Genomic DNA, 282,266 nt, shown 5'->3' with positions numbered 1-282,266 from the left:
TGCTTCTCCACGGGCTGAAGCCAAGGGTTGATGAACAACCAACCACCTTTCCTTCCCCTGGCAGTTTCCCTGATTTTGAAGCCTTTTAGCCAAGATTTGGCCTTCCCTCCTGGGGAAGGGGGCGGGGGGCTTCTTTGGACACAGAAGGAGAAACTCCTCCTGCCCTGTCTTGATATTCAGGGATGTATGAGGCTTGCAGCTGGTTTGAAGGGGCACTGACTAGACTGAAAAGAGCCGCCCAGACGAGCAGCCAGCTTGCACGCAGCAATGTGTTTTTCTCGGAGACATACACCTATGACAGCCTTCCTGTCAGGAGCCCCCGCCGTGTCCCCCCCCCCGGGGGAAGGCCTCAGCGCATCGCACAAAGGCCACCGCAGAGATGCTCTTTTCCCTCAGAAGGGCAAAGTGAATTTTCTTCCCCTCCCCAAATTCTTCTGCCCTACAGTTGAGAGAATTCACCCCGACGATTGGTGTTTATTTCCTTTGCTCGCTCGTATGTTCTCATGGCCCTGTTTTCCTTTTGTTTCCCGTGATCCAGAGCTTAAGACCACTATCATTTTGAAAGGAAATATCCTTCTCTCATCAGAAAAACACAAGGGACCCAAAAAAGTATGTACAATTCTAATGCATGAATACTTTTACCCATATATTAAATATAGGAACTAGCACTCTTCGCACGTATTAAGAAAGGAAATAGCAAGTCGCTACATTCTGTGACAGGGGTAGGATCCTCGCTTAAAGAGGCTCCTTTGAATGCAGGTTTCTGTTTTGTGAAACTATTTCCATGTTCTGGCTCAAGACCCTCACCCCCCCACCCCCCCAGTAGCACGGTCCTCCAGCCCCTCCGTGAAAGCACTGCCTACCTCACAGGGTGGGTGTCAAGTGAAAGGCTGTGCGGGGAAAGCGCTAGAACGAGGCACATAATTAGTTCATATAATGAACTCCAAGATGTCAACTCCAGGGACTTAGTTCTCAGTCCTCTGACCACGGTCCCTCTGTATTTAGAGACGCCTGCCTCCTTCAATTGTAACACCACCATGCTCGCCCAGTTCTTGGTTCTGTACCTCTGTGCCCATTCTGACTCGTCTTTTGGCCTCTAAAGGAGATCGGTCTGCAGGCCCCCCTCCCCTCCTGCTCTGCATCATTTCCCTTGGCCTCCCATTCCCCTGAGGCGTAGGCCTGCCTAACCAGCCACTTCCTGGAAAGCCCCCTCCTCTTCCTTGTCCTTTCATCCCTCCCCTCTGTCCTGCATTCACGCAACAAATTTTATAATCATGAACATTTCGTGGATTACATAAGTGTATTTACGCTTCTCCCCCGTGGCTGTCTCTACTTCCCAGCTCCTCACGTGGGACACGGGGACCAAACTCATTTCTGTTGACTCCAAACCTGCATTTGTGGCCTCTGTTCACCTTCATGGTTTTACCACCTTCCCATCCAGGCTCAAAGCCTCAAGAGTCATCTTGGAACCCCCACTCCCATGGCCCCTCACATGTAAACACTTGCCAATCCTATGGATTTCAGTCATGAGTTTTAAAGATCCAGCCCCCAGGGGTGCCTGGCTGGCTCAGTAGGTAGAGCGCATGCGCGTGACTCTTGATCTCAGCATCTTGAGTTCAAGCCCCACGTTGGGTGTGGAGCCTACTGGAGGGGAAAAAAAAAAAAAAAAAAAAAAGGAAGAAAATCCATCCTTCCTTTCTGCTACATCCTAACTTGCACCATATTACTTTTTTTTTTTAATTTTATTTCAACAATTGTAATATCCTCCTAAGCGTCCTGGGCCTCTGGCCTTTCCTGACTCTAGTTCAGATCTACAAGCAGAGACTGAATCATGCCTGGAAACAAGACGCAAACTTCCCACACACGATGAAGGTCCCGTAACTTCATCTGATGCCTTATTACCACACCCCCCCCCCCCACCACCACCCCCGCCATTTTTGTTCTGGTTAAAATCCTGTGATGGTTTACCGACGATCTCAAAGGCCATGCCTGGGCCTCCCCTTAAAATTGCCATTTATCCCCTTCAATAGCTGTCACAGGCTCTTGCACAAACTAGGAGCCCGAAGCTCACCTCATGAAGTCTGCCATGGCAGCTCTAGTGACAAATAGGTTAGTTTGCAAATATGGTCTAGTAATTCTTCTAAAAATTGTTTTTAATGTTTTTAGTATTTTAATTTTTGAGAGGGGGGAAGAGCATGAGCGTGGGAGGGGCAGAGAGAGAGAGAGAGAGAGAGAGACAGAATCCGCAGCAGACTCCACGCTCTGAGCTGTCAGCACAGAGCCCGACGTGGGGCTCGAACTCACGGACCACCGCGAGATCATGACCTGAGCCGAAGTCAGACACTCACCTGACTGAGCTACCCAGGTGCCCCTGGTCTCATATTTAAACTACTTGCTGCATTTCAACAAATGAAAAGGAAACCCCCAAGTAAATATTCTGGTAGTATGCCATAAGCTTTAGCTTCCCATTTGAACATAACTCAAATTTGATGAAGTAATTCTGATATCTTATCAGGTTTTCTAAAAGAATTTTTAAGATCTTCCAAATGGTTCATCAAAGGAATCTTTTCCATTCAGAAAACCTCATTTCCACACACACACACACACACACACACACAAACCCTTTGTAATAGTTCCGGCAAAGACATGGAGGGGGGAAAAACAACCAGAGTATTTAAAATGCATCGGATGGGACCAATGCCCTTCAGTCCTTGCTTTACATAAACCTGAAATAAAACCACATCAATATTTTGAATTGGCAATAGAATTAAGCAGAAAGTCTGTGATGGCATGAAACGTTTTGACCCTGGAGGATTTATATTAGCCACTTGGATTCTCAGAAGGGCCTCAAGACATCTGTTCAACTTTAAATTCTAAAGTAAATGTAAATAAGCATTTAAATTTCCACATAAAAGATGGTAAAAGTGTGTTTATTGAGATACTTGTCTAACACCATAGGCTTTAATTACTTAAGAGCAGTGGTCTGTGCCTAACAGTCTTCTAAGTACCTGGAAAGGTAGTATTTCCGCATTTCTTTGAAACACAAATGAACACCTATTTTCCTCTCCCATCCTGGGCTTCCAGTGGCATACAAACCACTTTGAGATTTGGATTATGTCAACTTCTGGAAGCTTTGTGATACTGTATGTGTGTCTTGTATCAAATCATGTATGCAGCCCCACTGCTCTGGTGGTTAAGACCACTCAGAAAGTCAGGCCAATATTTCAAAAAAATTTTTTTAATAAATAGTTCTGAGACAGAGCGTGCGAGCCGGGGAGGAGCAGAGAGAGAGGGAGACCCAGAATCCGAAGCAGGTTCCAGGCTCCGAGCTGTCAGCACAGAGCCCGATGGGGGGCTCGAACTCACGGACTGTGAGGTCATGACCTGAGCCCAAGTCGGACGCTCAACCTACTGAGCCACCCAGGCACCCCAGGCCAATAATTTTTTCCTAATTAAAAAAATTTTTTTAATGTTTGTTTTTGAGAGAGAGAGAGAGAGCGCGCGCGCGCGCGCGCATTAGTGGGGGAGGGGCAGAGAGAGAGAGGGAGAGACACAGAATCTGAAGCAGGCTCCAGGCTCCAAGCTGTCAGCACAGAGCCCTACACGGGGCTCAAACTCAGGGACTGTGAGATCATGACCTGAGCCCAAGTGGGACACTCACCTGACTGAGCCACCCAGGCTCCCCAGGGCAATATATATATTTTTAACTGGGGACTTTTTTTGTCCCATGGACTCCAGGCACACCTTCCAGTGCTTCCAGTGGCAGAGTAGGCAATAGAGCCCGTGTGTGTAACACAGGCTCTAAGTCCCTTCTACCAAAGAGGGGAAAATGGGATTTGCGGTGTTAGGGAGGCAGAATAATCTACAATGTCACGTTGCATGAAGTGGCCTTTGAGTAAGGTGACCATGTCATTTACACCCCAACAAGATGCTCTTGAGAATGAAAGGGGACGCTTCCAGAAGGGACTTGGGAATACCAGGAGTCAAGCAGGACTGTCCTGGCGAACCAGGGCATATGGACGCCCTGGCTCAGGCACGTTTCCTTGGGTGAAGATGTTGGCATGCGCAGACTAACTCGAGGACTGGATACCCAGAGGGCAGCTGACCCCAGGAGGTAGGCTTCCAGAGCTCCTGGCCCCTTTGGGCATCTCCTTGTTCCCTCCCAGACACAACATGCTCTTTCCTGCCGGAACCCCAGTTCACTCAGTCCTCCCAGCCTGGAAGATTCTCTTCTCTCTTGTCACCTAGCCTACACATTCCACTAGGAGCTTCTAAAAATGTGTTCCCTCGGTCTGCACCTCGCAGGCGGCCTTTTCAGTCAGCCCCAACTCCCACCCTCCTCCTAAGAGCTTTTGCTTCGCGTGTAAAACGCTGAGGGTGAAAACCTATGTCTTTGAATCCTCTGCATTGCATTCAATGGCAGGCATACGGGGGCGGGGAGGGAGAGGGAGTTACTCAGTCTTTGTTGGCTGAGGCGAAGGGAGCCTTTGTTGTGCACGGATGTTGGTGATCTCCCTCTCTCTGACCTCCTATTCTGTACCACCTCTTTTGTATCTTAGACATACCTTAATGTATTCTCCTGAGAGACAACACTTAGCTCACAGTGAATTGATGACCACCCAGGGAATGGTTGCAAGAGAACTTCCACCCCTGAGTCTCAGCCTGTGAGTTAACAACTATTTATCTATACTGGGCGTTGTGCTAGACCTTTCTGAGGAAGAGAAGAGGTGTAACAGGAGCCACAGTCCCCGTCCCCAAGAAACTTAAAAATGAGCTCGGGAGACAAAAAGTATGTGTATCCAAAATACGGACGCCAGAGCCAGACGGCCTGGGTTCAAATCCCAGCTCTGCCACCGACTTGGACAAGACACTTGACCTGTCAGTTTCCTCACCTACACATCGGGATAATTAATAACGGACTCAACTTCGCAGGGCGTGGCGAGGATTAAGTTACAAAATATAAAACAGAGTACTGACGGCACGCGAGAGGAGCTATGTAAGTACAATAAGAACCACTCTCATCAATACTATTTTTGTTTTTTTTGTTTTTTTTTTTTAATTTTTTTTTTCAACGTTTTTTTTTTTTTTTTTTTAATTTATTTTGGGACAGAGAGAGACAGAGCATGAACGGGGGAGGGGCAGAGAGAGAGGGAGACACAGAATCGGAAACAGGCTCCAAGCTCCGAGCCATCAGCCCAGAGCCTGACGCGGGGCTCGAACTCACGGACCGCGAGATCGTGACCTGGCTGAAGTCGGACGCTTAACCGACTGCGCCACCCAGGCGCCCCATCAATACTATTTTTGAATGTTTATTTATTAATTTTGAGAGAGAGGGTGCAAGGAGGGGAGGAGCAGAGAGAGAGGGAGACAGAGACTCCCAAGCAGGCTCCAGGCTGTCAGCACAGAGCCGCCGCGGGGCTCGAACTCACAAACTGCGAGATCATGACCTGAGCCGAAGTCGGACACTCAACCGACTGAGCCACGCAGGCTCTCTTATCAATACTATGTACAAAGCATGATATTTAATTATCCACAAAACAAAGCAAAATACCTAATGAGAAATAATATAATGGCGAGCGAATCCTCAGTATTGAACTCCTAAGTGCTGCAGAATGATATATCGGAGTGCCTGCGGATATGTTCACATAATTAAATATACAGATAGAATTAAAGACTGCTCTCTGTAAATGCTGTGTGTTGAATGAGGCAGACCAGCCTTAAAAAAAAAAAAAGTCATATGTGCCCTCCTAGGCGGCTTCTTCACCTTATGCTAATCCTTCCCCTGCCTTTTGAAACATTGAAAAATAATTTATTTTGAAAGAACTTCAAACCTGGGGACAGTGGCGAGATTAATACAAGGTATAAAGAACTCCCATATTGCTTTCACCCAGATTGTCCAGGGTGTTAGCTTTACAACACTTGCTCCGTGTGTGCGCACGCGCGCGCCCTGCCATCGGGTCCTTGAACCTGTTGAGAGCAAACTGGAGACAGGAAGTCCCTCCCCTAGCTCCCCGCCATGTCTCCGCCCACCCCCAAAGGATGCGTTCTACGTAACCACCACGTGATGCTCCATATAAGGACGTTCACATTGATTCCACGCTACTGTCTAATCTTCAGACCCCATTCAAATTTCACCAATTGTCCCAAAAATGCCCGTTTGCTTTCCGATCCATGAGCAATCCAAAAAGGCACATGGCTTCTCTGCAGCCTCCTTCGGTCTGGATGAGCCGTGCCTCAATCTTTCCCTGTCATTCACGCCCTTGACTATTTTTAAAAAGTACAAGCCTTTCATTCTGTAGGGTGATTTTTCTGTCTGATTTTTCCTTTTGACTATTCATAGAGGCCTCGCTTTCTGGGCAGAAATTCCTCAGACATGATGCTGTGCTGTTCTCGGAGCATCACTCCGGGGAACATGTCACCCTGTTCCCCAGTGATGAGGGTAACCTTAATCACCTGGAAAAGTTGGTGTTTGTCAGGTTTCTCCAAAAGACCATCATTTTCCCTTTGTAACGGAACCGTATTTTGTGGGGAAATATTCTGAAATGACGCCAACATAACGTTCTTCATCAAATCTCATCCGTAGCCCTAGCACCCATGATGACTGCCTGATTCAACTTCCATTACGACGATGGCCCATTAAAATTTTTTATTTCTAGGGGTGCCTGGCTGGCTCACTTGGTAGGTCATGGGACTCTTGATCTCGGGGTCATGAGTTCAAGCCCCATATTGGGCAGAGAAATTACTTTAAAAAATTAAAAAGAAAAAGAAAAAGATTTTCTATTCCTTTGTTTTAATGTATATTTATTCTGGAAGAGAAAGAGAGACAGAGAGAGAGAGAGAGAGAGAGAGAGAGAGAGAGAGAGAATGACCAGGGGGAGAGGCAGAGAGAGAGAGAAGAGAAAGAAATCCCAAGCAGGTTCCCCACTGTCAGCCCAGAGCTCAACGTGGGGCACGATCTCATGAACCGTGACATCATGACCTGAGCCGAAATCAAGAGTCGGATGCTTAACTGACTGAGCCCCCCAGGTGCCCCAAAGATTTTCTATTTCTATCCTTCCTTCTATACTTATTAGTTGACATTCTACTAAGGAATGTAAGGAAGATCTCCCCTTCTCATTTATCCATTCATTCATATGTATTAGTATGGACTCATTGATTCCTTTTGATTCAGTAGGTTGTATTCGTTGATATCATTTTAATGCTCAAGTTGTTCCAGATTTGGCTAGTGGGAGCCCCTTCAAAATGGATACTGTGCCCTTTTAACATGTCTTCATTATTCCTTGAGGGTTTTCTTAATCTCTGGCACAAGATGTTTCAGACCTTTCTTGTGCTTTTTCTCCCCAAGGAGCCTTGGTTCCTTTTACTGCAGGATGGTATTTGGAAACCAAAATCTAGGACTTTAGGGAGCTCATTGCTACTGGGGAGTCATTGCTTCCAGGCCCTCTCAGTGAATAGAGCTAAAAAATAAATGTATATATATGTACACATACACATACACATCTAAAACTATTTTCATCTCTCTCTCTCTGTATGTATATATATATGTATATATATGCATATATATACACACACATATACATATATACGTATATATGTATATATACACATATATATGTATATATGTATACACATATACGTGTATATGTGTGTGCATATATATATATATATATTAAATTAAAAAGCCATGAGTTCATGTTGATCTCCAGTTCCAATCCAACATTTTAGTGTTCCTTATAACCTTTCCCCTTCCTATGACAGTGAAACACCTGGCTTTCATTATCCTCAATATATCTACATTAAAATAATGTATTTTAGAGAGAGAGAGAGGGAGAACACACCAGTGCAGGAGAGGGGCAGAGAGAGAGAGAGAGAGAGAGAGAGAGAGAGAATCTCAAGCAGGCTCCATGCTCAGCATGGAGCTCAACTCACGACTTGATCCCATGACCCTGGGATAGTGACCTGAGCTGAAATCAAGAGTTGGATGCTCAACCAACTGAGCCACCCAGGCGCCCCTAAATTTTTTTTAAGTAGGCTTCCTGCCCAGCACAGAGCCCCATGTGGAGCTTGAACTCATGACCCCGAGATCATGACCTGAGCTGAGATCAAGAGTCGGGCACTTAACTGACTGTGCCTCCCAGGCGCCCCTATATCTACATTTTTGCTCAATTTTTAAAATTTTTCTCAGTGTGACCAAATCTCCCGTCATAACAGCCGCCACCAGTTCTGCATAACCCCCATCACCACTTCCTTGCCCACTAGACATGCCAGCCATGTCTCTCTTCCCTGGACACAAGGCACAGGTCACACTAATGCCTCCATGCTGTCCCCTCTCCTTCCCCTCCCATTCTTCAACCACCGAGCACCTCAGTACCTCCCCTCTACATGCACAGCCCCCTGACCTCCATTTCTTTGGCCTCTGGACATGCTGACAGTCTGTGTCTATGTCCCCTTTGCCTTACCACCAGTGCAGAACACAGTGCAGAGGGGAAGAGAGGTAAGGAAAGCTTCAGGTCTCCTTTTGCTTCCTGTTCTGAGGTCTGTTTCCATATCTTTGTGCCAAGACTTCAATAGGATTTTTACTCTCTGTGTCTCCATTGCTATTATTGCTGATAAGATACTTTGTAAGCCTATAATTAGCCTGTGTATTGCCTACCCCAAATGCTGCAATCAGAAGGCCCAGTGTGCCAAGGGAATATGTATTAAAGGGAATATATATTAACTTTTTTTTTTTTTTTTTTTTTTTTTTTGGGACAGAGAGAGAGACAGAGCATGAATGGGGGAGGGGCAGAGAGAGAGGGAGACACAGAATCGGAAACAGGCTCCAGGCTCCGAGCCATCAGCCCAGAGCCTGACGCGGGGCTCGAACTCACGGACCGCGAGATCGTGACCTGGCTGAAGTCGGACGCTTAACCGACTGCGCCACCCAGGCGCCAAGGGAATATATATTAAGCGTGCAGTTGAGTTGCAGGTAAAGTTTTTAGGAGAGCTGACATTAAACATCGCTATAATAATTTCTTAGTTAATTGAAAAACATCCCTATTCCCACTAGTAGTTGTATATTCTAGTTGGGTCAAAGTGAAGAGTAAATTACACATTCTATAACTACTTAATAAGCCCTTTGTTCTTACCTGTAACATGTGCTAATGGGAATAAATGCTGTCTTTACAAGGAATGTAATTTAACATTCTCCCTATAAAAATGCTGACCTCCTAGTAGATATGCTTAACTATGCTTAATGATCAATGTGTCTTTGTCTTATTGATTATATGCTGATTCTTTCTGTGTATCGGAACCCAGTTTTTGAGGCATAAGAGCCCCAGGAAGAGATAGTGAAACCAAACTCTGGTTACAGTGCTTCTAGTGTGATAACAAAGGTAAATTTATTTTCATAAAACTGAATTATGAGCAGTAGTGTTCCCTTTCTAAAGAAAATATGAATTTACTTAGAAAGTTCAGCTTTTCTTTTTCATTTCAGAATATAGCCTTACTGACTTGAGCTAATTTATAATTTGCTTTTGGGGTATAGCTATTTTAGGGAAAGGGGTTTCCTGTTGTACCTCCCGTACGAGAACCCCAGATTTTTTTTTTTTTAATTTTTTTTTTTTCAACATTTTTTATTTATTTTTGGGACAGAGAGAGACAGAGCATGAACGGGGGAGGGGCAGAGAGAGAGGGAGACACAGAATCGGAAACAGGCTCCAGGCTCCGAGCCATCAGCCCAGAGCCTGACGCGGGGCTCGAACTCACGGACCGCGAGATCGTGACCTGGCTGAAGTCGGACGCTTAACCGACTGCGCCACCCAGGCGCCCCGAACCCCAGATTATTTTAATCTCCTGGAACTTGTTAAGGTTTTGTAAGCACCAGGCACTATTTATCACTGTTCATGAGCCCAGGCATGATTTATTATAATTATTGATCATGGGATTTCCTATCTTGAAAGGCTTCTTGAAGGAGGCTACATGGCTCATCTTACAGATGAGGAAACAAGGCAGAGAGTGGATATGACTTGCCCAAGACCACAGAGACCACACGGAGAGGTAGCAGAAAAACTGGAAATAGAATTCCAGCCTCCTAATTTCTATTCTGTTGCCCTTTCTGTTGTATCAGGCTGCCAAAGGGGAGGAAAACCAACCAGGCACCTGAGTAGTGAAACAGCTCCCCCCAGTGTCTCTTCTCGCAGTGTCGCAGAAGGACTCCTGGACATCTGTTCACCCGTGGAAACAGAGGCTTACTTTCCGATGATTGCTTTGTAATGAGAGTCCCTATGAGGCATTTTTTGGTGACACTTTCATTCACACGTAAAAGCTGTGGTGCAGAAATCAGCACAGTTCAAATGGGTTGACACGTATACAGACGGATTTGCCCAAGTGGACAGAAAAAAACCCTCAAACCTGAAAATATTTTTGACATTTTATCCTAATATGTCTTATGCATCTAAAAGGGTAAAAAAGAATTATATAATGAGCAGTTAGATTCCCACTCCAGAGATCGAAAAAATAAGTCAATTCTGTTGAAGACTCCAAGACTCCAATATAGCCCTCCTTCCTCCCTTCCCCCCAAGGTAACCACTACCCTGAATTCTCTACTTTTCTTTCTTTTCCTTTTCTTTATAGTATCCACAAACTTTAGTGTCTCCTGATTTTACATTTTATGTAAATGATATCATCACGTTAAGTATTTCTGAATAACTTCCCTTTGTCATTCAGCATTATGTCCTGGGCTTCTTGCAATATTTGTAGTACTAATTCATTCATTTTCACTGTTGTGTAGTTATTATAAATATATATCGATCCACTCCTTATTTATTGGACATTTGGACTGTTTCCAAGCTTTTCTGATACGAGCTGCTGCAAACATTGTGATACAGGATCCATTGTGTACACGTGCAAGAATTTTTTTCTAATTGCATGAATACACCCAGGAATGGAATTGCTACAATAGTCCAGCACACAGACCTCTTTAACTTTAGAGATCATGTGAAATCACTCTACAAAGGGACTGCACCAGCTTACATTGCTACCAACAACATATTAAGAGATCCGTCGTTTTCAGTCTTCTTTAAAATTTAGTACTGCCGGATGTAATGTTTGTCAAAGTAGTGGGTGTAAGATTGTATTTCACCAAAACTACAATTTGCTTATTGTTGTTAATAAGGTTGACCATCTTCCTACACGTTTGTTGCTCATTTGTGTTTTCTGATCTGTGAAATGCCTGTTCGTGTCTTTTGCCCATTTTTCTATTAGGTTATCTTTTTCTAGTTAATTTACAGGATCTCTTTATATATTTTGGATACTAATCCTTTGTCACTCATAATTATAGCACACATCTTCTAGTAATCTGGGCTCATCTTTTGTTTTTACAGCAGTTTGGGGTTCACCGCAAAATTGAGATGAAAGTGCAGAGATTTCTCATCTACTCCCTGACCCTACACATGCATAGCTTCCCCCATTATAAACATCCTCCACCAGTTGGCTTATCTTTTCACTCTCTCCTTGGTGTCTTTTAAAAAAAGTAACAAAAAAGATAGTTTCAAACTTACAGGAAGTACAGAAAGTTTCTTTCTTTTTTTTTTTTTTAAGGTTTATTTATTTATTTTGAGAGAGAGAGCACACATGCACACTTAAGCAGGGGAGGGGCAGAGAGAGAAGCAGAGAGAATCCCAAGCAGGTTCCATGCTGTCAACGCAGAGCCCAATGGGGGCTTGATCCCACAAACTGTGAGATCATGACTTGAGCTAAGATCAACAGTTGGATGCTCAACTGACTGAGCCACCCAAGGATCCCAAGAAAGTTTTAACAAATAATTCTTTTTAAAAATGGATTAATTTATTTTTATTTTAGAGAGAGAGCATGTTCACAGGAGAGAGGGGCAAAGGGAGAGAGAGAGAGAGAGAGAGAGAGAGAGAGAGAATCCCAAGCAGGGTCCATGCTCAGCACAGAGCCCAACTCGGGGCTCGATTTCACAACCTTGAGATCATGACCTGAGTCAGACACTCAACCCACTAAGCCACTCAGGTGTCTCTTCCTAACAAATAATTTTATATGGCCTTCACCCAGATTTACCAATTTTTAACATTTTACCATTTTTTAAAATAATTTTATCTATCTTTTTCTTGGACTAAATTGTACACATCATGATCTTTTACTCCCTCCCCAAAACTTCATTATGTATTTCCTTAGACTAAAGGATAAGGATATTCATACTATAGTGACAAGAATCATAAATTTTTCTATTAGGATTAAATTCACATAAAATTTACTATTTTAAAGTGCACAATCCACTGGCCTTTAGAGCATTCATAATGCTATGAAACCACCACTATCTAGTTTCAAAACATTTCATCACCTCAAAATAACACTCAGTCCTCATTAAGCAGTAACTCCCCAACTCCTTCCTGGCAACTACTAATCTGCTTTCTGTTTCAATGGATTTACTTCTGCTAGATATTTCCTATAAATGGCACACTCAGGTTGTGATATTTTGTGGCTGGCCTCTTTCATTTAGCTTAAGGTTTTCAAGGTCCATCCACATTACAGCCTGTATTTGTATTGACACTCGAGTGACTAATGTTCCATTATATGAATATACCACTGCTTATTTATTCATTCTCCTGTTGATGGACATTTGGATTGTTTCCACCCCATGCATATTGGGAGAAGTGATACTATAAAAATTCAAGGACAAGTCTTTGAATACTTGTTTTCGATTCCTTTAGATATACACCTAGGAGTGGAATTGCCGGGTCATAAGGTAGCTCTGTGTTTAACATTTTGAGTAATGGCTAAACCATTTTCCGCAATAGCTGGGGCACGTTGCATTCCCGCTAATGTCTGAGGGTTTCAGTAGCACCGTATCCTTGCCAACACTTGTCGTTCTACGCCACGTTGTTTTTAGGAGCCATCCTGGAGGACGTGAACTGGTACCTCAGTGTGGTTTTGATTTGCATTTTCCTAATGGCTAACGATGTGGAGCATCTTTTCATGTGCTTATTGGCCATTTTTATATCTTCTTTGGAGAAATGTCTAGTCCGGCCCGTTGTCCATTTTTTGACCGGGTTGCTTGTCTTTTTATTGTTGAGTTGTAAACGCTCTTGTATGTTCTGAATGCCAAGCTTTTATCAGATATGAGATTTGCAAATATTTTTTCTCATTCTGTGGGTTGCCTTTTCACTTTCTTGATGATATCTCTTGGTGCACAAAGATCTTCAGAAGTTTGACTATGACGTGTATTTGGCATGGATTTTTTTTTGTGTTTGTCCTGTGTGGAATCCACTCAGCTTCTTGAACTGTACATTTGTGGCTGTTGCCAAATTTGGGATATTTTCAGCCATTATTTCTTCAAATGCCTTTTTCAGCCTGACCTCATTTGTTTTGTTTTGGTTTGGTTTGTTTGCTTGCTCTGTTTTCTCTCTGTGTTTTGTTTTGGGCGATTTATGCAGTTTTTTCTTCAAGTAGATTGATTCTTTCCTCTGTCTTCTCAATTTTTCTGTTAAGCCAAGCCTATCTAGTGAGTTTTTTTTTTAAATTTTGGCTGTTGCATTTTTTTCACTTCTAAATTTACTCTTCTCTATATATTCTACTCTTACATTCTATTCTATATGTTGGCTCTTCTCTACATATTCTACTTCTCTGTAAGTCGTTAATTTTTTGTTGTTGTTTGCTACAAACCTTTTCATATTGTTCCTTGAAGCATTTTATGAAGGCTGCTTTAAAATCCTGCTCAGATAATTCCAATATTTGTGTCATCTCAGGGTTTTTTTTAATGTTTATTTATTTATTTTGAGAGAAGGAGAGAGAAAGAGAGAGAGGCAAAGAGAGAATCTCAAGCAGGCCCCACACTGTCAGTGCAGAGCCCAATGTGGGGATAGATCCCATGACCCTGGGATCATGACCTGAGCTGACATTGAGTCGGGTGCTTAACTGACTGAGCCACCCAGGCACCCTGAAAGGGGAGTTTATTACCTATTATTCCCAATTCATGCCATGCAGAGTCACATGGGGAATTATGAAGGTCAAGCAGGGAATGAGAGTGAGGGGAAAGTATGGGCACCCAACTTTATTGTGGGTTTTGCAGGAAGAAATCGATCAGGCAAGGTATGCATTTTAGGACTGGCTAATTTGAATGATTTCGGTGGGCTCCAGGCTACAGAGGTGGTTCCTAGTTGGCCAGTATCTGGCCCTGGACTGAACCAGAGCAAAGGAAGTATTGGCTTAGTATGTGAAGGAAAAAGGAAGTGGTTGGGATTATGGGTTTGGGTTGGTTGGCTTGCCCAGGAAAGGCTTGCTCACATGCATTAGCAAGGCTCTGATCACCTGACGACGTTAAAGCATCATAAACCCCAGAAAACAAAAGCCATGAGAACAACACGGTCTCTATTCTGATCAATTTGTCTAGCCTGTGCTGATAGCAGAATGTTTCAATTATCTTCACAAGCCCGCAACCTCCTTGTTGTTTTATTTCTTTTATTTCTTTTCTTTAAGTTTACTTTTTGAGAGACAGAGAGAGCTTCTGACAGAGAGGATGGGGGAGGGGCAGAAAGAGAGGGAGACAGAGAATCCCAAGCAGGCTCCGCACTGTCAGCACAGAGCTCGACGTGGGGCTCGAACTCACAAACTGTGAGACCATGACATGAGCTGAAATCAAGAGTCAGACACAACCAACTGAGCCAGCCAGGCGTCCCTCTTCTTGTTGTTTTGAAACAGTGCCTTTATTTTCCTTGTCCTTTTGCCCTTCCATGTAAATTTCAGAATAAGCTTACCAAGTTCCATGAAAAATTCAGATTGGAATTTTGACTGAAATTTTTACTGGCTTTATACATTAATTTGGAAAGAACTACACTTTACTCTGTTGCGTCTTCCTGTTCACATTCTTTACATTTATGCAAACTTTTTTTAATGTTCTTTGGTAAGATTTTATAATTTTCTCACTGTAGGTCATGCTTATCTTTTGTTAGCTTTCGTAGGTAGCTATATTGCCTAAACTTTTAATTTTTGTTGCTATTGGGAATAGTATCTTTGTAAAAATTATGTTTTAAATGGCCTGTTGCTAGCATATAGAAATATAATTGACTTTTGCATATTGATCTTTTAATAATGACTCATTGCAATTATAATTTTTCTGTAGATTTTTTTTTTAGCCCAGTTTGTAGACTTTTAATTTTTGTGTTTGTTTTGCTACGCCGCCTAAGACCCCTTTATTACAGTGTTAAGTAAGAATGATAATAAGAATTCTTTCTTTGGTTCTGATTTTAAAGGAACTGTTTTTAGTATTTTACCTTTGAGTGTAGGTGTTGGAAGTCACTTTTTAAAAATAACTTATTTATTTATTTTTAAATTTGCATCCAAGTTAGTTAGCATATAGTGCAATAATGATTTCAGTAGAATATGGTGATTCGTCCCCTACATTTAATACCAGTGCTCATCCCAACAGGTATCCTCCTTAATGACCCTTCCCCATTTAGCCCACCCCCCCACACACACAACACCTCCAGCGACCCTCAGTTTGTTCTCTATATTTAAGAATCTCTTATGTTTTGCCCCCTCCCTGTTTTTATATTATTTTTCCTTCCCTTCCCTTATGGTCATCTGTTTTGTATCTTAAGTTCCTCATATGAGTGAAGTCATATGATATTTGTCTTTGACTGACTAATTTCGCTTAGCATAATACCCTCTAGTTCCATTCCACATTGTTGCAAATGGCAAGATTTCATTCTTTTTGATTGCTGAGTAATACTCCATTGTGTGTGTGTGTGTGTGTGTGTGTGTGTGTGTGTATATATATACCACATCTTCTTTATCCATTCATCTGCTGATGGACATTTGGGCTCTTTCCATACTTTGGCTATTGTCGATAGTGCTGCTATAAACATGGCGGTGCATGTGTCCCTTCAAAACAGCACACCTGTATCCCGTAGTGCACTTGTTGGGTCGTAGGGTGGAAGACACTTTTTTTTTTTTTTTTTTAATTTTTTTTTTCAACATTTTTAAATTTATTTTTGGGACAGAGAGAGACAGAGCATGAACGGGGGAGGGGCAGAGAGAGGGAGACACAGAATCGGAAACAGGCTCCAGGCTCCGAGCCATCAGCCCAGAGCCTGACGCGGGGCTCGAACTCACGGACCGCGAGATCGTGACCTGGCTGAAGTCGGACGCTTAACCGACTGCGCCACCCAGGCGCCCCTGGAAGACACTTTTTATCAAGTTAAAGAAGTTCCCGTTCTATTTCTGATTTGCTAGAAGATGCCTTTTTTAAAAAAAAATCAGGAATGGAGATGATCATAAGGTTTTTAACCCTTCTTTCGTTAATGTGCTACAGATTATTTTAGAAGGCTTTTAATTAACTCAAAATCGCGACTTAGGTTAAAGGAACACAATGTTGAAAATGAGAGCTCTATTACATCAAGGTTGACGTATAGACAATGAAGTAAGAGTCTAAAATTATTGTAGGATCTTTTATTAACGGAATCATGTTTAGTCAACAAAGGGATTTGAGGTTAACTCAATTTTCAAGAGCTCTAAATCAAAAGGATTTTTTTCCGCCCGTGAGTAGGGTCACAACTGACAGTTTGCCAAGTTGTTGATACAAATGTCTGGTTCTACAGATAGGCCGTTTTAGAAAAACCGCATCCATGAAAGAGAGCCGTTGGAAAGTGTAATACATTGCAGTTAGGAGAAGATGTCACCTCCCCACCTCCAGGAGCGGCACTGCCTCCTGACTCCCCCGAGGCCGGCAGGAAGAAGTCCTGGAACAGTAAGAGAAAGGAGTGGAAAGGCACCCAGCACTCAGCCCGGCGCCCTCCTCTACCTGGCTGTCACTGTAGGTGTCAGGCTAGCACATTTCTGGCCAGGTTCGGGTCTACCCTGGAAAATATACATCTCGCGGAAGTGCAAACAAGCTTGTGTTTCCTTATGCACAAAAATGAATGGCTTCCGTCAAGGTAGATCATTTTTCAAAAACCAAATACATGTTGTGATGAGTAATGACTTAAAGAGATTGTTGATCATTGTTCTTCTGGTTCTGGATATTAGCCCCGCGTTTTGTAGTCACTATAATACAGTATGACATAATATCTCATTCACAATCCGCTTGCAGATTCAATGGATGTAATAAGTAGGCCAGAATGAGCACAAAATTAGCCTACCAAGAAAAATCTTCCTAAAAAACCAATTTATCTACAATATTTAAGAAGCGATCAGATGGCTACAAGTGTTACTTCCATGGGAAATTAATGAGTGATTTGATCACTTATTAATTAACGAAAACATCATTTTAGACATATGTTTTTGCTCTATTTTTAAGGATGAGTTTCCCCAATAGAAATATGACAAAACAAAAACACAGGGCATCAGAGTCAGACTATCTGGGTTTAAGTATAGTTGTGCCTTTCACTAATTGTGTACCTGGGCAAATAATTTCGCTCCATAAACCCGTGTTCTCATCTGTAAAATGGTCACTACAGAGTTGTTAGGAAGATTCCATGGACTGGGGCATGTCGAATGGCCAAGATAACAGACGAGCAGAACATGGTATTTCTGATTCTTTTCTAGTAAAACAGCATTATCTACCACTCTGGAGGACAGCAGGGTGATTCTGAACAGGGACTCTGAGGCTACACCTACCTGGGTTGACTCCTGGCTCCACTCTCTCACCAGCTGTGTGACCGAGGTTTTAAACCCTCCACGCCTCGGTTTTGTCACCTGCGAAATGGGCATGAAAACACCTTCTTCACAGGGTGGTATTGAGACTGAAATGAGTTTGTTGAGGTAAAATGCTCAGAGCGGTGCCCGGCGCACAGAAATACTATAGAAGTGTTCGCTGGGATTATAATAAGACACTCATCGTCGATTGCATTGGCACATCTCAGAGTTGCTTACATCCTAATGACAGCTGTGATCAATAATAGGCGGATGGGTGTCACTTTCTGAATCGAATGCCAGGACTATAGCGAAGAGGGCACGCATTCCCTCGTGGCCCTCTTCTGTGAGCACGCGGAAAGCAGCCAGCTTTGCAGTTTCTTGCTCTGGGCGAAGGGAGAAAGGAACATTACATCCCCCATGGGCGCCACGCGCCCCCACTCAGCCATTGCTTTAATGAACACCGGTATTTTTCAGTTCCACTGTAAATGCTGTTTATAGTGAAAACCATATTTTAACGACATGAAAGGTTTTTTTTAATGAAAAATGAATCATGCTACAGACACAAAAACTAATTTATTTCATCGCTTCCATTTTCCTCTAATGTTTGTTTCGGTGTGTGTTTACCCAGTGGCCATTGTATACATACAATTTTATACTCTGTTTATTGGGATCAATAACCTTTTCCCCTGACTTTATAATTATTATTATCGACGGCTGCACAGTCAAGTCGAGAGGCCATAATTATTCCGTTTTTGAAAATCAAAATGCCCACGTGTTACATGCTGTCGGAGAACTCCACATGTGAGTGATAGTAAAGAAATGATAAAAGAAAAGGCAATCAAGACTTAAATCTCGTTATGGCAGGAGGGAAGAGGAGGGGACGAGTATTTGATTGCCTAAGAGCTGTGAAATCCTATAATTTGATTTTGCAAAAGACTTCTGCCCCAAATGTTTTCTTTAACAGATCTATTTTTACATTTAAGAGAATTAAAAAGAAGTCGCATGTGACGGGTACATAGAGGCTCATTATCCTATCGTCTCCTCTTGTATACGCTCAAAACTTTCTGTAATTAAAAAGGTTGAAAAAAAGAATGTGCTTATAAACGATTTTCCCTTTGCCCTTGGAAATAGTTTGAAGTGTCTCTTTGTGAGCAAACCGCCACTAGCCCACGTGGCAACTTGGTAAGAATTTTCAAAGCCCCTTTTCCTCAATAGCCCCCCTCTTCCAGGCAGTTGTAGGGGTTTGCACACCTGCAGCGTCTACGCTGGGCACAGCGCTTCCTTGGATGTGACATCTCGCGCTACCCACAGCTTCCCACCATCCACAGAGGCCCTGCTTGGGTATCATTAAACCGCTGTTAAGAACATCATCTTCTAGAAGGTGAGGCAGGGAGCGGAGGCATGGGGTGCAGGCTGTGGCTGTTTCATCATCTGTGGCCTGGACTGGGAAGGGAGTGACCAGCCATAGGTGATGGTACGACAGGCCATGCCCTGCCCGCCCCACCTTGGGCTGAGACCGTTGGACCTGCCGAAGACACCCGGCCTGGACACTGCAGAAATTCGAGGATGCTGAGGCCTGAATCATAATTGGGGAATGGACAGTCAAGGAAAACCAGACATAGGAGGAAAACCAGCAACACGCAATTAATAATAATTACCATGATCATAATCATCATTGCTAACATTTATTGGATGCTTACGCCGTGCCAGGGGAGCTTTGAATCATTTTGCATATATTAAGTCACTTAATCTTTACAAGTCGATTTCACAGGGAGGAAACAAAGGCATAGAGAGCTATAGCTTTTCACTTTGTTTGGAAAAATAACCACATGAAAGAAACTTTGGGGAAAATAAAAGAAAACGTGATTACCCCGATTTCTTTTTTTTTTTTTTTAACGTTTATTTATTTTTGAGACAGAGAGAGACAGAGCATGAATGGGGGAGGGTCAGAGAGAGGGAGACACAGAATCTGAAACTGGCTCCAGGCTCTGAGCTGTCAGCACAGAGCCCGACGCGGGGCCCGAACTCACGGACTGCGAGATCATGACCTGAGCCGAAGTCGGCCGCCCAACCGACTGAGCCACCCAGGCGCCCCTACCCCGATTTCTATCCCTCTCACCGAACTATCATTTTCCGAGATCACTTTTTGTTCACAGTCAGCTTGTTTTTTATTTGTTTATTTTATTACTATTATTTTTTTAATAAGCTCTACACTTAACGTGGGAACCCATGACCCCGAGATCGAGTCACATGCTCTCCCGGCTGAGCCAGCCAGGTGCTGCCCCACCGACCTGTGTTTTAAAATAACTTTAGTCTTTTTATAAAACTGGTGCATGCTCGTAAAAAAAGCTCCAAGCAATAAAAAAAAAAAAAAAAAAAAAGTCCAGATAAGAACAAAATAGAGAGTTGATATTTAAGACCAGAATGCTGCTTGCATCATGTGACCCTAGTTACTGGTGTGTCTATTGTTAAAGTGTGAGTCACTGGAGCAAAATATTATGCCGTGGAACTTGGATGTTTTTGCTAACTACTGAGGAAAGGCAAACTTAAAAGTTTGTGTTCTGAGGTAATGAATACCTGAGGTACCAAAACTTCTATCAGTTCTCAGATGATACGACTTTTTCTAGAATCAAAAAAGAAAGTCCTTTGTAGAAGACATTGGACACAGTAAATTCTTGTTGATTAGAGAACAACAATAAATTCTTGTTTTCTGTTCATTAGAGACCTGAGGCTTTCACCACGAGACCAAAAGCTCTAGATAGCTGCTGCCTGGCTTATAAGCATTCTGAGGGAATAAGGTAATGCTTTTCTTAGCATATTGTTGTCTTATATATAACTCCTGGAAAAAGTTTTGTTGTTCGGATTTTTGTGAAGGGCTTGAGGCTGAAAAGAATCTGTGGAGAAAGAAGGATTATTTCATAATTTCAAGGCTAGAGGGACCTTGAAGGACCTTTCAAGGCTGAAGGGACCTTGTATACTGTCCAGTTCACCACGTATGTTTGGAGATAAGGAAAGAGGCCAGGGAGGTTGAGGAGGGTGACAAAAGTCAAACTGAACTGAGACCAGAATCCAAGTGTCTCGATTTGTAGTCTTTGGGGACATTTATTCCTCTTTGCGTCTTGAAAAAACGGAGCGAAAAAAAGAAGCAGGCAGTTGAAATAAAAGCCCCAAACGGGCCATTTTATTTGTTGGTCAGAGAGTAAAGTCTTCTGGAAAGTTCCCTAACTTCTAATAAAGTGAGGCAGATTTCCAGGATTAGACGAGTGGCTACATAAGACTCTCGCCGAAAGATTTCAGAGAGCACCATCTTGTCCTTTTAAACATGACATTAGCAGATTTCAAAAGCACATCCCATCTCGACCCTGTAAGTCCCTGAGTCAGGCCTTGGGCCAGCCCTGAAAGATGTTATGCAGGTGGGTGATAATAATAATTAATAAACGCCCTTTTGGATTTTAGCGAGCTCACATCCCTGTGATCCCTTGTTGAAATCTGCAGAGGTTTTAAATGAGTAGAGGGCTGCTCCCGAAAGCCCCACCATGGTTCTCCCTTGGGGCCCAAGGGCCAGATACTTTAAGGGGGTGCTCCAGTCCTAGCCAGCCACAACCCCACTAATGTTTTTGCAGGCTTACAAGAAGAGCATCAAGCACCAGATTCAAAGAATGGAGAAGCCCCCGAGAGACAGACTACTGCACAGTGGACAACATTATTGAGTTCTGGAACGTAGAAATGTTTCCAGTGGCCTTGAGGCTTGCTGTGCTTGGCATCTTCATCATTGTGTTATTTGTCTACATAACAGTGGAAAGGAAGCCGTTCTTTGGTTAAGTGCTTTAGGGCAGAACAATGAGTGAGCACCTGAGTATCGGAAAGGAAAGACGTCTCCAAAGGGGGACGCCGGGCCCCATGGCCCGCTAGCCTTGTGCTATGGTGCCCTCACAGATCTGTACCCAGGCTCATCATTTCGAAGCTGAAGAGGCCTTATGTACTCTCTAGTTCACCACTTATGTTTCAAGAGAAGGAAACAGGCCAGGGAGGTTGAGGGAAGTGCGAAAAGTCACAATGAACGGAGACCAGAATCCAAGGCCGGGAAGGGAGGAGGGAGAGAACCAGGCACTTGTGTGAAAAAGCGTAATGACAGGGACTTCCCCGATGATGGCCATCATTAAATGCTTCCACAGTTGGCATACTTCTAAAGAGGAAACTGTGCCTGGTGGTGTTGTTGTTGTTTAATGTTTTATTTATTTTTAAGACAGAGACGGAGCATGTGTGGGGAGGGGCAGAGAGAGAGGGAGACACAGAATCGGAAGCAGGCTCCAGGCTCTGAGCTGTCAGCACAGGGCCGATGCGGGGCTCGAACTCACGGACCGCGAGATCATGACCTGATCCGAAGTTGGACGCTTAACCGACTGAGCCACCCAGGTGCCCCTGGTGTTTTTCTTTTCAACTATGGTGATAAGCCATAGGTCCCACTTGATTCCAAAGGCCACAACAGGTAATTAACAAAAAAGGAAATGTGTCTGGTTTGGCAAACATCAAACGGTTTAGAACAAGATAGCTTTTCTGCCATTGGAATGTAGCAAGATTTGAAAAAATTAATGCCCGATGAGGGAATGTTATGATCGTGGCCTCTGGGAGAAGGGCAGGGCTGGGTAGGTACCTGGCTCTTCTGTTTATTGGCTCTGTGACCCTGGGTGAGTTAGTTGTCTGAGCTTTAGTTTTCTTTCTTTCTTTCTTTCTTTCTTTCTTTCTTTCTTTCTTTCTTTCTTTCCTTTCTTTTTCTTTCTTTTTTTAAAGACTTTGAGACTATTTATTTTTTATTTTTTTTAACGCTCATTCTTTTTCGAGGGACAGAAAGAGACAGAGCGCAAGCAGGGGTGGGGCAGAGAGAGAGGGAGACAGAATCTGAAACAGGCTCCTGGCTCTGAGCTGTCAGCACAGAACCTGATGTGGGGCTCAAACCCACAAAGCTGTGAGCTTTAGTTTCAACTTCTGAAGATAGGGATAGAATAGACCTCTTAGGGGGATGAAGAATGTGAAGAAATAATGCATACAAAGTACTTAGTGTGGTCCACAACTGATTGGTAGTAAGCCTTCAAGAAATGCTCAAGCAATGTTCACTTTGGGACAATATTTCTACTCCCTGGAGGAGCTAATTCTAGATACAGACAAGTCTTTTCCCTCCCTGTTTAAAAGTTTTTATTTAGGGGAGCCTGGGTGGCTCTGTCAGTTAGGCATCAGCTTCTGCTCAGGTCATGATCTCATGGTTCATGGGTTCAAGCCCCGCATCGGGCTCTGTGCTGACAGCTCAGAGCCTGGAGCCTGCTTCGGATTCTCTGTCTCCCTCTCTCTCTGCCCCTCCCCCGCTCATGCTCTGTCTTTCCCTCTCTCTCAAAAATAAATAAACATTAGAAAAATTTTTTTAATTTAAATTCCAGTTAATATACAGTACAATATTAGTTTCAGGAGTACAATACAGTGATTCAATATTTCCATGCAACACCCAGTCCTCATCCCAAGTGCACTCCTTAATCCCCATCACCTATTTTACCCATCTCCCCACCCATCAGTTTGATTTCTATAGTTAAGAGTGAGAAGTACTTTTTTTTTTTTAAGTGAAGTCTACATGCACTGTGGGGCTCGAACTCATGACCCCGAGATTAAGAGTCACATGTTGTACTGACTGAGCCAGCCAGGTGTCCCTAGAGAAGTCTTAAGTACAAAGAAGTTGACTGTAGCAATTTTTATGGTAACCAAAATGTAGAACCAGCCCATATATCCAACAATAGGGGAATAGTCTGATAAATTGAAGTGCATCCTCTTGATAGATAATTATATAATAATTAAAAATACTAACAATGAATTTATCACAACAGAATATGCTTATTTTTAAAAATTTAATAACAATTTCATTGAGATATAATTTATATGCCATACAATTCACCTAAAGCGCACAATGATTTTTAATATATTCATATTTAGAATATTTTCATTGCTGCTAATTTTTTTTTTTAAGTAAACTCTATGCCCAACATGGAGCTCAAACTCCTGATCCCAAGGTCAAGGGTTACATGCTCTACTGACTGAGCCAGTCAGATGTCCCACCTGTAATTTACCTAAAATTAAAGAAAAAAAAATTTAATTCGTTTTTTCTTTTTCTTTTCTTTTTTTTTTTAAAGATTTTATTTATTTTTTAAAGATTTTATTTATCTTTTATTTTTAAAAGATTGATTTCTTTAAAAGATTTTAAAAGATAAGTAATCTCCACACCCTACGTGGGGCTTGAACACACAACCCCAGGATCAAGAGTCACACACTTCACTGACTGAGCCAGCCAGGCACCCCTAAACTTACTTTTTTTTCTGATGGCACACAAAAAAAGACACAGGTTTGTTATTACTGTGTTATCACAACTGTATAAAAAACATCAGAAGAAAATACTTGAAAATGTTAATAGTACTTCAATGATAGGATTCTCCGACTCTGATTCCCTTTTCCACATATCTAAAGATTTCTATAAGCAAGCTAATGAGAGAGAATAAATTTTAATATTTAAAAATGGTAATACCGTTCTACATTTCAACTGCAAGCAACATAAAACTCTGGTGAGGGGGCTTAAACAAGTACGAATTTTATTTTTATCTCATAGAAAGAAATTTGGAGCTTAAGACATGTAGTATTGTTAAAAATAACCAAATGTAATACGATTCTGATTCAAATAAACCGACTGTGGAAAAAATTATGATCCAAAAAATCCGAGGGGTGCCTGGGTGGCTCAGCTTGGGTGGCTCAGTCGTTGAGCATCTGACTTTTGATTTTGGCTCAGGTCATGATCCCAGCGTCATGGGATGGAACCCAGAGTCAGGCTCCTTGCTGAGCAGGGAGCCTGCTTAAGATTCTCTCTCTCTCTCTCTCTCTCTCTCTCTCTCTCTCTCTCTCTCCCCCTTTGCCCCTCTCCCCAGCTCGCGTGCTCTCTCTCTACAAACAAAACAAAAAAGCTTGAAACTGACTAGATATTCAATGATACTAAAAGATGTGTGGGGCTGCCTGGCTGGCTCAGAAGGTAGAGCATGTAACTCTTGATCTAAGGGTCATGAGTTTGAACCCCACGCTGGGTATAGAGATTACTTAACGAGAGAGAGAGAGAGAAAGATTTGATCTTATTGAGCAGCAGCAGCTATTCTGTGACCATGAGATCAAAAGCATGAGAGGAAGCCTGAGAGAACCACAGAGGCGTTGGCCTGCCATCTTTGAACTTGGGAAAGTAGTCCTGCAGTTCCCGACATTGCATTGGTATTGAGGCAGAACTCAAGGGCTAACCACATAGCATCTGTGTTCTGTATTTCATCCAGAACAGTAAGGGAGGCCGGGACAGTGAGGATGTGAAGGTTTAGCGGTCTCTATCTGAGACAGACAAGGGAGAAGAGAATTGGCTAGAAGAATAGAAGGGAGCAACCCACAGTGATGGTCACATGCGCTTAAAAAAGGACACTTCTTTTTGAATTTAATTTAATTTATTTATTTTGAGACAAAGAGCAAGAGCGTGCCTGCAGGGGAAAGGCAGAGAGAGAGAGGGAGAGAGGGAATTCCAAGCAGGCTCTGCACTATCAGCACGGAGCCCGACTCGGGGCTCGATTCCAAGAACTGCAAGGTCATGACCTGAACCCAAATCAAGAATTGGACGCTTAGCTATCTAGGCCACCTAGATGCCCCCCAAAAGACACTTCTGTTCTTAATATAATTAAGCATTATAAAAACCAAATAAACATCTTCTAGAAAGGCTGCTTCAGTACGTTCTGGTTTTGCCAGTGTTTATAGATCAGAATCCTGGAATCACTCACAGAGACAGCACAGGGCACCTGGTTAGTGCCTTACCGCTCAAGATGTGGGTCCCCGACCAACAGCATTAGCATCTCAGGCCTACCCTCACCTACCAAGCTGGAACCTGCATTTTCACAGGATCCCAGGATTCCCATGCATATTAAGGTTTAAGAAGCACTCCTGCGGCCCATCCCCATCAGATGCTTACGTAGGAAGAATCCAAATTCAAACCTCAGTCAGGCTGATCCGAAGGGTCAGGCCAGAGGACCCGTGTGGCAGGTCCATTCGGAACCTATGCACTCTGAGGACTGGTTTCCCCCTTTGGGAAAAATTCGTCTAAAAGGAAGAGACGCAGGCACACAAGTTTAATTCCAGGAAGTGTTTCACTACTCATTCATTCAGCAATTTATTTAGCACCTCGTGCATACTCTCAATAGAATGACAAATAAAATCAATATAAAGAATTGTCCCTGTTCTCCAGGCATATGCGGTCTGGCTATTACAGAGTTAAGGACAGGGTGCCTTGAAAGCACGTGAGAGGGCAACGTTCTCAGATGTTGGCAGTGGCCGTAGGTACCTCTCTGGAGAAACATCATCACCGAATCCCAGACGAGCATAGGAGGCAGTCAAAAGAAGGGATAGAAAAGTGGCTGAGGCTAAAGGAAAATGCCTTCAGGCCAAGGGGAGATTAGTATGTGAGAGACAGCAGGCAAGTCTGAGGAACCCCAAGGAAAATGAGGGGCGTGGTGAGAAATGGGGCCAGAGGGAAGGCAGGATTCAAATCACGGAGGGTCTTAGGGACCATACTGAGGAGTCTGCACTTTACTCCTGAGGCTAAATCCAGACAAGAGGAGGGCCTCTAAGAACTAACAATCCCTGCCTCCCTGATTGTCCAACCAGTTGGTTGGACCAACCCAGTTGGTTCCCAAGGCTTCCCTGCCTTCCCTTGAGAGCTAGGGACAGAGCGCTTCTTAAAGAGGTGGCCCAACCAAAGGAGCCATTCGTCAAAACCCCTATGTTGGGCCCTGGCCCCACCAAGAGCAGGTGGCCCAGTGTTCGTGAGAGGCGGCACACTGTGACATGCGTTTCACCGCATGTGCTCGAGCGAGGGAGCAAACTTAGCAATGTTAATGGGAGCAAGGACGGCCGAGCAGACATCGGGAGACAACTGTGTGTACTCATGGCAAGCTGACGTGGGGCACCTTCATGGGACGCCCAGGGAGAGAAGGAGTGACCACGGTTGCCCAGAGCAAATAGGGTGGGGGATGAAAGGAACCAGTTAAAACCACTGAAAAGGCACTTGCCCTGTTTTGTGAATATTTATGATGTGACCTGAGTAGTTCATGACCCTCTCTGGAAGGCTTACCTCCCCGTGGTAATCTGGGGAAAGTGCGTCTGGGGAGTGGAGCTGACTGTCCTCCCCGGACCAGGGTCCTCACTAGGAAACTGCCACCAAGCCACCAAGCCACCAAGTTGACTTCAGCAGAGGGCTGGAGTGGAGAAGGCCACTTTCCCTGTTGCTGCCCTGTCCCCACATTCTCCATGATGGAGAATTACACAAGCTATGTGACAGGCTTTTCTGAAATTTCAGACATAACAAGGAAGCTAAGATGTGGGCAGGAGAGAATGGAGCCTCTCTGGGTGCCTTTCCCACCTACCTGCCCCCACCCCACCTCCAGCTCCACACAGATCCAGCAGAAGCCATGACATTGAGATGTTCCTGACCTTGGGCCAGCTCAAATTCCCAGGCAGGACTCCCTCCCCAGCTAGTCTCAGAAATGGGAAGGGGCTCTGTCTAGAGATCTATTCTCCTCTTATCGAGAGCAAACTCCCAGCCATCAGGATGTTGTTGTTTTCCAACCCTCACGGCTCGTCTGCCTTCCCTGCAAATCCTGGGGCTCCTTGGGTTGTATCTTCATCATCTCTGGATCTCTTCTCAAAGTGCCGGCTTCACTGGATGCAGAATGAGCCTGCTTCCTTTTTAAGCCGTTTCCAACCCAAATAGGCACGTGAAACCACAAAACCCATACCCCAGATTTGGCCTCCTCCTTATCCCTGAGCGAAGCTCCTAAAATGAGCAAGCTGCTGCTAAAAGGCATTCCCAATCAACCTCATTATGCAGTGTTTACCCCCGTAATAGGCTGCCACTCCCAGAGCATCACAGTGCTCCTTCCTGAAAATGTCACGACCTACCTCCCAGGAAGGGGAGGCTCTCCCCCCCGCCCCCCGCACTGGCGAGCTGTTGACGGAGCACTGGCTGGCGAAGCAGAATTCAGCTAATTGTATGTCACACGGGGCGCTGGGTTGCAGGGCTGTGTTCTGCATATGGGGCAACGAGGCCCTTCTATCACATGTGTGCTGTTAAAATCTCTACGCAGCCAACATCCAAGCTGGCAGATGGAAGAAATTCTTAAAGGCTCTATTTCTGGTTCTCGACAAAGAAACACTGTGCTACCACCTCTTAAAAATAATTGGTTAAGTACCAAGTTATTTTCATTGCCACAGTCATAAATAAAGAAGTGCTAGACCACATTATTCACATCCATAGCGGCTGATGATAATTCCTCATGCAGGGAAAAGGATTATTGACGTTTGGGAGGTTGCCTTTTCTTGCCTTTTTTTTTTTTTTTTTCCTTTCCCCTCTCTCTTTCCTTCTCTCCCCAAGCCACACCCCCACCCCCAGCCAAGAAAAGTCATCGATGAGAGTAATGTGAAGGGGCTGATGTTTTTAAAATTAAACTCTACTCTCTCCTGAAGCAAGAAATGATCTCAAGACTAAAATAAGAGCGTGCCTAACCAACGTAGCATTTGATCCTGAGGAAGATTCCCCAAAGAAACCTGGATGGCAGAAAATGAAAAAGAAGCCAGTTAGCTTGCGTTCAGCCCCCTGTAACTTTTAACAAGCTTGCCCAAGAAGAAATGAACCTGTTAAGAGGGCACAGAACGCCAGGGCTCCCAGGCCGCCTGTGTAGGCAGGATGCTCACCCTTCCTTCCGGTGCGTTTTGGCAAAGCAGGTGAGAGCAGGGAAAAATACGGGGAGGTGCTGCAGGGGTGGAGCTGGAGAAAATATACGTGCTAATTAGTATTGTCACTGGGAGCTCTCTCTTGGCATTACAGGACCACATTCGCTGTGAAATAATGGCTCCCGCGAATGTTCTCATGTGTGTGGAGGGCTGCGGGGGGGAGGTAACCTAATGAATCAATCTCCAGAGAGCCAGAAGGGGGTTATTCTAGAAACACTCAGACACGAATGAGGGCGGCTCTTCTCATTTCCTGGCAACGAGAACGGTGTGACAGTTACAGTTTCCTAGAGAGCCATTGTTAAAATCCTCTTTGGAGTTCAAGGATTCGCTAAAAGTACGTGGAGGGGACAGAGTGAGTTTGTCTTTTTTTTTTTTTTTCTTTTCTGGTTGTGACTGTGTTAAGGCCCTTAGGAGGGGGCTGGGCTATTAATGTCCATCACCGTCCTGATTAGAGGGCTTTCCCCTTCCACAAGACTGATACGGAGCAACCCCTCGGAGGAGCAAGCCAGGAGAAGGGCAAGTTCACGCCTGTGTGAATAAGGTTCACCCTGCTGCTATGAAGAACACGTCTTTCCCACTTATACTACTGGGGAGTGGAAATCTGGTCTAAGAAGATCAACGTGGAGGAAAGTGCCCTGAGCAGGACTGAGAGGGTCCGGGTTCCAATCCCGGCTCTGCCCCCAGCCGCTTGTAGGAATGGAGGGCTTTCCTGGGGCTTCAGTTTCAACCATTTTATACTAGGCACCAGAATTCTGAACCAGAAACCAAGCAATGGTGAGCCTTGAAGACATGGTGCGAGGTGAAATGGGCCTGTCACCAAAGGACAGACACTGTAGGACTTCCTTCCGGGAGGTACCTAGAAGAGTCAAATTCACAGAGACGGAAAGTAGATTGGTGGTTGCCAAGGGGGAGTGGAGAGTTGTGTCGTGGGTACAGAGTTTCTGTTCGGGAGGATGAAAGGCATTCTGGGGGATGGATGGGGATAATGGTCGCATAGTGATGTGGGTGTGCTTAGTCACTGAACTGCACACTGAAAAATGGTGCAAATGGTAAATTTGATGTATACTTTACTACATTTTTTAAAAAAGAAAAAGGAGGGGTGCCTGGGTAGCTCAGTCGGTTAAGTGTCTGACTCTTGATTTCTGCTCAGATCATGATCTCGGGGTTCCTGAGTTCAAGCCCCGCATCAGGCTCTGTGCTGACAGCTCAGGGCCTGCTTGGGATTCTGTCTCTTTCTCTTTCTCTCTGCCCCTCCCTTCCCTCAAAATAAATAAATAAACTTTAAAAAAAATAGTAAAAAGAAAAAAGAAACAAAGCAATTATCCACAGCATTTGCTCACAGTCTTGGGGGTCTCAAACTCACACACCCACCAGGGCCACGCAAGGTATATAAAGGGAGGTGTGGGCCCAGCAAAGTGCAGAGCTCACATCACGCCAGAGGGGACAAGTGCTCGCCAGCCTAGCCAAGATTTGCCATGTTAGATTTTTCAAGAAAAACAAACATTTAGGATATTTAGGTGAAATCTCTGAATTCTTCAAATTGGCAACACATTCAAAATTTGTAAAAAAAAAAAAAAAAAAAAAGGCAACAAAATGAAATACATGTATCGTTTACATTCTCCTTATGGACCTCCAGCCTTCTCCCTCTGTGTAAGTGCCAGTTTGTATCAGCTGGTGTCCTTTTCTTCTTTCTTTGCCAGCATCCCACCCCTTCTCTCTCAACGACAGGTTGTGGCCCAGACAAGCTGTACCTGGATAAGCCTCTCGACTTTCCCCCTTGTGCCCATCAGACCCCAACCAGAACACGCCAGAACGGGAAGAGCATGCTTAGGCACGCTTAACAGGCAGGTGGGCTCGCATCAACATCGTGGTGATTCTAGAGAGCCCATCTGAAATCTATGGTCCTCGTGCATTTTCTAGCCCCAAAGTCACTTTCATCCCCCAAATTCCACTAATGGTCACCCTTACTTTGCTTTGTTTTAATGGAGACCTGGTGAAATAGTCCTTAACAGTTCCCTTCTCAATGCTTCTATCTCTTGATTTTTGTTTCGAAACCAATCAACTTGCCCACGGTCTCCGGCATCCATTCTCGTAGCCGTATTTAGGAGTCGGACAGTATCATGCATCTTGCTTGACTTTTGACAAGTGTGCAAAGTGAACGTGCATCCCAGGATGTGAGATCCCAGGGTCAAGGGGTTTCTCTTTATCAGAGTAGTGGCGGCCATGCAGATTCTAGAGATTTCCTGTACTGTATTTCACTTATAACTCCAGTACTGCAACTTGGCAAAAGAACAGGCGGCTTTCTGCATTTGCCAGCAGCTTTATTTAAAGGTGGGACGTTGCCTGCAAAAGTAGGCCATTTGGAGAGGTGTAGGAAACACATCACTAATCATCTGCCAGTCTACTTCTTGCTTATACCAAATCCGGTAGCAAAAAGGAGAAATGTGGGCATTTCCTTAGGCTAGGATTTCTACAATTAATTCTCAGTGACAGCACATATGGCTCCTGCTTCTGAGAAGCCATCAAAAGGTTCTTTTTGATGTGATATGCCCTCCCAAAGTGGGGGAGCAGTACTGCTCAGATGAATAGATCTGCATCCTCAGCAAACCTGGCTTACGATGGAAGTTTGTCGCCTTGTATTCAACGAGTCTTCTGTCTTCCCTTGTGGTCCAGCGTGACCTTAAGCCCAGTGATACCTCACTTCACTGGCCATTTTTTTTTCAGATAAACTATCGTCTGCCTCTTTGAAAGCAGGGGCAATTTGCCTCCAGTGAATCATTCTGCTGAAATTTACAGAGAGCCTATTAGTTGCCAAGCCCTATGCTACAAACTGGGCTATAATGACACAGAAGCCCATGACCCAGTGGGGAAACCAAAGACACAGACAGAGGAGTATACCTTGTCCAGAGTGTGTCCATGGATGCTGTTTTGGGGCTCGGCCCAGATTTCCTTCCATGGCCCAGTGTGCCCCCTGCCACCCTCTCTGCCCCCTCCTCTGCTGGGTGGGCTGGCTGCTGAAATGTCATGACCCCTCTTCCTGAGAGTTGCCCTCAGCTGCTTAGGGCCACTTTTCCTGCTCAGTTTATACCCACCCTGGGCAGCCCGCAGCCAAAGACTAACTGACATGGAAAAATGAAAGGCCGGCCCCTTGGCGTCAAGGTGGGGAGAGGACAACTCTACAATTTTATTTATGACCCAGAGGACCCCACCCGCCCACACATCCACCGGGAATCAGGCCGAGGCTGGATTTTGCCTGGCTTTTCCCCTTCATCCTGCTTTAGAACCTTACAGACCTTTCTGAAGAACGCTTCTTAAAAAGTCATAGGCCCCAAGTGCCTATCTCAGGCTCGGCTCCTAGGGAACCCGGCCCGTGGCAGTGTTATGGGGACCCATATTCGGTAGAATCTTCCTGAAATGTTATATAATTCTTTGCCTTTTTTTAAAAAAAAGTTTTAATGTTTATTTATTTTGGGGAGACAGAGAGACAGAGCACAAGCAGGGGAGGGGCAGAGAGAGAGGGGGAGACACAGAATCTGAAGCAGGCTCCAGGCTCTGAGCTGTCAGCGCAGAGCCCAGCACGGGGCTCAAACCCACGAAGCATGGGATCATGGCCTGACCCGAAGTCTCAGCCTCTCAGGCGCCCCATACCTCTTTGCCTTTTTAAGCAAAGAATCTTAAATATAATTTTGTGTATATGGAAAGGTTTCCCCTTTTGTCTCCTCGGTAAAACGAGGGCCTCCCTGCCAACTCTTATGTGTCTCTGACCTCATAACCATGAGCGTCACCTTGGGGATGAGTGGAAAGAGACTCTGTAGCTGCTGATTGCCCTCCTGTTGTTCTCCTTGGATGTTTCTCTCCTCTGTTTCCCAAAGTGACACAAATTCTCCCAGCTTGTTTGGGGTCGAATCCTCCCAAGCCATCCGATGCTCCAAGAACAAGCAGTCAGATGCGAGAGCTAGGATGCTTAATCAGCCGTGTTTACGGTCCAGGCCGCCAGGCGGGGGCGGGAGGAGGGCTGGTTTTCCTGGGATCAAATTCCACAAACTGCTCGCAGTGGTACATTTTGTTCACACAACTATTGAACTGGTTAAACAACTGCCTGACCCCGGGATTGCTGGCTGAGAGCCCGGGTTTGGTCTTCTTATCTAACAGGAGCCTCCCATGCAAGAGTCTTGGCTGGGCTGCCTTGAGTCCTAGTAAGGGAGCAGTTTTCTTCTTTATCTTAAAGGCCCAGCAGCTTCTGGGCAGATCTGATCTGGCCACGCTAGTGGAGACGGAGCATGTCCTCGGAGGCTTGCACGAGGCAAGTTTGGACTGAAGGTTCAGAATCATTCCCACACAGGTTCCCCTGATCCAGTGGTCCTCAGCCTGGCTCCCCATTAGAATCACGTGAAGACACAAAAATAATAAATAAGAGCCAGGGACGAATCCGTGGTTCAAAGAACAAGGCATCCACGTTTGAGACATAGAAAGACTATGCCTGGGAAAGTTGTCGTTCTCTCTAAAAAATAATCTAGGGATCTTGCTGTCCATAAAGAAGCTGGGGGCAAAAGCAAAAAACAAACAAAACAATTGCTTAAAGAGCTTTTGTTTTCTTTTATCTTTAAAGTTTAGAGAGAAAGAGAGAGAGAGAGAGAGAGAATGCCAGTGGGGGTGGGGCGGAGAGACAGGGAGACACAGGATCCGAAGCAGTCTCCAGGCTCTGAGCTGTCAGCACAGAGCCCGACGCGGGGCTCGAACTCACGAGCCGCGAGATCATGACCTGAGCTGAAGTCGGCCGCTTAACCGACTGAGCCATCCAGGTGCCCCCCCCCCCCACCATTTTCTCACCTTTAAAATGGGAGTTCAAATAAGTCCCCCTCCCCTGCGTGGGCTCTGTGCGGTAGATAATATATGAGAAATACTTTGTACATGGCACGTATTCAAAAAGTAGTGTGTCTTATTAACGCAGGTAGTGTTTCTTTTGCCCAAATTGTGAGCCCTTTAGTTGGTTGTCTTCTCGGCACCGGTAAGCCTTTCTCCATTTAAGTCAGACAAGAGGATGAGAAGAAATTTCCACTGTTAAAGTTGCTACTCTGAATGATTTCTTTTTTGCTCTATGCTTTTTTTTTTTACAGTATTTTCCAATCCTCTCATATGTGCATAAGCAATTGTGTTCTCACAGCATCACTTGCACGTGTAAAAATACAAGCGCTTCATGTTCAGGGTTTCGCATTTAAACGATGGAAAAAAAAACCCCTATGTGGAAGCTAAAGAAATTTTTCTTGCCGTTCTGGTCCCGGTTACCCCTTTATACCCTCTTTTCCTCGGTCCCACACCTACCAACGATGTCTTCATAGCATTCCACCCAAAGGGTAGGACGTTAATATAAATACCCCATGCTGAGTTTGCCATGAGACCTTTAACCAAAGTTGAGCCACGGGTGTTTTCTGGTTTTGTTTTTAATTTTGAGGATTGCATTTCGACAACTGAGAGATATACTTCCTGATTTTGAAATGCTGTATGGAATGATACAGCTGTTAACTCCCTTAAAGGTACGCACAGTCCCATGAAGCTTCCGAAGCATACTTTTGGACAAGTTAAGGTGCTAGAATGAAGCGTGGTCCATGGTCACACAACAAGTTGGTACTGACCCAAATTTAGCAGCCTAAGTTAGCGCTAATTAAAAGCTTATCGTATGCCCAGAACTGTGCTAAGTGTTTCACATGCATTATTTCATGTACTTCTCTCAGCAACCCTGTGAAATAGGTACTATAATAATCCTGAGTGTACAGATGAAGAAAAATTGAGACCCAGAAAGTTGATTTACTCAAGATCAAATGAAGAACTTGGATACAAAAACCCATATCTACATGATGCTACTGGCTTTGCTTTTTTTTTTTTTTTTTTTTTTTTAGGTTTGTTTGTTTAGAGAGAGCGGGAGAGGGGCAGAGAGGGAAAGAAAGAATTCCAAAGAGAGAGCTGTCAGCACGGAGCCCCATATGGGGCTCGATCCCACAAACCGTGAGACCGGGAGACCTGAGCCGAAATCAAGAGTCGGATGCCCAACCTGCTGAGCCACCCAGGCGCGCCACAGCTTTGCTCTTAAAAAACAAGAAAAATAAAAAACAAAAACGAAAACTTTAGAGAGACAATTAATATGCCATCCAATTCAACTATTTACAGCGTACAATTCAGTGGCTTTTACCAAACAGAGCTGTGCACTCCTGACTACAGTCAGTGTGGGAACATTCTCATCACCCCCAGAAGAAACCCCGTCTGTCAATCGATGAATAGATAAAAAGATGTGTCAATGGAATGAAATATTATTCCAATACAATGGAATATTATAAGGCAAAAAAAAAAAAAAAACAAAAAAAGAAAGAAAGAAAAAAGAAAAAGAAAAGAAAAGGAAAAAGAAATAAAGTACCGAACAAATGATTTTTTTTTTCTTTTGTTGCTTCTGTTTCTGGTGTCATAGCCACGAAACCGCTATATGACTATAGTTAACGGTACCTCATGACATACTTAAAAGTTGCTAACATGAGGCGCCTGGAGGGCTCAGTCAGTGGAGCCTGCAACTCTCAGTCTCAGGGTTGTGAGTTCAAGTCCCACGTTGGGTGTAGAGAGTACTTTAAAAAAAAAAAAAGTAAAATCTTTAGGAGCGGGGCCTGGGTGGCTCAGTCTGTTGGGCATCCGACTTCAGCTCAGGTCATGATCTCACAGTTTGTGAGTTCGAGCCCCGCTTTGGGCTCTGTGCTGACAGCTCAGAGCCTGGAGCCTGCTTCCGATTCTGTGTCTCCCTCTCTGTCTGCCCCTGCCCTGCTCATGCTCTCTCTCTCTCTCCTTCAAAAATAAATAAACAGGGGCGCCTGGGTGGCGCAGTCGGTTAAGCGTCCGACTTCAGCCAGGTCACGATCTCGCGGTCCGTGAGTTCGAGCCCCGCGTCAGGCTCTGGGCTGATGGCTCGGAGCCTGGAGCCTGTTTCCGATTCTGTGTCTCCCTCTCTCTCTGCCCCTCCCCCGTTCATGCTCTGTCTCTCTCTGTCCCAAAAATAAATAAAAAATGTTGAAAAAAAATCAAAAATAAATAAACATTTAAAAAAATTTTTTTAAGTAAATAAAGTCTTTAAAAAACGTTGCTAACGGAATAGGTCTTAAATGTTATCACCACCAAAACAAATGGTAATTATGTGAAGTGATGGAGGTGTTAATTAATCTTCCTGTGGTAATCAGTTGGCAATATATATATATATATATATATATATACACATATCATCACTTATACATGTGACACTTACATATGTTGTATGTCAATTGTATCTCAATAAATCTGAAAAAAATTGCTTAATCCAAGGTCATGAAGATTTATCCCTCTGTTTTCATCTAAGAGTTTTATAATTGCAGCTCTTACATTTAAGTCTTTGGAGCTTTTACTCTTAGCCACTATGCTTTACTGTTTGGTGTCTGAATAGACACAAATACGTCCACAGCCCATGGAGGAGGGGGGAGCATGTAATTAGAACTTGGAGTGATCACTGGATTTTAATGATCTATGTTTCTCCTTTTATTTTTTTTATTAAAAAAAAATTTTTTTTAACGTTTATTTATTTTTGAGACAGAGAGACAGAGCACGAATGGGGGAGGGGCAGAGAGAGAGGGAGACACAGAATCGGAAGCAGGCTCCAGGCTTTGAGCCATCAGCCCAGAGCCCGACGCGGGTCTTGAACTCACGGACCGCGAGATCGTGACCTGAGCTGAAGTCGGACGCTTAACCGGCTGCGCCACCCAGGCGCCCCTGTTTCTCCTTTAAAAAAAAAAAAATTTATTTAAGCTATCTCTACACCCAACGTGGGCCTTGAACTCACAGCCCTGTGATCAAGAGTTGCACACCCTTCCAACTGAGCCAGCCAGGCACTCCCCTCCAACTATCCTTATAATTAAGAATTAAATCACTTGGTCATGTCCTAAATATATTTTAAAATCTTGGTTTACAAAAGCAACGTACATGCCCGTTTCCATGACTCTAATTCAACCCTCCTGTCCCCTCAAATATGCTACTTGGACAATCTTCAAAGTAGGCCAACTTCCTCGTTCATAGAACCCCTCACCCTTGGGGCGCCTGGGTGGCTCAGTTGGTTAAGCCTCCAACCCTTGGTTTCGGCTCGGGTCATGATCTCGAGGTTTGTGGGTTCAAGCCCCACATCAGGCTCTGCATCAAGCTCTGTGCAAACAGTACAGAGCCTGATTGGGATTCTCCCTCTCTCCCTGCACCCCACCCCATGTCCTCTCTCGCTCTCAAAATAAATAAACTTAAAAAAAAAAAAAAAAGAACCCATCACTCTTTATCGAAATCAGTTGCTTGTCAATCTGTTAGGCTATAAGGCAAAGACTTTGCTGTTCCTTTTCATCAACATGCCCTTGGTGCCTAGCGGGTGCTCCGCAAAGCACCATAGAAAGGAAAACTGCATGGCGTCCTTCTCTCCCATCCCCCCACCTGGCCCAAACCCATTTTGCAGTCTGCTGCCAGATCAGTATTCCAAACACTGCTCTGATCATTTCACTCCCTTGCTCAGAGGAGAGCTCTGCCTCCCCCCGCCTCCCCTCCCCTCCCCTGGCCTTTCGGTACTGGCAAGGCATCTTGGGAGCTGGCCCAGCTGAGGGTGAAATCGTCTCTGCCACTGGCTGTTTGAGCAGAGTCACAAGTTGCTGAAGCCCTGTAAACCTTCGTTTCCCCACCTGTACAATGGGCGCTGCCTTCATAGAGATAGTTGCAGTGGGTAACAAATAACACATTTAAGCACCTGGAATATTGCAGGGACTTGACGTGTGAGAGTGGTCGTTTGCTCCTGTCACAGGATTACCAGATTTAGTAAATAAAAAATACAGGATGCCCTTAGGTAAATCAGAATTTCTGATTAATGACAAATAAATTTTTAGTATACGTATGTAAATATTCAAATTTAACCAGGTGTCCTGTATTTCATCTGAAAATCTATGGTAAGTCTGCAAACGTGGATCTACTTTGTCTCTGCCTGAATGCCCTCCACTCTTCTTCGCCCAAATCTGACACCCCTTTGAGGACCTGGGTCAAAGACCACCTCTCTTACTAGGTGTTCTCTGGCATTCTCAGATAACTATGATTTCTTCTTCCGTTCCACTCCCGAAGAGCAGACCAATCACGTGTCACTTAATACATGCCTCCTTCCACTCTGGAGATGTATGTCCTATGTTGTTTGCCGGTCTGTTGTTTTTTTAAAATGTTTGTTTATTTACTTTTGAGAGAGAGAGAGCGGCAGAGAGAGAGGGAGACAGAGAATCTGAAGCAGGCTCCGCACTGTCAGCACGGAGCCCAACGCGGGGCTCAAACTCATAAACCATGAGATCATGACCTGAGTCCACATCAGACGCCTGACTGACTGAGCCACCCAGGTGCCCCTAAGTCCTGTGTTTTATACCCTCGGGAGCCTAGAAGCTTCCTAAGCACACAGACCATACCTGACCTCTGGTAGACCATTCCTGCTTTGTGCTTGTGAGGTGCACGTTAGCTACTTGTTAAGTGAAAAATATGAGACTCGATTATCCTAAATCAGAGCTACTTTCTCTTTTCATTTTCAGAGTGGGTTTCCCCCCACTTCAATCCTGGAAATCAGTGGCACATGGGCATATGTGGCTTTTAAGAGACTTAATCTGAAATCTTCCAATTTAGGAGAAAAGGGAGAGATAGATGTTCATCTTTTCCTCCCCTGGACAAAGGAACAGAGCTTACGCAAAAGAAAAAAAAAAGACTTAACTTTGGCAAACACGTTAGAAAAGAATTATTACAGCATTAAACGAAAACGCCTCCATGCGAACAAAGTTCCCGTCTCTCGCGTGTGCAGCAGACAGCTGTATTTCTGAATCTCTTTGAGTAGGTTTGGATTGAAAAGTGGAAAAATGAAATCTCCCGGGCACTATTTGCCAAGGGATTTGCTCCCTTCCTTTGTCTGTTGTGCGAACCCTGGAGTGGCTGAAAGCTACCCATTTTGTCTCTGGGCTCAGGCGGAAGGGAGAAATCTTTTCCAAAAGAGGCCGTGAGATGGCGGGGCTCCCTGAGACAGGATTTGGGGGAGGACAAAGGAATCGTGTGGGCATCTTATGAAGGGTGTCTGGATGGGGGCTCTGTCGTTTGGGAGGCATCTGCTCCCGCCATTTGCACATCTTACGCTAATCCTCTACCGACTGCTGCCTTGCCTCGTGCTCCCTCCTGCCCACTTCGCCCGGCCCTCCCCGCCGTGCCCTCTGATGTCAGGCCCCCTCTTTTACTGCTCTAATTCAATGCCTTCTAATTGGATGCTCTGCCTGGCTAATGGCTTCTACCCAACTACAGGGCTGACATTTACTTACTTGATTTCCACCCCTCCCTGTGCTCTCTGGCCTTCTTTGTGAGCAGAGCTTAAATTAGGCAGGATTTCAGATCCCGCACCTTTTTCTTATTTCAGCTTGGGCCTCTTTCTTTTGGGAGGGGAGGTGGCTGAGTAGAGAAGAGCCTTGGAAATAGACCCTGGGCTGATCAATCCTGACACCTGCGGATAAAGCCAGCTTTGTGACTTATCTGTATCCCAGCACCCCAGCTGACTCTGGGCTGCCTTCCTTTGTTTGCTTTTTAACCTGGACCCCAGCCTGCTAATTTCAACTGGAACACGCTTTCTTAATTTCATCACCTAATATCAGACCACTGCTAAAAGAGTCGTTTTCATCATCGGAAAGGTTCTGGGCTGAGCATCAGGCCTCCTCGTCCCCAGGATTTCACACGGGGAACTGTCATTTAGGGCTACCGCCCTCTTAATGGCCACCTGTGCTCCACGGTCCCGCCTCTTCCCCTTCTCTTCCCTGCCCCCGGAGGGGAACATCATGCCAGAGCCTCCAAATATTTGCTTAGAACGGATCAGCACAAATTGAGTCTCACATTATTCTCAGATTATGGATTGTGGAACTCATTTATTGATAGGCATCGCCCCACAGGGATCGGCACGCTTCCCTTTGGTTTGGGGCCGTTCGGCAGCATGGCACCAATCTCCAGCCTCACCCAAGCAGCTCTCCTTTAGGCAAGCGGTTTGCCTGTGGTCTGTAATCTGTCTCCAGGGATCAGTTTCACTTGATTCTTAATTACATTCTACTTTCCTCCCCCTTCAGTCACCTTACACACACACACACACACACACACACACACGCACGCACATGCACACCCCTTCTCTTTAATTGGGCCGTAGCGATCTCTCAGGCGTTTCTAATGTGGCACACAGTTCTGATGGACAGCTGTCACCCCGGGCCAACGCTTCATTAGGTGTGACAGCCCCTGCAGCCAATGGTCACCATGCCACTTTGTTCAGGGGCCAAAGAGCAGCTCAGAGGGGAGTCTGGGAGACAAAGGGGTAGTTATTGCAGAGGGGCCGTGGTGATGACGTGGCTCCTGGGACAGATGTTTAAAGCAAACCAGAGTGCCATTCGCTCTCTCATACGAGGTTATGAAATGAGGAACCGCGTCACTAACGGCAACTCAGCTACCCAGATGTTGCCTCGGCAGCTGAGAAATTGATGTTCAAGCCACAGGAAACATCCAGAATATTTTGAGTCTCCACAGGCGGCCCGTCACCTACATCATCAATATGGCCTGTGCATAAGCACCCCCTCCCTAGGCAACCCTTCTCTTCAACTTCTATCACTCACTCTCCTTCCTCTCTTTATGGGGAGAGGGCCAGTGCCTAAGAAGGGAGTGAGTATGGGGGTGCCTGGGCAGCTCAGTCGGTCAAGCGTCTGCGTCTTGATCTCAGCTCAGGTCCTGCTCTTACAGCTCGTGAGTTCCAGCCCCGTGCCTGGCTCTGCACTGACTGAGCAGTGTCTGCTTGGGATCCTCTCTCTCCCTCTCTCTTTGCCCCTCCCCTGCTCTCTCTCTCTCTCAAAATACATACATAAACTTAAAAATAAAAATAAAATAAGGGAGTGAGCATTGAAATGTTCATGACTGACAAACCTAGTTACCTAAACTCACGTAAAAATCCGGGTGTCATTTATATACAGTCAAATCCACAGTTGGATGGTTTTTGACAAACGTTTATACCCTTAAAGCCACCCCATCAAGTATGATCTCATAATTAATCCTCACATTTAACTCCCATGAGACAGACTGGTGTTACTATCTCAGTGTTATCGCTGAGGAAACAGAGGACCAGGAAGACTGAAAACAGCAATAACAATGGCCGTCACTATATGCCGGGCGCTGTTTCTAAGGGCATCAGACACATTCCCCCCTTTAACCCTCTCCGAAACCTCACTGGTCCCATGTTACAGACAAAGAAACTTGCCCCTGGTTTCACAGCTAAAGAGTTGGGGGAGTAGTTGGGGCGCCTGGGTGACGCAGTCGGTTAAGCGTCCGACTTCAGCCAGGTCACGATCTCGCGGTCCGTGAGTTCGAGTCCCGCGTCAGGCTCTGGGCTGATGGCTCAGAGCCTGGAGCCTGCTTCCGATTCTGTGTCTCCCTCTCTCTCTGCCCCTCCCCCGTTCATGCTCTGTCTCTCTCTGTCCAAAAATAAATAAAAAACGTTGAAAAAAAAATTTTTTTTAAATAAAAAAAAATTAAAAAAAAAAAAAAAAGAGTTGGGGGAGTAGATATCTGGTGTTCGGTTTACATTCTTACCCCAACAGTACCTGCTCAGAGAATACAAAAATGTTCCCCTCGTTAGATCCTCTTTTCCTCCAGAGAGACGATCGCCCTCCCATCCCCCCCAGCCCCCCATCCCCCCAACGCCCCCCCCACCCCGACTCAAAGTCCTAGAAAGGAGAAGCACATGTACCACGTCTGTGTCAGCACTGCTCGCCTGCTTTCTCTCTAGCCTAGACGCTCTGCTTAACTTCATGGACAGGGGAAGCCAGGCTTAAAAGGCAGCCTTGTTTTTTTTAATCCCTTGAAATACTGGACTTTTCATCTAAGAAACTTCTTCGAGCCATCCCTCCAAGCAAAGTGATCCAAACTGCCCTGAAGGGTTCAGCCTGACCTGGTAGAACGCCTCTGGCCTTGCCAACGATGCTGAGTGTTTCTGAGGGAGGTGCTTACCCTCTCTGAACGCTGATGCCCCATCCAAGCATGGAAAGGCAAAGGTATGTATGGGTGGCTATTTGGGGCACAAAAAGGTCACCCCACCACCGGAGCCTTTTGCCCACAGCCCCCCACTCCCACCCCAGAGGGAGGAAACCTGCCATCAATGGATTAGGGCCAAGGTGGGCGTTTGCCCGGTGCAGAAACGCCCTCCCCACTCTCTCTTGCTTCCATTCTCTCCCATCTGGCAGAGGAGTCCGGCTCCCTAAATCTTCTTTTTGTTGGTTAGTTTCCATGGCAGTTATTGTCTGTGTGTGAGAGCGTGTCCGCCCCCTCACCCTCTCCCCTTCCAGAGCGGGCCCTGGCGGCTCAGGCGCGGCCGCCGGGGAGGCAGGCAAAGACACCAGGGCTCTGGCCAGTGTGCTGGGGTCCTCTCGGTCGGGGGTCAGGCCTCCTGGAGCTCAGGGGTCCCCGAGCCTCCCTCCGTGCGTTTGGGGTGGGGCCCTCTGCACCGGGCCGGCTGTATCCCAGCTCCTTGGCCAGAGGCAGCAGCCGTGGACTTGTGAATTGTGGAAGAAGCCCTCAGGACCCTGGGGATCCTAGGAGGAGCCTCGGAGCCAACCCCTGAGGGACCCTCTGCAGCCCCTTCCCCTCCTTTGTCTTTGGCAGATGATCACCTGATATCCTTTTTCCCCCCGGGTCAGGTAAGTTTCATTTCTATCTGTCTGTGCCGAGTGGTGCCTGCCGCTGGGGAGACAGGCAGTGGGCTAACGGGGTGGGGAGGGGGGTGGGGGGGACAGCTCGGCCCAGACAGGCTGGCAGGAGATGGGGAGAGTGGGGAGAGGAGAGGGTCTCAAAGCGCCTTTCTTCCTCAGCGGTGCCTCTCCGGCTTTGAAGTTCAGGGCTCCTTCCCAGTCGGTTTTAACCCAGATAGTAAAATGCAAAGATCAGTGTCTAGGGCACAGAATGACTGACATACAGCCAATATCCAGGACTTCTGGCTTCTGGTCTGAATGCAGTTCCGCGTATTCAATATTGACTACATACAAGTCGTCGTGCTTGGCTCTGGAAGAGCAACACGAATGACCCGCGACACGGTTTCTGCTTTTAAATGCTTTCCATCTGGTGGGAATGATAGGACGTCTACACAGATGGGTATGAAGACTCCCGGGTCAGGCACGCTGGGTTCGGTACTCTGCTCTGGATGCATGACCTTGGCCAGGTCACTTAGCCCCTCCAGTCTCCGTTTCCTCACCTGTAAAATGGGGATGACAATAGTGCCTGCCTTCCAGGCTAAATTCCACTTGCACACACTCAAAATTTAGGTCAGTTCATGACAGTAGCAACCGCCATACGCTTGTTAACTATTATTACTGTTATAGAAACTATAGGGGCGCCTGGGTGGCTCAGCCGGTTGAGCGTCCGACTCTTGGTTTCAGCTCAGGTCACGATCTCCGGGCGTCACAGTTTCCAGCCCCGTCTCAGGCTCCTCGCTGGCTGTAAGGAGCCTGCTTGGGACTCTCCCTCTCTCTCTCTGCCCCTCCCTCCCTTGATCGCACTTGCTCTGACTCTCTCAAAATAAATAAATAAACTTAAAAAAAATGGTTTCAATCCTATAAAACGTGTAAAGAATATCGGGGGTGGTTATTACCGTGCAAGGCAGTCATTGAGTACTAACACAGTGGCGCTTACAGAAAGTTCTGTGGGAACACGGGAGAGCTTACTGTCACCTGCAGGGTTAGGGTGAGGCTCCTGGAGAAGGTGGCATTGAGGCCGAGCCCTGAAGAATGAGTAGGATTTCGACACGCAGGAAGGAAGGTATGCAGCAGAGAAGCACTAAGCCAAGGTGCCGAGGCAGGAAAAGAGAGGCCTCCTGGCCACCAGCTCAGCGAGCACCTTGCCTGGGGCCCAAGCACGGAGCCTGGTCAGAAGCTGGGCGGCACTTTGGACTCCCCAGCAACTTGGGGCCAAGGGCAAGTTAGAGACCCAGGCTGGGAGCCTGAGACCAGGGTTCGGGTCCTGGCTGAGCTCCCACCTGGGTGCTCTGAGGCCAACCTCTTCACCTGCTTCAGGTTTGTTTCCTCACCTATGAAAGGGGAATATTGAAACTTGACTTCCCTCCCGATCTTACTATCGTGACTGACCATCGCATGGGAATATGACATTTTAAATCAGTAGGTAAAATGCAAAGTCCTGTTCTTCAAGATGAAAGAGAATTCGTGGACCCTCTACACGGCTCTGGGGGAAATGCAAAGGACTAAATCATTTAACCAGGAGGCTTGTGAAAATCATCTAGTACAATGCCTGACTCATAATAGTAGTTGAATGATCTCTTTCATAATTGATTGGTTGGTGGACTCACTCATTCAGTCATTCATTCAGGGTTCTTGGAGTAGCCACCGCAGGCTCGGTGATGGGAAAGAGGAGTGCCCAAGACAGGCATGGGTCCTGCCCTGAAATGCTTACAAGCAATTCACGAAACTGGCAACCTGAGGGTGTCCCTGTGCCCCACACTAGCAGCTTCCATCCCGCTGGCCATCTTCTGGCTTCTTTCAAGGATTATTGCTGTGAGACAATTGCTGTGGATTATTGCTGGGTTTTTTTTAGGTTGATTTTAGGCTCCCAAGACACTATCCCCATGGGTCTGCAGAACACCTCCTCTCTGCCCTCTGCTGGCGGGGAGTTGTAAGTGCTTCGCAGTAAACAGCTCAACGTCCATTACCCCTCCACACCAAGCGTTCTGTCTGCCTTCCATCATCCCTGAGATGAACTGAAGTGCCTTAATATTTAAAAAGGAATGAATCTGTAATTAGCACCTTAACATTATATCAGGGCCATTCCAGAGGCTTTCTATTTAAATGCAAATTGAACCTTCCTGAAGAAAAGCTAATAAGTGATGAAAATAGATAGCAAGAGAGGAGGAAGCAGGCAGGAGGAGGGAGGAGGGGCCGATGTGGAGTCGCCACTGGGGCCAGTTTGTTGCTGCCTGTGGACCACACTCCCCTCACCCAGACACCAGGCACGGGGCACCTGAGGAGAAGTCCGGGCACCTAAAGCCTGAGTCTCAATTCCCCTCTTTGTTCAGGGGGCGGATCTCCAAACCAGCAGCCACTTGGGTGGGCCCTTCCGGGGCTGCTGGAGGTCATCTCAGAGTCATGGTGGCCTGGAGAGGATACAGGCTTCGGCTACAGCCAGACTGGGGTTTGAATCCAGGATCTTCTTCTGAGTAGCTATAAGATCTTGGCCAATTTCCTAATCCCTCGGAGCCTCCGCGCCTTCACAATATAAGCAGCTGTTAGTGCTCGTTCCTCTCAAGATTGCGTAAAGATTATGCGATAAACAGAAAAACGTGCCTGGTATACAGTAGGTGCCTAACAAATGTTAGTTCCCTACCCTTGTCTCGAGATCTTGCTGGACCAATTTAACCGGTCAAGGTGAGAAACAGGTTCTCAAGAAAAAGGTGGCATCCACGATTTCCCTTCAAATAACCTAGGCGAGGGGTCGGGGAACACCAACACTTTCTGTAAAGGGCCAGATAGTAAATATTTCATGCTTGGCGGGCCATATGCTCTCTGTTGCAGCCACTCCACTGCACCGTTGTAGCGGGAAAGCAGCCACAGACACCACACAAGTGAATGAGTGTGGCTGTGTTCCAATATAACTTTATTTATAGACACTGAAATGTGAATTTCATACAACTTTCATGCATCGCAAAATATTTGTCTTTGGATTTTTGTCCCCCCCAAACATCTAAAAATGTAAAAACCATTATTAGATCACTAGCTGTACGAAGACAGGCGGTGGGCTGGGTTTGGTCTGTAAGTAATCGCTCCCCGAAGGTTTGACAAGAGACCTTCACCTGTGATTTGGGTGGAGTCTGCACCAGGGGACCTCTCAGAACATAACTCCTAAGGCTGGGACTAATGGAGAGGGACGGCATCCAAGGAAGCAACGAGCCCTTTCTGGGCCAGGACCACCAAGGACAAAAGGACACATAGGGTCCCTGGTGCTGGTCTCTGTTGGGGTGCCAGCCATTAGGTCAGGGCACGAGTACAGGTGTCATTCTACTTTTTCCCAGTGATGTCCAGGAAGGAACCAGTAGCTCCTTGGGCACCGAGCCGGCTGACACATTCTCCTGGTGACAGGCCCGAGCCCAGCCCTGGGAGGAGGGGGAATGTGACACCTGAAAGAGATCCAGCCTGGGAGCCTGAGACCAGGGTTCTAGAAGGGGGTTCAAGGGCTCAGACCCTGCTGCTCTCTCCCCAACCAGGAGAGCAGTGAGGGTTCCCCGGGCATCTCAGCCCACCCCAGGAGTGCCTGCTGGTAAGGACGGGCAGGCCCTCTGATTCACCCGAGACTTGGCCTGTCTCCCCCCTTTCCTGGGCTCTCTGACATCTGTCCTTAGAGACACTCGCAGAGCGCTCTTGCAACTAGTCCGCCATGCCTCCCCACCTCCTCTCTGTCTTTAGCACAGAGAACACAGGTCACCACACCAGATGGCAACCTCACTGTTGTGGCAGATTGCCGGGCTCCCGGGAGAGGTGGGGGTTAAAGCAGAGCACTGGAGGCTGTCTGCTTCACAGTCCCCACCCCTCTTCTTTAACATGCCTCCGCCCGGCCCCTTCTCCAGAACCTCTGGGGAGGAGGGCCTGTGTGCGTGCACGTGCTTGTGCCCATGCATGTACGTGTGTGCACGCGCGTGTGTTTGTGATGTGAAGCAACAGGGAAGAAGGGGAAGGGGTGAGGAGAGACCGTGCCAGAGTGAAAGCCACTCTGTACCTCCGTAGAGGCCCCAGCCACGGTGGACGGGCCCCTCTTCCCAGCTGGAGGGTGAACTGGACCCTGCCTCTCTGGCACCCATCAAGGGGCTCTTGGAGGTGAGCAGAAGCATGGTGTGGAGAATGAGGTCTCTCTGTTTTATTTATATATTTTTATTAAAAAAAAATTTTTTTTAACATTTATTTATTTTTGAGAGACAGAGCATGAGCGGCGGAGGGGCTGAGAGAGAGGGAGACACAGAATCCAAAGCAGGCTCCCGGCTCTGAGCTGTCAGCACAGAGCCTGATGAGGGCCTCGAACCCACAAACCGCGAGTTCATGACCGACTGAGCCACCCAGGCATCCCCGCTCTGTTTTAGAAGCTGTCCCTGGGCCTGGCCAGAAGGGAGAGGCCGAAGAGGGGCAGGGCCTCTGAGGGTGACTGTTCTCACCTCCTGGCTCTCTAGTGTCATCTGACAGCAATCCAGCCTGTGGGGCCCCCACCGCCCCTTCCCAGCCCCATGAAGGGGCCAGAGCCTTGGATCCCATCAGGCTCAGACAAAATGGTGCTAACAGGCAGAGAAAGAAGGAGAGGTGGGCCCTGAGAAACCCTCCTCCCAAAGTAAGTGGTAATAACCAAATAGAAGCCAGTAATGTTCCTTAGCAGGTGAGCAGCCTCCATCTGGAAATAAGGGGAGCCTCTAAGGAGTGGCCCTTTTCTCTCCTGGGTGGAAATGGGACAACCACCTCATAGCCCAAGCTTTTGTCCTCCAGATAAGATAGTTTTGCCCCTGGGAGGCCTGGGGGGACTCAGTCGGTTAAGCTTCTGACTCTTGATTTAGGCTCTGGTCATGATCCCCAGCATGCTTCGAGAGAGACCGAGCCCCCCCTCAGGCTCTGTGCTGATAGTTTGGAGCCTGCTTGGGATTCTCTGTCTCCCTCTCTCTCTCTCTCTCTCTGCTCCTCCCCTGCCCTCTCCCCTCCTCGCTCTCAAAATAAATAAATGAAGGTTTTTTTAAAAAAAAAGATAGTTTTCCCAGGATGAGGGACCCCAGCAGGAAGTAAGCAGGAGAGCTTACTTCTGGTTACTTCTGCCCCTCTGTTGTCAGAAGGCTGCGATCTATGGGACTGGGGGGAGTGGCTGGCCTTGCTCACTCAGAGCCTGTCAGCAGGACAGCCAGCCCCCCTTACCACGCCCCTCCTGCGCACACACGCGCGCCCTTCATGACAGGCAGGCTGGCCCATCTGCCAATCAATTTTCCTTGCTGATTTCCTAGCCGAAGCAGCGGGGCTGGTGTGTAAATCATTCAGAGCCCTCTCTCAGCTCTGCCAGGACATGGAGCTCTTTTTAATTAAGAAGAATGGAGGATGTTGCTGGCTCTGGAAATGGCGATATTAACTTACTAATGGGCATTTAAGGAGCCGTGTTTGAGTGGCTGCTGCCTTCCCAGCCTGCACCCTCCGCCCCTCTGCAGAGTCGCCCAGGCCCCCACAAAGGCTGTGCTGTCCTCTGCATTAGAAGGGTCAGGGTATAAGCACCGCCCTCGCCCTCCTGCCACCTACCTTGGCCCCAGGGATCAGCCAGGCTCCTGCCTGGTGACCTGGGACAAAAGGGCACATTTTTGCATTTATTTAAAAAACATTTTTTTGTGTGTATTTATTTATTTTTGAGAGAGAGACAGCATGAGCAGGGGAGGGACAGAGAGAGGGAGACACGGAATCTGAAGCAAGCTCCGGGCTCTGATTCAGAGCCCGACGCGGGGCTCCAGCCCATGAACCAGGAGATCATGACCTGAGCCGAAGTCAGACGTTTAACCGACTGAGCCACCCAGGTGCCCCCATCTATCTATCTACCTATCTATTTTTAAGATATCTTTTTTTTAAATTTTTTTTTAACGTTTATTTATTTTTGAGACAGAGAGAGACAGAGCATGAACGGGGGAGGGTCAGAGAGAGGGAGACACAGAATCTGAACAGGCTCCAGGCTCTGAGCTGCCAGCACAGAGCCCGATGCGGGGCTCGAACTCACGGACCGCGAGATCATGACCTGAGTCGAAGTCGGCCGCTTAACCGACTGAGCCACCCAGGCACCCCATCTATCTATCTATTTTTAAAGTTCATTTATTTTGAGAGAGAGAAAGAGAGAGAGTGTGTGAGTGCGCATGAGTGGGGGAGGGGCAGAGAGCGAGGGACAGAGAGAATCCCAAGCAGGCCCCGTACTACCAGCCCCAACGTGGGGCTTGAACTCATGAGCCATGAGATCACGACCTGAGCCAAAAGCAGGAGCAGAAGGCTTAACCGACTGAGCCACCCAGGCACCCCTCATTTTTGTATTTAGAGGAAAGGCCAGAAGCAGGACGACTTGAACCCTTGAGTCCTCTGCCTCTTGTCCTGGCAGCCTGTGGGAAGGCCACAGGCTCCCCAGAACTGTCAGGACCCAGCAGGAAACATGGGTAGGCCTCCAGTGGGTGCCCAGTGCCCACAAGGAGCCAGCCCATCAGCAAAAGCTGCAGCTGTTGCAAATGAGAAGCCGAGCCAAGCAAGGGTCCTTACCAAGTCCCATCCGATGACTGAACCTGGGATGGCTGGCGGTGCCCGTGAGCACCGTTGGAGCCAGACCCCTGCATGTGTGCCACTCAGAAGAATGTGAGGATGTCCATTCTGGGGCCTGCTGCTTTGTCACCATGGCTAAGTGACTCTTCCTGTAGGACTTCACACCCCGGAAACCCCTCGGAGTAAAGAACACCCAGCTGGGAGACACCTCAAGCCGGCTGTGCTCTTCCTCTCTCTCCCTTCTAATTTTATAGACTGGTCCGGAGGTGCACGGCCCAGTTGGGGCAAAATGTGGCTGGAACAGAAGTCTCCTGGCTCTTGGTCCCGTGTCTTACCTATTTCCAGTATCTCCCAGGGCAGGTGATGCCACAGCCTCTCCTCCCACCTCATGCTGCTCTTTTCATTTTCTGAGGCTCTTGGGCCTCTGAAGTTCTTCCCTCTTTATAACCCAGATCCTCAGGCTTTATTCCAAGTCCCATTTCCTCTTACGACCTCCTCAGTCAGCACAGGGCAGGGGCCGAGGTCTTTCAGAGAAGGTCTCACTTGCTCCTGTCCTTCTCATCTCTATGCATGAAACAGCAGAGGAGGGGGCAGCTTCCTGACTCTTCTAAATCATGCAGCTCCTGAGTCTGAAAACCAAGATGATCCCTTCCCCCCATCCCACCATCACATACCTGAGCCGCACTTTCCATCAGATGCACCCCTTAACTGATACCCACTGAGTCCCTCTGGGCCCCACGCCCCACCCCCCACTCTGCCCTGGGGGAGGAGGGAGCAGGGCTGGTGGCTGAAGGAAGGTGGCTGATTCTGCCGCCCATCTAGTCAAGGCTGCAGGGTCAGGAGGTGGCCATTCCTCGAGACCCCAGACGGCCAACCCCACGGGTGGCAATGCCACCTGAACAGATGCCGATTATGGTTCTGACTGCCGGCACCTGTGTCACATCATCTCCAGCCGAGTCCTCTGGAGCCCTAAATCCTTCTTCTGGGCTGCTGTTGGGATGGGCAGGAGGATGCCCCAGGGAGGCTTTTCAGTGTAGGGGAGGAATTTACCCCTCCCTCGGTCTACAGGCGGCCTCAGTTCTGATTGGATGAGCCATCGTCACTTCCACCCCCTAAACACAGCCAGGCTTCTGGTGAGGGATGGATGAGAAGGTGATTCTCTGCAGGAAGGGCGACAGCTGTTCTCCAGATCAGAATGCAATTTAGTTAGTGGGAGAGATTTCCGTGCGCTCAGAGGGTAGAAATCCTATCCCAGACGTAGGCCCCGACACAGTGGGGCACAGGACCGTGGGGCCCGGTGAGATGCCTGCTGTGTGAAATGGGCACCTGCTGTCTGGGCTCACCGGTCTGGATACGCAGAAAGTCAGGGTGCAGGAACTTGTCACACAGGGAGGAAAGAAGTCTACTCGTTATAGACTACCTCCTACATGCCCAGCATCTACACCAGGCATCTCTTTCTGCCCGTAACTCTAGAAAGTAGATTTTCTTATTCCCCTTTTCCCAGATGAGGAACTGAGAGTCAGGGGTATAAGTGACTTCTTCACGGTCACACAGCTAGAGGGGCCCGAGGCAGGATTCAGACCCAGTCTGCCTGATGCCAGAGTCCACACACTTTCCCCTACCCCATGCCCTGTGAGGCACTGCAGACAAAGAACTAAGGAGAGAAGGTGATCCCGGCCTCCAGGAGCTCAAGATGCATCTTTCCAGCCCTCACGGTACCCTGCAGAGGGCGTCCAGGTGCCCCCCCCCCCCCCCCCCCCGACAGGAAGGTAAACTGTATTTCCGAGGAGGGAGAAGGAGCTGTTCTAGCTTCTAATAACTAAACAGCTCCCCTCTCCTGTCTCCCCAAAATGTACCCTGCACCTGGGATTCCCCCAGTCCCTTGTGGCCCTACCTACCTCCTCCATCCACGGTCTGCCACGCCGGGACTCTGCTAGTTAACGGGGACGAAATTGTCCCTACCCACCCTCAGCTTCCCCACGAGCTACCCCAAGGTGGTGACGGCGGGCCCCTGCTGAATACCTAATAAACCCAGTCGCTACCGAGTCAAACTGTGCATTGTATTCTGTATAAAAGAGACTGTACTAGATCCTAGGTGCAACTTTAGAAAAAAAAAAATACCGAGTGACTCTTTCTGGAGCTGAGCACCCCTTCAACAAGTCTGATGCAGCAATATCACATAAGAAAGAAAGACTCCACAGTACCAAAGGCTTTATCATTGGAGGCTTTCATCAACTTTCCTTCCCCCGCTTCTCTCCCCTCCCCGTGCCACCTTGTGACCAAGGCAAAGAGTCAAAGCCTTTTTTTTTTTAATTTTTTTTTTCAACGTTTTTTTTTTTTATTTATTTTTGGGACAGAGAGAGACAGAGCATGAATGGGGGAGGGGCAGAGAGAGAGGGAGACACAGAATCGGAAACAGGCTCCAGGCTCCGAGCTATCAGCCCAGAGCCTGACGCGGGGCTCGAACTCACGGACCGCGAGATCGTGACCTGGCTGAAGTCGGACGCTTAACCGACTGCGCCACCCAGGCGCCCCCTTTTTTTTTTTTTTTTAATTTTTTTTTTTCAACGTTTTCAAAGCCTTTTTAAGAGAGAAGAGAAACCCAGGCCTGATGCGATTGCAAGGTCTCAGAGCAAGAGGGATTTGGGTTTGACGTGAGGAAGAACTCCCCGACAGGGAAATGGCCACCCGGTGGAACAGGGTGGTGAGGAATCAAAGGGGTCACTGGACTCCCCGCCTCTGCTCGGTGCCCCTTCAGGCCCCAGCTGGGTGCACTCTGCCCAGGCATGGAAACCGCCCGTGACTCAGGGAATCTTAAGTGGCGGTTGCTAGGTTACAAGTTTCCTCAATGTGCACTCAATGTAAGGATTAAAGGATGTCACCTGGCTGAGAGGAAGAGCCATGGGGGAAGGAGTTGGGGAGATGGAGAGAAGCCAGGACTTCCAGAGCAAGCATTCAGGCCACGACCTGAAAGGCATCCTATTCTCAGTACTTTTCCAAGGGTCTGAGTCCCTAGATCCCGCGGTCCTCATGGAGGGCGGTGCTTGCAGAACATGAGCGTTAGGCTGGAAGGGGGCCTATTCTGGGATTGGGTTCCAGTCCTTCCCCAGTTATGCTGCCCAGCACACAATATGGCAATGGGCAGAGCTGTTGCCGGAAACCTTTGGGGGCCTGGGCTCCTTCCTTCAGTGTAATTGGACAAGAAGCCGGAAGCCAGGTGACAGTTGAAAAGCTTGGTGTCCTTAGGAATACACAATTCTTTCATTTGTGATTTAACGGTGTTAAAGTGGAAGAGGGTTAGATTCGGAATTCACAAGCTAGACCCTGGTGTCGGCCCTCGGACGGTCGTTAAGTCCGTTACTTCACCTCACTAAGTCTCAGCTGCCTCACCTGTAAAAAGTGGAAACCGATACCTGCCCCCGTCATCTTTCCCAGGGTTGTTTTAAGATTACGAGAAAATGGATGTGTGAGGACTTAGGTTAGTTCGAGGAGTTCTGCAAACACAACATCTTATGGAACTGTGTATAACTGCTTAGTAAGCTGCCCCAGCTGGGGTGGGTGGGGACTCCAGGAGCCTTGCCCCATTGCTTTGGTAAAAGGCTCAGTAGACAAAAGAAGCTGAAGACGGGTCCCCCACGAGACCCTTTGAGGAAGACCTATGGCTTTCAGTCTTCCTACTCACCCTGTGCTGGTCTTCTGAACACAGTTCAAGTTGGGGATCGAGGATCTGTTCCCTATTCCTCTGGGCAGATTGGGATCCTTGGGAAGAAAGAGAAACGGTTGGCGTTTCCTGTAAAACTTCATTAATTCAGACCACATTCTTTTGGAATTTATGAGTTCTTACTGAATAGAGAAAACAGAACACAACCTTCCTCTGAAGGTTCTAGAGGTGCTTACTTTGTAAGCACAGAGAATTCAAACAAAAAAAAAAGCAGTTCAATTTCTAAGCCAAGAACACAAGATATTAAGATGAGTTGTGGCTTCTGTTTCTCACAGGAAGTCATTTCTAAACAAGGGGCAAAAGTTTGTATTTGTTCCGTTTCCCTTTTTCTGCATTTTGTTGATAATAGTTGCTGGCCATGGTGTTAATAGCGATTTACCAAGCCCTTGCTAATGTGTCAGAAACTGAACTGTTTCACAAACAGTATCTCATTTAATCCTCACAAAAATCTACCAGGAGCCATCCATAGCATGAGACACTACTCAGAAATTAAAAGGAATGACCTACTGACGCATGCAACAACCTGGATGAAGCTCCACAGAATTATGTTGGGGGCGGAGGTGGGGTTCCTAGTCAATCCCAAAAGGTTACATACTTTATGATTCTATTTATCTAACTAATCCATTCTTGAAAAGACAAAATGAGGGAAATGGAGAACAGAGTAGTAGTTGCCAGGGGTTGGAGAACAAAAGGTGGGAGGGAAGCAGGTGTAGGTGTAAAAAGGCAACACAAAGAATCCTTGTCTTGTGGTGAAAATGTTCTGTACCTTCATTGATCAATTTCCATATCCTGGTTGTGATATTACTGTACTATAAGTTTTGCAAAATGTTACCTTCGAGGGAAACTGGGTAAATGGTGCTATTTCTTCCCCCTGCATGTAAATCTACAATTTATCTCCAAATAAAAAGAGATAAATTCAAATAATATAAGGAAATTGGGGCTCAGGGTGGTAAAACAATTTCAGAGCCAGAATTCAAACTCAGGTGTCAGACTGCCAAACCTGAGCGTTTGGAGACTTGACTCTATTCAAGGGAACCAAGAAGAAGGAGGACCCCATCGGCCTGGAAGTCCATTAGACCAGGGGACCCACGGGTGTCATGGGCTGATGTGTTACCGGGGGTCTGTGTTACCGGGGGTCTACTGTCCTGAAAAGGCTGAGAATGTGGCTTGGAGAAACTATTTGGTAAGCCCTGTGGGTTGGTGCTGAGTGCCAACATTGAACAACCGGGTTTCCCCTTCCCAAGGTGTGTGAAAAAGGGATGAGAGTATGTGTGTGTGGGGGGGTCCCCCTATGTGTTTGTCTATGTGGGTGTCTCCAGTTAGGTATCCACATGTCTGTACCTTTGTCAGTTACTCCGTGAATATGTCAGTTTCCGGGTGAGAGAGGGTAGGGTGATGTGCAAGTTCTGCCTACGTGTGTGCAGGTCGGTGTATACGTTATGTTTGGGTGCACCCGGGGCAGGTCTCCCCGGGTCACACCCACATGACTTGTTTCTATGAGGTTAAACCATTTGATAATACCTCCCCCAAAGCAAAGCTGACTGTTGAGCCAGCCTGTCACGAACTGGGTCTGTGTACTGTAGATAAACTGGGTAATTGGACTCTCCGCCTCTTCATCCAAAACAAACACTCACAGACCGCCCACCCCCACGCTGGAAGGAGTCTGGTTCCTGTCATCTGGGTACTTGGCTCCAGTGCCCCGCCTCTCTGACCCTGTAGACAAGGTGAGCGTCTCCCCGAGGGGCCCTTCCCCTCCCCCGCGGGCGGACGCTGCCAGCGCTTATGTAAAGAGGTCACGGCCTGCTCCGCCGCCGCCGCCGCCGCCGGGCGCACGCGGCTTCCTGCACAGGTGTGGCGGCTGCGGGCGGGGATGTGCGTGGAGCAGCCTGGCGGGCTTCCTTCTCCCGGGCGGCTCCGCTTCTCCTTCGCGCTGCTCGTTCCTTCTCCTCGTCTGCGTGTGTGACAGCGGTATGCGGGCTGGGGAAGGACAGCGCGCCCTGTCCCCAGCTCCCCGCAGCCCTGGGGGGGCTCCCCGCTCCCGGGTGATGCGCTGTCTGCGCCCCGCCGCCGCGCTCCTCCGGCCTGGCTGTGTAAGTGGCGCGGCGGCGTGGGCGGGAGGGCGCGGGCAGGGGAGCAGGGGCGGGGGGAGAGAGGCGGCGGCGCCCGGAGGTGTTAACTCCTTGTTCCGCCGGGAGGCTGCCGGGCGCCGCGAGCCCCGGAAAGCCCCCGCCCGCCGTGCGCCCCGCGGGTGTCCGAGCCGCCGGCCGGGAGGGGCGGGGGACACCGCGCTGCGGGGCGCGATGCCGCCGCGGGGTGGCGCCCTCGGCCGCCTTCCCTTTGAAGTTGGCCAGGACCTGGCAGCTGGGAGCCAGCCCGCCCCGCCGGCGGTGCGAGGAGGCGAGGGCGCGGGGCCCCGACCGCCCTTGATTCGCCCCATCCCTCCCGCAGGGCCAGGCGCGGACGCCGCCGGACCGCGCAGTCTGGAGGGACTGTGAAGCGCTGGCCGGCGTCGGGGCCCTTGCCCCGGGGTCGGGCGGGAGCCGGCGGACGGGAGCCAGATGGAGGCGGCGAGAGGGGGCGCGGAGTAGCGGGCGGCCCCCCGGGCTCGCACCTCCCGCGGCGCCGTGGCGCTCCGCGGGCACTGGGGCGCGGCCCCCCGGGCTGCCATGGAGGTGCCTAACGTCAAGGACTTCCAGTGGAAGCGCCTGGCGCCGCTGCCCAGCCGCCGGGTCTACTGCTCCCTGCTGGAGACCGGGGGGCAGGTCTATGCCATCGGGGGATGTGACGACAACGGCATCCCCATGGACTGCTTTGAGGTCTACTCCCCCGAGGCCGACCAGTGGACCGCCCTGCCCCCCCTGCCCACGGCCCGGGCCGGGGTGGCCGTCACCGCCCTGGGGAAGCGGATCATGGTGATCGGGGGTGTGGGCACCAATCAGCTGCCCCTGAAGGTCGTGGAGATGTACAACATCGATGAGGGCAAGTGGAAGAAGAGGAGCGTGCTGCGTGAGGCCGCCATGGGCATTTCTGTCACGGCCAAAGGCGAGTGGGGCCAGGGCTGAGGGAGGGAAGAGAGAAGGGCGTGGGGGACCACGGGGAGAGGGATGGGAACTAACACTGAGTTGGGGGCCCGCTGTCACAATCCCGATCCCATTTGATCCCTACAATAGACACGGAAACTAGACACCCACAGGCCTTATTTTACAGATGGGAAAACAGACTCAGTAGGTGAAGTGTCTAGTAATTTCATGTGATGCCAGAACTCCACTCCACCAGCCTCCTGCCAACAAGCTGGGCAGGCCTGGCCAGAGAGGAGAGCTGGAGACTTAGTGCAGGGTCTCCACAGACCTCTTCATTCGGCAGAATGAGGAGCCTCCCACCCATAGCACCTCATCCCCTGAAATCTGCCTTCGAGGGACACCACCTCCAGACACATATTTGGGGTCCTGGGGGTGTTCACTGCATCCCTGTACCATCACTAGGCCCCTCTAGTGGGGCTTTGAGGCCTGATTGCGGGGCCTTTCCCACTACCCTCAACCTCCCCTTCTGCCTCCGAGTCTCAGAGATACTAGTGAATGGAGACGAGAATGTTCCTGAGGGTTGTGCTCCTACAGCACCTCGCCCAAGTTCACAGTTCTCAAGGGGTGTATGCAGGGACCACGAGGTTACTGGATCTTCATTTCACTTTCCTCAAACCCCTCATTCTTTCTCCTTGGGCCTGGTACAGCCCAGAGCATAGAGCAGGCTTCAAAAGTTCTTTGGCTGAAACACACAGGGTTTTATGGGAAATGGCCCAACAGGAATTAGAAGACCCCAAGTGCAGCTCAGACAGACAGCCTTGGTGGGATGCAACCTTCCCTCCCTCTCTTGCAAAACCATCCCATTTGCCTGTGGGGTCTACTGTAGATCAGGCCAGGATTTCTGGAGGGTCTGCTGTGTCCCTGGCACATTTCCAGGTCCCAGGGAGGAAGGAAAGAGGCAGAAGGTCTGGCCCCTACTTTCAGAAGTCGGAGTCTGATCAATGAAGGTGACCAGTGAGAAACTCTAAGCCTGAATCCCTCAGGGTAGTGGCCAGGGAGGCCTCCACAGGCCATCAGTAAGGATAAGAGCCGGAGGGCCCATGGAGAAAAAGAGGGAAAGGGTATTCCTTTGTTCCCAGGCTTCAGTAGATGGTGCTGAAAGACAGAACTAACGTTTATTGAATCCTTACCCCGGGTGCTTTATATATTTTAGCCCCTTTGATCTTCAAAAACCTATCTGATGAGATAAGTGCTATTATTATCCTCATTTTAAAGAGAAGCAACGTGGGGCCCAAAGAGGTTAAATAATTTGCCCAAGGTCACACAGCTGGTGAGTAATGATGGAGTCTGTGCTCTTAACTGTGGCATTGAATGGGTTCAGGAGTTAGTTTAATAAGCTTTCACATGCCTGTGTGGCAGACACGGAAGCAGAGGCTGGGGTCACAGATGACCAAATTCTCTATTTGGAAGAAACCGACAAGGATTATTTCCATAACGCATGGTGAACAGGGTGAGCAGCTACCTTGGGCGGTACTGAGCCGGTGCTCTCAGCCCCGCTTTGCAGTTCAGGGACACCCAGGCGAACCCGAAGGGATGATTAAGAGCTGGCACAGGAGCAGTGGTGTGGCGGGGGTGAGGGCTGTCGGCTGGACGTGAGTTTCAGGTGGGAGAGGCGGAGCTTGTGTAAGGGAAGTCCTTCTAATATTAGCAGGCCAGTCTCCTGGCCGCAGGCTAAGGTTAGGATTTTTTTTCCTTCCTTGTTCAGTAAGATTGGAAATAGTACTCAGTAGAAGGAAATAGTAGTCTCCCTGCAATTCCCTTACAGAATAAAGGTCTCCTAGAGCTGGAAGCAGTGAGGACCAGCTACTGGGAGATAGAATCCCGGGCAGGGGTGGGTCCCCGGGAAGAAGAGTGGCTTGTGGGCTGGGGGAGGAGGGGAAGCTGTGTCTCTGATAGGCTGCAGGAGGCACTGGGGTGAGGCCCAGGGAAACGTGGGTGCCTCGCTCATCCTCTCTGATGCCCTGTGGCAGGGGTGTGCCTTGAAAGGCTACCTGCAACCAAGAGCAATAGAAAAAGGGAGAGAACTCACTTCTCCTCTCAGAGTGCCCAGCTTACTGCCTGGGTTCCTTAAAGGGGCCGCTTTTCTCTCCTCCAAAGCCTCACCCTCATTCACCCCTAACCCTATCCCATCTAGCTCAGGATGTCTTCTGGAGCCCACAAGCCTCCTCATGTGTGAAGGAGGATGGCATTCCCCCATGGGGAAGAATCAGCAGCAGTCCAGGGTCCCACAGGGCCAGCGACAGCAGGGCTGACCTCATTTCCACAGGCTCCTGCTGGGTCTGGAGAGTTCCAAGCAGGGAGTGCCTAAGGAACAGGCCACTATTGGAGGACATCAGAGGATTACCCCTCCTCTTCGGCATCCCCTCTGGCTGCCCAGGAGGGAGGAGTGTAGAGGGGACAAAACCTGCAAAGGGTTGTCCAGGCCTCGACTCCACCGCAGTCTACCCTGTGAGAGGCTCCGCCACGGGCTGGACATCGAGGCGTTCAGGCCTGACATGGCTTCAGGCTCAACCATGGCAGGGACTCTCCATGGTTCCGTCAACCTCACCCCGGCACAGCAGCGGTTGGGAACCTGGCCTGGCCTCCGTGCTGGTGTGCGAGGGGTTGATGGGGCCTGGCCTGGTACGTCATTACTGATGGGCCTGTCTCACAGTGTGCGTGAGCTGAGCCAGGGATTGTGTGTGGCCTTTCTCCTTAGATTACCGAGTGTATGCGGCAGGCGGGATGGGCCTGGACCTCCGTCCACACAACCACCTCCAACACTATGACATGCTCAAGGACATGTGGGTGTCACTAGCACCCATGCCCACGCCGAGATATGCTGCCACCTCCTTCCTCCGAGGCTCCAAGATCTATGTGCTAGGTAAGGACAGGTTATCTGTCCCACATCTATCCCTCCTTCTCTCCCTTGGGTCAGTTTCCACAGGAAGCGGTCCATGTCTGTGTGCTGAGCATCTCCTTGGGGGTAATCACCGATGCCTTACCCCGCAGGGAGCTCCCTGTGTGGTTGGGTAAACGTGGAAAGGGGAAACCCAGCCCCCTGCCCTCAGGGATTTACTCTGGCCCAACCCCCCTCCCCAGGGGGACGACAGTCCAAGTATGCAGTCAACGCCTTTGAGGTTTTTGACATCGAGACTCGCTCCTGGACCAAGTTCCCCAACATTCCCTGTAAGCGGGCCTTCTCCAGCTTTGTGACCCTGGATGACCGCTTGTACAGCCTGGGAGGCCTGAGGCAGGGGCGGCTCTACCGGCAGCCCAAGTTCCTCCGGACGATGGACGTGTTCGACATGGAACAAGGTGAGCAGGGCACCAGCCTCTAGCCGCCCACCCCCCTCTGGCTGAGTCCCCATCCCATGCGCCCGCCCAGGCCGCTGATCCAGGGGGGTGAGCCTTTCAGGGGTCCGAACAGCCCTCTCCACTCAGGCCTCCTCTTGGGATCGCATTCTCTCCTCTGGACAGGGCTCCTCTGGGTTAGCTGGTTATTTTTATCAAAGCCTTTCCCATTTTCTCTTCTTACGACATTCAGGCAGGGCCCGGTGAGGGAGGGCTTTTCCGGCTTTTTACCGATGCAGACACAGAAGGATCCCGACTCCCACGCTCACTGCCTCTAGTTAACCTCCTCTCCAGCTCAGAGACCTTGAGAACAGAGGTTAGAACAAGGTGATTGATTGTAGGGGATTATGGTTCCTTGGACTGTAGCAAGCCTGGGAGAGGGTGTAGAGGCCCCGGAGTGCATCATTTCAAACAGCAGGAGGCGTAGTTTATGCCCTGAGCACAAAGCGTAGATGGGGTGGACGCCCACCTAGGATGTGAGCTCTGGGGACTCAGTGTGTACTTGGTGGGGGAGGTCACCACCAAGCGTCTTACTCTCTCTAAATTTATCCTGCCGTGATCCACGGCCCGCAGGGGGATGGCTGAAGATGGAACGCTCGTTCTTCCTCAGGAAGCGGCGGGCAGACTTTGTGGCCGGCGCTCTGAGTGGACGGGTCATAGTGGCCGGAGGACTTGGTAAGGATGGGGCTTCCAGGCTGTTACCTGACACCGTGCCCGAGCAGGAGAAGGCACCGGCTGCTTGTGCACGGCCTGCCTACCGCGTTCTCCCAAATCATTCAAAAACCCCTCTTCCCAGCTGGGCTTCACAAACCCATGGGGGCGGATTTTTAGTAAAAGGCAAAAGAGAGGCAGCAGTGACTAGAAACTTCTGGTAAAAGCAGAGGGTGGGGAAGGAAAGCCTTCCTCTCGAGGAGACAGAAGGACGGAGAGAAGGCAGGAGGGGCAAAGTGGCTGTCGGACAAGAGCGAGGGCTCAGGGTAGGGAAGGAGCGTTTCTGCAGCCCAGGAACTAAAGTCCCTTGGCTTCTGCTTGTGGATTCCAGGGGGGGAGGGGGGGGGTGCTGTGGGGAATGGACTGGGGGGCTGGACTTCTTCGTGAGGTCCGGTTCCCTTGGCGCTTTCAGGGAACCAGCCCACTGTCCTGGAGACGGCAGAGGCGCTCCACCCCGGGAGGAACAAGTGGGAGGCCCTCCCCACCATGCCCACGCCCCGCTGCGCCTGCTCCAGCATTGTCGTCAAGAACTGCCTCCTGGCTGTAGGGGGCGTCAACCAGGGTCTGAGCGACGCGGTGGAAGCCCTGTGTGTCTCTGACTCCTAGCTCTCAGCACAGCGCCTGTGCCCCGGACCGGATCAGCCCACTCTCCACAAGAGGAATGGTCTCGTCAAAGCAGTGTGGGCGACTTCCCAGGATGCCAGCTCCTGTCAGCAGCTAGTGGGGTCAGGCCCCGGGGTTCTGAGGGACCTCCCTCCGCCTCCAAACCCTACCCATCCCAGGAAACCATGCGAAGTCCCAGGGACTCAGCCAGTCTCCAGCTGGAGGCCAGCTGAACTCTGAGGAGAGTCCCCCCCCCCTTACTGCTCAGGCAGAGAAAGACACAGGAGTCCTGGCTATCTCCCCTTCCTGTGAGTTCCACCTCCCCCCGTGTCCAGGGTAGGGGGTGGGCAGGGCCGAAGACAGCTGCTATCACTGTCCTCTCCCCAGCTCTGAACTAGTTTGAGGGTCTCTCGGGATGGAAAAGGGAGAAGGTTCGCAAAGAGTCCCAAACCCCTCGCTTCTCCCTTGGTCTACATCCCTTCCCCATTTGGTGGTCAGCCGTGGGCCTGCCCTAGCCCTCGTCCCCTCAGCAAGAATTGGCCTTGGAGTCAGGTTCACGGGGACTGGTCCAGGTCAGTAGCCTCGGCCAGGAAGGACCCGTGCCTCTCAGGTCCTCGAGGGTAACGTGACGACGGGGAAGCAGCAGACGCCCAGCCCAGGCTCTGCTTCCCACTCCTCCCCTCGCTCACTTTCTCCGTCCGCCACCCTCCCCTCGCCCTTTTGTCACCCGCGGCCCCAGCGCATTTCTGGGCAAAACCTTCTCATGTACACTGTGGCATCCAAATCCACGAAGGATGGATTAACTGCACTCTGGTTAACAGCAGCAGCACAACAATTAAAATCTATATTCCTATTCTCTCGGGTACCTGGTGCAGGGGTGGGGTGGGTGGGTGTCTTGGGTAGAGGGGACCCCATGAAATAGTCCCTCTGACTGTCTCAGACTAAATAGGGCCCCAGGCGACCAGCTGTTGTGGGTTCCGCCTCCAAAGCACCTCCTGCCCGGTCACCTCACTCCCAGTACAGGGCAGCCCTCCTCAGTGCCTAGACTCCTCTGTGTTAGGAAAGGCTGACCTCTTCGTGCCTGGCCTCAATTCACTCAGCCAAAGTTCACTTCTGTCTTGCCTGAAGTTGGACAGGGATCGCTCACTGACTTGCCATGAAGGACGTGCCCCCTCCTGGCTCGTAGAGCGCCTCTTTCTGATTTCCGGTTATTTTGAAAAGCTGTGCCAGCACGGGGACTACAAAGGAAAACCTGCCCCCCCCCGCCCCCCCACCAAGGGCTGTGGGGGAGTCAGCACTTCCTGTGTGATGGTGTCATTCATTCTTATGCAGCAGGAACAGAGGGAGCCTCCTGGAGGAAGTGACTCTGCCCCTGGGTCTTCGAGGGACAGGGGTGTTTGTCCCTTCCTCAGGCCCCAAGGGTGCTGCCCCCTGCTGGCCCAGCCTTGCCTTCCCACCCCGGCTAGAGGCATCCTGTGGCGGGGGGGGGGGGGGGGGGGGGGGGGGGGGGTTCCTGGTGAGCGGACCGGGAGGAGGGGTGTCTTCTTATTGCTTCTGGAACCCCGTACTTCGGTTCTGTTAGCTGCTGAAGTAACTGTTATAAGATCCTGGAGGAACCACAGATGCTGTGAGGGATGGAACAGCATGTTAGGGAAGCCACTCCAAAGTCCAGCCCTGGTCTGGTCTTCCCCTTCCACGTTACTTCGCCATCCCCTTCCATTCTCCCTTAGAAGAGGGGTCCCTCCCCACTTTCCAAGAGGAAACCAAAGCCACGTGTGTGTGTGTGTGTGTGTGTGTGTGTGTGTGTGTGTTGGGGCAGAGGGCTTTCCAAGCACACAAAATGGTACCAGATCTGTGGATGGGACTGAAGTATTTTTAAATGGTTGGAACCTCAGGGGTACAGCCAGTCTGAAAAAAGTTCTTCCCATTATGAGAATGGGGGGCTAGCCACTAGAATCTATGAGGGCCGCTAACAGGTGGAGTTGGTATCTGCTGAGGACTTATGTCTTGGAGGTCCATTTCGGGGTGCTTCACCGAGCTGGGGAAATAGGGAATGTCAGTGGTAAACCCCTTGGTCTGCACCTCATGGTGCCATGGAGGCAGCTCAGGATCTGTGGTGAGATGGCCTGACTCCAGGCCTCCCTCCTCCTCTCCTGCCATAGGCTTTCCTATCACCATCCCTCCCTGGAAAGATCCCTCCCCTCCTCTCGTCTTCCTTCATTTCCCAATCTGTATAACAAGAGCGATGATGATGCCATCTCACAAGTACTCCAATCCTTAGATCAACTTTATGAGGTAAGCAGTTTCCCATTTTGCAGATGAGAAAACTAAGGCTCGAAGAGGTTATGTAACTTGTCAAAGGTCACAAGCTAGTAAGCGACTGAGCCATGTCTGATTTCAAAACTTGTGACCACAGCACCACTTCGCCTCAAATGAACTAGCATACAGGGAAGGCGAGGAAATCAGCCGTGCCCGCGTAAGGGGTTCCACGTGCCAAACCTGGAAATATGGAGACTCTTTTCCCAAGGAAGGAATCTGAGGATTAACAAGGAAAGAGTAGAAAGGGCTCCCTAATAAGAAATAAACATAGGGGTGCCTGAGTGGCTCAGTGGGTTAAGCAGTGGACTCTTAAAAAAATTTTTTTAATGTTTATTTTTGAGAGAGAGAACACATATGTGCGCACATGGAGGAGGGGCAGAGAGAGAGGGAGACCCAGAATCTGAAGCAGGTTCCAGGCTCTGAGCTGTCAGCACAGAACCTGACGCGGGGCTCGAACTCATGAACCGCCCAATCACGACCCGAGCCAGAGTCGACCGCCTAACCCGCTGAGCCACCCAGGTGCCCCTAAGTGGTGGGCTCTTGATTTTGTCTCGCTGTGCAGAGCTTGCTTCGGATCCTCTGTCGCCCTGTTTCTGGCCGTCTCCTGTGCTCGCTGTCTCAGAAATAAACGTTAAAAATCGAAAAAAAAAAAAAAAAGAAGAAGAAGAAGAAATGAGCATATTTCTACATTTATATCCCAGGAAAGCTCCCTTCCAGCTTTTTCATTCCGTTGGCTGTTCCATTGTTTGACATTCAACACCCATTACGTGCCTGGCACTAGATGTGAGTTCCCGCCCTCTGGGCAGTTGCAATCTTAGAAGGGAGACAAGGGACTAAACCTGCATTTCCATTTGATGAGATAAGTGTTGGGCCTTTGCTAGTGCAATCCAGAGATACCCTACCAGTGGTGACTAGGCAGCAGAGAAGGACTGGGGGTGTCAGGACAGGTTTCCGGAAAATCCCAAACTGCACTTTGAAAGAAGAGAGAGACCAGCCAGGCAGAGAAGGATGACCCCAGGCTTTGAAGCAAGAGAGATGGGCTCAAATCATGACTGTCGTGTGCTGATTGACTATGGATATGTTGTTAACCTCTCCGAGTCTGTTTCCTCATTTGTAAAATGGGCAAAATAATTCCTCGCTATGAGAAAAAGAGCCCCCCTGCCCCCCACCCCGTAAGTAAAATGATTTGTGTATATTAGGTGAGTAGCTGACTTGTTGTTGTTGTTGTTGAAGGAGAGGTAGGGGCATTCTCAAGCCAGCTGGGAGAAAGGGTCTGGCTTATTTGGGGTACAGCTTGCACATCGTGGAGATTCTAGGGGCCGGAAGTGCAGGCAGGGCAGATCGAGAAAGGCCTCGCGTACCTTGCTAAGGAATTTATCCATATGAGAAATTGGGAGCAAATTAAGGATTTTAAGCAGATGAGCACCACGATCAGATTTGTGGGATATCCCAAGGTCCTCTTCTGAGGAAAATGAAGGAAGTGAAATCACCAAGACACCATCTAAAACGAGAATCCCAGTTGGGGTTGGAGTCCTTGGAAAACATGGGGGCCTTCTCTGGAGGAAGGTCCATTTGCTGGGCAACCAAGCTCTGGGGGAGGGGGGTGGTTGGGACCACAAGGAGTAAAGAAGTCTCTCCCCTCCATTGCTTCATTTTCTCCAGATTTTTTTTTTCTAATAATCTCTTACACTTGCGTTGGGTTTTCTGGCTGGCCGAGATCTTACACGGGAGGTGGGGTAGCGTTAGCCATCTCCAACCCCCATATTAAAGAAGAAACGGAGACCCAGAGAGCCCCTGTGGCTGACCCATGTGGCACAACTTGTAAGTGAGGGGAGGGAAATTCTAACCCAGCTCAGGGGTGTGCAAGACGCCTCCGAGCTCTGCAGTAAGGGGAGTGGCTACAAAGGTCAGTCATCTATCCATGTCCCCAGGTGGCTACAGACTGGACCAAAGCCTTGAGCCAAAGGCCTCCAGCTCCAGAGAACTGGGGTTATCCAATGGATGAGATCAAAGAGGCGGCACATAAAAGGACCCAGGCAGGTTGGGCAAAATAAAAGCTGCCATTCGCATTGGCTTCCTAAGCCTGCCCAAACAAAATGCCATAAACTGGTGGCTGAAGGCAACAAAAATGGATTCTCACAATTCTAGAAATCTGAAGTCAAGGAAGGGGGCTTCCTCGCCTCTTCCTAGCTCCTCGTGGCTCCAGAAATCCTTGGTGTTCCTTGGCTCGTGGTCACACGACTCCAAACTCTGCCTCTGTCTCCACGGCCTTCTCTCCTGGGTGTCTGTGTCCACGTTTCTCTCATCTTGTAAGGACACCAGTCACTGGATTAGGGCTGTCCTAATCCAGTATGACCTCGCCTTAACTTGATTACATCTGCAAAGACCCTCTTTCCTAAAAAAGTCACATTCACAGATATCAGGGGTTAGGAGGTCAACATACCGTTTGGGGGGGTCCCAGCTCAACTCAGTGGATGCTGTGGATGGACGAGTGAGGCAACAAGAGTCCCCTGAAGACTGAGCTAATCTGGGAAGGCTTCCTGGAGGATCCTGCTGTTATAACTGGCTCTCAAGGGGAGGGAGACTTGGGGTGCCAAGTGCACCCAGGAGTGGGGAGTGGTGTGAAAAGAAGTCAGGAGGCAACGAGGTGTCTGTGCAGACCTCGAATAACAGACTGATGCCTCAAGAAGGGTTTGGGGAAGGTCAGCTTAAAAAGTGTGATGCCTCGCCCATCCCCACCCACAGTGCAAGGAGTGACAGGGCGGAAGAGATGGTCTCTGGAGAGAGGATGACAGGCCAGCTGGCTGCAAGGGCAAAACATCTCCAGTGTCCTGTGTTAACTCATGCCCGGTTGGCATTCTCCATCGTGATATGGCCCTTTGTTTTAATGCTTTACATGATGGGCTGTGTTTCCAAATATCCCAGTTCGGTTGAGCTCCCAGAGAGCTGTGGGCCTGGCTCAAAGGACCCCCAGCACCCATGTTCCCGATGGTGCAAAGCAGAGCACCAAGAAGCCATTGTCTGCAGCCCAGAGGCCCAAGTGCACCTCTTCCCAAGAGCGAGCTCTTTGTAGGTCACGTGCAGTTGGCATTTCATATCAGAGGGGTTTCTTGAGACTTCACCCAGCATGCTCTGGGGCAGCCAGCCCCCTGACACACACGCGCTTCGTGCTCACAGACCCCTCCCAAATGCCCACTCATGTTTATCTCACACACTCACATACCCCTCGCTCTTGCACAGACACCTTTTCCATGCACATTTGTGTATTCACACTCACATGATCATCACCCGTGCTCACACAACTCACACAGCTCACTTTTATGCCTCGTGCTGGCCACATCTCTTACAGCGTACCCCCCATTTCCACATGTGGAACACACGTAGACACACTTACCCAGTCACCTCTCACACCTATACGTATATCTGTTCACACACATGTACGTGCTCTCACGCCTCACACACACTCACACACTTGGCCCCGGTGCCCAGGCTCAGAATCCTTTTATTTCTTTATTTTTAATTTATATTTTTTTATGTTTATTTATTTATTTTGAGAGAGAGAGAGAGAGTGCACAAGCTGGGGAGGGGCAGAGAGAGAAGGAGACAGAGGATCCGAAGCAGATTCTGTGCTGTTCGCGCAGGGCCCGATCCAGGGCTCGAACTCACAAACTGGGAGATCATGACCTGAGCTGCAGTCAGACGCCCAACCCAGGCGTCCCCTCTCCGAAGCCTTGGTTGGTGGAAGGTGAGTTGCTGAAATGTCAGGCCGTCTTCTCCAGGGCCGGGTCCCCTGGGGCTATGGACCGTTCAGGACCTTCCTGAACCTGCGCGGGTTTGGCATAAAGGCTGGAGGGCCTCTTGTGCCCTCATATCCCTGTGAGTTTGGGAAAAACTGGGGTCAGTCTGTTCTACAGATGGGGAAACTGTGACTTCCACAAGTTGTCATGAGCTCCGGAAATGGGGGAACCTGGTCTTTCTCACCTGCCCTCACAGACTCGGCCCCTAGTTCATGGCCGGCACAGAGCCAGCGCTGGATAAACATGCCTTGAGTGAGTTTAGGGGATGGTTCCTTTAGGGGAAGAACTGGGAAGACTTTCCTAGAGGCCCAGTCCCAGTTTCTCATTTAGCCCGACTGGACAGTCCTGACTCCCGAGACATTTTGTTTTGTTTTGTTTTCCCATGCAAAACCTCCTCCAAGGAGGAAATATTTGGCAGATGATTCAGAGGGTCAGTGGGGTGAGGGGCTGGAGGCGGGAAAGTGTCTGAAGACTTCATGCCTCAGGTGACACCTAGAGTTGATAAGTTTTCTAGGAGGTTCAGAGAGAAGTCTGTCTCCCCCCAGCCTCCCTCCACCCTCCACACTGCTGCTGTGGAGACAGGGGGGTGAGGACGCCCAGGTTTTCAGCTGGTGGCCTACTTGGGCTCTGGCTGAGCCATCCTGGCTCCTCCTCGGGAAGTTGTGGCTGTGCCCTCAGGGCTAGGGACTCCTAAGGTCCCACTCACTGTCTCCCAAGGTGGCCTGCCCTGCCCTCCTTTTCTGGAGAAGAGAAGGAGGACTTTGGGGCACCCTCCCTCCCATTCAACAGAAAATGTGCAACTCACATTCTTAAGGGAATTTGTCAAGGAATAGTAATTTACACATCCCTTTCCCAGGTTCCCCTATCCAGATCCAGTGTCCCCATCTACGGGAGAAGGCGACTGGACTGGAGCTGCCCTTCCAACTTGGTCTCTGTTCACCTCAGACCTCTGCTTCCAACACCTGCAGGAAGCGGGCTCAGCCCTGGTGACAAATGACCACCCCGCCTTCACTCTCCTCATCCACACACCCCACAGGCTGGCCTCTCCCCCATGCCCATGGCCACCATCTGGGTTCACACGCTCATCCTCCTGCATGAAGACCACATCACAGCCTCCCCCTGTGGCTGTGCTGCCCATCACTCTCCTCCAGCCCACCTGCCACATCGGTGCTAGAGCCCCTGCACTTTCAGAAATCTTTCTTATTGGGGCGCCTGGGTGGCTCGGTCAGTTGAATATCCGTCTCCTGATTTCAGTTCCGGTCATAATCTCTTGGTTCGTGGGAATCGAACCCCATGATGGGCTCTGCGCTGACAGCTCCCTCTCTCTGCCCCTCCCCTGCTTACACGAACACACACACACACTCTCTCTCTCTCTCAAAATAAATAAATAAACATTAAAAAAAATTTATTTTTGAGACAGAGAGAGACAGAGCATGAATGGGGGAGGGTCAGAGAGCGAGGGAGACACAGAATCGGAAGCAGGCTCCAGGCTCTGAGCTGTCAGCACAGAGCCCGACGCGGGGCTCGTACTCACGGACCGGGAGATCATGACCTGAGCCGAAGTCAGAAGCTCAACCGACTGAACCACCCAGGCGCCCCTAAAATTTTTTTTAAAAAGAAATCTTTCTCATCTCCAAATCCAGGTGTCCTTACAGAGCTTAACATCCCCTTTCAGCTTCCCCAGCCCTTCGGGTGATTTCCAGCCTCAGTCTGGGCCTCTGAGCCCCTTGACAACAGTCCTACCTTCCTGCCACCCCTCCTTGCCTCTGAGCAGGGTTCCTGCCCCTTGTGTACCTGGTGAACACAGCCACCGTCTCCACACAGCATCCCCATACACAAAACTTTCTGGATTCTTCTCAGGACCATGACAATGCCATCCACCCTTGGAGGCCCAGAGCATCACAGGGTGCTGGGTACACAATGTCTAAATGTATATAGCAAATAACTGAATAGAATACATGTGTAGCAGACAACTGAGTTGAGTGAAGCCAGAAAATCAAAGAGCCCAGAGACAGCACTCTGAGAGTAACCTTTACAATGCTCCCTCTTCCTCTGAGCCCAGCTACAGCCTGTGGCTGGCACAAAGAATCCAGTCCAGGAAATCAGCAGTATTTCAAATCCCCTTGCTTAGGGACTGGGTCCCCTTTCCCTTTGCAGCAGGCTCTGACAGGAGGAGTAGGTCAGGATTAGGCCCTTCATAAGCTGTGGGTGACAGCCAGCCTAGTAATCCAGGCTTGTGATAACAGCCCCCAGCACCAGACTGTGCTAATGTCGTTCAGGGCCAAGAGAAATGCGGGCTCCTGCCTTCCTTACCAAGGGTCAGGAGCTAATGACCCGGCTCAAGAATGTGCTTTGTTTGGGGTTTACATTCCAGGACCAGCCTGGGAGGGCCAAGGCTCAGGGTGCCAGTGGGAGCCAGGCACGGGCAGGGAGGTGGCACTGGGCAGACCTTCCCCTCTCCTCCCTCCTGGGTGTACCTCCCATGCCCTAACCTGCCTGGTTCTCTGTGGACCTCCATGAGTGTAGGATGTCAGCTGTGGAGGCAGGACAAGGAGGAAGAACACACTCAGCCCCTTCAAGGGAGCAGCATTTAAATGGAGTATGTAGGAAGAACAAATATTGTTAAAATGTCGATACTACCCAAAGCAATCTACATATTCAATGCAATCCCTATCAAAATAACACCGGCATTCTTCACACAGCAAGAACAAATAATCCTAAAATTTGTATGGAACCAGAAAAGACCCCGAATGGCCAAAGCGATCTTGAAAAAGAAAAACAAAGCAGGAGACATCACAATCCCAGACTTCAAGCACCACTACAAAGCTGTAATCATCAAGATAGTATGGTACTGGCACAAGAACAGACACTCAGATCAATGGAACAGAATAGAGAAACCAGAAATGGACCCACAAACTTATGGCCGACTAATCTTTGACAAAGCGGGAAAGAATATCCAATGGAATAAAGACAGTGTCTTCAGCAAGTGGTGCTGGGAAAACTGGACAGACACATGCAGAAGAATGAACGTGGACCACTTTCTTACACCAGACACAAAAACAAACTCAAAATGGATGAAAGACCTAAACATAAGACAGGAAGCCATCAAAATCCTTGAGGAGAAAGCAGGCAAAAACCTCTTTGATCTTGGCCGCAGCAACGTCTTACTCAACACGTCTCTGGAGGCAAGGGAAACAAAAGCCAAAATGAACTACTGGGACCTCATCAAAATACAAAGCTTCTCCACTCATCTGAGGACTTTAAGAGACAAAGCAGATGAACATAAATGAAGGGAAACAAAAATGATATAAAAACAGGGAGGGGGACAAAAACATAAGAGACTCTTAAATATGGAGAACAGAGGGTTCCTGGAGGCGTTGTGGGAGGGGGGATGGGCTAAATGGGCAAGGGGCACTAAGGAATCTACTCCTGAAATCATTGTTGCACTAGATGCTAACTAATTTGGATGTAAATTTTAAAAAATAAAAAATAAAATTAATAATAAATAAATAAATAAATAAATGGAGTATGATGTACTGAGCTCGAAGTCACGGGACCTACCACCATAAATGCCCAGCCACCACGGAGCCTTTAACAGTGTTCAAAGAGCCTCCATGTTCCAGGTCTCCTTCTATCAATTAGAAAATGAGGTGTAATGGGGCGCTCGGGTGGCTCTGGTTAAGCGTCCAACTTTGGCTCAGGTCATGATCTCATGGTTCGTGAGTTCGAGCCCCATGTCGGGCTCTGTGCTGACAGCTCAGAGCCTAGAGCCTGCTTTGGATTTTGTGTCTCCCTCTCTCTCTGCCCCTCCCCTGCTCACGCTCTGTCTCTCTGTGTCTCTCTCTCAAAATAAATAAACATTAAAAAAAAAAAAAAAAGAAAGAAAATGAGGTGTAGGGAAACAAAGCACCTGCCCCAGGTCATGTGGCCAGCTAAGGGTAGGGCTAGGTGTAAAATCCCTTTCTCTGACTGCCCTTTTGGGGCTCATGTACCCCTGGCCTCATGTACTTCGACAGCCTCTATACCGCAGGATCCTGTAGCAAAGGTCCTGTCTTCACAGGATCCGTGAAGGATCCATGGTGGGTATGAAAAGCATTGACCCTGTAAAGATGAGGACTTCTTTCTTATGTCCTATAAAAACTTTTACCCAGTCATAAGCATAGGTGCCTCCCGCCCCACCTGCAACCTCACAGCTATGGGAGATACACAGCTTCAGACACTGAGAACAGCACATAGGAATGAGGGGCAGGAAAAGAGAAGGATCGGTTTGGTTTGCCATTAACAATAGGGTAAGAAGACCCTTTCCAAATTACTGCCTAGAAGCCCTGGACTAAATCTGCACAAACAGCCGCCCACTCCACCTCCCAACTCTTAGAATATCCCTGTTCTGGCTACAACACCAGCACTGAGAGTTTTTCTCAGGCCCTTCCTCTTCTCCCCCAAGTCAGGATCCCTCCTCTCCTTTCCCCAGCACAGAGCTCCTGCCTTGGGCAGTTTCAATGACCACTTCCTAGCTCTTAGCTTATCTTAACAGTCCTGTGTCCCAGATGAGATCAGCTGTAGCTCAGGGAGTCTGATAAGCCCCTTACTGTCATAGCGCGCGCGCACACACACACACACACACACACACGAATCTCTGCCAGAACTGGGGGGGGGGGGGGGAATTGAGAGGACCAGGGCTCAGCAAACCCCCAAGCAGACATAGGAAATCATCAATCCGACAGCTTCACCTCTTGTTTCACCCCCACAGAAAGCCCACAAGACAAGTATGAGGCACATTTCAGGTCGGGTAAAGTATGACATAGAGAATCAGAGTTTACTGGAGACTCTGGGCAAATCAAGTATTCTCTCTAAGCTGAAGTATGATGGCTAAGAGTGCTGTTTCTGCAGTATGGAGCTTCCTCAAAAATTAAAAACAGAACTACCCCACAACCCAGCAATTGTGCTACTAGGGATTTATCCAAGGGATACAGGTGTGCTGTTTTGAAGGGACACATACACCCCCCATGTTGATAGCAGCACTATCGACAATAGCCAAAGTATGGAAAGAGCCCAAATGTCCATCGATGGATGAATGGATAAAGAAGATGTGATATATATATATATATATATATATATATATATATATACATACATACACAATGGAGTATTACTCAGTAATCAAAAAGAATGAAATCTTGCCATTTGCCACTACATGGATGGAACTAGAGGGTATTATGCTAAGCCAAATTAGTCAAATAAAGACAAATATCATATGATTTCACTCATATGAGGAACTTAAGATACAAAACAGATGAATAGAAGGGGAGAGAAGCAAAAATGACATAAAAACAAGGAGGGGGACAAAACATAAGAGACTGTTAAATACAGAGAACAAACTGAGGGTTGCTGGAGGGGTGGTGGGTGGGGGGACGGGCTAAATGGGCAAGGGGCATTAAGGAAGACGCTTGTTGGATGAGCACTGGGTGCTATATGTAGGCGCTAAATCACTAGAACTTACTCTTAAAATCATTTTGCGCTATAGGCTAACTAACTTGGACATTAAAAAAAAATAAGTAAGTAAATAAATAAATATTAAAAAAAAAAAAAAGGTAAGGGGTGCTGTTTCTGAAGCCAGATTGCCTGGGCTCCAATCTGACCCCATGACTCGCCAGCTTTATGACACCGCAGTTCTTGAATTTCTCTGTCTCAGTTTCCTCATCCGTGTCATGGGGGTAATCACACGTCAGCACCTACTTCACGTGGTGAGGGTAGACCCCGTTTATGCAGTGGTCAGCGCACAGAGCGTTAGCTATATATAAAAGACAACAGTTCTTGCCCACGGAGTTGCCACGAGATGAGAGATAGTCATAGCCAGTGAGTGACAGAATCTGGATTGCCAGATTCCTGAGCCAAAACATCATTCCGGCCCCGGGGGTGGGAAAGGGGGTGGGGCTCCAGAGTGTCTCGTAGTGATGGGATGACCTCCCAGGTGGGCAAAGGAAGGGGAATGACGAAGATTTCAAGTGTGTCCTTTCTTAGACATTACAGAGGAGTCACAGCAGAGTCGAAATGGAACTCAGAGCTGGTTTATTCAAATCCCTTTTGAAAGATGAGAAACTTCCTCGAGAGAGAAAGTCCTTGGCCGTGACCGCAGTGGGTGGGTTGGCGGTTAAAAGAGGAGCTGGAACCCAGGACCCCTGACTCTTCATCTGCATGAGCTCTCCCCGCCACTCCAGGCAGGAGACAGGCAAGCTTTCTGGTGTGGGGACAAGAGCTAGGGTCAAGCCTCTCCCAGGCCTAACCCGTGAATGACATTCCATTTCCCATGAGAATCCAGCAATCCGGGGACGGCTTTCAGTGTTTGCTGCGCACAATCCCCCCAGGCTCCTGGTAAGGCTTACAGAATTTAGACTGTGAGCAGCTCACCATTCCATCGTGTATTTCCAGAGCCCATTTGGGCCCCACAAAGCAATGCTATCCTTAGGAACTCGAGCTACGATGCTGGACTGATAGGGTTGGCCTCTCAGCTCTGTTACTCCCGGCTATAGCCAGGTGGTCTTGGACATAACGCTGTATCTAAGCCATTCAGAACTAGGGCTGGCTCAATAAATGTTAGATATTCTCATACCTATTATTGTCGTCGCTCAGTACATATTTGTGGAATGAATGAATGAGTGAATGAATGAACGAATGAGTGATTGGCTCATTGCAGGAACAATTACCTAAGCAGAACAAAGCTTGTGGTCACAGCTTTGGGCATCCCATAAAGCTTGCTAGGCTTAGGCTGGTCAGAAGAGAGCAGCATTGAGTCAGGGATCCTAACTTGTCAGCCACTTCCAGAATTTACAACCCCTCTCTTTGGACTCTCGCCTCCTGATCTTGGAGGGCCACTTCTAACACACAGTTCCTATCCAGACAGTTCCACCAGCCCCTGAGAGGGGAAGGTCGGCACCTTCAAAGCCAGATTGTCCACTACCTGGGGGTGACTGAGCACTGTAACCTGTCCTCAGAGCTCCGGGGGAAGAAAATATAATGGTTGGGGTCTCAGGCTGGAATGGCATGATGAGCTGGGCCCTCCAGCCTGCAGTAGCTCTTTTCCCAAAGAAAAGGAAAGATGGGCTCAGACATCAACACTGAGATAAAGCCCAAGGGAGGAGATGCTCTAGGGCCTGGGAGCCCCCCTAAAGCTCATCAGATCCAGAGAGTTCTTGGCTGGTCCTTTTCTACTCTTCTTCCCCGCCCTCCCCCCCCCGCACCCCCCCTTCCCCCCAACACACTCAGTATCTCCTCCAATCGTCTACCCTGACCCCATCCCTGAAGGCTGTTCCTCATACTTCTTCCTTCCAGGCCCACCTGACCCCCTGTGAGGCCCTCCCTCAAACCCCTGAGCCAGAGTAAGACCCACACTTTCAGCCTCACATGACACCTTGCACCTTCCCACCATCTGCCTCGGGTTATACAAGAAATTGTGCATTTATCTTATTTCTTTTACTAAACTGTATACTTCCTGGGAGCAGAGAGTTAATTCTTAGTCCCCCCCCCCCCACCCAGGGCTCATCTTAGATGTGTTTCTTTTTCAGAAGAAATGCTTCACCCCTCACCCCCAAAACATGGCCTTGGTGTCCCTCACCTGCTCTCCTACCAGCACCCTGCCCTCCACACCCCACAGAAGTCCTCACTCTGAGCCACATTAACATCTGCTTTTACTAGTCTAGACTCACACAGACACGCATGCACACAGGTTGTAAAGTGTGTCTGGACTGGCACAGACACTTGTTTCTAATTGCTTGCCCACTGTGGCATCTAGTAGGCCCAAAGAACGGTTTTCCCCAGAGCCCTTCAGACAGTGATCAGTGACAGGATGTGGGGGTAGGTGGATAGGCTTCCCCTTCCCAGGATGGGATGGTGGGGAAGCAGGACTGACATGGCCTAGCTCAGCCCAGCTTTCCAGCCACGTCCGAGCACATGACCCAGGAATGTCCTAAAAATCTGCAGCAGCCGAGGGCCCCTGACATAATCAGATTCCCTGTCAGGGAATTCTCACTCTGCTGCGACAGACCAGGTCTCCCTTTAAGGAATCTGAGAGTTGAGTTTCAGCGGTGAAGCTCATTTCCGAGTCGCAAACTGTTCCGGTTCTGTCTGAGTCTGTGTCTGCCTGCTTTGCCTGTCTCTGTGGACAGACAGCAGCCAGGTCCGCTCATCACTGCTGTCTTGTAGTCCCCCAGGGGCCATCAGGCTGCACCTGGCTGGAACAGGGCAGATCTCTTTTCTCTGGGGTCTTTGATCATGCCTGGCTTGCCCCCTAAAGAGGGATTCACATTCTGGTCAAAGGAAGCTGAAGTGGGGTGGGGAGGGCCCAGGAGGTGCAGGAGATCGACTCCCCACGGCCATGGCCAGTTCAGCGGTGATGGGGGAAAATCAATCATCTATAGATGCTTTCACTTTAGTCTTTGAATCACATTGCATGTATGTTCTTTGGTTCATAAGCATCCATTGAGTGCCTTTTGGGGGGCCTAGCCATGCACTAGCAGTCTTGGGCATATCTGGAAGAATTCATAGGAATCTAGATTAAGCCTGCAAGGGACACTTAGGCTCATCTGTATGATTCTTTCACCTTACTTATGAGGAGATGTTGATTCATCTGGCCATCTCCCACTCTTCAGGTCTCAGCTTAAAAGGCCCTGTCTCTGAAAGCTGCCTCTGACTGACCTCCTCCTGTCCAGGCTAGGGGCTCCCTCCTGTTATACACCCCAAGGGCATTCCGTTCTTCTCCCGTCTTGAACACATCTTCCTCTGGCTAGGATTTGCTTGTTTATTTCTCACTAGACTGAGAATTCTCTGAGGGCAGAAACCATGTACGCCTTGTCACCATCATGTATATCCATAGGCCCAGCACCTAGTGGGCCCCATTATTTGTAGAATGACTGAATACCGTGATTAGTAAAAGGTCACAGAACTGGTTGATGTCAGCAGGACTAGAACTCAGGTCTTCCAGTACTCGGCCCTGTTCATCCTGTGCTTCCTCTTAAGAACTCTAGTTCATCTGGATGGCCCCAGCTAGCTGGGCCCCCAGGATGGATGGAGATCTCCGGGGAGAGACCTCAGGGGACACAGGTCAAGGGAACTGTTACCTGAGCCTTGTTCTAATTCCTCAGATGATTCAGAGCAAGAAGGGAGGCTGGCAGAGGGAAGAATACCAAATTGGCTGCCACCTCCCATGGCCCTCCAGATTTGGGGGAAGGGAGGTTGGTTTCCTGCCTAAGTGGATCCTCTCTAGCTACAAAGGATGTATTCTCCATCCCTAACACACACTAGCAAGGATCAAAGGATCAGTGGAAATAGGAAAGTGGGCAGACACTAAATGCAAAATTCAGTCACTGGGGATGTAGTCCTTCTTGATCTTGATCTTGATCTTGATCTTGATGTCCTGAATACACAGCTGGAGACACAATCCTCCTGGGGGTCTGAATCCCAGCTACCATACTCTCACAGGCTGTATGGCCTTTGGCAAAATAAGACCCACTTCAAAAACTGGAGTTAGCATGAAGACACGAGGGGAAACGTCTCTTTCTCCCTATTACTCTTTGCATCTAGAGGAAGGAGGACAGACTATGGATAGTTTCGTTTCTTTGTAAATGACAGTGCTCCAGGCCTTAAATACCAAGCCAAATCTCATGACCTACCAACCGTCCTCCTGGCTCTGAAATCACAGAGAGGAATACTTTGAGGGGACAGCTATATACAGATTTAGGGAACACAAGTTAAATAATAGGATTGCAATGTATTTTTTAATGGGTGGGTGTTTCCCTTTGTCTGCTCCAACTCCTTCCAAAACTTCAAAAGTTCCTCTACATCTTGAGGGAGCCACTCAACCCTAGAAGCGTTCTTTGATGACGAGATAGGAACTTTCCAGAACCACGTTTCTGGGATCCAATCGAGGTAGATCTAACTGAAGACAGGTGAGGTGAGAACCCTGGAACAGCTCTCCACTAGCCCTCCCACTCGGCTGGATTCAGTCTCCATCCCTCTCCATTCCCCCTTCCCCCCTTATAGTCTTAAAGAAGTGATCCAGTGACTTCATAGACTTTTGGCTTGAGAGAGGCAAAGTACTCAGATGGAGAAATACTTTGGTGACATCTAGAACTGTCAGATTGCCCCTTCGTCACAGAGAACACAGTACAGTGGAAGGACAACAGGTGGCTGTAACTAGGACAGGGTGCCACTCGGAAGCAAGAGCAGTTCCAGGGCCCTTCAAAAGTTCCAGATCCCAGTAGTACCCACTGATGTCCCCTATGCCCGGTGCGTGTCCCTCCGGGGCCCAGGTGGGCGGGGCTCCCTTGACACCTCTCCCGGCCTCGACTGGGGGAGGAGCCGGGGCCGGAGGCCCGGGAGAGCCAATGCGGGACGTCCTGGTCACGCACAGCCGGCGAGCAGGCCAATGGACGCGCGGGGGGGCGTGGCCAGGGCCTCCGGCTCGAAGCGTTTATAACAACTTGGAACGCGGCGACTTGCCGCGCGTTCTGCTGCTGCTGTGAGTTCCCAGCCCTGGTGCGGGACGTGTGCCCCGGGCTCTACCTCTCCCCTCGCAGCACGTTCCCCCTCCGCCCTCGCTCACCCTCCGGCCGCCATGGAGCCGTTGGCTTCCCCCCGGCGGCCCGGCCCGGCTCCTTCGGCCGCCACCGCCCCGGCCACCGAGCTTGCCCGGCCCTTGCCCGACAGGCTCATCAAGTCGCCCAAGCCCCAGATGAAGAAGCAGGCAGTGAAGCGGCACCACCACAAGCACAACCTGCGCCACCGCTACGAGTTCCTCGAGACCCTGGGCAAGGGAACCTACGGGAAGGTGAAGAAGGCGCGGGAGAGCTCGGGGCGCTTGGTAAGTGCGGCTCCCTCTCGCGGCGCGGCCGGCGGGCGGGCTTGGGACTTGTCCGCGGGCGGTGAGGGATGGAGGCTGGGCCAGGGGCTAGTGCCTTCCTCGGGGCGGGGGGATGGCCAGCATTTAGTCTTGGCCATGCTGAGGTTGCGCGCGCGCGCGCGCGCGTGTGTAGTGGGGGCGGGGGCCTGGGGTATCCATTGCAGATATGTCTGCCCGTGATTGTAGGGACAATGGTCGTAGACCTGGGAATCCCAACACTAGCCAGCATACGATGATTGCCCAGTAAGTGAGGAGGACGGTTGGTGCAGGGTGCCTAGAGGATAGTGCCCTGTCTTGAGATGAGAAAACTCCCCAAAGAAGATGAGACTTACGTTGAATTTTACTTGGAGCAGACTGTCCAAAAGAGTGGAATGGGAAGAGGAAGTAGAAGGTGCCAGATCATAGGATGGGTTTAGTAAATCAGTGTGTGGTTGAATGAATGTATGAGGTCCAGTTTCTCAACTCAGTTCTTATAATCTGGCAGCCCAGCATGCCGTGGGGTTCTGCACTGGGGTGGGTGGGAAGTAAGCCTGACACTTCGGTCCTTTCCAGCTCTAAAATTGACTCAGAGTTTCATTAGGATGCGTTTTTTATTCTGGGAAATGTGAAACAAGGCTCTGGTGCAAAGTCTACTGTGCCCCAAGATACCTTTGGTGAGGGGCCTTTTCAGAAACCTGTCTAGTTAATTTATGAGAGGGGCGGGTATAGGCAATAGAAATAGTAGTAATCTGTGAGACCTTGAGCAACTTATCTCTATACTCAGTTTCCCCTTCTGCAAAAACAAACAAAACCCCACAGCCTCCGTCACAAGTTGCTATTAGAATCGAATGAGATACAAATGTGAATTTAAATTGATCCTGATACATAGAAACTTCAGTCAGAATTGATACTTATATCCGGAAAGGCAAGCCCTGAAAGGGTAGCAAATTTGCCAAAAGTGAGTTAACAGACTTGCACTTAACATGCATAGGAATCACCTGGAGTGCTTCTTTTAAAATACTTATTCTTTGGTTCCACTTGTAGAGGATTTTATTCCAGAGGTCTAGGACGGGGCCAGATAACTTGCATTTCTTAGCAAGGTTTTTAGGGCAGGTGATCTAGGGACTGTTTTGCCACCTTCAAATGGGTACTGGTTATGAGACATGCATGTGTGTGTGTTTGTCTGTGTGTCCGTGGTTCACCCTATTGGCTGTGGGAGCAGTCACCTCCCCAGATTGTTTGCTTTTGCAGCCAGTAACTGGTTTGAAATTCAAGAAGTCATTTCATTGGTGAAGGAGAGTGGATGCTGGAGAAAGGGAGTGGATTATGGCCTCATCAATAGGACCGAGTATGTTTTTCCTGCTAGGGCCTGGCACTGTCCCCAGTTGCCTGCTGCCAGGTTACAGCTATTGGGCAATCATGTACTTCCTGGCTTTCCTTTTCTCTTTCTCTTTCTATAAAGTGTGAGGGCCCGGTGAGGCTCCAGGCTTGAGACCACTGGGCTCAGGCTTTGTCAGGCGCTCAGCTGGAAAATAGCTGCTCGTAGCATGTGTGTCTTGTTGAAAGACAGGCTGGGCTGGGGGACTGAGGTGGCCCAGAAACTGGGAAACTGAGATTGAAGTTGAGATCCCATCAGACTCTTGACCTGGGTCACTGTATGTGCACCTGTGTGTGTGTGTGAGAGAGAGAGAGAGAGAGAAAGAGAGAGAGAGAGAGAGAGAGATTGATGTCATTGATTCTGGAATGAGATAAACCAGCTTTCAGTTTTCAAACCTCATTGGCTGAAGCAGGAATTCCGGCTCTTATGACATCAGAACAGAGAGAATTCAGAAGGTACTCCCTGGCCTCCCGCCTCTGGCGGTGCGCAGGGGCCCAAGGTCAGTAGGAACGGGGTCTGCCCTGAACTTCCCTAATCGACAGACCACTTTGTACTTCTACTGGGAATGTGCTCAGGGTCTCCCTCTTCCTTGGAGGAGAGCTGCCTGCTGTGCTAGTGATCTCTCAGTTCTGGAGAGGAGCTGTCTTCCCCACTCCACCCCCATCCCTGCCTCTTCACTGTCCTCCCTTAAGAGAGACTGACCTTGGGGCGCCTGGGTGGCTCAGTCGATTGAGCATCCGACTTTGGCTCAGGTCATGATCTCACAGTTCGTGAGTTTGAGCCCCGCGTGGGGCTCTGTGCTGACAGCTCGGACCCTGGAGCCTGCTTCGGATTCTGGGTCTCCCTCTCTCTCTACCCCTCCCCCACTCATGCTCTGTCTCTCTCTCTCTCAAAAGTAAATAAACATTAAAAGAGAGAGAGAGAGAGAGAGAGAGAGAGAGAGACTGACCTGGTGCCTCAGGATCTTCTGTAAGGGAGAAGGACACTGGAATGGCTCAGTTCATTGAACTGAGGCAATTCAACAGAGGCTGTTGGTGGGGACTGGATTCAGAGGAAAGCCTGCTGGGTGACTCCCATCCCAATATTCTCTCTACCTTTCTAGCATACTTCCCCTTCCCAGCCTACTTAGATGAGATTATCAGGGGCCAGATGGGACCCTCCAGAGGAAGGGGTGGGTGGGCAGGACTAATGGCTACTCCAGGAGGGCATCAAAGGAAAAACAAATATTTGCCCTGGATCTTCTAGTCTCTGACCACATTCCTGGTATCCAAATGACATTTCCTCCTGTGACTCTCCCAGTTCCCCTTACCACCCCTCCCCTCAAAAGAAAAACACCTGCTGTGGGTCCCTGGAATGGTAGAGCCTTTGGGGTGATGTGCATGGCAGTCTTCTCTCCAAGGGGTGCCACGAGGAGCATTAGGGGAGTCCAAGTGGATAGCAATCTGGGACAGAGATGCTTCTGTGTCTTCTGTATATTGGACTGCTACATGGCGTTTCAAAATGTTTGCAAATGACTGGGCTGGTCTGATTCCTTCATTGACAGTTGGGGAAACTGAGGCCCAGAGAGACGATGGGGTTTGTCCTGTGGCTGGTTAATGGCATGCCGGCGACGCGGGCTCCTGACTTGACCACCCCAGGCCATGGATGACCAACAAGGAGTCTTGGACTTGGAGTTGCCTTGAGCTGAGGCCGGGCTTCCCTCCGTGTGCTGTGTCATTCCAACAGCTAGCCCGGGCCACCTTTCCCAGAGCTCCAGGCAGTGCTGAGGGTGGGAACAGTCACTGGGAACTAACTCCCACCCCCACACATGCTGACTATGTCGAGGGATCCCGAATGGGTGGACTACTCTACATTCCTGGTTTTTACCTCGTCGGGAAGGCTGGGCAGCTCAGACTCAGACTGTAAGGGCTCCAATTCAGACTCTCTCGCTTACCAGCTATGTGACCTCTCTGCATCTCTGTTTCCTCATCTGCCAATGAAGGAATCAGACCCTGTAGCGGGGATTATAATAATTCCTGCCTCCTGGAGTTGTCAGAAGATTACATGAGATAATGTATGTAAAATGCTCAGCACGGCAGCTGACACACACACAGTGTCATTATCCCAGCCAGGCTGGTTTGCTTGGCCCTCCCCTCTCCTGGGATACCCCATCCTGGGTCTGTCCTGCCCTGAGCGAGAGAAGGGGTTGTGCTGAGCTTTCCTAAGCCAAACTACTTTGGTCTTTGCTTTGTTCAGAGTCCTCTCCTTTAGCCCCAGCTCCCAGAGGAGGGCTCCGCCTGGCCGGCTGCCAAAGGCCTCTTCTGCGTGACGCTGCCCTCCCAGCTTCTCCTGCACCTCCCTGCTCAGCAGCAGGGAGGGAGGCTCCGGCTGCAGGCGACTCTTGTCCTTGGGCTTTGGCCAAACCACACAAGAGGGCTGAGCAGGGAAGCGCCTTGCCTGGCAACCTGGCAGAGTGGGCAGGAGGGTGGCGAGGAGGGGGCGGGCGCGGATGGGGTTCAGGGGAGGCGGCTCAGGCTCCCTTCGTTCCTAGAGCCCTTTCCTGCTCCCTGCGTGGTTCTCTGGCAGGCTTGGTGAGATGGTGAGCCACCCCCAGACCCATCCCCACTCTGCTCAGGCCAGCCCAGCCCGGCCTAACTTCCCCTCCGTTATCTAAATGGGTCATCCTCCAGCTCCTTGCCCCACCTCCCAGATGGCAGCTGCTCCGTGCAAGGCCAGAGAGGAGTCGAGGATCTTGGCTCCAACTCCTAGTGATAGCCATGACCGGAGATGCCCAGCTTGCATCCTTTCTCCCAGGACCGGGGACCAGCACCTGCACATCTTCTTTTTCTAAGGCCTTTCAGCCATCCTCTCCTACATCCGGATTATTCCTGCAGGGGAGGCAGTGCTTAACCACTCGAGCCCCAACTCGCATCTCCCCGGCACATCTGTGTGTCTGTAAGTGGGACGGGGCTGCTGGTGGCGCTGCACGGGCCCAAGGCAGGGTGCGAGGCATTCCCTTCTCCAGGGGTGGGAAGCAGGGAGCTAGAGGCAGGGCAGGGCACCTGCAGGGAAATTTTGTCTTCCGAGAACTCCGCTTCTGCAGACAACACTTCCATCTTGCACTGTAATCCCACCTCGGTGCGTCAGGGAACCTTGGAAGAGTAGTGTTGTCCTTTTTGGACTTCAGTGTTTGCCATTTGCAAAATGGGGTGGGGGGTGGGGAATAAGTCCCGCTCCCTTCGCAATGTGGGCCAGCATCTATAGGACTTTTTTCCCAGGCAGATTCACATAGATCTAGCCTAGGGCATCGAAATAAACCCGTTACAACGATCTTTGGCCAGAACCTTCCTGGCGTAGTAGCCGGTGACCCATTTCTGAAGAACCTTAGTGGAAAATGCTACAATTTGGAAGGGAGCTTAGAGGTCCTGATATACCAATTCATGAATGGTTCCTTTCTTTCTGGCCTTTGCACAAACCTTTCTCTCTGCCTATAATGCTCTGTTGCCCCTCCTTACCTTACCACCCCCTGCTCCCCCTGGCTTGGCAAACCCCACTCATCCTTTAAGAGCGAAAACAAAGTTTTCTCCCAGAGATGACTTTCCCTGTTCCCCCAGGCAAAGAAAACTCTTGTCTGCTCTCCTGGAGCCCCTGGGCAGGCAGGGACCTCAACTGTCCTGTTCGTCACACTAGACTGGCATGGATTTAATTACCAGTCCTCCCCTTGGGCTGAGGGCCTTGGTGCAGGGACTATCCATATTTTGTCTAAATCTCTAATACCTAGCATAGCACCAGGCACATAGTAATTTTTAGCAGATGTTTGAGGAATAAATAAATGCCCTTTCATCTTTCAGATGAGGGCATTAAAACTAGCCACACTAGTGAACCAGCTCATTTAAGTGACTTGTCTTGAGTTGCGTGGTGCCATAGGGACAAATAAGGATCAGATACCTGATCTGGCACTCACATTTACATTATCACACAATTGTTGCGCCTGGGTTTCCTGCCCCCTCTGAGTAGGGTGGCGACGTAACATGTCATCTAAACTCAGGTACTTTGGGAGTAAAAGGGGCTCTATTAATAATTATACCAGGATGAACCAGGATTATCTCCAGGCATGTGGCCTGCCTACCTCTGGGCGATCCATTCAGCAATTGTTACCCTCCTCCTTGGCTCTAGTTAGTTTGTTTTACTTCTAGAGAATGGTTGCTCAACCAACTTGCAGATCAGAACAAAGGTCCCTCAAATTAGTCCTTGTAACTGAGACTGACTCTCCACCCATGGCAGAAGGGCAGAAAATCCTATCTGGGCACTGGTCACATCAGTCAGGGATCAGCCCGATGACTTAGCCAATAGCTATTTATTTGTGATTTATGTTCACCAGTAAACAGTTGTTGAACAGTAAACAGTTGTTCTGGATGCCGAGCTCCTTCTAGGCCTGAGCTGTTGCTGCATCTTCTTTACTATGACAAGCTAGACAGCACATGGCTAGGGGCCTGTCCTGTGGGGCAGGGATAGGTTGGGGAAGAGTGGCCCAGCCCTACCAGGGCAGTGACACATCGCTCTGCTTGGAGGCCTGATGACTTACCTTGTTTCCTTCATAGGAAGTGCTAACCAAGTTGTAGTCTCCTAGGACCTAATGGGGATAACTTGAGGTGGAGGGATGTGGGGGTGTCGCGGGGGTCTTTGACCTGGCCCTCGAGGCCCGGGTGGGCTTGCGGAAGAATGGAACTGTTCACTGAGGATGAACAACTCTGAGTTGGAATCCTAGACTTCCAGAGTTGAAAGAAATGGATCTTGGGGCTCAACTTCGGTGTTCTCTATCCACTCAGGGATTCCTACCGCTGCTCAGACCCCTTTTTTTTTGGGGGGGGGGGAACCTCATTTCTTTTAAAAAAGGTTTTTTAATGTTTATTTATTTTTGAGACAATGCAAGAGACGGAGTGAGAGCAGCGGAGGGGCAGACAGAGGGAGACACAGAATCCGAAGCGGGCTCCAGGCTCTGAGCTGTCAGTCCAGAGCCCGACGCGGGGCTTGAACTCACGGACCTTGAGATCATGACCTGAGCCCAAGTCGGATGCTCAACCGACTGAGCCACCCAGGCACCCCGGGAACCTCATTTCTTTTAGGCTTTATCTTTTTGTTCGATCTCTCCCCCCTTATCTCCTTGTATAGGTTTGTGTGTACAGTTGTAATATGCCTAGTTCTTACATATATGTGCATCGTAAGCTCTCAACTATTTGTTTCATTATCTAGTTGTGTGATTTTTATGTGATTTTTCTTTTACTGTCTATTAACACAATACTTAAGGCTCTTTATCTGAAGAGCTCATACGACTTTTATCTACTGTCTGATTTTTAAAACAAGGAAGTTTAGAAAAGAACTAGTCCATAAAATCTCCCCTTCAGGGAGAGAAAGGGGTATGGAGAGAAGGGTGTGCAAGAATGATTCTGCAAGTTGACTTCTCATAGCGGGAGGAGGATTCAGGCCCTCACCTCCCCATCCCCACCCCTCCGTTCAATTCTCAGCCAGAGATTTTCTGCTTGGCTCATCAGGGTGGTTTGGAGCAGAAGCGGGGGCGGGTCACAAAGAAAGGCGCTGAGGTGCAGCCCTGTCCCCGGCAGCTGCAGCGGGGGCCTCCCCGGTATCTTGGGGACGAGGCTCCCTGGCGACAGGTCCCTCCTGCTGCCATTGTCCTCCCTGCTCTGCTCCGGGAGGGCACAAGAGCTGGGCCTCCCCTCTTTCAAGGATGCAGCTCCAGGGGAGGAGAGGGGCGGAGGGCACGCCATCCCTGGCCCGTTGCCGGGGTGACCGGGCCTGGCCATTGTGCGCAGCTCCCCTTATGGGATTAAGGCTGTTCCGCATTCTTGTCCGATGGGGAGCGCAGGCCCGCTCGGCCACTGTCCCTGCGAGCCGGAAGCCATTGTCTGCCTCCAGAGCCCTGTGAAAGGGTGGATTAGAGGCCCCTCCCCTGGAGCTTGGTTTCCTTTTTCTCCCTGTCTCCTTTTGAACCTTGAGGGGAGGCGAACCCTCCCGGGAAATTGAATGGGGAGCAGTTTACCTCGGTCTGTGCCTTCAGATTTTTTCACAACGTGTCCACCTCCCCGCCCCCCGAAAAGGAAGTCCTGAATTTACCATTGGTGTCCTGGGACAGGACTTGTCAGGAGCCGACCAGCCCTGTGACAGCCCTCCCGGGCCCCTGCCCAGCGCCCGAGCCACCACCACTTCCCCCCCCCCCCCCAACCATGTTTGGACAGCTCATCTCACAGCTTGAGAGCAGGAACACACCTCACACTTCTTAGTTCAGCCTGTGTTTCACAGAAAAGAAAACCCAGGCCCGGAGCGGGGGCGGGACTTGCTCCCTTGGGGACAGCGACAAGAGCCCGGAGGAGGTCTCCCCTGACTCCCCTGGCGCTCCCCAGGCCCGAGCCATCTGCACACACGGAAGGGCCCTTGTCCCTCTCCTCTTTCTGTCCCTGCGGCTGCTGAGTGGGGCAGAGCAGGGAAAGGACAGGGACTCCTCAGCGGCTAAGAGTCCTGCTTACCAGCGATGGCATCTGGCACTTCTTTCTCCATTTCCTGTTGCCTCCGCCCTTCCTGCCCTTCCTGAACCCACCGCACTTACCAGCCCGAGGGCTGACTCCTTATATGGTGTTTTCACCTTTGCAGGAGAGATAGCCAAGACCAGAGGACGCTGTCTTGTTTGTTTGTTGCTAGGAGAGGGACATTCCTGACCTCGACTGAAGGGATGGGTGTTTTTTTGATAATTTTTTTTTTTTTTTTTGTAGAAAAATATACAGAACGTATAATTTGCAGTTCAGTGACCTGTTAGGCACAATGACAGTGTTGTGCAACCGTCAGCATTATCCATTTCCAAAATCTTTCCATCACCCCAGACAGAAGCTTCGGACACATTAAACAATACGCTCCCGGCCGCCCCCACCTCTACCCCGACCGCTGCCATCCCCCACCCTGGTAATCTCTAGTCTACTTGCTGTCCTGTGTGTAACCTAGTCTGGTTACCTCGTATAAGGAGAATTGAACATTTGCACTTGTGTGTCTGGCTTCTTTCACTTAGCATTATGGTTTCAAAGTTCATTCGTGCTTATGCCCGTTAGTAACTAATATGACTTTGAACAGGTCATTTCACCTCTCTGGGTACCGGTTTTCTCCACCTATATATGAGGACGATGAAACTCTGTGCCTGCCTCTCAGGACTGTTGGGAGGCCCAGTGTACTTACTAATGCAACACATACTTATTCGGTGCCTACTGTGTGCCAGGCACGACGCGTGGCCTCAGGGATCCAGTGCTGAGCAAAACCAGCCCCATCGTAATCATGGCGCCGTATGGTAAATTTGCTTTGTAAATCACAAAGCATGGACCTTACAGATGCAGGCTGTACTTTCCTTGTTCATCTGTGGACTCTGGGTGAGGTCATTGGCCCCTACGCCTCCCTGCTGTGTAGACTGCACCCGACCCAGGTTTAAACCTTCTCTAGGGAAGGTGCTCTCCAGCCTCTCTGTCACCTGCCCTGGTGAGGGATGGAATGGCTTCCCTGGGTGCACGCTGTGGACTTCTAGCAGCGGCAGGTGGCCAGGGGCAGCACTCCCAGAATATCTACGGATGGCTTTATCTGCCAAAACCTTCTCCTCAGTCTCCTGCATTCTCTGTTCCCAGGTGGCCATCAAGTCAATCCGGAAAGACAGAATCAAAGATGAGCAAGACTTGATGCACATTCGGCGAGAGATTGAGATCATGTCATCACTCAACCACCCCCACATCATTGCCATCCACGAAGGTACAGAGGCAGGGCATTCGAAGCAGTGTGTGTGTGTGTGTGTGTGTGTGTGTGTGTGTGTGTGTGTGTAGGAGCAGTCAGAACAGGACACAAAGAAGTGGAAAAGACCCAGATTTTAGAGTTGGACAAAAGGTGGATTTGAAACCCAGCTCTATGACTTTGGGCAACTAATTTAATTAGGCTCTGGGTGGACCTCAGTTCCTCATGTGTAGACCGGGACAGTCCTACCTACATCACAGGGTAGTTGCAAAGATCAAATTAAATGTCACTGTGTATTTAGCTCACGGGAGGAACTCTGTGGACCGTAGGCTTTCTTGTTGTTTTTCTTAGGTTTTCCATAATTGAACCCTACCTCCCCAACCCGATGAGATCCTTAGTGTCCTGGGGGAGGCTGGAACGAACGGAGAGACCCGCACCTGTCTCGGGTGCGTGGGTGTTATCCTTCACATGTCCCAAGAGCCGGCCTCCTAGAATCTGACCTGGGCTCTGAACCATTCCTGCCATGGGGCCGGCTCCTACCTTTTCTCATCTTTCTTAGCCTCCTCTTGCTCTGACATCAGTGCCGGCTTTCTACTGCATCTGCCCTGCTCCCTGTGACCCAGACAACAAAGTGAGCAAGAGAGAGTGATGAGTAAAAGAGGGGGAGCACCCTCCCACGCACACCTGTCTGCTTCCAGCCTTTACATAATATCGGTTAGATGAGAAACCAGCCATAACAGTAGCAGCGGGAGGGAGGGAGGGAGGAAGGGAAGCCTGCGGCTTTGCCCTCTGTCTGAATATTCCTGGTGGGAAGTAAGACAGAAGTCTCCTCTCTTGGGTTCTGTTCGTGGAAAGACTAAGAGCAGAGCCACCGATATGGCCCCGTGGCCTGAGCCTGTCCCACAGGGATCCCGGGCAAATGGTTGAGAAGGCTAATTGTATCTCTCTGTATTTCCCCCAGGGAAGAGTGGGTAGATGACAGAGTATTGGTTAAGCCAGGTTGAGCTTGGTGATTGGGCAGAGAGAGTGTGTGTGTGTGAATTCTCCCCCACACCCATACCTCCAGCTACGTCTGGGAACTGAGTCTTGAAGCTTAGGCTGTGGACTTGCCTGCACCTCAGATTCTGCGATTGTAGGGGTGTCACAGTTACTGTGTGACAGGCAGGCCCCTCCACCCCATTCGTCCCCTGCCAATCTTCAGGAGATGTGAACCAGGGGAAGGCTCCAGTCTTCGGAATCTAGCTGCTCTCCAGGATGTACTCTGGCTGGCTCTTGACCTCCAGTTTCATGACACAAAGATTGTACACACCCTTACAGACATATGGAGAACCACAGCAGTGGGATCTCATCTAGGTACCGCCCCCGGCCCCGGGAGATTGGGCCACCATGCGTCAGGTCCACGCACTCATGTGGGAGTGGAAAAAGAGCACAATCCTGCTGGCTCCTGGCCATGTATCCAATAGCCTGGCACCTGGGATCCCTCTTGGGAGAAGCCTGCTCTCTCAGCTCCTTGTCACAGGCTAGACAACAGTGCCTCTGGGGCTGGCTGAGCAAGCCAAACTCCTAGGACTCGTTCGACACAAAGATGCAATGTCACGGACATACATGCTCTGACACATACCCAGCCAAAGGGCCAGTTTGGTGAACCAGTCCTTCCCTACCTTTCCAGGTGGCTAGAGCCAGGGCAAAGCCTGAGTGGCACGTGAGCTTGGGGGAGGCTGATTGCCAGGAAGTCAAAGATGCTGAGGGTAATAGATATCTTATCTCCGCTTTCCATGGTATTGTGTAGTTCACAAGCCACCTTCCTATCCCTTTTTATCCCTCTTCTGATCCTCAAGGCAAACATTATTATGGGAATTATTTTTCAAGTTTATGCACGAGGATACTGATCGTGCCTATGACAGTAGGTACGATTTATCGAGTGCTTGTTTCTATATCAGACCCTACGCCCGCCTGCTCAGCCAGCCCCAGAGCTATCACTGACTTTCATCTATTTCTTACCCAGTCCTGTGAGGTTGCCATTATATCCTACTCTTCAGATGAGGAAATTGAGGCACCCTGGTTGAAAAACTGGCCAAAGTCACCCCGCTAATAAGTGATGGGGCCAGCATTCAAACCCCAAACCTGTATTCTTACTGATGTATCTAGAAGAGATTTGCCCGTGGTCGTAAGGCCAAACAGTACCAGATTTTGAGGCAGAGAACCTGACTTTTCATTCTCATCCATTGATTCTTGCCTTCCTGGGAAATTTGCAGGGTAGTTTTAAGATTCCTCAAAAGCCTGAATTTCCAAAGAGAAGGAGGCTAAGCCAGTTCCCTTGGCCTTACCTCGTGGTTCCTGGAAGATGGTGGGAGCTTTAGAGGCCCCTTTTCCTGCTCTTACCTGCCACTGTCCCGTCCCATTGGCAGACATCCCTGGACAAAGGTCCTGTCTGGTTTGGGGCCAGGGATGCGTGTGTGACCCCCCCCTCCAACCCTCCAGTGGGGAACAGTGTACTCTGGAGGGACCTCACGTTCCTGCCTTGCTCTGCCCCAGTGTTTGAGAACAGCAGCAAGATTGTGATCGTCATGGAGTACGCCAGCCGGGGCGACCTGTACGACTACATCAGTGAGCGGCAGCGGCTCAGTGAGCAGGACGCCCGCCATTTCTTCCGGCAGATCGTCTCGGCCGTGCACTATTGCCACCAGGTGAGCGACCTCCTGCTGGTTCTCCAGGGCTGGTTTGAGCCAGAGAGATTCCATGACCCCTCCAGGATCCCGCAGGGAGACAGAAACAGAGGCAAAATTCCATCTGGACTCTGGGCCTCTCGGGGGATGTTGGCGTCTCTGGCTGACTCCCTCGGGAGTGGAGGGGCCTGTGTCTGTTGCGCTGTGTTCCTGTGAGATGGGTATCCCTCGCCTGCCTGTGCTCCCCCAAATTGGCCCCCTTTGTGTTTACCTCACTTTCCAGACGAGGCCTTCGTGTCGTCCTGTCCCTCCGTGGCGACCTCTCCCTGACCATCCTTCTGCCCTTTCTCTTCCAGAATGGGGTTGTCCACCGTGATCTCAAGCTGGAGAATATCCTCTTAGATGCCAATGGAAATATTAAGGTGAGCCCCGCTACTTGTTTCCAGCAGCTTCCCTACCCTACCACAGCCTTTCTGCCGAGTGTTTATCTCCAAGTGCTTAGGGGACTCCAGAAGGAGTTGAGGAAAGCTGAGACTTAGATGTTGGTAGCAGTAGAGAACTCAGCCGTCGTCCTTTCCAGTACCTCTTTTTATGGATGAAAAACTGAGGCCTCAAGATAAGCGGTGACTTACTCAAGATCCCATGGCAAGGGAGTGGCTGAGCCTGGGCTAGAACCAAAGTCTTCTGACTCCTCAGCCAGTGCTCTTGACGTCCATAAGGCTAACTGGAGTCGAGATCCAGGATCAGCCTTTGCACATAACCTTGGGACTGGCAGGGAGAGAGGGTCACAGCCCGAGTTCTCCCCACCTGCCTGCACACACACACATGTGCGCATGCACACGCACATTAATCTGTCGCAGTTGGGTAGCCCTTTGGTACTTTTCTCCATAGACCACGCATCCCGGCACCAGCTTTCTGCCCCCTGCAGCTTCTGAATTCCCATGCCTGAGTGGTTAAGCTTAGGTCTGAGAGGTTCATGCTGATGAGATAAGCTCAGCTCTCGGGGCTAGAAGGGGGAAATGGCAAGGGCTGACCCCTGCAGGTACCTGGGAGGGCTTTGATCCTGCACTCGGACACTCCTCAGAATCTTCCTGAACCCAGGACACAGTCCCTTCCCTTCCGTGACCCTTGAACTCATGCCCTGAAGCACGCTGGCACTGAGTTCATTCCCCTTACCCAGCCAATTCCTGGAGCCGGGTGGGGCTTTCTTTGATGCTAAGCAGGGGGAGGGGAGCCAGAGCCAGTAAACTCACGTAACCAGACAGGCACGAACCTTCCCATCTGTACCAATCGTCTGCGTCTTTATGGGCTTCAAATGGTAACTGCTCGATAAGAGGCCAATAAAACTATAAATGAAGGAGCCAGAGCTTCATGAACAGCCCCTCCCCACCCTGGGCACACATGACCCTCTGCTGGGGGTGAAGAGGCCAGGAGAAGCAGGGCATTGGCCTCTGCTTGTATCTGAGGACAGTTAGGGGAAAAGGTGTCTCCCTGGGAAGTAAGAAGACGGGCTTGGGGCCTCTCAAGCCCGCAGTATCAGATGGCTCAGGGAATCCTGGGAGAAGATTCCTTTTCCTGAGCTCTGACCACAGCTCTGATCTTTGTTCTGACTTCGCTCTTGCCTCTTAGCTCTACTGGGCTGACCCCTGGCTCCTGCCACTATGTTCCCGCCCAGATCTGGGCAGAGATGAGCCCTCTGTTAGGAAGGGCAGGCCAGGCCTCACGTGGCAGTCACTGATGGGGCTGCCTTGCTTCTGAGGGCCATGGGGTTGGCATGAGAAGTTGATTCTCTCCGTACATCTGGTAGACCCTTCCTTCAGTTAGTAGTTGTCTGTTGAGTCCCATCCATGGGTCACACCTGTGCGAAGAGCTGCAGGAGGGGGAGGGGAAGAAGGAGGTGAGCACGGGGGACATACTGACAGGACAGTATGAGGAGGAAGACTGATGAGCAGGGACTACAGCCAGCCATTGGGCTTTGTGCGAAAAGGAGATGTCAGGGGAGGTGGGCTTGCCGGGTCAGGAGGATGTTTATAGGCAGGAGAGTGCATCCCTGGAGTGGGGTACAGCATGAGCAAAGGGGCCTAGGGAACACTGGGGACCCTGGAGACCCCACACACCTAGGCATTCCTCATGGACATGACCTCCGCAAGGCTGTCTCTTGCAGGGCCTGAGCTGTGCTCAGGGGGCAGGGGGCACGGGCACACTTTCCTCCTGCGAGGGCCGGGGTTTCCCTGGGATCGGGAGAGGGGCAGGCTAAGAGCTGCAGAACAATCCAGGCCTTGGTATGACCCCCACCTGTGTTTGACCCGACCCTACAGATTGCAGACTTTGGGCTCTCCAACCTCTACCGCCAGGGCGAGTTCCTGCAGACGTTCTGTGGGAGCCCCCTGTACGCCTCCCCTGAGATCGTCAACGGGAAACCCTACACGGGCCCAGAGGTGAGTCTCTACTCTCCACCCATGGCCTGCCTCGGCACCCCCTGTGGCTCTAGATCCTCTGAGAGGGGTGGGCTAGCTTTCCAGCTTCTTCCCTCCTTCCAGAGCCCAAAGCTCAGCCCCCTACCCTTCAGTGACTTGCCAGGTCCTCACAAGAGCAGTAAAACTGGGACAAGAACTTATGTCTCCTGACCCCTGGTCTGGTTCTGTGCCCCCTCACCCTCCGGGTTCCCGTTCTCTTTCCTGGCACCCACCCAGACTCCCTGGAGAGGCGGGCGCTCTCACAACCACCCCATCCTAGCCCAGAAGGGTGACCTCACCACTGCTCTGGTCTGTGGCTGCCCCTCCCAAGGGCAGGCAATTGACCACACCTTTCCTCACGAACCTCAGGCCCTTCTACAGTGTCACCAGCTTTGCTCCTGGGTACTACTAGAAGGAGGTGGTCCTCAGGTGCCCCAGCCCCTGAGTTCTCCAGCGTGTACCCCTTTCTTCTCTGGTGTCGCCACAAGCCCGCCAGCCTGGGGCATGCGGGCATCCTTGCTGACACTCTCCCTGTCTCTCGCCCGCCCTCCCTCAGGTGGACAGCTGGTCCTTGGGTGTCCTTCTGTACATCCTGGTCCATGGTACCATGCCCTTTGATGGGCAGGACCATAAGACGCTGGTGAAACAGATCAGCAACGGGTCCTACAGGGAGCCGCTTAAACCCTCTGGTGAGTGAGAGGCGTGGGTGTTCTCATCCAGGCCCCATGTGTCCTTCCCTAGCTCCTGAGGCAGGAACCAAGTGGGGGCAGGGAAGTAAAGAAGATGACCCACTGTCGATGGGGGTAGCTCCTCACCACCCCCTCCTGCTGTCATCTCTCTGCCTCCAGGGTCTGTGACCTCCGAGAAGGAAGGGGTATCTCTTCTCTCCTTTGGGAGATGCTATATCCTATTTGGGAAGGGCTTCTGGTGGTTGAACTTGGACCATCTTTGCTGCAGTTTCCTCATTTCCACCTGCTTGAGTCCTCATCCTTGGAAGTCTCTTTGTCCTTTCACACCCAGTGGAGAAGGCAGGAAGCAGGGTGTGAGAACCTTGGTTTCCTCTTGAGCACAGTCTCTACCCTCAGGGTCGCATTCAGCCAAGAGAAGGAGAATACACTAACGTACAACAAGGCTAAAGAAGGGGCCAGGGGGCGCCTGGGTGGCTCAGTCGGTTAAGCTTCCGACTTCGGCTCAGGTCGTGATCTCACGGTCTGTGAGTTCGAGCCCCGCGTCGGGCTCTGTGCTGACAGCTCAGAGCTTGGAGCCTGCTTTGGATTCTGTGTCTCCCTCTCTCTCTGCCCCTCCCCTGCTCTCTCTCACACACACACACACACACACACACACACACACTGTCTCTCTCAAAAATAAATAAACATTAAAAAAAATTTTTTTAAGAAGGGGCCGGGGTCCTGGGGGGTTGAGGGATGGAAGAAGAAATGGGCAGAGTCAATCCCTGAAAGTTGGAGGCTGTGGGGAGCCACGTGGGCTGTGGCGTGTACGGAGCCCAGGTGGGAGTGGACATATCTGACACAGGACTGAGAAGCCTTAGCCCCAATGGGGGTAACCAGTGAGAGGGGCCGCACGGTGCCCGTTCTCGTGGCTGCCAGCCTGAAGCCCCTGTCTTCTCTTGCCTTCCAGATGCCTGTGGCCTGATCCGGTGGTTGTTGATGGTGAACCCCACCCGCCGAGCCACCCTGGAAGATGTGGCCAGTCACTGGTGGGTCAACTGGGGCTACGCCACCCGCGTGGGGGAGCAGGAGGCTCTGCACGAGGGCGGGCACCCTGGCAGCGACTCTGGCCGGGCCTCCATGGCTGACTGGCTGCGGCGATCCTCTCGCCCGCTCCTGGAGAATGGGGCCAAGGTCTGCAGCTTCTTCAAGCAGCACGCGCCTGGAGGCGGGAGCATCGCCCCAGGCCTGGAGCGCCAGCATTCGCTCAAGAAGTCCCGCAAAGAGAACGACATGGCCCAGTCTCGCCAGGGGGACCTGGCTGACGATCCCTCTCTCCGCCCCGGCAGGGGCAACCTCAAGCTGCCGAAGGGCATTCTCAAGAAGAAGGCACCAACCTTGTCAGAAGGGGCAAGGGCAGACCCCGAGCCCAGCCTGGGCCCTGCGAGCCCAGGGCAGGCTGCCCCCCTGCTCCCCAAGAAGGGCATCCTCAAGAAGTCTCGGCAGCGGGAATCTGGCTACTACTCCTCTCCGGAACCCAGTGAATCTGGGGAGCTCCTGGACGCCGGCGATGTGTTTGTGAGTGGGGACTCTGAGGAGCAGAAGCCCCCCCAGGCCTCAGGGGTGCCCCTCCATCGCAAAGGCATCCTCAAACACAATGGCAAGTTCTCCCGCACAGCCCTGGAGCTCCCAACCCCTTCCACCTTCGGCTCCTTGGATGAACTGGCCTCCCCTCACCCTCTGGCCCGGGCCAGCCGCCCCTCTGGGGCTATGAGTGAGGACAGCATCCTGTCCTCTGAGTCATTTGACCAGCTGGACTTGCCTGAACGGCTCCCCGAGCCCCTGCTGCGGGGCTGTGTGTCTGTGGACAACCTCATGGGGCTTGAGGAGCCCCCCGCAGAGGGTTCTGGAAGCAGAGGCCTGAGGCGCTGGTGGCAGGACCCCCTGGGGGATAGCTGCTTTTCCCTGACAGACTGCCAGGAGGTGACAGAGGCCTACCGACAGGCACTGGGGGTCTGCTCAAAGCTCAGCTGAGGGTTGGGGGGGCGCCGCCCCATCCTGGGTAGGCTCTAAAATGCAGCTGCACCCTGAGGGGAGACCACCGCCGCCCCTGCCTCCTAAGACTAGTATCCCGGCCAGGAAGGCTGAGGTGGTTTGCACTTGAGCCCTAGAGAGGGCTGGACGGGAAGTGGGCAAGTCAAGTGCATTGAGGGTTCCAAGTCTTTGGCTCTGTGGAGCAGAGAAGAGAGTAGAGGGAAAGCTAGTAGAGGGAGGAGGGGAAGGCCTGTGGCCGAGAGTCCGGGTTGCCCGCTTCTGGTTCACACAGGAGGGCCACAGACACCAGGAAAGAACACTCTCTCAGTGCCAGTCTCCTTTCTTGCAGTAAGTTTTGTGCGTGGTGACTTCCTGCTAAGGTGGGGATGGGAACTCCTCAGATACAGGTCCCATCCCCATCAACCACTAAAACTGGAACGTGGTGCCCCCCGCAATGTGCCTGGGGCATCCTGGGAATGGTCTCCTACGGTGTACCCTTATTTATCTCAACAGTAAGAGAACCCAACCTTTATCTCCTCGAAGGTTTTCTCCTCTTTCCCGTCCTCCAAACCCGGCCCAAGCCTCCTGGAGTCGCTGCTAGGAATCTAAAAGACTCAAAAAGGCTCAGGCTGCTGCTATCGGACTTCATCTCAAGGGGCCCAGATTCCCCTGGACCCCAACTTGGACCTCGAAGACTCTGAACCTCTCTGGCCTCCAAGCTGCTCCTGCTACTGAGAATGGAGTGTCTATTGCTCTGGGCTTTCCGGACCCTGGGACGCCCTTATTTATTTTTATGTGTTCAGCCCTGTGTTTTTAAAAAAGTGAATCTAGCTCTTTTCAATAATGTGAATACTATGTTCTGGAGAAGTCCACTGCGATGCCTAAGTTTTGTGAACAGGGAGATATTTTTGCAGTGGTTCCCTACTGATCATGGGGGGGAGGGGATCAATCGCATGTCCCACTGCACTGTCCGGGAGGGGGTCTCTGGCTCCCTCCCACCATGCCCTGATTCTGTCTACCTGATGGTCCCTCTTCCCTTCCACTGTCGCTAGAAAGAACCTCTCCATTAAAACCAGAACCGTGGTCGGAAGATAGCCTCTGTTGTTCTGTTTGGGCAGGTGGGGTTAGGCCTTCGAGCCTTCTCTTAACCCACATTTCCCCTGGGCTGTCATAGGCGGGAACTGGGGCACCTGCTTAAAAAAAAGCAAAACACAGGGGCGCCTGGGTGGCTCAGTCGGTTGAGCATCCGACTTCTAACCGACTTCGGCTCAGGTCATGATCTCACAGTTCGTGGGATCGAGCCCCGAGTCGGACTCTGTGCTGACAGCTTGGAGCCTGGAGCCTGCTTCGTATTCGGCGTCTCCCTCTCTCTCTTTTCTTTCCCTGCTCTCACTGTCTCTCTCTCAAAAATAAATAAATTCTTTTTTTTAATTAAAAAAAGAAAAAAAAAAAAGCAAAACGCAACAACAAAGCCCAGCTCTTAGTTCCAAAAGGCTCCCGTGCTGCGGCCGTCCGGGGTTCTAGCCTGGAGCACACAGGTGGGAGAGCCCTGGACGGAGGTTCCCACTTTGCTCTTCCTCTTCGACTTCAGCCCTAAGGGAAGGGCTGAGTCTGCTGCATCATACAGCCCTGCTCCCACCCCTCCCCCAGCCACCTCTGTCCCCCCGCCCCAAGCTTAAAGACCACCCCTCTGCTTTTATTCTCTCCCTCCAGAGAAACCCCCTTTCCTCCAGTGCTGCGCGGCTGCTACCCCTCTGGCCCCCACCGCCAGACTCCGCCGGGACATAAAGAATGCTTGGAATGCCCCCCCCTCGTAGGCCAGCCCTCTCGGCCCCCTGCGGAGCATTCCCCAACCGCCAGCTCCATTGAGAAACTCCCGGGCGCAGTGGGCCGGGATGAAAGGGAGGATAAGGACAAAGTGCAGGCCGGCAGCCGGCTGGCTCCGGCTCAGGCGGGCTCCCTCCCCGCTACCCAAGCTGCAGCTGGCATTCGCTGCTCCCAACACACCCCCCCTCCCCCGAACATCCCCAGTCCTGGCCGGCTGCACGGCACACCCGTCCTGCTGCCGGCCGTCAGTGCCTGTTGGGGTATAGCATCTGGACCTTAGTGTCTCCTCTTTGCATCCGGGGGGGCAGGCACAGTCACTGGGTCTGGGCCAGAAGCGGGAGGAGGCAAGGCAACGACCGGGTCAAGATGCCAGAGCAAACAAGAAGGTGCATAGGCTTACTACGGGGGTGTTTCGGTCTGGCACCCCGGAGGTCCTACGTCTGGCACCCCGGAGGTCCTACCGAGTGCTGGGGCTCCGGGCGAGACCCTGGGTGACGCTGGCAAAATAGAAGGGAGCGCCTTTCCCCCTCAAGAAGCATGGAGTTCAGCTATGGAGTTGGCTGTGCTCGCTTATTCATTCAATTCTGGAATCCAGCCCTATTGTGTGCTAAGCTCTGTGGAGGACAGAACTGCTGGGTCCCTGGTGCCACACTTAAGATCCCAGCCTCAAGGAGGCTGCAGACCGGCCAGCAAGCTGGCATGCATAAAAATACATAAAATTCAGCAGAAAAATTGTTGTCAGTTCAGGTAAGGTCGGAAGGGAGTTTGGATGACGGAAGAGAATTGCAATTAAGAGATAATAATTGCGCTACCGTTTATTAAGGACATTATATATATCAAGCACTTTATGTCTGTTACCTGATGCTCGCGATGGCCTCGTTAACTCAGTGCAAGTTTTTTTTTTTTTAATTTTTTTTTTTTAACATTTATTTATTTTTGAGACAGAGAGAGACAGAGCATGAACGGGGGAGGGTCAGAGAGAGAGGGAGACGCAGAATCGGAAGCAGGCTCCAGGCTCTGAGCCGTCAGCCCAGAGCCCGACGCGGGGCTCGAACTTACGGACCGTGAGATCGTGACCTGAGCCGAAGTCGGCCGCTCAACCGACTGAGCCACCCAGGCGCCCCTCAGTGCAAGTTTTATCATTCTCATGTACAGAAGAAATTGAGACCTGAAAACGCGAGGCGACTCGCCTAGCTAGCAAGTGGGAGCACCAGAACCCAAATCCAGATCGGCAGGATGCCAAATCTTAGCGGGGTTGGGGGGCTCATCGAACCTGGATCGGGCTGGGAGGGAGCCGGGCAGTGAATGGAACTACAGATACCTGTTGAGCATCTATTATTATATGCCAGGCTCTTTTCCGGGCACAAGGAATCGGGCACTTCCCTCTCCCGAAGTGCCTTCCCCTCACCTCCACAAGCCCCAAAAGGGAACTGAGAAAAAAGGGGGTGAGTGGGAGTGGGGAGAAGCTGAAGTTGGGGGACAGGATGGGAAGGGAGAGGGGAGGCCACAGAGGAGGGAAGCCAGGAATGTGGGGGGAGGGAGAGGCCACAGCGCCTGCAGCCATGTCCTATCAGCATATCTGGGAAGGGGGGTGGGGTGCCTAGAATTTCCGGGAGGGAGAGGGAACCCAGAGGTGGTTGGTCCTGAGGTCTTTGTCCTCCTCGGGGTCCATTTGCTCAACCTCTTCTAAGTAGGCACGGTAGGCAGGAGAGGGAGTGGATATGGGGGAAGCCCGCCGGGGAAGAATCTAGGTGGGAGAGAAGGTCTGTTACCACAGCCCCAGAGAGATCAGACTCTGGGCTGCAGATCCCATGCTGCAGGGCCCTTCTCCTCACCTACCAGGGAGCTTCGTATCAAAAACATTCCAGAAAGCAGGCTCGGAGAGATGACGCTGGGCCCCTGGGGCAGAAGGCTGGAGCCCTAGGAATATTTAGTGCCACATCAGCGCTTCCGGAATGTGAATAACTCAGACAACGGACTGGGGAAGGGGGGGGCGTGCGGGCGTGACGGAGGGGGACGGGGGAGGGGGAGACTCGGAGAGACAGGAGGGGACTTCTGAAACCGAGACAGAAAAGTCTCCGTCAGAATCCTGTCCCATTCTTAGCCCTTCCTTGAGGCAAGTCCATCCTGGCTTTCCCTGAGTGGAAATCCCCTTTGCTGGGGAGAACCGAGGCTCCTCTGTGTGGAGGGAGGGACACCCCCCTGGCCTGTTAGCCTGTCCCCACCATCAGGACGGCCCCCTCTTAGCTTCTTCAGCTCGTGCAGTGGGGCTGCCTTGGGCCCTCCTGTGGGCTCACATGAAGGGGAAATGGCAATTCAGGTGGGTGGGGGGCAGTGGTCCCGCTAGAGCCCTCCTTCAGCAATGCCTGTCAGAATCTGAAGACTGACAGCCAGAGCACATCTTGAACACCGAGGTGGACCCAGGACAAAGGATTAGCTGAAGAGTCTGGACATTTTTAGGCAAGAGAGGGCATTTGGGGGCATCGATTATGGGGAACCACATAATAGATGACAGGGGTGGTCTTCTGAAAATGTGGACACACTCACAGGCCCGTAGCCCAAAAAGCAGGACCAAGACCAGTGAGGAGGGGCTACCGAGGCACAAAATTCAGTTAGATAAGGCAGTCATCTGCACAGTGTGTTCGCTCATTCCTTCCAGAAGTATTTACTTGCCCACAACATGCACTGTTTCAGGCTCTGGGGATATGTTCGTGAAGCACATTGACAAAAATCTCCGCTCTCACGGGGCCTTCCATTCTCGTGGAAGAAGAGAGACAAAGCAATAGGTATAATAAATAAGTTGGGGCACCTGGGTGGCTCAGGTGATTAAGCGTCCAACTTCGGCTCAGGTCACGATCTCACGGTTCATGAGTTCGAGTCCCACGTCAGGCTCTGTGACGACAGCTCGGAGCCTGGAGCCTGCTTCGGATTCTGCTTCTCCCTCTCTCTCTGTTCCTCCCCCACTCACACTCTGTCTGTCTCTCTCTCTCAAGAATAAATAAAGATTAAAAAAAATTTTGTAATATGTAAATTATACAGTACGTTCACAAGTCATAAGTATTAGGAGAAGAGGGGTGGAGTACAGGGATGGAGGGAACAGGGAATCAAATTTTAAATGATGAGAGAAAGCCTCCCTGACAAGGTGGCATTTCAACAAATACCTGAAAGGAGGGGAGGGAGCTGACCATGTGAATATTTGGGGGAACAGTGTTTCAGGGGTAGGGAACAGCCAGCACAAAGACCTTCAAGTGGGAGCGGGTCAGGCAAATTCTAGAAGGGCCAGTGAAGCTGGAGCAGAATGAGTGAAGAAGGACAGAGTGGGAGAGATGGGGTCAAGAGAGGTGAGGGAGAGTGAGGGCTCAGATCACATAGGGCCCTGCGAGCCATCATACAAGCTATGGCTTTTTGTTTTTCAGTTTATGTATTTATTTTGAGAGAGAGGCGGGGGGGGAGGGGGGGGAAGTGTCAGAGAGAAACGGAGAGAGAGAATCCCAAGCAGGCTCCACACCACACTGGTTTGTTTGTTTGTTTAAAGAGTAAGCGGGGGAGGGGCAGAGAGGGAGAAAGAATCCCAAAAAAGAGAGCTGTTAGCAAGGAGCCCATCAAGGGGATGGATCCCTTGAACAGTGAGATCATGACCGGAGCCTAAATCAAGAGTTAGACCAGCGACTGAGCCACCCAGGTGCCCCCAAGCTATGATTTTTATTCTGAGTGAAATGGGGGGGCCTATGGGAGGTTCTGAGCAAGGGGAGGGAGTGGCATCATCTGACTTTTTTTTTTTTTTTAAGGTCCTCTAGCTGCTGGTTGAGAATAGCTGGGGGGGGGGGGGGGCGGGTAGGCGTCAACACCATAATTTTTGGCCTGGAGGGATGAAGGGATGACGTATGCACTAGCTGAGCCGGTAAAAGCCCTGCAAGTGGAGTGCTGTAGGGAAGCAAGGGAGCACGAGGACTTCAGTGGAGATAAGAGATAGAAGGAGTCTGAGATTTGGGAGAAAGTTGTGAGTTGGGCGAGAGATAGAGACTTAGGAGTTATTGCTACAAGAAATCTCTGCTTGGGGCACCTGGGTGGCTCAGTCGGTGAAGCATCCGACTTGGACTCTCAGGTCACGATCTCATGGTTTGTGAGTTCGAGCCCTGCATCAGACTCTCTGCTGTCAGCGTAGAGCCTGCTTTGGATCCTCTGTTTCCCTCTCTCTGCCCCTGCCCCGCTTGTTCACACACACACACACACACACTCCACTCTCTCTCTCTCTCTCAAAAATAAATAAACATTAAAAAAAAAAAAAAAGAAAGAAATCTCTGCTTTGAGTGTAGACTAGACAATCTGTGGAGTCCTGAGTTGTAAAGATTCTAGGATTGTATTGAATTGGAGGGCAGGTCTTTCCACCACTGATGATTTGCCCGTGAGCTTGAAAGCGGGTGGGGGGGGTGGGGGGGGGTGACATGTGTGGTGCTAAGCTGGGGAGGCAGTTTTGCTGGTTAGGATCAGCTTTCTCCTCCTGAGGAGGACCAAGGGCTTTCTCTTTGGGCTAGGGGAGAAGGTTGGGGAGAAAATGTCCTTCACAGAGCTGAACCTTCCTGAGACTCAGTTTCCCCATCTGCACAATGAGAGGGCTGTACTCGGAACCGCACATCTTCAAAGGCTTTCACGGGTTTCAGAAGACCCTTGGAAATGTCGCCCTTGGGCCAGGGCCCTGCCTCTGACATTTGCAAAGGGGGTGCAAGTCGCCCTGTACAACCAAGGCCGGAAGAAAGAGCCGGCTCCCTGACTGCCAGCCCCCTTCCTGTGTTTCAGAACTTCCTGCTTCAAATCACAGGGGAGTTTGAGCACAGCCCGCTGAGAGCCAGGGAATCTGCATTTTAGCAAGACTGGCAAATGGCCCGAATCCCACCAGAGTTTGAGAACGTACTCCAGGTGAAGGCCCTTAAACTACCTCGAGGGGCCTGCTGCCTTTAGAGGAATTTCACACCGCTGGGCAGGCAGCTTCTCCCTGGAATACAAACCTCTCTCCCTCATTCGGCCTCCTTCTGGCTCTAAAATTCTCCCCTCACTGGAAGTCCCCATCCTTTTCAATCATCTCTTCCCCTGTCTCTCCTGCCTCCAGTCCTCTCCCAGGGCTAATGCCGCCTCCTCAATGTTACCCTTTCAGTCCCAGCCGAGGTGTTTGGGTCAAACTGGAGGAATGAGTCATCTTGGGGTGGGGGCAGGGGGCTTCAAGTCCATAAATGGGCAAAAGCTCTGATTTCAGCTTTCCGTCCCCAGGAAAGGGCTAGTCTCTCCCTTCTGTCGCCCTCCCCCAGAGGAATTCCCCAGAGAAAAGGAAGGCGTGGGAGTGGGAGGCTGGCTTTGACCAATGGAATTCTAGAAATTGCAGAAGCTTTTTAGGAGATAGGTTCCAGTCTGACTCAGCTTCCCTGATAAACAGACACTGCCGGCCAGGATTTTCCCAGCCCGAGAGGCCAAAACCTCATTTCCGGATGGAAGTATCCAGTTCTGCCTCAGCACCACCTCCTTCCTAACACATCACTGCTCTCTCCTCAGGACGAGAATGCGGGCTCCCGGCGGCACTGACCTGAGCTTTGCACTGCGGGGCCTCTGGATGCAGCCACCACCACAGGACTGGCCACACGCCCCACCTGGAAGCTGGGGGAAAGGGTGCGATGACCTTTCACAGCTCCCTGGCTGGCTGGACTCTGAACCACCCTCCTGGCTTGGCCTGCAGTGTCTCTCAGCCTTCCTGATCCCCGGCCGTGATCACTGCTCTGTCCACCAAGCCGGTGGGTCTTCGGTGGGTAGCAACTTCATACCCGAAGCAGGCCAACCACTAGCATGGATCTTCCCTCTGTTAAGGGACACCACTGTCTCTGCCTGCCAGCCCAGTGCCCAGTCCTCTGGGAATGGAAAGGCCACTGGAGAGGCCAGGTGGGGCCTGAGGAGAGCCGGGTGGCCCGTCAACAGAGCCTCAGGTGGCGGCCAAGTCTCTTTTGAGACCTTTTCACCGTTCAGGGGCTGGCTTACGCTTTGCTGCAGAAACCTTGCTTACAACAGGCGCTGGACAGTCTGGGGCAGACTCACAAGGCTCCAGGAGATGAACAGATACCATCCAAGTGCCAACCCATTGATTTATAATGAAAAATAATGACTGCTGTCAAACCAACCAGACCCCTGGGTTTGCTGCTGGGCACCGTTACTGTGGGCAGCTTCACACAAGGGAGGCCACAGTTCAGCGGGAACGTAACTCAGAGAGCGTGGAAGCTGGGCCAGGAATGCGGAATGGTTTTCACAGCATGCCAGGCTCTCCTCTGCCAGGATACTCTGGCTAATCATGAGCAGGACACCCTTCCCCCCGCACGGCTCTGGAGAGAAGCCCCCCCCACACACACACACATCCCTAGTGCCACGGAGACAACATTCCCAGCTTAGTGCCTCCTTTCTTGAGGCAGAGGAGAGCACACTGTCGTTATTTAGAGAGTCACTCATAGTTCACTCCCGCCTATCATGCTGCTGCGGGGATTAAATGAGACAACAATGCGTCAACACACTCTGTAAGGGATACCTCATCAAAGAAAACCCAAGGAGCGAGAGCAGGTACTCAATAAATGTTTAGTGAAGGGCCTCCGCCTGCTTTCCCAGCCCCAGCCCCAGCCCCTTATAAAGGGGAATCTGATCATTAAATCAGTGAAAACCCATCCCCTAATAAACCCATCAACATGTATTGAGACCTTCCTGTTGTTCTAGGTGCCACAGAAAATACAGAAGCAATAAAGGGACGGTCCCCTCCCTCAAGGAATTTCTATATAATAAAGCTGAAGCTATAAACTAGCACCTACAGGATGATCGTGAACAGCACGAGATAAGTGTGCCAAGGGTGTGTGTCTGGCACAGAAAAATCTTAAGATACTCAAGTCCCACTGGGTTTGGTTGTAAGGGAACCACCAGTCTGGACGAGGGATAGACCACCAGCTGTTTTGGGTCCGCACTCTTTGGTCACTAGCTTTGTCAGTAAAGGGATAAGTCCTGCTGACTGGGGGCTCGAGGTGCCTCCGTCCTGGGGGCAGGCTCTCACTTGAGGTCACCCAGCTGAGATGTGAGGGGTCAGATAGCTAGACTCACTCTCAGCTACCTCTCACGGGAAACAACGGGCAGGGTCCCAATGAGCAGATGTACACCCAGGAGGGACAGGGGATAGAGCTGGTCACCTCCCTCCCTTGCCAGCCCTGGTTGGGGGAGGGTGGGGCAGCAAGAGGAGCCTCATCAACCCTGTTCCCAAGCAGCCAGAGTCACCCTCAGCCTCATCCATTCTTTTCTCCCTGCCTGGAGGGGTTTCCCTCCTTGGGATGCCTCTCAGAGCCCCAAGCCCTGGCAGAGTTACAGCTCTCTCCCAGCTGAATCAGCTTGTTCCGCTTGTGTCCCATGCCCGCGGGCCTGGAGTCAGCATCTCACTACGTCCAATTTTTCATCCCTAGTGAGGTGAGAGACCCAGCCTCAGCTTCCTCCCACCCCCACCGCTTAGCTCAGAAAGAACCAGCTTGGAATCCCATCAGATGATGGGCTCGATGTCACACCCCCTCCCCACCCCGAATTAATTTAAGGGGCAAAAGAGCTGGTACTGATCATCACTAAGATCTCTGGTGTTGTTCTAGAGCCCCAGTTCTCACAGTGTGGTCCTGGGAGACCCCTGGGGTGTTCCCCAAATCCCTTCCAGAGGATACAGAAGGTTAAGCGGTTTTACTAATAATACGACAACGCCGTTTACCTTTTCATTCTCTTCTCTAGTAAGTATACAGTGGAATTTTCCGGGGGCTTCAGGGTATATGATATCATAACAGACTGAATGCTGAAAGAGATAGAAAAATCTGATTTTGTACAACAATGTGAATGTACTTAACACTGTGAACTGCACACTTAAAAATGGTTAAAATGGAAAAGTTTTGGTTATGTATTTTTTACCGCAACTTAATTTTTTTTTAATTTTTAAGAAAAGAACCTAGCTCACTTTCATTAAGCCAAACATTAAAAAAACATTTGCAAAGGGGCACCTGGGTGGCTCAGTCAAGCATCCGACTCTTGATTTTGGCTCAGGTCATAATCTCACGGTTTGTGGGTTCAAGCCCCGCATCAGAGGCTCTGCACTGACAGCTCAGAACCTGCTTGGGATTCTCTGCTTTTCTCTCTGCCCCTCCCTGGCTCACCTGTGGGCTCTTTGTCAAAATAAATAAATAAACATTTAATTTCAATACCAAAAAACAAAAAAAACACTTGTTGGGAGCCTGGTGGCTCAGTCAGTTGAGCATCCGAGTTCGGCTCAGGTCAAGATCTCCGGTTCGTGGGTTCGGGCCCACGTTGGGGCTCTGTGCTGACAGCTTGGAGCCTGGAGCCTGATTTGGATTCTCTGTCTCATTCTCCCTCTGCCCCTCCCCCATTCATACTGTGTGTGTGTGTGTGTGTGTGTGTGTGTGAAAAATAAACATTAAAAAAAAATTTTAAAGATCATTTTCTTAGGAAAAAAACACCAAAAATGTAGAACAATGCCTCTCTTCTCACTTTTTTCTGTTTGTTTTGAAAACTAGAGTTTATTTTTATAAACATGTTTCATTTATATAAACACGTAATGAGTTTTTACTGTTACTTTTTAACCGTTACCTGAAAAATAAATTAACAACTGTTTTTAGAATTTCTGTTTTAATTTCTAATCTGGTAAACATCAACTCACCCACGTAAAGGCTCTTCGAGTGTCCTCAATAATTTTTATAAATATAAAGTGATCCTGAGGCCAGAACACTTGAAAACTGCTGCTTTCAGAAGAAGGCAGACAGCAGCTAGGGCTGCCACAGAAACTACAGGACACCTGGTTGCATTTGAATTTCAGATAAACAACAAATAATTTCTTCGTGAGATACTGCCTGGAACATGCTGAACTAAAAAGTTATTTGTTTACCTGAAATTCAAGTTTAAATGAGCCCTCTGCACATTTATCTGCTAGATCCAGCAACCCTGATGGCAGGGAAAATTTAGGTTAGGTTGAGAAGAATTTGGGCCAGATACTGGGATTCTGACCCAGGAAAGCGGGAAGAATTCCCTATTCTGGACAGCTTTACGAAAAGTGAATGTGTCCCTGGCTTGTGGATGCACGGGGCCAAGGGTTACAGCCTGAGGGAACAAAGGATCTGCCTGAAGCGGGCCCCAAGACTCACCCACCCTCCCGGAGACCCAGGCAGCTGAAGCGCAAAATCAGTAGAAAGTGAAACGTCTCTTAGGTTGTTGTTATTTGAAGGGGGAAGTGACATGCGGGGGGAGGGGGGGGGCGGGGGGCGGGGAGGGTGACGGGTGGGTGGGGGCAGGAGAGGATGTCAAAAACAAGAGGCAGTGAGGTCATTCACCTCTCCTCTCCCCCGGAGCTCTGCTAAAAATAGTTGAGCATGAGGTAGAGTCAAGGGCGGTCAGGTGGCTGGGGGGGAGGTGAACTGGGTGGGGCTGTGCGGAGGTGAGGCTGGAGTGGCTGGGGCTTCAGGCCAGGTGGCTGGAAGACCTAAGAAGCATATTTGGGGCTGGAAATAAACAGAGACAAAGAGCTGGCCTCAGGAGCAGCCCAGAGAAGGCCCCTTCCCTCGAACTCTAAGAGAATGGAGGGAGGATGGGCCAGTGACGATTCCCTCCGCCCGTCAGCCTGGGGGAGCTCTAAGAAGCCCTTTCCCTTAAGGGAGGCAGGTGTGCCCCAGATAGAAGACTGGCAGGGAGGTTCCGGGTCTTTTAAATTTTCTTTAACACGTAGTAGGCATCTACTGTGTGTCCTTGACATTCTGCCCAGCCCTGAGGATCCTGGATTGAAGAAGACGTGGTTCCTGCCCTCTGGAGCGAGCCTGGAAGTCCAGTGGAGGGGACAAAAGCAGAAAACCAATACAAATTCATGAATTCACTGTGATGAGTTCATAACTGAAGGCCCAAGCAAACCTGAGCCCCTCCCTCAGCAGCTCCCCAGCCCTGGCTCAGGCCGTAGACCTAGGGAGGACAGAGAACTACCCGGCTGCCTTCAGGACAATAGTGCAGGCTCCAGACCCCTTCTCGGCCCAGGCAGCTTTGCCAATTGTTTGTTTGGAGCAAAGAGAAATAACTCGGTTTGGGACAGAACATAAAAATGACATTCTCCCTGGAGCCTTCTCCCTCACCCATCACAGCCTAGGAAAAGCAGTTAGATGCTTTTTCAGAGGGTTTGAAAAGACTATCATTGGCTTCTCATTAAGAGGGAAGTGCGTGGGGGAGTGGGGCTGGCCTTCTTTGACCTTGGGGGTTTGGGACCCAGCTTGAAATCTCAGAATGGAGGCAGAAGATACTTTTCGTTTCTGGTATCTAGAGCTTATTGAACCAACATGGACTGAGCCCCTACTGCCGGGGGCCAAGGTGAAATATTGATTCCAGTGCTCCCACCTGCTAGGAGCACGGTCCTTAAGGGCATCAGATAGTGACCAGGCAGTGCCTGAGTGGTTCTAAATACAGGGCCGGGTAGAGGGAGCAAGGCCCTCTGCCAAGGGCCACTCGGGGAAGCTTCTTGAAGGGTGTGAGCTGGGCCTTGCAGGCTGAGGAGTTGTCTGGGTCATGTAAGGGGGTTTTAGGAGGCAAGAATTTCTTGGCAATTTAACACTGACGTCAAATAGTCAAGTCTGGTGTCTGTATGTAAACCTCATGCACTCAGATGCACTCTAGCCTGAGCCCCACTTAGCCCCCCCACCCCCGGCACATTTTATTCTCTGGGGTGTGTGCTCCCTGCCAAGTGGGGTGTCTGCATTCACCTGGAGGGAGAGGAGGGGGCCAGGGCCTCTTTCTCTGCCCCTTGGGTTCCTAAGGTTTAGGTTCCAGGCCTGGTTTCTGCCCTTGTCCCTCCCCTCCTACAAGTCACAGCCTGGCGGCCTGACCCTTCTCTGCCTTTGCCAGGAGGGAGGCCTTCTAGAATCACAGCTCCTCACAGAGGCTGGGACGAGGTGTGCCTCTGCAGAGCAGTAGCAGGAGCCCGCTGGCCACGTTCAGGACCCGTCTCCCCAGTAGCCAAGTGTGGCTGTTTCTCTGTTGTCTTCCTCACTGGCGGGCAGACTTCGCTGGGTTTCTCTGAGACGCCATGTTGGTAGGAAAGTCCAGTACGGCTCTGCCCAGACTGGCTGTGTGACCTTGAGCAAGTCACTGGATCTCTGTGGGCCTCGACCTCCTATTTGTTCGGTCATAATCCTTACTCTGGGTTTGTCTCAGGCAAAGGATGGGAACCTGCTCTGTGAGCTGTCAGGCACAGCTCTTGGAATGTGCCCTAGGCCCCACAGTCTGTACAGGGAAACTCAGAGTTTGTTTTTCAGACATCAGCTTCCAGACGGAGATCCCTGACCTGGAGTCCGGCAATGGTCTGTAGAAAGACCTGGTGACGATTTGCAGAATTTAGGAGTAGGTACATTTTTCCGGGTAGAGAAAGCAGTTTTCCATCAGGCCCTCAAGGGGGTCCCTGAGTAAAAACCTGTTAAGAGCCACTGCCTGAGCCTTGGGGGTTATCTGCCAGGGAACCCCCTCACAACCAGGCAGACAGAGAGGCCGTCACACTCTTGGAGGCAGCAGTCATGCAGGTCAGGGTGACCTATGCGCACTCATCCAACACGAACGTGGCTAAACAGCCGTATGTTTCCAAAAAGTGCCAACGAGGACTCCAAGTTCAATGCAGGCCAGCCAGACAACAGAGCTCCTGAGATTTCCATTGTGCCAGTCTGTGCAGTGACGTTTCAGTACCTCTCTATGCTGACCTGGCCTTGGCCAGAGCCCCATGCCCCATTCTAGACACCGTGTTCCAAGAACTCAAATAAATGGAAATATTTCCAGAGGACACAGGCCAAACCGTCAAAAGGTTTTAAAATGAATCTTAGGAGGAATAACTGAAAACTGAGGGTATTTGGCTCAGAACAAAGAATTAGAGAATAGATGGGGATTGGAAGTGAACATTAAATTCCTGAAGTGCTGCCTAGTGGATGCTACAGGGGGGCAGATTGCAATTCAGCAAAAGGAAATGCTTTCTAATAGTGAGCTGTCTTTCACGAAGCGGATGGACTGGGATTCCTCACCGCCCCACATATTTGGCCTGCTGGAAGGGAATAAATTGCAGGTAGAGTGTAAGCTCTACCCCAGAAGGAGATGGAAAAATAACAATGACCACTCAGACACTCAGGGACAGTGGGTGATGCCCTGGGGAGGCAGGGGGCGGGAGAGCAGAAGAGAGCAGGTCCCGTGGCCTCTGCTGGCTTTGACAAAGGACTCTGCTGTGGTCAAACCCTTCCATCCGAGGACCCTGATGTAGGGCGCTGCGCGGAGCAGGCTGGGTAAGGAGAGAGGAAGCTGGCAACTGAGGAAGGCTGGTCTCCAGCCCCCTTGGAGGACAACCTGGGCTGTCAAGGGCTGGGCCAAGGGGCGGGGCTGGGAAGATGGCTCATGGGTGAGTCACCCATGGCCATTGTCTGCTCCTGTTCCCTCTGGGGGAGGGTGGCTGGGGGAGACAAAGCCTCTGGCCAGCTAGGCCTGTGAGGACAGGCTCCCTACTCCTGTCTTCACAGCTCTGGGGGCAATCAGAGCTTGGCTCCCTGGCTCTCCTCCCCCAGGAAGGCAGGGCTGCTGAGCTGGCATCAGATGCATGTTGGGAGGAGGATGTCCAGCTCCTTGCTAAGGGCTCGGGGTGGTTACGCAGCGGAGCCAGAGGCACGGCCTGTAGAAGAGTCCGCCCTGCCCTGCCTGGCACAGCAGAGGAAGCTGGCAGGTTTGTCCCTGTCTGGTGATCGCACCTGAGCCGGAGAGGCGCTCCCTCCCTGCCGCACCCTTCCTAAACTCCTTCCAAACCTGCTCTCACCTAGCAGGCCTGTCGAGCACCCCACCCTACCTCAGGGCCCCAGGGGAGCCTGGGAGAGCCAGGCTAACTCGGGGTCGGTGTCCGCAGCGGCCACCCCTGCCCCTCTCCAGTGCCCGGTCTGGTCCGAGGAGCAGGGCTGGTCTCCCAGCCCAAGTCTGGGCCCCCGACATCTCCTGGCTTTGGAGGTCACAGAAGCACAGATGACAGACAGGGTTGTTATACATATGGGGAAACTGAGGTCCACGGAGGCAGACACATGTGGCAGTGAGGAGTTGGCGTGCCTCCTGGCTTCCCCGTGGGCCCCGGACCCAAGTCAAGGTGCTCTGGAGCGCAGGGGCAGGGCTAAGAAAGGAGTTCCCCGCGGGGGCAGCAGCAAGGACTTTGGAGCCAGACAGACATGGGTCAGAACCCCGGTTCCTGCCCCCTCCCGCCAGCAGGACCCTGAGAGATGCCTGGATCTCACTGAGCCTCAGTTTTCTGGGCGGTGAGACGACAGGAAATATCTGTCTCGCGATGCAAAACGTTCCACATCTTTCGTCTCATTAACTCTCAGAGCAGCACTTTGAGGGAGGCGCTGTTCTCTCCCGCAGACGAGCAACATGAGAACCAAGGGGGTGCCTCGCCACACCCGGCAGGGGCCCGGGGATCCTGGCAGGCAGTAGACCCGCAGCTGCTCCCAGGGCCACGCTCTCGACCACTCTGCCGCACTCTGCTGTCTCCAGGGAGGGCTGGGAGAAATGTCGTGGGGGAGTGGACCCTGCCGGGAGCAGGGAGCAGAGCCCCATTCCTGGGAGGGGGAAGATAGAGGACGAGGGGCTTCTCCGGCTGAGGCGCCAGGAGGGTCCAAAACAGAGGCAGCTGAGGGGGGCTGCTCTGAGGCCAGGGACCCACCCTGAGGACCCTCACCTCTGCCTGTGGCCTTGGGTGAGTGGAAGGGGAAGGACTAGAAGTCTCGAAGCACATGAGGGCAAGAGACAGTGAGCTGGGGATTGTGTGCTCACGGTGGCCTCTTGGTGTCCACGAGATGGTGGGGCTGAGGACAAATGCATGCCAAGCTGCTGACCATGCTTTCTGCCAGACAGAGGGTCTTGAGGGATATTTTTACTCTCTACGCCCCTCTATTGTTTGCAGTGTTTACAATGACCGTGCATGATTTGAAGTGTCTTATAAAGGAAGCATAAGACTGGGAGACCAGGGGCGCCCGGGTGGCTCAGTTGGTTGAGCGTCCGACTTCGGCTCAGGTCATGATCTCGAGGTCTGTGAGTTCGAGCCCCTCGTCGGGCTCTGGGCTGACAGCTCAGAGCCTGGAGCCTGTTTCAGATTCTGTGTCTCCCTCTCTCTCTGACCCTCCCTCGTTCATGCTCTGTCTCAATAAATAAGCGTTAAAAAAAAAAAAAAAAAAGACTGGGAGACCATATGCCAAATGCTAATAGTGGAAGGGACCACCTGTGGTTGGAGTTTCCTTGTTAAATTTTCTACAACAAACATGTATTAATGTTTTTATTTATTTTTTAGAGAGAAAAAGAGAGAGAGAGAGAGAGAGAATGAGACGGCAAGCAGGGGAGGGGCAGAGAGGGAGACACAGAATCCAAAGCAGGCTCCAGGCTCCGAGCTGGGGCTCGAACCCACAGACCCTGAGATCATGACCTGAGCCGAAGTCGGACGCTCATCCGACTGAGCCACCAAAATTTTTTTTAGGTTTATTTATTTATTTTGAGAGGGAGAGTGGGAGAGGGCGAGGGGCAGAGAGAGAGGGAGAGAGAGAGAATCCCAAGCACTGTCAGGGCAGAGCTCGACGCGGGGCTCAAAGCCATGAACCGCGAGATCGTGCCCTGAGCCGAAGTCAGACACTTAGCCGACTGAGCCACCCAGGCGCCTCTAAGAAAAAAAGTTTGACGTGAAATGACATCTGTAACATGTCTCAAGTCGCAAGTTGCACGGTCCAAATACAAACTCCTGCCACGATGGAAATGTTCTCTATCTGGGCCGTGCAACACGGCAGACACCAGCCACACGTGACCGCTCAGTGCTTAAAATGGGCCGCCAAGGAAATGAATTTCTGATTTGGTTGAATTTTGACGAATTTAAATTGAGTTCTAAGCAGCCCTGGCTTGTGAGGGTCCAATGAGACCGAATGGCGACGCTGGGTCTGAGGAGTAAGCTCTGTCATCACCCAAGCACGCCTGGGGCGGGCGGGGAGATTTCTCCCCAACCCTCTCTCTCCTGCCTGGCTTCAGAGCTTCCTCTACTCAGGCGGTAGTAGGGGCCCCCTCTGCGACTTTCCATCTTTGACCGCGTACAGAGCGGTCGGATGTGTGTGTCATGGTGGGTGGGCACCTGCAGGTGAGAGCCTAGGCTCAGCACCGCCTCCCTGTGGCGACCTTGAGCCGTCACCTGCTGTTTCTGGGCCTCAGTCCCCTTATCTGTATAATGGAAGTATTGGCCGGACATTCCACAAAGGCCCACGGCCCTTCACCTAGCTGCTGAGGTCACGGGCTAGGATCACGGGCAGGGCCGGGTGCACTGGCAAGAGGGACTCAAGTAAGTCAGCCAGAAGGACTTGCTGGCCGGAAGGCTTATGAGGTTCTGGGTTGGGTGAAAAATATGTGACAAAGGATGTGTCATCGAGTGAAGAGAGCTTTGCCAATCCACCTCCTCTCCGCGTTACCTGCTCTTCCTTAGCCCCTAATTCCATTTCAGCAGTCACCAAGCTGTATTGTCACTTGTCTGTTTTTGTCAATCTTTTGGGATAGATTTCGAGATGCTCCAAGAGAAAAAGTCTGCGTGGCTCTCCCCGGCATTCTCCATCTGTCGCACGAAGCAGATATTCATACGGGTTTGATGAACAGGGGAATGAATGGTTCCTTTGGACCCCCCCTAGCCTGTCCCCTCTGAGGCTGAACATTCCATCACATTCTGGGGCTTAAATAACCCGGCTTTGGGAAAGCATAGAAAAACATAGAAAGGCAATGAAATTTGTTTAAGTTTTGTCTTCCATTTCTAGTTCTTTTAAAGTGGTTTTTTTTTCCCCCTCAACTCCCCCCACCCCGCCCCCACCCCTAAATTTATCTTTTTCTGGCAGAGTAAAGAAAGTGTCCGAGGGGATAACCTAATTCATACTAAGATGTGAATGGCTCAAGGCTTTGTTCTTCCTCAGGTTACCTGCCTACTTTTGCACACGAAGAAGCAATGCTTCACCCAACGGTGGGTGTCAGGCTTCGGCAAGCCCAGGTCTGTCCTGGGTCTGCCATTCACCAGCTGTGTCCATGAGTAAGTTCTCCTCATCCTGAGGCTCAGTGTGCTCATCTCTAGGGTTTGCCACACTCTAGGGTTGAGGTGAAGATAAAATGAATCAGTGCACACAAAAAGCATTTGCTAGCTGTTAAGGTCCTAGACAGAAAAAGGCAATTTCAGTCAAATGGCCATGACTTTGGGCCAGGGTGGGGCTTTCTCCCACCCTCAAATCATACCCGAATAGACCATGGCTGTGCACGGAAGCCACGTCCTTTTTTTTTTTTTTTTTTTTAAATTTTTTTTTCAATGTTTTTTATTTATTTTTGGGACAGAGAGAGACAGAGCATGAACGGGGGAGGGGCAGAGAGAGAGGGAGACACAGAATCGGAAACAGGCTCCAGGCTCCGAGCCGTCAGCCCAGAGCCCGACGCGGGGCTCGAACTCACGGACCGTGAGATGGTGACCTGGCTGAAGTCGGACGCTTAACCGACTGCGCCACCCAGGCGCCCCGCCACGTCCTTTTTAATCGTACAGCTGCCAAGCAGAGAAGAGAACCCTGGTATCTCTTTCGTCCGTAGCCCCACCCCTGCAGGAAGAAGAATGCCCCATGGAGCCAGCTTGGCTCCTCTCACTGCCCTCCAGACACCTGGGATCCCTCCCCCACCTCCCCACCCCTGGACCCCTGTGGTGGTTAGAGCATGGGCCTGGCTGGCTCAGTCGGTAGACACAAGCCACTTTTGATCTCACGGTCATGAGTTCAAGCCCCAGGCTGGGTGTGGAGCCTACTTGAAAGAAAGAAAGAAAGAAAGAAAGAAAGAAAGAAAGAAAGAAAGAAAGAAAGAAAGAAAGAAAGAAAAGAACATGGGTCCCAGACCTCTCGTTGCTCCCTCCGACCCTCTGTCAGCACATGTTCCTGCTCACAGAACTCACCCGAGCCAAGCAGGGAGCCTGCCCTTGAGTCAGGCTCACGCAGAGACACCTTTCTGGATCTTCCCAGAAACTCAGGAGCCACATGGACCTCTCCATCCTCAGTTCTCCGTTCGTGTGGCTGTGGGGTCACTGAGGCCCCAGAGAGGTTACGTGACCTGCTTGGGGTCACAGAGCACAGCTGAGTGTTAGCCCCCACGCGTCGCGTCAGAAGTTCAGGGGTGAGGGGTCCCTTTCCTCTCTGAAAGATGCCCTCATCCCTGCTCCTTCCCAGTGAAGTGAGTGGACTCAGAAGCCCCTTCCCCAGTATCCCGCCCTCCGAGGTGTGGGCTGGGCAGGACTGATGCCTGAGCCACATATCCCTTTACACCATGGAGCGATGTCTTCTGTCCCACCCGCAAGCCCAGGACCTGGCCCAAAGCACCGTGCTGGAGGAGATTCGCCCTTCTTGCCTCTGACCCACACTGCAGTGCTCTGAGAACCCTCCCGAAGCTCTCCATCAGACTGACGCTCTCCCTCCCTGGACCTCCCAACCCCGGCCCCCACTGCAGTGTTTATCTCTGCCTGCTGTGTTTCAGACGTGTGTGTGTGCAAGTGCGAGTGCACATGTGTGTGAGGGTGTGCACCCAACGGTGTGTGAGGGTGTGTCCACATATGTGAGCATGCGTGCGTACACATCCGTGCGTGAGTGTGCGCGCACGTGCGTCCCCAGTAGTCTGAGCTCCATCAGGGCATGGACCGTGTCTGTCTTTACTTACTACTCTAAACCGTGCTTCTTGAATTTAGCAGAGCCTAAGTGGGGTTGGTTTGGAGGCCACACACCTGAGCCTCGGGCCGCTAAACTATGACGAGAGCTCTGAGACCCAAAGAAGGAGAGGGATGGGACCTGTCCTCAGGCCCTTTCTCCTAAGCAGCCATGTTGCACCTGTCAGCTCTACCCATCCTCGGCCTGACCTGCTCCCCCCCGCCCCCCCCCCCCCCCCGGCTGAGAAGATGAGGACCAAGGTCCAGTCGGAGACACATAACAGGTCTGTGTTGGTGACTTATCTCTTGCGTGAGTTCACGCGATGCCCAGTTGCATGGGAAACCCTCTCCTCCTTACCTCCACCCCGACTCTGGGTGCTTGGGGCTGACCTCAGCCAGAAAATGGGCAAGAAGACCCAATTCCAGGTAAAGTGGGTGCTTTCTCACATGGAGCTAGGGACCCAAGAGGGTGGTACCGAGCAAACTCAGCCTTCCTACGGGAGACCAAAGAACAGAGCCCCCAGACCGGCCAGAGAGACCCAGATCCGTCCAAAGCATTAACTTTGGGCTCGTCTCCAGTGATCCGGAATTGCCGTAAGAACAACCAAAGTAAGGCAATGGGAGCCTTTAGCTGGGAGGTGGATGAACAGCAAAGCCTAGGCACCAGTTTGTGGAATCCCTTCCAGGAACCTTTGGAAACAGCTAATTTGGCAGATGGCTGCCCGGAGGCAGGGGCATGGTGGAGGTGGCCTCTCCATTACCCGCGGGCCCCAGGAGACCTCATCTGGACAGTTGGCCTGGGGAGGGGGGAGTCAAAGGCAGGGATGGGCTGCCGGGGGAGGGACAGCGTTCCCCGGAGGAGCTGAGTGTGGGAGGCCGCACTGCGTCACCTACCTGGGCTGCCCTTCTGGCTGACTCAGGTCCTGCCTGCAGGTCTGGATGTGCTGGGGCAAGTCCCAGCCTCCACTCCCTCCCCAAATGCCATCCCAGCACACTGGGTGGGGGCCGAGAGCTTTCTCCATTTTTATTTGGAGGTTGGCTACAGCCCTTCAGGCTGAGGGGTCACTGCCAGCCACCTTTACAAGCCCTGCCCAGCCCTGCCCAGCCCTGCCCAGCCCTGCCCACAAGGAGGTCAGAACCCTCCCTGTGGCCCCCAGATGGTCCAGTGGCAGCCTTGCAGGTTATCTCCCCTTGGGGAGACCTGGGGGTGGCCTGTGGCAGGCGCCCACATCCAACATCTCCTCTGAGCCTCGTGAAAGTCTTGCCACTTGGGCAGCACGAACACCACCGCATTTCAGATAAGGAAACTGGGGCCCACGACCTCACAGGCCTCAAACCTGGGCCTCCTGATGCTGACTCCCGAGCCCATACCTGGCCCACGGGCCGGAGGAGGGAGGGCCCCGCGTGCTCATACACTTATAGGCCCGGGATGGTGGCAGCAGGCCTGGGCCGGGCAGGCAGGCCTCATCCTGTTCTCCCTCAAGCTGGGGCCTGACCCCTTGGGCCTGAGCCGGCTTTGTCTGTAAGACTTAGGTGAAAGGCCTCTGGAATGAAGAAGGTTCTGTGCTCCCGGGAAAGGGGAGCCGTGAGGGCCTCTCTTGGGCTGTCAGGGATCAGAGGCTGACTCCCGAGTCACCCTCAGCCTGGAAAGTTTCCGCAGGCTCTGCCTTACACTTCCCGAGCGGCTTCTTCCACACCCGAACATCCCTCGGGGTCCGGGATGAAGAGTAATCACAACTGCCCTGAGTTAGTCTCCGGTCACCTTCCAGGTACTGTACCAAAGTCTTGGATGTGCAGAATGCCTTCTCTCTCACACCCCAGACCCGTGAGCCAGAGGTCACTTGCACTCCTACGTGCACGAGGTGCTCCGAGGGCAGCCGGAGGCTTGTCTGAGGTGAGCGGCGGTGCTGGGATTTGAACCCAGGTTGTCAGGCTCTTAATATCGGGATCTGGACCGCACTTAATGGCCTGGCCACTGATGGGGAAACGAAGCCTGCCGCGAGGACCTTCCAGGTGCCCCAGCTACAGTTTCATATTCTCCCGCTCTGTGACCCCAGTTGTCCCCTTCTCCCCCCTCCCTTCCCACCTCAGAATCAGCCCAAGAAAACTGGAGCAGCGAGGGTTAAGTCACCTCCCTCTGCCGGTGGTGCCGCCATCTTGCTGTCGGAGGGCTCTGTGTTTGCCAGGCCTGCACCTGCTCCAGGGGCGCCCTTTCCACGGGCTGGCCCGGAAAGCCAGCTGCGCGCGGGCACTGCGAACACGCTAGCTCCGGGCCAGCCTGGCAGGTGCAGCTGGAGGGCGAAAGCACCAACTCCAGGCCGAGATGCGGGGCTGGGGCCTGCAGGCCAGATCCTCCAGGAAGGAGCCTGCTCCCCAGCACTGTCCCCCTCAGCCCGACAGGCCCTGCTGTCTGAAGGAGGCCAGTCCCCTGCAGGGTGGGCGGCCCTGTGAACCCTGGTGGGAGAAGGAGGCAGGTCCACGGTGGGAGCGATTCCCTCCCTTTTTACAGAGGGAAGAGAGGCTAGACACAAACAAGGAAGTGTCGGTGACCATCAGAGGAACAAAACCCAACTCCCAGCCGGGACAAGGCAGGGCTTTACTAGCCACCTCCCTGTCAATAGGAGGCCGGTGTAGTTCCATCCTTTCTGCAGATGCCTCTGGCCGGGCCGATCTGCCCCCTCTTCTTGGACTGGCTGCTTCAGTATCAGCAGAGAATGATCCCCTGCCCTCCCTCCCTCTTCCCTCCTCCCTTTCAGTGGGGACTGGGGCTGGCAGCGACATTTGAGAGCCAATGCAGGGAAGGCACCTGACCTTGGGGAGGAATGTGGGAAATGTCTGCAGCCTGGAGCAGCCACCCCCCCACACTCACACCTGGGGCCCAGGAATGTGGCCCCCACGGGAGGTGTGTGTGTGTGTGTGTGTGTGTGTGTGTGTGTGTGCGGGTGGGGTGCAGGGCCCAGAGTGCTAAAGTGTTGGAGGGCCCCATAAGGTCACAGAGGGTGAAGATGAAACTAAAGCCTGCTCTCCTTGAGGCCACCATGGTCCTCTCTCTGATCCCCTTAGGGAGTGCTCCCTGACTCCTAGAGCCCCCTCGAGCCCAAGGCCACAGGCACAACCGCAACTTGTGACTTCTCAGACCCGCAGAACCACAGAATGTCAGAGCCCTTTGAAATCAGCAGCTACTGCGTCCATCCCCCGTTACAGATGTGGAAACCGAGGCCAGAGAGGCTACGGGAATTGGCCACAGGTGCTCTAACTACGGGCCAGGACCCTGGGGTGGGTGCCTTTCCCACACACCCCCTGCACCCAGCCTCCTCCTCTCACTAGGAAGATTCAGGTGGTACTCACCACCCCCCCCCCTCCCCAAGGTCTTACAGGGTTCCTGCTGGGAATCCAGTGCCTTCTGTGAGTGCCCTTAACTGCCAGGGTTGGGAGCTGCAGCCACAGGGGCAGAGGCCGAGGGCCTGGCCTCCACGCTCAAGGCTTCTGGTGAGCAGGTGATCTGTGGTCTGGCTGCACAGCATGATCAGGCCCCGGTAAGTCCAGCAGATGCCTCTCTTTGGAACTGAACCCCGAGAAAAGGGTGAGTAAGGACTCTGCTGCCCTCTCGTGGCCACACCAGGCCTGGCCGCTGCTGTCTGGGTTTGGGGCTGTTTGTCTTCTTCAAGCCCTAGAAAGCAATCTCCCAATCCCCTCCCCCCTAGAAAGTGCTCTGGCCAGCCAGAGGGGGTGGTATCACCTCACTTCCCTATCACGGAGGCCAGAGCTTTGGCTGCGCAAAGTAGGATGGGAAGGGTGCACGATGGCTTGTTCAGGGATGGATCCTGAAGGAAGAAGGGCTCAGGCCAACAGGGGAGGCCCAGAGTGTTACCCAGCATGCCTGGGTGTGGGGAGAGACCCGGTGGTTTCCACGGGGATGGCCTCATCAACTAACACTAGACAGGATGCTTTGAAAATTTAGAGGATATTTATTTTTCAGGAAGGTCCACCACAGCTGACAGGCACTACCCTCCTCCGCTCTAAGGGATTTCTCTTTTGTTTTGCGAGAAATGCCCTCTTTTCTTGGAAGTGCCCGTGGGAAGGCTGGGATGTGAAGAGAAACCATACACAACACTCCAGAGCCTTAAAAAAATAAAGCAACAAACAACCTCCTCCACACAAATACACACATACAAAATAAACAGATGTATAAAAGAGAGGCTATGCTCCTCCCGTCCTGGCTGAGGGGTGCTTTGGGAGAGTGGGGCTGGGTGGCTTCGCCCCCATTCCCCTAGCCAGGATTATCCAGAGGCGAAATGGTACGGAAGTGCCCAACAGCCAAGAAGAAGGCCCTGGCTTCCGAGAGAGGACAGGGGCAGGGCCTCTCCCTCTCCCTGGAGCTCAGGGGGGACAAGGTACAAAGGAACAAACAAATAAATAAATAAATAGAACCCAACATGCTCCCAGAGGCCTAAGGGCTTAGGCTGAGGCTCGGGGGGCCCCTGGGGCCTGTTTCCCTGAAAAGAGCAGATCCAGTGACAGGCAGAAAGAACAACAGGGAAAACACAAGTCCAAAAGCTGTACTCCACCTGGCCTCCAGAGCCTGCGTCCTTCATATCCCGGGAAGGGCCCAGCCCAGAAGTGAGCCTCAAACCAGCTCTGGAGGAACCAGGGGTGGACCGAGCCTGCCCTCTGGCCCAGCAGGTGCCCAGAGGCTGGGGGGACCTGCCTTCTCTCCCTGGCATTCTCTGAGGCCAGCAGAGCCCCACCCCCGGCTTGCCGTCTGGCCTTCACCCTGACCGTCTCCGCAGGAAGGAACTGTGGATGCCTCCAGGTTGGGCTCTTCCCTGGAAGGATGGGGCGTGGCCCTCTCCTGCTCCTCTTCTTGACCCTCCTGACTTGCTGCATCCTGAGTCCGCTGGGAGAAGTCCTTGTGTGACTGTAAATAATCAGAACGGTCCATCCCGGTGTCCTCCTCTGCTCCATTTGGCCCCGGATGTCCTCGCTGTGCCCGGCCAGGGCTGCGCTTGAGGCTCCCTTCAGGCCAACAGGGAGAAGGCGTCAGACAGAAGCAAGAACAGAGAAGGGGGCAGGAGCTGCTGGAATGGACAGTTTGGGCAAGAGGCCAAACCAGACACACGAACAAGTTCAAGGGACTCGGGGGTCCCCGGGTCCCTCCTGGAGAAGCGTGGCCATCTCGGGGCCGGGGGGAGCACGGGGCAGGGGTGGGCTGGCCGCTCAGCTGGGCAGCAGCACGTGCTCCAGGAGGTAGGTGAGGGAGTCCCAGTGCTTCCAGAGGAGGAAGAGGACGAGGACCAGGAGGGCGGTGCTGGTGATGCGCAGGCGTGTCTTCATGAGGGGCGTGATGAAGCTGGCGATGGTGGACACGAACACCAGCAGCACGGCCATGAGCGCCAGGATCACGTTGATGAACTTGCCCAGCAGAGCCCGCGCGTTGGCGTTCTCCACGCCCTCCAGCTGCACGACCTGCTGCTGCTGCTGCTGCAACTCCAGCTTGGTGACGCGGGTCAGGCAGGACTCCACGGCCTCCTGCGGGGGGGAAGGGCGCGTGGGAGCTCAGGGTGGGCTGAACCCTACCCGCCCCTCAGAGAAGGTGCCCGTGCACAGGGCGCCCCCTGCAAAGGCCGGGCGGGGGGTGGGGGGGGGTACAGGCTGATCGGCTGCAGCTGGGGGCAGTGCTTTACGACGTTTCAGGGAAGACGGTAGGAGACGGATGTGGTTGACTCGTGTGTGTGCGGGGAGTGGAGAGGGGACACACAGCTGGCCCAGTCCCCTGGAGCTTCCTCTCCAGGCAGCCTGGAGCCCGCAGATCCCGATTATTCACTGGCAAGGCTGCCATCACAGAGCTGGGGGCACGGGCGGCCCTCGCCCGTCGGCTCGCACAAATCCAGCCTCGGGCCTGCCCGGCTCCTATCTCCGCCCCACACTGCCCTCTCCAGCCACGCGCCCATCTGCGCCGCCAGTGGACCCGCCTGTGCCCATCACCCCCCACTTGGTAAAGCCCTCACCCTCCGGCCGCCGACAGCTCTCTGGGCACGTCTGGGGCCTCCCCAGGGCCAGTCTCTGGTCGTACCTGGATGTCCCGAGCCCTTTCGTAGGATTGGTAGGCCACCTTCTCCTCCATGCTGGCCAGCTCCTGCTTCAGGTTGGTCATTTCATTCTGGTGAAGCTCGGTCAGGTCATTGAGCTGTTCTTCCAGCCGCTCGTACCTGGCAGAGGGAGAAGGGGTGACTTCAGTCCTGGCCCCCTGACCTCCCTTCTCTCCCCAGGATCGATTTCGTTCCTCAAAACACGCAACGCGTTCAGTCCTCTTCCAATTTTAACAGCAGCAACGACAACGAAAGCTACTCTTTATACGGCGCTGCTTCCAAGTAGGCATTGTGCCCAGGCTTTACCCACGTTATCTCCCAGGATCCTCTCCCCCCTCAACCCCACGAGACAAGCACTAGCATCATCCCATTTCACAGATGAGGAGACTGGGACAGAGAGAGGTTAAGGAAACTGCCTAAGGTCCCACAGCTCATGAACGGAGGACTCAGGGATTAAACGCCTTCGGCGCGAGCCTGTAAGCCCTGGACTGAGATGCTCTCCTGGTCACCAGGGACACAGCGACACAGCGACACGATCCCTGCTCTGCAGGCACAAAGTATCAAAAGGTGACTCTCATGTAGGGGTAGTTAGTTTTCAGGCAGGGACCCCCCCCCCAATTTTCTAACCCTTCTTCATATATATGAAGAAAAAGGAAAAGAGCTAATTAAGGAAAAGCTCGCCGAGAATCCCAGGGAGCAAGTGACAACCAAATGACACAGGAGGGGCACTGAGCAAGAGGGCGCAGAGCAGGCGGGGCGGGGAGGGGCTGGAGACTCCAGCTTCTGCCAAATGTTTAACCTGATGGTGCCAGAGGTTTACACAGTTTGACTTTAGAGGTTTGGACTCGTCGAACCTTCACGAACCCTAGGAGTAGGGATCCGTGTTATTGCCGCGGCACAGACCCGGAGAGCAGCTGTGGGGAGCACTAAGTGCTTTGTTCAAGGTAAACAGGAAAGAGCAGAGCTGGGCTTTGAACCCAGGGAACCTGGCTCGAGAGTCAGTGCCGTTAGTCCTTCCGGAGGAGAGGCCATGTAGCTGGCTGTGTCCCTGCCTCAGTTTCCCCCTTCTGTACACGGACCACATAACCATCAAGCAGGGATGTTCAGAGCTCCTGAGACAGGCAGAGCCTTCTCTCCATCGGCAGGTCAGGCCCCCTAACCCTATCTCCCAGCCGCTCTGACTCGTCTGGAGGAAGGCCTCCCGGGGCCTCTTCTGGCTCCTTCCGGCAGCCTCGGACCCTTCTATGTGCACCTCCACCTGCCTCCGGGAGCCGGAGTCTGAAAGCCGGCGCCTGGCCGCTCCGGCCGAGGCCCGGCCGGGCGGCGGCGGTGCGGGAGGGGTGGCGCCTACCTGTAGCGCTCCTCCTGCAGACACTGGGTCATGTAGGTGTAGTCCCTCTGCAACTGAGACTTGAGGTCCTCCATCGAGTCCTCCAGGTGGGACTGTCCCTCCTTAATCTCCCGCAGCTCCTCCAGCAGAGCGTCCAGGCTTCCGGGGGCCCCGTACAGCGTGTTCGACTTGGGGCTCCCTAGCGCCCCCGCCGGCCCAGCCCCGGAGTTGCTGCCCGCCCCGGCCGAGCTGGCGCTGGCACTGGAGCACTCGTCATCGCTGCCGTACTTGGGGCTGGACACGAGGGTGGCGCTGCCGCTCAGCGCCCGGGCCGCCTCCTCGGGGGGCCCGTCCTCCAGAGGGTCCTTCAGGTGGGCGATGTTGTCGGCGCTGCCAAACTTGTTGCGGATGAGGCTGGCGAACTCCCGGGGCTTGGACACCACCGCGGTGTGGGTGGCTTGCGAGAGGCCCGAGAGGCTGCCCTTGACGCCCTCGACCACGCCGCCCCCGAAGCCACTGATGCCCGCGCGCACGTTGGCGCCCACGTCCTTCAGGCCCTGCTGCATGTCCCGCAGCACGTCCTTGGGCTGCCGCGAGGGCCCGTTCTGCTCTATCTCCTTCAAGCGCCGGCGGTAGTGCTCCAGCTTCTTGTGCAGCTGGGCGATGGTCTGGGCCGACTTCTGGTTCTTCTTCTCGAACACCTGCTTGATGCGCGACACCTGCTGCTTGTCTGCATTGTTGGCCAGCTTCAGGTACTCGGCCACGTTGTCGTCCCGCGCCTCCTGCTCGATCTTGATCTGCTCGGTGATCTTCAGGATCTTCTGGTGCAGGTGGTCGATGGCAGCCTTGGTCCGCTGGGGGTCGGGGGCCCCGTCTGGCACGTCCAGGCTGACGGGACCGTCGGCGTCACCGTGGCCGGGGCCGCCGGGGAGGCTCAGGGCCACAAGGTCTCCCTTCTCAACCTGGGGAAGGAGGCAAGAAAAGCAAGCGTCGGTAAATCGTGACACTGTGGGAGGATACTCTCCTACGTCTGTGGACACCTCTGGCCTTGGTTTCTCTGCCTGGGAGATGGATGCAGGAGGAATAGGAAGCTTCAGGGCAAGACCCCAAATAACCACAACCGTAGCAGTATTCCTTTATGGTGGCCATTTTGTGTTAAAAGATTTTACTTCTGGGGCGCCTGGGTGGCTCAGTCTGTTAAGCGTCCGACTTCAGCTCGGGTCATGATCTCACGGTTTGTGAGTTCGAGCCCCGCGTCGGGCTCTGTGCCGACAGCTCGGAGCCTGGAGCCTGCTTCAGGTTCTGTGCCTCCCTTTCTCTCTGCCCCTCCCCTGCTCGTGCTCTGTCTCTCTCTGTCTCTCAAAAATAAATAAACGTTGAAAAAAAATTTTTTTAAAAAAAGATTTTTTTTCTAAGTAATGTCTATACCCAACGTGGGCCTCGAACTCCCAGCTCCAAGATCAAGAGTTACACCCTCCACTGATCGAGCCAGCCAAGTGCCCCTACCCATGGCCAGTTTTGAAGGGCTGTCCCAGCTGCGATCCACGTAATCCTCATAACATCCCTAAAATGCAGTCTAGGCAGATCTGCCCCTCCTTTGGCCCAGAGAGTTCAAGCAAGTTGCTCAGGGACACACAGCCACGAAAACACAGAACTTCCAGCCCAGAGCTCTTCTTGCTCCATCACATGGACCAAGCACGCCTGAGGAGAGTCACAGGACTGACTTCTCAGAGACAAGACAAGCTGTCCCTCTGGACTCCACCTCCCCCAAAGGCTCCTGCCTCAAACAGGCCTCTCTCCCAGAGCTGGCCAAAGCCTACACTTTGGCCCTACGTAGGCACAGGAAGCCTCCCCACCCGTCCCACCCCGGCTTTCCTAATGCAGTTCAGCAGGTCTCCTGCCTCTGTGGATACCCCTTCCAGCCCCTCCATCACCTTCCAGCTCTCCTGAGTCGTCAGCAACCTCTTCCGCTTCATGACGGCAGGAGCACCCGGCCCTGCCCGCTCTCCCAGACGCTCTCTCAGATGCGGGAGAGGAGCACAGCCCCACCCACCGTGCTGGCCAGGTCCTGAGGACTCAAGTCCCAGGAGCAACCCCTGGGGGCCAAGGGCAGCAGAGACCAGTCTGGGGGCCTGAAGGTACCAGGGCCTAGCTCAGGAGGGGGCAAATGTGCAGGACGGAGCAGACGGTCCCTTTCCAAGCAGCAGGCAGGCTTCCCAAGCGCATGAGGGTGGCACAAAGGAGAAGAGAAGCCGAGAAAGGTTGGGGGGTCGGGGTGAAAGGAAGGAAAGGTCCCAGGAGATAGGAAAGATGAGAAACCGCGGGGTCAGAAGAAAGCAGGCGGGCCTGGAGTCCTGCTCTCCCAGGGCCGCCCCCCCCCCCCCCAACCCCAGCTGCTGGAGGACCTCTCTGTCCACAGCTGAGTCCCCTGTGTCTTATCGCCATGCAAGAACGGAAGCAGCAGGAAATGGCTCAACCCCATGTATTTTTACACACAGCACACCCCAGGACGGCCGGGTCAGATCCTTCGCTCTTCATGTGTGTGGGGCGGGATGAGGTACAGGTGGGGGAAGGGGTTATAAGCGCAAAGCAAGTGGCCCGCTTACCCACACCAGAACTGGAAGCAGCCTGTGCCAATTACAGGCAGAAGTCACTGGACCCGGTTTCTGCCAAGGTGCAAAGTTATTGGAAAACACTAGTGAAAACAACAGTCCTGCCAAAATCAGGAGCCGGGGAGGGGACGGGGGCGGGTGGCTCCTCTGTGGGCTTCCTCTGGGACCTTTCCAGGTCACAGTTCTGCTGGGGATGCTGGGGACAATGCCGATCCCTTCTCCAATCTCTCCTAAAGTTAGGATTTGCCCCTTACATTGGCTTTGGGTCTCCCTTTGTGTCCCCTGGCCCTCCCTCCAGGGGCACATGTCTTCAGAACCCTGCACCTCTGAATTTCTGAACTCGCGTACCAGAAGAGCCAATTCCACAGCCTCCCTTAAATGATCTGTCCCAAGGTCTGTCACGCCAGTGCGACTTAAAACCCCGTCCTGCAGTTAAACCCCTTCCTCCTGTGCTATGTCCTGCAGTGATGAAACCTGTCTCTCCCTGACCCTCAGTATCCCCACCTGAGAAGGGGGATAATGCTATCTACTCTCAGGTCTCTGTGAGGGTTACACAAGATGATGCCTAGCAAGCACTTAGCCCAGTGTGGGGCATACAGAAGGCACTCATAAATGCTGTCTGGATCCAGGCAGCACAATCCAGGGGGGCAGGGGAATGCAGTTTAATTAAGAAATTACACCAACCAGGGGCACCTGGGTGGCGCAGACAGTTAAGCCTCCGACTTTGGTCGGGTCATGATCTCACAGTTTGGGAGTTCGAGCCCCACGTCGGGTCTGTGCTGACAGCTCGGAGCCCGGAGTCTGCTTCGGATTTTGTGTCTCCCTCTTTCTCTGACCATCCCCAGCTCACGCTCTGTCTCTCGGTCTCTCTCAAAAGTAAACAAACATTAAAACAAAACAAAACAAGCAGTGTAGACCTAGGGTCCAAGATTGAAAATTCATTCATAAAAAAAAAGAGATTATCCCCCTACCAGTGCACTCAATATTGATACTATAGCATAAATATTGAACTACAAAAAATTAAATTCTCTAGGAACACCATTTTTAAGATTAAGCAATCTGGTCTTCCTCTAAGGCTGCTGTGCTTCCAAAGAGGCTCAATTCTCTTTCTCCCTCTTTGGGGGAGAAAAAACGTCCAGAAGGTGAGTTTTGGGTCTGAAACATGGCTTGATGCTCGGCCCTCGGCGGTGCTCGGCTGTCTCTATAATGAGAACCTGCCGCAAGGACCAGGAGGGGGATGCGAGCAGCTAATGAGACAGGGATGCCGTGAAAAGTAGAAGTGCTTTGGGACTCCGAGGGACTGTAAAATAGCAACTCTCCCCCTACGTTGGCTTTACTCCTGCAGCTTAGTGTCTCTCCTCCCTTGATTTAGAGTCTGTCTAGCTTACAGATGGAAAAGCCGAGTGGAAGCTGGCTGCGAAATCCCCGGGAACGAGAGAACAGACATTCCTGGGAAAACAAGCTGGGGCCTAACGGTGGGCTGGAGTGGCCTGGGGCTGGGCTCCTGGCCCCCTCACCTGCCCCTCTTTCCTGCCCTGGGGCCCAGACTCGAGCCCGGGGGTCCCTCAGCAGGACGCCAGCTCCTTGCTGCCCCTCCACTGGCATCTGCCACACCTGGACCCCGCTGGGTGCCTCCAGTCACAGAACACCCCCACCCTGTCCTCCTCCCCCACGGAGGAAGGCAGGGGGTTCTTCATGCCTCCCACCCCAGGACACCCCCCCTCTCCCCATAGCACCAGTGGCCCTTCAGGACTGAACCACGACAGAGTGGCTAAAGGAAAGAAAGCCAAGGAGGTGGCAGGCAGCAGGCAGAGGCACCAAGAAGGAGAATACTTTAACAAAGGAAGGAGAATTCAAGCATAAGATGACAAAACCATGAAGGATGGAAAAAGCAGAAGAGGGGAAAGAGATCTGGGAAAAAAAAAAAAAAAAAGCACACACACAAAATAACAAACAAAAAAAAACCACAAGGAAAAGCAATGAGCCTGTGGCATTGTTTACGATAGCCAAGATGTGGAAGCTGGCCCAATGTCCGTCCATAGACGAATGGATACAGAAGAGGCAGAGTACGTGCGTAGGGGAATAATACTCAGCCATAAAATAGAGTGAAACCTTGCCATTTGGAACTACGGGGATGGAACTAGAGAGTGTAAAGCCAAGTGAAACAAGTCAGAGAAAGGTAAACACCGCATGATTTCACTCATACGTGAAATTTAAGAAACAGAGCAAACAAAGCAAAAAAGAGACAAAAAACACAGACTCCTAAATACAAAGAACAAGCTGGTGGTTGTCAGAGGGGAGGTGGGGGAGGGGTGGAACAGGTGAAGGGGACTAAGGGGACACTTATCGTGGGGCACCTGGGTGGCTCGGTCAGGTAAGAGCCCGACTCTGGATTTCGGCTCAGGTCAAGATCTCACAGTTCATGGGATCGAGCCCCATGTGCTGACAGCGCGGAGCCTGCTTGGGATTCTCTCTCTCCCTCTGCCCCTCCCCTCCTCGCATACATTTTCTCTCCCTCTCTAAAAATAAACAAATAAACTTTAAAAAAAGAGTACACTTATGATGAGCACTGTATCATGCATAGAATTGTTGAGTCATTACCCTGTACACCTGAAACTAACATAACACTGTGTGTTAATTATACTTCTATTAAAAAAAAAAAAAAAAAAAAAACAGCACGGAGACAGGACAGAGAGCCCACGCAAGGCAATGGAAAGAGCACCAAATTTGGAGTCAGACACCAATTTAGAACCCTAGCTCTGTCCCTCACTGGCCACGTGCCCTTGGGTATGTCATTAACTTTACTCTATTTTCTCACCCGGAAACGGGAGGGGATCCGACCTACCCCCAAAGGGTTGTCAGGAGAATGAAATGAAACAGTAAGTGAAGGCAAGAATCGGTACAGTCTCAGGGCATACAGCAGGTGCCCAAAAACAAAATTAAGTGACACTTCATATTCACTAGTGTGGCTATAATTTTTAAAAGGAAAATAACAGGGGGTGCCTGGGTGGCTCAGTCGGTTAAGCGTCTGACTTCGGCTCAGGTCACGATCTCACAGCTCGTGAGTTCGGGCCCCGCGTCGGGCTCTATGCTGACAGCTCGGAGCCTGGAGCCTGCAGCCTGCTTCCGATTCTGTGTCTTCCTCTCTGCCCCTCCTCCACTCCTGCTCTGTCTCTCTGTCTCAGAAATAAAATAAAAACATTTTAAAAAAATTATAAAAGGAAAATAACAAGTGTTGGCAAGGATGTAGAAAAACTACCACAGGTATTCATACCGTGCTGGTGGGAATGTAAAGGGGAAGTCCCTGCGGAAAACAGTTTGGGGGGTCCCTTAGTTTGGGGGATTTGCCGTAGATTTGCACATGATCTCGCAATTCCACTCCTGGGTATATAGCCAAGGGAATTAAAAACGGGTATTCAGGCACCTGGGTGGCTCAGTCGGTTAAGTGTCCGACTTTGGCTCAAGTCATTCTCACAGTTCATGGGTTCGGGCCCCGCATCGGGCTCTGTGCTGACATCTCAGAGCCTGGAGCCTGCTTCGGATTCTGTGTCTCCCTCTCTCTCTGCCCCTCCCCCACTCACGCTCTGTCTCCCTCTCAAAAACAAACATTTAAAGGAAAAAAATTTTTTGAATGGGCATTCAAACAAGTACGTGTACACATGTATTCATAACAGCACTTTTCACAATAGCCAAAGGGTGGACACAACTCATTTGTCCATCAACCAAAGAATGGGTAAACGAAGTTGGTACATCCATACAGTGGAACATCATTGGGCCATAAAAGGAATGAAGTCCCACTGATACACACAACAACGTGGATGAACTTTGAGAACATCACGCTAAGCAAAAGAAGCCAGATGCAAAAGGTCACGTGCTGAAGGATTCCTTTTATATGAAACGTCCAGAAAGGTTAAAGCCATAGAGACAGAAGGCAGATTAGTGGTGGCCAGGGGCTGGGGGGCAGGGGAGGAGTGGGGAGTGGGGAGTGGCTGCTTAATGGGTCTGGGTTTCTTTTGGGGGTGATGGCAATCTTCTGGAGCCAGACAGAGTGGTGATTACAAAAAGCTGGATGTAGAAGGCCAGGGGTCCTCCCACCTGCTGGTTCCGGCCACCGCTCCAACCAATGTCCTATCACAGGGTTGGTCTGTGGGAGGGTCTCCTGGTCCTTCAAATCACTGTCTCATTTTCAACAGAGCCAGAGCTCTAACTCACTCCCAATCCCGTGTCCTGAGGCCGGGTACAGATCACTCAACCCCCGGTCAGTGGTGGGTGAAAACTCCCTGGGCCTCCCAGCTGGAGCACGGCAGCGAGTGGGCAACAGAGGCACCATTGCTCCTCTCTCCAAATTGTCACAGAGTTTCACTTGGCCCAGGCCACTCAGCCCTCTGTCCGTGCCCAGCAGCCAGCACCACACCTGGAGCTGCGGCCCCAGCATCATGGCCTTCCCTCTCCACTCTCCTAGGTACCTGACCCCAAGATTGATCCCCGCCCGTGGGCCAGGCAAGTTCTTACAAGGAGAATGGTGGAGGGAGGGCCATGCTTCCTTCCATGATGCCCTTCCATGCCGGGCAACCAGGGAGGCCATGTCATGCTCTCCGCTCATGGTACCTACCAGCCGGGGCTGAGGTCACAGACCTTGTTCTAAACAGTGACTGAGGTCCAAGAAGTCCTGGTGAATGTTCTGGAAGAGCCAGAGATGGGACGTTGTCTTAAGTGTCCAGGGTCCAACCTTCCCACTTCCCCTCCCTGCTTCCTGCACCCAGAAGCACCCCCTCCACGTGGGCTCGCAGAGCCGTGGACTCCCTTCCCTGTCCCCATCCGGCAATTCCGCACGAAGCCGGATTAGGCATGCTGCCAGATCACAGGAGCCCTGGCTCCTGGGGGCCTCCCAGGGCTCCCACCTCCTCCCAGGCCTGAGCTCATGTCCTCTGTTAACCTGGGGCCCTGCCATAGGGGCAATGGCTCCCCGTCTTGCACACCAGCCCAGCCGCCCAGATCCCTGAGGCCGGGAGCACACAGTATACTCTGTAGGGACAGAAAGCATCCAGGCTTTCATGAAGCTCTGTGCAGGGAGGAGAAGGTACTAGCTGCTGTGAAATGTGGAGCACGGTGCTATTTCTCGGCAATGGAATAAATTCCACCTGTGCTCCCAGGTTCCCACAAGACTGCAGAGGGCTCCCAGCCTGACGTCCCTCCCCAGGGGACAAGCAGCCCCTTCCTGAACTTACAAAGTACTCCTGTTAGGGTCCCCAGGGCAGGCTGACACAGAAGATGAGGACTTCCTGTCCTAGGTCTCTGCTCAGGAAAGCCAACACGAAGGTCACTCTTAGACAGACAGATACACACACACACACACACACACACACACACACACACACACGCAAGGAGAGGGGAGGGGAGGAAACAAAGAGTTTTGGAGCTTCTTTGCTTCCCTTTGGGAGAGCAGGGCAGTCCCTGTCATCCTGGGACAGGTGGCCTTCAGGCTCCCTCCCAGGGCGGGGAACAAGAGGGTCTGGGGTCTGGCCAAGCAGGTTGAGATCCACATGGGATGTTGCTCTTGAGCAGGGCCTGGGCTTCCAGCCGCTAAGAGCCCAGAAGGCCAAGTGTGATGGAGGCTGTTGGGCCCGCGTGACTCAGCAGAGGTGCTTCTATCTGCTGACTTCTGGCCCCGTGACTCTGATTTGAGCACCCCTCTAGGGATAGAGAACACTCATTCACTTTTTCTAATCATCCCCAGAGGGAAAGGCCAGGGCCAAGATGGAAAGGAATATTCATGGCCAGCTCAAATCCTTCTGCCTAAAGAGGCAGTTTGACCTTGCGGGGAAGCTGGGAGGAAGGGACCTGACGTCTCCCACACCAACTAGATATTCCAGCCAGAGCCAGAAAAATGACCCGAAGCCCCGGTGCTGGAGGCAGGGACTGCCCCCATTCCTCCAAATCAGCAGGCACAGCCTGCCGGGCTGCTGGCTCTTTCTCTTCCTGGTGAGGAGGTGGGGGCAGTTTGCGGTTTCTTGCTCGGTCCCAGCTCTGGACACCCCATCACAGCTGACCCATGCCCCCCCCACCCCCACGTGGGAAAGGCGCAGGGGAGGGGAGAAGGGGAAGGTACCAGCCCACCCAGCGGTTCCTCCGGTGCCAGGGAGCCTAAGCGGCTTTTCTCCGGAGGGCAGGGAGGCAAATGCTTAGGCACTTAATGAAGTACACGTGGGGCAGTATGTATACCCGGGTCTGTTCACGGGGGGTCCAGTGGGGTGAAAAACTCCTGCAGCAAGGTCCCAGCCCCTAAAAGGGGGATTAGAGAGGCAGGAGCCTGAGGGCCCTGGCTCCTCCCTGCAGCACCCCATCCCTTGTGGCAAGGCATAGGCCCTCAGCGGCTTTACAGAGAGTCCCATGCTGCCACCTGGGATTTCAGAGTGCAGGGCACAGACACCCGAGGAATGCACTCGCTCGCCCTTTCAGACAGCACCTGCGATCTCCAGGCAGCTGGGCACCGGGTGGAGGCTTCCGTCAGCCTCTGCCTGCAGCCAGCAGGCACCCACCCCTGCCCAGACTCGGGCCTCAGGGCTACCCTCTCCTCTCTCTCCCCCCAGCCCTCAGCTTCCCGTCCCTGCTGACAGGCCCACCCATAGGTTCTGGCCCAGTCTACACCTTTCGCTCAGCTACCACATTCCCTGCCCTACTCAGAACGATGCCCTTTTCCACACAAACGTCCTGCACACTCTGCCTCCTCACCCCCACAGGCTCCTGCCTCGGGGCCTCCTCCGTTCTCCACCCTGCAAATTCTCCAAAAGCTCCAGGCGCCCAAGCACTTGGTTCCTTCTGGACTCCCCACCGTCCACCTGGGGTCAATGCTCACGGGACCCTCATACCCCGCTCTCCCTGTCCAAGTCTTTCTGTAGACAGAAGCGACCACATCCAGGCACACCCCTTCCATTTAATTGCACACCAGCTCCTCTGGCCCCAAGAAGAGTGACGTACGGCGTACTGGTTTCTAGAGGCTTCTGAGCCAGCGTTCACCCGTGCTTCTGCATAAGACTCCTGCCCCCACCCCCACCCCAGGGGCCCTCCGGGCACTCCTCAGCCTAGACCTGAAGGCCTGGTGTTCGCCCCCTCCACCCTCCCACAAAGAGTTCTCTGTAATAGAGAGGGGGCTGCACCTTGAGAGACCAGACGGTGAGCACAGGCCACCTGGCAAGCAGCACAAATGGCTTTCTCCCATCCCCGCCCAGTAACCTTCTCCCCTTCCACCCACCAGGGGCCTCACCTGTGCGGGTCCCGTTTCCCGGAGCCGTGCCGGTGACGGGGCGCCAGAGGCTTTGAGGCTCCAGCTTTCCAGGGGCTGGGCCAGGCCCCCGGGGTCGCAGTCCCTGGGCAGCACGGGGCTTGCCAAGGGAAGCCGGGGTCTGCGAGCAGGTGTGCCCAAGCTCCCAGGCTCTGCAGCTGCCATCTCCAGCCTGAGGCCCAGCCTGGGGATTAGGGACGGATTGCTCTGGGAGATTTCCCCTGCCCTGGGGCTCACAGGCTGCTCCTTCCCATCTGGGAGGAGACAGGCAGGATCACTGAGTGGGGAGACCCAGCTCTAAAGAGGTGCCCCCGCCACCACCACTCTGCCCATCCCCAAGCCCAGCTGTCGCCACCAGGAGTTCAGTGTGCATGAGGACACCCAGGTGTGACAGGCAGCACCTCCAGCCCCCGTGGGGGGTGCAGCACATGGAGACATACACCTGCATCACTCACCCACCTAGTGCAAGCCCAGAAATGCCTCCCACCATCAGAAGCCCCCCTGACAAACAGAGGCACAGTCCACTGGCTCCCTTCTTCACCTCCTAAAGGAAGTAGGGCTCCCGGCCAGGATGAAAAGGAGGTCTCTGGAGCCTGGAGGGGACTTCTTGTTGGATCCTAACACAGCCAGCTCAGCCTGGAGTACCCTACCTCTCTCCCTTCTGCCCTGCTAAAGCCTCCATCACTCCCAAGCCATGCTCCCTAGCCAAGAACTCCCTGGAGGGATCAGAATTCAGCCAGCATCACCTGGGGAACCCCCGCAGCTCTGAGATATTCTTCCAGAAATCCACTCTCTGCTCAGACACCACTACAGCTCCTTCTCCGCTGGCTTCTGCTCCCTATTCCCCACTCTCCTCCATGCCCCATCCCCCCCCCCACCGCCTCCCCCCAGCATGGCCCGGGCATAAACACCCAGGATCAAACACAGATGGCAAACTCACAGCAGTCCTTTCCTCCTTGGACTTCATCTGGACAGTTCCAGCAAGAAATCCTGTGAGTGGCCAGCAGAGGGGGCCAGAGGGCCACGATTGAGGCGAGCAAGCTCTGAGCAGGGGTACAGGAGGGCCAGCGGAGTTGAGGGCCCAGCTCCGTCTCTCAGGGAGGCTTCCGAGGCAGAATCACCAAAGACACGGCTCCTGCACCTACGGCTCCTGCACCTACGTGAGCCAGGCGAAGGACTCGGGTTTTAAATACTCAGGCTCCACACGTGGTAGGGTGGTCCCAAGAAGGTGCGAAGAGATAAGAAGGTCCCAGCCGTATCTGTGGGGCCCAATGCCAGGGCGTGCAGCCAAAGCCAAGAGTAGGAGTCCCCACACCCTGGGCTTGGGGAAACCTTACAAACATTAATGGTGGCCGATGACTTGGGGTTTGTGAGGACAGGAACCTAGCAAAAGCACATCAACAGGTCCCGATTTCTGGGGGCCAGCTCAGCCATGTGCGGCCCGGGACATGAGGGTCAGAGACCACTTCCAGCACCTCCCAACATTTGTTCCTCTCGCACAGTGGTTATGTGCAAACAGGTCTTCGGTCTCACTTTCCCGAGGAAGGCAGGAATCACATCTTAAACACGTCCGAGCCCTTCGCTGGGCCTAGCATTAGAATGACCCTCCCTGGGCTTTCAGAATGATTGAATGACCTATCTCATGGGGCTGTAACAGACAGCCTGTCTATTGCAGTTTTGTCCTAGGCATCCAAACCACAGCCTGGTCTTCTCATACTAAGACATCCCTCCTCTTCCAGAACTAGTGACAAGCCTGTAAAATAATATCTAAGACAAAGTATATTGGGACCAAAATTTTTAAAAGCATGTTTTTGCACTCATTCTTAATGCAGCCTAGATGATAACATTTTGGTTACTTTAAAACGATCATCCAAAGACTTTTTTTTTTCCTTTTTAATGTTTTTAAATGTTTATTTTTGAGAGAGGGAGAGGGAGAGAGACAGAGTGTGAGGTGGGGAGGGGCAGAGAGAGGGAGACACAGAATCCAAAGCAGGCTCTAGGGTCTGAGTTGTCAGCACAGAGCTTGACGTGGGGGCTCCAACCCACAAACCATGAGATCATGACCTGAGCCGAAGTCGGATGCTTAACTAACTGAGCCACCCAGGCGCCCCAGACTTTACCTTTTTCTAAATCCACGGCAGCTCTTACTGATTTTTTCCTCCCGTATTTCTCATTGTAAAAGTTTTCGGGTTTTTAGAAATATGTTTCTAATGTTGATTTATTTTTGAGAGAGAGCAAGAGTGGGGGAGGTGCAGAGAGAGAGGGAGCGAGAGTCCCAAGCAGGCTCTGGATTGTCAGCACGCAGCCTGTCGCAGGGCTTGAACTCATGAACTGTGAGATCATGGCTTGAGCCAAAAGCAAGAGGCAGATGCTTAACCGACTGAGCTATCCAGGCATCCCTAAAGATTTTATTTTTAAATAATCTCTACATCCAGTGTGAGACTTGAACTCACCACCCCAAGATCAAGAGCGATACGCTCTACTGACTGGGACAGCCAGGTGTCCCTGCAAGTGTTTTGAACTACTTAAGAAATTTTACTTGGAACACGTCCACAACAAATCAAACAAGCCCTAAGTATATACACATATTCTTAATGTTTTCTTTTTCGAGAGAGAGTAAGCGGGGCAGGGGCAGAGAGTGAGGGGGACAGAGGATCCGAAGCGGACCCTGCGCTGACAGGCTGACAGTAGACAGCCCGCTGTGGGGCTCAAATTCACGAACCGTGAGATAATCATGACCTGAGCTGGAGTTAGAGCCTCAACCGACGGAGCCACGCAGGTGCCCCCCCAAAAAGGTGGTCATTTTAAAGCCCTTATTTTTTAAAACGTGTCAAGTCAAATTCAGCATAACGCGTAGAAGCACTTCAAGAAATGTTGGTGGAATAAATGAAACAAACAAACAGATCTCTCTCCCCCGCCTCCCTCCTTTCTAGGCTCCACCAAGCTAAGATGTGTAACCTTCCCTTTCAAGCAGAACAGAAGGTGGCAGTGAGCAGGAGACCAGAGGTGGGGAGAGCCCTGGGGCTCTCTCCTGAGCTCTCTCCCTCCCTGGACTTCCCGATCATGAAGGCTCAGAAGCACCAGGGGCGCCTGGGTGGCGCAGTCGGTTAAGCGTCCGACTTCAGCCAGGTCACGATCTCGCGGTCTGTGAGTTCGAGCCCCGCATCAGGCTCTGGGCTGATGGCTCGGAGCCTGGAGCCTGTTTCGGATTCTGTGTCTCCCTCTCTCTGCCCCTCCCCCGTTCATGCTCTGTCTCTCTCTGTCCCAAAAAATAAATAAAAAACGTTGAAAAAAAAAAAAAAGAAGCACCAGAAAGAGGTTCCTGCAAGAGCACACTGCACCACCAAGATAACCCTGAGGAGAGCCCCCAGGACACAGGCAGCCGGGGGTCTCCCCGATGGGAGGGTTCGGCTCCTCTCCTCCAGGGACAACCACCCATCAGCACAATAACTAAACAGCAGGAAAAAGAGGGGAGGAGCTAGGGGTGAGCCGGTAGTCTGCTAAGAGAAAAGGAACAAACAGGAACCAGGGGGAGGTGTGCCAGGCAGGCCAGGGGGAGAGAGATCCCTTTCCCTCCAGAGTCTGCTCTTGTCTTTACATGCATGAAATGTTCCCAGACCTGCCAAGGCCACGGAGCTTCCTGTCCTGCGGGTGGGAAGCAGGGAGCCCAAGGCGCCGTGATTTGGGGTGGGGAAAGGTTATGTGAGCCCTGGATTTGGGTCTCAGTTCCACAGTTGCTCTGGGACCTCAAGCTCCCACACTCCCTGAGGCTCGATGTCCCCAAGTGCAATGGGAGGCGGGAGTGGAGGGCGGCGGGGGTGGGGGGGGGGGGTGGGGGGGGTGGGGGGGTGCTGAAAAGCCCTGGCTGAAGGGAGATGTATCACAGGAAGACTCACCTAGGCCAGGCTCTGTGGGGGAGGGCTACCCCTCTCAGTGGCACGGCAGAGGGCCTGCGGTCAGCGGCCTGCCACAGACCCGCACCCTGCCACTCGCTGACCTCGGCAGGCCCTGTGGGTGCTCTGTCACAGCTGCAGGAGGAGGCACCAGGGCCTACAAAGCAGCAGCCTGGAGGAAGAGGCCTTAAGGAATCAGACCCTCAGCATCAGGAGGTAGGAGGGGAAGGTGAGAGACTCTCCGTAGCCGAGCCTCAGTTTTCCTGGCTGCAAAATGGCACGCGTGCTCATGAACTCCCAGGGCTGCGGTGAAGATAAACTGGGAACATGCCTGACACATTGTCGGTTTTACTGAACAAGACGACCAGCGCCGAGGCCCCCTCGCCACACGTGTACGTGCACATACACGCACACACACACCACACGCTACTTGGGAGACTTTGCCTGGGACAGAGGAAGCCACAAAAGTGGCTGCCGAGAGGGTGGCAGGTGGATGCGGAAGGGCTACAGTGAGCAGTAAGGCTGGGGGCTTAGGCAGCACACGAGCCACAAGGCAACCTCCTTCTGCGAAGAAGAGGGTGCCCCTGAGAGGATGCCATCGCGTGTACCTGCTGTTAAGTCCTGGCCGTCCCGCTCCCCTGCCGTCACCCCCTCTGGCCTGGCGGAGGCGCAGGCCCCATGTCAGCCAAGGTGGGGCGGCCCCCGTGGCTCGGGCCCACGAGCGCGGGCAGCTGGGCTGGGCCAGGGGTCTGTGGTCACACTGCCCCCACCCTCCCGGTTAGCCTGAGCCCAGGGGTGACAGATGGAAGAGGACGCTGGAGGGAAGCCCGGATAGTCACTGGGCTCCGCTCAGTTCAGTCTCCTCTTCCTCTTTGTTGAGGTTTCAGGCCAGGCCCCTTCTTCCCCTAATACTGTCAGTTTCACATTTTCTCTTTTCTTCTTCTCCTCTGGTTATCGTTCTTCAGCTCCTCCCTTTTTTAATCTTCCTACTTACTCTTCTTTCTCTTAGGGGGAAAAAAAAAAAGGCACAAACCACATATTCTGAAGGAGGGGAAACCTGAGAAGCCATCGGCTTTAGAAGCTAAAGACAGCTAAATTTAGCAGCTCAGAATAGAAGGTGAGGCCTTCAAAATCTCACGCTCCAGGTGCGCTGTGAAAATCTCCCAGTTAGCATCCCTCCGTGGCAGGCTGCTGCCTCGCTAATGCTCACCTCTTGCAAATAGGGCTTTGGGAAGCGGTCGGCACTCAGAGTCCTTCCTCCAACACTCATTTGTTGACCCGACCAGAAGATGCATCTTCTTAGAAACTCACATTTCTCAGCAGAGAGCTTCTTCGTCCTCCCTGCACCACCCCCGCCATGAAAGGCAGGAGGGGAGGAAGATTCATAGTCTGCGGGGTGAACTACAGCAACCAAGTGGGCATGTTTCGTAGGAGCAGGTGGAGAGGCTTGGCCCCACGAGCGGATAGAAAAGGCAGACAGAAAAGGCCAGAATGGAGAGAGCTGGGGGGTGACCAGCACGCACACACCAGGCCACCCTCCAGCTGCTTCCAGGGAGGGAGAAGGCCATGTCTCCCACCTGGTGCTTTTCCACCCGCCTGATGCCGTGGACACTCCTACAGGAAGCCCCCTGCGGGCAAAGTCATGAGCCAGACGCTGGGCAGTGGAGAGAACCGCTCATCTTTGGTCTCTTTTAGGAAAATCAAAATGGGTGACAGGTGGATAGAAAAAGATGATTTCAAGCCTTTCATAGCCACTCTGTTTCCTTGGTGGTGGGGGCGCTGGGGACAGGTGTAGGAGAAAGTGACCCAGAGAGGAAGCAGCTTCTCTTTGGGTGATTTTTAGGAAGAGAGAACCCCCACTCCATACTCTTTGCCGAGAAGAATTTATTTTTTTAATTTTTTTACATTTATTTATTTTTAAGAGAGAGGGACAGACAGAGTGCGAGCAGGGGAGGGGCAGAGAGAGAGGGAGGCGCAGTACCCGAAGCAGGCCCAGGCTCTGAGCTGTTAGCACAGAGCCCAATGTGGGGCTTGAACTCACGAATCGTGAGATCAGGACCCGAGCCGAAGTCGGACGCTTAACTGACTGAGCCATCCAGGCGCCCCTGCCAGGAAGAATTTAGAATGATTCCTTTCTAAAAGCAGAGGGTTGACATGCAGAACTCTTGGGGGTTCCTGCTGACTCCAGGGCTCCTCACTTACATGAGCTGCCCTGATTAAACAAGGAACGCAAGCTGCAAAATGCTGTTCGACTGAGTGCCAAAGCCAGCAAGGCTCAAAGGGACACAACCCGCAAGTCCGAGGCACATGCCCGCCATGCCACCGGGCCCCTGAGAAGTCAGTAGACAGGCATGGGGCCCAGCTCATAGTTGGCTCTGAAGCCGCCTGCTCAGGCCGTGAAGAAACCTTATATAATGAAGTTAATATTACAGAGCTTTTCCAGGGCAGGCTTCACCTTTCCGGCCACCCGAAGGAGGTCACAGTATCACTTTGGATCTGTTGAGCGTCTGCTGGGCATCCTTAATTATTCACTAGCTATGGATACTGGCCCAGCTTTGGGGTCCCAGTAGCAGGGTTTCTGCAGAGGTGGAAAAGGATGCAGTGAGAACTCCCCTATCCAGACTTGGGTGAAGGTCAAAGAGGACAAAAGACAAAAGACCTTCTTTGACCAAAAGAAGGTCAAAGAAGTAGAGACATGAGAGTTGGCCTCTGCAGGATGTGGGAAACAGGGGCTGGCAGGGGCCAAGAGCAGTCAGACGCCCCAGCGCCTGTCGCTGGGGAGAGAAGGGTGGTCGGAGAGGGCTACGGTTTCCAGAAACAGCACTCATTGCCTCCAGCCCCCACACTGCAGGGCATGACAGCCCTTGGCTCCTGGAGCCCAGCAGGAATGCGGCCGGGTGTATGTATTCATCACTGCTTCTGTGTCAGAGCCCTCTGCCCTGTGGCGTATAAACAGAGAAAGCTCAGACTGCCCATGAGAAGAAAGAGGCAGAAGCGGGGATCAGGTTAGCGATACTAGATATCCATTGCCTCATCTGGCACCAGAGGGAACCGAGATCGTGTGTCCCAACTCAGGGATGTGGTGGATACAGGGAGGAATGTGCACGGTGGCTGGGGAGCCCTGTGCCAGCTCCCTTGACCCATGCCCACACCAGCTCCTCGCCGTCTGGAACGGGATGACAGAGAGCTCCTCCTGCTGCTCTTACCGGCTCCGGCGTGGGGCTGATAACCAAACCCGGAGCACGCCTTCCCCTGGGGTGCATCTTATGGGCTCAGGGTCCCAAGGGGAAAGGCTGGGGACTTGAAAGTCTCCCACCTGCATCTGGGCTGGAGTCCTCACAGACTCCAGGGGCTGCAGAGAGCCACAGGGTCTCCCATAAGGTTTTAGCCTGAGCTAGGCCACAAGGGGGCTGAAAATGCAAGAAACTGGGTCTTGCTAGGTAACTTGGACATGAGCTAACTTCACCACCCAGCCCCCTCCCCCCCCACCCCCACCCCCACCCCCCGGGGGAATTCTGTACTTCCAGAAGCCAGGGCTAATCTGGAGAACAGGGGGAATTTTCTATCTAGAAAGAAAGTCATGGATGTCAGTGGGGAAGATGAATAAAGGCTAATTCTAGAAAAGCCAGGTCCTTCCTGGGACAACTAACTGAGCCCAGGATCCTGCTCTAAAAGAGAAGGCTGTAGCTCATGATCTCTGGGGCCCAAGCTTTAGGTAAGGGGCAGAGTCCTCACTGTTTAGCCCCTCTCCTGATTGGACAGGACCCCTAAAAGGCAAGGTGCTTCTCCTGCATATGAGGACCACAAATCAGACTAAAAGAAGAATTTGATTTGCCAGGTGCTACAAGATATACTGCTGTGGTGGGGCCCGAAGGACCCAGGAAAATAGTTTTTTTTTTTTTTTTTTTTTTTAACATTTATTCATTTTTGAGAGACAGAGAGAGACAGACCCAAGCAGGGGAGGGGCAGAGAGAGGGAGACCCAGAATCCAAAGCAGGCTCCAGGCTCCAAGCGGTCGAGGCTGCTTCTGGGTCAGAGCCCGCTGACACAGCACAGAGCACAACACGGGGCTCGAACTCACGAACCTCGAGATCATGACCTGAGCCAAAGTTGGACGCTAAACCAACTGGGCCACCCAGGCGCCCCATGTCTTTAATCGAGACAGGAAACGACGGTTCACGACAAATCACAGAGCTGCCCCGTCTTGGCCTGGCGAGCGGCTGGCTGCCTCTGGTTCTCTGTCCACCTAAGGAGCCTTTGCATGCGGAGAGGAAGAGAAAAGACGAGGGGACGAGACGGAACAGAGAAGGCGGCTGTCCTCCCCAGCAATTGGGTAGGAGTTCCGGCTGGCACAGACCCGAGTGTATACATGAATGACTGAACGGGCAGGGTGTTATGTGGCTCTGAAGGTGGATGTATTTGTGTGGACAGGCCGAGGAACGCAGCGGGACCCTAGAGCAGGGCCCCTTCGGCCTCTCGTGTAATCTGGCCTGCAAGCTCAGACACACGAGGAAGCCCCCCAGATGTATGGTCTGGCCTCCCCCAGCTGCTGAGGGGTCGGCAGGGCAGCCCCACCCACCTCTGACCCAGCAGGATCTCAGACGTAAATAAACCAGGCTCCTTTGGCACCTGCCAAGATCTGTCTTCTTGGCAAGAGCCTAGGGCTAAGGGTGGCCCCTCACTTGCCATCCCTCGGAGTCAACAGGGGTGCTTATTTATGCCGGGGCAGAGAAGAAAAAATCTTGTTGTCGAGTAAGTCTGGTGGAGCAGTATATGGAAGAACAGGATGTCCAGAGTCTGCTCTGGTTTAGGTGATGAGCTGAACACCACTGGTTTCCCTGCCTGGAGCCTGGAGATAAGACCTCCTGAGGCCACAGGAAGCATCCAAGCGTGACACGATCTCTCCACTCTCTGCACCTCACCGTGTGCACCCGGCCCTCTCTCCCACCCTGCCTGCCCTGGTTCAGCAGGGGCAGCAGGCTGGCCTGTCAGTAAAAGTCCTGCCACTGAGCACCTCTGTGCTGGTCTCCGAAGGCTGTCTAGACACCTTCTGCGAGCTCTAGGCTCCCACCCACACGCTGTTCCTCGTCCTCAGAGGCCACCAACCACACCACACAGAGGGGGAAGGGCAACCAGAGCAAGGCCAGGAGCCAGCCTGGCAGGGCTGGCCATAAACCCAGTGCTCCTGCATTATCCCCCTCCCGAGACCCTCCAGCTGGGTGCACCTTGCACAAGCCTGGAAGTGGGGAGAGGAACGTGGCAGCAGCTTAGGGAAAATTTTGAGTAAGACCAAGAGGGAAGCAATGAGCCAATCAGATGTGGAACAAATGAGAAAAAGGGAATATACGCCTCTGATCCCTGCAGGGGCTAATCTGGTCCCTGAAACGCTGGGAGCAGGACACAAAGGCAGGATGGGAAGAGTTACTAGGTTTCTCTGAGAGTACACATTTTCTCAGAACTGCTGCTCAGGAGAGAGAGAGAGAGAGAGAGAGAGAGAGAGAGAGAGAGAGAATGAGAGAGAGAAAGAGAGAGAGAGAGAATAAACACTCATCTGCTGGGGGACACTCAACTCCACTGTTGCTGCCCATGTAACCAGTGGTTCCTGCTGCAGCCCCTGCGGCCCGAGTTTCCCAGAGGTTAAGGCAACGTTACATACAGATGGAGAACCCAGATGTCACCTGCATTCTCTGGGCACCTAGGGCCCCAGTGCCCCAACAAATGATGACAATTTTTTTCGCTTTATAGATGTCAGGCAGAGAGAGTAGCTAACTTGCTCAGTGCTATACAAATAGTAGAAAGCAGGATGGTGGGGCGGAGATGGGCATTTGTTTTTGCTTCTTTTTAAAAAAGAAAAAAGTTCATTTATTTATTCTGGAGAGAGAGAGAGAGAACGCATGTGCGCATAAGCAGGGGAGGGGCAGAGAGAGCAGGAGAGAGAGCGTTCCAAGCAGGCTTCGTGCTTTCCGCACAGAGCCTGACGTGGGGCTTGATCTCACGAACCATGAGATCAGGACCTGAGCCAAAATCGAGAGCCCGACGCTTAACCAACTGAGCCACCCAGGTGCCCCCGATTTTGCTTTTAGGGGAAATCATTTGAGGCACAACGTCGAAAACAGCTAACTGGAGGGAACAAATGATAGCCAACAATGTCACCAAGGCTGAGCTGCCTCCCAGGACCATGAGCCCCTATCTGTTCCCCTGCTGTCCTTGGGGCTCCAGGTCCCCTGCTCTCTTCGGGTGGGGGCTGGGCGAGCCTCTCCATGACAGCTGAGGAACTATAGCTGCCTCCAGGCTGTTCCAGTAACTCAACCCCCGCCGGGGCCGCTCTGGTCCGAAAGCCAGCTGGTGAGTTCCAAACAATGGCAAGGGGTGTGGGTAGTGGGGGAGGCTTATGAATTAAAAATAGATGCTAGTAATCACCAGGGAGCTTGCAGAGAGCATGCGGAGCAGTGTTTACTAGAGAGAAGAATACCTTCTATTCATATGCCCAGACCGGGGTGGAACCACCACAGCTTCTCACACCAACCAATGGCCTCTGGGTCTGGGGGAGTCAGCTGACAGAGCCGGGTTGGCCGGAAGACCCCCTTGCTCCTCAGGAGCTCCCCAGGCCTTGCCTATCTCTGGAGGAACAGCTACAGGGCTGGAAAGCTGTGTCACGGAAGGGGGAGCGGCACCCCAGCAATAAAGTCGCCCTCTTGGGCCGAGGCAGGTCTGCTCCCTGTGGATACTGCATCACGTGACCCCTGGCGCTTTCAGTGACCTCACATCTGTTTGGTCTCGCGAACACGCTCGAATGTGGGCTCTAGCCTCCTCTCTGCCATGCAAGTAGCTGGGTGTCCTCAGGCAAGCAGTCTCTTGATTCCTCTAGGACTCGGTCTATTCATCCGGAAAATGGGGATAAGAACACCTGCTCTGGCAACGTCACAGGGAGGTTGTTCAGATTAACTGGGCAACACATATGACAGAGTTGGGGAGGGCTGAAAGTTCTAAATAAGGATATAAGACAGTCGTAGGAACAATCATGTCCCCCAGGGCACCGTCCTGCCTGGCAGCTCGCCCAAGAGCGTCCGGCCCCGGTCTTTCACCGGCAGCGAGAGAAGAACCCCGGCTGTCTCGGGGCCGGTGTCCACACGAGCCACGTGCAAAAGCCTGGGGAGAAGCTTCCCGGCTGACACGCCCACCCCCGCGCCCCCCAGCCCCCTGCATTCGAGGTCAGCAAACATCAACAACCCTTCACCAGCTTCTCACGGGGCCAGCCACCCACCCGCTCCGTCTGCTCAGGCAGCCAGAGAACACAAGGTTCACATGCTCCTCTTCATAAAGGAGCTGTGGTACTGGGGACCCTGGCCTGGCAGGACGGTTCTATTTTTATTTTTCAAGTGTCTTCACTGACTCAGCGCTGAGAGGTGGGTCCGGCTGCAGCTGCACGCAGAGCACCTGTTCACTGTGGCCTGGTAAGCTGCTTCATTCTGCCGGCCCCTCTGGGGTCTCCATTCCACAAGCCCTTTCAGCCAACACATGCAGATCTCACTCTGGGAACACACTCTCCACAGTTGAAACTAGGGCTTGCAAATGGTCTGGTGCCATCCATCTGAATCCTATCTTCACGCCGACAACTCCCAACTGTATGCCTCCAGCCTGGATCTCTCCCCAGGACTCCAGACTCATACATCTGACTGCCTACTTGGCATTTCCATGTGGATGTTAATAGCCGTCTCAAACATAACAGGTCCAAAACCCAGCTCCGCTTTCTGCCCGCCCCCCCCCCCACCATGGCCCCTGCCAGATATCTGTTCCATTTGCCTTTTTTCCCAACTCCGTGAATGACGATTTCGTCTTTCCAGCTGCCAGGCCAAAAAGCCGTGTGCCGTCTTTGCCTGCTTTCACGCTCCACAACCGTCAGAGGTGGACGTGGCCCGATCTCCGAAGCAAATCCAGAATCCAGCCACTTCTCCCCACCCTTACCACTCCCACCCAGCTGCAAGCCACCACCGCCCCGTGCCTGGAGTATTTCGACAGCTTCCCGGCTGGACTCCGTGTTTACACCCCGGCTCGTAGCCTGTTCACACAGCAGCCAGCGTGGTCTTCTGAAAAGGTATCACTCATCTGCACAAAAACCTTCTAATGACCTCCCATCTCACTTGGGGAAAAAAGTCAGAAGCCCCTTTCCTGGCCCATGAGGCCCTAGGTGACCCACAACTCTCCCCACCCATCTTTAAAACCCCAATAAAACCCAAAGTGCCTCAACCCACTATCTGCTGTCCTGTCTCCCCGCACAGGCAACACATGCTGCCCCCACTTCCACCAGCTCCGCAATCCACTGAAACGGGTTTCTTGCTGGTTACCAATGACCCCCTCTGCGTGTGCTGCCTGCACACACTTCCATACCCAGATAGGACCTGTCACTCCTGCCCCGTTTCACTCTTTTGACTACTCCCTCCTCCTGCTTCAGGATTCTCTCTCTCCACGGTGACTCCTCTGTGTCTGGCTGTTCTGTCCCTTTTATGTCACATCTGTCCTCGGCTTCGCACTCACTCGACACGTGCCCTTCAGGGATCTCTTCTATACCCATGATTTCAAGCTCAGTGCTGACTTCCAGAGTGCCAGCCCGAGTCCAGACCTCTCACCCATGAACCCGACTGCCCGCTGGAGCTCTTTAGTCGGACGGCTCCCAAAGGCACCTGCAACTCAATGCGTCCAAAAGTGAACTCATCACTCTCCTTCCACAACCTGCTCCTTCTTCTGTGTTTCCTCAACTAGAAGATGCCCCATCCGCGAGGTTGGTAAGCCAGAAACCCTGTTATCATCCTCTCCTCTTTCCTTTTGTCTTCCTATCCACTTTCTCACCTGGCAGTGCTGATTCCAACTTCCAAATGTCTTCCGGATTTGTCTCCTCCTTTCCATCCTCACTGCTGCGGCCCAGACTCCTGAAGCAGCTCCAAAACCGGTTTCCTTGACTCCACTCCTAACCCCCTTCCCGGTCTATTGTCTACACTGAGATCCAGAGGGACCACTTCCTTCCAGCTTCCTGCCTAACACCCATGGACACCTTCACACTACCTGTGTAATCTGGCCTCTGCCTACCCATCGGTCCCCAACACAGCTGGATGCTGTGACCACAGCGAAGGCCAGGAGGACCCCTGCGCCAGCTCGTGGACTTCTGTACATGCTACTCCCTCTCCCCCCTCTTCCCCTAGTTCTTTCCTGGGCTAACCTGTACTCCTTCAAGGCTCAAGTCAATGGCTTCCTCCAGAAGGTCTTTACCAACTCCAATTCCCTCCCCCTGCTCCCAAAGGCCTCACAGCCTCTATCACAGCCTTACCACCTTATTCTGTCCGTTGCCCGTCTGCCCCCCCCCATTCAGTAAGCTCGTGAACACAGTACCTCGGCTTGTTCATTCTTATGGCATTAGCAAGCGTTCAGTGAGCACTTGTCATATGAACAAAGGAGTGAGGACAGAACTTCAGGAAGTGCCAAACTAGCTTTTCTCCTTACCCTTACCCTCTCCTTACCCCTCATGGCTTCCTCTCCTACCTTCTTTGGTTGGTAATAATAATAAAAATGATACTGTGCCAGGCTCCATCCCAGACATTCATACATACGTGAACCCATTCGAACCTAGAGCAACTCTACTGTTATTATCCTCGCTTTCAGCTGGGGAAACTGAGGCACACAGACGTTAAGTGACTGACGCAGCTTACTAAGTGCAGAGCCAGGGCTGGCGCCAGCCTGGGCTCTGAACCAACTGCCGGTACTGCTCCTTGATGGCCTGTTTAAGGTAAACAAGCCGGAATTAACATCGGCCTGAGCAAAACCTCATTTTTGAAAACCCCTGAGACAAAGAGAAACGAACCCTTTGGGGATCATCTCTTGCCTTGGGTTTGGTCCAACCCCGCGGACAGTTCTGTGGGCAGCAGGGTGTGGGTACCCACCCGGCAGGGCCCCCAGCTCAGCCCCTCGCAGGTCCAGAGGCCCCTCCGCGGATGGCTCTCGCGGCCGAGTGCCTCCCCGCCACACCGAGGCCACGCCACGCCCCCTCGTGCCCCACCTCACCTTATCGCCGCCCTCAGCCTCCTCGGCCAGGAGGTACACGTTGCCGCCGTCAGCCAGCAGCAGGGCGGTGTCGGTGGTGGAGGAGGAGCGGGGGCGGCACTGGTGCTGGTGCAGGATGGCGGCCAGGCTGCTGTCCTGGGGGGCCTTGCGCAGCAGGTGGGGGCTGCCGCGCTGGGGCTCCAGGGAGCTGCTCTTGGTGCGCCGGCTGCCACCCCCGCCGCCGCTCCCGCCGCTGCCGTGCAGGCTGGCGCCCCGCTTGATCGAGGGCCGGGAGCGGATCTGCTGCAGCACGCGGTTGAAGGCGGTGGGCCGAGCGGGCAGGTCGTGCAGGGACATGGCGTAGGAGACGCGGTGCATCTCCGGGGAGCGCTCCTTCTCGTCCGGGGAGTCATGATCGGACATGCCCTGCTGCTGCTGCTGCTGCTGCTGCTGCTGCTGCTGCTGCTGGGAATCCTGAGACGTCTGATGCTCCCTCTCCCGAGACCGGCGCCGGCTGTGGAACAGGTGCTTCAGGCCGTGGCCAAACATGGAGCCCTCTGAGAGCTGCTGGATTTTCTTAACGGGGAGAGATGAAAAACCCTCGTGAATGGAAAGCTCTGGAATGCCCAGTTGTTGGGGACAGAGGTGGGGGGGGGGGAGGGTGTGCTCTTGGGAGATCACTAGAGCTACTACAGCTGTCTGAACCTGGAAGATCCCTGCGAATGGCCTGTCATGCCTAAAAGGGCACCTTGCAGAAAGGTAGCAAGCAACCCTGACCCAGTCTCTATTCCCCAAGAAATGTACCCCCACAGCCCTCCACAGGACATTCGCGATCAACACACGGTTCAGGGTTACTGGTCATGCGATCTTGTGACTAGTCTGAGGCTCACGGGGTTGTATCCTTCTGGATCGATTCCCGCCACCCCTGCCCTCCGGTCTGTCCCTCCTTCTAAGTTCAGTCCTCTTTCGAGCTGCGCTGGCTCTTTTAGACCACCAGGCACCCATTTCCAAAGACGCCTCCTTGCGGTGCTCTCTGAGAAGATCAGGGTCAGACCATCAGGTTGTACTGTTGTAGAAGACGTTGCTGAATGCTTACCCAACACATGTTCCCCTTCCTTACCAACCAAACGGCCCGGCCTTCACGCCCCTTGCTAAAAATTCTTATACTTCATCAGATTCCCTTGCAGCTAGGAGTGACACGTGACAGCTCTAGCCAATGAAAAGCAAGGTGAGAGTTTCTGGCAGCACTTTTGCTTTCCTGCGAAAGCTCCTGGCCCTTCCTACTTCTTCAGGTCTGGAATGTAGCGGTAATACCTGGACACATAGCTGCCGTCTTGCAACCACAAGATGACTGGCATGATGGCAAAGGGCTACACACACACACACACACACACACACACACGGCGGAGCCGCAAGCGACAGGTTTGGGAACTTGATGCCAAAGCAGTTCTGAATGCCCATCTTGGGATTCTGGCCACATGAAATAAATAAACCTATCTTTGTCTACAACACCGTACCTATCTTAGCATGCTCTTCTGTTATTTGCAGCCAGTCTCATTCCTGATGTCGTTGGCAATAAAAGAAGTTTTACTGGAGTTTCCAGGTTGGTGGATACATCCATGCCAGGAGGATGGTGTACCCCAGTTCTACCAGGACAGAAGCTCCTGCACTCGGGACCCTTCTGGACCTCGTCCCATGTATATTTCTCCATCTGGCTATTCATCTGTATCCTTTGTAATACCCTTCGTAACGAACCGGTAAACAAAAAATAAATAATAAACATTACTTCTGTGGGCATGCCTCACAGTGCAGTCAGTAACGTGACCACTTCTTCAGCATCCCTGTCGGAATGAGGTATCTAAGTCAGTGTCTTTCCCCTCAGATTGGAACGGACCAAAGGGGCCCTGGAGCCCAGTGCTGCCCTGGCCCCAGCCTTCCCTCTCGGCTCTGCTGCTCCCCAGGCAGGACTGTTCAGGCCAGAGACGGACAGCGTGCCTGTCAGGGGGCTGGCTTCTTTGGCCAGGCCGAGCCCTAGGCAGAGAGCTTCAGAGCCAAAGGGAGGGCTGGGCCATGCAGGACCAGGTGAGAAGCCACACTCTGGAACTCCTAAGAAGGAAAATTCGGAACCTGGCCATTTGGGGCTCAGTGAGCCCCAGCAGGTCCTCACTTGGGAGGAACAACCCATAATCTCATGAGCCAGCCTCATTTTTATCTATTTTTAAATATTTATTTTGGGAGAGTGTGAGCATGAGCGGGGGAGGGGCAGAAAAAGAGGCAGAAAGAGAATCCCAAGCAGGCTCCTCGGCGTCAGCACAGGGCCCAAGGCGGGGCTCGAACCCACGATCCGTGAGATCGTGACGTGAGCCGAAGTCAGACGCTCAACCGACTGAGCCACCCAGGTGCCCCTGAGTTTTCTTTTCTTCTTGAAATCAACTCACAGACAGAAAACCTTAGACCATGCAGAAACCAAGAAAAAAAAAAGCCCATGTTAGATGTGAAGTAGCTGACCTGGCTCTTGGTTTTTTCTACCTCAGGATTGTATGTGGAGACAGCTGCACTGACCTCTGGGTGTCAGTAGCTAAGCTATCGTAAATTTGTGTAAAAGTTCAGGGCTTTCAGTTGTGGCCTCATTTGAGTCTCCCCACAATCCTCAAAGTAGGCAGCCAGGCAACCTTCCATCACCCATTTTACAGACCAGATATGTTACCTCGGCACAAGTCACTAAGGGCTCACGGTTTACAGTTTTCAAGGGGTTTTTTTTTTCTTCTACATGATCTCACTTGATTTTCCCAGACACTAATAAAAGCAACAGTAGCAACATCCCCACTTGTAGATGAGGAAATGAAGGCTACCACCATTGCTTCTCAAGAATTTAATTCTGGGGCAGCCCCGGAGACATTAGGTTACACAGTGTGAGGCTCTCCCACGGGAGTTACTGTCCCCGCAGGGCCAGCCTGAGGCAGGGCCAGGAGGCCCCCCTGAATCTGCTCCGGGCAGAGCCAACATGTCCAGGGCAGACGGACAGGGGAGCGCACTCTGCCATCAACTTGGAAGTGGCCAGATCCCGTGGCCTCCAGACCAGGGACGGCCAGGACACTCCTTCCTCCTGAGGCCCAAGCTATACCAGACCTCCCTCCAGGCATCATGGATGGGGCCAGCTGGCTCTGGCATTTGCCGAGCTGCTCCTGTCAAACAGTCATTACATATTACAAACTGTCCTCCCAGCTTCCCATTCCAGGTCTCTCTGTCCTCTCCCTACCACTCCTGACCCAGCTTCTCCAACTCAGAGGCCCATCTTCTGTATCTGCTCAGGTAAAAAGAGTTCCCTTCAAAAGACTTCACCGGGTCCCAGAGCTCTGAGCCCTGGGAAACAGGCAGAGGTGCTGTGGACAGCGGCCACACTGTCTGCTATATTGCCTTGAATCCTAAGATCCTTGGTCAATTTATTTTAAAATCATGCAGCATTTTTTAGAGTGCTCTCCAATCTATGCTGTCATTCTAACCTTAGGAGGGAGAACGGGACAGGTATAGATCAATTGTCTCCATTTTGCAGATTAAAAAAACTGAGGCACAGCACAGTTAAGTGGTTCATCCAAGTTACATGGGCAAGTCCCCCAACTTCTAGTCTAATTTACCCTCACTGGCTCACACACTGATTCTAAGACTAAAGCAGATGTGGTATTTACATGCATCCCAGAACAGTATCAGAGGCAGGATTACAACAAACCTAAAAAGGCCTGGGCCAGGGGGAGTCGGGTCCCCTGAACCGTAATGGCCGATGTGCCCATGCCACATTGTAGGACTTGGGTAAGGGCTTTAACCACAGTGGGCCTTCATTTCCCCTCTTCCCCGTCTGTTCTGAAGGTGAAGGAAAGCCCAGGATGGTGACTGGCTGACCACAGGACCTTTGCTTTCGTAGTACCGAGGAGTCTGCTAAAGTCTATGGTAGGCATGAGGGGAAAGAACAAAAAAGCAGCCAAAGAATAATGAGACGGGGGTGTTGCTCACTAACAAAGTGCAAGACAAGAGAGCTGGGTGACCCGTGAGCTGGGGTGCTTCTGCATATAGGCGTCCAAGAGGAGGTGGTTGAGAAGTTTTGACATAACGTGGTAAGTATTTAAAACAAAAAACAAAAAACAAAAAACACAGCTCAGCACATACACATAACCAGCCACAAGTTTTGGAAATGAGGAAAACCATGGTGACTAGCTTGAGAGAACTTGGCCACCAACGCAGCAGAAAGCGCCACCTGTTCTGACTAACAGGTTCCAGCTCCTAAATGTCACTTGCTTTTCCACATTGACTTTTGCTTTTCCCCAGCTGCCAGGAACCATTGTGGTGGCCAAACGAAGCCACGGATTAGGAGGAGAGAGCCGAGATGTTTCAGAGTCAGGGGTGAGGCATAAACAGAGCTCTCCGGACCTAGTAGAATGAGCGAGAACTGTCCCAGAACAGCCCGGAGGCCAGCAGTTAGCCAGAAAGGAGAGCTTCCAGGCCGGGGGCTGACACCTGGGGAGGGGGAGGAGAGGACACTTGCTGTCTCCTCCCCCTGGAACTATTTTTAAGGGCAGAAAGGACCCCCTCTCCTTAGGGTGCTGTCATCCTCTCAGGAAGAAAGCATGAGCTGGATGATTTTTTAAGATCCTTCCTGAGAAGTTTGTGGTGTCTCAACAGGCTTCATCTGTTTTCCTCCCTGGGTGTGGGTCCCCCAAAGGGGAAGTTTGCTCCAAAATCTGCAAACACAGCTGCATGAGATCAGAAGTAAAATGCTTTAGGGTACAGCGTCTTTGGCACCATCTGGTTAAAAACAGCCCAAAGCGGGGCGCCTGTGGGGCTCAGTCAGTTAAGCGCTGGACTCTTGATTTTCGGCTCAGGTCACGATCTCACAGTTCATGGATTCGAGCCCCGAGTTGGGCTCGGTGTTGACAGTGCGGGCCTGCTTGGGATTCTCTCTGCCCCCTCTCTCTCTCTGCCCTTCCCCTGCCCCACGTGCGCGCTCCCTCTCTCCCTCTCAAAATAAATAAACATTTTTAAAAAATAGCCAAAAGCAGCCTCTGATTCCTACAGGTCCCTGTGTTCTTAACTCCCAGAAAAGCTGGATCTTAACAAGTCATGATAACCGATAGCAAATTATCCCAACCTGGCAGCTGAATGCACATCCCTTCCTCCCACCTGGGTTCAGAACTCCTTCCGCCCCACCACAGCCTCGGGTGCAGGGGGGTGACTGGGTCACCATGAGCCTTAGCAAGCCTAGGTCGCCAACGTTCCTCTATTTATAGGGTCTCTATGGAAACAGGGCCAGCATTAGAGAGCTAATCGCTGTGAAAACCCACAGAGTCCTACTCTCAGGATACAAAGTGGATTGAGGAAGTCTCCAATTGCCCTTAAGAAGCCTTGGGTGGGGGGCCTGGGGCTGGGAGAGGGAGCCTTGCCCCAGGTCTGGCACCTACGAGGATAATGACGGAGAGAAGTGAGTAGTTGCCAGCGTTCAGGCCTGTCTGGGGTTTCTGTGAGAAACACAGTGATGAAAGATTTTTGGAATCATTTTTTTCTCCCCCAGCATCACAGCTGACACTTAAAAAAAGGCAGATCTCAACACAGGGGCAAATGACTTCCCCATTCTCGATTTTATTTTAATTCCTCCTTCCTTTATTGCTTAGAGAATTCTGCCTGGTGCCAATGCAAGTCTGGGAAGGCGACCGCCTCCCCTGGGTCTTTAGGCAGAACTGACTCGACATATACCAGCCTGGAAGATTTAAAAGTTGCCCGTGTGGTGCGCCCTCTCTCCGCCTCCTCTCCTCCTACCCACCCTTCACTGCCTGCCCCCTCCATCAAGCCATCCCCCACCAGGTCTCACTGCCCTGCTCTGAATTCCAGAGAGCTCATTATCTGCACCGCTCACCTTGCAATTAATCGTGTGCCTTGTGACACGGCTTCTAGTGCTTTCTCAAATGTTATCCAACTTTTTACCTGCTTATGGACAGACTCCTCAACGGAGGGCAAGAGTTCTATCATCTATATCTTTGCGTCCCTAATTTTACCTGACAATTGCTGCGTAATTCTTTATTTTCGGAGTGGAAACTATCCAAGCCTACAAAACCATCTTAAAAGAGGACTTAATCCTTAGACAATGACCTTTTCCAAAGACATAAAATGCTCAGCTAGGCAGCTTGTGTCTAACCCAGATCCCTCCTGCTACAGTTCAAAGTCTTATCTCAGTGTACCTCATCCCAGTAACGGCCAAGGCTGAACTGGCCTGGAAGGAGATGAACAGGGACCCGGGAGCCTGAACGTGTTTACCATTTTCACACACAGTTGGGGTCAGGGCTCAGGTGCTCACAGCCAGTGTTGTTTTCCAGGGTGGACATGACTCAGTTAACGTGGCTGGAATAAGGAAGCCTTTAGCCATTCAATTTGAAAAGTAACCTATTATTCTTCTCACACAATCACAAAACATACCTGCTATCCCTCAACAGCTTCGTTCTAACTTCGTAACATGGAGAGAGGCTTACGTGTTTGGCTGATAACGGTGGACCTTGTCCAGTCCTGGCCGCGTTCTAAGAATGCACCCTCCTGGTCTATGAGGATTTCTAAGGCAGGGGCCATCTCTTAGAAGAGAGACGAAAACAGGGAAGAATTTTGAGTTGGCCTCCAAAACTACCACTGAGAAGCCAGCTGAGCTTTTCCCCCAGCTCCCGACACTCACACTTTTTCTTAAAACTTCCACCTAAAATCCAGGTCTTAGGAGATGTTTCAATTCCTTGTTGAGGGAGACAGTCTTGTTAGCATGACTGGCAACGAAGGACAATTAGATCCACAAAAAAAAAGAAGTACATTCGGCAAACACTGAGCCTGCGGGACAGTTCCCACTAGAGCCACGAGGGCAGCTGGGAATTTATCTAGAACCCGAAACATGGCAGGAGAACGGAGAGCTCCCTTTGCCACGTGCTTTCCCGCCGGTCACCAATTCCTCCGGAGCCCACATACAGGGCTGCTCTGAATATTACTGGAGGCAAAGAGGGGTGGGGATGGGGCCGTCCTGGGCCTCGGGACCCTCCACCCTCTGCACCTTAGGTGCAGGTGGGGTGAAAACCAGGGAACCTCAGCATTTTTCACACCCCTGCACTATCCCTGACTATTTATAGGGCTGGGAGAACAATTGTATTCTAGTCAAAAAGGACACTGGCCCCACTTTCCCCCAAAAAAAGCCCCTCTCCTTTTTTTTTTTTTTTTTTAATGTTTTTATTTAGTCTTGAGACAGAGAGAGACAGAGCATGAGCAGGGGAGGGGCAGAGAGAGAGGGAGACACAGAATCCGAAGCAGGCTCCAGGCTCCGAGCGGTCAGCACAGAGCCTGACGCGGGGCTCGAACTCACGGACTGTGAGATCATGACCTGAGCCAAAGTCGGATGCTTAACCGACCGAGCCACTCAGGTGCCCCAACCCCTTTCCTCTTCTTTGGTAATTAACATTCTACCCTCTCTTTATTATTTTTTTTCATCTTTTATTTTTATTTTAGAGAGAGAGAAAGCACACACAAGCGAGGGAGAGGGGCAGAGGGAGAGAAAGAATCGGAAGCGGGCTCCACGCTCAGTGTGGAGCTCGACACGTGGCTCGATCCCACGACCCTCGGATCACAACCTGAGCTGAAATCAAGAGTCGGATGCTTAACCCACTGAGCCTACCCAGGTGCCCCCTACCCTTTCTTTAATATCTTGCTCTAAGCCCACCTCTTCCAATCGACCCCATATGTTTCTGACCCCACTGCATGATGCTCAAAGCACTCTTACACTTATGTGTGCTTTGATGGGTGATTTTCCTGCACGCATTTCATCCTGTTTGGCTGGGGGCTTACCTGTTGCCAAAGAACTAATTCCCCCTAATTTCCCCCTCCCTTGATCTTACATCTACTGCAATCCTACTTCCCTGATGAAATCTATCCCAGGGGTTCAGCCCCTGCGTGAGACTGAAGGAATCTTCATGCCTGAACATATCACTCCTAAAGCAGAAGTAGGAGAAGGCATGTAGAGCCATAGTCTACAGTCAGAACCCTCCACTAGAATCCCAGAGCACACACGTTCCTTCCTGTGAAGTAACTTGTCTTCTCCTCCACTGATGCAGTAGAGAAACTGAAACCCAGAAATCTGATCAAGAGCCATGGCCTTAAAAAAAAAAGGGGGGTGGGGGAAACAAACAAGGGGTGCCTGCTGGCTGGCTTAGTCAGTAGAGTACACGACTCTTGATCTTGGGGTCGTGAGTTCAAGCCCCACGTTGGATGTAATGCTTACTTAAAAAAGCAAAAAAAAAAAAAAAAAACCAAAACGTCAAACAAAAAAAAGAACAGAGGAACAAGCAGGGGCTTCTTGGGAATGTCAACGTTCTCTTTCTCGACTCAGATGGTAGGTAAAGGGGGTGTCTGTTTTGCTGTTGTAAACGATACGTATGCATTTTCAGACACTTTTCCAGACACGTCTTATTTCACACTTTAGAACAGCGCCTTTCCCACTGAAGGGGTTCGGTATCTGTTGACCCATGATCCCTTCTCCAGTGGACTCTCTATGGGAGGGTTGAAGGAACCCGGGCCATTTGGGAGAGGCTCAAGTACCTGTGAGCGCCAATAAAGGTGGGGAGGCCGTAAGGGGAACCACACAGGATTCGGCTGGGACTTTCGGCCAGCTATGTGGCTTCTAATCGCTTTTTCTCATCTTACTCTGAACAGGCAGGGAGGCTAGTGCATGGGGTGAATGGAAGACCATCAGCTGGAATCCAAATGAATCTAAAGTCAAAAGCACTTCGAGCCAGGACTGTAATAATGGGATTCCAGCGTACCCCCTTTTTTCTTCTGGGAAAAGTATTAACAGTGCCCAGAAATCCCTGGGGAAATTATCCACAGGGGCTTTTGTGAGGGGAAGAGAACGTCAAGGGAAGGCCTCTGGCCCTGCACTTTCAGTCTCCCTTTCAGGAAAGGCTCAATTGCTCTGGCTGCACAAGGGGAGGGAGAGGTGGTGAGGCTGGTGATTTCCTCCTTGCCTTGAGGCTTCTGGAACCCAGGACAGAACCAGCTGACTCTTATGCTTTGCCACTCATCCCAGGCCTCAGCAACAGCTACCACCCACTGTAGTTTCAACAGGAATGTGTGCCCCATGTCCCTTTCTGCAGTTTCCTCTGAGCTCCTCCCCACTCCCTTTTCTCACTGGAGCTGGGTTTCCTCCCCGGAGAATTCCAGTGTACTTTTTGGTCAGCTAACTCTCTCTGTTGCGGGCCATCCTGGCCTGTCCTCCCGACTAGCAGGGAATCTGGTAGTGGCAAAGGACTTGATGATGATGACAAATGACTCGAGACATGAACTGAAGTGCTTAAATAGGAATCCAAGCCACGAGTGGAGGGAGGGGGCCACGGGACTCTGGATTGTTGGGCTCCTGTTGTAGGGAAGCCACGTCAAGTGTGCTGAGGAGCTAAGAAGGCCCCCAAAGTACCCCCATGAACCTCCTGGGGGGCAATGTCCATTTGCAGGTGATTTTTCAGTAACAATTACATAATTGCTCCTTTACGATTGCTGTTTCACTATTTTTCCTTCTTTTCATTGGCCCTCAACCCCGTAATTACAGGTCCCAGGCCCCTGCAGCAGAAACTTACAGCACAGAGTCATATGCTGCACAACACTGAAGGGAGGCCAAAGGAGCCCCTGAAACCTGTAGGTGCCACTAGTTAGGGCACCATTCAGATCTATTTGGCAAAGACTAAAATCCACCCCCCCCCAACCTCCATGGAGGTGCTTCAGACAAAGAGCCTCCTTTTTTTTTTTTTTTTTTTTTTTTTTTGCCCCTTTCTCAAGATGATTTCTTCTGATGCATTTAATCTATCACAATGCCTGAAGCTGTCACAAGAAAACAGAAGTGGGACTAAGGGACCAAAAGTCTCCATCTCCAAAGTTTAAAATGAAAACAAAAGCAAGTCAGAACTGCTGGTCACTCTAGGCCAGACACAGGTGTTACAAAAAAAGTTAAACTTGCCCCTTTCTGGTATCACCATCAAATCCAAACAAGTCTGCTTCTAGCCAGTGTTGGAGCCAGTCATGGAATTTTTCCATCATTGGGAAAACTGTGCCACCATTGGTAAACAACTTTTTCCAGCATTGGAGACCAAGTTTGGACACTTCAGTCTTCCTATTCCCTTTTCCGAGAAAAAGGCTCAGAAAAGTTAAGTGATTTGCCTGAGAGCACACAGCAAATCAAATTTCGATGGCCCAGTCCTTATCTGGTTCTGAAGTCCCTACCTCGTAAACATGTTTTGATAAAGCAGACAGAGATACACAGGAAAGGGCTCTGCTTGTCTCCCCATCCTCTTACTGAGCAAGCAGCAGCTATGTTTTCTCCTCCTTGCTGCCAGCCTGGGTCCACATGGCTGTAATCCACCTCAGTGATATGTTTTGGGGAGGGGGCGGTGAGGCTCCTTTTCTCACATCTGATCTCAATTCTGCTTCAGGGAAGTTCAGGGGTTAATATCAGGTGTAGAGTTGTTGCTGCATCTGCCTGACCAGAACGAGGGCGTCACTCACTCACACACACACACACACACACACACACACACACACACACACACACTAATAAAAATAAAAAAGACAAAGGAGAGAGATGATAGAGGAGGGTGGAGATGAACGAGCTTTCTTAAGGCAGCGTTATCGACAGAGACAAAGACACCGCAGCCCCCACACCACAACCAGTCCACCCACCTTCCCCCACGTAGGCAAGCGGGGGATATGAACGGGGCTGGCAGTTCCCACTGCTGGCCTGCGCTGGAGAGTGGGGGAGTTTCCAAGGCTGCTTCTCATAAACTCAGGGCAAGGGTCCCATCTGGTCAGAGAATCAGGTTTTGCTGGTCAGACTCCTCTGGATGGGCCCAGAATGAGGCTGAAGTGTGCAGCAGAAGGCTCACCTCCTTCCCACATCAACATTAAGGGCACCCATTTCTGTTCATTATCTCACTTAAAATAGGAACCACACCTCCTGACCACACAGGGTGGGCTCAGAGGTGACAGCTGGGACAGGCGCCAAGGATGCCTCGGGCCTGACGAGAGAACAAACCTCCTGTGCACAGCCTACCCAGTGGAGCTCATCTTTAGACAGAAGACTTGCCCCAAACCTCGGAACGGGGCACCTGCAGAACAAGAGGTCACATTCCCATAACTGCCACAATTTTTTTTTAAGTACACACAAGGAGCTAGCTGTCTCCCTTTCTACCCCTCCCCGAGGCACACAGACAGGTAACACACCCAGGTAAGAGCACACTCACCTGCGCTCTGACTTCCTGACTCTGAGCTGCTCAGGCCAAACGAGGAATGTCATTGGCTTATTCTGGTAAGCTCCTTAGTGGCTGCTGCCATAGGATACGGGCTTTATTTAACATAACGGAGTCCTTTTGCTCCCCTAGCCCAGACCTTGCACCCCCTCTGGAGACTATCTCTCCGGAGGCATCAATCTCCAAGGCATCTAAGTTCCTTCCTTGGGCTGACATCTCGCTCAGCCCCGTGGTGAGCCGGCTTGCAAATCCTGAGCCTGCAGTCCCTGTGGCAGCTCCAGCAAAGGCGCATTATTTATCCCCGCTTCTGTTTTAATTAATATAGAGACATATTCAACATAGCTCGATAATTGTGTCGGCAACCGCAGGCCGGAAAATAAAGGGCTCCCAGCTGCAAGTGATCGGCTGTTTCGGATTCTGGTTCTAACTGCCGGCTCAGCATGTGTGCCCCGAGCCAGCCCAAGCACCGCTTGGCCACCTGTCAGTTCTCCACCCTGGGGGTTGGTTCAGCAGGCAGGCAGGGATCTCCAAGCACTAGCTTAACCTCTGGCTCCACCTAACGGCAAGAAATCCACACTCCCCTTTCACAGATGGGCAAACTGAGCTTCATCCAGGAAGGTCCCAAAAGGAGGAAACTAATTCAGCAAAGGAAACGAATGGTCCTCTACTTGGCCTCCCACGCTGCAATTTTCTTCCCCTGCCATCTTACAGGAGGGAAAGTGATGTCAACTTTTTAGTTAGCATCTTGGAATTCTCCAGCCCTTTGTCTGCGAACAGCACTTCACACACATTATTCAAACAATCTCGGGTGGGTGAGTCACTAGAACGTCTGCTGAATAATGAGGAACAAACACAGAGGCCTGAAATGGGGCTGAAAGACGGAGGCACAAATGGTACCTGACGTCCAGCCCGGGGTTCTGGCTGAACATCCTCTCTGACCTTTGCCTGGCTTCCCCATCACTTTCCTCCTGTGAAAGCACTTCAGCGTGGGGCGGGGGAGCTAAGTCGCCGACTGAGCTTGCCAGGGGAAGGTCTGCGCTCACCTTTAAATCAGGAGGCTTGCTTCGGGGCCCCGGGTTCGGCGCCGCGGCAGCGCCCGCATCTGAAGTTGGCCCGCCTGCAGAGTTAGCACCCGTGGCCTCCCCAGGCCGGAGGTCCGCGCCCGGCAGGTGGCAAGCGGCATCTTCCAGCCCAGCTCCATCCTCCTCGCCCTGCTGTTGCTGCAGCTCGTCCGATTTGCACCTCTTCATGGTGTATGTGGGTCGGCAAGGGGAATCTGTCCTTCCAAACGCGCCGTCTTGGGGGAGACCGCACCCCTTCTTGCACTCAGAAAACGAGGCCCGGGGTCTGAATTAGTAACGAGGGAGGGGTCGGCGGGTCACAATTTCTTGAATTGAAAGATAAATCAGGATGAGGGAGGGGCGAGGACAGGGAGCCTTGGTTACAGCCTGGAATAGTTCATTACGACCTGGGGAGCGGAGGCAGGTCACAGTCGAGGCTGGGCAGCAGGAGTCCTTGGGCAGTCATTGGAGCGGGAGGAGGAAGGCAGCCCCCGGCCCCCCAAACTTTCTGCTCCCGGGCGCCGGCTGGGCGGAGGGGAGCCGGGCGGCACCGCGCATCCCTCCCGGCGGGCCGGGCTGCTGGGCGAGGCAGGGCACCGGGCAGCCGGCGGGGCAGGTCTTTGGCTGCCGCCCTCGGCTCGGGCTGCGGCCCCCGGCCCTGCCGCCGGCCCCCGCCCCGCACGGGCCCGCCGCGGAGCCCGCAGCGCGCCCGGCCCCCTCCCCGCCCGCGCGCCCCGCTCCCCGCCCGCCGCGCCGCTTGCTGCAAAGCCGCGGCCGCGGCCCGAGCCAGCGGCGAGCGCGCAACCTACCCCGCCCGCTGCCTCCGCCCGCGAGGGGGAAGGCGAGGCAAGGAGGGAGTGACAGCGGCAACGGGCCAATGGGAAGCCCGGAGGGCCGAGGGGGCGTCGCGCGGCCACGTCTTTAGGGTTGGTTGCACCGCGCGGTCCCCCAGGAGAGGTCTGGAGGGCTCTGCTGCTGCGCTTTGGCATTGCAGAGAGCCGGCTGCGGGGTAGAGGCGGGGCGGCGCGCCACCCAGACGCGGTTGTAGCGGAGCCCGAGGGACCCTCCCCGAAAAGACTCTGCCGGGATTCCCCCCACCCACTCGTTTTATTTGCCAGGGAGGGGGCGAGATAGGGATGTTTATCATCAGTGCATTTTGCTGTAGCTTTGCACATTACGTGTACACATCTCGTAGGTGAGGAAGACAGTGATCCCCTCTAGCTCACATGGTCAGAAACACAAACCTTATGCCTATGTTACCAGCAGCAAATGCAGAAGGGGAGGGGGTGATCTTCTGCCCCATCATCCCTTCTCCCACTTGAAGTGACTATCTCATATGAGTTGTAGCTTTATGCTCAGAAATTAGAACGTATTTCATTGTTTAACGCAATAATATGTGTGAGCCCTTGCAAACTGTGGAAAGGCTTTTAAATAAGAAGGCGTGTTAATGGCAGGAGGTTGATACATATGGAAGAGAAGAAAAAGAACGCAATCGCTTTTCCCCATAAATCTCAGCCAAAGTGCGCTACTAATCTGGAGGCAGAAGACAGTAAATATTGGGGCTACCAAGATACGGAGCCGAGTGATAACAACTCCATCCGAGTGTCTACTGTGTGCTTACTATGGATATGATGCTTTTTGCCCATCCAGCAGCCTAGACCAATGGTTGTTAAGGGATGGTCCTGGGACCAGCAGCACCAGCAGCACCTGGAAACTCGACAGAAATGCAAATTCTTGGAAACCAGCAAGACCTACGGAATCAAAAATAGTGAGTCCAGAAGTCGGTTTTAATAAGCCCTCCAGGTAATTCTAACGCAAGCGAACATCTGACACCCATTCATTGGTTTAGATTGTGGCGAAGGGGCCACTGAGTCTGTGAGTCACAGTGATGATCCCTAAAGTGTTTTACAGTTTTCCAATCGCTTTTACACCTATCACGCCATGCTAGCCTCACTTCAGTCCTACCAGGCTATGAGTTTCCTGACTCTGTTCTGTCCTTTTTCCCATTCCAACCACTCATTTTCATGTGTATCCTGGAAGAGCCCAAGTTGTTAAGAATTTACTTCAGTCAGGCAGCTACTTTCTAAACTAGGCAGCTCCGTTTTTAGAAGATAGGAATTCAGGATGGGCTGGGAATGCAGAACCACCCTCTACATCCACTACACGGTATCAGGCACAACGCGGAAAAACAAAGCTTTACTGGTACTCTGCTGTTAGTATTTTCAATGGTGAGGGAAAGACAGAATGCCAGTGAAGAACGAGGCAGGACCAGACAGAACCAGTGGGAGCAGATTCCCCTGGTGCTGAATGTCAGGCAGAATAGTCTACTGCCCTCTACCAGACTCCTGGCTAGCCCTAGAGAAATGCAGGGACCCCTACCAATTGAATCATGTCTCATTTCTCTCCTAGGTCGAAGTTGGCCTTAACTTTGATTTTTTTTTTTTTTTAAATTATCAGACACACATAGCACGATGGTCAAATTTCCTATTTGTGGCCATATTTAGCAAGGTGTAATGCAGGTCAATAAAAAGCAGCCCTGTGTTTAATGAAATCAGCTAATGCCATACGTTCCATTTGGGAGAAGCAATGTAGCATGGTGGTTAAGAGCTTAGACTCTGTGGCCAGACTGGTTGAAAGCAAATCCTGGCTCTGCTCTCCGCTCACATGTGACTGGGGGCCAGTTATCTAGCCCCTTTATGCCCCAGTTTCCTGATTTAGAAGTGAGGATAATGACAGTACTTATCTTATAGGGTGTTGGGTAGTAAATGTAAAGCACTTAGACATTGCCTGGCGCAGAGTGAGGGCCAAGGCTATTATCAGAGAGGTCATCCAGTTTCCAAAGCGTTACACATTCCACTCCAATGGTTCTAACCTTGGGAGTTCAAATGCTTCTCACCCAGTCCAACTTTCTCTGTGTTCATACTCATAGAACAAATACACTACTGCCAAAGAAATATGGGTGGGAGGTCTGTGTAGAGACCTGTGTTACATACAACTGCCAGTTTGAAGCCGATGGCAAATTTTCAGTAGCCAGAGTAAATTCTTGAGTACCTAAGATAAACAGAACTTGAAAGGAGTTGGATTGAGATTCTTTTGAAAGGATGGATCATTCTTGTGTTCTAGGCTTCTTTGGAAAAATATAGGCACATAGGATGTCTTGATGTTCAAGATAAGACAAAAATGTGCAGATTTGCGATGTAGGAGATTATGTTTGGTATGCAAGAGTAGATTTTCCATTTTTCTTTGACACCGCTGCTTAATTACGAATAATAGATAACATGGTATCTCAGGAAGAACGCGGGTCTTGGTGTTAGACTGTCCATGTGAGAATTCCAGTTCTGTTACTCCCTGTGTATTCTTGGGCAACCGAATCACTTAACCTCTCTCACCCTTGGTTTTGTCATCTATAAACAGGCGCTAATAAGATCTATTCCCACGTGGTTATCCTAAGGATTAAAAATAGATAATGCACGTGAAAACATTTAATACATAGATGTTTTCAGTAAACCTGAATAAAACAAAAATAATTAACAGATTTATCTAAGCCCCCAGTCTGCCGCATGAAAAAAAAAGAATTATCTCACTAAGCTTAATGCTTTTTGTGAAAGGAAATCCCAGTTAGGCTAATGAAAGGGGGGTGGGGGGGTCTCCTGGTAGTATCATATAGACTAAACCAGTAAATATATAAACAAGAAGGATAAAGATCAGGGTTATGGAACCCTGCTCCCATGTCAACAGCCAGCTCAATTATCTTGATAAACTGATGAAGCTTTAACTATAGAGGATAAGGTGCCAAGATCAACAGGTAAGCATAGAGTAAGGTTTTTCTTTTCTTTTTCCAAAAGGCTACTCTTTTTGCCATTAGCAAGGGGCTTGCAGATTATCCAAGAAAATTCTGTTTCCTACTCCATAGGAATTCTTTAAAAAACATTTTAAACATCAAATGGGTAATACTTGTCAGCTGTTTTAAGCTTTAACACATAAGAAGAGCGCTTAGCTTAGGAAGTAAAAGTACTCTCTACTGAGACCAGATATAATAATTTTCATCACTGTATTTTGATACCAACATCATTATAAATATTCCTTTGTTAATGTAATTTTCCTCTCTTCCTTTTAGAGATTTCCACTGCCACTCAATGCTCCCCTGAAAAAAAATTGGGTTCCGTTGGGTTAGGAGAAGTAAACTATGCAAATAATCGTCAGGGAGATTGGCTGGATCGCCGAAGACGTCACAATCCCACCACCTAAATACAGGCTTTTTATTGGCTGTTCTAAGAGGCAGACGGGACCGGGCAGGCTCTGTCTGCATCTCTTGTGAGTTGGAGAGAGCTCTGAGTCTATACCAAATTTTATTGTTTTTTTTTTTCTTAAAATGTACTCAGAATCATTATCTACATATTGTTACATTCTCCGTGTTATTCCATATGGAAATATGTCTTAAGCAAATATTTTAAGTGACTACTTCCCATTCTATCAAGTGAATATATCATAGTTTACTTAACCGCTATCTATCTTATTCTGGGATACTTAGTTGTTTCCATTTTTTTTTTTTTTTTTTGCCTTTAGAGATAAAACTGTAATTACTATTTTCATTCAAAATTGTATATGTTCTTTCCTCCATAGCACAGAGTCTCTGATCCCTAACTGGCTGTTTTAAAAGAGTAGAACCAAACACATTGCCACTCTGCGACCCTGTCTCTCACAGCATCCCCAAAACCTGCATGGGAGATCCCAATGTTCAGCTCATTCCCTGGATTTGTCAATCTCCTAATCTGTGTTACAAAAAGGTGGAAGTTCCTACATCTCATTTTCAGGTAGGATGCATATTCTTCATTCTGGGTGCTTGTTGCTCCTTAGTAATGAGAGGAAAGTCGCAATAATCATGACTATGAACAGAGGAGGTTTGTGAAGTGTAAACTTAAACCCTGATTGTACTGCTCTGGGTGAACGCCTGGGACTGGTAAAATGGCTGCCTTGTGTCCCTTTCCATCTCTGTAGGGAATCCATACAAACCTCTGCACGAGCTGTTACTTAAAGCTGAAAAGGCCAGCCCTTAAAAAAAAAATAATGATAAAAATGACAGAAGAGAAAAAAGGGAAAAAGAGAAAATATCAGCTTTGGTCAAAGAGAATCAGTTTATTATTTTACACCTGAAGATAGATATCTATGGCAGTTACATCGATTATTCTACGTGGTACTTTTAGATATGATAATAAGAGCAAGGAATTACCATTGAAAGAGAACTCAGGTGTTTGGGCGTTTTGCTAGGAACCTTGCGAACGCTGTCTTAATCCCCACAACAGCTCTGCAAGGTAAATGTTATTCCCACTGTACAGATAAGGAAACAGGCTCAGGGAGATTCTTGCACTTTCATAGGCCTGAAATCTGCCCCCTGCTCTGTCCGACTCTTACCGTAAAAAAGCGTCATAGCTCACCCTTCACAGCCCTAATTTTCTGAGCCACTCCTGTGGTAAAGAATTTACCAGTGAGTACCAGTCCACTGTTAAATATATCTGCATTCACTCAAAGAAATTTATGAAACACATTTCATGTACAAAGGCTTTACAAGATGCTCATGGAAGATAGAGAACAATAAAAGACACTGGCCTCAGCCTTTGGACTTAAAGTCCAGTTGGGGAAATAAAAGGCACAAACAAAACGTGAAACAACAAAAGATTGAAATGGTACTGTCTGTCAGCATTCCCGGGGGGGGGGGGGGGGGGGAGATGATTAATTAAGTACCTGAGCAAAGGGGAGAGAGAGGTCTCTACAAGGGATTGAAGAGAACTCTGAGGAAGAGGTATTTACACACATTTATCCATATCATGGGTGTTAAAAGAATACAGGGGCACCTGAGTGGCTCAGTCGGTTAAGCGTCCGACTTCGGCTCAGGTCATGATCTCACAGTTTGTGGGTTCAAGCCCCACATCAGGCTCTGTGCTGACAGCTGAGAGCCTGGAGCCTGCTTTAGATTCTGTGTCTCCTCTCTCTGCCCCTCCCCTGCGTGCACTCTGTCTGTTCTCTCTCAAAAATAAACATTAAAAAAAATTTTTTAAAGAATACAATGTTACTTTATGATGATTCATTCGGAAATCTTGAAGTAGGTAAAAACTATATAACTCATCTTGAAAATAGAATCATTCAATATTTGGATCTCTTTAGTTTTACATCTGCATGTTATAGAGTTTTTATGGCATCGTAGTGATGGGAAAAACATTTTTGTCTTTTCATTCTCGGAGACCATAGGCTAGTGATTCCCGAAAAGTATGGTGCATTGGGGCGCCTGGGTGGCTCAGTTGGGTAAGCGGTGGACTTCGGCTCAGGTCACGATCTGGCGATCTCGCGGTTTAAGGGTTCCAGCCCCCCATTGGTCTCAGCTGTCAGTACAGAGGCCAATCAGATCCTCTCTGTTCTGCCCCTCCCCTGCTCGTGTTCTTTCTCTCTCTCTCTCTCTAAAATAAATAAACATTAAAAAAAAAAAAAAATCTTAAAAAAAAAAAAAAAAAGTATGGTCCATGGATTACCAGCGACAGAAAACACCTCGGAATTTAGTTATGTACGCAGCTCCCCAGGCCCTACACCACATGGACGGAGACAAAATTTCCAGGGGTATGGAGCTTGAAACGTGCACTTGAAACAAGGCTCTGGGGTGATTCTTACGCACATTGAAGTTTGAGAACCACTGATGTAGGGCAAGACTTGGTGGGTCACATGTATTATAATTTTTAATTCAATAAACATGTAGATCTATTTCAAATCGGAAAATCCGGAACGCTTCACGAATCTGTGCGTCATCCTTGCGCAGGGGCTGCGTGAATCTTCCCTGTATCGTTTCAATTGTAGTCTCTGTGCTGCCAAAGCGAGCGCAGTTGATCACATTTTTTGATAGATTTGTGAATTCATAATATCTGCTGTTTATTGAGCGCTTACTATTTGCCTGTCAAAAACTCTCATTTAGGCTAAAGACAAACTTTGTAGGTGAGTTCGTAACCTCCGTTTCACAGATGGGAAACTGAGGCTCAAAGAGAATGAGAACTTGGCCAAGGTCACCTGACTAGGAAGAGCTAGCCCAACCGGTTCTGCTTGCCTTCAGTGACTATCCCTCTCCCACAATGCCCACTGCACTGTTGCCTAGGCTATGCTATGGCCACCACACTTATTAATAACAGCAACAGCTATCATTTGAGGGCCTTTCATGTGCCATATAATTTCAGCTTAAACCTTTCTGTAAGTTCAAATGGTACTTTGCCAAGTAAGTTGACTAAGACGCAGAGATATTAGTATATCTCTCAAAATTACTGTCCACCCGTTGAAACAGGGCTTTCTTATTCTGGTATGACTTTTTCCCATGTTCACTTCCTCTTGACTGTTTGTAAAATCCTTTTTGGCTCTGTCAGGACTTCCTTTCCTTGGTGTAATATATCCTGACCCTTTGCAGCTAGTTTGGAATGGCAAACCAAGAGTTGAAGTGTAGGCTCTCTTTCTAACAGCTCCCACACTTTTTCCCAGCACAGGAACGGAGAGCTACAGTCTGAAATCAAGGGGGAAGTGTCAGTTGCTTGGAAAAAACCTGATCTTGTGACTGCAAAAAGAAAAACACAACTTAATCAAGGAAGCCTTTCCTGTGGAGGGGGAATCACACTACCCCATGTGAGATCTTATTCTGGATTATGTCATAGATCATTTTCAGGGAGTTTCATATGGCCCCAGGGCATCCCCAAGCAGACAGAGGGACAAAGGGCTGTTTTCATTGATGAATCCATCCAGGCTTGCCTTATGCCTCTCACAGGGTGCTGGTGGAGGAAGATAATATTCTCTTTCAAGATGCAATGACTTAGTACAATTCAGTAATATAAATAGCTAAAAATATATAAATGTCTGCACCCTTTCACCCAGTAATACCCTCCTGGAAAATAATTCAAAAGAAGAAAACAAAGCAACAACACAACAGAAAATATATAAAGGAGCATTGTTTATTGCAGTGGAAAACCTGAAAGGACTACATGCCCAAGATTAGGAAGTGGGTGAATAACAATGGTGTAAGAATGTAATGGAATGTTATGATGCTATTGAAAGAGATATGTATGATAAGTATATAGAAACACAAAAAGCCTTTTTGAAATAACCTAAAATGAAAGCATTAGAATGAAAAATTGTCTTGAGCTAGAATAAGAGCTCCGGAGGCAGGCAAACATGTGTTATTAGCTATATGGACTTAGACAAACTGCTTAACCTGTCTCAGTTTCCACATTTAAAGATTATAAAGATATAAAGATAAAGATTAAAGTATCCATCTTTCAGGGCACCTGAGTGGCTTAGCCGGTTAAACATCCGGCTCATGATTTTGGCTCAGGTCATGACCTCACAGTTTGTGGTTTCCAGCCCTGAGTTGGGCTCTATGCTGATAGCATGGAGCCTGCCTGGGATTCCCTCTCTCTTTGCCCCTCCCATGCTCATGTGCGCACGCACTCTCTCTCTCTCTCAAAATAAATAAACAAAAACTTTAAAAATAAATAAATAAATAAATAAATAAATAAATAAATAAAATCCATCCTTCCAGATTTATTATAAGAATTAAAGATGATATAAACTATATGGATAAAATTTGGGTAAACCACGGATAAAGATAGGAAGGGAGTGCTAAGAAAGAATTGTAAGTTTTATGCTAGGATCGTGGACTATTGAAAATTTCATCAGAAATGTACTTATTTTTATGTCTTAAATGTAATACAATTTTCCCTTCTCTTCCTCCGTACCCTTTTTTTTTAAAGTTTATTTATTTATTTTGAGAGAATGAGAGAGATAGCGAGCAAGCAGGAGAAGGGCAGAGAGAGAAGGAGAGAGAGAATCCCAAGCAGGCTCCACGCTGTCAGTGCAGAGCCTGATTCGGGGCTTGAACTCACAAACTGTGAGATCATGACCTGAACTGAAACCAAGAGTCAGACGTTTAACTGACTGAGCCGCCCAGGCGACCCTCTTCCTCCATGCCCTTAAAAAACTACATATGCCCTGTGTAGGAAGTGTGTGTACGTCTCATCAGGAAACTTGCCTAAGTGGATTCCTAAGTCCTATTTGGATAAGGGTCCTGATTCCTCTGGAATCAGCTCTAGGAAAATGATAGGAACCTTAAACACTGACATACAGAAAGGTGGCTCAACTAGGTTCCAGGACCTGTTTTCCAAGCACTTAGAGGTTTATGTGACACTTGATAGATACTGGTCTCTGTCTCTACAATTTGGGGGTGGAGAAGGTTCTCGTGACCGGGATGCCTTCATCCACCTTTGCTTCAGAATGCTACTTCCCACCTCCATTAAACCACTTACCCTGCAGAGCTAGATTCATGAGCCAGGGGGTAGCAGGAGGATGATATGAAAGAAATATTTTCTTTTGGCTAATATATACTGAGGACCCTCTTTGTATGAGGCATTGTGTTCAGCACATGTAAATACCTACTAAGCCAGTTGGAATATGTCTAGAACCCAGAAAACCTTCTAGGAAACCTCTATCAGGATAATGTTGACATAGAAAAGGTATTTCATGTGGATTTCCATCTATCCATCTTCATCCAAGATTAGCGGAGAGACACAAGAATAAAACTTGTGGCGACGTTTTATTCTGGCCAAGTAAGGAAACTAACCAAAAATAGATTCCACTGAAAATGTCAGGCAACGGGGTGCAAAAAGGGTGAAAAGCCATTTAGACTTGAAAAAGCAACAGCAATCTTCTAATCTTACTGATGAGAAATGAATTGTGGCAAAACTATGTCTGAGGCTGCTTCTAGTAAGCTTTGGGTCAGTTACTTCAGTTACTCTAAAAAAATTCTGGAAATTTTGCTCTACTTGGCAGTAAAACAAAGATGATTTCTACCCGGGGTTATACCAAATTCTTTTTAATTGATTGTTTTTCCTCCCCATGTTCTGCCTCCCAACAGCCAGGGATGCCACTGATGAAATATTCAGCATTGGAATGATATTTGATGTATAATTAAATAGGATACATTTAGCAGTTCAGTTTTATAGACCTTTCATGTTCAAGTTAATAAATCTTCACAGAAGGAATCTCACAAACAAGACCAAAATATTTTTGGGAATGCTATCCTCCTTGGAAAAATACAGAATACTGAACGTAATTACTGTATATAGGAAAGAAAACATTTATCAAGCACTTTTATGTGCCAGGCAAGGTACTAAGTGCTTTACACATTATTTAATTTAATCTTCATGACCCTGTGAGATAGGTATTATTAGCTCTGCTATACAGATGAAATAACTGAGGCTCCAAGCAGTTAAGTAATTTGCTTAAGATCACAAAGTATGTATGAGCATATCCAGGGCTGGAACTTAGGTCAGATTCTGACTCTCGTGTTTTTCCTTAAATTTTTACAGGAGTTCATTTCCAAAGCGCTTTCATTTACCATGGTTCATTCCATCCTCCCACCAACACAGTGATGTTGAACACAATCATAGGATTCTCTCTTTTAACAAAAGTCACAGAGACAGGGTCAGAACCAAGCCTTACAGCAATCATAACCTCAGTGAATTTCTATTGAGTGCCTTCTATGTGCTGGTCTCTGTATTAAGCATTTTTAATAGTTTTTCCCATTTTAATCTTCATAATCTTTTGAGGTGGGCACTATTATTATCCCATTTGATGGATGAGAAAACCAAGACTCAGAAGGGCCAATCTCTTGCCCAAGTTTATACAGTAGCCAGCCAGGACAAGAATTTAGGTTTGTAATAATGATAACACAATCGATAAAAGCAGTTGCCATTTATTGAGCTCTTCTCCTGTGTTAGATGTTGCTTAGAAATTTTTTTTAACCCTACATGCTTTGAGATTTACAATTGGCATTGCTCCTTTAAAAAAAATATTTTTAAGTAATCTCTATACCCAGTGTGGGACTTGAACTTAAAACCCCGAGACTGAGAGCCACATGATCTACCTACTAAACCAGCCAGGTGCCCCTGGCATTGCTCTTTTAATGCTCACCATTTTCAGATAAGGAAAGAAGACCAAAAGAAAATAAGTTAATGTCTCCAAAGCATACAAATGGGAAGGGGTAGAGCTAGGATTTGAATGCAGGTCTCTTTGACTCTTAGACCTATGTCCTTAACCATGAGACTTTGCTCACTCCTGTTCTGTCTCTATACACCCTTGCTACCCAAAGTATGGTCCCCGGACCAGCAGCATTGGCATCCCCTGGGAACTTGTTATAAAGGTGGCACCCCAAGCCATGCCCCAGACCTACTGAATCAGAGATGTATTTTAACAAGATACCTGCATGATTCTTGTGCCTGTTAAACTTTGAGAAGCACTGCTCTGCAGCACTGCCAGCATCTCACACATGCACACACACACACACACACACACGTGCACACACGCACACACGTACGTGGGGGAGGGGCAGAGAGAGAGAGGGGAACAGAGGTTCCATCCGAAGTGGGCTTGGTGCTGGCAGCAGTGAGTAATCTCTACACCCAACACGAGGCTTGAACTCACAGCCCCAAGATCAAGAGTCCCGTGCTCTACTGACTGAGCCAGGAGGCACCCCCAAAATTCTTGGATTTGTGATTGTGATTTTATGTTGCACAATAGAAAACAGTTATTCTTTCTCTTACTAAACTCGTTCCTCATTCACACTGCAGAAATAAATGTTACTTTTGGTGTTCTGCAAAAGTGCCTGATTCCCACCTACATTAACATAAGGATCTAGACTCTGGAATCTCAGGGCACCTGGCTGGCTCGGTCAGGAGAGAGCATGTGGCTCTTGATCTCAGGCTCATGAATTTAAGCCCATATTGGGCATGGAGCCTACTTAAAAGAAATAAAAAGAATCAAAATAAATAAATAATATAAACATACATAAACTTAAAAAAAAAGACTTTGGAATCTCTCTAGAAATCAAATCATCTAACCAAGAGGAACTTGTCTTGGTTCCAAGAGGAACTTGTTCTTATTGGATAGTAGAAACACGAGTGGTTTTATGTTCTCCTTTGTGCTTTCCCGAATATTTAAAAATATCTAGAGTGAACATGCATTCATTCAGCAAATATCACTTAGTAGGAACACCTACTAAGTGACAGGCACTGTTCTAGGTGCTGGAGATAGAGCAGTGAATAAGCCAGAAAAAAATCTGTGTTCTAGATTGGTGGTGGCCAGAGGCAGGGCAGGGGGATGGGGCAATGTAGGTGAAGGGAGTCAAAAGGTATAAACTTCCAATTGTAAAACAAAGAAGTCATGGCGATGTCACCTACAGCATGCTGACTAGAGGTAAAAGTACTGTATTGCATATTTGAAAGTTGCTAAGAGAGTAAGTCCTGAAACTTCTCATCACAAGAAAAAATTCCATAACTAGGTATGGTGATGGATGTTAACCAGACTTATAGTGATGATCATTTTGCAATATACACAAATATTGAATCATTATGTTGTGTACCTGTAACTAATAAATTTCAATGTCAGTTAATTTCAATTGAAAAAATCTTGGGGCGCCTGGGTGGCTCAGTTGGTTAAGCATCTGACTTCGGCTCAGGTCATGATCTCATGGTTAGTGAGTTCGAGCCCTGCATCGGGCTCTTTGCTAACAGCTTGGAGCCTGGAGCCTGCTTCGGATTTTGTGCCTCCCTCTCTCTCTTCCCCTCCCCTCCTTGTGCTCTGTCTCTCTGTTACTCAAAAATAAATAAACATTAAAAAAAAAATCTCAGGGGGCCTGGATGGTTCAGTTGGTTGAGCATCCAACTCTTGGTTTGGGCTCAGGTCATGATCTCACGGTTTGTGGGTTCAAGCCCCGCATCAGGCTCTGTGCTGACAGTGTGGAGCCTGCTTGAGATTCTCTCCCACCCCTCAAAGTAAATAAAGTTAAAAAAAAATCTCTGTCCTGATGTCAGTATCTTTTGGTTTTTCCTCTTGGTATAGTCAGGTTCCTTGAAGAACACAAGTCACGTTTCCTCTCTGGAAGGTAAATGTTCGGTAGCCAGAGATCTAGGAATTGAATGGAAGAAGAGGGCTGGGAATCTTAGCATCTGATATCCATAAATCCACTTAATCTCCTTATTTATACGGAGACTCCTATTCAACCATCTCTGGAGAATAAGTACTTCAGTCTCCTTTTAGAAGAAGGAGGGCAGCAGTTGAAGAAGGGAGCAGTAACCTGGAGATCTTAAATAGCTTTAAAAATTCTTATTTTGACCCATGCCCAGAGTACACCCTGTAGACGGCCCGCTTTTCTATATCCCCACAGTGGGCGGCACGGGGACCTACTGTGAGTGATCAAGTGTGGAGACTTGAGGGAGTCTGCAGTATCAATCAGGTGGGGTCTCAGTTTGGTTCCATTTTGGATTTAGGATTCAGGTTCTCCAGGTTGGTAACTTAGTTAATGCTTGTGCATCTGCTTTCCAGCTTCTACTTTTCTTTGTTTTTGTTTGTCCTAGTGACTCCACTCATTATTGTGGGTTCATGCTTTAAAAATCCCGTCACTGGGGAGCCTGGGTGGCTCAGTCGGTTGGGCGTCCGACTTCAGCTCAGGTCATGATCTCGTGGTCCGTGAGTTCAAGCCCCACGTTCGGCTCTGTGCTGACAGCTCAGAGCCTGGAGCCTGTTTCAGATTCTGTGTCTCCTTCTCTCTCTGACCTTCCCCCATTCATGCTCTGTCTCTCTCTGTCTCAAAAATGAATAAACGTTAAAAAAAAAATTAAAAAAAAAATCCCATAACTGGGGCACGTTGGGTGGCTCAGTCAGTTAAGGGTCTGACCCTTGGTTTCAGCTCAGGTCATGCTCTCACAGTTTGTGGGTTGGAGTCCTGTGTCATGTTCTGCGCTGACAGCGTGGAGCCTGCTGGGGATCCTCTTTCCCTCTCTGACCCTCCCCAGATTGCTCTCACTCTGTCAAAATAAATAACAAAAATTAAAATAAAAAAAAAATAAATAAAAATCCCATTCCTGTCATTTTAGTGGTGTTCTAGGAGAGAACAAAAACGGATCTATGTGTTCATCCTCATTAACTGTTTAACTTTCATCACTTAAAAAAAATGTTTATCGGGGCGCCTGGGTGGCTCAGTCGGTTGAGCGACCGACTTCAGCTCATGTCATGATCTCACAGTCTGTGAGTTCGAGCCCCGCGTGGGGCTCTGTGCTGACAGCTCAGAGCCTGGAGCCTGCTTCGGATTCTGCGTCTCCCTCTCTCTCTCTGCTCCTCCCCTGCTCACATGCTGTCGCTCCCTAAAAAATAAATAAAGTTTTTTAAAAATTGTTTTTTAAAATCTTTATTTATTTTTGAGAGAGGTGTGTGAGTGAGCAAGGGAGGGGCAGGCTCAAACCCAGGAACTGATGAACTCATGAACCCATGAACCATGAGACCATGACCTGAGCAGAAGTTGGATGCTTAAGTGACTAAGCCACCCAGGCGCCCCAACTCAGTTTTAAGGAACATTTTCCTATCCTAACTTGAATCCTCTCTTGACACCATTTAAACTTTCATTCTCTCCCAGTTGTCCTTAGAACTGGATGTTTGAGTAAAATACGTACTTTCACATGTAGCTGACTGTGATTTAGGAAGAGTTCATGTTATCCTCATATTTAAGATTTTAAGTGGCAGGAAACAAACAAAATGATCACTTTCCTCAGCAGATCAAAAATAGAGATGAGACATACACATATGCAAATTGTGAAATTATGTATGTTAAATTATGTAGCTTTGTGATGGCAGTATTGTTTGTAATACCAAAAGACTGCCAAAAACCTAAAGGCCTATCAATAGAGGACTTGTTAAAAGAAAACATACCAATCCATATGGTAGCATATTTATACACTTAAAAAGAATGGGGCGGATCTTTATATTTTGGTACAGGAGGGCCTGGAAGGGCAGAATAGAGTAAGTATACCGTGCTATCATCTGGGTTTTTTTTTTTTTAATTTTTTTTTAACGTTTATTTATTATTGAGAGACAGAGAGACACAGAATGTGAGCAGGGGAGGGGCAGAGAGAGAGGGAGACACAGAATCCGAAGCAGGCTCCAGGCTCCGAGCTGTCAGCGCAGAGCCCGATGCGGGGCTCGAACTCACAAACTGCGAGATCATGACCTGAGATGAAGTTGGTCACCCAACCAACTGAGCCACCCAGGCGCCCCCATCTGAGTTTAAAGACACATACCTACACCTCCAAGAGGGCTACCTCCTGGGAGGGGAACTAGGTGACTAGGAGACAGGCTAGAAGAAAGACTTAGTTTTCCCTTGTATAACCTTTGTAGCATTTGAATTTATACTACAGGCTTATATTACTTATTTTTTAAAATTTTAATGTTTATTTATTTTTGAGAGAGAGAGAGTCGGGGAGGGGCAGAGAGAGAGGGAGACACAAAATCTGAAGCAGGCTCCAGGCTCTGAGCTGTCAGCACAGGGCCTGATGCAAGGCTCGAACTCACACACTGTGTGAGATCATGACCTGAGCAGAAGTCGTAAGTTTAACCGACTGAGCCACTGAGGCGCCCCATTCTTTTAAAAATAAAGTACTGACAGGGGCGCCTGGGTGGCTCAGTTGGTTGAGCATCTGACTCCTGGTTTGGGCTTAGATCATGATCTCACAGTTTCGTGGGTTCAAGCCCCGAGTCAGGCTCTGTACTGGCAGCATGGAGCCTGCTTGAGATTCTCTCTCTCTTCCCCTCTCTGCCCCTCCCCAATTTGCACTGTCTCTGTCTCTCTCAAAATAATAAATAAACTTAAAAATAAAATAAACTACTAATGAATAGTTTTTTAAAGAATGAACTCCATGGCCTTTACCTAACATAATGCTCTCCCTCATGACTTCCACCTTTCCAAATGTTACTTCTTTAAGATAGTTATTAATTCCCAAATCCCTTTCTGGACAACTCAAGCCCGAGTACTCTCTTATCTGATCCTCTTTGTTAGAAACTATTGTGCGTGGAGGGATGCCTGGGTGGCCCAGCCGGTTGAATGTCTGACTTCAGCTCAGGTCATGATCTCAGAGTATGTGAGTTTCAACCCCGCATAGGGCTCACTGCTCTCAGTGCAGTGAACCTGCTTTCGATTCTCTGTGCCCCCCTCTCTCTGCCCCTCCCCTGCTCGTATTCTCTGTCTCTCAAAAATGAAGAAACATTAAAAAAAAAAATGAAATGATTGTATGTGGCAAAATTTTCACACACTGATTTGCTACCTCGCTGCTGCTGCTTCTTTGAAGTAGTATCAGCCATCTTGTGTTAAACGTTCCGTTTTGTATTTTCATTTGTGTTTTACTGAGTCTTTTAGAGGTTGCATGGGGGTCTTGCAAAAAATGAGGAGTGGCTGGTGGAGAATATGTAAGTAAAAGGGAAGGAGCGCAAAAGAGTCTGAGGCTCTCTCCAGACCTGTAGTCCTTCACACCCACCTACCAAGCAGAGATTCATGTGAACCAGTGACCCCTTTTCATAAAATACTAAAAGCCCCCTCACATTTTAACATTGAATTAACCCAATTATCATGACATCACTCTGCTAAGAGCCCTTGCACTCAAGGGATGAGAGGTTGGGAGACAGAAGCAAACATTTTGAAGCAAGATCAACAAGCCTAGACCCTTATTTCATAGATCCCAAGACAAGACGCTGGAGGCATTCAAACTCAAACTCAAGTCTCCTCTTAAATGCAGTTGAACTACACGATCCAGCAGAGGTCTGGCCTGGGTGAAAGAGGGGGATCTTTGCACAGGAAGAAAGACAGGAAAACTCTGTGCCTGGAGAAGAGGGGAAGAGAAAGCAGGAGGTGAAAAGGAGGTGATTGTGAAGTTTTGTCTCCTCTGTAATTGTGTCCAGGACTCTGTGGCAGTCTGTGGCAATAAAAGTCTCTATTAGCAGAAGCCAAGTTAAGATAATCAGAACTGGTTTGGAACTGCAAACCTCAACTTCCCCTAACCCAGCCCAGTCCCTTTACTTCCAGAAACCAATGGACTTCTGTTTAAAGCTCTTTAACGACCCTTTCACATCCCCCTTTTCCACACCTGGAGAGAGAGAGGGCGCAATATAAACAAGAACCGTTTCCCTATTTTTAGGGTATTTTCAGTCGATTCCCCAGTATCTACTGTATCCGGAAAGTGAGAACCGTTTAGGGTAGCCATGGAGACATCGTTGGCCTCAGTCTTGTTTCCTTCCTTCTCTCTGCTATTGAAATGTTTTGCTCTGATTTCACGAAGACACCCCACTTCTGCTGACGCGGGATTCTGCAGCCTCCTCTCTCTCCTCTCTATGCAGGGCGCGGGAACCCGTTTTGAAACGAGGAGAGCGTGTGCGCACAAAAACGGGCGAGGTTCCACCGGGAGTCAGCCCCGTCCACGGTCTCCAGGTTTCGGAGCCCGCCCCCGCCCAGACTACAAATCCCAGGAGATCCCGCGCAGGGCCTGCGCGCTCCAGTGATCCTTCCCTCACTCTGCCGGAGAGTGGAGATAAAGGTTCCGTTAGCGGCGCACTGCGGGTTGGTTTGTTTTCAACGGCGGTGACGGAGGTCGGAAGCCCGGCCGACTGCAGGCGGGGGCGTCAGGGGGTGGATTCCTCCTCCCCGAAGCACTGGGGGGCGGGGAGGAGGGAAGCGGGGCCGGCGGGCCGGGGACCGAGCCGCCAGGACAGAACGGGCCGGGGCGATGGAAGGCGACGGGGTGCCGTGGGCGAGCGAGCCCGTCTCGGGTCCCGGCCCGGGCGGCGGCGGAATGATCCGCGAGCTGTGCCGGGGCTTCGGCCGCTACCGCCGCTACCTGGGCCGGCTGCGGCAGAACCTGCGCGAAACCCAGAAGTTCTTCCGCGACATCAAGTGCTCCCACAACCACAGTTGTCCCTCCTCCCCCACGGGCGACGACGGCGGGGCCGAGCGCGGCCCTGCCGGCGACGTCGCCGAGACCGGGCTGCAGGCGGGTAAGGAGGGCAGCCGCGGCGGAGGCAGGGCTGGAGGAGCAAGTCGGAGGGCGGACCGCACCCCTGTCCCTGCAAAACAAGCCGGGAAGGGGCGCAAAGTGGGAGAGGGGCGGCGTGGCCGGGTCCCCGGGCCTGGGCCGGCCGGATCCGCGAGGCCGTGGGCGGGCATCCCCGGGGCGGGGGTGGGCGAGGGGCGCTCGGAGGCCGGCGGGAGTGCCAGGAGCGCGCTCCGGCACAACCGGCCGTGCGCAGGGGCGGGGAGTGGGGGTGGGAGGGGATGGGCGGCTGAGGTCGGAGACTCGCCTAGGGATGGAGGAGTGTGGACGCCCGGAGGAAGGGCAGCAGGCAGGGTGCCCCAGGAGCCCGAGGAGTCCAGGGAACTGTAGTGGATTGTGTATGTGTGTGTGGTGTATGTGTGCGTGCTTACGTGAAATGCTTTTGCACGAAAACTGTGAAGAAGTAAGGAGTGTACTGTAAATGGGGCTGGGGTCGCTAAAGGAAATCCCTGTCTGACGTGCCAGGGTGCCTGAGGGGTTGCTCGTGCTTATGGCGAAGAAGTTGGGGAAGAGATCGGGTTGTTGTTTGGTCCTGAGACTTCGTGACTTGATTCTCCCTGGTATGTGCTAGAGTCCCTAAAGCATTTAAAATCGTGCAGGGCCTTTGATCTTTCCCAATTCCTTGCTTCCTCTTCAACTGCTTTTTGGTGGCGATCCGGAGGGTTTGTTAAGTAGCGCGTCTAATTAGGAAATAGGTGGGAAGGGAGAAGGGACTGGCATCCCATGTGGACAGGTACCCTGGGGACAGCACAGCAAGTAAGACAGTGGGTTTAATTTAGTGATTCTCAAACTTAAGTGTGTACTCAAACCAAATTAGCCTTAAAAATGTCTCATGCTCTACCCCACAGATGGGGACGGTCTCGTGGGTGGGTCCTGAGAATCTAAACATAAAACGCTGCGGGGATTCTGTTGCAAGTGGTCTACAGACACACCTGTGGAAGCACAAATGTAGATGCTAATAGCGAATTTGAACATGAGGCTCAGACCAGAATGAATTGTTGAGCTCTTCAGTGTTTGTGCGTTGGGTTCTGTGTTTCCGAAGTTGCCATGTTTCATATCCTCCAGTTGTCTGAGACTCCAGAAATGGCGATGAAAGAAAGTAAGATAATAAGAATCTGATCTGGTCCTAAGTAATATTCTTCCACTTAGTGAGCTTGGAAGTAATACAACGGGGAGGAAAGCACGGTAGCTTTTCTGGAGTGGTGGTTTGACATCGTCAGCCCAGAGATTTGCCGTTCTGAAAATGGACCTATAGAGGCTGTCAGAAAATTGGCAAGAAGGGCTAATGTTTTCAGAGATGATCCTCAGAATGTGTACTTTAACCCTCTCCCATAGCAGTGCTTTCCAGCAGCTTTCCTGCTCCCAGGTTTTTCTTAGAGCTTACCTAAAAGAGTCCTCTGTCGCTGTTATTTGATAACAATTGTTTATTTTAGAATCACTACCGAAGGAGAGAAAAAAACCATCAGGGAGTAGATTCATCGCAGAGAGATGGAGGTTTTCAAGGCACCTTGACAGGCTGTTTTTATTCTTTAAAAAGCCAAGTTAAGAAAGACAAACGTACCCTTTGAATTTTGCCTCACTGGCTTTTCTAGTTGACTGCACCACGAACTAATCTTTGCGTACTGTATTTTTTTCAAAAGATTTTTAATGTTTATTTCTGAGACAGAGAGAGACAGAGCACGAACAGGGGAGGGACAGAGAGAGAGGGAGATGCAGAATCCGAAGCAGGCTCCAGGCTCCGAGCTGTCAGCACAGAGCCCGACGTGGGGCTTGAACTCACAAACTGTGAGATTGTGACCTGAGCCAAAGTCAGTCGCTCAACCGACTGAACCACCCAGGCGCCTCTTTGCATATTGTATTTAACTCTCTTCATCCTCTGGAGTCTATTCATCTGAAACAAAACCAGGGTAGGGTGCAGATGACTGGACTGGGAACAGTTGGTTTTGTTCCAAAAAGTGCTCCCATTCCCATCCCTATGGAGAGTTTTATCGTTGGAGGTGAAAATGAGCATCAGGGAAGATCAGTGAGGTGGCGCCTAACTCTGTATGTTTTGGGAATGGCCATTTTCCCAGTTGTTTAGGTAATTGTGTTAGAAAGTAGACTTAAAACCTTACTCCTTAAAAAGACAACTAGCTCTTGTGTCCTCCTTTTATGGGCTATCGTTACAAGGTCAAGTCCACTCAGAGACTGTCTCAACTTTCTTTTGTGAATGTTGGTTTCTGAATAGGAACTTGGAATATCAAGAGAAGGAACACTGAACGTTTTTTTTTTTTAAAATTTACTTTATTTCACCCATCCCTCCACCCACCTCCCCTCTGGCAACCACCGGTTCTGTTTCTCTCTCTCTCTCTTTTTTTTTTTTTTTTTTTTGCTTATTTTTTGTTTGTTTGTTTGTTTCTTAAATTCCACACATGAGTGAAAGGAACACTCAATTTGTAACTTAACAAACCTCTGGAAGGTTTTAATCATCATTTCAGAGTGGAAGTGTGCTTTTAGTTAGGATGTAGTGTTGTATTTGAGCAACTGAAGATCATCTAGTAACTCTAAATTTTTATTATTTCACTTTTAAATCACAGAGGAGATGGGAAGAATGCCAAAATACTGCTTTCTTATTAATTTTGACAGTTTTGTATTTATTGGCGGGTGGCAGGTTAGAGGGTTATGTAATGGACATGATATTTCAGAAGCTAAAACGTAGGTGGGATTGAACTCTTAAAATAGGAATAGCTTGGCCCATACAGAGCAAACAGAATTGCAAGTGAAATTTCTTTGATTCCATTCCTCCCCTGCTGCCCAAATCATTGGCCTTCTTTTCACTTAAGTCTAGGGGATGAGAGTCCTTTTATCTGTTGACTTTCCTCTGTCAGAGGCTTTAGAAGTAACGACATGAAGGCTTTGAGAACTTCTTTGAAAAAAGGCAGAATGGAGTGTCACAAAGTAGCAGGGGGAAATTTTTCATGTTTTGTGATCCAAAGAGTGCTTCGCTGTTGCAACATATCATAGAGGTACGAATTTTAAGAAATTGGAATGACTCAAATGTGTCTGGTTGGAATGCCCTCTTCTGTGCCGCATTCCTCCAGTCCTGCTTCCGCATCACCGCTGTGCTGTGTCAGTTTCCTTGTTGTTGGAGCCGCTGGTTACAACAGCGGTGCTCGCCTCTAGGGTTGTTGGGAGTTAATGCACGTGTTCAGAACGGTGCCTTATAAGGTGTTGTGTAAGTATTAGCTGTTATTATTCAATAAACATTTAGTACTTACCTCTAGGCTTGTTGGGAGTTAATATATGTTAATAGTTGTGTTTAGAACAGTGCCTGGCACCTTGCTGTGTATGTGTTCCACAGTAATATTATTCAATTATTATTCAATAAACATTTAAGTACCTGGGGAACAAAGAATCAGATAAAGATATTGGCATTGGCCTTAGGTTAGTGGGAATCAGTCTTTCCCTTCTATACTTTTCTCCTGAGAAAGAAAAAGAATTGTAATTATTATCATTACGGTGCACCTATTATTTGTTTATGCTGGATGAGGGATGAAAAGGGCTAGGAGTCCTGAAGTCAGTCCTCTAGAAAGGTACAGCCTATCTTCAGCCATATACATATGCAACGCCCAAAGCAGAAAAATGGCACAAAGGTAAGGTATGGCTGGATTATAGGCATTTTATGTGAGTTACAATTCTTAGATTTATTTTTTTTTTAATTTTTTTTTCAACGTTTTTAATTTATTTTTGGGACAGAGAGAGACAGAGCATGAACGGGGGAGGGGCAGAGAGAGAGGGAGACACAGAATCGGAAACAGGCTCCAGGCTCCGAGCCATCAGCCCAGAGCCATCAGCCCAGAGCCATCAGCCCAGAGCCTGACGCGGGGCTCGAACTCACGGACCGCGAGATCGTGACCTGGCTGAAGTCGGACGCTTAACCGACTGCACCACCCAGGCGCCCCTACAATTCTTAGATTAAAAAAAAAAATTTTTTTTTAACGTTTATTCATTCTCGAGAGAGAGAGAGAGCGCAAGCGGGAGAGGAGCAGAGAGAGAGGGAGTCGCAGGATCCGAAGCAGGCTCCAGGCTCTGGGCTGTCAGCACGGAGCCTGATATGGGCCTCGAACCCATGAACCACAAGATTGTGACCTGAGCTGAAGTCGGACGCTTAACTGGCTGAGCCACCCAGGCGCCCCCCAGTTCTTAGATTTTTATAGCTCTTTGCCTTTGGTTAGCAAACAGCTTAGTTTCTTCAACATTCTTCTCCCTCTTTTTTTCACACCTCGTATAAACTGGCTGCCAGTATTTAAAAGAAGAGGAAAAGCACTAGCGTATTTATTTGAAATAGACATTTTTCTTGGACTCCTTAGACAGAAGTTGGTATAGGTAATAAAGTTCAAGTGGCAGAGTGACATCTGGGAAAGAGACAGAAAATTGGGCGAGAGGAGATTCCTTATAGCCTAGTTTCATGTGGCTGCCTCCTTCGTGGGGCTGAGCGGCGGGGAGAAGTTGGGTTGTGGGGTGAAACAGTGAGAGACGGAGACAGGGGTGTGCTTTCCAGTAGTTTTCCCTGGTCTGTTATAGAAGAGCTGCCTCAGCTTTTCAGTACATCCTCAGCAGACATGGTGTTGTAATTGTGGTTCTTACTTATTACTTTTATTAGCCCAAGTGTAATGAAAACTTTCACTTTCTCTCACAAGTTTCTTCCTATATGGAGGCATCACATAGTGGTCGAGAAGCAGGTACCAGCATTTCCATCAGACCTGGTTTCCTATTGTAGTTCAGCCTCCGATTCACTGTGTGACTTGGGCTTTGAGTCTTGGTTTCTTCATATGTAAAATGGTAGTGATATAAAATGCTGTCTATTGTATGAGTCCATCTATGGGAAATGCCCAGAATAGGCCAGTCTGTAAAGCTGGGAAGTATAGTGTGATTGCCAGTGGGTGAGGAGAGAGGAGGATTGAGTGACTGCTAACGGGTATGGGATTTCTTTTTGAAGAATGAAAATGTTCTGGAACTAGATAGTGGTGATGGGTGCACAGCTTTATGAATATGCTAAAAATACTGAATTATACCCTCTAAAGGGGTGAATTCGTACAAATACATACATACATAAAATGGGAGTGGTCATGTCTACCTCCCAAAGTTGTTGTGACAACTAGAGATAAATACTCTAAAGCACTTAGCACAGTCATATGGTTCGTGTTAAATCTACACGGCTGTTTGTGTGTACGTATGTAGTTTGAGCTGGAGCCGGATTCAACCCCGCGTCTCTACCTACACTCCCAGTCAGTTCTGCTTCTGTGACTCGTCCCTTACTCTTCCGACCTGCCCGTGAGAATATAAAATGCACCCTGGCAGTGGAGAGATTTTGTTCTACATGAGTCATAACCCAGGCTCCGTAGCTTGCCTTGGAGCTATAATTGACTTCAGTGGGAGACCTTATCTGATTGAATTGAGTGTAATGTGACCCTACCTCCTCTAGCCTCATATTCCAGTTTCCAGCCCCTGACATTTAGGGTCCCAGGCTCCAGTTTGCTGATTTTGCTACCTCCGGTTCCCTGGGGGGAGCCTGGGAAGAAGTGGCTTCTCCCAAACACAGTAATAACTCTTTGCACCTTTTCCCTTTACAGCCTTTCCCTTCCTAAGCTTCCTTTCCTAGGGCAATCTGTTTCCCATGGCACAGGGCGGCTCACTATTAGAAAGGGTTGGATAATTCTGCCTGCCTTTAAAAGAAAAGACATGATTACCTTCACGATTTGCAATATGTGTAGTTTAGTCTTAACTGTCATTACTGATTTCAGTATACTTAGCTCTTCAGCCTTGCAAGTGGTTTTTTAATATTTATGTATTTTTGAGAGAGAGAGAGAGCGTGCATGAGCAAGGTCGGGGGGCGGGGGGGCGGCGGTTGCTGGTGCAGAGGGAGAGGGAGGCACAGAATCCGAAGCAGGCTCCAGGCTCTGAGCTGTCAGCACAGAGCCCGATGCGGGGCTCTAACTCGTGAACCTCGAGATCATGACCTGTCGGACCAGTCGGACGCCCAACTGACTGAGCCACCCAAGCGCCCTGCAAGTGGTTTTTAAAGAAAGCATGGGGGCGCCTGGGTGGCTCAGTCGGTTAAGCGTCCGACTTCGGCTCAGGTCGTGATCTCACGGTCCGTGAGTTCGAGCCCCGCGTCGGGCTCTGTGCTGACAGCTCAGAACCTGGAGCCTGCTTCGGATTCTGTGTCTCCCTCTCTCTCTGACCCTCCCCCCATTCACGCTCTGTCTCTCTCTGCCTCAAAAATAAATAAACATTGGGGCGCCTGGGTGGCGCAGTCGGTTAAGCGTCCGACTTCAGCCAGGTCACGATCTCGCGGTCCGTGAGTTCGAGCCCCGCGTCAGGCTCTGGGCTGATGGCTCGGAGCCTGGAGCCTGTTTCCGATTCTGTGTCTCCCTCTCTCTCTGCCCCTCCCCCGTTCATGCTCTGTCTCTCTCTGTCCCAAAAATAAATAAAAAAAAAAAACGTTGGAAAAAAAAAAATAAATAAACGTTAAAAAAAAAAATTAAAAAAAAAAAAAAGAAAGCATGGATTTAAACAAAAATCCATTCTGGTCTTTAAATTTTGTTTTGCTCTGTCTGCTTTCCCAGCACCTCCTCTTTCTTAATGCTTTTATTCTCTGTCTCACTTCCTGCATTAAATGTACTTCTCAAAAACAATCTTTTGAAAATAAAACCTCAAAACATATGTTGTCGAAGTAAAGGGGAATATGAATTTCCCCTTGTACCTGTTGCTCAATTCCTGTAGGCTCTGGATATACAGAACATGTTCTGTTTGCTTCTGGGATTGCTACAGGTATCTTTGTTTTATCCCGTTTACTAGATTGGGGGGTAAAGACTGTGTTTTATTCATGTTTGTACCCCCTGCAAAGCCCGCCATAATGCTTTATATATAACAGGCAGATAAATACCTGTTAAATTATTTCCCCGGATGGTAGATGTTGGAATGCTGCTTTTTCCACTTCAGAAGGGCATTTCCCACACCCTCCCCACCCCCCATGAAAGACAGGGATTTTTGTCGATTTGCCCACATTTTACTAGCCGGGCCCCTAGAAAAGAACAATGATGCGTTTGAGACATGACTGATGAGGCTAGGTTGCATTCTGTGCTGATACTCAAATGATTTTCATGCCCCAAAGATGGAGTTGCATACAGTCCCAGTAGGCCAGAGCTTCACCATGATAAGGGAAGTAAATCCTCAATATTCATTCACTCAACGAATCTTTATTAACGCCTGACTCAGTACTGGGCACAGGACACACAATGGTGAACCACAGACCCACTAATTGATGCTGTTTCAAGTTGACGTTATGCAAGGAGGGATTAGTGTTTCCTTGCGTTCCCTCCAGAGGATTTTCTACAAATTGGTTACCTACTTAACTATTAGCTGTCTGTGAGGGCTTGGGCTAAGGCGTATGGGAAGTTGTAAGATTAAACGACATTGACAGAAAAAGGAGTTGAGATGCTTTGCTAATTCTGACAGAGTTCAGGATAATTAGCCCCGACCTGCCTTTCATGGAGTAATTATAATTGTGTTGTTTGTGTGGCTCAAAAGCAGAATGCATTGGGGCGCCTGGGTGGCTCAGTCGGTTGAGCGTCTGACTTTTGATCCCAGCTCAGGTCTTGATCTCAGGGTCGTGAGTTCAAGCTCCACATTAGGCTCTGCGCTGGGCATGAAGCCTACTTAAAACAACAACAACAACAACAACAACAACAACAACAAAACAGTGCATTGGCGAAAGTTATCATTAGAGCGTCTTTTGCCTTCATATCTTTTCTCAGACTTCCTCAGAGGGAAGCCAGCGTGAAGAATACGAGGTATGTGGGTACATGAGGTTCTCTCCACATGTGTCAAGACCTAAGGGGAATTTGCTCCTTAATGTCTCATAGGAAAATAGTTCATCTCTAAGGATGAAGGCTTCTGCTTCTTCTGTGGTCCAGGGAGTCTGATGGTGTTGTTCCTAGCAAGGGTACAGAGGGTGAGTCCATGTGGAAGATGCAGTTTTTCTTTCTGGATTCTCCCAGAGGTCTGACCGGAGTCCCCTGAAGGATTTCTAGTCTAAGTATAGGCCACCCGATGCTTGAAAATTGATTTAATTCTTTGCCAAAAGGAGAATCGATGTAGCAGCGGTGGAGATGTGTGCCCCTTGCTTAGAGCCATCAGTCAGCCTCTCTGGGAAAGTCCCCTTCTAGATGGTACTCCCAAGTCCAAACCCAAACTCTCTGAAGGAAAGTTGGTCAGAGCATGGGGACTCATTAGTATGGCCTGTGGGCCCCTGGCTGAAGTGCCCATCACGTGTGGTGCCTTTTTGTGTCCTCTTTAGCAGGTGGCGTGAATGGTTTGGACCGACTCCCCGGCCTTGTGCCATGCGCTGTGGGAAGCTTTAGACCACAACTCTCTTTGGAGTTGGGCTTTGTAACGTGCTTCCGTTCCCTGGGGTGGTGTTCGCTGGGCAGGAAGATGGGAAATAGGACTTGAGGATTGTTTTGCTTTTCACTTGTCTAACTAGTCATGCCTCAAAGCTGTCCTGAGGAATGATGATAGGTTATGTACCCGTAACAGCTTTTGATTAAACACACACACACACAAAACACACTTGCTTTATTTAATATTTTTTATTTATTTATTTGTTTATTTATTTATTTATTTTAACTTATGAAATTTATTGTCAGATTGGTTTCCATACGATACCCGGTGCTCATCCCAATTTTTAAATTTATTTTTGAGGAGACAGAGACAGAACGTGAGCAGGGGAGGGGCAGAGAGAGGGGGAGACACAGAATCTGAAGCAGGCTCCAGGCTCTGAGCTGTCAGCACACAACCCGATGCAGGGCTCGAACTCACGAACCGTGAGATCATGACCTGAGCTGAAGTCGGACGCTTAACCGAATGAGCCACCCAGGTGCCCCACCTCTTTTTATTTTTTAATGTTTTATTTACTTTTTGAGAGAGAGAGCGCAAGCTGGGGAGGGGCACAGAGCGAGGAGTGGGATAGAGGATCCAAAGCTGGCTCTGGCAGCACAGAGCCGGATGCAGGGCTGGAACTCACGAACCATGAGATCATGACCCGAGCCAAAGTTGGACGCTCAACTGACTGAGCCACCCAGGTGCCCCTCACTTCTTTTTTAAAGGTGCTTTTATCCCTTTTCTTTATTCAAATGTAAAGAAAAAGAACAAAACAGTCCAACTTCAGCTTCATCAGATTAAGAACTTTAGTGCCTTATTTATGCTGGACATATTTTATAGCTTAGTGTTTTTTACCCTTTCCATTCTATATATGGGGAGAGAATTACATTTCCCAGGTTTTTTTTTTGTTTTGTTTTTTTTTTAAATCAAGCCAAACTTTCCAGAGCAAAGACTAAGGCCCTGTCATAAATGCAGCTAGATTCAAGACTAATTTGAATAAAAGCTCACTCTTCATTTAAATTAGAGGGACAGTATCTGAACCAATATGGAGTTGATTTTTTAAAGAATATTCTGTACAGCATACCCTAGCCTTAACTTTTAATATTTTGGAGATATGCAGGGGTGAGGAGGAATGTGTGGGGAGGGAGACCGGCCAGGAGGAGAGAAGACATTCTTATTCTTTCAGCATACAACACCCCACTGGGGGATCTCTGTCTCTCCTGATGGAGAAACTGGCCTGCTCGGCTGCCTCTCGTTCCGTGGGCAGAAATGGAGTGGTTCTGTGTCTCAAACTTGGAAGAGAGTTTGTAACTGTGGGACACAAGTGGTTACAGAAGAAGGACACCTGTACTCCAGAAGAGGTGGAGAGGTGGTCCCTACTGCCGAGCAATCAGAAGGGACCCCTGCAGGCAGTGCAAGGTCATGCCTCTTTGTGCGGCTCTTGTTCAGTGAACTGGATGGTTACCCGTAAATTTCAGAGGTGTGTCCTATCCTGGAGCGTCTTTGTCAGTACTGCTTAGTCTTGAGGATTTCGGTTCTAAATCTGATCCTGCACAGCTTACTTAGATTAATGCCTTGAACTCCCCTGACTCAGGGCAAAAGTAAGGGATAGTGAAAAAACTGTTACTGCTTTAATTCTGTTATTACTGTATTTGATATGTGTGTGTGTGTGTGTGTGTGTGTGTGTCTGTGTATGTGTGTGTGTTTTGCCTATTGGGTGGTTGTTGTTGCTGTTGTTGTTGTTGTTGTTTTTCTGGTAAAATTCTGTCTCTCCATCTCCTTCCTGTGAGATCCAGAGCTGGATACAGTTCACTAGGTATCCTTCTGGCCCATTTAAACAAAATTACTTTGAAATAATTTTAAATTTACATAAATGTTGCCGGAACAGTACAAAGAGCTTCTTGTACCCACTTTGTGCAGATTCCCCAGTTGTTAAAGTATTGCTTTTGTGTTTGCTCATGTTCTCTTTCTCCCTCACTCTCTTTCTCTATTGTATCTACTCTTTGTCTGAACCTTTTGAAAGCAAACTGTAGACAGGTTGTTTTCTCTCCTCTAACACTCCAGTGTGCCGTTCTCCCAGCCAAGGACGTGCTTAGCGTGTAACTCCTCAAGTCAGGAAGTTAACTGACTCAGCGCTACCATCCAGCGCTCAGACCTCACCCGCGGTTTGCCAACTGTCCCAAGAACCACGCTTTTTGTTTCTGATTCAGGATCCTATCCAGGAACACGTATTGCATTAGTTGTCATGTCCCTTGAGACTCCCTCAACGTGGAACAGTTCCTCGACCTTTCCTTGGCATTTATGTCGACAGGTTTAAAGAGTAGGTTTTATATTCTATAGGATGACCCTCAACCAGGATCTGTTTTGTCCTCATGACTAGACTCTGGTCCTGAGCTTTTAGCAGGACGGGGCGTGGAAACGATGGAATGTGCATCGCGTCAGGGGTACCTGATGTCAGCCCCCCATATCTGGAGATGTTAAGCTTGGTTACTGGTCATGTTGGTGTCCTCTGGGTCTTTCCACCTTAAAGTCACCATTTTTTTTTTTCCCCTTTGCAGTTGGTTAGTCTTTTGCGGGAGGTGTTCTAAGATTTCGCTGAGAATCTTGTTTCTGAAAACACCTCCCTCCACCGGACCTTAGCATGCACTGACAGCTCCCTCCTGCCTCGGTGCTGGTGTGTGTGTGTGTGTGTGTGTGTGTGTGTGTGTGTGTGTGTGTGGTTTTCACAGCCGTCATCCCTTCTGGCCATCATCCCTTCTGTATTTCGTAGTTGGTATTCTTGTAGTAAGGGAGAGTTTTCCTTTTCTTTTTTTGCTTAGCTGTTTACATCAGTGTGGACTTGGACTTGGGAATTTTTTTTTCAATAGATTATGATCTCTTATCATTTAAGAGATTTTTTATGCCTAATTGACCTTGATTTGGTCAGTGAACCCCGCCCCCTCCCCCCTCTTCCCCCCCCCCCCCCCCTTCCCTTTGAGCTGGTTCCTGTGTCCTTTTGACTCATTCCCACCATGGACTCATTCTTGATGATTACTAGGTGTGGGAGGCTGGCTCCCAAATGACAGAAGCTAAGCCCTCTGTGAAGCTTGGGGTTGGCCTCCTTGGAGGAACTGCTTCCATCTCTGCATCCCATAAATTACAGCTTTAGCTGCCTGCTGCCTGTCCCTTCCCTCTGCAGGGTGACAGCCTCAGGAGCAGTTTTGCCCAGAGGGAAACTTGTCAGCAGGCTGCTAAGTGTGGGCTCTTCATTTCACAGCTCCCAGGGAATATAAGCTTCTGGGGGGATGCCATCTCCCTCTTCCCAGGTGCCAGGACAATCTTCTTCTTAAAAGTGGTTAGAGTGACACCTGGGTGGCTCAGTCAGTTAACTGTCCAACTTTGGCTCAGGTCATGATCTCATGGCTCATGAGCTCAAGACCCACATCCGGCTCTCTGCTGACAGGTTGGAGCCTGGAGCCTGCTTTGGATGCTGTCTCCACCTCTCTCTGCCCCTCCCTTGGTCATGTACTCAAAAATAAACAAACATGAAAAAAAAAAAAAAAAATCTTGTCAGAGAGACCTCAACGTGGTCTCTCGGTAGGATAACTTACTGACGTTTCTGCCAGCCTGACTTTTCAGCTTTCAACAAGAGCTTTGGCTGCTCGAGAACATTTCAGTCTCTAATCTCCAAAAACCATTTTCTCCAGCCTCAATGTACTTGTGCCGTTTGGTCTTGAAGATTCTGAGACCAGACTACCTAGGCGTACGTTTTCCTTAAATTCTCCTGTGTTCCTAATGTCTCCTCTGTAATTCAGAATCCTTTAAATTGAGCTGAAGGTCAGAGCTTGTTTGGGAATGATAAATGAATGTGTCATGACAGAATTCTTTCTCTCCGCTCCTGGGATTTTTGTAGCCCAATACCTTGGCGCTTGTACTAGAATTTATGGTAGTGGAAAACTGTATAACATTCATTTCTCAACTTAGGATTTGTCCTTTGCTCTTGGCGCTCGCAGTTCCTAAGAAATAAAAACGCCTCACTGCTTGTTTGTGGAAATGCAGATTTGGATCCACTGATTGCCTCAGCAGGTTATTAAATCCTCCCATAAAATCCCGTGTATGTCATTCACTTTTGGAGAGGACTGTAAGTTCGATGCTGAAAGTGAGGTAAAAACACTTTACCCAGCGGAGGGAGATCCTTGGGTACCAGGAGCAAGGATTGCAGTAGTAACTATTGAGACCTGAATTCACTCTAAAGCCCCGCCAACCCCGCCAATTGCAACCTTGGTGGCGATTATATTATTGCAATTGTGAGTTGCAATAATATAAGGTGAAGGTACAGTCCATTTCGCCTCCTCCATGTAGTGCCTTCCCTACCTTGGCCATGGACTGCCCCTTTCCCTGGCCTTCGCTAACCTCTTGAGTGTATATTAGTGATGGGAATGGAAGACAGGCAAGGAGCGAGTATTGACCTAGATCCCTTGCCATTACTCCAAAAACAATTCAAATAAAGTGCCTCTCCTAATGGGTCACTAGAGACGTAAAAAGGTCATTAGCATTTCTTCCCTCCAGTTCTCCCTTTTTATCATCGTCCAAAACTGAAACATAAAGGATAATAATCCAAACGGATAAGAGGAGCATGACAAATTTTTCTGAAAAGCACCTACCTTTTCTTTTAGAAAAGGGGCTCTAGAGACCTCCGGCATAATAACAACTCTCTTTAAAAGCGTGTACCAGCTAGTGGTAACACTGCGTTGTTACTGTTGTTTTTCCCCCACGGGCTTTATTTATTCCTCCTGATTTGGGGCAGTTTTCAGAGAGACTCTGTCAGTCCTCTTTAAATCGGGGTCCTGCAATCACCAAATTGTGTTTGGCCCCAAATTGGGAAAAATGTAGTGGGTCTGGGGGAGGAAAAATTTCTCCTCTGTCTTTCTGGAGTCTTCAGCCAGGCCTAGGAATTAAACCGATGTTTGATGGGTACACAAGAGAAAAACGCACACATTTTATTACATTTTCCATGTACATGAGAGTCCCCACAAGAGCTGAAGGGCCAAAGAAACAGAGCTGAGCATATATAGACTGAATTGGACAAAAAGAAGTAAATTATGAAAACGTGACAAGGCAGAGGAGCTCGGGCTAGAGCAGTTCGTGGTAGATAAGGGTTAGGCTAACAAGGCTTATTTGTACCGATTTTTCTTGGCCTTGACTCCAGGTCTCTGGTGATAAGAATGTTGCTTTCCTTCTGGTATAGCGAGTTCATCCTCCAGATGGGGGTTTTATCTCCTGCTTTCAGGAAGAAAAAGGGGAGGTCAGAGCGCCCTTCTTATAGTGCCGTGTGACAAATGCCTTGGGCTCAAAACACCCTTATGTCAAAAGTGGCACATTTGGGGATGGCATATTCCACCATCCGTCAAGGTCACTGTCTATTACCAGGTGTTGAGCTGACCCCCTGAGACGTAGGTCCAGCTCCTGGACCGTCCTGTGTACCATCTCTTGTCTGCTTAGATAAATGGAGAAACGTGGGCTCTGTTTTGTTTTGTTTTTTACGCTACTGGTTCCTCATCTATAAATGGGGATAATAATGGTCCTTGTCTGGTAGAATTGTGGGCATTAAACATGATGAAATAAATAAAGAGATGTACTTAGCAAGGGTTTAGTAAGTGTTTCTGTGGGGGAGGAAAGTAATTTTTCCTCCGCTCTAGTGGGTTCTTGGCCGAGACACCCCTGAGATAAAAAGACACATAAACAGGAGAAGAACAAACACCTTAAACGTGTATACCTCCCGTGTATACCGTGTATAATGTGTATACCTCCCATGTACGTGGGAGGGAGCAAGGAAAAACTCTCCAAAAAGGCCCACGCCACCACCCTAAACATCATCTCTAGCTACAGACAAAGACGTTGGGGGCGGGGAGGCCGTTCTGGGAGGTCACCGAGAGAAGTACTGTGAACGGGGTAAACGTTTGTTCTGCATTAAGATAAGAGTTTCTAGAGATGTAGACTCATCTCTGTCTTCCTGGTACAGAGAAGGAGCCGCCCTTGCGAATGGAGATTTCCCTCCTACGGCTGTAAATGTAAATGTTTCTTACAAAAGGGTAACTTGTACTCAGTTTTCAGAGAGCTTCACCTGTGTCTGCTGTTTATTTTTAAATAGCCGGCTTAAAATAAATGCCAGAGAGGCATATTTTGGGGTGGTCTGTTTTGCTCCCCATTCACTGTCGCAAACAAATAAACCAAATGGGTTGCTACTGTAGGTCCTCTCCTCGTCCTCCTTCCAGGTGGAAACCTTTGTTTAGAAGGAACCCTAACCAAGACGATCTGTATTTAAGAGGCATCGAGAGAAGAAGTAAGAGCCTTGGCTTGCACTTAAAGACAATTTGATTCGAATTTGCCTGCAGCTAGCGTTGGCAGGGTTAATGTGCTCCCGCTGAGAAGTCCTGCTGGTCCCTTCTGGCAGCCCCATATGCAGATGCTGTTATATTAATTACAAAAGAGAACCCGATTAACTCAGAAGTCCTTTAAGTGTCAGTGAGACAGCTGCTCCCGCTCTGAAGCCGGTTTTCTTCCTCCTTCCTTCGCTGCTAAAAATGCACTCTCTCCATAGATCCTCGGAACCCCTGGCTAGTTTAGTCAACTTTTTGATCTGCAGTTATCTTAGTCCAGGGAGAGCTTGCCTGATTCAATTCACAGATAAAACAACCAGACCAACCACCCATCCCCCCTCAGTGGGTCTTCTTTGACCCGTTAAAACCTGATGGCGCCCTGGAATTTTTGGAGCTGGAAAGGATGTTGGAGATGATGTCATGCAGCTCTTTGAGTTCACAGATGAGATATCCAAGGCCGAGGAAACTCAAGTGAATTGCCAAAGTCACCGAGCTAGTGAGCGGCGGAGCCTGGGATACACTCCTCCCTCCGGAGCCCTTTGCCGAGAGAGGCGGGTTGTGAAATGATCTAGGGTTGACTTTGTTTCTGTCCGTGCCCTTGTTCAAATGTGGTACACCTGTGTCAGCGATCAATGAAAAAGCTAAAGAGTAGTGGCAGAAGCAAAGGGCTTGAATAGTGACACGTTGAAAAACAGATGGCGAGACCCACATGGAAGATTTTTCTTCAGTCCACTAGTTGCACGGAGAGCCCCAGCAGAGTGCCTGGAAACACGTATTAGAACTGGGCTCAGCACCAGCCCCCTCTCCCACTGCAATGGTCCATGGTGGTTTGACCCTAGCTGGTTTATTTGTGGTGGCTGTTTGTGTCACTACAGAGATTGGGGAGGAGGGTGATAATTTGGGTCAGATGATTAATGGGGTGTGTCTCCTGTGGTTTTGGCTGATGGAGCATGTTTTACTGGCTCTCCTATAGTTGGCCCTTTGTCTCAGAGGTTTTGTGATCTCTCCCTCTGGTCCTGAAAAGTGATGAGTTGGTTTTAGTTCGGCCATTTGGTTGGTTTTATCCACTCTCCACTCTCATTTAGGTTTATTTTTTTTTATTATGTGTCAACTTTTGTTGTAGGAGTTATAAAGGTTGTCGGTGTGGACTTTCACCTGGACACCTATCTATGAATCCGAGCAGCACTTGGGAAAGAGGAAGGGATAGAAAGTGTGGGTGAGAGGGACTCTAGCTGGCGAATCTATCCTTCTCACGGCTCAGACGGACACCACTGGAGCTAAATTCTGTGAGGTGAACGGGTCGGCCTTATTCTGTTGTCCAGGTCCAGTCTCCATGTTGACGTGAAGGTTTTTAGGAATAACAGTTGCCCCTAAACTATTCACCATGGTACTAGACTTTTCTGAGTACTTGCTGGAGCTGCTTACAGCTTTCTGAAGATAATTCTCCCACAATAAATAGATTCTTACACCGAGCAAGCAAGTGCATAAGCCAGAGTACTTAAGGACGAGTCAGTCACTGTGCTGGGTGTTGAGGATACAGAGAAGAATATGGCCCTTCCTGCTTATGATCACTATAAACAGATAACTAGAATTGACCATGATAAGTGTTGTTTAGATAAAACAAGATGGGAAGGGACTCAGGACTAGCCCTAGATAAAACAAGATAGGAAGGGACTCAGGACTAGCCCATTGCTACTTGCTAGGTGGTCACACAAACAATTGACCAAGGCCCCCTCCTCTCCTCTCCCTTTCTCTCCCCACCTCTCCCTTCCTTTCCCCTCCTCTCCCCCTCTTCTCCCCTCCCTTCCCCTCCTCTCGTCTCCCCTCCCCTCCTTTTCCCTCCTCTCTCTTCCTCTCTCCTCCCCTCCCTCCTCTCCTCTCTCCTCCTTTCCCCTTCTGTCCTCTCTTCTCCCCTTTCCCCTCTTTCCTCTCCCCTTTCTCCTTTCCTTTCCTTTCCTTTTTATTTTTAGGTAATCTCTACACCAGCATGGGGTTCAGACTCACAACCCCAAGATCAAGAGTCACATGCTCTACCGACTGAGCCAGCCAGGCACCCCTTCCCCTTGCTTTTATTTTATTTATTTATTTATTTAAAAAAAATTTTTTTTTTCAACGTTTATTTTATTTTTTGGGACAGAGAGAGACAGAGCATGAACGGGGGAGGGACAGAGAGAGAGGGAGACACAGAATCGGAAACAGGCTCCAGGCTCTGAGCCATCAGCCCAGAGCCCGACGCAGGGCTCGAACTCACAGACCGTGAGATCGTGACCTGGCTGAAGTCGGACGCTTAACCGACTGCGCCACCCAGGCGCCCCTTCCCCTTGCTTTTAGATTGTGGATCAAAAAGACTAGGCCCCTTGCTGGTATGTTACTCTTGTGCTTGGTAAATACCTTGCACACAATTAGGCACTCTGTCACCACTCCTTTCTTTCTCAAAGCAACCCAGCTCTTTCCCAGGAGAGTAGATTTCCCTGTCTCGGAGTCCCGTGTTGCTGATGTACACGTGCAGGCTGGACTTACAGTCAGTCCAGCAGGTGCTGGTCTTAGAGACAGGCATGAAAGGAGGGGCCTAATGAGACGCACAGAGGGGTCTGGGTAAAAGCAGACTTCTTGAAACCTTTTGGTGGTGCCATTTGTGGAAGAGAAGGAGGTTTGAGGATTTGTAATGGGACAGGTACATTCCGAAGTAGAAGTGCTTCTTAAACAAATTAGACCTCCCTTACATGAACAAAGTAAACAGCTCATGGATGGTTCAACAGCTCATGGTGAGATGACTGAAGCGAATTCCTTTCAGCTGGTACCATACAACATATCAGTGAAGGTGTGTGTGGCTGCCCAGAGATCAGCCTTCTTACAGCCTAAGAACCCAGGGTCCGGGCCTTTCTGAACAAACGCAGGGGCTGCCTGAATCCTAGGCAGGAGCGGGCACCGGCACCCGAGTCGGGAATGATTGCATTCAGAGTCTGAGTGTTTCAGGTCGATGAATTTCTGGTTCCTTTTCCCAGGCAGAGGTCTCTCATACTTTAGGAACATAAACCGAAGTCTCGCCATCCATAAACCGAAGGAATGTGATTTGGTCAGGCGATATTGATCTTAACTGAGCACCCGAAATTTTAAGAGAACAGATGACTTGGCAGCTGGGATGCCGTCACCCGCCATCGGAGAGACGAACTGGAAAAGATTCTGGAGCTTCGGCAAACTTGAATAACATTGCATTTTGATATATGTATATGTAAAGATTAGCTCACACATTTAGTTATAAAATATGTCATAAATGAGGAAGATAAGCTAACACTGCAGATGGTGGAGACATTTAAAAGGGCCTTACGGGGGCGCCTGGGTGGCGCAGTCGGTTAAGCGTCCGACTTCAGCCAGGCACGATCTCGCAGTCCGTGAGTTCGAGCCCCGCGTCGGGCTCTGGGCTGATGGCTCGGAGCCTGGAGCCTGTTTCCGATTCTGTGTCTCCCTCTCTCTCTCTGCCCCTCCCCCGTTCATGCTCTGTCTCTCTCTGTCCCAAAAATAAATAAAAAAAAAAAAAAAAAATAAATAAATAAAAGGGCCTTACGTTCAAGTGTTCAGTCTTCTGTCACAAAGGTTTTCATTTTCACATGTTCAGGTACAGTTTCTCCTTGGGTTCCCATCCTGATTAGTGTAATCCTTTCTGGCTCTGTCATGTCAGTGATCTTGTGATTGTGGTTGAGTCCTTGTATACTCCTTGACCCTCCACTGGATGTAAAAGGAAGGGGAAGGGATCGGGTCACTGCCACCTTTCTAGGTAGAGACACCTGCTCTGGGGACAAACCACGGAGGGGACTTCTGTTTGATATTTGAGGAGCCTGTTCTGATTGAGATGTTTTCCTGATGTCTTGTCCAACCAAGGGCTTCTGAGATACTTCTTCCCTAGGGCCCGGCCGTCCTGACTGGGTCTCTGTGCGAGTCTCTGTCTACCCCTCCTCACTGTGTCTCTGTACTCTCCTTCTCACCCTCCCCCTCCCCAACCAGGCCAGCTGAGCTGCATTGCCTTTCCAGCTAAGGAAGAGAAGTACCTCCAGCAGATTGTGGACTGCCTGCCCTGCATCTTGATCCTCGGCCAGGACTGTAATGTCAAGTGTCAGCTGTTGAACCTGCTGCTGGGGGTGCGGGTGCTTCCCGCCAGGCTGGGCAGCGAGGAGAACTGTAAGCTTCGGCGCCTCCGCTTCACCTACGGGACTCAGACTCGGGTCAGCCTGGCACTCCCGGGCCAGTACGAACTAGTGCACACGCTGGTTGCTCACCAGGGCAACTGGGAGACCATCCCCGTGGAGGACCTGGAGGTCCAAGAGGACGGTGAGGACGCTGCCCATGTTTTAGCCGAACTGGAGGTGACGATGCACCATGCCCTCTTACAGGTACCTGTCTCGTATTCCTTCAGTTGCGCGCGCGCACACACACACACACACACACACACACACACACACACACTGGCTTTTCCTGTAGTTGAGCTCTCTCAGAAAGTAGTTTGGCCCTCTATAGTCTGGGCTCTGAGCATCAGCCAATAGAGCACATAACCTGGGAAGTTGAAAGCCAAGGCCACAGCAGTGCCCATCCCTGCCTCTGCTACCCTGCTGCAAGCCCCTGCACAATGTACTTTTCTCCTTGCCCCCCTGTCTCCTTTTCTGCCACAGAAGGAATGGGCTACTTGCACCTCAGGCTTTCACAGAATAACCATGGTCAGGGCTAGAAATCCTTTTTCATTTCTCAGCTGGAAGGTGTTGCCAGAATCCCTTTCTAAAAGGAACGATAAGGTAATAGATTATTAATGCTCTTATTAGAGCCGAGGCCAAGTGAAGAATCTTGTGAGTTTTTCCGTAGACCTGGCCATTATGTACTAAGTGGGACAGGCCACGTCTCCTACTTTCTAAGGAACTCGGGAACCCGAGAGCAGGTCTGGCTCAGTGTAAGGAGATACGGAGATCCCGTCATCTGAAGAACGTCTTTGCTTCTCTTTTGAAGTGAACTCCCGAGAGAGGGCTACACCTCTTGGAGCATCTTCCGACAGATCATATTGACTATCTGGTATTCCTGTCTCCACTTAGGAAGGACTCAGCTCTTGTGCTGGCTTCCTCTGCTACCCTCTAGCTAGGACTGGGCTGACTGATTAGACCGAGTGAGGCTCGGCCAAGAAGGTGACTCTGTCAGGGGTCAGGAGTGGGTAAGATTAAAAGAATGCAGACCTGGGGCGCCTGGGTGGCGCAGTCGGTTGAGCGTCCGACTTCAGCCAGGTCACGATCTCGCGGTCCGTGAGTTCCAGCCCCGCGTCAGGCTCTGGGCTGACCGCTCAGAGCCTGGAGCCTGCTTCCGATTCTGTGTCTCCCTCTCTCTGCCCCTCCCCCGTTCATGCTCTGTCTCTCTCTGTCCCAAAAATAAATAAAAAAAAAAAAAAAAAAACAAAAACGTTGAAAAGAATGCAGACCTGCTCAGAACAGAGAGTCTCTTCACGTTGGTCAGCTGTGCCGGAAAGGAAGGGCTAGTCTAGCAGGACTAGGAAATTTGCTGCTGCTTTCTCGTAGCCTCCTTACCTACCCCTGTTCTAAAACGCCTGATCTTCTAGTCAATGAATGAGTCCTTCGGTTGTGACCATGGCCTCTGAGACTCCAGAAGTAGAAAGTGTCATCTCATTTCCTTCCAGAGACCAGATTTCTTTTATCTTGATAAATGCTAGAGGGGCTGTGTGCACAAGCCAGCGTTTTCTCTGAGCTGAGTTTCGGCAGCGGCTTTCCTCTGTTTTCACACGGAGAGCTCGCGATCCTTAGCTCCAGGGTTGCCGAGAGGGTTCTTGGAGGACCCTGGTGGTAGCTCTGACGGTAATCCTTGTTTATTGACCGAGGCTGCTCAGTTGACCCGCGAACCTTCTTCACAGTTCATGAATACTTGAGCCATACACAGTCTTTCTGTGATATTCTGGCCTGGTCTGGTTCTTTCAGGTTCCAGTGGCTCAGTGGTTTTCAGACTTTCTCAGAATTTCTTAGAATCTCATTCACTGGGGTCACCTGGCTGGCTCAGTCAATAGAGGATGCTACTCTTGATCTTAGGGTTGTGAGTTTGAGCCTCACATTGAGTGTAGACATTACTTAAAATATACGTGAAGGATTTCATTCACCGTAAGAAATAACATTTTAGGGGCGCCTGGGTGGCTCAGTCAGTTGGGTGTCCGACTTCGGCTCAGGTCATGATCTCGTGGTTCATGGGTTCTGGCCCTGCATCTGGCTCTGTGCTGACAGATCAGAGCCTGCAGCCTGCTTTGGATTCTGTCTCCAGCTCTCTCCCCAGCTTGTGCTCTCTCTGTCTCTAAAATAAATAAACATTAAAAAAAATAATAAAAAAAAGAAATAACATTTTATATCAAGACCTAGTACATATATATGTGTGTGTGTGTATATATATATATATGTATGTATACACGTATACATATTGACATAAAATTTCATGAAAGAATACTTTTACTTTTTGCAAAACACACTGTTATCTTCTCCTCTATTTGATTTCATCTAGCAAAAATGATGACAGAAACCTACTAAACTTGATGTTGTGAGGTGCTACATTATAACCTGCAGCTTAAAAAATACCGTTAGATGGCTGGTGTAACTGCTGTCGGCCGGGCCGTGATTCTCTTCCTGTTCTTGTCTTCTTTTTTATTTATTTTCTTAATGTTTATTTTTGAGAGAGAGAGAGAGAGTGAGCAGGGGAGGGGCAGAGGGAGAGGGAGACACAGAATCCGAAGCAGGTTCCAGGCTCTGAGCTGTCAGCACAAAGCCAGATGTGGGGCTCAACTCACAAACCCTTGAGATCATGACCTGAGCTGAAGTCGGACGCTTAACCGACTGAGCCACCCAGGCGCCCCCCTGTTCTTGCCTTTTAAAAAACAATCTGGGAATGTGAGCAAAGCCATGTGCGGGAGAGGCACGTTCTTTGATTGATTTCTCTGGATCCCTTCATCTTATTGGCTTTAATTTTTAATGCTCATTTACTTTTGTGCCATGAATTGAAGTACTTCAAGCGAGCACTGGACAGGAAAGTGAGAGCCGTTCCCCAGGTGCACGTCTGAGCACTCATCTTCCTGAGAAGAGCCCCCCTTGCCCGCCCCCGAGGTGTGCTGAGAACTCAACTGAGGTACCGGCAGAGGAGGTCACTTGGTTGGGAAGTCGAGCCACCAGATCAGCTTCTCTCCCCGCACAACAGAAATACGGATTTTCTTTCTTGAGGAATATTCTTCACCAGTCTTGAGGAATTCTCTAGGCTCTTGTGCTCTGTTTCATGTGGTTTGTGAGGCTTCCTTAGCCAGTGTTTCTCCGGATCTGCTTTCGTCTCCAGTGGTTTTGATGTAGAAATAGCAACGGACCCCAACGGTTCTAAGTTTGGAACCCCTTGATGCTGTGCCTCAGAGAAGCCTTAGTTGCCTTTGTGGAGCTCCGGCCTGCTCCGCCGCTGTGGTCGGATTCCTGTCTTCATTAAATTCACGGGCCTTAGTGCTGGGAGCTTGCTGCCGGGAGCAGTTCACAGCCACCTTGAAGATTTTTGTGCCAGTGAAAAAGATTTTTCTTTTGTTTAGCTCCGGTTATTTTTGGGACCAGTGAGTTAGCTCTAAACAGCCCTTCCATTTGGTTTTGCAGAGGGTGATAAAGAAAGGAAGCACTTAGCTCAAGGAAACCAAGATTGAATTAGGGGAAATGAGATGTTCATTTTCAACTGTCAATTTATCAAAGCAGAATTTCCCCCTACCCTTGTATACAATGGTCATTCTTCTAGTATGGTACTTTAAAGCTCTCATAAATTAGCCGTTTTTAGTTTGTTCCAGAATATGCTGACCCACACGGCCCCTTAGTGTTTGGTATTCCCAGCTTTGTAGCTCTGGGTCCCCTGAGATTCCCAGTTCATAATTCAGCAGCAGGGGAACAGAGTCAAGCCGTTAGTTTCTGTAACCTCGTTTAGTGTTAAAACATAGTCCTTTCCAGTTGGCGACGTATTTCACCATTCGCCACGCTCACTGGATCTGTCTCCACGTACAGACTTCCCCTTCCCCACCCTTACCCCCTCTCTGGCACATACACTACCACCTTCTCTTACAAGTCCAGTGGAACATGGGTGTTTGCTTCAGAGTTTCCTCAGTCTGGAGTGTGTGTGTGTATTTTTCCTGTGAACACCTATGAGAAAAGGAGTAGAAAGGAGCTGAAATGATTCAACTTTCTGAGTCTGAGCCGGGACTCCTGCAGCCTGGCTGTGGCGTTTTGCTTATGGTGGCACTTACAGAACTGACAGTTATTCTGCTGGTCTGTGTGTCCCCACCCTTTGGATGAATGTACCTGTCACCTGGCAGCCAGACTGCCACACACTGACATGGCCGTTGGCTCAGGGTGATGTCTGGTAGGGTATCTTTCAGGGAACTGAGGTAGACTAATGTTTCTAGGCAAGCTCTAATGAGTTGCAAGTAGACCTTTTTTTTTCCCTGACTACTTTTAACTCTAACCAGTTGGAGTCATAAAGTTTTCTCTTTATAACCCTCAGCCAGCAGCTAGCAATGGGCATAATCTATTAAAAAAATTTTTTTTAATGTTTATTTATTTTTGAGAGAGAGAGTGTGAGCAGGGGAGGGACAGAGAGAGAGAGAGACACGGAATCTGAAGCAGGCTCCAGGCTCCTAGCAAAATTTTAACGTCCAAATTTACGAAACAGTGTTGCTGGAAAATCAGCTTCTCTCAAATTTTTGTCTAGTCATTAGCGTTTATGATGGTGCCTTATAAAACTTAACTTGTTGTGTGTTGCTTCCCTTTGGTTAGACACCATATCTTCTCCTGAATGTCTTTAGGTGGAAAAATAGCAGTGAATTGGTAAAAAGTCACAAAGAAAGCCGGGTGAAGGTCCTGAGGGCAAGAAGATACCTTTTAGGACTAGGAGATAGTATGTGGAATTAGGTTAAAAAATGGCCATTCCAAGGCAAAAGACCCAAAGTTGGGGTTAATACGTATGAGGGGGAGAATGATACTCTCGAGAGAGAATTACAGTAAGGAAACCATGATTTTATGGGGCAAAGAGAAAGGAGAACTAAAGTGTCGTTAATAAAGGGTATCGGAGGTTCAGGCAGATGCGAAAGTATAAACTCCTTCCAGACTGTGAGCCTGTACTCGTCCTATTTAGCTTGTCTCGTGCCTTTCCCCTACACACGCTGACATATGTAGTGGGCCGTAGCCATCCAACACGTGTGGCTCTCAGCCAAGAGACCCGCAGACACCTACTGCAGGTCAATTTACCTGGTAAGGGTATGGGTGGTTTAGAGGCAGGTTGGCTTTTTGTGGTTTTTTTGGTTTTTTTCCATGCTCTTGAAAAAGGAAAAAGAACGGCTTGAGTCCGAGGCTGTGTTTTCTCAGATCACCACCAGCGCTTCAATTTGCGGCCTTCCAGGGTTAGCTCTTAGGGAGAAAATCTGCCAGAGATTATAGTCTTCATCTTCCTCTTTCACCTGTTTTCCAGGATCCCGTCTACCTCTTTCTTCGGCCCGGAGGCTTCCCTCTGTGTTTTCACCAAGAGCTCTGCGTGTTTCACTTTGAGTCGAGGATGGTTGGGGTGGGGATTTCAGAGACTCAGAGGCCGAAAGTACTGTCAGCAGACAGTTGGGGTTATTAAAAATACTCTTTTTGACTTCCTTCCTTGGCATCTCAGTTGAGTCCCTGAGGATTGTCTCACGGCAGAGCCTTTGCTTGGTAGGATATACTTTTTAACCCGGGAACTAGGATTGTTAGGATCCCTAAAGTCACCTTGTCCATCCCTTATCCTTTTTTCAGAACTTCCCCAACGTCAGCCCGGACGCTTCCCGACACACAGTGGACCTTCGGTAACTGCTTAAACATGCTCTCTGTAGTCTGTCGGACCTGGATTTACGTGCTGGCTTTGTCAGTTAACTGTGTGGCTGTGCTGGTTCCCTCGTTGGCAAGGGAGGGGGGGGGTGACAGTCCGTGTCTTTGAGGACTGGTGTGAGGCCTAAATGAGAGGGTGTGTGTCAAGCACTTAGCACAGTGTCTGGCACACCGTCCGTCCGTCCCCTCCTCCCTGGGTGTCCTAATCAGTGTCCTCGAGAAGAGAATTTCCCTCCCCGTCAGTTACCAGTCCTTTCCCTGACAGCCATGTTGGCACTCCTTCCTCTTGTCCAACCTAAGTCACTCTGGTTCCAGCTTACTTACAGTTATTATCCTGCTCTAGTTAGAGACAAAGTTCTTCATAAGTCATTATGAAATACTTCTGTAATGAAAGAAGAGAAAGATATTGTTAAAAGGTAAATAATACAAAAGGTAAAGTTACAAAGTTAGAAGTGAAAGGTTTCCCTTCCTTCTTCTCTCTTCCTCTTGCTACTACTTTGTCTCTCCGCTTTGATGAATGTAGTGACAAGACAATAAAGCTTCCGATTCCTATTGTTTGCTTATTATTTTAGAGAGAGAGAGAGAGAGAGAGAGAGAGAGAGAGAGCGCGCGCGCAAGCCTGAGCAGGGGAGAGGGGCAGAGAGAGAGAGAGAGAGAGTCTTAAGCAGGCTTCAAGCTCAGGACAGAGCCTGATGTGGGGCTCAGTCCCACAACCCTGGGATCATGACCTGAGCCAAAAAGAGTCAGGCGCTCGACTGACTGAGCCACCCAGGTGCCCCCAGATTCCTGCTTTTATCTGTATCTATGGTACTGGATGTTTGGATCACTGTTGAATACAGCTGCAAGGCAGATTGCACAGAGGCTACTCAGTATATCTTCAGCAAGGCATTTTCTATAATGTAGCAAGGATAGAGAGGTATTTTCCTTAATATGTAATTGACATGTAAGAGTGATCTGTTCTTGGAACCATATAAAGATGAAGAGGAATCATCCTGTGTGAAAACAAACAGGAAAAATCTCTCAACAGTCCTGTGAGAATGGCGGGGGAGGAGAACGGATGGTAAAGGTAGATAGAACACAGGGACAGGGATTGAGGTCGAGGCCGCGCCGGTTGTGTACTTCTTTTCTGTGTGATGTGAACCTGAGGTCAGAACTGTAGAGAAAGCAAAGACATCTGCAACCTACCTGAGTATATGGCTGTCTTCTGTTTGAACCATCAGTTAATATACTCATCCTCGGCCAGAACTGAGTTTCCGTGATGTGCCATGAACCATAGATTAAGGAGTCTTCCCCAGTAAGAGCCAGTGTTCTTAGGAAGTGGTCAGGCTTCTTCAGTGATTGAGCGATTTCTTCTTGGCATTTAAGATAATGTCATTTTACATCAAAGATAAAACCTAAGAGGTCACTTCTGGTGTTTGCAGGGTAGCAACCTCCTTTCTGTTCATTCTCTTAATGTTGTCAAGAAAATTGATGGTGAATATACCAACTTCTGCAGATTCTGTAGATTTGTGCAGATTGCATTCTACAAGAGAAATCTCTTTAGGAATTCACTGTGACTCACAGTGGGAATTATGGGATACTCTTATGATTCCCTGAGATTCTTTCCCCCTGATCGAGTTAGGAGCAAAATGCTCACTTACTCACTGCTTTATTCTTAGAGTAGAGGCAAACAGCAACTGCAGATAAATGTGTGGGATACGGGTTGAAAGACAGCAGATTTCACACATGATTACTGAAGAGTAGTGAAGGCATCATTTGTTCATCCATCCATTCCACGTTTGTTTATTGGATGCTCACGAAGCGCCAGGCACTGATTGAGGTGCTAGGAAGGAAGACAGCTTCCAGGGAACAGCCCGAGATCAGACCTCCCTCTCACGTGGCCATAATAGGGCCCAGAACAGGTCTGGTTCCTCCTCTCTGTATTAATTATTATTTTTTTCACTCCCTGTCTCCAGGAGACAGTGCTGGCTTCCCTTTTTGTTTATAACTGTCAGGGATGAGTCATCCCTTCACCGTAAGTGTCACAGAATCACATAGCACGTTCTAGACTAGTATGTGCTTCTGCCAGGACGTCAGGCCGCAGCCCTTCTTTGCCTGTCTTCTAGCAGCCACGATGGCGGAGCGAGACCAACGGGGCGAGGTTGCTCACTGGGGAATCGAGGAGCAGGAGCACAGTACTTGGCTTCTATCCATTTTCATTTCATACAACATCTATTTAGGAGCGGACACCTTCTTTCTAGGTGCCAGCGTACCGGGCAGCACCTACCATTAGAAAGCCCAGAATCCATTAAAAAAAAAAAAAGAGAGAATTTGCACCTCTGAGCACACAAAGTCAGCGCTCTCCTAAGAAGGATTTTGGTTGTGCAGATGGACTCCACGGCTTTCGGTTTTCTTGCATATACAAAATGGACATTGAAAAAAAAATTTTCTTTACGTTTCTTATTTTTGAGAGACAGAGAAAGACAGAGAGACAGAGCATGAGCACGAGAGGGTCAGAGAGAGAGGGAGACACAGAATCCAAAGCAGGCTCCGGGCTCCGAGCTGTCAACCCAGGGCCCGACACAGGGCTTGAACTCACGAACTGTGAGATCATGATCCGAGCTGAAGTCAGACACTTAACCGAGTGAGCCACCCAGGCACCCCCAAGATGGACATTTTAAATAGACACTGATTTTAGAATTTTAAGAAAACCCTTGAAATAAGCAAGCAAAGAAAATGATTCCTGAAAGCTTAGAAGACTTTCTAAAGAACTCCTACTTTAGGCTTTCTTCTCATAATATTCCTATAATAAGTGTGATTGGATTATAGCTTTAAAAATGTATATGTTTAAGAAAGGTTTGCAAGTTTAAAATATTTATTTGAAAAAGCATATTCACCTATAATTCTCTACCTTATTATAAGTTTTCATTCCTTGGGATTCTCTTCCCATCATTATTAAATTATTATGTATTATAATGCTGGCATTCAGGCAATTATGTCTTCTGCTCTCAGCCTTACAAGTTCTTGCCCACTCTTTGAATATGCCCTCGCGAAGTGATTCATGCTGTAGCAGTGTGACTCAGGGTAGTGAAAGGGGGTTTGTTTGGAACAGTGGGATGAGTGTCAGACTAGTCTACCAACCAGAAGACATTTCCTGCATTTCGAGGCATAGATGAAACAGCAGATTTCTTTTTGGCCTAGGCTTGGATGGAAAGTAGGTGGATTTTTAGTGTTTGCTCAAACCATAATTGGTGAGATGTTAAAAGCACTTTTAGCTTTAGGGAGTTCACAGCGGCCAGCCAGATAACAGTTATGTGACCCATCTGTGAATTAAACTTACTAGTTATTTACTGGGGAAGATGAGACCTTGTGCTTTTCTGGAGATGGGAGATCCCCCCCCCCCCTCTCTCACACACACACACACACACACACACACACACACACACACACACACACAGAGTACAAGAGACAATAGGCTGGCATTTTCTAGTCCTTTCCTACTTAAAAGGTCCCAGGTTTTTATTTAAAAATGTTTTTCGTCAAAAATGCCTGCTGCTCAGTCAGGTAAGGAATGAAAACAGAATATCAATCTGAAAGAAAATAAACAACTGCAAATCTTTTACATTTCAAATAAAGTAAATTTGCAACATCTGACAAATGTTAAGGGCACAAATGAGCAGATTCGCGCTGATTTCTTTTATAACTCTGTCAAATGTGCTAGAATTCTGTGGAGGATTGATTTGGAATTGCAGATCCCTGAAGACATCAGGAGTTAGTGTGCCTGCAGCGGTGATAGGGCATGAGTCTCCGGGTTGACCCTTAGGTCTGGGATGCCGGGCAGAGTAGACAGTTTCAAAGATAGAGAAAAGCAGCATGTGCAGTGGATGGAAATATATGCTCTTAACTGCCTCAGGATCCTCAGGAAAGAAGCAGAGCACAGGGGCACCTGGGTGGCTCAGTCGGTTAAGTGTCTGACTCTTGATTTCGACTCAGGTCATGATCTTAGGGGTCATGAGTTCGAACCCCGAATTGGACTCTGCTGACACTGGAGCCCGCTTGAGATAGTCCCTCTCCCCTCGCCCCTCCCCCACTCGCACGCACGCACATATGTGCGCATGCTGTCTCTTTCTCTCGATATAAATAAATTAAAAAAAAAAAAGTAGAACACAAAACAAAAACTGTTGGCTAGGAAAGGACCTGTAGACGTTTGTTTCTAAACCAAAGCTCGTGCTTGAAACTCACTTTAAGATCTTGGGTATATCCGTTATGACTGGGTTCAATCACATGTAACAGACAATCTGAAAAACGGGCTTGCTTAAACAAGATAGAGGTTAACTTGTTTTTCCCTCGTGAAAGAAGTCTGAAGCTAGGCTGGTGTGGCGGCTCTGCGGTCGCCAGGGACCCAAGCCCCCTGTTTCTTTTTGCTCCATCAACCTCAGTGCTGGCTTCTACCCTCAGGTTTGCCTTAGGGCTGCGGGCTGACGTCATCTTGCCACTGGCAAGAAGGCTGAGGCCAGAGAGTGTGCTTCCTGGGAGGGTCAAACCCCCTCTAGAGAGTTCTCCCAAAAGCCCCACCCCGTTATTGGCCACCTTGTCTGTAAAGACCATTGCCTTCCCAATAATGCAGAGGCTAAATACTGGATAGGCAAACCTTAGTCTTGTACCAAGTGATCATGAGAATGAAGGTATTACCAAGACTTAGGTGGCTAAGACTTTGAGATACCTGCAGACTTTCAGAATAGGACAGTAACAATGTTGGCCAAACCTGGTTTTTAGTTTGTTGCTTGATTGACTCAACAATATTGAGGCCCATGTGTTAGGCACTGGAGTTACAATAGCGAACAAGGTGGACATGGTCCCTGCCCTCAAAGGGTTGACAGGCTAATAGGGAAAATGGGTTTTCAAAAAATAAAGTATAAATGTGTTGAACATTAAGGAAAGGAGAAGTAGAGAGTGCTTGGGATTATGTTCGAGGAAGGACTCTCTAGGGCATGACATGAGTACACAGGCAGGTTGGAAGCCCGCTTGGGAGTTGGTCTGGGAGTTAGCTGGCTCTGAAAGGTTGGGCAAGTGCAATGAGCGAGGACTGGAGTGGGAGGAAAGTTCCAGACAGCCTCACTCCTGAGCTGAAAATTTCCACAGCACTTCTTTCTCCTTCCATTACTTGTGTTACTCCTTCATCGGAGGGTATCTATAGGTGTTTCCAAACAACGAGGGAAGCCAGGAACTAAATTCTTTTTTCTGAAGTGGCTAAAGAGACGGCCATCCTTTCTACTGACTGCTTTCTCTCTCTAGACAAGTGCCTGTCTGCACAGGCTGCACCAGGGAGTGTTGGTAACCCAGGAAGGAGTTGGACAAATGATGGGGGCGTACCGAAGTCCCATTGGCCCATCACAGATCTGGACTTTGGTCTCAGTGTGGGACTCAGGGGAGGCAAGGATTGGTTCTGACCCTGAAGTGCTGATATGACCCCCCCCCCCCTTCCCCTTCTAGGAAGTGGACATTGTGGTAGCACCGTGCCAAGGCCTCCGGCCTGCAGTGGATGTTCTGGGTGACTTGGTGAACGATTTCTTGCCTGTGATAACCTATGCACTCCACAAAGATGAACTCTCTGAGAGGGATGAGCGAGAGCTTCAGGAAATCCGAAAGTATTTCTCCTTTCCCGTATTCTTTTTCAAAGTGCCGAAGCTGGGCTCGGAGATCATTGCCTCCTCTACCAGAAGACTGGAGAACGAAAGGTCACCGCTCCATCACCAGCTGATTGGCCTGGGCTATCTGAGCAGCAGTCACTGTAACTGTGGGGCTCCTGGCCAAGACACTAAAGCTCAGAGCATGTTGGTGGAACAAAGTGAGAAACTGAGACACTTGAGCACGTTTTCTCACCAGGTGCTACAGACCCGCCTGGTGGACGCGGCCAGGGCCCTGAATCTGGTGCACTGCCGCTCCCTTGACATCTTTATTAACCAGGCCTTTGACATGCAGCGGGACCTGCAGATTACTCCCAAACGTCTGGAGTATACTCGAAAAAAGGAAAATGAGTTGTATGAATCGTTGATGAATATTGCCAACCGAAAGCAGGAGGAAATGAAGGACATGATTGTCGAGACGCTGAACACCATGAAGGAGGAACTTCTGGATGATGCTGCCAACATGGAATTTAAAGGTAGGTCCTAGAGAGCTGGGCGTGGGCTACTGGGACCAGAGGATTCTTTAACCCTTTGCTAACCAGAAATTGAGTCAATTAATTCTGAGGGCCAAAGGAAACTCAGGAGGATCTCATCTACCCAACCGTCATTAGCAGGAGCCCACCTTAAATCATTTAGCCAGAGTGGCCTCCCTTGTTCTCAGAGGCCTTCCTGGAAGATTCCGCTGTCATTCCTTCCCAGGACTGGCAGTCCAGCTTCTGGTAAGTTCATCCTAATAGTGCTCTTTAATCTCCAGTTTGTGTCTGTATCCCCTTGACCTTGATGGAGCTGGAGAAGAGCTCCAACTGGAGAAGAATGTTAGTGGAGAAGAATTCTTCTGGAGAAGAATGTTACTAAGTCATGCTTTAACCTTGGCTTTAACCTTCGGCATGGCCCATGCTTCCTTATTGGTCCTTTCTGTGTGTGTCGTGATCTCATTTTCTTTCCAGGCTGCTCCCGAAACCCAGCTCAGGAGGATTTCCCAAAGTCCTGTTTTCAGCTTTTCTGGAAGCCCCATTCTTCATGGATGGCTGTTAAGAAAATTGGGCCACGGTGATGGGTCAGGTCTTTTGGGGCTGACGTTTAGGTGTGGCTGACCTTGCATACTGACTGGTCTGTGGACCTCCCTGCAGGAACGTGAGCCCTACCACCTGTTCATTAAAGGGAAGTCGTTTGCAAGTTACCCTTTGGGTTCTCAGTCCCGGCTGTACATCCAAATCTGCTGGGAGGCTCTTTGAAAATATATGGGCGCCTGGGTGGCGCAGTCGGTTAAGCGTCCGACTTCAGCCAGGTCACGATCTCGCGGTCCGTGAGTTCGAGCCCCGCGTCAGGCTCTGGGCCGATGGCTCGGAGCCTGGAGCCTGTTTCCGATTCTGTGTCTCCCTCTCTCTCTGCCCCTCCCCCGTTCATGCTCTGTCTCTCTCTGTCCCAAAAATAAATAAAAAACATTGAAAAAAAAAAATTTAAAAAAAAAAAAAAAAAAAAAAAAGAAAATATAAATGTTCGATACCACCGCAGAGCACTGCAGACCTATTAGTGAGAATTCCTTTTCTTTTCTTTTCGTTTTCTTTCCTTCTTTCTTTTTGAGAGAGCGAGCGTACGTGAAAGGGGAAGGGTCAGAGAGTGAGGGGGAGAGAGGATCCAGGGAGGCTCTGTGCTGTCAGCATAGAGACCGACTCAAGGCTCGAACCTGTGAAGTGCAGGATCATGACCTGAGTCGAGACAAGAGTCGGACACTTAACTGCCTGAGCCATCCAGGCACCCCAGTCAGAATGTCTTACGTGGGAGCTAGCATCAGTTTTTTTTTCTTTTCTTTTCCTTTCTTTTCTTTTTCTTTTTCTTTTCCAGTCTCCCTGCGGATTCTGTACATTGCCATCTTCTTGATGAGGGAACTGAGGCTCAGGCAGGTTAAGTAATTTGCTCAAGGTCACATAGCTACTGAAGAGTAAGGGCAGAATTTGAATCTAACGGTCTTATTTCTGAGTTAATTTCCATGCTTTCCTGCTTCTTAATCTGTTTCTGGCTGCTGCCGCCACCGTCGTCCTCATAACCGGCTCCCAAGGCTCAGCCTGGTCTCCGGCTCTTTGCTTTCCCTCGTCCTGCATCCGGTCTGCCGCCGGGTCCTGACGAGTCTTCGTCCCTGTTTCATATCTACCTTTGCTTTTCTGCTGCCTCTTCTGTGGTCTGCCTGAACTGCTGTTAACCTGTTGCTCCCCCGGACATCTTTCTCTCCTTTCTCCAGTTCATCTTTCGTGGCTCCCTGTTCCTACAGACTAAGTTTAGACTTATGAGCCTAGTGTTAAAGATCTTCCAAAGTCTGACCGACTTTCCTCTTCCTCTTTCCCAATGTGCACTTTCCTGTAATTTCTATTTCAGTTGGTCTCAACTGCTTGCTGTCCTCCATATGCTTCCTTTACTTTTTCTTTGCTCCTGTTCTGCCCTAAACCCAAAATGTCCTTTATTTGGGAATTTGCAAATCCTACCTAGCCTTCAAGGCCTCTTCTAGATAACATTTTCACATCTCTTACAGCAGATAACACAGAGTCTGTGGATGGTACCTCTTCAGAGCCCGAATGAGCGTGCGAATGATGGTATACGGCCGTGTCACGCTTATACAAAGGACATAGAGTTGACTCTAGCAAACACAGGTGCCTTATCTCTTACAGGTCTTTCTAAAGATGAGCAAAGATACGTCTTTGGTGAATTCCCCCCGTAGGGAGGACTTGCAGTGGAGATGCTAGGAGGGCTTCCGACTCACCGAAACAAAGCTGGCACATCAGTGCCAGTGGCACAGAGCCCTTGGTAAAGGTGGGCAGACCGTGAAATATTTGACTGTATATTAGGTGCCAAGTACACCAAGTTTGGTGCCTGGGAAGCGGTGGTTAGTTCAACAGACGCAGGGGGAACTGGGAGCGTGTAGATCAGACGTCTGGCTCTGTTAACTGCATGATGGATTTGTGAAGCCACTTCCGTACTCGGCTGTGTGTTAGACGAGACTTGCGTGGCTACTACTTAACCTTGTTCTAAGTTCTTCCTGGAGACCTTTGATGCAATAAGTAAATTTAGAAGAGGCCAGAAGATTTACCAGCTGGCCTGGGGAACCAGATTTCTGGTACCGTTTTTTTGTTTTGTTTCATTTTGTTTTGTTTTGTTTAAATAAAGGTAATGCAGGTATGCTGGCTATATGGCATACACACTTCAGAAAAGACTTTTGGGGTGCCTGGGTGGCTCAGTCAGTTAAGCGTCTGACTCTGGCCCAGGTCATGATCTCACGGTTCGTGGGTTTGATCCCCACGTCGAGCTGTGTGCTGACAGCTCGGAGCCTGGAGCCTGCTTCAGATTCTGTCTCTGTATCTCTGCCCCTCTCCCACTCGTTCTCTCTCTCTCTCTCTCTGTCTCTCCCTGTCTCTCTCAAATATAAATAAACATTTGAAAAATGTATTAAAGAAAAGCCTTTTTTTTTTTTTTTTAAAGGTAATACCTACATACATAGAATAGTTAGGTCAAAGGGAATGTAGGTGATTTTGTTGATTTGTTGGTTAGCTTAAAATTCTGATAGATTAAAAACAATTTTTTTTTGTTAGATGTTATGGGATCTCCTCCAAAAGAGGTAGCACCGATTTAAATTCCCACAGTAGACATGAGAGTGCCTTTTTAGGAGTGGAGTTTTTGCAGGTAACTTGTCTTCTCTTAAGTTCTGTCCTCTGGCTGGCAAAACAGATTTCTGATTCTGGGAGGTAGCTGGATGGTGACAGTGTTCCAGTTTTACTTTTTATTTATCTAGCAATTGATCAGTGCTGAATCCCCAACTCTCGGGTTTTTCCAGGAACTAGGCAGTGTGAAAGGTTACAGAGGCTTTGCAGTCCCTGAGCTTTGGGTTCAAATGCTAGCCGTATTACTTCCTAACCGCACCCTTCCGGGTGCCGCCTTTGTCCTTTCTTTGAGACTGTCTCCCAACCCGTAAAATGTGACCAATAATACTCACCTGACAGGGGCGCCTGGGAGGCTCAGGCAGCTGAGTGCCCGACTTCGGCTCAGGTCACGATCTCACGGTTTGTTGAGTTCTAGCCCCACATCGGGCTCGCTGCTGTCAGCGCAGGGCCCGCTTCTGATCATCTGTCTCCCTCTCTCTCTGTCCCTCCCCCTCTCACGCCCCCTCAAAAATAAAACATTAAAAAAAAAATACCCACCTGACAAGGTTATTGTGAGGATTAAATTCGATTGCATATATAAAATACTTAGTATGGTGCCTGTCAAATGGTCTGCACTCAATAAATGATCCTCCTCCTATAAATGCGACATGAAAGCTGACAAAAATCAATGGGCTCGTTCTAGACACAGTTGCTTTTTCTCAGTATTCTTAGATGCCTAAGTAGTAGAGGATCGCATGGCCCCGGATCATACTGAAGGTCAGAGCTCGTCAGCCAGCCGTGTCTTTTACAGCCATCGTGCTGGTAGCTCCTCGGCTTTGGTTGGGGGAGGCCCTTATTCTCAGTGCCTGCCCCTTCCTCTCACAGCCCACTGGCTTCTTTCTCTGCCTCCATAGATGTCATTGTCCCTGAGAACGGAGAGCCAGTGGGCACCAGAGAAATCAAATGCTGCATCCGACAGATACAGGAGCTCATCATCTCCCGGCTTAATCAGGCGGTGGCGAACAAGCTGATCAGCTCAGTGGATTACCTGCGCGAGAGCTTCGTCGGCACCCTGGAACGGTGCCTGCAGAGCCTGGAGAAGTCCCAGGATGTCTCAGTTCACATCACCAGTAATTATCTCAAACAGGTACTCGCAGAATGGCCAAGATACCGTGTCACAGGTGACGCACAAAGCAGACACCACACAGAAACCCAGCCTCAAGTTAGCTTGGAGTTGCCCTTTCACCCCTCTGCCCATCCCCTTTGAATTATATTGAACTTTTCCGTCACATGAGCACTGCCTGTCGGAGGGGCTTGTGACCTGCACAGTCGCAGTTCGGGTGATGAGCTAGAAGGTGAAGAGGGAAGGAAAGGGGCCCAGAGAGCCGCAGAACCGATGATGCACCTGCGTCGACTCTGCACTCGTATCGATGGGTCTATTTGGGAACCTTGAAACTGGACCCTGCCTTACGTAAATACTATTTATCACATTTTCTAATCAGCCCCTCTTCTCAGGGCGTATTGACTTTGGTTTGTGTGTTCTCTTCCAGATCTTAAATGCCGCCTATCACGTCGAAGTTACGTTTCACTCAGGGTCCTCGGTTACAAGGATGCTGTGGGAGCAAATCAAACAGGTGGGGCTTGCTTAGAGAAACATTCTCTGGCCCTGGTTGGCTCAGAACCTTAGTCACCAATAGCAGCTGATGTCTAGGATCTTCTGTTGGCGTAGGTAGGTGGCCGTTTGTCCCGATTTGCCTGTCCAAGACAGTTCTGGTTTATGCCAGCTCTGAGATAATTGGGAACGGAGCCACTTTAACGCTTGAGAATGGTGCGTTTAAATATTTTATGCAGCCGTAAGACTCTCCTTCACTAGCTTCTTCAGATTCCTTTCTCCCCAGCCGAAATGTTTTCTCAGAATCAGGCTTTCCTGCCAGAGGCCATTTGTGTGGTTTCTTTTCTGGAATTTGATGTGGCTCTTATTCCATACTGAGTTCAGAAAGGGAATTCCGGGCGCCCCCGGCGCTGACTGTATGTAGTGAGGGTTTGTGAGCCCATAGACTAGGCCTAGTGTTCTTTGATGCTTTCCTTTGGTCTGAGCCCTGATTATGAGGTAGATGGAATGGGAGAGGAATCTTGGCCTTCACGTGGCTGCTCTCTTACTAGCCTGCTCCTAACGAGTGGGTAGCCCAGAGGGGAAGGGCGTCGGCTCTTTCTGGTGGCTCCTGTCCCCACCCTTGCATGTTCTTCCTCTCTTCTTCCCGCAGATCATCCAGCGTATCACATGGGTGAGCCCACCCGCCATCACACTGGAATGGAAGAGGAAGGTGGCCCAGGAAGCCATCGAGAGCCTCAGTGCCTCTAAGTTGGCCAAGAGCATTTGCAGCCAGTTCCGGACCCGACTCAACAGTTCGCACGAGGCTTTTGCAGCCTCCTTGCGGCAGGTGCGTATGTCGGAAGAGAGAGAGGAGCCTTACCTGTCGAGCAGTATTTTGCCCACTGCTCTGCGTGTAATTTTTCTAAAATCATCAGTGTATCTTCTTCCTATATGTTAAAGGATAATATCATGTTATAGGAAGTTTCATCAGTACATTTTTCACGTGGAGATTTTTCTAACTCTTGGGAACATGAAGGGAACTCGGTTAATTTCTCCCCATTTCACCGAGTGAGGAATGAAAATCAAGGGGTAGGAATTTTATTTATTTGGTATTTTAGAAATGAGTCACAGAGGAGGAGGACTTTGTAACTTTCACACTGGTTCACAGTTATGTGACATGTGCTTGTCCCCTCAGAGTGTGCGCGCGCGTGTGTGTGTGCGTGTGCACGCGTGCACATGTGTGTACGTGTGTATAGAGGGGCGGGTGTGGAGATGGCGCATCCAGCAGGCAAAGTGGTTATTTATCGAGAGCTCCCTGGATGCCAGTGTCGGAGCCGTGTTCTGCACAGCTTGGGTAACTCTCTCAGTTGTCCTCAGCAGGTAGATATTATGGTCCCCATATAATAGGTGAGGAAGCCAAACTAGGGACTGGGAAAGTCACGTGTCTTCTTTCTGTTTCTCTTCCAGCTAGAAGCTGGCCACTCAGGTCGGTTGGAGAAAACAGAAGATCTCTGGTTGAAGGTTCGCAAGGATCATGCCCCCCGCCTGGCTCGCCTTTCTCTGGAAAGCCGTTCTTTACAGGATGTCTTGCTACATCGTGAGTCCCTGTCTTTCCCAAGTAAATTGGGAGAAGTTTCTGGATACCTGGCGTTCGCATGTTCTACCTCTAACGCTGTTTCCTTGCAAAGCTACCTAAGCACCCACTGATGGGTTTTTGAAACCCTAAAGTCTGTTTGGTCCCACTATTTGTTACAGAATCCATTTCTTTTTTTTTTTTTAACGTTTATTTATTTTTGAGATAGAGAGAGACAGAGCATGAACGGGGGAGGGTCAGAGAGAGAGGGAGACACAGAATCTGAAACAGGCTCCAGGCTCTGAGCTGTCAGCACAGAACCTGACGCGGGGCTCGAACTCACGGACCGCGAGATCATGACCTGAGCTGAAGTCGACGCTTAACCGACTGAGCCACCCAGGCGCCCCTGGTCCTGCTATTTGTATAGTTCAGGTGACATGACAGGTTTATTTAAATCAAACCAGTTAGGGGCACCTAGGTAGCTCAGTCGGTTAAGCGTCTGACTTTGGCTCAGGTCATGATCTCACAGTTGGTGGGTTCGAGCCCCACGTCAGGCTCTGTGCTGACAGCTCAGAGCCTGGAGCCTGCTTCAGATCCTGTGTCTCCCTCTCTCTGTGCCCCTCCCCCCCTTTCAAAAATAAATAAACATTAAAAAAATAAATAAATCGGACCAGTTAGGGTACTTTCTACTAGTTTCCAGTACTGTCAGAATTATAACTTCCTACTTTTAGGTCTGTGTCTAAGAATCCTTTTTTTTTCCCTTTTTTCTTAAACAAGATATATATTTTCTTCATAGGCAGTCTTTAAGGTTTTATTTTTAAGTAACCTCTACACTCAACGTGGGGCTCGAACCCACAACCCCAAGAGCAAGAGGCAGGCTCCCATTCCTCCTGCTTCATCCCTGTCTCTGTATTTCATAGGTAAACCTAAACTGGGTCAGGAACTGGGCCGGGGCCAGTACGGTGTGGTGTACCTGTGTGACAACTGGGGAGGACACTTCCCGTGTGCCCTCAAGTCGGTCGTCCCTCCGGATGAGAAGCACTGGAATGACCTGGCTTTGGAGTTTCACTACATGAGGTGGGTTCTCCTGTCGTTCATCCCTGTGGGAAAAGATCCAGAGAAAAAGCCAGAAGCCGACACGACTTTTGTACCAAGAGCTGCAGCGTCCCTGGTCTCTCCATTCCTGTGCCCCAGGGTGTCGTGGACAGTATTTCTGGGTTTGTTCCAGTCACGTGCTCTCTGCCAGGCCTTCAGTGGCTTTGCTTGCCCTCTCCCCGCCATCCTGATTTCTCACGGACTCCGTCTCCCGTTGGACTTCTTCCTTAGTCCTTGCGGCCCGTCCGTCTCTAGATTCTGTGACGCTTTGTCCTCACTGGAGGCCATTGTCTTTCCCTTTCCTCTGTACCGAGGGCCGTTCCCCCTGGACCTGGACTGAGGGTGGTCTCTGGGGTATCCTTTCCCACGTGGCGGCACGCTGTGCAGGGTGAGACCGGAGCACGGCAGCCGCGGCCTCTCTCGTTCCCACCAGGTCTCTGCCGAAGCACGAGCGCTTGGTGGACCTCCACGGCTCAGTCATCGACTACGGCTACGGCGGCGGCTCTAGCATCGCTGTGCTGCTCATCATGGAGAGGCTGCACCGGGACCTCTACACCGGGCTGAAGGTGAGGCGGGGCGAGGGGGTGACCGCGCAGCCGGAGCCACGGGGTCCTCCCCGGCCTGTCATCCCTCCTTGTTTGTCCGGGCCTTCTAGCTTTCACGAGACGTTGTTGGAATAATCAAGCTTGATTACCCCAATCCAGAAAAACCTCACAGACTTCTCAGAGTCTGATTTTCGGCCCAGAACGCTGCCAGTTCGCCACCGTCACCTCTGGTGATGGTGGTACAAACCTAGACTACGCGGAGGAGCAGAAAAGCGTCCTAGAACTTTGCTGTTCTTCCTCCTTTTTTCGCTCTCGAGGGATGAGCCAGTTTTTGTCGTTTAACCAGCCAGTATTTATCAGTGACTCCTTTTTGTCCAAGAGCCTGTTAAGCACCAGAAGGGGATATCAGGAAGTGCGATTGCCAGTGGCCCCCGGCTGGCTCGGTCAGTGGCGCGTGTGACTCGATCTCGGGGTCAGGAGTTCAAGCCCCACTTCAGGTGGAGAGCTCACTTTAAAAAAAAAAAAAAAAAAGTCTAACTGTCAAAAGCTTCTAAGAGACTTGTAGTCAGTGAGTATGTCATGAGGATTTGAGTTTGGTAAATATACCTTGATGGGTAAAATTTGGTAGAGGGAAGAGGCCACACTAGGGGGAAGGAGGAGTGTAATGTCCAGAGCATCTGAAGGACACTGGTCGTGTTGGAGCAGCTGTCTGGGACTAGGGGAGCATGATGTGCAAAGACATGTTGAGAACAAATTGTAGAACACCAGAATTAAGAATTTCCATAGAGGGGCGCCTGGGTGGCTCAGTCGGTTCAGTGTCCGACTTCGGCTCAGGTCACAATCTCACAGTTCGTGGGTTTGAGCCCCGCGTCGGGCTCTGTGCTGACCGCTCAGAGTCCGGGGCCTGCCTGTTTCAGATTCTGTGTCTCCATCTGTCTATGCCCCTCCCCCCACTCATTTTCTGTCTCCCTCTGTCTCAAAAATAAATAAACACTAAAAAAAAAATTTTTTTTTAGAAAAGAATTTCCATAGAATTCAAATCCCAGTCTAGACCCTGAAAAGCTGTTGAAAGATTTTGAGTGAAGAGGAGATACGGTCAGTCGGATGCTCAGTTTCCCTCGCCCAAAGCAGCAAGGGAAGTAGAGACGCTCGTTTCTCTGGTCCCTACACTGGGGCTCAGTGGGGCTGGGGGAAGCTAACCCCCGCGCATGTGGGTAGGTCCCTTCTCACAGATGCCTCTCATGCCAGTTTATGCGGACGCTTCTGGATATAAGACAGGAATCTCTAGAAATGATTGCAGGAGCCGTGGAAACTCAATAGGGTCGAGAAAATGACTCTCCCGGTGGCTCTCCCTCTTCATTTCAGAGGAGTTAAGCTCAGCACTGTCTGATGCTTTCCCTCAAGAGGGCTAGAGAACTGAATCTCAGCTTCTGGATGAGTGATGTAATGTCCTCTGGAATTCAGGAGACCCTAAGTTGGAGGCCCGGTACAAGTAAGATGTGTGAGTTTGATATTTGAATCTGTAAAGCCAAACCTGGGCCAATGAGGCTTACAATGCAGCAGAAGTCATTCTGCCTGAGAAACCTAGAAACACCTTTTTTGTAAAAGATATGTTTTTATTTTCTTAAAAAAATTTTTAAGTCATCTCTCTGCCGAACGTGGGGCTCAAACTCATGACCCCGAGACTAGCAGTCACGTGCTCCGCTGACCTAGCCAGCCACGCACCCTGAGACCCAGAAGTACTCTGGGTCTCGAGGGCAGTTCCAGAGTTTGTTGGGGGTAGGGGATGGAAATGAACTCATGCGTTCAGTTGTTGGACTGTGCCTCTTGTAGTCCTGTTTGGGGCAACCCCTCAGCCTCCTCCTCCTAACTTCTTTCCTCTTCCCTTCTTCCCATCTACTCTCTGCGCTTGTCCTGTGTGCCCTAGTGCAGGCCGACTCTCAGTGCCCCGCAGAAGGAACTCTTAGTTGGTTTAAGCAAGTTGGACTGAGGAGTTGTCTTGTTAGTGACACATGAGCCCTTTTGTCTCCCCAAGGCTGGGCTGACGCTGGAGACACGTCTACAGATAGCCCTAGATGTGGTGGAAGGAATCCGCTTTCTGCACAGCCAGGGACTTGTCCACCGTGATATCAAGCTAAAAAATGTCCTGGTGAGTAGAGCTGTTTCCCCGAGATAACTCCCCGCCTCCGTGGGTTAAGTGACCTTGGGAGGGTCCCCACGAATGTGAGTTTGATCATAGGAAGAGGCTGCCGGAAAAACAGTGGATTGATGGGATCTCAGACATAATGCTTGGGGAGCGTGAAGCCGCATCATAGACTGAGCGTACGTTGCTTAAGGCTTTTCCTCCGAACACTGTTGAAAAACTTCAAACTTACAGAAGAGAAAAGAGTGGTACAACGACCACATATGGTTCACCCGGATTCATATTCTCTTTCTCCTGGGTTAGCCTCTCTCTGTTCCTCAGTCTCGCACACACGTACGCACACTCTTTGTTCAAGTATATGAAAGTAAGTTGCAGATAACACGTTCCTAAGTACTTGAGCTTGTATCTCCTAAAAAGGACATTCTTCTGTGTAATTAAAATGCCATTATCACACCAAAGAAATTTAACATTGGTATAATGCTGTTAGTTAACATGAAGTCTATATTAACATTTCCCAGTTGTCCCAAATATGTTTAGTTACCCGAATACGGTCATTTGTTTGTGTGTTTGATCCAGGGTTCGCTCCAAGGGTCGTACAGCGTACTTTGTTGTCATGTTTTTTATCCTCCTTTAATCTGGAATAGTCTTTCTGCTCTTTTGTGCTTTTGTGACGATGCGTTCGAGGCTTCCAGGTCTTGTTATTGCTTAGGGTTTGATCACAGGTGCTGGATGAGGGCTGAGATGGGTAAATGCACCTTAAAGGTAAGGTGGTCATGTTCCGTTATCTCAATCGTAGAGACTCCTCTGACATATTCTCTTGACACTGTGTTGCATTATCATTGAGGTGTTTCTGGCAACAGGTACATACAGAGAGATGACAGCAGTTTGGGGGGAAGGGAAAGATCGTCCTAAAATCATAGGCCGAAACCTAAGAGGCTTATCTGTAGTCAAATGAGACGTAGACTTATTCTCTTGGGCCTTTGGGAAAGGAAACTGCAGGGAATTCAGGAAACTCTCCTCAGCTCACCAGAGGACCTCAGCCTTCTTACTTAGCAACTTTCTGCCCTGGGGTCTGGAGGTCAGAGAAGAATAATCTGGAACCAAAATCCTTTCCTCCGTGTCCTTCACTTATTCGTTCTTCCTAGACTTACTAAGTTCCTGCTATGTGCCAGGCAGTGTGCTAAGCGCTAGGTATACAAAGACGAAAAAGGCAGCCCCTGCCCTTAGGTTGCTTACAGTCTGGGGGGAAGATGGGAATGGGAACGAGTCTGGAGACAGGGAGGCGGGAAGCAGGATTGAGGAAGCGCTCCTGGGAAGTAGACACCCGCTTCAGAGCTTGAGTGTGCCCCTGAGCTTGAGTGTGCCCCTGAGCTTGAGTGTGCACCTGAGCGTTACGTGCAGGGTCAGACGCAGGCTGACTCTTGCCCTGCTTTGTTGGCAGCTGGACAAGCAGAACCGTGCCAAGATCACTGACTTAGGGTTCTGCAAGCCAGAGGCCATGATGTCAGGCAGCATTGTGGGGACACCAATCCATATGGCCCCTGAACTTTTCACAGGTAAGCTGCAGGGCGGGAGTGGGCCTCAGCAGGGCTCCACGCTTTAATGAGTTCTACCTCTTGCTTAAGTAGTATCCACAAGTAACTACCGGCCGGTCTGGGGCGGGCAAGGGAGAGCCAGGGGAGGGGAAACCTAAAGACAGGTAGGGGGAAGGTGAGGAGGTGAAGGGGTGAGAAGGAGAAGTGTAACCAGGAGTCACCAGGTCTGCTTTTGGACGTTTCTCTGGGCTATTCGTGCCGTGGTTGCCATAATCAACCAGTTAGTTGATCATAAAGTGCTGATTGAATAACTTCTGTACGTCAGGAGTTGGCCCTGATCATCAATGAACTCGCTGATGACAGAGATCTATTAAGAGAGGTAAAATAATTAGGAAGCAGCATCAGACTGTGTGACCAGGTGCTAATTCGGGTGCTACGTGATGTGATGCTGGTGTTCAGACAGGTGGTAAGTGAAGGTTGAAACGTTTGACAGTTTTATGGTAGGAGATTTGGGGTAGGACTTGAGTCAAGTCCGGGAAAATTGGTATGTGGGCAGGGCATTGCTATTAAGCATGTTCTTGGAGCTAGGCAGTGCGAGTACGGTTTTTCATATATTTTGTTCCATTTAATCCTCACAGCAAGTCTGTGCTGCCGCTGATGCATTTTTGTGCCCGTGTCACGGGTAAAGTTAAGTCCAGACCGGTGAACATCAGAAAGCCACCCCACAATGCTGAGCTAGAAATGATGGAGCTGGGATTGGAATCTAGGTCTTTCTGGCTCTAGAATCTAACCGGGTGTCTGGAAGGAGAGAACATTCTGGAGGCTGGGGAAAGGGAAGTATGAGGAAAATTGCCTGACAGGGGACAAATCCCTGTGGGGAGTAAAAGCAAACGAGGTTGGAGATGAAACACACCGAGCTTGAAATCCACACCGAGGAAGAAAGTCTCATTGTGGAAGAAATACTGGAACTTGAGCTTTTGGGGCGCCCACGTGGCTCAGTCTGTTAGGCGTCTGGCCTAGGCTCAGGTCATGACCTCACGATTTGCGAGTTCAAGCCCCACATAGGACTCTCAAGCCCCACATAGGTCAGCACAAAGCCTGCTTTGGATCCTCTGTCCCTCTTCTCTCTTCCCCTCCCCACTTGCTCTCTCTCTCTCTGTCTCAAAAATAATTTTAAAAATTTGAAAAAAAGAACTGTGCAGGCGGGGGACGAGGACACGTTCACGGAAGGTCAGCTTAGCAGCAGGAGGTGGAGGGGCTTTGCGGGGCGAGAACCAAGGCAGGCAGACCAGGGGTTTGGGTCTCCAGGATCAGGCTGGTAGCAGCACTGACACAAAAAAGCCGTGTCAGATTCAGGATCAGTTCACAGGAGGAACAGGTGGGATTTTGTGGTTAACTAGGTGTTGATGGTGAACAGCAAAGGATGACCAGACGAGGACTCGAGAGTTTGAGCCTGAGGGGTTGGGGGGGGGGGGGGGGTGGGTCGTGTCTGTGCCAGGGAAGAGAGGACGGTCCCGGCAGGCCCCTCATCAGCGTGGGGAAGAGTTAAAATGAGCCGTGTACGTGGCCTGCTCTCGTTGGCCTCACACACAGGTCCGGCCCCGGCCCTTCCCTGAGTGATGCGCGTGAGGGCGGGGGTGAGCGGGACCCACGGCGGACTCAGCACACAGTCGTTTTCTTTCTCGAGATTCACTTCTTGGAACATTTCTCTCCCCCCAACGGTTGTTTTCTTTTGGCTGCTTGGTATTTCACTTCCCTTGATTCTCTGCAGTCCATCCTGTTGCTGTCAGAAGAATCTTTCTGAAATAGGTTCTTCGTGTCACCTCCTGCCCTATAACCTAAAGGACCTCATGCTGCCCATTGAATCCAGACTTTTCTGTCTTTTAAAAATCTTTATATTCTGAGGTGCCTGGGTGGCTTAGTCGGTTATGTGTCCAATTCTTGATTTAGGCTCAGGTCATGATCTCATGAGTTCGAGCCCTATATTGGGCTCTGTGCTGACAGTGCAGAGCCTGCTTGGGATTCTCTCTCTCTCTCTCTCTCTCTCTCTCTCTCTCTCTCTTTCTGTGCCCCTCTCCCTTCTCTCTCTCTCAGGAAGAAAAAAATAAACTAAAAAAATCTTTACATTCTAAGGGCGCCTGGGCGGCTCAGTTGGTTAAGCGTCCTGACCCTCTTGATTTCAGCTCAGGTCATGATCTCACAGTTCGTGAGTTTGAGCCCCCGCATCAGGCTTCTGCACGCCTGCTTGGGATTCTCTCTCTCTGTCTCTGTCTCTCCCTCTGCCCCTCCCCACCACCCCCCCTCAAAAATAAATTAACTACTTTTAAAAAATTTAAAAATCTTTACATTCTGGTTCCAATCTGCTCACCCACCTGTGTTTCCCAAACTTATTTCCCCAATCCGACCCGTCAGGATGGGTCTTCTTGGCTGTTCAATCAAAATCAGAGGCCTGTCCTCCTTCTCCTTTGTCAGGCTCTGGTCTTGGCCATCCTGGTGTCTCGCATCGCCCTTCCTGTGCTGTGGTTTTGGGTAGAAGATGGGCGTTGTCAGCGGTCCTGCCTACCGGGGTTGCTGTGGGAGATCATGGCTGTTAAAAGCTTTAGACAAAAAGGCGTGATGACCTCTGCAGACCCAGTTATAGGGGCACAGCTGATCTCTCGCCCCGGCTCACTGCCGTCGCCCTTTCTTGCTGTAGGGAAGTACGACAACTCCGTCGATGTCTACGCCTTTGGCATCCTCTTCTGGTATATCTGCTCGGGCTCTGTCAAGCTCCCCGAAGCATTTGAGAGGTGTGCCAGCAAAGACCATCTCTGGAACAATGTGCGAAGAGGTAAGAGCCACAAGCCCTACCCTGTCCCGACCCCGCCCCGGTCCCCATCAAGGGGAGACTGAGACCAGGCCCTGCAGCCGGGCCTCCTGTCACCCGCTCCGGCCGTCGCACCGCAGGGCCACGTACCGTCAGGGAATCCGGGGAAGACACCGAGGTCGCCCCTTTGCTTTCAGGTAGCATTGCGCTGAACCGTGTCAAGGCTTTTTTTCTTTAAAATTTCCAATTCTTCTACTTCCTATGCCAGTGCGTTCCAGTGTTCTGTCACCGTTACTGTCAGGTTCTAACCTAGGTGTCTGCAGTCGATGCCAGAACTCCTGAGCCCCACGTGGGCCATCGGTCTGCGAGCCGGTCAGGCCTCGTGGTGGCACCGGCCCCGTCGCTGACTCTGGTCTTCTTTCCACGCGCCTGTCTCCAGGGGCCCGGCCGGAGCGTCTGCCCGTGTTCGACGAGGAGTGCTGGCAGCTGATGGAGGCCTGCTGGGACGGCGACCCTTCCCAGAGGCCCCTCCTGGGCATCGTGCAGCCCATGCTCCGGGGCATCATGGACCGGCTGTGCGCGTCCGCTTCGGAGCAGCCGAACCGGGGACTGGATGACTCTACTTGAAAGCAAAGACCTTTCTCTTTTACTCTGTTTCTTTCCTTCCCCTCACCTGTTGGCCGTGGGAAGAATTGGACGTTTATTCAGAGAGCTCCCGAGGGAACTGATGCCCGCTGGGCAACTTGAGACCTTCCCAGGCAGAGGCGCCTGCCAGGTAGCGAGGAGCTCGCTGGCCGTCGGGGCGCGTTCAGCGGCTCACCGGTGCCCCACACTATCCCGTCCGCACAAGATCGTGTGGGACACGTAAACACTGAAGAATGTAACGTTCCAGCCCCAGAACTGAAAAGGAGGCAGATGTCACCATCGTCTGCTCACTGTATGTTGCTAAGACAAGTGGGGCACTGCGGTGGTGACAGTACTAAAAATTAGAATTTTTGTAATTTCGGCTCTAGCTAGGAACAGTTTGGTTCTATCCAGTCGCCAGGACCCCTGGAAAATATGAACTTGGTTCTGGGATTGTAAGAACATCGGAACAAAAAAATAACTTCCCACTACCTGCAGCCGGAGATCTCAGGTCGCAGCAGCCAGAGGCCCCGGTGAGGGAGCTAGAAACGGAGCTGTCTGCTCCTTATGGTGCCAGCGTGTTTACATTTATGGGACCGAATATCCCTGACTTCTGGGGGAGGCTTTCATGGGTTACATCACCAAGAGGCTGCATAAAGGCGAAAAAAATGTGTGTGTATGCATATGTGTATATATACATAGGCGATTGGATTTTGAGTTACTGGCAACCCCAGGACCCAATCTCTTTTTCTTCCCTTCATTCTTGACTTTTCTTCCCCCCCTTTGGGTTTCAACTTGGGGAAGGTCCAGTTAACATGGTACCTGGGGATGAGTGTCTGAGTAACATTGACCCATGTGGAGTATCTGGTGAGACCTGAGAAGGGGCAGTGATCTGGAGGCCGTGAACTTCCACGCAAACCTACTAGAAAGATACCACATTGTTTCTAAAACTTAAAAGAATCAAAAACTCTCGTTTTTGTGTTTGAACCTAACACACTGATGTTTTTAAACTTGGGTCAGTGAGCTTTTTCACCAAGATCTCTTTCGCAATTCGTCCCTTCTTTTTACCTTGTTTTGAATACAAGGCAAGAAGACAAGCACGAGATGAAAAAGAAGAATGCTCTTTGTAGCTCTGTGTGTGCTCCTCGCCCTGTGTGTTAGCCTCTGGGGCGGTTCCCCTCCCTTGCAGTTGGGACACACACAGTGTGCGCATTTGTCAGGAGGTGTACACAGTAAGAAATTCTGAAGGGGAACAATTTAAATATCGGTGCCTCTCAGATCTTGACTTCGAGCCTCTCTCCACCAAAATGGTCCTCTAGATTTAGAAAACCAGGCGGGTGAAGGAAGAGGCAGTGGAGGTGAGGAGCCTCTGTCGCATCTGCCTAGTCCCCAAGCACTGTGGTCTGTCCCTTGTGCCTGACCTCCAGCTCTGTGAAGCAGGTCCCTGAGTAGATGTGTAAGAAAATGGGCGGACTTGCTGCTGGAATTTTGTAGGGTTGTTTCCGAGAGAATGACCATCTCTTAAACATTAACGGAGTAGAAATGGAATCTAAAGTTCAGTTTTAACTCTTTGGCTATCCCGAGCTCGGATTATGATAACGTTTGAGCACAGTAACCCTCTAAGCACTTGGAGCCCTTCAGAGACTCCACATAGTGCTAAAAACTTTTCTACTTGCAAACGATAAAGTGAGACACCCAGTATCTTTGGGTTCTGTGAGCGCCAGCCAGCCTTGTGTTGGTAGCATGTTCGGTAGGTCTCTTAACACCTATTTATAGCTTTACTTCTTCAAATCATCACTCCGTTCTTGTCACGTTAACTCGTTTGTCCTTCTGGAAACAATGATGGGGCTTCCAGGAAGCCAGATTTCAAGTTTAAAAAGGAGAGGTGAGTAGTGTCTACCTGCCGGAAAAACAGTCTCAGTGTCTGTTCTGTATGAGATTTCATAAAGGACTTCTGTGCTTCCCTTTTGCAGCCGGTCTTCCTTTACTCTAGCTGGGATCAGGAATCTGTGCTTCTGTGCTGAAGTCATTTTCCTAACATTCTTCCAAAGTCTTAGTTCTCACCCCCATTCACAGGGAGGGAGGGTCGCTTGTCCTCCACCCAGTGTCCCTTGTCAGCTCTCAGACACCAGTTTCCTAGCAGATTTTTTTGCCTGAGTGAGGAGGAAGGAGGATGGGAGGGACCAGTGCTAAGTAAGACGGTAGTTGCGTTAACAATTCATTAAAAAAAAAAAAAAAAAAAAAAAAGTATTCTGAGGAAAGGTGCAAAATATTCCTGAAAATCCCCAGGCCAGCCAAAGTCCACATATAGATATTTGGAGGTGTTATTTAAACACTCAGCAGGCTGAGTGCAGGAGTGCATATATATAACACACTGCATACTTTGCTTTTGTTTTATAACATTGTCCGCTAATTTTGGATCCTTTGTTCCTTGGCACCCGTTGTTACTACGGTGATGGGATGCCATGAAATGTACTGTACTGTATATTACTTGGGAAGACACTAGGTATTCAAAGAAGTCTGGGGGGCACTTGGGCTATAGAGGGCTCGACAAGACCAAAGTCCTAAAGATTTTCCCTCCTAGATTTGGTTGTATGTGCTCCCGAGCGGCGAGGTGAGATTGTGGCTGGGGAGGAGGAAGGACGGGATGGAAGAATGACCCTCACTGTGTTCTGTCCTTCTAATCACTTCATCAGGGCGGTTTACCCCAGCCCGAAAATGATCACCTGGCCATTTTTAATGTGCTTGAAGTCCGGTCCCTTACGTGACTTCAGAACTAAGTGAGGGACCTTCTTGCAGAGCAATCCGGAAAATAGGTGAAGCCCGGAGCCCCGGAGTGGCTGACACTGTGCCCAGGGAGCTGGCAGCGAGGGCAGTCTGGCATGACTTGAGGAATGCTCGCCTGGGTGAGGTTTCCACAGGCACGTGGCTCGCGGGTTGAGCGAGCCTTCCACTTCTCTGGGAAAGAGGGCAGTGTTGGTTCTTTCCGGACCAAAGAGAATCACTTGTGACTCCCATCGGTTTCAAGGGAACAGAGCCCAGACAGCAGCTTCTCCTGATTTTTTAACACTAAAGTTCAGGGAAACGTTGAGGGAAAGGCTATTATTAACTACGACAGATGGAAACGGGAACGGTAGAACTCTCCACCAGTCCCTGTCAGCATTTGGATGCATCTTTACCTGAGCTGCCAAAGAGGGGCCAGAAGTCTTTCCCTGATGAGAGAAGAGGTTGGGGTGGCAGGGCTCCAAAGTGATAACTGCACTGCATGACACTTTATTATTATTATTATTATTATTGGCTTAGTATTTAGCACTGAGAAGCCAGGAGGGATCGGTGATGACAGTAGCCCATGTGGAGTAGAGATTCCCTCTGGCCTTGCTCTGGAGAGAAGGCACGCCTGGTCTCCCATCTGGCTAACCAGGGAGACTCCAGCCAGAGTCCATACTGCTTCAGAGCGGGATAAATGGCCCTTGACGAGTCCTTTGCCAAAAGACTAGTTGCTTCTTTGAGTTTTCAAAGCTTGATTTTTGGATTTGCTGAATCAAGTAACCCACTTTTTCTTTAAAACAACAACAAAAAAGTGGATTGCTCCTTCTAACTCCGGGGGGAGTGGTTAGGGCCAGTGCTGCGGCAAAGTGGATGGGGGGGGGGGTAACCTTCAGAAACTTGTATCGCACTCTCCTTTGGGGGTTGCAGGTAGCACTACTGTTCCTAAAAGGGTTTCATGTTTAACTGCATCTGCTTTGTCAACATCCAGTCCAGTTGAGAGGAGCGTAGAGACCATGTGAGTACCTGGCGTTGGGGGAGGCCACCTGACTCGGAGGGCTGAAAAGAAAATTGGTCTGGATGGCTTGTTGTCTTTTACCTTTATGTCATATTTTTATTTGTTTCAAAAGGACTAATGTCTATTACAGTGTTAATAAAAGCATAACGTACTGAGTGTGTAGAATGAAAGTGCAATAACCAGAGGACGTTACGTTGGCCCAAACCCAGTCCTTCTCCTCTCCCTTCTTGTGCTGCCTCGATCCGGAACATGGCACACAGGACCGCGTTGTGTTTTTACAAGACGAGACTTTGGGTTAAATCTTCGTCCAGTGTAACTTTGAGCGGTCAGGTTTGGTTTTATAGAGTATCCTGTATACTTGTTGGGATGTACAGATACCACATGTGCTGTATAATAAAGATCACATTCACGTTTTAGTTGACATCTCCTTGGCTTTGTTTTCCCTTCCCTCCCCAGGTTAGGAAGACGCCCCCTATTCGTTCCGTTTCCACTGGGACCTCGGCAGTCAGAGGCCTTTCGGTGTGCCTTAGAGAGCGATGGAACGTCTTACTGCCCCAGGCATGTTGCTCTGGACTTCTGGGTGCCTGGCCTTAAGGCTACCAGAGGGCGGGGCAGGCGGATGGGAGGTAGGACAGCAGAGAAGATTCGGATGAAGTCGAGTGATAGCAATTCACTTTTCAGAGCCTCTTCCTGGATTCACAGCCTTTTCTCCAGCTTCTTTTCAGCACGAACTTGCAGCGCGCTGAGCCCAGGCATGGGCCTGGCTCCTCTTTATTTCACTGTGAGAGAATGGAATCTATATACTGGTGTATCTGCATTTGGAATATTTGAATTTTCTTTTTAAAAGGTTAAAAAAATTTTTTTTAAGTTTATTTGAGAGAGAGCAAGAGGGAGAGAGAGATTGTGGGAGGGGCAGAGAAAGAGCAAGAGCGAGAGAGAGAGAGAGAGAGAGAGAGAGAGAGAGAGAGAGAAAATCCCAAGTAGGCTCCATGCTGCCAGTGCATAGCCTAACGTGGGACTTGAACCCATGAACCGTGAGATCATGGCCTGAGCGGAAACCAAGCGTCAGATGCTCAACCGACTGAACACCCCTCCACCCCCGCCCAGGCGCCCCAGGCTATTTGAATTTTTTATTTAGGCTCACCCCACTGTTCAGATCTGCTTGCCCAATACGCCCCGTCATAGACCCCTAGCAGCAGAGTGGCACCACCTGTAGTCACCACAGAATGTCAGCCAGCAGCTTGCGGGTGTGTTTGGTGGGGTTTGGGGTTACCGGATTGCACTTGTGTGGCTGCGTCACTCTTTGCTGCAACTGCCTGTGATGTGACAGCAACACGAGTTTGGCCAGGAGGTGGCAGCACACCCTAAAATACAGTTGACATGTTTGTGATGGACTCCGGGTGCCAGGGTTGGAGCTGAAGTTCAATCTGGATGGTTCTCAGCCAGGCCCTACACAGTAGACGTTTCATGCAGATAAGCCTCTTAGGCTGAAGAAACTTTCCACTAGCTCCAGCCACCCTCACAGTAAATGCCTCCCATCTTATATGTACATACTCTCTGTTGTAGTATAAAGTTCAGCACGACTGAGTTTGCTTCACTTTTTCTCTTGCCATGATTACTCTGCAGAAAACAGCTTGTGTTTTGCGCATTTTTAGAGTGGGCGTGGTTTCCCAACAACACATCCCTCCTCAGGCTTTTTCCCTTGAGTAGGGCTACTGGGGTGGCCTTCCTGGCCCTGTGTTTGGGTGGAGTTCAGAGGGGAGGGAGGGGCCGCCAAGTTTCTGAACATTGTTAAATTCAATTTCACAATTTCTGCCTTCAGCAGGATCCCAAGGAGTCCACAAAGTAATAACTGAACAACCTCCTTTCAAGTGCAGTTATGATTGGCTATGAACTGGTTGAGGCCTTTTAGGGCCCTCCTAGGGATGGGCTGTTCCTCACTATACCCTAAAGGTAGCATTTCAAATCAGTGGAAAACCAGACTATTTTATAAAACTGGCTATCCACTTGAGAAAAAAAAACCACGCAAAAGAAAAAAGATCTAAATGTAAAAAAAGAAAACTATAAAGGAACAAGTATTTCTATATGCTAGGCACTATTCTAAATGCTTTACATATATAAACTCACTTAATCCCCACCACCACAACCCCATTTTACTAATGAGAAAATTAAGGCACAGAAAGATTAACCAGGGTTATGCAACTGATAAATGCCAGAGCTGGGATTTGGACCTAAGAGGTCCAGCTCCAGAATTTCTCCTTCTACAACTAACCACTGCACCATGCTGCCCCTGGGGGAAAATGCATGTAAATATGTTCATGTATAGTTTGGGGGCAGGGAGAACTTTCTTGAGTGTGATCAGGAAACTAGCAGCCATAAAGAAAAAACATAGAAATTATAAAGAATGTATATGCAGCCAAAGACACCAAAATCAAAATTTAAGATAAAATCACTAATTTGGAGAGAATGATTGCAGTATATAACTGATAATCGTTATGTTCATATTTTTTTTTTTTTTTGAGAATGCACAGGGGAGGGGCAGAGGGACAGGGCGAGAGAGAATCTTAAGCAGGCTCTACACTCAGTGCATAGCCTGATGTGGAGCTTGATCTCACAACTGTGAGATGATCTGAGCCGAAATCAATAGTTGGATGCTTAACTGAGCAAGCCACCCAGGCACCCGTAAAATGTTCATATTTCTAATACATGAAGAAATCAAGAAATAAAAAAATCTACAAGCAAATTGACTAATGCATTTGTTATTACTGTCATTTAAAAATTTATTTTGTGTGTGTGTGTTTATTTTTGAGAGAGAGGGAGAGAAGGGAGGGGAGGGGTAGAGAGAAAGGGAGACAGAGGATCCAAAGCAGGCTCTGAGCTGTCAACACAGAGCCTGACACGGGGCTTGAACTCACAAACCGTGAGATCCTGACCTGAGCCGAAGTTGGACACTTAACCGACTGAGCCACCTGAGCCTGGGCTAATACATTTTTGAAAAAGATGTGCATCCTTGAGGGGCCTGGGTGGCTCAGTCGGTTAAGTGTCTGACTTTGGCCCAGGTCATGATCTCGTGATCCATGAGTTCGAGCCCCGTGTCGGGCTCTGTGCTGACGGCTCGGAGCCTGGAGCCTGCTTCAGATTCTGTGTCTCCCTCTCTCTCTCTCTCTCTGCCCCTCCCCCACCTGTGCTCTGTCTCTCTCTCTCTCTCTGTCAAAAACAAATACACATTAAAACAAGTTTAAAGGGGCGCCTGGGTGGCGCAGTCGGTTAAGCGTCCGACTTCAGCCAGGTCACGATCTCGCGGTCCGTGAGTTCAAGCCCCGCGTCAGGCTCTGGGCTGATGGCTCGGAGCCTGGAGCCTGTTTCCGATTCTGTGTCTCCCTCTCTCTCTGCCCCTCCCCCGTTCATGCTCTGTCTCTCTCTGTCCCAAAAATAAATAAAAACGTTGAAAAAAAAATTAAAAAAAAAATAAAACAAGTTTAAAAAAAAAAGTAACTTCATATGACTCCCGTTTTTTGGTAAAAATGCCTTCCGTCTCCCATAATCCCAAATTAAATAGAGATCTAGTCCATCTCTGTTTCTATATGCACAGAAAAAATTTGTGAGGATACATACACATATCAAACTGATAACAGTGGTTTTCCTAGGGAGAGAACTCCAGCTTTAGTGTATTGCATTTCTGTTATTGTGTGAACATCGGTTTTTCTTGCAATTTAAGAAAGTGAATGGCGAGTACCTGGGTGGCTCTGTCAGTTGAGTGAGCGTCCGACTTCAGCTCAGGTCATAATTTCGTGGCTTGTGAGTTTGAGCCTCACGTCGGGCTCGCTGCTGTCAGCCTGTCAGTGCACAGCCCACTTTGGATCCTCTGTCCCCTTCTCTCTGCCCCTCCCCTGCTTGTGCCTCTCAAAATTAAATAAATATTAAACAGACAAAAAAGAAAAAGAAAAAGTGAATGAAATGGCTAATTCAAGGGAAAGGAAATAGGTATTGGAAGGTATCACAGGCGCACAGAGAATCGGTGGATAGAATCCGTGGTAGATCTCCAGGCGACTACCAAGGGCTTCACTCCCTCATGAGGTGACAGGAAGAATGTCCTCACTGGGCTCAGCACAGGCCTCGGGCCCATCGCTTAGCTGTCTTGGCTCGCAGCCCCGTCCTGGCCACATGTGACGAGGAACTCAAGCAAGGGCGCCACACTCTTTGTACCTGGACCGGGAGAAAGATTCAGCAAGCCTGTGGCTGGCCCTCCTCACGCTTTATCCTCCTCACCCTTCCCTTATTCACTCTTTTCCTCTTGTTCACCCCTCTTCTCTCACTCCTGCTCCAAGTGGTCTTCAAGAAGCCAAAGTAGAGGGAGAAGAAAAATCTCCAGGAGAAGGAAAGGTGGCATAGGCTAGCAATCTACTGTATTTCAGTGACTACGCCCAAGGGGGGGCTGGCTTCCAGGAGCAGAAACCCTGTGACAGTAGACCTGTTTCATTTATTTGCGTCTAATGTTTATTTATTTATTTTGAGAGAGAGAGAGAGAGAGACATGAGGAGGGAGGGACAAAAAGAAAGGGAGAGAGAATCCCAAGTAGGCCGTGTGCGGTCAGCAAAGAGCCCAACACGACCATGAAGTCATGACCTGAGCCAAAACCAAGAGTCAGATGCAACCGACCGAGCCACCCCGGCACCCTGGTGAGCCTGTTAAAGAAAAAAAATTTGGGGTGCCTGGGTGGCTCAGTCGGTTAAGCGTCTGATTCTTGGTTTCGGCTCGGGTCATGATCTCACTGTTTCGTGAGTTCAAGCTGTGCATTGGGCTCTGCACTGGTGGCATGGAGCCTGCTTGGAATTCTCTGTCAACCTCTCTCTCTGCCCCTTCGCACTCGTGCTGTTTCTCTAAAAATAAATAAGTAAATAAAAGATGGGGTGCCTGGGTGGCTCAGTCTGTTGAGCTGCCAACTCTTGATTTCGACTCAGGTCATGATCTCACGGTTCATGGGTTTGAGCCCCGTGTTGGGCTCCATGCTGACAGTGCAGAGCCTATTTAGGATTCTCTCTCTCCCCCTCTCTGCCCCTCCCCTGTTTGTGCTCTCTCTCTCTCTCTCTCTCTCTCTCTCTCTCTCTCCCCCTCTCAAAACAAATAAATAAAACTTAAAAAAAAAGACAATTGCTTTCCTATATACCAGCAATAAACAAGTAGAATTTGAAATTAAAAGACATAATATAATTTAAATTAGCACCCCAAAAATTAAATACTAAGGTATAAATCTAACACGAGTATGTTTAAGATCTCTGTGAGGAAAACCACAAAACTCTGATGAAAAAAATCAAAGTAGAACTGAATAAGTGGAGAGATATTCATACTGATGGATAGGCAGTCAGTATCGTCATGATCAGTTCTTCCCAACTTGCTTTGCAGTTTCAATGCAATCCCAACAAAAATCCTAATAAGTTATTTTGTGGCTAGCCACAAATGAACTGTAACGTTTATATGGAGAGGCAAAAGACCCAGAATAGCTAACACAATATTGAAGGAAAAGAACAAAGTCAGAGGATTGACATCATGTGACTTACAATAAGGCTCTGATCACAGTTCATGAGTTCAAGCCCCACATCAGGCTCGGCACTGACAGTGCGGAGCCTGCTTGAGATTCTCTCTCTCCCCCTCTCTCTGCCCCTCCTCCACTTGCTCTCTCTCTCTCTCTCTCAAAAATAAATAAAATCTTATAAAAGCTACACTAATCAAGACAGTGTAGTATTGGTGAAAGAATAAATAGACCCACATAAATACGGTCAGCTGATTTTTGGCAAAGGAGCAAAGGCAATACAGTGGAGAAAGAATGTCTTTTCAACAAGTGGCATTGCAGTAACTGGACATCCACATGCAAAGAAAAGAACCTAGGGGCGCCTGGCTGGCTCAGTCAGTAGAGAATGCAACTCTTGATCTCGGGGTTGTGAGTTTCAGCCCCATACTGGGCGTAGAGCTTACTTCAATGAAAATGAATCTAGACACAGACCTTATACCTTTCATAAAAGTTAACCCCAAATGGATCACAAAATTAAATGTAAAATGCAAAACTACAAAGTTCCTAGAAGTGGGGTACCTGGGTGGCTCAGTCGATTGAGCGTCTGACTCTTGATTTCGGCTCAGGTCATGTCTTGTGGTTCGAGCATCAGGTTCTACATTGACAGTGTGGCGCCTGCTTGGGATTCTCTCTCTCCTTCTCTCTCTGCCCCTCCCTACCTCTGTCTCTCTCTCTCAAAATAAATAAAATTTTAAAAACTAATAAAAAAAAAGTTCCTAGAAGTTAAAATAGGAAAAATGCAGATGACTTTGCACATGAAGTTCTTTTAGATCCAATACCAGGCATGATCTAAAAAAGAATTGATAAACTAGGCTTTGTCAAAATTAAAATGTGAAAAACTCCGTCAAGAGAATGAAAAGACAAGCCACAGACTGGGAGGAAATGTTTGCAAAAGACAAATCTGGTAAAGGACACCTATCCAAAATATATAAAGAACTCTCAACACTCAATAGAAAACAATCTGATTTAAAAATAGGCAGAAGATCTGAACAGACACCTCACCAAAGAAGATATATAGATGGCAAATGAGCATAGGAAAAGATGCTCCACATAATACGTCATCAGGGAAATGCAAATTAAAACAAGAGATACCACTATGCACCTATTAGATTGGCCAAAATCCAGAAAACTGACAATACCACAAGCTAATGAGGAACTTTTCATTGTTGGTGAGAATGAAAACTGGAAGACAGTTTGGTGGTTTCGTAGAAAACTAAACATATTCTTACCATACAAACCAGTGATCATACTCCTTGGCATTTATCCAAAGGAAGTGAAAAGTATATCCACACAAAAACCTGCACATGAATGTCTTGGGGAGCTTTGTTTCTGATCGCCAAACTTAGAAGCAACCAAGATCTCCTTCAGTAGGTGAACAGATAAATAAACGTTGCTGGTGCATCCAGACAATGGAATATTATTTGGTGCTGAAAAGAAATGAGCTGTCACGCCATGAAAAGACAAGGAGGAAACTTAAATGCATTTTGCTAAGTAAAAGAAGCCAATCTGAAGAGGCGACATATTGGATGATTCCAACTATACGACATTCTCGAAAAGGCAAAAAACAAAACAAAAAACAAACTAACTAAAACCCCCACAAAACTACGGAAACCATAAAAGGATCACTGGATGCCAGGGGTTGGGGGGTATGCAGGATAAGTAGGCACAGCCCAGAGGATTTTTAAGGCAGTGAAATTACACTGTATGACACTATAATGGTGGTTATATGTCATTATGTATTTGTCAAAACCCACAGAATATACAACAAACAGCAAGAGTGAACCGTGATATAAACTAAGAACTTTGGGTGATAATGACATGTCATTGTATGTTCATCAAATGTAACAAACATACCCCTCTGGTGGAGGCCATTGATAATGGGGGGGACTATGCATGTGTGGGGGCCGGTGGTAAAGCTCTGTATCTTCTGCTCAGTACTGCCATCAACCGAAAACTGCCCTAAAACATAAAGTGTATTTGGGGCACCTGGGTGGCTCAGTCGGTTAAGTTCTGACTTCGGCTCAGGTCATACCTCACCGCTTGTGAGTTGGAGCCCTGTATCGGGCTTTGTTGACAGCATGCAGCCTGCTTCAGATTCCGCGTCTCCTTTTCTCTCTCTGTCCCTCCCCTGCTTACGTCCTCTCAAAAATCAATAAACATGAAAAAAAATGTTAAAAAAATAAAGGCATTCACTCTTGCCTTAAAAAAATATTTAGGGGCACCTGGGTGGCTCAGTTGGTTGAACATCTGACTTCGGCTCAGGTCATGATCTCACAATTCATGGGTTCGAGCCCCTCGTCAGGCTCTGTGCTGACCGCTCGGAGCCTGGAGCCTGCTTCAGATTCTGTGTCTCCCTCTCTCTCTGCCCCTCTCCCACTCACGCTCTGTCTCTCTCAAAAATAAATTAACATTAAAAATAAATAAATAAATATTTAAACTAGGAATAAAAAAAGAATAGCTAATATTGCTGAAATGATGTTAATGCGATATCAATGGTGAAACCTGATAAAGATCCTGTGAAAACTATATAAACCAATCCCAATTAAAGATGCAAATTCTCTAACTAAAAATTCAGCCATATTTCAAAAGAACAATTAATTACCAAGAAAGATTTATTTAAAGAGAGCAAAATTGTCCTCTATCAGGAATTAATCAACATATTACATTATAGAAACATATTTGTTTGAGAAGTTAATCAACCATTCCCATAAAAACTCTATGTAATGGGAAGCCTGGCTGGCTCTGTCAGTAGACCATGAGACTCTTGATCTCTGGGTCATGAGTTTGAGCTCCACATTGGGCGCAGAGCTTACTTAAAAAAATAAAAATGAAAAAAGTGCTTAGCGTGTTCCTGTGACAAGAAAGTGCCAGTGTGGCTGGAGAAGGAGTTTCAGGATATGAGAAGTAGCAGGTCAAATTAGCTGTGTATCATTGCTACATTTCATTCATAGTTCATCACGGGAGTTTATCATAATGTATCCATTCCAGGGTCCAAGTTATTTGGGTTGTTTCCCATGTTTTGTTATTATGAACAACACTGCTATGAACATGCTTGTACATCTCTCTTGATGCAGTTGTGCAACAGTTTTTCCTCAATATATATATAAAAGTAGAATTGCCTGGTCATAATACATACAAAACTTCATTTTCACTACATAATGATAAATTGTTTTCCAATGTGGATGTACCGATTCACATTCTTGACAGAATTCTCTCACAAGACTTTGGAGTGCTCTTTTTTGCCAACTTTGTGGTTGTAAAATATCTCATTGTGGCTTTAATTTGCATTTTCCTGATTATTGAGGAGATTGGGCACCTTTTTTTTTTTTTTTTTAATGTTTACTTATTTTGAGAGAGAAAGAGAGTGTGAGCGGTGGACAGGCAGAGAGAGAGGGAAACAGATAATCCCAAGCAGGCCCCATGCTCAGAGGGAGCCTGACGTGAGACTTGATTTCACAACTGTGAGATCATGACCTGAGCCGAAATCAAGAGTCTGCCTCTCAACCGACTGAGCCACCCAGGCACTTTCCTCCAACTTAAACAAACAAACAAAAAAACTGGCTCAAGCTCACAACCCTGAGAATAAGAGTTTCATGAAGATCCTTTTCATATGTTCTTTTGGGTGGTGTCTCCTTTTTTGTTGTTGTTGTTTTGTGTCGTCACAGAGCCTGACGTGTGGCTTGATCCCACAAACTGTGAGATCATGACCTGAGCCGAAATCGAGTCAGATGCTTAATCAACTGAGTCACCTAGGATCCCCTCTCCTTTTTTTCTTATTTATTTATTTTTTTAATGTTTATTTATTTTTGAGAGACAGAGAGCAAGCAGGGGAGAGGCAGAGAGAGGGGGACAGAGGATCTGAAGCAGGATCTGTGCTGACAGCAGACAGCCTGATGTGGGGCTTGGAATCATCAACCATGAGATCACGACCTGAGCCAAAGTCAGTCGCTTAACTGATTAAGCCAAACAGATGCCCCACCCTCTCCTATGTAAAAAAAAAAAAAAAAAAAAAGGATTTGTAGGGCGCTTGGCTGACTGGGTCAGTAGAGCATGTGACTCTTGATCTTGAGGTCATGAGTTCAAGCCTCGCATTGGGCGTGGAGCTTAAAAAAATGGATTTGTATATCTTTATGTATTCTGGACATGAGCCCTTTCAAGTTCTCTGGATGAATAAGCCTCTAAAAGAGAACATCTCAGTTTCTGGGAGCACCACAACAGAAGTCTCCACACCCCCTAGCAGATGAGATGAACACCCTCACTATTTGGATTCTGGCCTGGGATGAGCTAGACTTTGGATTCTGTTTATAGAATTTACAGAATAGATTCTGTTTATCCACTGAGGGTGGAGATATTGGGGAATAAACTCTTCTTCCATCCCACTGTACAGATTTATTGCCAAACAGTACAGTTGCTTTCTTTCCTTGAAGTGCCCAGAGCTTGAAGTCTGACTTGTATAACAAGTCATCTTAAGTTTCCCTTACAAAAAAGGTAAAATTAGAGGGTATAGAAGGAAAAATGGGTAAATGGGGGGAAAAACTACAGTGAAAATGGCACTAGGGGCTTTATCTAATGTTTTTTAAAGGGCTTGAATTTGAAATTCATCAAGTATATTAGCATCCAGTCCAGTAAAGATGATGAAAATGATTCCACTGGCTTGGAGAGTCAGAGAATTTCGAGGAAACCAACTTGCTATCTTCACATAATGTTTTTTATTGTTATTGTTACCTTTCCTTTAGGCAATGTTTTCCTTTGTTTTTTCAAAGGAGCAACTGTGGGTTTTCTTTATTTAAAGCAACTTTGAATGATTATTTTGGTTTTAGAAATGGTTTTTAAATCTTTTCAGTTTGAAAGTGTTCCCTCCCAACACAAATGGGGTCTGAGCATTCTCGGGGCGTGGAATTAGTTAGGACCTCTGTAATCAAAAAATGCTTTGGGACAGCACAAGCAGAAAAGCTTATCTTTTATAAAGGCCCAGGGATATTTCACAGAAGGAGAGGATGTAATGGAGCATGTTCTCGGGAACAAATTGGATGCAGAAAGTGTTATCTTTGACTTGCTTCTGAACCTCTGCTTTATTATTCAATCTGAAGCCAACCAGCATGGTTTCCATCTTTTAGATGCCAACAGCCCTCTCATTCATATCTACTCTCTTCAAGAGATGTGCCACACTATGGGGGCCACTTAGTCCTCATTCCAAATTCTTGGGAAAGGAGTCTAATTGGGTTCTGCTTGGGTCAGGGGCTTATCCACAGAGCAATCAACTGTGGCCTGGGGTGAATAGGGTGCATCATGTGAATGAGGCTTCTCTTTCTGCTAACTTACGGTTGACAAGTGGAGGCACACTGAACTTGCTACCTCATTTGTGGGGCCCCGTGCAAAATGAACATACAGGTCTCCCTTGTTAAAAAATTATCAAGGAGGGGCGCCTGGGTGGCTCCGTCGGCTAAGCGTCCGACTTCGGCTCAGGTCATGATCTCGCGGTCTGTGAGTTCGAGTCCCACGTCGGGCTCTGTGCTGACAGCTCAGAGCCTGGACCTGTTTTTGGATTCTGTGTCTCCCTCTCTCTCTCTGACCCTCCCCCGTTCATGCTCTGTCTCTCTCTTTCTCAAAAATAAATAAACGTTAAAAAAAATTAAAATAAATAAATAAATAAATAAAAAATTATCAAGGATTTCAAGGTGCCTGGGTGGCTCGTTGGTTAATGATCCGACTCTTGGTTTCAGCTCAGGTCATGATCTCACGGTTTCGTGAGTTCGAGCCCCGCATCGGGCTCCATGCTGACAGTGTGGAACCTGCTTGGAATCCTCGGTCTCCCTCTCTCTCTGCCCCTTCCCCACTTGTGCTGTCTTTGTCTCTCTCAAAATAAATAAATAAACTTAAAAAAAATATTAAGGATTTCAAGATTGCAACAGTAGAACATTAAACCAAGGGTGGAGCCCTTCCAAGTGTAGGGCCCTGGGTGACTGTGCAGGTCTCCTGCCAAGAAACTGCTCCATGTTCTGAACCTGGAGGAAGAGCCTCCAAAAGGAATTGTCAAAACTTGGAATCAGTGATGCTTGTTTTTGGAATTCATAACTTAGACGAGTGTTATGTTTTCCACCTTTCCCCCCTACTTCTTATCCCCTCCTCAGATCCAGTAACTTTATGTAGAATTGCTTCTTGAGTGTGAATAAGTTGGCTTTTTAAGTCTTTTGTCTCTTCCTTTCTATTATTAGGCAATGATCTTCTAGAAGGTTGTACAAAGTGTGCATTTGACTTGGTGAGTCATCTTCATAAGAGCTGATGAAGGAGTTAATGTCCTTTTTAAAAAAAAAAACTTTTTATATTGAATTATTTTAGACTTACAGAAAAATTGCAAAAACAGTCTTGAGAGTTTTCATATATCCCCTCATCTTCCCCTAATGTTAACATCTTACATAACTATAGTACAATAATCAGAACCAAAAAGATTAATGTTGCTACAATACTCCTAACTAAAGACCTTTCTTGAATTTGACTAGGTTTTTTGCTACTGTCTTTCTCTTCTGCTAGGCTCCCGACCAGATCCCACATGGCATTTAGTTATTTCTTAGTCTCATGCAGTCTTTGAAAGCTCTTTTGACTGTCTTTCCTGACGCTGACTTTTTTGAAGAGTATTGATCAGTTATTCTGTCAAATGTCCTGCAATTTGAGTTTTCCTGATGTTTTCTCTTGATGAGGCAGAACACTGCGGGTAATAATGTGTCCTCAATGCATCCTCTCAGGTTCATGATGTTGCTTTGTCTTATTACTGGTGATGTTGACATGATTAAGGTGGTTTCTGCCAGGTTTCCCACTGTAAAACTACTATCCTTCCCTTTGTAGTTAATACGTATCCTGCAGGAAATATTCTGAGACTATGCAAATTCTGTTTCTCTTCAAACTTCTCCCTACTCGTTTTAGCACCCATCAATGGAGCTTGTGTGCAATAATTACAGTGTTTAGCTAATGAAGATATTTTCTGCAGTTGTTTTTCGTCTCTAGCCTTGTGGTACCCAACCTAGGGCTCATGCTAGTTGCTTTCTTCCCATTCTTCTTCTTTTTTTTTTTTCCCACCCTTCTCAGTGTAGCTATGTTTTTTACTTATAATGGGTTCATTTTTTAGTATTTCTTATTCCATTTGGGTTCTCTCCGCATCCCAGTTGGTTTTAGTTATGTCATTATTTTGGGGGTATGTGAGACACTACCACAGCTCTAAGAGGCACAGCTATATGAATATATACTCTGAGTATCACTACCTCCTCATTCCTGCTACCCCATTTCATTTACTCCCTTTGTCCATCTTTCTCCCACCTATCCTCTACAGGTAGCCACTTGCCTTGGTTTCCGATTTATCTTTCCTGTACTGCATTTCTTTTGCACAAATGAACAAATGTGCTATGTTTTTTTTATATTCCTTTCTTTCTCGGGGCAGCATTTGTGCTTTGCATTTTTCACTTAGCAATATGTCTTGGCAACCGCTTTATATCAATTCGTAGAGTTCTTCCTCATGTACTAATTTTTAAAAAAGTTTTTTCATTTATTTTGAGAGAGAGAGCAAGGGCAGGGGAGGGGCAGAGAGAGAGGGAAGGAGAGAGGATCCCAAACAGGCTCCACGCTCAGCATGGAGCTCATCACAGGGCTCGATCACACGATTGTGAGATCATGACCTGAGCCCAAATCAAGAGTCAAATGGGTGGGGCGCCTGGGTGGCTCAGTGCATGGAGTGTCCAACTCTTGGTTTTGATTCAGGCCATGATCCCAAGGTCATGGGATCTAGCCCTGTGTCAGGCTCTGCACAGGTGTGGAGTCTGCTTAAGATTCTCTCTCTCTCTCTCTCTCTCTCTCTCTCTCTCTCTTTTTCTCTCTCTCTCTCCCTCTCTCTCTCTCTCCCTCTTCCCCTCTACCTGCTCTCGTTCTCTCTCTCTTAAAAAAAAAAAAGTCAGACTCCTAACCCACTAAGCCACCCCTTCCTCATTTTTTTTTTTTAATTTTTTTTTCAACGTTTTTTATTTATTTTTGGGACAGAGAGAGACAGAGCATGAACGGGGGAGGGGCAGAGAGAGAGGGAGGCACAGAATCGGAAACAGGCTCCAGGCTCCGAGCCATCAGCCCAGAGCTTGACGCGGGGCTCAAACTCACGGACCGCGAGATCGTGACCTGGCTGAAGTCGGACGCTTAACCGACTGCGCCACCCAGGCGCCCCTCTTCCTCATTTTTTTAATAGCTGCTGAGTATGCTATTGTGTAATGTACCACAAATGTACAAATACTTAGATTGTTTCCAATTTTTTGCAATTACAAATAATACTGCAATAAATCACCTTGTGTATATGCCTTTTTTGTTAGTTAATTAATTAATTAATTAATTAATTAAATTTCCTTCTGATCCTTCTTGTCTCCAGGGAACTGAGAGCTGTGTTGATGTTACTATTTCATGTTTTCTTTCTTAGCTCTGCCTATCTTTGAAGTCTGTAATCTCTCACAATAAGCATGGATTGTGGTTGAGTACATTTTCTGAGAAAGTCCTCACTCCCTGACTAGGCCAATAATTTGGGGGGCACCCCCAGTCTTATACTACAGTAATGGTTCTCAATCCTGTCTGAACATGAGAATCTCTAAGAATCTTCTAAATATATCAATGCCTAAGAATGCTCTAGGCAGATTTTGCAATTAATGCAGAATCTCTGGGTGTGGGACTGAGGCACCTGTATTATTCTGAGGTGCCTCAGAAATTCCAATGTGCCGCTAAGGTTGAGAACCACTGGGTTAAATCCTTGGAATGTTACAAAAATCTGGCCTTCACCATATTCCGTGATTTGATCCTTGCTGACTGGGAGGTGCTCCGCTCAGAAAATTCCTGATTTTTACCTGTAGGAGACGTAAATACCAGCTGGCTTAATTTAGGGAGAATCTGTAAAAGTATTTAATGAGATGGAAGTTCAACCTAGTCAAGAAATTTTTTTTTTCTCATATAAAGTCTGAATGACAGCTAAAAGTTGCTTCAAGCCAAGAAGGAAAATTGTTAAATTTCCTTTTCTCCCCTTCAACATACAAATCTGGGTACCTTCCTTTGTAGTTGGTCTATTAATACACTCCAACTAACACTTGTAAAACAGAGTCCACCAATTATGCTGTTTTTCATCAAATCAAAGCAACCGTGACTTGTAAAACACAGTTATCTTATGTAGCACTAAGAAAGAAAAAACCCCACTGCTAAATAATTATGAGGTATAATTAAATGTAAGAGATTTTTAAATGTGGGGAGCCACATTTAATATACGCCTATTAGAATTGATGAAGTGTGGTCCATCTTTAGCCTAAACCTCTTCTGTGAACTCCAACTCAGTATGGTCACTTGAATTCCTCACAGGCCTAACATGTCCCAGTCTGGACTCCCCATCTATCTTGGCCAAAGCTGTTCCTTTTCCTGCATTGTCTGCTCTGTCAAACGGAGCACCCCCTGCCCCCCCAACTAGAAACACAGAAGTCATGTCAGACTCCTGACCTTCTTCGCTTTCCAAATACAAAAGACCTTTCCATTGTCAGTTCTGTCTCCTACCCCTCTCTTGAACGCATTGCCTTCCTCTTTCCCTCTTTCCTGGCTTTGAGTCGGGTCTTCCTCGTCTCTCCACAGGATCACTGCAGTGACCTCCTACCTGCTTTCCACTTCGCGAATCAATCCTACTCCACAATATCCTCGTTTTCCTTCTCAAACATCAATCCGATCATATTATTCTTCCCTTAAATTATCCTCCAAGACAAATACGCCATTCAAAAAACAAGCAAAGTGAATGAACAGGCCACCCTACAGAAGAAACTAACACACATTTATGCATGTGAAAAGTTCATCACGAAATAAATGTCACAATGACATCTCCCCGCTTATCCAATTGGCAGAATTTGAGAGAACCGGTAACGAATGATTGTAAGAGTGTCTGCACACTTACTTACCGTTGTTGGCAGTATATTTTACATGGCATTTTGGCAACGTTTTCGATACGAGAAGGAACGCAAACTGCCTAACATCTCTGAGCCTCAATCACTGTATTTGGTCCAATGGGGCTGAGATCTCCCTTAAGGGCCTCAAGGAAGGGAGGTAATTCAGGGGAAAGGGATTTGTAAATAATAATAGCTAAAATTTACTGGGCGCTTGCCGTTTGAAGCGCTTCATCTGTGTTAGCTCATTTAATCTTCACGATAACCCTGTAGGTACTAGCATTATCATCACCCCCAATTTTACATAGAAGAAAACTGAAGCACAGAGAATAAAACGTTGCCCAAGGGGCGGGGTTAGTAAGGGGTGGAGCTAGGATTATCGGCATTAAATCTACAGAGGGTGATCTAGCTCGAGTCCTGTTTTTACAGTAAGCCTACACCACTCTTTTCCTTCTGATAACCCACAGAACCCACAGTTGAAATTTGTTGATAAAAGAATTTGTTCTTCGTTAGCAACCATCAACTGGCCTTCTCTAATTGCTTTGTGTATCTCACCACAGTCCTGCCGGATAGAGCTCGTGAGAACTCAGCCCACCTCTCATTCCAATTCATTTTCAGTGTCCTGGTCAACGCTGGGTACACGGTAAAGCCTGAGACAGAGGCCTAACAAAAGCTATCGTACATTTCTGTGGGACCAATGGCGTATCTTTACAAATAGGAAGTAATTTTCCCGAGACTGAAACATACACAAACGACCACGCGCCTCGGGGACTATAGCTCCGCTCCACATCCGTGCACCACAGCCGACCTTTCCCGCTTTCCTACATCCGTCGGACTTTGCCCGGAACCTTTCTTGAGGGCATCGGAAGCAGCCGGCCGGGACAACGCGGCTGAACACACAACACAGGAAGGACTAGTAGTCTAGCTATATGCCTGAAATTTCTCGTTCGCCTACATGATTCGGGCGAAAACGGCCACAAATTACTGCACTTCTTAAAGTACTAAGTGACGATAGCTTTTTCGCTCCTTAGTCAATATCATACTCAAGTGATTCCGAGTTAGTTCTTCTTTTTGATTAGGCGTATGTATGGACAGCTCATTTGAAACGAACAAGGAAGGCGGGGGAAGAAAGCGGAAGCCGCGGGGTCTTCTAAACCAGAAAGTCTCCGGAGCCTGCGCTAAGCTATTTGCGGCGGCCCCCACTTAACACGCACATCTCAGAAAGCAGGCGGTGGGGGGAAAAGGCGTCGTTCCTGGAGCTGAGACCAGGCGGCCAGAGTCCTCAGGGATGAACCTCGAGTTGCTGGGTGAGGAGGGCTGTGGTTGCGTTTTAGAAAACCCTTTGGTTTTGGAAAGGAGGGAACCTGGTCGGGAGGGACTCAGACTGCAACCTTAGGGACATAGTTCTGCTGTGGATCATTGGGCGCTCCTATTATGGAGCAGCAGCGGGAGGAGGCAGCCCAGCTTCTGCCTGAGCAGAATGCATTGCCTTTCCCGAGGCTACTTTCAGATCAGTTGTGGAGCGGCAGGGACAGTTTGTGACTTCGATTTGATCACAGGGATCGAAGGTGCTGAAGTAGCCCAGAGCAAGCAGGACCAGAGTTATTGGAAAATAAGGAATCTAAGGATGTGAGGCTTAGGTGAAGCTTTGAAGACTTGTCAGGGGTTTGGGTGCTTGGACAAGTTAGATTGTTTTGTAGAAACACGGGATGCCCAAGGAGAGGAACTTGAAGATCTAGTTGAAGTCTCTTATTCGGCAGGTGAAAAAAGTCTTAGACAGTAGTGATTGGAGGGCACTGAGTAAATGGCATAGTTGGCACTGGAATCCAGTTATCTTGGCTTCCCATTTAAGCTCCTTAACTACCAGGGACAGTGTGTAAAACACTGAGAGCTACAGAGGCATTTGTCTTTTGTCACCCTCTCTTTCGGTGATTTTTACCCCTTACCCAAGTTGTTTAAAAACCGTGGGTCCTTTCTTCTAGGATTTCATTTGGGGTTTAGCATGATAGCCGAGGGATGTCTGAAGTTTTCCAGAAGTCCTAAATGACTTTCTGTAAAGTTTCTCTTAAAAAAAAAAATTCAGAAGCTGTACTGGATGTTTAAAGGGCCCCCAAGATTTTTCAGAAATAGTTTTTACCTTTAAGGAGCTTTTTGTTAAGCAGGGAGATTAAGGTGATTATGTAAATAGCCATAATATATTACAGAATGCAGGCAGGCCTGTAAGAGTCATTGAGTCTAAGAACACTTAGAAGAGCGAGTGAATATCTTTGGGGCAGGGGAAGAAAGGTAACCAGGAACAAAGAAACCTCTGGAGGAGTTGGAGTTTTGAGTGGACATTTAAGATTGGTAAAATATTGACAGACTGAAGTGTGAAGATACGTGGAGGAGTGCTTGTTAGGAATGTGCTAAGACATCAGTGAGAGAACACCTAAAGAATGTTCCTGCTTGGCCAGGTTGTGTGTACTGTGAATAAAGAGAAGGCCAAGAGATGGGGTTGCTGCCATCTGTTTTGTGGAAGCTCTTGAATGCCCAGCTGAAAAGTCTGTGCTTTTTAAGGAAGGTAGGGCAGATGCATTGAAGGGTTTTTGACCTGGTAAGTAACTTAATCAGAGCTATGCTCTTTCTTTTCTTTTCATTTCTTTCCTTCTTTCTTTCTCTCCTCTCCTTCTCTCCTTCCTTTCCTTTTCCTTTCCTTTCCTTCCTTCCTTCCTTCCTTCCTTCCTTCCTTCCTTCCTTCCTTCCTTCCTGTCTTTCTTTATCTGACAGCAACGTGTTGTTGAGCCTTGGATGGTGTGAAAACAGTTTGGAGGGCCAGAGTAAATGAGTGATAGAGAAGTTCTGAGCTAGGAAATGGAACAAAAAGACACTGAGGAGGTAGAGTTGACAGAATCTGAAAATTGCTTGCATGTGGTGGCAGTGCTGGTGGTGAGGAACAGTCAAGTGAAAATGCTGGGAGCCAATGACGGCATTACTGGCAAACATTTAAGGAAATTGGGAAGAGACAACATTGAGGGTGGATCTGGGGTTCAGGAGATAGGTTTAGATTTACGAGAGTGATCTGTAATTTTCCTACAGGTGGGCTTATTGAAACCTTGTGAGTAGTTGACAAGACTAAGGGAAAAGGTGGGAGGGGCAGAAAAAGAAAACTGCTGAGGGCAGAATCTTGGACAATGACCTATATTCAGGGGTTATGAGGAGGAATAAATGATAGATTAAGAGTTACATAGTACTTACTATGAGTTCGGCATCTATATTTTTTAAAGATTTATTTATTTTTGACAGAGAGCAAGTGGAGAAGAGGCAGAGAGGTGGGGGGGGGGGGGGACGGGGACGGAAGATCCAAAGCGGGTTTTGCGCTGACAGCAGAGAGCTTGATGTGGGGCTTGAACTCACAAGCTGTGAGATCATGACCTGAGCCGAAGTCGGATGCTCAAACGACTGAGCCACCCAGGTGCCCAGAGCTAGCGTAGTTTTGAGTGCTTCCGTATGTTTGTCCTTGTCCAGGTGGAAGAGGATACAGGTTGGTTGGTTTGCTGTCAAGCCTGCTGTAGAACACTTGAGACTGAGAAAGGCCTGCTCTGTATAGTCCTAGGCAGTCCTGCAGCACCTTGAGCAGAAATCAAATCACCATCATTTTAGGAAGGTGTGGGAGGTGGGGTGGAGGGTAAAAGTCGACCCTTGTTTTTAAAAACTTAAGGATGGGGGGCTCCTGGGTTGTTCACTTGGTTAAACGCCGGACTGTTGATTTTGGCTCAGGTCATGATCTCAGTTTTGTGAGGTCGAGCCCTGCATTGGGCTCTGCGCGCTGACTGTGCAGAGCCTGCTTGGGATTCTCTGTCTCTGTCTCCCTCTCTCTAGCTCTCTGCCCCTCCCCCGCTCATGCTCCCTCTGTGTCACTCAAAATAAATAATAAAATAAAAAAAGTAAACAAGAAATTTAAGGGTGGAGGAAAGGTGTTAGATAGGCTAGTACGTTGAAAGAGATAGCAGAATCACAGTAAAGGTTTTTTTTGAATGATACAGGAGATTCGTGACAGTGAAACTTAGGAATATTTAGCATTGGAAGGTTAGACAATTTAAATGAAGGCTGATCCAGAAGATACACATTGCCATGGAAGTGACTGAGTTTTAAAGGAGAAAGTTCACGATTGCAGCTAAAAAGCAGAAAGGAACAGAAGTGATGTGACTGTGGGAACATGCAAAAGAATAGCTGGCCGGATAAAGGAAAGGAATAATGTGTTCTTAATTTGAACAGGCAAGGTACTGATTTTACTTCCGCAATCACTTAAAAAAAAATTTTAACGTTGATTTATTTTTGAGAGAGACAGAGACAGAATGCGAGTGGGTTAGGGGCAGAGAGAGGGAGACACAGTGTCCGAAGCAGGCTCCTGGCTCCGAGCTGTCAGCATAGAGCCTGACGCGGGGCTCGAACTCACCGAGCTGTGAGATCATGACCTGAGCTGAAGACGGACGCTCAACCGACTGAGCCACCCAGGCGCCCCTACTTCTGCAGTCACTTTTGAGCCCTTGCTGCGTATGAGACAGTATGCACTTGGAGATACAAAGTTAAAATAAGAGTTTTTCAAGCTTATTTTTATAACTCACAGTAAGAGATGTATTTTCTATCACAACCTATCATACATACAAATATATATGTTTCTCAAAATTATATATTTTTGAAGATTTTTTAAATGTTTATTTTTGAGAGAGAGAGAGAGCGCGCACGTGAGAATGAGGGGGGGGGGCAGAGAGAGAGGGGGACAGAGGATCCAAAGCAGGCTCTGCACGCTGACAGCAGTGAGACTAATGTGGGGCTCGAACTTGAACCGCGAGATCATGACCTGAACCGAAGTCTGACGCTCTACTGACTGAGTCAGCCAGGCGCCCCTCTCAGAATTGTGCTTAATCCTTGTCACGCTCAATGTCCTCTTTCATCTTCTGTTCTAAAGTTTTAAAAAACTTGTTGGGTGTCATTAAATTGATTTACCCATTTGTGGTGGATTGAGTCCTGCTGTTTGAAAAACACTGAAATAAGATACACCAGGTGGAGGTGTGCACAAAGCAAACTGTATTTGCGGCAAATAAGGAGATCACGGGGAGTGACTTCCAAAGCTACGACTCTGAACAAGGATGCATGGCTCCCTCTTTATAGGGTTAGGATGAATGTTTTGGTGGGAAGCCGTATCATCTCATGTAGAGGCGGGCATAAGCCTACGGGGCACGCTGGGGAAACATACCTGTACACGCACTGCTGTGCAAATGAGGCTTGTGTTCCTCCTTGAGCAGAGATTTTTAGTATTACAGTGAGATAAAGTTGGAGGTCCCTCCGTGGGCCTTCTACACAGGCACTAGCCAGGGGTTCCTCTCTAACCCGTCGGGGCCCTGTCTCTTGAGGGGTGGTTTCGGTTTCCAGTTGCCTGAGTGAAGAGATCACCCGGAAGGAAGAACTTAAGGAAAAATGTGGGACGTAGGTTGGTGAGTACAAGCAGGTGGGCAGTAAAGGTCAGGTCTTGGGGCCTGGCCGGTGACCGTAGTTGTCACTTAGTAGTGAACGGAGAGGGCCCCATGACAATGTGTAAAAGACCTTAGTACAGAGTCTGACACCTGAGCCTTCAGTAAGTGGGAGCTGCTGATGCAGGTTTGAGCTCTTCAAAGAATGATGAGCCAGCAGGGGCGTAAGTCTGGAAAGCTCGTTGAGGTTCTTTAATTTCTTGCTTTTCCAATGAACAAATACAGCACCTACTTACCACGGCAGTGGAGACAGTACAGACATGCGTACGGAAAGAACCGTCTTTCTCCCCTTCCCCAAATGGTAACTGTCTAGTGATTATCCTTTTCTAGCTTATTCCTTGCTCATACAGACATTTAAACACATTTGTTAGGGCTTTGTTTCAGCTTTTTTACAGAAATAGAACCTTTTTATACACAGTATTTGAAACTTTCTTCACTTATCACTATAGGATACTATTCCTACACGTTAGGAGATACTCGATCCGATGGTTTTTAATGCGTTCATGTAGATACACATTCATGATAAGTAATTTTAATTGTGAAATTTACATGCTTTTTTTTTTTAAAGAAAGTGGTCTTTTTTCCTTGCCTCCTCCTTTTTGTTGATAATCCCACGTATTTCCTTCCATATTTTTCTCTATGCTTATGTATACTCTGTGTGTGTGTGTGGATGCACATGGTAAAAAACAATGAGATTATATAACGTACACTTTGTGGTTTGCCTTTTTTTCTACTTAGTAACACCAATGCAAATTTCTCTAAGATATTTGTGTAATTTATTAGTATATTTGAATACAGCATATTTTATTCATCCATTACGCTATTAATGGGCATTTACCTTATTTCCAGTTTGGGGAGGTTTTCTTTGTTTTTTGGCCACCTAGAAAACAATACTTTAAAATATCTGTACTTTGTCCCATTGTTGTGTTTATATCTGTGGAGATTAGATTTCCGACTGTAGGATTGCTGAGATGAAGGCTGTATATGTTTTGCATTTTTTTAATGTTTATTTGTTTTTGAGAGAACACGAGCGAGGGAGGGGCAGAGAGACAGGGGGACTGCATCTGAAATGGGCTCTGCGAAGCGGGCTCAGTGCTGGCAGCAGCGAGCCCCATGCAGGGTTCGAACTCACGAATCGTGAGATCATGACCTGAGCCGAAGTCCTGCTCAACTGACTGAACCACCCAGGTGCCCGTGTGTTTTGCTTTTTTTTTTTTTTTTTAAATTTCTTTTTTTAACGTTTATTTATTTTTGAGACAGAGAGAGACAGAGCATGAACGGGGGAGGGGCAGAGAGAGAGGGAGACACAGAATCGGAAGCAGGCTCCAGGCTCTGAGCCATCAGCCCAGAGCCCGACGCGGGGCTCGAACTCACGGACCGCGAGATCGTGACCTGAGCTGAAGTCGGATGCCCAACCGACTGAGCCACCCAGGCGCCCCTAATTGAACTGGTTTTAATATTGCACCTTTTGGAATGAGAATCGTCCATGTTTTTGATAGATTTTTATCGTTTATTGTAGTCTTCTGTTCCTTTTATTAGAAACGATTACAGAGTTTTAGATGATTTCAGCATCTAGTGACAGGATTGTATGGCTGGTATAAACATTCTTCACTAAGGGAGTACATCAGAGTTCATTATGCCGTGGAGGTGTTTGGGTGCTGTAGCCCTACCCCTGGTCCTTTTCCCCTCTCCTATACCATAATGCCTTCTTAAGCGGTACAGTAATACTCCAGATGCTTTGTCTTTAGGGTTTGATTATAGTTGTAAATGCTGCTAGAAGTTGCGATTCAAGTCTGCAGAATCTAAAGGTGAAATGCTATGTACCATTTATGTTGAGAAAATTGTTGTTTTCTTTTTAGTACTATCACCATGAAGCTGTGGTATCAGTTATGTTGGTTTTATAAAAAAAACTGATATATTTTTTTTTTCCTGCACAGAAATAGCTTGCATAACGTGGTAATTATCTGCTGCTGGAGATTTAGGAGAAACCGGTCACAAAATCCTTAAGGGTCTGCTGTGTCCCCCCCCCCCCCCCACCACACACACACACTTTTAATGGTATGTCTTTAATGGGCTTTCATTGTGTTCTCTACTTACTGATCCAGTCAAGGATTTTTCTTCTGTAATCAGTTTTGTCAGATTTGGAAATGGTGCGTTTTGCTATAGAAGTCACTCGTGTTTTTTGTATCAAGTGTGTTATGAAGTTCAATCTCTGACTGGAGTTTTGTTTCTTTTTGGCATCCACGTCTCTGGGCATCTTTTTCCCTCCTGCATGGTCTTTAAAACCTAAGAAATCTGATCATAACATTAAATGGTAGGTGGTGGCAAGATGGAGCATATGACAGGGGTCTTGAGCATTCTGTGAGGAAAGGGCCTTGTGCTCCTGTAATCCTGCCTGACAGCCGTCTTGCTCAGGCCCCCCAACAAAACTGCCCCGGATTAGCCTCGTCTTTTTTATATGTCACTTTCTCGTTGTGCTCCTTTAAACTCCTTATTGTTATTCTGTTAACTAGGATGATCCTCAAAAAAGAAAAACCCACCCGAAAAACATAAACCGGAAATACAAAACCAGTAGTCTGTGTTGAGAGGTAATCAGACATTAAAATGATCCCTGGGTTCTGGACTTTCTCAGAATCTTGTATGTGGTTTTCCCTTATCACAACACAGAAGGTCACACTGTGCTCCTTCCCGAGTACTTTATATTCCCAGATTGTGTTTTTTTGTTTGTGTTGTTGATGCTCTGGTTTCTCTTCAAATCGCATAAATCTTTCGTCTTTTGTTTGTGTTGTTTTTAATTTTTGGATAAATACTTTTTTTTTGGTTTGTTTCTCACCCATGTGAATATAGATCTATCTTACTGATTTGGAAAGATGTGTAGGTTACATTGTTAAGGAAGCAAGTCCCATCGTATGTGTCATGTTTTATTTAAAAAACAGCTGTAAATATGTGAATGCTTATACAAATATATGCTTATAGATTTGCTTATACAAATAAGCATATAGAAACATGGAAACTTGTACCTTGGTGAGTGGGTTGCAGGGAGGAAACTACCATTTTTTAATTACACATTGCTGTATTACTTACACGTATTAGTTTGGTAACTTGAGAAAAGTTCTTTCAGAAACCTCTTGATCTGGTTTCATCGTTTCAGTTCACCCTTTTCTTTCATAATTGAATGCAGTCAGCCACCGTAAATGTGGCTCACATTAGATAATCAAGATAATTACCTTCTGGGGACATTTACCTTTAGTTTCATCCCTCTCAGTGTTCTTTACTGTAGGGCCTGTGTTTTGATTAGCTTCACTGTTTTCACTCTTTGGTTTTCAATTTTTATAAAGGACAGAATGTAATAGAACTGGTTTCCAAACTTTTTTTTTTTTCTTTTCTTTGTCAAAGCACTGGGCTTCTTTTTTTAAAAATGAAATCTTACTTGAGTGCCCTGTGAAACAACTTTCGTGGACCTGTAGCTCTCAGAGTGTAGTTTAAGAGCCACCATAATGAAATACTTAGGTAATTGTATAAGTAAATACCGACAAAGACGGTGTTGCTGTGGATGTGAAAATTCGGAGAAGCAGGCAGTAATCATTGCCATCCTCTGTAGCTGGAAACGTTTGTTATTCCCATGTGGATGCAGCATTTCATACAGGAAAAGCATTCAGGGGTATTGGCACCCAAATGTTGTATGCTTAAGAACTTCATATAGAGAATTGCATCTTTAATCAACTACCAGATTATGTTACAACGTAAATGTCATTCTTAGGAAGGTAAATGGTCACTGCTGGTTGGCTGCTATTAATGAGGCTTTAGAGAGTTCATTGGATAAGAGACGTTTGACAGACTGGATTTTTTTTTAAAGTTTGTAGTTAAAAATAACCACGATAACCCCATTACCAATAAACCCCATTATGTTTATAGGTAACATTTTTATGAAAAATAACGATTTTCTAAAAAAAAAAAAAAATAGAATAATAGCATGGTTTTACAATTTTACAAATTGTCTTTAATGCTTGCCTAAGTAGAAGTTGGCAGAATTCTCGCATCTACTTTTGCATTCACTCTGTTGCAATATCACTGATTGGGGGGCCTCAGGACAAGTCATCTGTAAACGTAAGCGATATTGAGAGTAAAGAGTCAAATGCCATCTTGGTTTGATAATGAAAATAAGTGTGACCCCCTGAAGTCCCTGGCCCGTCCAGGCAGTTCCCCGTCCACACTTTGTGAACCACTGCATCCACCAGCCCTAAGCGGGGGCGGGGGGAGGGGTCCCTCCACGTGTTGCACATGCTCCATGAACTCTTTCTTTGCTTTGTTGCAGAGTCCTTTGGGCAGAATTATCCAGAGGTAAGAGTATAGTATTACTGTGAATTTAGGAATATGGTAACTGGCTAGCTTTTGTGTTTGGGTGGAAAATGTAGTTTGATCCCCTCACCCCCCCCCCACCTTTTTTTTGGACAGCATTAAGTGTGGTGGTACCTCTTTTGCTATAATAAGGAACTCGGTGCTTTATTTCGAGGAGAGGGGAAATAGGCAATATTGGTGGAAAACCTCACCATAATGTTGTAAATCTTAAATAGTTCATTTCCCAATAAATTAAAAAAAAAATACTTGGAAGGATTTTTCATAAACTGTACCATCACCTGTACATAGATTTTTTTCTGTGTTTTTCTACTTTGAATCAGTGTTTTTGCATAGTAATAACGTGTGTGCTCTAAGTGTGCTTTACACTTTTTTAAATGTAAAAATGTTTTGTAATACTTGGAATGTGTTTCAGTATAGTCACTATGGTTTTAGTCATTATTTTAGTCATCATAGTCATTATTTAAAATTTTTTTTTTTTAACGTTTATTTATTTTTGAGACAGAGAGAGACAGAGCATGAACGGGGGAGGGGCAGAGAGAGAGGGAGACACAGAATTGGAAACAGGCTCCAAGCTCTGAGCCATCAGCCCAGAGCCTGACGCGGGGCTCGAACTCACGGACCGCGAGATCGTGACCTGAGCCGAAGTCGGACACTTAACCGACTGAGCCACCCAGGCGCCCCCATAGTCATTATTTTAAATGGCTTGATAGGAGTATAAAATAATGTATGTGACTTTCCTAATGTTGCACAGGCAGGCTGTTCTAGTGATTTTGTTTTACATTATTTTTCTTGAAATAAATCTCAAGAACTATGATAACTGGGTCAGTACCATGGCTCCTTTAACGAATCTTGTTATATTTTGCTTAATTGCCCCTCACAGTGTGCACAGAGTTATACTGGTAATGTATGAGATTTATTACATCCGTTTCTAAACATTCTCTGTTAGCTCTTATAAATATTTCCTTGTTCTGTCTAGCTTAATAAGCGTAAGAACACATACAGAGATTATTTTGGTATGTGTCGTAATGTAAATTAAACAGAAGCATCACAGATGAGAGAGAACCTTGAAGAAATAATTTGGCTATTATTGGGTATTATTGTGTATATTCTTGTATTTGCTTTAATTTCTAGGAAGCCGATGGAACTTTGGATTGTATCAGCATGGCCCTGACTTGCACCTTTAACAGGTGGGGCACACTACTTGCAGTTGGCTGTAACGATGGCCGAATTGTCATCTGGGATTTCTTGACGAGAGGCATTGCTAAAATAATTAGTGCACACATCCATCCTGTCTGTTCTTTATGGTAAGGAATTTTAACATGATATGTGGAATACGACTTGAATTAGGGGGACGGATGCCAGCTGTGTAATTGCCAATCTCATTTTACTAGATATTTTAATATTTAGAGTTTTAAGTATTCATTCATTAGTAGTACCGTTTCTCCTAGTGTCTGTAGACCTTGAACCCGTGCTGTCCTCGAAGCACCTTTGTGGGGGAGAAATTCACTGTACTTGTGGATCCAAATCAGGCCCTGTCTGAGACTATTTCAGGACTGAGATGAGATATTTACATATGGCAGCTGTAGTCCTGTTTGTGATATTGACCTTTTGTTTAGAATAGAAAATCTTGTGAGGAGGGAACCTTGGAAATCCTCTACTGCAGCTTTGTCCAGGTTCTTGAGTTCCAGGAGTTCCACTGATCGCTGTCTCTTCCTTCACTGAATTGTAGTTCAGCTTTTCTATCAAATAGATTGAGCTAAAATCTAATATAAATAAATGCCCATTGATTTCTTTCTTCCCCTCGGAGACTACTGTATCTGCTTTGGAAGGTTTTGTTGTAGGGCACCTCTTCTTCTAACGGAACTTGGGACCCAAAACAGTACCTCATCAGATCTTTTTTTTTTTTTTAATTTTTTTTTTTTTTAACGTTTATTTATTTTTGAGACAGAGAGAGACAGAGCATGAACGGGGGAGGGTCAGAGAGAGAGAGGGAGACACAGAATCTGAAACAGGCTCCAGGCTCTGAGCTGTCAGCACAGAGCCTGACGCGGGGCTTGAACTCAGGAACCGCGAGATCGTGACATGAACCGAAGTCGGACGTTCAACTGACTGAGCCACCCAGGCACCCCAAGTACCTCATCAGATCTAATGGAACTGTGACATATTTCCTTTTGTGTAAATGGAAGTGGCAGTGACGTTGTAAGGCCCTGGATGGTGGGGAGGCCTGAATCCCAGTCTAGGTTTGACAGCTAATGAACTAGCTTTGGCCAAAACTTGTCTCTACTGTGCAGAATGAGAGGACCAGCCTGGATGATCCATTAGAGCTTTTCCATTTCCTTTGCATTTCATATTTTTCTGTTGTTGTGTTTTTGCAATATTGAAATAAATGCATATGTTTTTAATAGCTTGATTAAAATCTATATAATTCACATACTATACAATTCACTCAAAGTGTACAATTCACTGGTATTCTTTTTCTTTTAAAGTTTATCTGTTTATTTTGAGAGAGAGTGGGTGAATGAGCAGGGGAGGGGCAGAGAGAGAGAATCCCAATCGGGCTCCATGCTGTCACTGCAGAGCCTGCTGCAGTACTTGAACTCAAGAGCCGTGAGATCCTGACCTGAACTGAAACCGAGTCAAGACACCCAACTGACTGAGCCACCTGGGCGCCCCCAATTCACTGGTTTTGTATATATTCACAGAGTTGTGCAGCCTCATCCCAATCTTAGCACTCCTACCTGTTAAAAAATAGACATATATTTTTATTGTAAAATAATATATAATCATGTAGAACATTACGGAAAATATAGCAAAACAGAAAGAATTAGTGTCTCCCATAGTACTCTGTTACCCAGGTATTACTACTGTAAAGATTTTAGTATGTTTCTATAGTTTTTTTTAAGTATATTTATTTTGAGAGAGAGACAGTGTGTGTGCAGGAGTTGGGGAGGGGCAGAAAGAGCAGGAGAGAGAGAGAATCCCTAGCAGGTTCTGCGCTGTCAGGGCAGAGCCTGATGCGGGGCTTGAACCCACGAACCAGGAGATCACTACCTGAGCCAGAATCAAGGGTCAGATGCTTAAGCGACTGAGCCACCCAGGAACCCCACTATATATGGTTTTTGGAGAACAGAATTTGTAATTGTAATGTATTCTATTTTATATTTTGCTTTTTTCCTCCCTAATCCCGTCCAGACAATTTCCTGCTTACATAGCCTCTAAACGCTTTTTTTATGGCTATATATGTTCTCATGGATGAACTGTAATTTATTTAACAATTCTTTGGTTCTCTGCTACATGTTTAGTGAATGTCTTTGTGCATGAACGTTTTCACTTATATATTCATTCATTCGGCAAACACTGAACATGAATTATGTACCACGTGCAAGTACTGAAGCTTCATGGGTCCTGTACAAGAACTGTTTTTGAGATTTAGTGGAGGCAAAGGAGGAAATGACCCATGTACTGAGAGCAGTGGTCAGGAAAGGCTTCCGAGGTGAGATAATTTCTAACTTCAAACCTGTAAGATAAGTAGCTATTTGCCAGTCGTAGTCCAAGCAGAGGACGCTGCACAGGCACAGGTACATCAGCTCCAGACAAGCGCAGGACGATGGGGAGCTGTAGGTAGTTCAGGATGGCTGGATTGTGGTGCGGGGGATGGGGTACGGCAAGAGCCAGTAAACAGATCCCCAAAGAGGACTCTGTGTGCCATACTGTGAGTTTGAACTTCACCTTGTAGGTAACCGTGAAGTCATTAAGATATTGTAGGAAAGAAAGTGACACGATGAGCTTTTTATTTAAAAAAAAAAAAAAAAAAAATCTGTAAAAAAAATTAAAATGAATTTAAAAACCTCTCTAAATAAGCACGTGGAAAGGGATGCCTGGGTGGCTTGGTTGATTAAGTGTCTGGCTCTTGATTTCGGCTCAGGTCATGATCTCGTGGTTCATGAGTTCGAGCCCCACGTTGGGCCCTGCGCTGACAGTGCGGAGCCTACTTGGGATTCTGTCTCCCTCTCCCTCTGTCCCTCCCCTGCTGGGTCTGTCTTTCTCAAAATAAATAAAAACAAGGTTAAAAAAAAAAAAGAATAAAATAGCCCGTGGAAAAGAGATTGAAGGGGACAGAGAATGAAGATAAGCAAAGCCCAGGGATCCAGGCTAGAGATGATGAGCACGGTTGTGGTAGGACCAGAGCTGAGTGCTGCCGATGGAGAATGGACAGAAATAAGAGTCCTAGTCCTTAGCAGACAACGGAGAATGAGGGAAGTGGGAGATTAAAAGGATCCTCAGATATCTGGCTTGGATGAAGATATTCATGGGGCAGGGGGGGGGGGGGGGGGGAACGGTAGTTTGACATCATGGTTGCTTGTGTCTCCTATTGTTTTATTGCAAATAACTTGTTTTATGAGTACCTTCCTGTGAGATGGTAAGTGCTGTGATTTATGAACCTTGTCTGCCATTTTACTGCTATGTTCCCAGCTTCTGGTTGTTTCCCACCACCCCCCCCCCCCCCCCCCCCACACAGCTTCCAATTTTGTACCACCTTGTGGAATTTGGAATTGTAGAATATATTGTTGTTGGGTTTTTTTTTTTAATAGGAGACCCTTTCTTAGTTTTCACTTGTTTATAGTTTAATTTTAAATTAAAGATTTTTAGTTAATGATTAATTTTAAATTAATTTTAAAAATTGGATTCCCCTCTAATTTAACAGAAATACAAGGTTGCTGTGGGGGGAAAAAGGATATTATAATACAAAAGGGTTTAAAGAAAAAATGGAAGAACTGGCACTCAGTTCTGTAGTCAGATCGTGCTATAAGGCTCACAAGAGCAACAATAAAAGCTGTCCCTTGTTTCTCCCCACGCCAGCCCTCTGTGCTTTCATTTTTTTGTCTATTTCTTCTGATACTTCTCTTCATATTTCTAATTAACATGTATCTTTGTCTTGGTTTGTTAATTTCAGAAATTATTCACGGACATGCTGTTACAGTATTTGCAAGTTTAGCTCACTCTCTTTCCCTTCACTGAAATGGGGTGGATCGCTGGTTTTTTTGTTAGGAACCCTCAACAAAAGAGCGTCTTCAAACCTCTTCTTTTTTTATGTTCACGTTCTCTGAAAGGATCCTCTGCTGGTCTTTCTGAGGGGTTAGACTGCAGGTGTTCTAGAGCTGGTGGGAGAGAGTCCTTTTGTATGCAGACTTGCTCTTGATCCCTTTATATTCACTTCCTTATTTTACCCCAGCCTTCCCTGTCCCCTTCAGTGCTGGGTCTGGGAATACATTCATCTTGTCTCTGACACAAATAATTGTTAATGGTTTTTGAGCACTCGTCATGTGCTAGTCATTGAGCTAAGAACTGTATATATACACTGATCTTAATTCTGTCAACAGTCTTCTGCCAGGTAGATAATATTGCTCCCATGTTATAGGCGAGGAAATTGAAGCTGAGAGGGTGTAGAACTTGACTAAGATCACACAGCGAGAATGTGTAATGTGTAGGCTTCAGGTTAAGTCTGACTGTTGAACCTGCGTCCTTAACCACAGAGGTATATTGCCTGCTAAGTTCCTCGGTAGCAGCGTCTCTTCTTTGCAAAATTTGGATAAATACTGGTTTGGGGTTTCTTTGTCCCTTCTGTTTTTCTTTCTTTCTTTTTTTTTTAAATTTTATTTATTTATATATGTACGTATGTATGTCCCTTCTGTTTTTCATTTGTTCCCCCCGCCCCCGCTGCCACCTTCCTGTGGGTTTCTTGAACATTTTTTAGAATTCCACTTTATCTGCAGTAGTCCCCCTTACCTGTGGTTTCCCTTTACGTGGTTTCAGTTACCTGTGGTCAACCGCAGTTAGGAAGCAGATGATTCTTCCTGACATACTGTCAGAAGGGCAGTAGCAACCTAATGCTACATCACGGCGCCTACATCGTTTTCACTTCCTCCCCTCACACAGGCGTTTTATCGTCTCAGATCATCACAAGAAGAGTGGGTAGAGTACATTAAGAGATTTCAAGAGGGGGAGACCACATTCATGTACTTTCCATTACAGTATATTGTTAAGATGGTTCTATTTTATTATTAGTTATTGTTAATCTCTTACTGTGCCTAATTTATAAATCAGACTTTATCGTGGGTATGTATGTATAGGAAAGCACAGTATACGTGGCATTCGATACTATTAATGGTTCCAGGCATCCATTGCAGGGTCTTTGTATCTGCCATGGAAAAGAGGGAACCGCTGTAGGGGTGCCTGGGCGGCTCAGTTGGTTAAGCGTCTGACTTTGGCTCAGGTCACGATCTTACGGTTTATGAGTTCAAGCCCCTGATTGGAATCTGTGCTGACAGTGTGGAGCCTGCTTGTGATTCTCTGTCTCTCTCCGCTGCTCCTCTGCTCTTGCTCTCCTCTTTCTCTCTCAAAAATGAAGGGATAAACTTTATTAAAAAATAAAAAAGTGGGAACTGCTGCAGGATATTTGTGTAACCTGAGTGGATACTAGGTATTATGTTGTGTACACCTGATTTATCACCACCCACTGGCTGTTGACGTCTTCCCAGTTCAAGTGAAGTGTCGAAACCTTACCTCTGTTTACCCTCTTGCATGTATAATTGTTGTAAATATTTCCTCTGTATGCTTTGAGACCCACGTAAGACTGTTACAATTTTTGCTTCAAATATCAAAGCTAAAGAGAAAAAAATGGATGTTATAAACCTATATTTTTACTCTCTTCATTGTTCTTTTTCCCTCATGATCGAGGATTCCTTCTTTTACCATTTCCTTTCCATTTAGAGAACTTCCTTGAATCATCCTTTTAGGGTAGATCTTCCGGTGACAAATGTTTTGATTCCCTCTTTGTTCCTGAGGGATATTTTTGCTGGTAATAGAATCTGGGTTGGCAGTATTTTTCTTCCAGCACTTGCAAAATGTGTTCCTTCTACTTTTTTTCCAGGGTTTCTGATGAGAAATCTTCTGTCATGTGAATTGTTCCCATAGGTAAAATGTCCTTTCTCTCTTGCTGCTTTCAGGATTGTTTTTTCTTTGTCTTTAGGTTTCTGAAGTTTGTCTCTTTGTCTTGGAGTTGATTTCTTTGAGCTCACCCTGTTTGATGTTTGTTTGCTCAGCTTCTTGAATCTGTAGGTTTTATATCTCCTGCCAAATTGGGGGAAATGTCAGCCATTATTTCTTTTTTTTTTTTTTAATTTTTTTTTAACATTTATTCATTTTTTTGAGAGAGACAGAGTGAGAGCAGGGGAGGGACAGAGAGAGAGGGAGACGCAGAATCCGAAGCAGGCTTCAGGCTCTGAGCTGTCAGCACAGAACCTGATGTGGGGCTCAAATTCACGAACTGTGAGATCATGACCTGAGCCGAAGTCAGATGTTTAATCGACTGAGCCACCCAAGTGCCCCAGCCATTATTTCTTTAATACTTTGAAGCCCCCTTCTTTCTTCTCTTCTTTTAGGACTCTGATGGTGTGGATAGTAGATCTTTTATTGTAGTTCCACAAATCCCTGAAGCTCTGTTCATTTTTCAGTCTCTATTTTCTCTAATTCAGATTGGCTAGTTATTATTCTGTCTTTCAGTTAATGGATTCTTTCCTCTTTTTTCTCCATTGGCTGCTGAACCCGTCTATCGGGTTTTTTATTTTAGTTGTGTGTTTCACTTCTAAAATTCCCATTTCGGAGGCACCTGTGTGGCTCAGTCAGTTGAGTGTCCAACTTTGGTCAAGGTCATGAGCTCATGGTTCATGAGTACGAGCCCCACATCGAGCTCGCTGCTGTCAGTACAGAGCCCGCTTTGTATCCTCTGTCCTCCTCTCTCTGCCCCTCCCCTACTTGTGTGCACGTGTGTGTGTGTGCACGGGTGCGTGCTTGCTCTCTCTCAAAAACAAACAATTTTTTTAAATAAAAAAAAAATAAACTTCCCATTTCAGCTCTTCTTCTCTATATCTTTTATTTCTTTGCTGAGACATTCTGGGTTTTTGTTTGTTTGTTTGTTTTAAGCATTTTCATAATGGCTTGTTGCAACATATTTATGATGACTATTAAAATTCTTGCCAGATAATTCTAACATGTGCGTCTTCTCTGTGTTAGCATCTGTTGATTGTCTTTTGTCATTCAAGTTGAGCTGTTTTTTGTTCTTGGGTCGATAGTGATTTTCATTTGAAACTTGAACATTTTGGGTATTGTGTTTTGAGATTGTAGAGGTTATTTAAATCTTGTGTTTTAGCTGGCCGCCTCTGACACTGTACCAGCAGAGAAGAGAGGGTGCCATCTTGTTAACTGCCAGATGGGTTAGAAGTCCAGGCTTCTCATCTGGCATCATTATGCTGGGTGGGGTTGGAAGTTCAGCCTCTCCACTGGCCTCCTAGGCTGATTCCATCCTGGCTGGAAAGCATAGGAGTGTCTTGTTCCTCCTGTTCCCCATGTGGCCTCCACCTACACTGCAGTGGGAATCCTCATTACAGGCTGGTGGGTATGGAAATCTGGCGGCCCACTGAGCTTTATCTCACACCAACACAGTTAGTGGGGAAGGGTGCCTTGCTATACCCAGGCAAGAGTGGAGGTCTAGATTCTATTTAGACCTCGTTGACTGGGATGGAGGTGGGGCTGCAGTTTTTTGAATGGTGATTGCCGGGATAATTATTGCCTAAAACTTTTCTGTCTCTCTGGGCTGTCCTTTCCTGGTCCTTTGGCTCTTGAAAGCACACTCTTCTTGAGGCTTTATTTGTGTGATTCCATTGGTGTTACTGGGTATTGGCTTCTCCATCACTCGGTCTGGGATATATAAGGCAAAATAAAATCCAGGGAACTTTCTGTTGTGGCATTCCTCATATCTTGTAGTCGCTAGCCAGTCTTTTCTCTTTCTCTGCCTTTCAGAGTCTTTTTGTTTGTTTTATGTGTATTGTCCAGGGCGTTTAGCTATACTTAGCAGGAGGAATTCATTCCTTTTTTAGTTATTTTAAATAACAGATACTTATTTTTACTGTTTTGTTTACACTGTGATGGTGCTGTTTCTGAGACAACCTCAGAAAGCTCAGATACTCCCTGCCCTCCCCCAAGGGGGGAAAAATACTTGCTATGTCAACACTAAAGGGCTAGCAAATTGTAGACTCTTCTAAAACATCTGAGTTTTTATTTCCTGGAGTCACTTGTAGTGTTATCTTGAGCTATGAAGAGCTTTGGTTCCTACATATAAAGACGTCATGTAGACGTTCTTATTTATTGCTTAGTTGGGAAAGCTTGTTGTGGATTTGAGTGCATGTTAAAAAAGGAAATATTTTTGACCCCGGCAGCTAGGGTGGTGTGTGTGACTCTGCATTTTTATCCATGAGAGCGCTACAGTGTACTTTAACTTAGAATATGTGCTAAATTCTTTTTTTTTTCCCCCCTCCAGCTGGAGTCGAGATGGTCATAAGCTCGTGAGTGCTTCTACTGATAACATAGTGTCACAGTGGGATGTCCTTTCAGGCGACTGTGACCAGAGGTTTCGGTTCCCTTCACCCATCTTAAAAGTCCAGTACCATCCACGAGATCAGTATGTTAATCTGCGCTGTTCTTTCCTGGGGCAGGGTCTGATTCTGTATGGACTAGCTCCAGGCTCATGACAATTTCAGTTTAAGGTTTTAGGAGGCAAAAGTACACATCTCTTCAAACCTTCTACATAAAATAATGTTTCTGTCTAGGTTGGCTCTCCTGAATAGATTTTAAGGAGAGTGAGTGCTCTATAATTAAAAACTGGCCAATATTAAGACGTTGGAAGCAGGCAGAGGTAGGAATAAGTATAATAACTGGTCCTTGACCTGGAGCTTTCCACGCCTCCCGTCCCTCCCTACCCCTGCCAGTTATTTGAATTTCTTGTGACGGAAATAGTTCAGTATTCCAACTACATTTAAGAAAAAGAGTTACCCACCATTCCATTACCCAAACATAACTGTTTTCATTTTTCTGGGTTCTCTGTTAGTCAAGGTCTCTTTAAGTATAAAGCTTGTTATATCGTGCTTTATAGCTCACAAGGCACTTACGTGCGTATGAGATATACGTAAATGTGTATTTTTACATGGTTTTAGTTAGTTTGTTAGTTACTTTGTTGCATACATATTTCTACTAGTCTGCTACCACTTCATATTTAATTTTAATGATTACATCCTGTTGCTGTATTCAGTTGTTTTTGTTTCCCTGTTATTAGACACTTAGATTTTAGGCCTTTCCACGTTTGAAATTTGCTTGGGCTGGGAGAGTTGATGAAGGTAGTGACAGGCATCAGGGAAAAGGGCAAGAGAATTAGCCTTCTGATACCAAAGCAACAGCCAATGTACTATTCATATTTTTAAACAGGAACAAGGTTCTCGTGTGTCCCATGAAATCTGCTCCTGTCATGTTGACCCTTTCAGATTCCAAGCATGTTGTTCTGCCGGTAGACGATGACTCCGATTTGAACGTGGTTGCATCTTTTGATAGGCGAGGGGAGTATATCTATACAGGAAATGCAAAAGGAAAGGTAAGCCTGGAAGTTAGTGAAATAAGCATCAGTCGTTCGTATTTACTTGTTTTGCTTCCTTTGACGTTTCTTTTATCCCTGGACTACGCATGTCTCCTGCTGATGGCAAATGTAGCCTGTTTTCCTCTCATGCCTTCATAATAATTTCTCTTCTTTTGATTTAGCGTGGTGAGGGATTAATTCAGCCTTAGGAAGGGGTGGAAGGGCCTTTTGCTGGATGCTAGTAATGAGGGGCTCTTACTCAATTATAAAAGTTAAAAGTCATAGCATAAAGTAGAATACATCTGTTGAAAATGTTTTAATGCCTGGTTCTGTAAATCTTGTATAATTCAGGCCAGCTTAACGTATGGTTTTGTGAAGTAGAAGTCAGGTTTAGCTGGGCTTTCAGGTCCCTTTTAAAAGCTTAGAGTTTGTTGGGGCGCCTGGGTGGCTCAGTCGGTTAAGCGGCCGACTTCGGCTCAGGTCATGATCTCGCGGTCCGTGAGTTCGAGCCCCGCGTCGGGCTCTGTGCTGACAGCTCAGAGCCTGGAGCCTGTTTCAGATTCTGTGTCTCCCTCTCTCTGACCCTCCCCCGTTCATGCTCTGTCTCTCTCTGTCTCAAAAATAAATAAACGTTAAAAAAAAAAAATTAAAAAAAATAAAATAAAATAAAAGCTTAGAGTTTGTAGTTCCATTAGGAAACTTGATTTTTTTTTTTTTTTAATGTTTGTTTATTTTTGAGAGAGAGAGCGAGCACGGGAGGGGCAGAGAGAGGAAGAGAGAGAGAATCTCAAGCAGGCTCCCCACTCAGCACAGAGCCCGTTGCGGGGCTCAGACTCATGAACCATGAGATCATGACCTGAGCTGAAGTCAAGAGCTGGACGCTTAACTGACTGAGCCACTCAAGTGCCCCTAGGCAGTGTGTGTGTGTGTGTGTGTGTGTGTGTGTGTGTGTGTGTGTTTGTGTGTGTGAGAGAGAGAGCGCGCGCGAGAGGGAGATCGATATTGGGGCATACAGGCTAGTATAATTTCATGACTGTCTTAGAAAGTGGCCATTTTTGGAAATTGTGGTAAACTACACACAACATAAATTACAACATAAAACTTGCCATCTTACCCATTCTTAAGTGTACAGTTGAGTCATATTAAGGACATTCACGCTACTATGTACCGATCACCACCACGTATCTCCAGAGCCTTTTTCATCTTGCAGAACTGAAACGCCACTTGTTTACCAAGGACTTCTGTTCCTTGCTCCTTCTCCAGCCCCTGGCAGCCATCACCCTACTTTCTGTCCCTCTAGATTTGGCCACGCTAGTTACCTCCTGTAAGTGGACTCATACAGTATTTGTCTTTTTATGCCTGGCTTATATCACTTAACCTGATGGCCTGAAGTTATATCACTTAGCCTGATGGCCTGACGATTCCTTCATGCACAGCGCAGGCCAGAATCCCCCTCCTTCTCGTGGCTGAGTACGGTTCCATCGTATATATGCACCACCTCTTGTGTTCCCACTCGTGTGTTGATGGATACTTTGGTGGCTTCCACCTTTTGACTATTGTGAATAACACTAAGCATTCTATTTTAAGAAAAGGTTAAGACACGGTCCTTTATTTGAAGAATTAAAAGGCGGTACCCGTTAATCAGGTTGAATACATGAGAACAGAAATGTTAATATTTCTACTCAGCTTTAGAAATAGAAGCCAGATCTAATTACTCGAAGTTACCAGAATGCTTAACTTTCTTTTTTCCCTTTGAACTTTAGATTTTGGTCCTAAAAACAGATTCTCAGGATCTTGTTGCTTCCTTCAGAGTAACAACTGGAACAAGCAATACCACAGCTATTAAGTCAATAGAGTTTGCCCGGAAGGGGAGGTGAGACCTTGTCTTTTTAGGGACAGTTTTAAAAGTGAGTAGAATGCAAACATACATTGAGATTCACAGTTTTTGTGTCTATTATGCATACATTTTTAAGAAAGTTTACTTAAAAAGTAATCAAACTGTCAGTATCTGGTTCTTAAGTCCATAAAGTGTTCCACATTGAACCAGCAGTCACTTCTTCTTTCTCTGGAGGTTGTCGGGCAGTCCTTTTACAGAAAAGATATCTGGGTGGTATGTGCTTAGACCTACAGTGTCTGGCACTTGGTAAGCACTGGGCAAAGTCAGCTCTTCTAATAATCAGAATTGATGTCACAGAATTCACATAGTAATTGAACATACATTCTATTTACATAAAGTCTGTTTACCTTTTTAATGTCAGGTGTTTTTCTGGTAAGTTTGGTTACCCAGCTAGAAGTAGGTAGGTCACAGAAACGACAAGAATCGGGTTGTCAGTGTCAGGAAGAGAGGTGACAGTCCTCCTGTTTTGTGCAGGACCATTCGTGTGTACTTTGAGGACATTGATGTTCAGTATTCTCTTGAATTTAGAAAAGGTTGGTGAAATCTGTAAGAAGGTAGTGAGATAACTTCTATGTTAGATTTCCAGTGTCACTATAGTAAAAATTTGAACATTTTAAGATGACAGATTTAGTTTATTAACTCATTAGGAAGAATACGTTATGTACAAAACAGGCCAGGAAAATGAAGTATTCACATACATCTATCAGTTGGTGAATTCAGCAAGCTGGTTTCAGTTTAGAGGTCTTGGATTTCAGTCAAACACTGAAGATTAGTTGGTGCGTATAGGGTTCAGGGATACACGCAGAGTATACAACATATTTTCACTTCAAATTGTATTTTGGTTTGGAAGGTGATAGGTAAATACATAACTACTCTAGCCTATCACTGAGTCTCTTCTCAGTTTATTAGTTGTCTTATGGTACTGTTCTAAGTAACGGGTAGTAACGGAAAATGTTAACAGAAGCAGATTTCTGACCTTCGGTGTTGATATTTTTATCCTTTCTCTAGTTGCTTTTTAATTAACACAGCAGATCGGATAATCCGGGTTTATGATGGCAGAGAAATCTTAACTTGCGGAAGAGATGGAGAGCCCGAACCTATGCAGAAATTACAGGACTTGGTAAATAGGTACGTCTCACAACCTGGGAGACCACGGGATAGTTCATGATCTGGGCTCAGCTTCTGGTTCTCCTTGGGTACTTTCTTTGTCCTTCAGAACCCCGTGGAAGAAATGTTGTTTCTCTGGGGATGGAGAATACATAGTGGCCGGTTCAGCCCGGCAGCACGCCTTGTACATCTGGGAGAAGAGCATTGGCAACCTGGTGAAGATTCTCCATGGCACGAGAGGAGAGCTCCTCTTGGATGTAGCTGTGAGTAAAAGGAGAGGTTGCTGTCGTCACTGACGTGCAACACATCATCTCGGATCCATTCTTAGAGCCGATTTTTCTTTCCTTCCTTAAATTTAGTGGCATCCTGTTCGACCCATCATAGCATCCATTTCAAGTGGAGTGGTATCTATCTGGGCACAAAATCAAGTAGTAAGTCTTTTTCTGGTTTAATTGCTTTGAAGCTAGACACCCTTTCTTTATATCCAAGAACCTTACAGTTAGTAAGCTAAAAATGACCTGTTTAATTTCTTTTGCATGTACTTCTTGTAACTTAATTAAATATAGATGCAGTTTTGCTTTATTTTGGTGGGAGAGATTTAGCCCAAAGCTGATTTACTAGCTCTGTTTTCAGGGAGAAAGCCTGTTGTATTTTTCTGTTACTCACCTGAGAGAGAGTTCTCTTTTGCTCTTCTTACTTTCAGCTCAGTTAGTTTCTGTTTTACTTCCCAGTTTTATTTTGAATACCTTTACTTTGTAATTTGCATACCCCTAAGAAAATGTTAACGTTTTACCTGATCATTTCATCCTAAGAAGATTAAAGATGACAGTTCTTATGGAAGAACTATGGTTAATAAGAGAATGTTTAAGATCGAAATACCTTAAGATAATAAAACCTTACAGATGCCTGATTTTTATTATCTGCCAGGTTCGATCTCCGAGTTCTGCGTCTCTTACATCCTCCGATCTTTCACTTATATCAGTAACGTGTAGCTCATAGACTGCTGCTGTCTCATGTGGTTAAGTAGTGTATTTTGTCTGTGGCGTAGGAAAATTGGAGTGCATTTGCCCCAGACTTCAAGGAGTTGGATGAAAATGTAGAATATGAGGAAAGGGAATCAGAGTTTGATATTGAAGATGAAGATAAGAGTGAGCCTGAGCAGACGGGTAAGATTTCTTGACTGCAGTCTCTCTTTCTTCAAGCTCACGCAGTTTTTTGTTTTTTGTTTTTTTTTTAAATTTTTTTTTAATGTTTTTATTTATTTTTGAGACAGAGAGAGACCGAGCATGAGCAGGGGAGGGGCAGAGAGAGAGGGAGACACAGAATCCAAAGCAGGCTCCAGGCTCTGAGCTATCAACACAGAGCCCGACACAGGGCTTGAACTCACGGACTGTGAGATCATGACCTGAGCCGAAGTCGGATGCCCAACCGACTGAGCCACCCAGGCCCCCAAGCTCACACAGTTTTGACAGTGTTTCAAGAGTCTTTCGGTGGTAGGCACTGACGGAGGGCTTCCATGGGCATTTTTCATTTTTCCTAGGGTTCCACAGCACTCCTACCATTTCTGTGTGTGTTTCCTGATTAATTGCACATGGTTAAATGAGGATTTACATGCGGCACGTAGCAGTGCTCGGCATGGGGGTGGAAATTCAGCATGTGTTTGTTGAATGATTAAGTATACTGAACTATTTGGTTTTCCTTTTTTGTTTCTCTGGAATTTTAGTGTATGGATATCATTAGGCTGCAAGTAAAAAGCAGTTTTAAACTTCTCATACCTCCACTGTGTTTTTCTCCTGCAGGGGCTGATGCTGCAGAGGATGAGGAAGTGGATGTCACCAGTGTGGACCCTATTGCTGCCTTCTGTAGCAGGTGAGCCACCTCTGCACGTGAGACCTCAGGGTGCTGCTGCTCCCGCTCCCCCTCCTCCTGGCTGTTCTGTCAGCCTTCGTTCATTAGTTCAAAACGATAATGTCTTTGGTGTACAAGAAATCCTGTCCCTGTTCCCCTGATAGAGAATCTTAAGAAAAACTGAAATAATTCATTTATGCTGTTTATTTTTATGACTGATTTTATTATCGGTATAGTCAGATTTCCCTTAACTCATCTTGGCTTTCTTAAAGTTCTAGATCCATACCTGTTGCTTATGGTTAATATAGGTGATTCTGCCCTAGAGGAAGGGTTCATGGTTTAAGCAACTGTCTCCTCTTTTTTCCAATCCCTTGGCTGATCCTGTTCCAAATAGTGATGAAGAGCTGGAAGATTCAAAGGCTCTATTATATTTACCCATTGCCCCTGAGGTAGAAGATCCGGAAGAAAATCCTTATGGCCCCCCACCGGATGCGGTCCAAACCTCCCTGATGGATGAAGGGGCTAGTTCAGAGAAGAAGAGGCAGTCTTCAGCAGATGGGTCCCAGCCACCTAAGAAGAAACCCAAAACAACCAATATAGAACTTCAAGGAGTACCCAATGATGGTAAGAGCTGCGTCTTGCCCCTGTTGCCGAACAGACATCACTGTTTCCTCTCCAGCACAGTCTGTTCATTTCCTATTTGAGGGATTTTACCTTGAAGGAAATTTCCCATGAGTCTTTCTCTTTCCTTTCCTTTCCTTTCCTTTCCTTTCCTTTCCTTTTCTTTCCTTTCCTTTCCTTTCCTTTCCTTTCCTTTCCTTTCCTTTCCTTTCCTTTCCTTTCCTTTCCTTTCCTTTCTTTTTCTTTTTCTTTTTCTTTTTCATCACGTCTTCCAGCTTGGTAATGATTTCATCTTCTTTTGCTTCTCTTTTAAATCAGAGAAATTATGCCTTCTAGTACTTGGCCTAAGTGACAGCTTTCCATCTCCTGACATCTGGCTCAGAGTGCTTCATTACACCATTCTTCTCTTTCCCTGTGGAGTGGTGTCACTAGGTGGTAAAGTACTAGTCAGGCCTGGATAATCTTTGCATTCTTCCTGCCTGCCTTTGCAGTCGGACTCCGGAAGCCTTTATCATCGCCTCTTGGGATAGGACGGGGGATAGGTTGGATGGTGCGTGCGTGTGTTTACTCCCGAATGCCATCCGTTCTCTTCTAGCTAAGCACACACGAGTGACTTGTGCAGCCGCGCGTCTCTCTGGGGTGGAGTATGCCTGCTTGCTCCAGGCAGTGTGGTGTTTGTTGATCACTGCTGAGTTGTGCATCAACTCTGCAAGTTGTTTCACTGTTTCTGCTTTACAAAGGAGAAACTTTTAGGCTTTGAGAGGTCAAGGGGCTTGCCCAAGGTCTCGGGCAGTGGCGTAGTCAGTATCGTTGCCCTGGTCTGTCTGGTTCCAAAGTCCAATTCCCCTCCTGCTCTCACAGGCCAGTGTGCCCGTGTGCATCCCTGGCCTGGCGCATGCGATATGTCGTCAGTGTGTTTTTCAGCTACCTTGCTGGTGTATGGCTGCCATGGGATGAACCATACAGGCCATCTGTGCTCTTTGGTCAAGCAACTATTTCCCATTTAGCAGCCACACTCTTCTGTAGTTTTAGAATCAGTGAGAGCAAACTTTCCTCCTTGTATTAATGGATCTGGGACCCGAGAGCAACACTCTGCTCCCGGGTAGTCACAGCGTGCGGCGCGTGTCTGGTTGGGGTGCTGGGATGGGCGGCGTGTGGATCCCTTTCCGTGCCTCTCTGTCCTTTTACAGAAGTCCATCCACTACTGGGTGTGAAGGGGGATGGCAAATCCAAGAAGAAGCAAGCAGGCCGGCCTAAAGGATCAAAAGGTAAAGAGAAAGATTCTCCATTTAAACCGAAACTCTACAAAGGGGACAGAGGTTTACCTCTGGAAGGATCAGCGAAGGGTAAAGTGCAGGCGGAGCTCAGCCAGCCGTTGACAGGTAAGGACACACTGGGAGCGCTGTCTGGCTTGCTTCGTGGCCTTGCTTTGTACAGCCCCTGACTCCGTTTAACTGCAGCGTTCTTTCCCTCCTCTCCTTTTCCCAGTGGCAGACATTCTCTGAGTTTCAGGCTGCTGCCAAGGGCAGGCAAAACCAGATTTGGCTTAATTCAGTGGCTCTTAACCTTGGGTCTGTAAATAGGCTTCAGGGGATCTATATTCCCCTGATATTACATGCAAAACATTGTGTGAATATTTTTGTGGGAAAGATGCCCATAGCTTTCATCAGATTCCTGTAGGAATCCGTGAGCCCCGAAAGGGTAAGAACCCCTGGTTTAATTCATTTCTTTGCCTGTGTTCGCTTCCAGGTTTTTGTTTTGTTTTGCCTGAAATGAAAGAGCCAGACAGATAACCAGAAGTGTATAAAGCTTGCTTTATGCAGCCCTAGCTGTTTGTAGCGTTTTGTCTTTCTTTAAACTGTTCACATCCCAGAGGCGGGGGTTCTCTCTCTCTCCGTAGTCCAGAAGCAGTGACAGAGCTGTCAGTAGTCCCGTCACGTTGAGGAGGAAGGTGAGATGGTTTTCCAAATAGGATGAGATTACCACAAGAGACCGCAACCGTATCTGTGTAGCTTCTTAACTCCTAAGCCTTTGAAACTTACTGAGTTTTCTCACTTTGCTTGAGGGAGGAAATTTTTGGGGGGATGGAGAACAATCTTAATTTCCTGTCAAATACTTGTGAATGCAGGCCAAATGGTCTCTTGTTTGGAAAATAGTAATCAAATTAGAGTCCATTTCTATTCAGACATGACTGGGTTTTGGAAAACGTATGTATGAGCTTCCTTCCAGGAAGCCTAGCTTCCCTGTGGCTAGGTCAGGAGACTCAGAGGCAGGGCTGATAAAGTGTCAGTGGTTGTATTCAGATTTTATTCCTCAGGCTTAAAAATTTTTTAAAAAATTGTTTTTTAACATTTATTCATTTTTTGAGAGACAGAGACAGAGGGTGAATGGGGGAGAGGCAGAGGGAGAGGGAGACACAGAATCCGAAGCGGGCTCCAGGCTCCGACCGGTCCGCACAGAGCCCGACGCGGGGCTCGAACTCACAAACCGCGAGATCATGACCTGAGCCGAAGTCGGATGCTTAACTGTCTGGTGCGTCAGGCACCCGCCCCATCCTCTGGCTTTAAAATTTTAACTCCAGCGTGTGACCCCAACTGTGCTGGCGTGACACGCTGCTACAACGTGGAACAGAGTTCCTTGTTTGAGGTACACCTTCAGTCAGTTGATCGTGATGAACATGAGTTCTCTTCCGTAGAGAAGCTGAAGCAGACTCAATTACTCACTTTGAGTATTCCGCCTCACGCGCTAGATTTAGATGTTCCGTTTTCACAGCCAACGCGTGGCACTGACAGCAGCATTGTTTCCCCAACAGCGCTATTTATGTTGTTCACTGGGGATCAGTTACCACCTCTACATTCAGTCCACTGAAGGCTCTCTCTGTATGTGTTTTAAAATAGCCGGGATGAGTTTCATGGCCATTGCCAACAAAGATTGCAGGCCAGTAATTGATTCATGTAAATACAAACGATCCTTCTATAGCCTAGTTCTGGTACAAGCTGTGGCCACTACAGAAACACACGGTTTACCTTTAAATAGATTTCTCTGGCCTAACGAGCTGAAATGCTTGAGGCTGATGTAAAATGTGGCCAGACATACGGACTTGATTGAAATACTCTAGGACCTAGTCTCCTAGCTTCTTCAAAACCTGCCAGTAATGAATCATTTGCTTTTTAATAGTCAGTGTATGGCAAATAAACCACTTAAAAGTTTTTGAAAATTCACATTTCCCTTTCTATAACTCAGTGATTTCAACTTTTAATTATAGTTGATCTGATCACTAGCAGTGAGGTAAATATCCCTGGCCTTTCTTCAGTTGGGTTTCTGTCACAGACCCTGTGAACCACTGTTAGATTTTACAGCATAGAGTACAATAGCAATGTTGTTTCTCAGATGTACTTGCAAAATGTCTAAACAAGAGTCAAAATCAAATGTCGAAGAGTTTGGTCAGCCATTTTTATTTCCTAAAATTCTCAAAACTTCTCAAAATACTGAATACGGTTTGCAATGACATTTTCAAGTATGTGTGTAATACATGCTTCAGTAGTAGAAGTTAGTGTTTCGAAGCTCCTGGCAAGAATGGATACCATTATCTAGAGCCTATTAGAAGTTAATCCCTACTCACTGTGCTGACAAGGTTAAATAAGGTAGTGACCTCATTAAAGGCTAAAACTTGTATCTCGGAATAGCAGGGGGCTGTAAACCGGACTTTTATTTTCTACATTATTTTTAGTAGGTGCTCGGGTTGATCAGCCTTAAATAGAGGCAGCTGTTCTAACAGCTTCATCCTTAAAATTTTTTTTTTATGTTTATTTATTTTTGAGAGACAAGAGCGTGAACGGGGGAGGGGCAGAGAGAGAGGGAGACACAGAATCCGCAGCGGGCTCCGGGCTCCGAGCTGTCAGCCCTGAGCCCGATGTGGGGCTCGAACTCGTGAACCTTGAGATCATGACCTGAGCCCGAGTCGGACGCTCAACTGTCTGAGCCACCCAGGTGCCCCATTACAGCTTTATCCTTTAGAAGGACTAGAGGGGACCTCCACGCCAGGGGGATGATAGGTCTTTTGACATCACGCAGACAGAACAACTGCTCAGATGATGCAAACACTGCACCGGCCTCTCATGACTGTGCAGCTCACACTTCCCGCGTAAACTACGCTTCCTTCCTCCCGTTTTCGCCTTTCTTCTCTGGCCCCGTTCCTTGACTTTTTCCTGAATGGAAATCTCCCAAACCGCAATGGCCAGATGAAACCAGAGAATGCTGAGGAGCAGGATTTAGAAAACCTCAAAGGCGGCCATTGTGGTTTGCTCCCAAGGCTTCCTCAGAAGGCTGCACCCAAATTCACAGCCTGGCTGCGGTGTGGTTTGGGTCTTTATGGAGGCTGTGCATCTGGGGGAGAATGGGGACAACTCCATTATGCCTCTTGAGTTTCAGGACAGCCTGTTGGATCTTTTGTGTGGGATTCTGAGGTAAAACCTCTTTGGCATTCGAGTTTTGTGTTCTTCCACGCCTCAGAGATGTTCCATAAAAAGCGATGTGCGGTCATTGTCGATTTTCAGGAGATACTAAGATACGAAACCTGATCCAGATGCCTGAGGTTGAAGCGTCTTCAAAAATCAATTCAGTGGGAGGATTGTATTTGCAGAGCCAAGCTTTGCGGATCTCCCCTCTCCCCCAGTGCCCTACTTTTGCATCAGAGCCAAATTGTTTGAAAGGATTACAGGTGCAGGCTGTGTTGCTGCTCAAGGTAGATAAATGGCCACTGTTTGTTAAAATGTGCAGTTGACCGGTTACTGATGAAGCTATTCGATAAGCCCTAACTGGGCCTGATAAAGCTGATAGCCTGTTGTGTGTTGCAACAGGAGATTATGCATTTTGAGGGAAGATTAGAAGACACATAGACCTGTATAGGAATGATCTGGCCATCTCGAACTTGGGCCTACAGAAAATTCTTCCCTGTCAAACAGCTCATTGGTGTTAAATAGCTTCAGTGGACCCACATCCGTGAAGACATGCCTTCCGTGATGAGTGAGGACCCGTCAGCGAAGCTTACTTAGCGATGGTAGCCCTGAGTGAGCTTTGGACTTTTTGGAAAGGCCAGATCCCCATCGTCGACGCCATCTCTGTGATTTCCCCTAAAGTACCTTATTAGATTCTCTCCAGAGTACAGCCCTCAGAACAGAAACTTGAGATTGAGCAGAACTACCAGGGTCCTTGTTGCTGTGTGACTGCTCAAAGACCGCCCAAGAACTAGGGCTTCTCGGCAGTAAACAGAATCAGTAGCCAAGTGTGACAGAGTTGTGGCACGTCGCACACATGGTCTAAAGGCCTCTTGTAATGGTGGGCATGAAGAAGTTGGTATGTACCTGGGGCTCGTGGAGGTGGCGAAGGCCAAAGCGAGCATCGGCGCTGCTTCTGGGGGCACACGGGCACCATGTCGATTTCCCTGCGTGTGGCCACACCGCTGTCCCAGGCCTCTGAGCCACCTCCTGAATCCGATTGTTTTGAATGCTTGGTAGGGGGTGAGGTTTTTTTCCCACTTCGTCTCTCTCTCTCTCTCTCTCTTTTAAGGTTTATTTACTTATTTTTGAGAGAGAGAGAGGGAGAATCCCAAGCAGGCTCGTCACTGTCAGTGCAGAGCCTGATACGAGGCTCTATCTCCGGAACCGTGAGATCATGACATGAGCCGAAGTTAAGAGTCAGACGCTTAACCAACTGAGCCACCCAGACTCCCTATCTCACCTCTTCTCTCTCTTTTTTTTTAAATGATCAGTCTTTCAAAGGCTGATATATGAACTCCTGCTAAAATCAGACAGCTACTTGGATATTCTTTCTTATTCTTTGTGATCTTATTAGCGGACTAAGGTAACGTTTGAAAGTTAATATCCAGTTTTTCTTAGACTGCCTTGGCTTTGGCTGCCACTGGGAGGTACCAGTGACAGCTGTTCATCATGAGCTCAGTTTCTGTGAATTTTCTGTTCTTGGCGATTCCTTTATGTTGCAGCAAAATAATACAGATCCTTGGGGCAGATTTTTAAATAGCCTGGAGCTCTTCTCTTGTACTGTTTCTCTATTTTATCTTGCTCATAGTATTATTGCTTACTGTGGTTTTGGGTTGTTACCTGATACCTCAACAAGCCTTTGTGTGTGGCTTTTTTTTTTTTTTTTTTTTTTTTAATGTTTTTATTTATTTTTGACATAGAGAGCGCGCGCGCATGAGCAGGGGAGGGACAGAGAGAGAGAGAGAGGGAGACACAGAATCTGAAGCAGGCTTCAGGCCCCGAGCTGTCAGCACAGAGCCCGACACGGGGCTCGAACTCATGGACTGCAAGATCATGACCTGAGCCGAAGTCGGACATTCAACCGACTGAGCCACCCAGGCGCCCTGGGTTTTTTTTGTTTTTGTTTTTTTTGGTCTGTCCACATAAATGAGGATGATACAGAAACATTAACTGACCTCAGATAATCAGTGTAATGTACCTCATTAGTCATCTGGAGTGCCCATTATTAATACTATTGATTTATGATCAAACCAGTTTTTCCTGTCGTGATTAAGGCTTAAAATGTTAATGCTGTGTTCATTTTTAAATGGCTAAAAGTAGATTGGTCAGGGTACCTATGGGAACAATCAGTGAAGCTGGCCTTAATGTGATAAAGGCATGGTATTGAGTCCTGTGCAGTACATTCTTCTGCTGCAAGCATTTTTTTTAAAAAAATCAATTCAAGAAGTTTTTACGTTTTACGTTGAGAGATCTGAAAAGTGCCAGATAAACTTTTTATCTTACTGAACTGTATAAAGTTGAAATTTGATTTTTAACAACGTAGCATCCAGGAGAGTTTATATCTCATAATTGCTCGTCTGTGCTGAGGCAGTTGGGGCTATATTTTTATTGCCGGTTTTCATCCGTGCTTGAACTTTTACTTTAAAAATCAGGTTAAAAGCAAAGTTTATAAATGGGTACTTTTCTTTCATAACTTGGACATTATTTTTTAACCATTTTATACCTTCAAGTGGCATGTCCTCCCCCCCACCCCCCCCCCGCCACATTCCAGATGACATCTGGGAGGATTTTCTTCACCTTGTTCTCTTCTTACACTTCCTAGTTAATATTTCACAGCAGCCCATTTAAGGATATCCCTCAGAGGTTGAACAGCTTCTATGGAATAATCAGGGAAGTGTTCGTTTGATTTTACTATTCAGGATTTTATTTATTGATCAGTTGTTGGTACATAGAAATGCCGACAGTAGGTTTCATTCACATTTCACCATATTGGGTTCTAAGGTGATGAGAATGTCAGTCAAGGAACAGGGGTGCTTGAACAACGGTCTGGTGCTCATTGTTAACCACTTAGTGACTGATTAGTCTAATATAAGAAGGATGAAAAGGTGTAGCACCCTAGAATTTCCTTTCCTCAACTTACTGCGCTTTTTGGATTGTAAAGCATTTGCTTAACCAGGTTAGAAAACGGTTAGCAGCTTAGCAAGTGTGTAGAACTCTGATCATTTTGCTTTTATTCCCCTTTGGGGCAGTGCTGAGGAAAGTATTGGGGTGGGGGTTTGGGATTTGGATTTTTTGTTGCTTCAGTAAAGGGTAAATGCGATTCGGAGTCGGTTTTCACTTAAAGGGGGAATTCTTAGCCCACGTGTGCGTGTCAGCCATCATCCGGCATCCGTCAGTACTTGTGTGCTTGCAGGCTACCGGGCGAAGTTGATGCTAAAAGAAATCTTTTTGTGTCTAATCTCTTTAGCAGGGGGAGCAATCTCAGAACTGTTATGAAGACCCTTGAAGTTCTTCGTTCTTCCCCCACTTTGCCATCATGTGGCCTCTGGACACTGTGGTCAGTCACTTGAGATTGACTTTAATTTAACACAAAGGCCTCTACCTCCGACCCAGGAGGTGGAAGGAGCGAATCGTATGTTTGAATGAAGAAGTGAATTATGGAAGAAGAGTATACGGCCCTTCCCTTCCAAGCAGAAGTCCAAATAGGCTCTCAGGAATGAGGATTCGTGAAGATATCAAGCAGGAGTTTTGACTCATTCAAGCTTCAATGCTTAGTTCTGTTGCTGGACAAAAGAGACCAGTGTTGCTCCTCTTAACTGTTGTACCCAGGATCATTTTGACCTGACATTTCCTGTCTCCTGTTAGCCTTTCATCCTCCATGCATGTCCTCGAGTGACTTATTCTTATCTGAAGTTTTGCAGCCGGTGTCCTAGAAAAACTTCTGTTGCGTATTCTGTCTTCCATTTTTAAACTCCCTCTCTCGCCACATACCTCCTCTATTTCCATTTTGCGTACAGAGGAGGGGCAGAAAAGAAAGTGCTTGAAAGAGTTCGTTTTCAGAAAGGGAAGAAAGATAAGAAAGGCCCCCTCTTCTTAACATACCCCATTTTGCTCAAGAAGCTGGGCTGTAAGAGGGTCAAGGCTTTTCTTTGTCTTCCTGGCATTGCATGGTTTCCTCCAGTGGTGGTTCATTCTCATTAATCATGGTTTTTGAAAATAGCTAGTCTCATCCATTTGCAGCAAAGAATCATCCGTAGTTCACACTGCTTCGCCTGCACTGGCATACGGAGAGGGGAACAGACCAAGGGGTCTCTCAACAAGCTGCGTTTTTATTGGGGTGGGGGATCTATGCAAACGACTAAAGTCAGACCGTCCGAAATCAAAGCAGCAGTGACAACATAGTTCAAATCAAAGATCAAGGAGAAAAAAAATTTTTTTTATCATTGCCTATGGATAGCCGTCCTTCCCATCGGTCATTACGTTTCTCCCTTCTTGTATTCCCGCTCCTTCTCCCTGCCACCTGTTGTCAGTCTCTTCCTTTCTGTGAAAGGTTGCTTAGCTTTTTAAGAAAATTTTTTACTTTCTGCTTTTTGCTTTTGCTGTTCTTTGTATAAAAAGTAGCAAATTGGATGGACGCATCCATGAGGTGTTTGAAATTCTCTGTAAAGCCAGAGTCCAGAGACCAGGTGTGGAGAGGGCTGGCTGGCCCGGCGGGAGGCGCTTACCCTGGGTGGCCAGCTCCGTGGTTTTCTCAAAGGAGAGTGTCAGCACTGTGCTTCTTGTGAGCTCCAGCAGCCGCTGGGTGCTTCTGTAGCTGGCCGGACAAGTTGATTATCTTTTGGATTTTAAGAGAGCAATCAAAGTAGACATACATCAGGAAGAGCCTCTTTCTCCCACTCCATCTTTTAGAACCAGAACATTCAGTAGTTGAAGTAAGAGCGCCCCCTGAGTCAATTGCAAAATGTCTGTAGTTTTAGATGCCACCACTTTTTCCCCTCAGATGTTTGTGAATTTCATTTTGTATTTCACATCAGACCGGTGGTTGAGATTGGCGAGTGGCTCTTCAGACACGTGTTTTGTTGACCTTGTTTCCATTCCATTTGTGTGCCGTGCACCGTCACAAGCTGTGTGACAACGGAAGGCTCTGCCCCACTTCCTGGGCAAAGTAACGCGGTGCCCTCTGCTCGTGCACTGGGACGTTTATGCCGTGTCCACCTCCTAAACCGGCTGCTGAGAAAATCAGCTTCAGCCCTGTCAGGTCGTCTCTGGCAGCCGTTCCTAGTAATTATTTATGCTTTGGAATTTCTTTCAGCTCCTGGAACTTTCTCTCCAGTTTGATTTTCTCAGTGTGTACAACATATGCATATTCTCTTCTCTTTTGTCATTCCTCCCCCTCCCCCCATTTCGTTTTTTAATGTTCCATAGTTTTGTACAAGATGAGACTTAGCCTTGGGTACTTCTTGCTGAAGCTTTAATGCTTTGTAAATAAAAGCGGATGTTTATTAAAGAACAGGTGTAGATGTTTGTTTGTAGACACTGATCGCTTCCGAAACTCACCAGCCACTTTGATTTGTATGACCAAAAATGCAGTTTACTGTTGCTGATGTTCGATCTTTCTGCGTGGAGATGCAGACCTGGGAGGGGTACGGCGGTGGTCGCGGAGTCTGGAGTTCGGCCTCTAGACGAGATTATAAACAAACAGTTGAAGAAGAGAGTTGGTATTAAATCGCAAAGATTGTCTAGGAATGATCTCTCCAAATTTTTTTAACTCTGTAAGTGTGTGTGAGTGCTTGATAGAGGCCGCAGTGCCGGGAGATATTCTGGATGTTACAGAAATGCATGCGAGGGCATTCCCTCCTTCCAGGCATCTTTCTTAAAGCATAAATACCATTGAATCCCTCTTTACTAGACTTAAAAAATCTGGACTAAATAAAACTCATTGAAATAGCTTTCAAACCCATAAAGTCAGTTTAAGTCTTTGATTTTAATCATTGTCAAATTGTCAAATGTTAGCAGTGTCTACTGCTAATTTTTTCTGTCCTGTGACTAAGGATCCGTCTTTGACATCATAGCTGTTTCATAGCAACCTTGACCTGAGTGAATGATGAGCTCCTCTGGTCTGTAAAGGGAGTAGGCCAAGAAGCAGGCAGGATTAGGTGCCTTCTTTCCTAGAAGACACCTTCAGTGCCCTTGGGAAGGAAGCATGGTAGAATGGGAGAGAGGAGCCATACTGGGCATATTCCGCCCTCCCCTCCCCCTGCCCTTGCTGATAAACATTTGGATTCTCAAAGGGTGGCTTGGTCCTTGTCTTCATGAATTCTCATTTCTTTCTTTTCTTTTCTTTTTTTTTTTTTATTTATTTTTTTTCTTTTTTTGAGAGAGAGACCGAGCACAAGCAGGGGAGGGGCAGAGGAAGAGGGAGACACAGAATCGGAAGCAGGCTCCAGGCTCTGAGCTGTCAGCACAGAGCCCGACACGAGGCTTGAACTCATGAACTGTGAGATCATGACCTGAGCTAAAATTGGAAGCTTAACTGACTGAGCCCCCCGGGCGTCCCCATGAATTCTCATTTCTATTTAAAATTTCTTACACGTGAACAGTGTTTCGCACTTTACAAAGTGTTTTCGTGTACAGTTTATCATTTGATGCCCAAGGTGACCTTCCTGAAGTCGGCAAGGAGGTCTTAATTTACAAAGGAGCAAATAGAAATCGAAATTGAGGAAGGATCAGTCAGCTGCATCCCAGTCCAGAGTTCTTAATCCTTTTTTTACAGAAGGTTTAGGAGACTTTAAAATCAATAATAACTTAATGCAACATAATTTTTTTTTTTTTTTGACTTGGTATTTGATCTCTTACTTGGTCAGATTTAACTGAGGTTTTGAAGCTCGTTAATTTGGATCCCACACCTTGGAGAGGAGGAGCAGGGGTAAGGAAGAATGTAGCTTCACTACGCATTTGACGTCATTTGGAAATTCGCTTCAGCTCCTGAAGTCTCTTCCCGAGAGGGTGGATTTAAATTCATTACAAGGGCCTGAGAAGAACGGAGACTGGTGAAATAGTCACTAACAAGAGCAAGTAAAGCAGCGAAGTTGTGACTTTTTTTCCTGCCTCATGGCCTCGCCCCTTTGCAAGGACTGGACTTGTGTTTTATTGAGTTGCAGTGTTTCGCCGACAGTGGGTGCTGCGCCCTGTCTTGTGACATTGAACGCTATCTCGTGTCAAAGGAAGTAAGCTGTGATATCATAGAGGATTCACTTGGAACTCTGCGGGGTGCTGGCTGATGGTGATGATATGCCCACCAAGACATGAAGATTTCAGCTGCTGGTCTCATCCTCGGGAGCCTGGTGTTAGCCTTCTCTCTGCCTTTGGTGGTGACTTTGCCAAAAACACTGGCCATCCCTAAGAAGCTGCAAGAAGCCGTGGGGAAGGTCATTGTCAATGCCACAACCTGTACTGTCACCTGTGGCCTTGGCTACAAGGAAGAGACAGTCTGCGAGGTGGGCCCTGATGGTGTGAGAAGAGAGTGTAAATCTCAGCGCTTGGAATGTCTGACCAACTGGATCTGTGGAATGCTCCATTTCACCATTCCCAAAGGGAAGGGATTTGAGCTCAGCTGTCTGAGTTCAGACATCCTGGAGATTGGGCAGGAAGCATTCCGGTTCACCTGGAGACTTGCTCGGGGTATCATCTCTACTGATGATGAGATCTTCAAACCCTTCCGAGCCAGTACCTACTTTGTGAGGTTTCCCTCTGTTCAGGAGTACGACTCTGGGACATACCGGTGTGATGTGCAGCTGTTAAAAAACTTGAGACCTGTCAAGAGACTCTATTTTGGGCTGCGGGTCCTTCCCCCTGACTTGGTGAACCTGAATTTCCATCAATCCCTTACCGAGAATCAGAAGTTAGTTGATAAGGGCCTGGAAGTGAATCTAGACAATCAGTCCGAGCCTCGCCGCCCACGGTGGAAGAAGAAGGTGGCTGTAGCCTTGGGAATAGGAGTTGTCGGTGGAGTGGCTGGTGGTGTATTGATGGCCATTGCTCTGGGCTTTGGGCTGAGGGTGGTCTATAGAAGTGCTGGCCTTGAGTCCTTAAAAGCCCTGAAGGACTGGCTGCCCAGGACCCTGGACTGGCTGTTTAGGAAGCCAAGCTAGCTCTTCAAAGGATTGTCTGGCTGAGTGATTGTGGCTCAGCCAGCGGGGAGGGCTTCCACTGCCAAAAGTGAGTGGGGCCCGGGGACAGGGGCAACACCATGGTAGCGTGATGGGCAGTGCTCTGCCTCTCCGCGTCCCGGGTGGATCTCTTCCTGATCTTTCCTGCCCACGTGGCACCTGGGAAGCCTGAGTGTAGGCCCCTCCCCTGTCCCCGGGAAGAAGATTCTGTCTTCAAGCTCGCAGTCATTATCTTTCACAATTTGAGGCCTCTCTACCTCCATCCCTTCTTCTGGGTGGTATAATCCCATAAAGGATATATTAATAGCTTGTCTAGTGGAAACCTGTTTTTCCTCTTCAATAAAAATAATTCACAGTGGCTGTGTATCGACCTGACCTTCTCTGCTCTTTAGTAAAAATCTCCTGCATATGTGTAAGTTGTCCCATAATCAACCTAGCTCTCGTCTTTCTTAGATTTCTTAGACATTGAGCACATCGCTTTGGAGGAGGGCATATGCCCATGTGTGGCCAAGCCAAGGCGATTAGTAATGGCATCTGACCCGGGTATGTAACAGTCACTCAATACATTGCTCCTTCTCTACGCCCCCGGTGAGCCCTCTGTGTTCGGTGTTAAAGACTCCTGGTAAAACGCTGGACCCTTCACCTGGTAGGTTTCCCCTGAACAAGTTCCTTGGCTTGCCTCCTGCTCCTGTTGTTCTAGCTCTTGCAGTGCCCTGACGTGTGTGTTCCTGGAAAGGTCAAGTGTATTGGTTTCTTCCAGCAGCCAAGGCTGTCCAAGGAGGGACAAAGACCTTCCTACCTCCGTAGGAAATAAGATTTCTAAGACCCTCAGAGGCCATTGAGGCAGTGTGAGGTAATTGGCTGATGGAATTGTCAGGGAAGAGGCTCAGCCACCCCCTGAGCTCATTCTGAGAGAATTAGAGCATTTCTTCTCCTCACTTTTCTCTAGCTGCAGACATGATAGCAGATAGGAAGACTTGGACTAGTGGTTCTCTTCTCTAGCTATGTGTCTGAATCACCTGGATAAACTTTTGAAACGGAAGATTCCTGAGCCCCAACCCTGAGGACGCTAACTCAGTTAAAATCATGGCTAATGGCTCATTACCATTCTCTTAAAAACAATTTCAGGGGCACCTGGCTGGCTCAGTCGGTAGAGCGTGTGACTCTTGGTCTCCGGGTCATGAGTTTGAGTCCCACGGTTTAGCTTAATTAAAAGAAAAACATTAAAAAATAATTTCCACGCCATAGAAAAGTGGAAAGAAAAGTTTGATGACAACCCGTAGATCCTCTGCTTAGATTCACCAACTGTGAACGTATTGCTACATATATCTTTCTGAATAGATGCTGATTTTACTGAACACTTGGAAGTTAGGCACAGACATTGTGACCCTTTACTCCTAGATCGTGTATGCATCTGCTAATAACGATTCTTCTGTACGACTGCAACATCTTCACACCTAAGAAAGTGAACAATTCCCTAATCTTGCGTATGGTTGTTACTTCTCTGTCTTGCCCAACTTCTAAAATCTGATAGCCTTTTAACGTTTGATCCAGGATTGAATGAAGGTCCACATATTACCTTTGGTTGTTTCTCTTAAGTCTAGTTTTACAACAGACCTCCTGGGTTTTTTGTTGCTGTTTTGCATGACGTTGATCTTATTGAAAAGTCTAGCTGGGCCGATTGTCCTGGATAGTGCCCCACAGTCCGGGTTTGTCGTCATTGTCACATGACCGGATTGCGGAGGAATGGATCTTCAACATTTTTTGATGACAGCTCCACACAAATGATGTCCACTGCTCACCACAGGTGCACGGTGTCAGGTGATTCGTTACCGATACTTTACGTGTGACGATTTGGTTAAGGTGGTGACTGCCCCGTCTCTCCAAAGGTGTATTTTTTCTTTCCTCTTGTAATCACTTATTTGTGGGACGATACTTTGTGATGATCTGGTTTCCTAAAAGCCATTAACGCCTTGGAATCCATTCACCATCCTTGCTTATTACCTGCTGGGAACTGCAGCGTCTTTAATGTGCCCTTGCTGTACTTATTAGGCTGCATTTTTCTGTAAAGAAGAGCTACTCTTTATTTTTGAGCTCTCCGTGGATTCTCTTTTTTAGTGCATTATATATAATCCATTAATGTCTCATTTCTGGTGTTTAAATCGTCCCCAATTTTGGCCAGTGGGAGTCTCTTCGCTCGTCCTTTTATTGTGGTCCCATTTGACCTGGAGCATGTCCTTGCTTTCTAGAACCACAAAATGCCTCAGATCCACATTTGGACTTTGGTTTCTCCGAGGGATTCTGGTTTCCTTTTGGTGTGGGCAACAGTATTTAGAAGCCAAGGTCTGGTCTGGGTGCTAAATGCACTCACCGCCACTCACCTAAGAACTCTTAGGTTCTTCCATTGCCCCAGATACACATAAATCTTAGGAGTTCAGAGCATCTCTGCTTTTCAGAAGCTTTATAGGTAATTCTGGTGGAGAGCGAACATTGAAGACCACTGGCGTAGGCCCACGCAAAGTCTACAATTTACTGTAGACTTATTTTGAAAAGATCTTAAATTTTCCACACCCCCTTTCCCCCATTCTCTCTACCTCAGAGGGAACGGGCTCCGGAAGACCTGGGTTGTGCTTCTGTTTCTGCCGTTGACTGTAGCTGAGCGGGTGGACTGACCCACCTGTGTGTGTGTGGGGGGGGGGGGCAGGTGAGCGCGGTCCTGCCAGTAAAACTGCTGGAAGCCGTGAAGGGCTGGACATGAGTTAGAGAAGGTTTCTAATGCACCTTCGTTTGGCTCTGGACAGTGTGTTCAAGCCCTCGGGAGAGCGCCTGCTATCCTTGGAAAGACCATAAAACAGGATCTTTAATGAACTCCGTGTGATGTTGCTGAGGGGGGAGGAGGGCTCAAGGGGCACGTTGCCCATTGTACAGATGGAGAGCCAGACCCAAGAAGAGTCAAGTGACCCGTCCGGCCCCTGTTGCAAGCCACTAGTCGAGCATGGGATGGAATATTGTGCAGCTCTAGGCTCATGGCCTTCTGTGCTTTGGGCTCTTGAATGTTGACTCAGAGGATGGGAAGGGATTGAACAGGGAAGAGGAAAGGGAAAAAAAAACCCCAAACCCCTCCAAGGTGTTATTAAAGACCGGAACTCAGTTCAGTTTACTGAATCCCGTGCATGTAGTCCGCCTCTGGAGGGATGGTCAGGGCCATGCCGACTGACCGAAATTTAGGTTCCAGGCTGGCCGGTGCTCCCAGCAGCCCCTCTGGATGCAGAGTGGAAGAAGGGATTAGCCTATCGCACAGCTGTCCGCGCCGGCCCCTCCTGGGGGCTCAGGGGGCCCTGGGCGCATCGCTAAGCGTGGAGGAGCAGGGCCTCCGCTTGCCCCCGTCTCCCTCTTCTCCGGGGAAGGCGGTGGGGTGCAGTCGGCACGGAGCCCTTCCACTTTGTATGGAAAGACTCGAATGCAGGGCTGTGGC

At 48.8% G+C, this 282,266-nt stretch overlaps 7 protein-coding genes, 1 long non-coding RNA gene and 1 other non-coding gene across 26 annotated transcripts in view; 6 read left to right on the top strand and 3 right to left on the bottom strand.

Moving 5' to 3' along the window:
• LEMD1 (LEM domain containing 1) overlaps window positions 1-21,835 on the top strand; it is a 26,007-nt gene extending 4,172 nt beyond the window's left edge. Inside the window, exons 3-5 of the mRNA XM_058700961.1 lie at window positions 539-609; window positions 20,359-20,435; window positions 21,261-21,835. Coding sequence (XP_058556944.1) covers window positions 539-609; window positions 20,359-20,435; window positions 21,261-21,459 — 347 coding nt within the window. The 3' untranslated portion in view covers window positions 21,460-21,835. The remainder of the gene's footprint in view (window positions 1-538; window positions 610-20,358; window positions 20,436-21,260) is intronic.
• A 20,055-nt stretch (window positions 21,836-41,890) lies between these two features.
• Window positions 41,891-61,140, top strand: KLHDC8A (kelch domain containing 8A). Of its 4 annotated transcripts, XM_058700321.1 has the most exons (7): window positions 41,891-42,233; window positions 54,197-54,284; window positions 55,009-55,602; window positions 58,339-58,503; window positions 58,722-58,937; window positions 59,547-59,648; window positions 60,097-61,140. In XM_058700321.1, the coding sequence occupies exons 3-7, from the start codon at window positions 55,227-55,229 to the stop codon at window positions 60,288-60,290; spliced, it is 1,053 nt and encodes a 350-aa protein (XP_058556304.1). In that variant the 5' UTR covers window positions 41,891-42,233; window positions 54,197-54,284; window positions 55,009-55,226; the 3' UTR covers window positions 60,291-61,140. The 4 variants fall into 4 exon arrangements, with proteins under 4 accessions (XP_058556304.1, XP_058556305.1, XP_058556303.1 ...); XM_058700322.1 differs by lacking the exon at window positions 54,197-54,284; XM_058700320.1 differs by lacking the exon at window positions 41,891-42,233 and having other exon boundaries at window positions 53,694-54,284.
• A 15,718-nt stretch (window positions 61,141-76,858) lies between these two features.
• Window positions 76,859-95,323, top strand: NUAK2 (NUAK family kinase 2). 3 transcript variants are annotated; one of them, XM_058700429.1, is made up of 8 exons: window positions 76,861-77,258; window positions 86,310-86,430; window positions 88,945-89,096; window positions 89,432-89,497; window positions 91,394-91,513; window positions 92,088-92,220; window positions 93,170-93,859; window positions 94,777-95,323. In XM_058700429.1, exons 1-8 carry the CDS (start codon window positions 77,013-77,015, stop codon window positions 94,932-94,934), a joined length of 1,686 nt encoding a protein of 561 aa, XP_058556412.1. In that variant the 5' UTR covers window positions 76,861-77,012; the 3' UTR covers window positions 94,935-95,323. The 3 variants fall into 3 exon arrangements, with proteins under 3 accessions (XP_058556411.1, XP_058556412.1, XP_058556413.1); XM_058700428.1 differs by having other exon boundaries at window positions 76,859-77,258; window positions 93,170-94,917; XM_058700430.1 differs by lacking the exon at window positions 76,861-77,258 and adding an exon at window positions 79,037-79,153 and having other exon boundaries at window positions 93,170-94,917.
• A 22,455-nt stretch (window positions 95,324-117,778) lies between these two features.
• Window positions 117,779-158,196, bottom strand: TMCC2 (transmembrane and coiled-coil domain family 2). Of its 8 annotated transcripts, none has more exons than XM_058700103.1 (5): window positions 157,412-158,196; window positions 145,093-145,647; window positions 121,274-122,214; window positions 119,907-120,042; window positions 117,779-119,362 (listed from the first exon to the last, which is right to left on the bottom strand). In XM_058700103.1, the coding sequence occupies exons 1-5, from the start codon at window positions 157,616-157,618 to the stop codon at window positions 119,051-119,053; spliced, it is 2,151 nt and encodes a 716-aa protein (XP_058556086.1). In that variant the 5' UTR covers window positions 157,619-158,196; the 3' UTR covers window positions 117,779-119,050. The 8 variants fall into 8 exon arrangements, with proteins under 8 accessions (XP_058556086.1, XP_058556087.1, XP_058556088.1 ...); XM_058700104.1 differs by lacking the exon at window positions 157,412-158,196 and adding an exon at window positions 156,363-157,340; XM_058700105.1 differs by lacking the exon at window positions 157,412-158,196 and adding an exon at window positions 146,589-146,777.
• A 5,993-nt stretch (window positions 158,197-164,189) lies between these two features.
• On the bottom strand, window positions 164,190-164,296 carry LOC131496714 (U6 spliceosomal RNA). Its single transcript, XR_009254639.1, has one exon. It is a non-coding gene; the product is annotated as a U6 spliceosomal RNA (small nuclear RNA).
• A 10,243-nt stretch (window positions 164,297-174,539) lies between these two features.
• Window positions 174,540-225,451, top strand: DSTYK (dual serine/threonine and tyrosine protein kinase). 2 transcript variants are annotated; one of them, XM_058701144.1, is made up of 13 exons: window positions 174,541-175,315; window positions 194,157-194,542; window positions 205,514-206,183; window positions 210,251-210,483; window positions 210,887-210,970; window positions 211,601-211,777; window positions 212,398-212,527; window positions 213,424-213,580; window positions 214,032-214,164; window positions 216,179-216,292; window positions 217,728-217,842; window positions 220,517-220,651; window positions 221,067-225,451. In XM_058701144.1, exons 1-13 carry the CDS (start codon window positions 175,048-175,050, stop codon window positions 221,252-221,254), a joined length of 2,790 nt encoding a protein of 929 aa, XP_058557127.1. In that variant the 5' UTR covers window positions 174,541-175,047; the 3' UTR covers window positions 221,255-225,451. The 2 variants fall into 2 exon arrangements, with proteins under 2 accessions (XP_058557128.1, XP_058557127.1); XM_058701145.1 differs by lacking the exon at window positions 217,728-217,842 and having other exon boundaries at window positions 174,540-175,315; window positions 221,067-221,261.
• On the bottom strand, window positions 198,827-241,429 carry LOC131496029 (uncharacterized). Of its 4 annotated transcripts, none has more exons than XR_009254273.1 (4): window positions 241,287-241,429; window positions 240,260-240,354; window positions 211,811-211,877; window positions 198,827-199,051 (listed from the first exon to the last, which is right to left on the bottom strand). It is a non-coding gene; the product is annotated as an uncharacterized LOC131496029 (long non-coding RNA). The 4 variants fall into 4 exon arrangements; XR_009254272.1 differs by lacking the exons at window positions 198,827-199,051; window positions 211,811-211,877 and adding exons at window positions 225,103-225,814; window positions 228,772-229,241; XR_009254271.1 differs by lacking the exons at window positions 198,827-199,051; window positions 211,811-211,877 and adding an exon at window positions 225,103-225,814.
• A 257-nt stretch (window positions 241,430-241,686) lies between these two features.
• RBBP5 (RB binding protein 5, histone lysine methyltransferase complex subunit) lies at window positions 241,687-276,132 on the top strand. 2 transcript variants are annotated; one of them, XM_058701147.1, is made up of 14 exons: window positions 241,687-241,846; window positions 250,365-250,390; window positions 251,540-251,712; window positions 259,785-259,925; window positions 260,726-260,888; window positions 262,634-262,743; window positions 263,776-263,895; window positions 263,984-264,137; window positions 264,234-264,305; window positions 264,923-265,040; window positions 265,674-265,743; window positions 266,117-266,346; window positions 267,534-267,611; window positions 274,090-276,132. In XM_058701147.1, exons 1-14 carry the CDS (start codon window positions 241,828-241,830, stop codon window positions 274,116-274,118), a joined length of 1,503 nt encoding a protein of 500 aa, XP_058557130.1. In that variant the 5' UTR covers window positions 241,687-241,827; the 3' UTR covers window positions 274,119-276,132. The 2 variants fall into 2 exon arrangements, with proteins under 2 accessions (XP_058557130.1, XP_058557129.1); XM_058701146.1 differs by having other exon boundaries at window positions 267,534-267,725.
• An 882-nt stretch (window positions 276,133-277,014) lies between these two features.
• On the top strand, window positions 277,015-279,149 carry TMEM81 (transmembrane protein 81). Its single transcript, XM_058700269.1, has one exon. It carries the CDS (start codon window positions 277,928-277,930, stop codon window positions 278,771-278,773), a length of 846 nt encoding a protein of 281 aa, XP_058556252.1. The 5' UTR covers window positions 277,015-277,927; the 3' UTR covers window positions 278,774-279,149.
• Window positions 279,150-282,266: the final 3,117 nt, after the last annotated feature.

Source organism: Neofelis nebulosa, chromosome 15 (assembly GCF_028018385.1).
Source record: "Neofelis nebulosa isolate mNeoNeb1 chromosome 15, mNeoNeb1.pri, whole genome shotgun sequence".
Taxonomy (NCBI): Eukaryota; Metazoa; Chordata; class Mammalia; order Carnivora; family Felidae; genus Neofelis; species Neofelis nebulosa.
Note: the sequence above shows the minus strand (reverse complement) of the source record. Positions and strands in the feature narration are given on the sequence as shown.

Bases quoted from the DNA above. Each gene is read 5' to 3' on its own strand.
- KLHDC8A (XM_058700322.1), top strand. From the start codon at position 55,227: ATGGAGGTGCCTAACGTCAAGGACTTCCAGTGGAAGCGCCTGGCGCCG. The intron at 58,938-59,546 runs GTGAGCAGGGCA...CACGGCCCGCAG, and splicing joins CGTGTTCGACATGGAACAAG to GGGGATGGCTGAAGATGGAA. The intron at 59,649-60,096 runs GTAAGGATGGGG...TGGCGCTTTCAG, and splicing joins CATAGTGGCCGGAGGACTTG to GGAACCAGCCCACTGTCCTG.
- NUAK2 (XM_058700428.1), top strand. From the start codon at position 77,013: ATGGAGCCGTTGGCTTCCCCCCGGCGGCCCGGCCCGGCTCCTTCGGCC. The intron at 89,498-91,393 runs GTGAGCCCCGCT...CCGACCCTACAG, and splicing joins ATGCCAATGGAAATATTAAG to ATTGCAGACTTTGGGCTCTC. The intron at 91,514-92,087 runs GTGAGTCTCTAC...GCCCTCCCTCAG, and splicing joins AACCCTACACGGGCCCAGAG to GTGGACAGCTGGTCCTTGGG.
- TMCC2 (XM_058700103.1), bottom strand. From the start codon at position 157,618: ATGAAGAGGTGCAAATCGGACGAGCTGCAGCAACAGCAGGGCGAGGAG. The intron at 145,648-157,411 runs GTGAGCGCAGAC...CTCCCCGTTAAG, and splicing joins GCAAGCCTCCTGATTTAAAG to AAAATCCAGCAGCTCTCAGA. The intron at 119,363-119,906 runs GTACGACCAGAG...TCCCCCCCGCAG, and splicing joins AAAGGGCTCGGGACATCCAG to GAGGCCGTGGAGTCCTGCCT.
- DSTYK (XM_058701144.1), top strand. From the start codon at position 175,048: ATGGAAGGCGACGGGGTGCCGTGGGCGAGCGAGCCCGTCTCGGGTCCC. The intron at 175,316-194,156 runs GTAAGGAGGGCA...CTCCCCAACCAG, and splicing joins CGAGACCGGGCTGCAGGCGG to GCCAGCTGAGCTGCATTGCC. The intron at 210,971-211,600 runs GTGGGGCTTGCT...TTCTTCCCGCAG, and splicing joins TGTGGGAGCAAATCAAACAG to ATCATCCAGCGTATCACATG.
- RBBP5 (XM_058701146.1), top strand. The intron at 250,391-251,539 runs GTAAGAGTATAG...TTTAATTTCTAG, and splicing joins TTGGGCAGAATTATCCAGAG to GAAGCCGATGGAACTTTGGA. The intron at 259,926-260,725 runs GTATGTTAATCT...ATTTTTAAACAG, and splicing joins CAGTACCATCCACGAGATCA to GAACAAGGTTCTCGTGTGTC.
- TMEM81 (XM_058700269.1), top strand. From the start codon at position 277,928: ATGAAGATTTCAGCTGCTGGTCTCATCCTCGGGAGCCTGGTGTTAGCC.